This window comes from Geotrypetes seraphini, chromosome 4, assembly GCF_902459505.1.
Source record: "Geotrypetes seraphini chromosome 4, aGeoSer1.1, whole genome shotgun sequence".
NCBI classification, from domain to species: domain Eukaryota; kingdom Metazoa; phylum Chordata; class Amphibia; order Gymnophiona; family Dermophiidae; genus Geotrypetes; species Geotrypetes seraphini.
Window position 1 is genome coordinate 119570052 of NC_047087.1, and position 249053 is coordinate 119819104.

General features: G+C 43.0%; 3 protein-coding genes across 8 annotated transcripts; 1 reads left to right on the forward strand and 2 right to left on the reverse strand.

The window, feature by feature from the left end:
- Positions 1-1207: 1207 nt before the first annotated feature.
- Positions 1208-51231, reverse strand: POGLUT1 (protein O-glucosyltransferase 1). 3 transcript variants are annotated; one of them, XR_004539184.1, is made up of 12 exons: positions 50821-51231; positions 43696-43786; positions 43393-43536; positions 34521-34656; positions 29844-29965; positions 29078-29137; positions 28132-28231; positions 22460-22518; positions 15328-15495; positions 3784-3840; positions 2344-2588; positions 1208-2166 (listed from the first exon to the last, which is right to left on the reverse strand). XR_004539184.1 is itself a non-coding variant. In XM_033941567.1 (11 exons), the coding sequence occupies exons 1-11, from the start codon at positions 50894-50896 to the stop codon at positions 2435-2437; spliced, it is 1167 nt and encodes a 388-aa protein (XP_033797458.1). In that variant the 5' UTR covers positions 50897-51231; the 3' UTR covers positions 2265-2434. The 3 variants fall into 3 exon arrangements, 1 of the variants encoding a protein (XP_033797458.1); XR_004539185.1 differs by lacking the exon at positions 1208-2166 and adding an exon at positions 12106-12238 and having other exon boundaries at positions 2520-2588; XM_033941567.1 differs by lacking the exon at positions 1208-2166 and having other exon boundaries at positions 2265-2588.
- On the forward strand, positions 15472-113052 carry TIMMDC1 (translocase of inner mitochondrial membrane domain containing 1). Of its 4 annotated transcripts, none has more exons than XM_033941569.1 (8): positions 15472-15491; positions 58418-58634; positions 66047-66212; positions 74857-74945; positions 77036-77103; positions 78928-79006; positions 91442-91552; positions 111874-113052. In XM_033941569.1, the coding sequence occupies exons 2-8, from the start codon at positions 58438-58440 to the stop codon at positions 112022-112024; spliced, it is 861 nt and encodes a 286-aa protein (XP_033797460.1). In that variant the 5' UTR covers positions 15472-15491; positions 58418-58437; the 3' UTR covers positions 112025-113052. The 4 variants fall into 4 exon arrangements, with proteins under 4 accessions (XP_033797460.1, XP_033797462.1, XP_033797459.1 ...); XM_033941571.1 differs by lacking the exon at positions 15472-15491 and adding an exon at positions 50765-50784; XM_033941568.1 differs by lacking the exon at positions 15472-15491 and adding an exon at positions 51316-51453 and having other exon boundaries at positions 111874-113050.
- Positions 113053-206346: 93294 nt separating this feature from the next.
- On the reverse strand, positions 206347-206689 carry LOC117360145 (intraflagellar transport protein 22 homolog). The gene has a single exon (XM_033943874.1). It carries the CDS (start codon positions 206661-206663, stop codon positions 206361-206363), a length of 303 nt encoding a protein of 100 aa, XP_033799765.1. The 5' UTR covers positions 206664-206689; the 3' UTR covers positions 206347-206360.
- Positions 206690-249053: the final 42364 nt, after the last annotated feature.

A 249053-nucleotide genomic window follows, 5' to 3' on the forward strand; every position in this document is an offset into this window, starting at 1 on the left:
AAGCCCTGTGCAACATCATGATAAATTCCGGCGAAAATGAGCCGAGCCCACATTCTGCCGGTCCAGCCTTCCCTGTCCTGTGGGACAAAAACGCGGCTTCCCCCAGCGCTCCCAACACATCGGGAGCCGCCGCACTCGCTTCAGGCGCCCGCGTGGTCGGCAACATGGCCGACGCGACCGCACGGGAAGAGGAGCTCTAGCGCGCCTCCTCAGCGCTGAAAAAACTCCCCTTCTCCCAGCTGCGATAAGGAATCCTCGGCCTGCGCGTCTGCACATCCCGCAGAGCACAGACCCGACGGTGTCCTGCGCTTCCCACAGCGCGAACACCGCTTTACCGACTCAGCAGCCATGTGGATTTTTTTTTTTTTTGCAATGGAGAATCCCGCCAAAAACCACCGACGCAGAACACCCGATCTAACCCCTTGAAACGGCCCAAATCGCACGTGTCTAACCAAACTCAAAATCCAACTCACCAAACAGAAGCACACATACAACTGAAGAAAGGTTATAGCTGGCAGTTACAGGCTGAACGCTGACCCGGAGGCACAGCACAGAACAGAAAGGCTCTGACTTTTTTTTTTTTTAAACTGGAAAGAAGAAAGAACACAGAGCCAAATGAAACCCCTCAATCCAATGGAGGGGAGGGTGGAGAAGGGACCTGGGGGGCCCAGGTGTAGCTCCCAAAGCTGGCACCGCTCAGCCAGACACCCCTTTCTTAACTGAAAAGAACTAGTCTCAACAGAAGAATATAAAAGACCCAGAAATTATTCCTGCACAGCCAGAATCCAGGAGCTAGAGTGATAGCTCCAAACCCCTGCTGGGAGATAGAGCAAACTGAATGGACAGGAGGAATACCAGTCTATAAGACCATCTGTTAATCAGTTTCTCTATCTTCACCTGCTGGTCGATGTGAGCTATCCCACTTGTCTCTGGATTCATCTGCTGCTATGCTAAGGAAAGGAATAGATAAAAGCCTTGCCACTGGTTTTTGTAAGGTGCTTAGTGACTAACCCAGCCTCAATACTAGGCAACACTAAATCACAGACCTCATGGAACTGTTCTTCTATTGGATCCTGCCATGGAGTCAACCATCATTTTCCTTGGCTAGTGCTGCTTAGTTAGAATGCCTGCTTTTGGTAAATGAACCAAATCTTTCTCTTTAGAAATACACAAGGAAGCCTCTAAACTATACATAAAAGCCAAAAAGTCCCATTTATATATAATTTTTATTATGTGCATACAATTAAGAGGCCAAAATCAAAAAAAGGAAAGCAAACAGACCCCACAGCTGTAAACCAGTCAAGAAGAGTAGGGCCAGATAAATGGTCTTCATAAAAAAAGGGGTAGAGTCCTGAAGAGGTCCAAACAATTGTATTAAGTAACAGGTTAGAAAAGCTCTCAAATGTCCACCACAAAGTTACATCTAAATACGCACTGTTTGGATTGTAGTAACAGTGACTGATTTTACAGCCACAAAAGTCTGTGTCTGTTTGTGCTTCTGAGATTGTGTGCTCTCACTTAATAGCTATATGATTGTGCTTTTAACATAAGATTACGACTCCTGATGCAGGCTTTTAAGTGCCAAAACAGTCACATGTTGAGTTGTAGCTTTGTGGTGGACATTGAGAGCTTTTCTAACCTGTTACTTAATAAAATTGTTGTTAGACCTCTTCAGGCCACTTTCTCGTTTTTGTGGGACACCATTTATCTGGCCCTACTCTTCTTGACTACAATTAAGAGGCACTATAATATTTGGTCAAAATGTTTCAGCACTAGGGAACAAATTACTTATGAGGAACATAAAAATTTGGAGGTAATACTAGAAGGCAGTTTTACAAACAAAATAAAAATTAAAATAAAACCCAAACAAACCTAAAAAAAAGCCTCCCACTTGAACAAACACCTTTGAGACTGATTTACATACAAAATCATCAACTCCTCTCAAGTCTTGCTCTTATATTAAACATGATTTTTTATCTAACAAGTTACATAATTCCTACTGTGTGTCTGAACTAGACTGTAAGCACCATGGAGCAGTAATGTTTCTTTTGTATGTTTGTATGGCACTGTATACATTTAATAGCATTATAGAAGTGTTTAAATTGTAGTAGTAGTAGTAGTAATTTTAAATGTGGTCCTTTAAACCAGTGGTTCCAACCCTGTCCTGGAGGACCCCAGGCCAATCGGGTTTTCAGGCTAGCCCTAATGAATATGCATGAGAGAGATTTGCATATAATGGAAGTGGCAGGCATGCAAATCTGCTCCATGCATATTCATTAGGGCTAGCCTGAAAACCCGATTGGCCTGGTGGTCCTCCAGGACAGGGTTGGGAACAACTGCTTTAAACCACAAAATAAATATTCTATGACATCACCATATTCAAAGTTAAGGGCCCAGCAACATGTCTTCAACAGGGAAAGAAAATAGCTGGAGCCTAAAGCTCTGTTCGGCTGTGTCTGGGGAGGATTTCACTATAGCTTTTCCTTTTCACTTTATACTTCAGAAGCTTGGCATATTCTGTAAGTAGAATCTCCCAATAGCAGGAGATATCCTCCATTCGCAAATGATCTGTGATGAACCGGCGACCCCTGTAGGAAAAGGTATGGAATAATTAAATAAAAGGGAAAAGAAATGGGGACTTGTATACCACCTTTTTGTCTCTTTGGCATTTCAAAGCTGACATTCAAAGTGGTGGGCACTGGAGGATAAAGTGACTTGCCGAGGGTCACAAGGAGCAGCACCGGGATTTGATCTCACAACCTCTGGTTGCAGAGGCAGCAGCTCAACCAATAAGCCACAACCCTCCAAAGTAAGTTGTGAATTGATTTAGTACATAAGAGGAAAGATTTGATGCTTGCTGGCCTCTTTGGGCCAGAAAACATTCAAAACCTCTCTATTAACTTCCTTCTGAAAGACAGCAAGTTCCTACATAAAGGAGAAGTTGATGAACTAAATATATGCTTCGATTACCTATTCATAAAGAAAATGTTATACAGAAAAATATGAAGAGCATACATGTACTGTTACAGTGAGCCATTATTTGTATCAACTGATCCAACAAAGGACCTTAAATAATTCAGTTCAAGATCCCCTCCTTTAGAAAACTATAAGCAGCCTCCACATGGAATATCATTTTACTACTAAGGTCTAAAACCCTACAGGTGTTCAGATAAGGTTGTATTATAGACAAATTAATCATTTTTACTGAGATTTAGGTTTTTGATTCTCATGTACCTCCCACTAGCATAGTATAGTTAAATGACATTTTGTTGGTCTGATGCTTACCCCTGCTCTAGACCCTCTCCCCCTTAGCTAAAAGTGTCTTCCCCCAATACACCCTCTCAAAATCATTCCAACTCCCACCACCCTCTTTTCCCAGTCAATGTCCATCATCCTATCCCAGATTCCTCTAAGCTGGGTCATGCCTTGGCTTATTAATGGACCCTAACCTTTCCCAGAGTTTTGCCAAAGGCATTGCCTCTGGTGCAGCTTTTCTGTTTTCTTCCAGCATCACATGGCTCTTGGTGAGATTTATTTGCATGGTATCCAAACTTCTTCACTATCCACAATCTCATAAAAATAACGCTCAAATTCACCAAGATCTACACTGTCCTCAAGGAGAACAGAGCAGTTGTTCTGGTTCTAGCAAGATGCCTTTGGTCAGGACTAATATGTCTTGTAATGAGGAGCAGTGGCCTTGCTCCCTTCGCATATTTGTGCCGAAGGGTAAACTGTGATATCCTGTGAGATTATGCAGTCATGAACATTAGGCATAGGACTTACCTCTCTGCAATCTCATGTGCTGTTTCATCATTCTCTTTCACAAACTGCAGCAGTTCCCTGAATGGAGAAAATTGAATAAACTGTAAAGACTAAGCAACTTTCTCTGAAGATCCCTCAACCCAAAAAGTATCCATCATTACACAGTGATGACATTTAGTGGTCACAGGGGGCTGCAGCCTGTGACTGAGTGTCACTATTATGATTTAACTAGAACAAGAAAAATGGGGAAACAAGCCACATAGTTTATTTTGGTACTGTTGCATTAGTCAAAGTTAGTTCTGATTGTGTTAGAAGTTCACAGGAATAGAAAGAAGCTAAGCTAAAACTGGAAAAATATCCACCAGAAATAACTGGGAAATCTAGTTGGTATAAACCAGCGGTCTCAAACATGTGGCCCGCGGGCCGCATGTGGCTCTCCAAGTTTTATTTGCGGCCCGCAGTCTGGACTGGATCATTCTCTTCCTTTTGGAGCAGTAGCGTGTCTGGCCGGTTCGTTCCGTTCAAAGCCGCGTGTTGGCGGCTCCTCGCGCTATCCATTCCTGCATCGGAAGCCTCTCTGACATCACAACATCAGAGAGGCTTCAGACGCAGGCGCGGATCTCGTAAGGAGCCTCCACCCGCGGCTTTGAACGGAACAAGCTGGTCAGACACGCTGCTGCTCCAGTGGCATACCAAGGGGGGAGCGGTCCGCACAGCTGGCCACCCTCCACTGTTTTCCCTATAGTGCGGCTCGTCTAGAGCAGTGGTGCCCAATGTGCTTCCCTTACCTTCTCACCGCTGCCATCGGGGAACAGGCCGGCACCGTGCTCTTTGATCTCCCTGTTTCTCTCGCCGCCCGACGTCAATTCTGACTTCGAGAGGACGTTCTGGCTAGCCAATCGCTGCCTGGCTGCCCGGAACGTCCTTTCCGACGTTAGAATTGATGTCGGGCGGCGAGAGTTGGTTGGCCCCGTGGAGAATAGAAGCGTGGAGATCTCGGCCTGTTCCCGATGGCGGTAGCAGCAGCAGCCTATTCCCCGGCGGCGGTGGCATGGGGGAGGGCAGGAAGGAAGAAAGAAAGAAGGGGGGACAGGGAGCCAGAAACAAAGCAAAAAATGGGGCACGGAATCAGAGAAAGAAAGAAAAAGTTGGGGGAGGGAATGAGGTCTGGAGGAGAGGAATCATACAGGAGGCTGAAAGAAGGGAAGAAATATTGGATACACAGTCAGAAGAATAAAGTGCAACCAGAGACTGATGAAATTACCAAACAAAGGTAGGAAATGATTTTATTTTCAATTTAGTGATTGAAATGTGCCAGTTTTGAGAAAGAAAAGATATTAAACTTTAAGTGTGAGTGCTGCAGAAAAAATAGAGTACTTGGAGGGCCGCAGAAAAATAGTTAATGTCTTATTAAAGAAATGACAATTTTGCATAAGGTAAAACTCTTTATAGTTTATATATCTTTCCTTTTAACTGTTAAATTATAAAGAGTTTAACCTCATGCAAAATTGTAATTTCTTTAATAAGACATTAACTATTTTTTTCTGCGGCCCTCCAAGTACCTACAAATCCAAAATGTGGCCCCTCAAAGAGTTTGAGTTTGAGACCACTGGTATAAACCAAACAAACCCAAACATCATGCCACAAGCACTGCATGGAGGCATATTTCTCCTAATTCACCTGTCTCCCCTCCTCCACCTGCCACCTCCAAAAGTGCAGAAACCAGAAGTAGTAAAGCTTTCTGTACATTTTCAATTTTCTAATGACAGCTGAGAGAAAGTGGTTTTACAAACTTTCTCCCCCATGCTGTTAGATGAATGTGACAACAGAGGCTTCCACTGATCCTTCCACTCATACACTGGCTCCTGTCCTAAGGGTGCACATGGACAAATGGATAGTCAGATAAACACAACCACAAACTCAGGCAATCTCACTTTGCAAAATACACCTAGGAAAAGCCATTTTATTAATACCGTTATCTTATTTTACATTCTTACACTGCTTTTTTTGAACAAAGTTCAACCCAAAGCAGATTACCAAGACACAAAAGAGATGAAAGAGAGAGGAATCAATCGGAAGGGTAGAGAAAAACTGCACCCGATTGGGAGGAGAGAGGAGTAAAGAAGAAAGCCATCCAATTGGAGGGGAGGGAGAAGGAAAGGAAGGGAGAGGAGAGAGTGATGGCAGAGCATGGAGGGAGAGATGGAAGGGAAGGAGAAAAGAAAGATGCCAGGGAATGGGTGGAGGGAAGGGAAGGAAACAAATGTCAGACCATGGGGTGGGGGTGGACTGGAGCGAAGGGAAAGAGAGAGAAAGTGTTGGACGCATGGGGTGAAGGGGGCTAGAGAGAAGGAAAGAAGGTGCTGGCCACATAGGATGGAAGGGGTGCTGGAGGGAAGAGAGAGACACCGGACTGGGGACTAGAGCTAGAGGGGAAGGTGAGAGTGCTGGACCTTTGGGGGGGGGGGGTGCTGAACCTGCAAGAGGAAAGAGAAGGGAAGGTTCAGAGATTGAAGATGGATGGTGAGCACAGAGAAAGAAGAAAATGTCAAATGGCCAGGAGACCCTGGTGAGCAGGTTAACAGAAGACAAACTGAAATCAGAGCCTGAGAATTATAAAATGACCAGACAACAAAAGGTAGAAAAAATTTTTTTTTTTCTCTCTTTTGTGATTATGCCAGATTTGAAATTTGTATCCTGCCAGAGCTGGTGTTTGATGGAGAGCACGAGCTAAGACCTAACAGTGTTTGCTTTTATTTACACATGACAGTACAGGTGTGGGGTTGGAGAGGGCAAAGGGGGGTGGGGTTGGTGAAAAGGCTGCAAAATAAACCCACCAGCTAATTTTAAAGCTATATCGTAGAAAGCAAATTGAATCGTATCGAATCATAAAGTCAATTCAATTGACAAAATCGAAATCAAAAATGTTTTCTTGAATTAGACAGCTCTACCCAGCACCTCAATCATTAGTTTTATAACACTGATAGTCTGGGACTACATGAATATGGATAGTTGTACGTTATTCTTCCAGCTGTTACATTTACTTAGAAAGAAACATAGAAACATGATGGCAGATAAAGGCCAAACAGCCCACCCAGTCTGCCCATTCGTAGCAACCCAAACAAAGATGTGGAAATCCAATGTTCTTGACGCTTCTTTTATTCAGTTAATCCTTTAAAATACAATATCCACATTTGTCATGGGGGACCCAACATGGGCTGTGTTTCGGCAAAACACGCCTTCCTCAGGTATCCTATAGTATTGATTTTGAGAAAATATGATATGAGTATTTTTATGCTCAAAAAAGTATGCAAATTGTGCCCACTGAGGTATGTTGAAATGTGTAAATCAAGGTATGTTGAAAAACTTAAAAAAAATGTGCAGATTAGAATATTGCACTGCGATAGTGCTGGTGAAAAAGTAGAGGAGTGGAAAAAAAAATTATTTTCATGTGTGCATGCAAAGTGCAGATTTGTCAGTGTCCGCTTGAAATTAAATACTATATGTGAAATAGCACAGTGTGAATGCCACTATGCGTGCAATTGGTGAAAGGACAAGGTGACTTACATGAATAGTAAGACTGAGAGAAAGGTGATGTGTACCTACCGAATACGCAAAATTGAATACGCAACCTTTGCAAATATGGGATAACAAATGTCTTGACAAACCTTAAAAAAGCATAGGAAGACAAAAAACTATAAGGGACCAAGGAATACATAACTACAAAGTAAAAATAAAAATGAAATGAAAAAACGAATGAGAATGAGAATTCTAGGCCAGTGTTCTTCAACCTTTTTACACCCGTGGACCGGCAGAAATAATAGAATTATTTTGTGGACCGGCAAACTACTAGGACTAAAATTTAAAAACCCCGTTTACGCCCCATCTCCGCGAGCTCAGTCCCTGCAAACCATCTGATCCCATCTGCACAAGCCGCAATTATGATTTTATATTGAACGTATTTTATTAAAGTATAAAAAGAAACAATATTCTGAACAATTGTGATTTTATAAATACAAATATACAGGGCACATACCAACAAAACCCCTGTCTCCCCTCCCCTTCACATATATCCCCTCTACAATCAAGAAAACTGAACAAGCCAAGTTATTATAGAATGCTACATAGAAATATCATGCTAACAGAATACTGCTGTCCCCAGTTATGTCTCTAGCAGGATATATATTTCAAATCTGATATATTCTAATGACAAAATAGAAATAAAATTATTTTTTTCTACTTTTTGTTGTCTCTGGTTTCTGCTTTCATCTTCTTTTCACTCTTTTCCTTCCAGCATCTGCCCGTTCCATCCAATGTCTGCCCTCTCCCCCTTCCATATGTATCTGACTTCTTTCTATGCCCATCTTCCCTGTCCATCCTCCTCTCTCCTTTTTACATCATTCACTCCAGCTTCACTGCCTTCTTCATTTTTCTCTCTCCTACACCAGATCTAGCATCTTTATCCCTCTCTCATTTCTCTGCTGACCCCCTTTCCAGCATCAATGTCTCTCTACTTTCTCATTCCTCTCTCTCCCCTTTCCCTCATCTGATCTCTCCATTCCACCCTGACCCCCTTCCCCTCCTGTAATCTCCCTGCCAGCTGTTTCCTTCCTTTTTTCTTTCTCCCTACCCTCCTTCCTTTTGTTCCTTCTCCCTTCCCTCCTCCCTCTATCCAACATTAACTCTCTTCCCATCCCTTTCCCTCCTCCCCTCCCAGCAGCATCTCTCCTTCTTCTCCCTTTGCTCCTCCCTCTATCCAACATTAACTCTCTTCCCATCCTTTTCCCTCCTCCTCTCCCAGCAGCATCTCTCCTTCTAACTCCCTTCAAGTCCAGTAACAGCTCTCCCTTTATCCAGCACCTTCCCAGCCTCCTACAGTGGCTTCCTCTCCTTCCAGCAGCTCTCAGTACTTGCCTGCAGGAAGTTGCCGGTAAATCACTGCCCTAGCAAATAGGAGAGCTGATGGGAGGGGAGAAAGCCACTGTGAGGGCTCCCCAGGATCTTGTTCGCACACGCTGACCATCTCCCTCCACCTGCACCTGAATCTGCAGCTCTTTCCGTTCTAATCGCAACTTCCCCGCGGCCCTCTTCAGCAACTCGGCAGGGGCGGCGATCAAGACACACTGCCGACGTTGGGATCTTCACTCTCTGAGTCCCGCCTATTTTGTTTCAACTTCCTGTTTCCGAACAGGCGAGACTCAGAGAGGGAAGGCCCCGACGTTGGCAGCCATCTTGATCGCCTGAGGCTGGGAGGAACATTAGTCAACAGGAACCGCAGTCGGCAGGAAATTTAACTGCCAACTTGATCTCACCGGCCCTGCGCGGAACGGCAGAAATTTTCTGCGGACCGGGGGTTGAAGAACTGTGTTCTAGGCTATAAGGTTGTGACAAAAAGTGTCTTAATGAATGGAAAACAGGGACCATGTGTAGATTTCCCATGTTCTTTTTAGTGTTTATCTTATCAATATATCACATGCAAAGTAAAACCAGTGTCTATAAATGATCTATATAATAAGCTTAAACAAGTTAGGAGACCGGCATGACTTTATAAGTAAAAATGAACTTAAAAACAAAATGGAAAGTATTTGGGAGAAAAGACTAAGAGCTGCGAAAACCCGAAAAAACTAAAAACAAACTGTGAGAACTGAAAAAAAAAGGGGGGTAGAAGGAAGGGAAAACAAAAAAAGGGGAGAAAGGAGTAGGAAAGAGGGAAAAAGGGGAGGGGGAGAAGGAGGGGAGGAAGGGAGAAAGGAAGAAAGGGGAAGGGGGAGAAGGAGAGGAGGAAGGGAGATAAAGGGGGGAAATGAAGGGGGAAGGAAAAAAGAGGGGGGTGGGGGAGGAAGAGGGGAAAGGGTGGTGGAAGGGAGAGGGGAAGGAAGGGGGGGACATCAGACAAAACCATTATCTAAAAAGCAAATTCCATTTGGAAAAAAGTTATGCCAAAAAACCAGGGGTGAGCAAGAAAGCTGAAACATAGAAGGCATAAAATTGTAAAGCCATGGAGGCATAAAGTAATGAACTGCGAAGGCATAAAATTATAAAAACTGTATCAATATGAAATGTGACACCAAACATACAAGGAAGTGTTCCAAAATTAAAAACAGAGTTATATCAAAGCATAATATAAATACCAATATATATGAGTGTCTTAAAAACGAAATGCAATTAATTTTAGAATCAACTTTTAAAAATGTATAGAAATACATGGAGGCATGACAGCACATCGCCACGTGGCGCACTCACAAGAGGACTGATGCACACGCAATCTGTTGATTTTAAGGAGCACTTTTTTTGCCATGGTTCATTTCTTTGAATCACAGCCAGCACGATAGAAGTATTACATCACCTTTTCACGGTAAGTCTAATCTCAGTCATCATTTTTATTTTTGTTTGCAGCACAGCGAGTTATTATTTTAATTAATGCATCGTTGAAACCTCTGTTATACCATAGTAATTTTACACATAGGGTTTGCCGGCTCCCTACAGACCAGTGCCGAGTTACAGATAGTTTTCAATCCCCAATTTCTCCCAGCACTCTATGGCGTTATGTAGAGCGGTTCATTTTTGCCAGGCTACACACAGTTTTTTCTTAAGAGAGACTTGTTAACTTTTTTTATATCATTATCATATATTTTGTGCCTAGAGATTGGTCTCACATGGTAGTGGTTTTTTACATGACATTTTATTTTTCAGCCGGTTTTTCTTGAGTTGATTTGAGACCTTGAACTATGCAGTTTAGGTCTCCAAATAAAAGCATACTGTGGTATCTTGACATGACCTCTGTGATATACTGTATATGGTGTTTTTAAAAATATATATGTTTTTTCTCTCTCAGAATAGATTGGCTATACCCGTTTTCTTATTTTTAATTTTATTATTGCAAATTGTGGTTTTAAGTGTACTTTGGTATGTCTGCTCTTGTATCATTGCAGGATGTTTTCTGTGAAGCTGCTGTGTTTTTATTGCTGTTTTTGAGGTTAGTTCATTTATGTACATGTGCTCTATTGCTCACTTTTACTTATTGTTGAGTTTTTGTGCGTACATATATCTTTTTATGAGCCTGTTTTTTTTCCATACTTTTAAGAGCATAAACTTTTAGGCTTTATGAGTCATATGTTATGAGTATTATGATTCTTAAATTTCAATGTGTATTTTATATGTTCATTTGCTTGTATTCCAAGGACCCCTGAAGGCGGCAAATATTGCCGAAACACAGTCCGTGTAGGGTCTGGATATCTGTTTACAGCAAGTGATTTTATTTATTGAAGCTTTATTGACTTTTATTACATTGTGTATTGTATTTTAATTTTGCATAAATAAATATCATTGTTCTAACCTCTGGGAGTCCAGGGATTGGTTCCACATTGTTTTGCTTAAAACATTTGTACTGTAGTGGTACCAAGGTCCATTGCTGTGGGAGTTTGGACCATCCTTTTGGCGTCGTCCACCCCACAGTGTTGGCGCGTAAGCCACTGACCGTTATGGAATAAATACCAACATTAAAATTAGGAGCCGCGAAGCAATAAGAAAGCCCAATATAAGAGTGATATATAAAAGTACAATAAGCTTACCAAACTGAAGCCCGCCAGAGAGGAAGACCTGGAGCACTGCAGAAGCAAACTGAGTGTCTTGGAAAAACACCACGGGAAAGAGGAAGGAAAAAAATAGGGTGGGATTTGATGACATGAAGAGATACAATTGGAAGAGAACAGACCATGTGATGAATCAGTCCGAGGTGGATGACCTATCCAAAGTGTAAAATGAATGTAAACAAAATATATGGGAGAAAATGTGAAACGAAAATCAAAAATGAACAAATAAAAATGAGGATAACCTGCTAAACAGTCAATGTGTAGTAAAACTATGGGGGAGAGAAAGAAAAAAATGAAATGAACTAAGCAAACAAAAAATGAAAATGGTGCTTTAAGATGAATCCTAACAAACACCATGACATGCTGTGAATGGAATAGGAAAAAGATGAAAGATCTTTATGATGTGAAAAGGAACTGTATTTGAACATGGACAGATTTAGGCAAACAACAACAACTGAGTGAGTTAGTACTGTTATCTCACTGTAAAATATGGCTACTAACATAAAATGCAGATAGGTTAATCAATGATCTGTAAAAAATACATATATATGAAAACATTAAAACAGAATATAAATGACTATGATAAGTAAATCAATAAAAGCAATAAAAGCACAAGACTACTTATATAAAATACAGTAAACCTCAGTTTGCGAGTAACGTGTTTTGCAAGACGAGCAAAACACTCTTGCAAACCAAGCGCTGTCTCTATATGCGAGCGGCCCTCCCTCCCCCGCCCCGCCCAAACCCTCACCTCAATCGGGCACTGGTACGCAGCACCAACCCACAGGACGTGACGGTGCCGAAAGAGCCTGCCGGTGATCTTTCCTGGGCCTTGAGCATCTGCGCATGTTCAAGGCCTTCTGGCTCCCACTCTCTATTTTAGCCTAATATAATATAAAATGATGTTATTCCAAATTATAAATTGTGACACTAGATGTACATGAGACAACTGGTGGTTTGAAAGGTCGTTATGATACTCAACATGATATGAGAAGTTGACGTGGGGTTGGATAGAGGGGTGGGGTGGGTGAAAAGGGTGCAAAGTAAACCCACCAGCTAATTTTAAAGCTATACCACAGAAAGCAAATCGAATCGTATCGAATCAAAAAGTCAATTGGAAAATTCGAAATAAAATTTTTTTCTTCCTGAATCAGACAGCTCTACCCAGCACCTCAATCATTAGTTTTATAACACTGATAGTCTGGGGCTACATTAATATGGATAGATGTGTGTTATTCTTCCAGCTGCTATATTTACTTACAAAGAAACCTAGACACATAGAAACACAATGGCAGATAAGGGCCAAATTGCCCATCCAGTCTGCCCATTCGCAACAACCACTATCTCCTCCTCCCCCTAAGAGATCCCACACATGCCCGTTCCACACTTTCTTGAATTCAGACAGACTGTCTTCACCATCTCTACCAGGAGATTATTCCACACAAATCATAAATGGAGACAGCCCAGCCTACCTAAACAACTGCCTATTCCAAAATACCTCAACCAGACATAGAACCCACAAACCGTTCACGCATCCCCCAATCAGAGACAGCAAACGAAAAAAAAAAAACCTGTACGATGGCCTTCTAGCCACACAAGCAGCAAAACTAGACTACCAACTCTCCAATTTACTGATAACGACCCCAAATTACAAATCGTTCAGAAAATAAATAAAAACCATGCTATTCAAGAAATCCTTGAAGGCAAACTAACACAAGACTCGTCCCAACTCTCTGAAACAACCCGCTCAACTCTTCAATTCCTCTGGAAATGGCCAGATAACTCCTTTTGTAATCCGCCTTGAAGAGCAAGGTAATGGCGGAATAGAAATCACTAATGCAATGTAATTTCTGTAAAAAAAAATATTTGCTTAGATTAATCCTGAGCCTCTTAACTTCATCCTATGCCCTCTCTTTCCAGAGCTTCCTTTCAAATGAAGAGTTCTTCATTAAATCTTAGCTAACAAATTTCAGACCATTCTTCAAGCTTCATTAGGTCTTTCCTCATGTTATCCTCACCATCAGGAGTGTCTACTCTATTGCAGATTTTGGTATCATCTGCAACGAGGCAAATCTTACCCGACAGCCCCTTCAGCAATATTGCTTACAAAAATGTTAAAAGGAACAGGCCCAATAACCGAACCTTAAGGCATACCACTGCAACATCCCTTTCCTCAGAGCAATTTCCATTGACCTTTACCCTCTGTCATCTTCCACTCAATCAGTTCCTGACCCAGTCTATCACTTTGGGGAACTCAGTTTATTTATTAGATGCCTGTGTGGAATACTGTCAAAGGCTTTGCTAAAATCTACTGTAAACAAACCACATTTAGCACACTCCCTCTATCAAATTCTCTGGTCACCCAAAGAAATTGATCAGATTTATCTAATTGACTATAACGGTCAAATTGTTTTCATATATGAAGAATTTTGAGAGATTTGAAAGGTAAAGGGGGAAGACTGTCAATTTTGATTATTATAATCATTTTTATAGTTAAATATTTGCCTATCTACTTTGGAGATTCTGGTACTGAAGCAAACATGGGGGGGGGGAAGGGAAATAGTATTTGCTTCCAGATGCCACAGCTGCAGAAGCAGTTACAGGCTGGTTAGATTGAAAGAGGACTACAGGTCCATCAAATTCAACCTTCTGGCCGACTCCATAACAACTTTCTCTACATGACAACCCAAGTGAAAGTGAAAACATGTTGCACCTGCAGCCAGTTCCATTGCTTTGAGCAAAATTTTCTTACCAATCAGTTTTTCCCCCAGTTTCTGTATGGGATCAAGGATTTATTGAGAAATTAACTACTTGCATGAATGCAATTGAAGAATGGATGACAGAAAATAATTTAATACTGAATATAGCAAAGACGGAGGTGCTGATATTAGGAAGAAAGGAACTGGCAAGTTGGCCTACTGAAGTACTTGTAGGGACTATAAAATTCCTGTAAAAAAGGAAATATGTTTGTTGGGAGTTTCTCAATTGCCAGTTCACAATGCAGAGTTAAGTAACACAAGTTGTGAAATTAGCATTCTTTCAATTGCATGTGTTGAGGAAATTAGAACCTTTAATATCTATGAGTGATTTTTTGAGTGTCATACAGAGTTTAATTCTCTGTAAAATTGATTATTGTAATGCTTTGTATTTAGGAATTACAAAATATATATTACAAGCATTACAAAATACAAAATGCAGTAGCAAGAGTTTTGGTAGGAGTGAATAAGCATTTTTCAATGACTCCAATTTTGAAACTGCTCCATTGGCTGCTGATAGGATGGAGGATCCAATATAAAGCAATACTAGTGGTTCATCGAGTTTTGTACAGTCAAGTACCATCATATTTACAACAAGCAATGACTATTTATATACCTAATAGAAAACTGAGATCATAAACTGCTCTCGGAGTTTGAGGATTGATACTGTATGATATGTGGCAACAGGTCAGTCAGTTTTTTCAATAGCAGCAGTGAAATGTGGAATAAGCTACCAGGAATTTTGAGATTATATAAAGGTAGTGACCAGTTTCATAAATTGTTTAATACACATCTTTTTGTGCAAGTTTTTTATGATTAAGAAATGCATGTTATTTAAATGTTGTTACAGGCTGCTGATAATTGAATATGTTGTTTTGTATTGTCTATTTTTATGATGTAAATGAATTTTGTGTGCGTTATTTGTAACTCGCCTGGGTATCGGGCAGGAGATAAATTTTAAAATAAATAATACTTAGACCGTACTGCAAGATACAATACATTGTAATTAAGTACATAAAATAGATTTATTTCTCTAGAACACAGCCAGATCATCAGATTCATCTAACCAGCAGCAGATTGTACTGGTCCAATAAGATCTGAACCTCTAGTACTACTCACTACACCTTTCTCCAATGTGAGTGGAAGATGCACTCCTTTTTCCTTTACTTCTTGTATATGCTTTTCCCTCCAGCTGACCCAAATATTTCCCCACCTACCTGACGTCTGAGAGGTCCTGTTTTACAGGGATGAAGTGCACCCAGGGCTTCAGCTGTGGATAGAAGAATTCCAGCCACTCTGCACCCACGTGGAAGACCAGCGAACCGCACAGAAAGAGGTGTTTCAGCCGGAAGCTGGCGGCCACACCACGAAAGTTAAAAAGGTACCTGTGAGGACAGAGTGTGATGAGAACAAAGAAGGAACTGATGGCAGAGCATGTTCCTGCCCAAGCTTGCGGTTCCTAATCCCAGGATGTGGGGTTTCATTCATTATTTACATAATATCAAAAAGGTTTCCCAGGCTCAGTGGCAATGCTGTCACGTAGAGACTCCCTGGTTCAATAACTAATTGAGTTGGGGATACTGCAGAGACAGTGTTTACAACTCCAAATTCCATTACACCCCTTCCGGATGTCATACACTAGGGCAGGGGTGCCCACACTTTTTGGGCTTGCGAGCTACTTTTAAAATGACCAAGTCAAAATGATCTACCAACAATAAAATTTTAAAAAAACACAACACACACTGTACTCATAGAATTGTTAATTATCATTCCTATTCCGGGGTTTTTTCAAAGAGGTCAAAGCAGATGACTCTATGCACTGTCACCTCAGTAACAACCATACAAAAATAGACAAATACCCACCCCCTCCCTTTTTACTAAACCACGATAGCAGTTTTTAGCGCAGGGAGCTGCGCTAAATGCCCAGCGCTGCTCTCAACGCTCATAGGCTCCCTGCGCTAAAAACCTCTATTGCAGTTTAGTAAAAGGGGACCAATATTGTAAAATATAGACAGCAGATATAAATTCAGACACATTTTGATCACTAAATTTAAAATAAAATCATTATTCCTACCTTGTCTGGTGATTTCATGAGTCTCTGGTTGCACTTTCTTCTTCTGACTGTGCATCCAATCTTTCTTCCCTTCTTTTAGCCTGTATGCTTCCTCTCCTCCTGACCTCATTCCCCCCCCCCCCAACGTTTTCTTTTTCTCTCCCTGCCCTCTCTTTCTTTCTCTCTTCATGCCCCCTTTCTTTTTTTCTGTTTCTCTTCTTTCCTTCTGTCTCCCTGCCTGCCCTCTTTCTCCCTCCCTGCCCTCCCCCAAGCCACTGCCGCTGCCATTGGATAACAGGCCCCCAAAGCCGCACCGCTGCCGGCCAAGCTCTCCTTGCTTCGGGCCCACCAGCATTCCTCTCCCCGACGTCAATTTTGCTGTCGGAGAGGAAGTTCCGCTGGCCAGAACTTCCTCCCCGACGGCAGAATTGACGTCGGGGAGAGGAAGGCTATCAGCCCAAGATCGACCTATTGGGAGAAATGCTGCCGGGTCCTGCCTTTGAGGAAACAGAAAGTAGGCAGGACCTGGCAGCAAGAAGAGCAAATCGCAAGCTTCACTGACCTGTCTCCTGCTTTAGCCTGCGAATGGGGCTCTAACATGTGCGTGCCGGCTTCCCTTCTCTCCCCCCCCCCCCCCGGACATAACTTCCGGTTTCAGAGGGAAGAGAAGGGAAGCCGGTACAAGCTAACGTTAGTTCCCGGAGCATAAATTCTCCAAGCCGGTTTTGTTTTTTTTTAAATGTTGAGCAGTGGAGGCAGCAGCAGAATTCAGGAGCAGGCCAGTCAGGAGGGGATAAAAGAGAAGGGAACCCACTCTGCGATCGACTGGGGTCGCCTGAGCGAGCGACCTGTCGATCGCGATCGACGTGTGGGGCACCCCTGCACTAGGGTGTTCAATCCCAACCCACAGTCTGGGTGTTGCAGAAATCTACATCTTTTCTGAACACATGCTGCACTCCCCCTAGTGTTAGAATCAATTTCAATTTCTGCAAGCAGTCAGAGCAGAAGTCTTTTGCTGTTGCTCTGCTTCTGTTTCATATTTTTTCCACTTAAAGTTCGTTTCTCGGTGGCTTCAGTGCCTTAGGACCCCTTCCCAGTGATCCTCTGTCTGAGAAAAGGACACAGTCTTACAGTGCTAGATTGCAGCTTCACAGAGAAACTCTGGTGGATCTGTGAAGCCAGCCTCCTGTGTACCACCTTCTTACAGTACCCGGGGTCCCTTCCCACGGAGTTTGCTAGCTAGTGATCTTGTTGCAGGTTTCTAGTGCAGGCTAGGTGTGTATGGACAGAAAGCCATCCAGGTCTTAAGGCGCAGGCTGCCTTTCCCGCCCCAGCCCGTGTGGGAGAGAATCCATGGGGGCGAAGGGTGTAGTCCAGGAGTGTCCAACCTGTGGCCCCGTGAAGTATTTTGTGTGGCCCCGGTCAAGGGCGATGCAGTGTTTTCCTCTGCTTCCCCCGGGTGTTTACCATCTTGCCGGCTCCCTCCTCTGTCTTGCTGCAGCATTTGCACGTTTGTGCAGCCCCAGAAACATTTTTTTTGGCCAATGTGGCCCAGGGAAGCCAAAAGGTTGGACACCCCTAGTGTAGTCTGTCTCTGGCCGGCTGGCAGTCTGAAGATCTTCAGTTCCAGTGAATTTGGAGCTGTTTCTGAGTCAGAAAGTCCTTTTTCTCTACTCAGCTGCTTTAAAAACGCTGACAAAGGCACTACAGAGACTTACCTCCATTATTTCCTATGGGAACTTCAGGGGTGGCTTTAAACTCGGTTTCTCACAGTTTCTGAGGGTAGGGTTCATGTTCCCCATCTCCCAAATTTCTATTTTTTTATTTTCAAAATTTATTTTTGCTGTTTTTGGCACAAATTCATGACAGTAGCCATCTTGGATTTTAAAATTGATCTTTTTTCTCTAAATTTTAAGTTCTGCCTCAAAAACTCCTTGATTTGACTCAAGATCTATTGGGATGGACTCCCCAGCCCCTAATCTATTGGATGTGGACATTGGTACACCGGATCAGCGATTTTGAAAAGCGTGCCATGGTGTGCCGGGGGAGGGGGTGGGAGCTTCAGACTTCACCTCCTCTGGAGAGCCGGCCTTGGTCCGTGCCTTCCGAAGAAAATCTCACCCAGGAGCCATTCTGGAGTCTGGTGTAGTTCGCCTGTGTTCCCAGTAATAGGGACTCTCTTGATGCGTCGCATGTACCTCAACAGTGCCCAGCTATGGTTGCGGAGTGGGCCTTATCGGATTTTATTTGGCTCCTCTGAACATTATATCCACAGACCCTGCTCGTTTGACGCAACCAGTGGGCGCGTCGGGGTTTTTTCCAGTCTATGGGGTCTGTGGCAAAGCTTCCTTTCAGGAGCTCTCTTGTCCAGCTGTGCCAGATTTCGATTGCAATAGTTGCCATGCAGATTTTGTGTTTCTTCTATCTCATGCCACTGTATTTAATTTGGATCTGGCTGATGCCTTTGCTGAGACTGGTCTTCTCGGCCTTCTGAGCATCTGGATTTGGAGGTGCTGATTCTTCTTTGCATTTTCAACAGGCTTCTGTCTACCTCTTTATGGCTGATGTTCTGAAAGAGCTCCATTTGGATTTTCCATTTTCCAAGCTTCAGTCCTGATCCATTCTCCTGTGCCTTTTCCATTCCATCCACAGCTCCTAGGTCTGGTTTCAGAACAATGTGTTCCCCAGACAGCTTTTTCTGATCTGCTAAAGCTATGTCTATGCTTTATCATCCAAATCCTGCTTTTTGGCAAGTCTGAACAGCCCGAGGTAGATTCTGCTGTGGCACAGGTTTTCCAGCGTGCAGCCCTCTCTAGTGATGGGGGGAGGGGGAAATTTCAGGTCTCTCAAGATCGCATGAGGCTGTTATGATACAGAAGGCATGGTAGGGATGGTAATGTCTCTGCTGCAGGCGTGGGCAAGTTCAGGAAGAGATGTGTGGCGTCCTCCCAGTCTCTGGATTTTCTAGGGCTTCTCTTTGTCTCCAGAGGGAGTTGTGTGTTTCTTCTAAGGGCAAGTAGACAGAACCTTTGTTAATAGATTAGAATTCTCTTAGATTGTCCAGCTTTCTCGGCCAGGGTTTATTTGCAGGTTCTGGCCAGCCTCCTTGGAGGCAATCCCCTGGGCCTGAGCAACCATGGCCCTTGATGGGAGTCCCTCCTCTCTTGATCTCTCCTGAGTTTTTCCCCCTTTAGAGGCTACTCTCCTGGACGGAGCCAGATAGCAGCAATTTGAGCTAGTGGCTTCAGGGTGGCTCTCTGCTAGGGCTTGCTTTTTTGGATTTCCAAGTGGCTAACTCTTAGCACGAATGCCAGCCTGATGGATTGTGGGCTTATTATGGGGCCTGCTCCATTCAGGGCAGTGGACTCCTGTTCGACAACTTTAGGTGACCTTTCATCTGGAACTTCAGAAATTCGGTTGGCACTCCAGTCCCTTCAGAAAGGCTGGTGGTGCAAGTTTTCTTTTGCGCCACGATGGTGGCATATGTACTTCATGAAGGAGCTCTAGTGCTCTCTTTTGGGCCCGAAAGATCAGCGACCCACTGGGAAGAAGAGTTTCTTCTGTCTTTTTTGGTGTCCCATGGGGCTGGTGTAGACAATGTTCCAGCAGTCTTCCTCGGCTGACAGTTCCTGGTCTCGGAAGCATGTTCCTCTCACTGGAGCCATTCCATCTACTCTTATAAGAGCTGGGATTAGCCCCGGTGAGTCTTGTTGACTTTGGCAGAGATCTCGAAGGCGAAGTGCCTTTTCGGTCGACAAACAACGCAGAAGCTAGGGCCAATTGCCTTGGTTTGGCCCTGTCTCATGGGTTCCTGTATGATAGTCCCTCCAGGGCCTCTGGTTGGTCGAGTCATCCACTGGGCAATGACACATCCCTGCTTGGTGTCTTTAGTGGCTCCAGATTGGCCTCGCAGCCTGTGGTATGTGGTTCTTGTATGTCTTTAGCAGGATGTGAAGCTCCTGCTCCCTTTTCAGCTATTATCTTTCTCCGTCAGGAATAGATGTCCATGGAGAACCCTCGGCATTTGATTTTACGGCATGGCTCGAGCGCTCAGCCTTGATGAAGTTATTTGGAGGTAGTTATCTTGACTCTTTTACGCTTGAAGTCCCTCTACTTTGGCTTCTTCTTCCAAAGTCTGTTAGGTTTTTCTCACAGGCAAGTGCTAGGAATTAGGTAGAGCCAGAGCAGGCTCCCAGTTAAGTCCCAGTCCTGGTTTTCATTCAGGAGGGTTTAGTCTGAAGTCTGGCACTGGCCTTCCTGAAAATTCAGGTTGCAGGCCTTGTGTGTTTTCAACTGTGCAGAGGAGCTAGTTCGCTTACTGCTGTTTCAAATCTGACCAGGTGTATGAGGGGGGACGCTTCGTCTGTGTCCTCCCTTGCGTCTTCCTTTCCCTTCGTGGACTCTTGACATTGTTTTACAGGGCCTTGATGAGGCTCCCTTTGAACCACTATAGGATGTATTTCTTCTGGACCCGACGTTCATGACAGTTTTTCTGGTCACTTGTCTCAGCATGGTATATTTTGGAGTTTCTGCTCTTTCATGCAGAGAATCTTTTGTTCGTATTACAGTGTTTTCCCCTGTACTGTACTGTTCTTTCCTTCTTATTGACAATGGTCTTGGCTTTCTGAGTCGATCAGGAGGTTAGATTGCTTGCATGTCATACGACAGGTTTTGAGCACGAAGATCAGATCTTCCGTAAATTAGATGTCCGGAGGATGAATTGAGTTCTGGGTTGTCTGATCACATTTTTGTTCTCACTGCTGCGCCTCACCATGCTAGGACGGTGTCCAAGTCCTCGATCGCTCGGTAGATTTGAAGGGCCATTTCCACGACTTACATCGCCCGCGACACACAGCCGCCGATTTTGCTTACAGCACTCTTGACGAGAAGTGTGGCTGTGTCATAGGTGGAATCTCACATGATTCATCCTGATGAAATTTGCAGGGCAGTTACTTGGTCCTCTCTTCATATTTTTACCGAATGGATGTGGCAGTGTGTTCTGATGCTGTTTTTCGGGACCTTGGTTTTGTGGGCAGGCTCTTTTGTCCCTCCCTAGCTACTATGGCTTTGGTACGTCACCTAGTGTATGGAATCTAGAAGGGATGTTAACAGACTGGAAGATTAGGTTTCTACCTATGATAATCTATTAGTCCCTGGAGGATTCCATATGACCTGCCCTCTCTGTGTACATTCAGTTGATAATCTACTCTTTTCTGCCTCTTCTTACAGGCTTGAAGATTTTCCAGCCATCTGGCAGATCCTGTGGGGAGTTTTCTGTGAGTATGCTCGTTACCGAAGGCCTTTCTTGGGGTGCTCATTGCACACAGCAGGTTAGTTCTACATTGTTCATCAATGTTTTTCTGAGTTGCTTTTGTGCCTGCTCATTATTTTGCAGAGCAAACCAGTTCATGAATTGCTTGTGTTGATGGGGATTCTCCCCTCTACCTCTTGTCCTGGATTTACAGGTATGTGCTAGGCTTTGGAACTGAACTGATTCTAACACTAGGGGGAGTGCAGCATATGTTCAGAAAAAATGTAGCTTTCTACAACACCCAAACTGCGGGTTGGGATTGAACACCTAGTGTATGGAATCCTCCAGGGACTAACAGAAAGATTATCATCTTAGGTAGAAACCTAACCTTCTAGTGAAGCTCATGGCGGGGAAGGGGGAGGTCTCTATGGATGAGAGTGTGTGTGTTGGGGGTGGGGGATAAACCTGATGTTCAAATTTAGAGCCTATGACAAAGTTCTGGAAGAGACCCTGACGCATGACTCCTTGCATCTGGACTTTTATGGCAATGATCAGACTAGGAACAGTAGAAAGGTGGGTTTATTCAAATAAGTGGTTGCAAATGAAGGCTTATGGTATCAGAATCACATCACTGGTTCTAAATGGGCTAGAAGAAAAAGGAATAAGGAGAAGCTACAAAAAGAGGTTTCACATAAAAGTATGAGCATGGCGATGCTAGTGAAAAATCTTGTTTGAATGTTATGTAGAATATTAGTTAATGTAAAGTAAGTCATATTTTACTAAATATATTGCTAACCCCTAATTTCACCAACTATTCTCTACCCCATTCCTAAGACATATCTCCTCCTGCTTACTCTTCATCACAATCCTCACAAATGGCTATTGGCTTGACAGTTTTCCTTCTACGTGTCTTCCTTTTTACTAATCTTCTTTGAAATAAGCTCTTTGGGGAAGGGACATATGACCTGAATACCTCTTGATTTTATTTGTTCTCTTATGAATATTTGTGTGCATTTCAACTATATAATTCAGAACTTGGCCATACTTATATCTGCAATGGTCCACAAGTGGAATTTCATTCGCTGGAGGTTTCCCTAATGTGTCCTGGAGAAGGAAGAAAGAAAACAAAAATCGATTTTCTACCTATAAATATGTTGTTATCCCGAGTCCCAGTTGTTAAAATGCATATACAAGGAACAAAAGGACTCCATAGTTTTATAAAGGTTCACTGAGGCATGGCATAAAGCAGCTTGGGAAAAGCCCAACAGGAAGAAGATACAGATTGAAGGAGTACCTTAGTGATACCTGCAAAAAGCAGAAGACCAAGGAAGCCTGGATTAAAAATTTTAATTTTCCCGTTGACATTTAAACTAACTAAACTAAACCTTGGGTTTATATACCGCACCATCTCCACGAATGCGGAGCTCGGCACGGTTTACAGGAAGAAGGATGAAAGAGGAACTACAGTGGAGAGATTAGAGAGTTAGGTGTAAAGGGGAAGGTGAGAGGCCTAAGAGGGGGAAGTGTTACAGTTTTGAGAATAGCCAGGTTTTTAGGTGTTTGCGGAAGAGTTGGAGGGAGCTTGAGGTTCGGAGTGGGGAGGTGAGGTTATTCCAGATCTCAGTGATTCTAAAGGGGAGGGATGACCCAAGTTTGCCTGCATGGGAAATACCTTTTATGGAAGGGAAGGATAGTTTAAAAATTTGGGAGGTTCTGGAGGAAGTAGGGGTTGGGGAATTCCAGGATAGAGGGATAACGGCAGGAAGGATGCCATATAGGATCTTGTAGGCCAGACACGCACATTTGAAGTGGATCCTGGGGATTACTGGGAGCCAATGGAGCTTAGACAGGAGTGGTGAGACTCGATCAAATTTGCTTTTCGCGAAAACAAGCTTAGCATTTGTGGCCTAAAGCAAAATCACTTAAACATCCAGTGCCTCAGAAACAAACCTTTTTGGACAAGGTAGTATTTAATGTATACCTGTACAGAAATGTGACTAACCAAATATAAAACTCAAAATCTATAACACCCAGTGAGTGGCATATATGAGAACTCCCAACTCCCCAAGGGCTCCCCAGAAGTAGCTACCAAGTCTGCAGATAAATTTTTTTGGCATAAAAAAAGATACAGTTTCTGCTCTAATCCCTTGTATATTTCATTAATATTTTGTTAAGAGTCGAGCCCTCTTGTTGGGATGAATCGGTATATAAAATCAAAGATTAGATTAGATTGTCAAGGATTTAGAGCATCCTGAGATAGAAAACTTATTACAAATCTCAAAGATAAGTACTTAGTTTACAGATTATTTCCTTCATTGGCAAGGATACACTACTAGATTTCAATACACACAATCCTTGGGCGACACCTTGACTTGTCAATAAAGCTGAAATTACTGTTTAAAGAGACAAGAATTCAGAATTTCTACCTGCCCATCACTTGGAGAGATAGTTCTTTCATTTTACTATTGGTTCTTCAAACAAGACTCCTCCTCTTCTCTTGTTCATCCCAGTTGAAGATTAATAGAATGCCCTTCTAAATGTTAATCTTTCTTCCCTAAAAAGAGATTAGGTTCTTACCTTGATATCTTTTCTAGTAGATAGGGATGGTATGCTGAACTAAGGATCTTCCATCCTTTCCCGTGAGTCTGTGCTTTTAGCACCTCCTCCTTTTCTCTGCTGCCCCCAGTCGGTTAGTTTCAAAGCTGGCAGCAGCTCTACAGCAGAGAACAGAAGAATAGGTAAACCCCGCAACAGGAACTTGATCTGCTCATACAAAAGAACACAATGCTCACAGACGGTTCATAGACAACCCCGCGAAAGACAAAAGCATGCGCCGACAACTGAGTGCAAGACGGAGGCGCGCGCCGAAGAAAATTACAGTTTTTAGGGGCTCCGACGGGGGGGTTTGTTGGGGAGCCCCCCCCAGTTTACTTAAGAGATCGCGCCGGCGTTGTGGGAGGTTTGGGGGGTTGTAACCCTCCACATTTTACTGTAAACTTAACTTTTTCCCTAAAAACAGGGAAAAAGTGAAGTTTTCATTAAAATGTGGGGGGTTACAACCCCCCACACCCCTCACAACGCGGCGCGATGTCTATTAAGTAAAGTGGGGGGGGGTCCGCCCCCCCCCGTCGGAGCCGTAAAAACAGTAATTTTGTGGGGTGCGCGCCTCTGCGCTGCGCTCAATTGTCTGGGCGCGCCTTTGTCCCAGTGCACTTTTGACCTGACACCCTCACAGACATACCAAAGATGGGCAGGGAGTTCAGTATACCATCCCTATGTACTGGAAAAATATTATCAAAGTAAGAACTTAGTCTCTTTTTCCAGTGCAATAGGGATGGTATGCTGAACCAAAAGACGTAGCTAAGCAGTCCCTGAAACTCCGGGTAGGAGAGAGAAGTCTGCCCATAAAACAGAGGCTCTAAACGAGGAGTCCTCCTGAACCGCCACGTCCACCCTATAAAACTTGGTGAAAGTATAAAGAGATGACGAAGTTGCCGCTCAACAAATCTCATCCAGCGAAATTGTTCTAGATTCAGCCCTAGTTGAATGAGCTTGAAGAGTGAAAGCCAGCTGCTTTCCACAGACAATATAGGAGGATGAAATAGCTGACCTAATTTATCTTGAAATGGTAGCTCTGAAAGCCAGCCTCCCTTTCGCTGTATTTGTCAAGACGAAGAGATTGAGAGATGAAAATAATTTGTAACTTCCAGACAATCACCAAGAGAGCCCTCCAGACATCCAGCACCTTCAAGACTTTGTCCTTCTTTCTAGAACCAGGGGGCTGGAAATCCGGAAGCCAAACCTCCTGGTAGATATGGAATGCTGAAATCACCTTTGGCAAGAAATAAGGGACGGTCCGCAAGGAGACCACCGTATCTGTTATACAGAGGTAAGGATCCCTGCAGTTCAAGGCCTGCAATTCCAAGACATGTCTGGCAGAAGTAATGGCTACCAGAAATATTGTCTTGATTGTCAGATCCATGAGTGTGGTCTTGAACGTAAGCCACGAGAGCCCTTCCAGTACCATGTTAAAGATCCAGGAAGGACAGGGCTGGCAAACCGGAGGCTAACCCTCAGGACACCCTTAAAGAATCTGACAATATCCAGGTGCAGCAAAAGAGAACCTAACATCCTTGGTTCTGAAACAGGAAACGCCAACCATTTGAACTTTCACAGAAGAAACTGCCAACCCCATGTCCAAGCCTTCTTGAAGGACAGCACTGATGATGCAGAGGCCTTGACGGGGTCTAGCTTCTCCTTGCAACATCAACGTTATAAGAAATCCCATGCCTTGGCATATATGGCATGAATGTGGCAGGCTTCTTGACTCTCAGAAGCGTACACACCTCCAAATCCAAATAGCCCTTCTTGTTCAAAGTCGCTCAAGAGCCAAGCCAAAATACCACAGCACTCCAGATCATGCAGCATGATCAGACCCTGAAAGAGAAGTCCCTCGAGTGGTTGAAACCTCAGAGGGGGACTGTCCTGAAGATGCACTAGATCCATGTACCACAGACACCTGGGCCAGTCTGGAGCTACTAGGATGACTTGGCCTGGGTGCCTGGTTACTCGTCTTAGGATTCAGCCTATCATATGCCAAGGAGGAAATATGTACAGTAACTAGTCTGCTGACAAGCCTGTACCAGGGTGTCAATCCCTGTGCTTGTATCTGCAGCTGAATAAGCAGATTGCTTTCTTGTTCTTTGCCGTTGCCATAAAGGTTGAACACTGGTTTGTCCCAGTGGTTGACAATGGTCTGAAATGCCTGAGGGGAGAGGGAAGTCCACCATATGTTTAGTACTCTGGTGACATAGGCTGCCGAAATGGCCAGAAGATGAGCTTCCACCCAACGGAAGAGGGCCTTAGCCTCCTTCTGGAGCCCGACACTCCTGCTGCCTCCTTGCCTGTTCACATAAACCACTGCTGAAATGTTGTCCGAAAACACTCCAACTGCCTTGTTCGTCAGCCAGGACTGAAACTGCTTGAAGTTCCAGCCTGTTGGTCTAGCAACAGGCTGGAACTTCAAGCAGTTTCAGTCCTGGCTGACGAACAAGGCAGTTGGAGTGTTTTCGGACAACATTTCAGCAGTGGTTTATGTGAACAGGCAAGGAGGCAGCAGGAGTGTCGGGCTCCAGAAGGAGGCTAAGGCCCTCTTCCGTTGGGTGGAAGCTCATCTTCTGGCCATTTCGGCAGCCTATGTCACCAGAGTACTAAACATATGGTGGACTTCCCTCTCCCCTCCCAGTGCACTTTTGACCTGACACCCTCACAGACATACCAAAGATGGGCAGGGAGTTCAGTATACCATCCCTATGTACTGGAAAAATATTATCAAAGTAAGAACTTAGTCTCTTTTTCCTGAGATAAGAGACCACTGCCCCTGAACTGGACGGTTCTCACAGCCCAAGAGGCTGGCATCTGTTGTTAGCATGGTCCAAGAGTCAATCTGAAGAGGCATTCCTGAGGTCAAAGATGTTGGGCATAGCCACCAGGCCATGCTGCAGCAGGTTGCTGTTGTCCAGGATAACAGAACATGCAGAGAGTCCCTTTGCAGGGACCAGGAAGACAGAAGGGAGTGTTGTAGGGGATGCATATGTGCTCTTGCTGAAGGCACCACTTCTATTGTGGCAGCCATTGAACCCAGAACTTGAAGATAGTCCCAGGCCAACGGACTCTGTTGTGTTACATGAGCCGAGATTTGGCCCAAAGCCTCCATTTGCATGCATCTGGAAGAAACGCTCAACCTTTCTCAGTGTCAAATCTGATACCCAGGTATTCCAGCAACTGAATTGGCTCTTTTTCAAGTTGACATTCCAGCTCTGACTCTGAAGGGCCACCATGACAGCCTGGACCACTTTCTATGCTTCCTCCTTCAAGGAGGTTCCGATGAGTCAGTCGTTCAAGTAAGGGTGGACAAGCCAACCCATCTTGTGGAGGTGGGCCGATACCACTACCATTACCTTGGTGATGAATGATAGTGCTGTGGCAAGCCTGAAGGGCAGAGCCATGAACTGAAAATGCTGTTCCAGAACCATGAACACAGGAAGCTACCTCTTCTGAATCTTCAGCTGCTAGTCAGGCCACTGCCGGACTAAGCCTCAACCCCGAGACCATAATTAAAATGCCACAAGGAGAGGGGAGCAAATGCAGCCGACACCATGTGCGCTCCAAAGAAATGCAATTGGTATCCGTACAGCCTGCAGTAGCATTCCTGATCAAGTCAAGGAATGAACAAACAGTAGGGGAAAACTCCTAGCGCCACAGTTCAAGCAGGCTAGCTTAGCAGGTCCCCACAGGATCCACCTGTCAGCTGCAAACCAAAGTCTGCTCCTCTTACGCAGGCTAGGCAGTCACTGGAGCTGTACTGGAACATGAAGTCCCACAAAAAACATAAAAAATAATTTAAAAAATCACAGGAAACAAAAAAGAGAACTGAGCAGATCAAAGTTGCTCCTGCAGGCTCGCTTGCGGAAGAATAACTGACTGAGGGCAGAAGAAAGCAGGGAGTAGGAGGAGGTGCTGAAAGCAGTATCTCCTGCAATGGACGCGCAGTGTGGATGGAAGACCCTTGGTTCAGCATACCATCCCCTATTGCACTGGAAATGGACTTTACCCCTAGAAGATGGGGGTGACAGTCACAGGTTCCACATCTCTGTATTATCTGTTCTTGTGTCCTCAGATTAGGTTGTTTTTCAGTAGTAGTCTTCACTCACTCACTTTTTCTGATTTCCAGGCTTGATTTTTCGTGTACTCGGCATCGACAAATTCTGGGTTCTCACGAGAAAGGAGAATGAGGGGGTCTCGCTCTGGACTGGTTCTGGATTAAGAAATCATAGAACGCAAGAATGGAAGTTACAGAACAGTATATTCCTTCCCTAGAGAAAAGAACTATATTGTCAATTATAAAGCACCAAGGGAGTGCTCAGTCAGTTAGATTGCTTGAAAGGGGATGTGATTTGATATGCTGCCTTTCTGTGGTTACAATTAAAGTGGTTTACATATTGTATACAGGAACTTATTTTGTACCTGGGACAATGGAGGATTAAGTGATTTGTTCAGAGTCACAAAGAGCAGCAATAGGAATTGATTTTCCGACACATCCTTCCCCTGCCTCATCTCACTACCATCCTCAGCACTATTATCTGTAGTGAAAATAACAGGTAGACCATTCTACTGCAAGTTGTGGAGAAGTTTTCTTTAGAACAACTTCTCTTAACAGAAAGACACTGATCCAATTACAGACATGAAATATGTAGATGCTTTATGAGTTATTCCACGCTCCTACTGGTTCACAGGTACTGTATTGCTAGAGGTGCTCTCCTTCAGATAAAAGATTAAATTAAATACCTGCTTGTGTTATGTACAACACATTTTTGGCATGTTCTACCTGATCCATTCTCTCTGTTGTGTTATAATGTGCTTGTGCACTCAAAATTGCTACCTATATCCACTCAAAGGTAACAGCCTTTTCAGTAACTATCGGCTTCTTTTACAAAGCTGTGCTAGCGGCTGCACTGCGCTAACGGTCCCAAAGCCCACAGAGATTTAAAGGGCTTCGGGGCTGTTGCCGTGCGGCTTTGTAAAAGAGGCCGTATGTGTGGAAGGTAAATCTTTTGGGTAGGAAAAACATTTATGAAGTAGAATTTCTTATATCCAACCTCACCTGGATCCCCGAAAGTATCCTTTGGAGACCTTGTGCTCCCATGACCATTGTTCTGCGGACCTAGAGATGTATAGGAATAAGCTCATTATAATGTATTGGAAGGCAAAAAGAAGGTACAGGATGGACACAAGGGAGATATTGCCTGTTAAAAAAAACACCAATAAAGAGCTCAGAAATTAATATGGCATTTCATTTTTACGCCATTTTTTTGACAGAGGTGGTTTGACACTTCTGTTAACTTCTTTTTAGGTAGCTGAGTGCTAACTAGCAATAACTTATGTACGTGAAAATTGATATTTAAGAAAATTGCTTGTGGCAGATAGAAGCTGTAAAGGACCTAGCTGTATTTAATCAGAGTTATAGACAGCCTTTGGTTCCCAGCATATCTCACATTTATGTTCCCCAATAATGTTATTAGGATAAATGTCTCTGTCTCTCTGTCTGGGAGGGGAGAGACACAGAAGCCGGATCAACATGTGCGGTACTGGAAGTCATGACAAGTTGTATCTGAACCCTGTAAAAAAACACTTTTAGCCACAATGCTCCAACTTTCTTAAATATTTACTGTTGGGCAACACTCAATTTTAGAACAACAATTCGCAAGGGGCTGTTGCTTACCAAAAGGGATACTCTTGAATGATCCACATCAGAACACTTTGTAAATGAAAGTTTAAAAGTGTAATGCTAAGCCAATGTACAGAAAGTAAGAGCAATTGGTTCCTTTCATATCTGGAATAGAAGAAATCATGATCCACATGATGCTTACTTCTTAAGCTCAACTCGCATGAGATCCCAGCGCCCAAGACCAGTTGGGTAAATTGGCCAAACAGCTGGTCCGCCTTCCCAAAAGGTCCATGCAGGATACATGATGTCTTGGTAGTCTGATGTCTAAAAATATTGAAGGCCACAATAATTTACATTAATACAAGTACTGCCTTTATGGTAAAATTCTCTAACCTTAAGGGAAGATTAGACACATAGCTCAATAATTTTATTTCTGGAAGGACATACGAGTCCTGACAATAGGTCATATCCCCTTACCCACGAGTTGATTTCAGAAGGATGAAATTTACAATATTCAACTCCATCTTTTTCTCCAGTACTGTAGAGCCCCCTTCAGTTTGTACCAAAGCAATCAAACAGAGAAATAAGAAGGGGGGGACGGGGAGATCCCCTGCTAAAACATTTATTTTCTGCTCTGTAGGAAACAATTAACAATGTTAAATGTCGTAAACAACATAGGTGGAATGAACAGCAACCGTCCATCAAAATGCAAACAGCACTGAACTTATGGAGCTCAGAGTCTCATTTCGTTTTCCCCCCAGTTAGAGGTTGTAAACTGAAAAAACACCATGAACACCTTCTGTCCTATTAATCTCTTTCTCCTCAACAATGCATTTCCGGTCCTATTAACTCTCCTCTTCCCCCCTCTTAAATTCAATCAATTTGTACCTCGCTTAATCTATTGTAAACCGCATAGAACTTAATGGTATTGCGGTATATAAACTGTTATTATTATTATTTACCACTTTCTTCTCTCTCCTCTTTTTTTTTTTTTTTTTTTTAATTGCATATGGATATAGATTTTCTAAAACATCCTTCCCCTGCCTCATCTCACTGACTGGAGAAAATCTCCAGCTCTGGACATAACATGTTTTTCCAATCAATAGGCAGGTGAACTCCAGACTGACAGGGTGGGATGTCAGGACTCATATGTCCTTCCAAAAAGAAGATTATCGAGATAAGTACCTAATCTTCCCTTCTGGTGCGAAGGACATACGAGTCCTAACCATAGGTGAAGTACCAAAGCAGTCTCCTGAATCTAGGGCGAGAAAGATGAGCCTGCCCTTAATACCGAGGACCCAAAAGTGGTATCCTCTCTCGCAGCCAAATCCACCCTATAAAACTTTGTAAATGTATGGAGAGTGGACCATGTAGCTGCTCTACAAATCTCTTCAGGAGGAATTGCTTTGGTCTCCACCAACAAAGGTATCACACTTCTAGTAGAGTGTGCTATCAAGGCAAAATATGGCTGTTTTCTACAGCCAATGTATGCCAACGATGTAGCCATTCAAATCCACCTGGAGATGTTCTCATTAAGATGTAGGCCTGCGTAGTCTTGCCGCACTGGTTAAGACAGACAGATGAGCTGAAAACCAAAAGTTACTGTCAGGTTATCAAAGAAGAAAACATCTCTGTATATCAAGCAAGTTCAACACTTTGTCCCTCCTCTTTAAGTCCATAGTTTGGAAGATGGATAACCTGACTTCTTGATTGACATAGAAAGATGACATCACCTTTGGCAAAAATGATGGGAGCATACAGAGAGAAATGGAAGATTTAGGTTTTTACCTTCAATAATCTTCTTTCTGTTAGTCCCTGTAAGATTCCATATGTTAGATGTTCAATCCCAACCCACAATCTGGGAGTTGCAGAAATCCAAAATTTTTCTGAGCCCATTGCTCCTCCCCCTCAGACTGAGAGCTAAAGCCATATCCACAGTTGAGTCCCAAAGCCAAGTAACATACCTGAACAAATCTATGACAAGGGGGGTACAGGGGAAGATCCCCAGCAACATAAGCAATTCTTAAACTGGTCTGTTCTGCAAAACATGAACAAGGGATAAAGAGGCACAAAGGCAACTCAGAAAAACATTGAGGAACAATGTAGAACTAACCTGCTGTGTGCAATGAGCACCCCAAGAAAGGCCTTCGGTAATGTGTATACTCACAGAAAAACTCTCCACAAGATCTGGCTGGAAAATCTTCACATCTGTAAGGAGAGTAACCGAAGAAGAAAGGAGCAGGCTACTCCAAACAACTGAATGTATACAGAGAGGGCGGATCATATGGAATCCTCCAGAACCAACAGAAAGATGATTATCGAAGGTATAAACCTAATCTTCCATTCTGTTACGTCCTTTCCGGATTCCTTACTAAAGGTAATGTACCAAAGCAACGATAGCTAAGGAGGGACAGAAGAGTCTGCCCTCAAAACAGAGGTCCCAAAAACGGCATCGGAATTCGCCGCCACATCCACTCGATTATCCACTGGTTAAAAGTATGAAGAGAGGACCAAGCAGCTGCCCTGCAAATTTCATCAGGATGAATCGTGTGAGATTCCACCCACGAGGCAGCCACACTTCTCGTTGAATGTGCTTTAAGCGAGATCAGCGGAAATGTCCATTCAAATCCATCGAGCGATCGTGGACTTGGAAATCAGCCTACCACAGCACAATGGCCGCCGTCACAAATTTGTGCCAAAAATGGCAAAAATAAACAAAAAACGAAAATAAAAAATAATGATTTGGGTTCTGGAGAGGTGCAGATCTGAACCCTAACCTCAGAAACTGTGAAAAACGACTTTAAAATCGTTTTTATAAGTCACCCCCGAAGTTTACATGGGAGATAATGGAGGTTTACTCAGAGTATGCAGTGCCAGACTGTTTACAGCTACTGACATGGATCTTGTCCATGCTGTCAGGGGTGGGAAAGGCAGACACTGCACCAGTAGAGAATGTACTAAGAACTCAAATGAGATCATAAAGGGTGCCCGGCACCTAATCCATATCAACCATCACCAGCGGAGGACAGGCATTCACTTCCACAGAGGATGCATTGTGCAGGCCGGAATAACAGGCACGCGCCATAAAGGAAGCAGCCACCACCACTCAGCTACCCGAAGATGCCGCTAGAAAAGAATGTTTTGTAGCATAATATCCACCCTGCAATTCTGAGAGTCCTTAACTCTCACTCCCCCATCACTAGGGAGGGCTGTGCGCTGGATAACCAGCTCCACAGTGGAATCTATCTCAGGCTGTTCAAGCCTGCCGAAAATCAGGATCCAGGTGATAAAGCGTAGATCTAGCTTTAGAAGATTGGAAAGAGCTTTCTGGGATACCACATGAATAGAACAGAACAGACCAATGAACAGAAGAATGGTCCAGGACTGAAGCCTGAGAAATAAAAAGTGGAGAACCCAAATGGAGCTCTTTCAAAACATCATCCATAAAGATGCAGACAGAAACCTGCTTAAAAATCTACAAAGAAAGATCAGGACCCAAATCCAGATGCTCTAGGCAGCTGAGACCAGTCTCAGAAAAGGCATCAGCCGGATGCAAAATAAGACATTAGCAGGAGACAGAAGAATCATAATATCTGCATGGCAACTATTGCAACTAAGGTCTGGCATAGCCAGATGAGAGGGCTGCCAAACAGGAAGCTTCGCTACAGGCACAACAGACCAAAAAAGCCTGAGGAATATGCTTTTCAGAGGAGCTGAATAAAATCCGGTGACAAGACCACTCCGCAACCATGGCAGGGCTCTGTTGAGGTACATGCGCCACGCCAAAAGAGTCCCTAGACTTGGGCTGCAGGCATTTTGTGCCAGAATCCAGGACGGCCTCTGGATGAGATTTTCTTCAGGAGGCACAGACCCAGGCTAGCTCCCCAGCCCAAAATTAACCAGAGGGGGCGAAGTCCAAAGTTCTCGTCCCCCTTTCCCAGCGCGCCACGGCACATGGTACACAATCACTGATCTGGCGCTAATCCGGCGCAATCAATGTCCACATTCAACAGCTTAGGGGCTGGGGAGTCAATCCCATTCAATTTTGTGTCAAATTGAGGGGTTTTTGAGGCAGAAATAAGTTAGAAAAAAGATCTATTTTAAAATCCACAATGGCCGCCGTCACAAATTTGTGCCAAAAATGGCAAAAATAAACAAAAACCGAAAATAAAAAATAATGATTTGGGTTCTGGAGAAGTGCGGATCTGAACCCTAACCTCAGAAACTGTGAAAAACGATTTTAAAATCGTTTTTATAAGTCACCCCCGAAGTTTACATGGGAGATAATGGAGGTTTACTCAGAGTATGCAGTGCCAGACTGTTTACAGCTACTGACACGGATCTTGTCCATGCTGTCAGGGGTGGGAAAGGCAGCTTGTGTCTTGAAGCCTGGGTGGATTTCACTCCAGACGCATACATGACAAGGTCACTGGCAAGCAGACTCTCAGGGGAAGGGACTCCGAGTCTAGAAATGGTGGCACACAGCAGGCTGGCTCCACAGATCCATCAGAGCTTCTCTGTGAAGCAGCAGTCTGGCACCACAGGACTACGTCCTTTCTTCTGATAAGGAACCACTGGGAAGGGGTCTGAAGGCACTGAAGCCACCGAGAAAATGTACTTAAGTGAAAAAATAAGAAAAAGCAGAGCAACTGCGAAAGACTCTGCACAGATTGCTTGCAAATTGGTATGTTTACTAGCTCAGGCTAAGAGGGTAGAGAATGTGCTCAGAAAAGTTGTAGATTTCTGCAACTCCCAGATTGTGGGTTGGGATTGAACACCTAGCATATGGAATCCAAAAGGGAAGCAACAAAATTCTTATGTACTTATTAAAATGGAGTCCATCTCTGAGAGACAGAATGAGTAAAAGGCTGGTATCTACCTTGCTGAACGAGAAAATGGGCAGGACTGGCTTCATCCAGCTGGGTACCTGTGGGTAATCTCGCACATTAATCACCATCTCCATGTCTGGGAGGCGGTCAATTATCTCAAGAATAAAGTGCTCCACTCCACTGCATCTGCAAAGAAACAGTGCACAATAACTGCACTTGCACAACAGACAAACTCCTCAGGAGAAATACACCCAAAACAATTGCACAGGTTTTATTGTGGAGTCAATGTGGATGAATTTATTTCACCAAGTGAACAACAAATCAGGGCTGTATTGAATATTTGGCCCCCTAGTGCCCCAAATGCATTATTCATATTGAGACACTAGGGGGCCAAATATTTGGTACAGCCCTACAACAAACATTTTTCTTACATGAACTGCATAGCTGGAATCATCTTGTGACACATAGGGGCAACTGAATGCCACCTTGATTTCTCAGTTTTGTTAGAGGGTAATTCTAGGACACCCACTACAGGTGCTGGTTATGGTGCCTCTTTTAAGCTTATTCTATAAAGCGAAGTAGGTGCCTACAAGGCCATGTAATATCAAGGTGCGACCCTACAGCTTGTGAAAATGCTCACATGCATGCGACACTATTCTACAATTTACATCTGTATCTGTGGGTTCTACCCAAACACACACCCACTGGCAAAGTATACATCATTAAATCATTACATGTGCTTTTCTACTAGTTAAGATTCTATAAGAGGCCATTTACATGCCCAAGTGGTCACTTATGTCTGTAAATGACTAGAATATGTGCCTTCCTGCTGCCTAAAAACTAGGCAGCAACTTATAAAGTTATAAAATCATAAAATGTAATTCTAACATATGTTTTTAAAAATAAATTATAATTATTCATTCACATGAAACATTCACAGACAACTCAAAACTCCAACAAAGGGTGCAGAGCAGAAGCAGAATATTTCACTTTACAATTCAACACATAGTAGTACATAAAAAGGCAATTCCACAAGGAACAGAATGACAAATTTTCTAACATTCTGCAGTGTTGAATCAGAACAATGATAAATCTGTACAGACACAGTTTTTGTTCAAGCCATATTTGTAGTGCTTTCGTGTTTTAGACTTATAAATTTAAGAAACTACCAGAAATCTCTCTGGTTGCAGAAATACAAATATAAACATCAACTTTGAAAGTGAATTTAGAACATTGCAGAACCCCACCCAACCATTTGCAACTGCACTACAAACATCCATTCTGGATGAGCATTTCATATCAAGTGAGCCAACCTCCACCCTTCCAAATAATAATATTCATATTAGTTTGCATTTTGCAAATATTCTATCATAGTACAGTAAAACCTTGGATTGCAAGTAACTTGGTTTGCAAGTGTTTTGCAAGACAAGCAAAACATTTGATTAAATTTTAACTTGATATACAAACAAAGTTTTGCAATACAAGTACACATAATATACACACATCACAACTGAGCCAATGGTTCTTCTCTCACTGACACTGCAAGAGTGTAGCGACTGTTCTAAACAAGCAAAGTCTTGCAATACAAGTACACATAACAACTGAACCGATGGTTCTTCTCTCTCTGACACTGCAAGTATAGTGACTGTTCTTTTTTTTTTTTAATAATTTTTATTGGAAAAGCAGCCAGCACCATTGGCTACAGCACTACAGTATGAGTGAACAAATAACAACAAAACAAGCAGAAACAAGTAAAGTCTTGCAATACGAGTACATACAGTATACATGCGTCACATCACCACAACTAAACCGATGGTTCTTCTCTCTCTGATGTTGCAGGAGTATAGCGACTGTTCTAAATGGAGTGAGGTCTTGCAATAAAGGTAGGTATAGTATTTTTTATTAAAGTTTTTGGGTTGTGGAACAAATCGTCCGAGTTTCCATTATTTCTTATGGGGAAATTCGATTTGATGTACGAGTGTTTTGGATTACAAGCATGCTTCTGGAATGAATTATGCTCGCAAACCAAGGTTTTACTGTACTAGAAAGGCAAACAGGTGCATAGTTTTGGATAATTGTCCAAAGCAACTGAAAAGTTATCTACAGCTACTATAAATCGTGCCCAAGCTAAGCTTGTAGAAAAGGTCATATTTAATCAACTCTCAAAACTGTTTGACAATTCTAATACCTTACATCTCAAATAATCTGGTTCTGTGATTAAGAAATGCTTTTTTAATCTGCGTATGCTGAGGAAGGTCAGACATCTTTCATCACCGTCACTTTTCTATTTTAGTTCAATTATATTATCACAGCTTGATTATTGTAATGTCATCTACCTCAGTATTACAAAAATCTGCCTTTATAGATTACAACTGGTCCAGAATATTGCAGCAAAACTGATTTTTGGGAAACGCAAGTTCGATCACATGACACCATTGCTCCAGAGTCTTCATTGGCTTCCTGTTTATTTTAGAGTTCAGTTTAAAAGTGCTTGTGTTATTTTTAAAATTCTTTATGGTATCTTCACCCCTCTAGTTCCTTTATTTTGGAATCTTTACAGATTCTCTTTTGCAAGGGGCAACCAACAATATAAATTCTCTCTCCCTTCCAGAAAAGGGAGTAGAGTTAAGATTTTTGGCCAATCTTTGATTTTTAAGTTTTCTCAACTTTGGAACGATCTTCTGTTCCTTATAAGAAGGTCTGGTTCTCTTCTATTTTTTTCATAAGCTTTTGAAAACTACTTTATTTTAATTAATTTCAAAATTTTTCTTTATGGTTTATATTTTTTTAATTTAACTATTGTAAACCGGGTCGAGCTTTCTTAAAATGAAGTCTCGGTATATAAAGCCAAGTTTTAGATTAGATTTAGAAAAGGTTTCTGTACAGAAATGGCTATCTCAGCCAACTTAACGAGTTATACTCATATCTTGATGCTAGTCATTTAGCATTAGCTGTTTCATTAGATCTTAGTTCACCCTTTGACTTGGTAGATCATCACCTTATTGATCTACCTTTAATTCAAAGATAACAAGATATTGGTATCACAGGTAGAGATATTCAGCATCATACCAACTGACTTGTGGGGTTCCTTGAGGAGCTCTCTTATTCCAACATTAATATTTTCATCAGTCCCTCAGCCTTCACAATACAAGAATAGAATCAGTTTTTACATTTATGCTGATATTTTGCTCATATTACCCACGTTAAAAACATGACCAAATAACAGACACTTCAGAGAATTACATTCCACATGCATCATCCAATAACACAACACACCCCATACATCCACTGACAGGATTTCAGTAATGGAGAACCTTCTTCCCACCCCCAGAGAGATCTTTCACATCAAGTTCTATCAATTCCTTTCAATCCTATCCTAAGGTTAAAAAAAAAAAAGAAAAGAAAAAGGGACACCTGGTCCTGCCCACACCCAAACCTTGTGTCTCCTTCCCCAAGCTTGGGGCCACGTCTGGGGGCCTCTGTGCATGTGCGGATATAGATATCCACACATGCGCAGAAGTACCCCAGACACGGCCTCGAGCTTAGGGCTTTTCAAAACCCAAACTGCTGGGTTTTGGAAATCCCTCCGGGCATCAGGACAGTCCTCTAAAACGAGGACATGCCCAGGTTTTCCTGGACATCTGGTAACCCTATTCTGTCCCTAACATAGGTAGTCTTGTTGCCCTGTTTCAGTTCAGGTTTTTCCACACCCATTTAGGTCTGGATGGAATGGTGCTCACTTTCTATTGGATCATGTATGCAAATCTTCAACAAAATAGCTAAATCTCATTCTGTAAGCAGCAATGTTATTCTTTTCCAAGCCAACCCGGATATTTTATGAGAAAATTCCAGCTTTTATAGTGCATTCTATATCTTTTTCTCTTCAGAAAGTTTCCATTTTGTCTTTGTGACCTGAATCTACACCATGAATCTCTTTTGCATTGTTCATTTTTCAGTGATCTTATGCAGTGATGATATTTTTTCTGGAGATCTTTTAAGTGGTAGACCTCTCCTATTTTTTGTGCAGAATGTCTTCTCCATTCCTTATTGGCATCCTTCTAAAGAAGACTTCTACTTCTCTGCCTTAAGGTTGCTATGCCCTGCCCTCTTTTAGAGGTATCAATTTTTCTTATTCCTCCTTAGACAGAAGTACGTGTTTCTATCATCCTTTGGTACAGAATTTAACTCTAGAGATTGATAAGAGCTAAGGATGAAAGTTGTGTCAGTCATATAATGAAAATGAATTGTGTAGTTTCTCTGAAGCAGAAAGCAATAGCCATGAAGAATACAAACTATGAATGCTTGGTTGGGGAAACTGATCTTAATGTACTAATTAGGGCCTTGTGTGGGTAGATTAGCCAGAGAAGGAAATGTGCATGACAAAAATATAGTGTAACTATGAATGTGCGTAAGAAGATCTGAGAAAAGTGTGTTGTTTAGCATTTATGTAATCATGCCAAGGAATGTATTTGCATCTAGAAAACTGCTAATGAAAACAGCTCAGCTGAATTAGGGGTTAGCAGTCAGTTTATGCAAAGCTGCTACATGACAGTCTGTACTATAGCTTTAGCTATTATTTCACACTGATCTGTGTTTATTTCCTCGAACACACCTTGGGCTCTGAAACCTAAGAGCTGAGGTAAGGGAAGGAGTCCCTCCAGGTCTTAACAGCAATCAGCTGGAGCAGACTTATGGTAATTTTTTGCTTGTCAAGATGACATGATTCTTCTCTTCCGATTGTGAATGTTTGCTGGCCTTACAGCAGAGGACATGCCAAAAATGGTTTCTCATCTCACCCATATTCAGGGCTGCTTTGCTGTATTTGACAGGTTGTGAAGTCTAAGAAAGGAAAAATTATAATTTTACCTGCTACTTTTCTTCCCTTTAGTCCCACCAGACTAGTGCTGAGGCCCGCTTTAACATGTCTTTTTCTTTCCTCCAGTGGTGTTTTCTTAGGTTATGCTAGGTTTAATATTCAGCCAATGGATTAGACTTCCAAAATGGTTTCAAATATCTTGATTTGCTACTTTATGAAAGAGGACTCAGCTGAAATAGATTCTACAGTACATTCAGCTAATTATCTGTCCCCTGCATAGTGCCTTTATAGGGTAAATCACATGGGGCTACTTTGATTCTATCTCCATCTACTGGTCAACAGATACAACCCATAGAGTATGAACTTATCTGGTGGGCTAAAAAGAAAGAAAATTAGATGGTAAATTATAATTTTTCCTTTTAAAGGCCACGGTACTACTTTTCTGTAGATAAGTTTCCCCAGCCAAGCATTCATAGCTCATAATCTTCAAGGCTTCCTAGGAAACATGGCATGACTGTCCATGTAATGACATTACACTGGATAGAGAAATGAAATGACAGCTAATGCTCCAATGGAATCAACTCTCTTCAATCTGTCTCACAGGTTAAAACACTGGAGGGCATTTTTGAATAATTCTCAATGGTGGAAGGCACCATCCAACCCTATCACGAAAGAAAAATATTCACCCACCTCAAGTTCAACTAATTCTGAATGACTGAACAGTTCTGAGAGCATTATCCTATGTGACTTACAAGCACATTCACTCTTAAGTATCTCTCCTCTATTATATCTCCCTATACTCCTCCCCAGAAATTTTGTTCATTGGGTAAGTGTCTCTTATCTCTACCCTTCTCCTCTACTGCCAACTCATACTATACAAATGATAAGTAGTAGTAGCAGCAGTAGACAAAGATTGAGGGAGTTAGTTCCATTGGAACTTTAACTACCACTGTGCCTCCTCCTATGTAACAGATAAGGAACTTGGTCAGTCTCAAAATGGTAGTTCTGCAATCAATCAGCTCAGAGGAATTTATTATGCAGTTTAAACCTTCATAGAATGAATTACCAATTGCATTATTCAAGTCTAGGCAGAAAACCAAGTAGCAATGATTTATATCAACAAACAGGGTGGAATGGGCTCTTGTTATCTATGTTGAAAAGTGCAAAGAATATGAGAAATAGTACTAAAGGTTGGAGTTTTTCCTCACAGCAGTATACTTACTAGAAGACCAGTATTGACTATCAGACAGTCTGAAATATTGCCTGGATCCCCATAAATAGTCTTTGGACTTTCATGTGGTGTGCACTCTTTTCCAAAAGCATGGATAACTGATTTGCAACCAAGAATGAGAAAAGGCATTAGTCATTCTATCAACTTGCTTTCAGTTGCTTATTCATTTGTGATCTCGTGGAGTCAAGATCTTCTTTTACACTCTTCCCACCCCACAATTACCGGTATTCTTATTGTAAGATCGCTTTAGAAGTTTTGGCAGAATGCAGCAGCTCTAATCCTGGTAGCTCCTAATCATCTCAAATTTGGTTCCATGGCTGCAACAGATGGCACGGAATGAACCCGACTTCCTGCTTCTGAATCTGACAAGCTTAACTCATAGAAAAGGGACTTCTTTATCCCAGACTGTCATTAATAACCCTATTATCGAGGATGTTGAAATGCTCCTACTTGCAAATCTTCCTATATAAGCTGAGATGCAGAATATCTGTTGCTATTAAGAAAGAATTCATCACCAGAAAGTCATCCTTTGTTGCTCACACCTGTCTTGTCTCAGCTGAGCCGCTCTAGAGACTGAAGTAAGGGCAGCGGCAAGGGGTGCAGGGAAGTCTTCAGTACAACATATGTGCGTTGAGGCACTTCTGAATACTTAAGCTACTGGCAGCATGAGATAAAGCCTACACAGCATAGTTGGGTTAACCCGAGTGCTTTACAATCTCTAACTAATGCCTTCTGTTCTACCAAGAATTCAAAAAGAGTGCTGGATGTCTCCTTTTAAGAGTCCTTATGAGCTCTTTAACATACCCGTTTACAAAAATTGGAAGATGATCTGTTGGCTCGCATCTCTTTGGAAGTTTGAGCAACAGAAGGTACTTGCTCTTCTTTTGCATTTATGAAATCCTTCAGCTTCTAATTTTGAAATTTCCTAGCTCTGGGAGACATATAGGTGCACGTTAGGCAATTAGGTTTGTTATGTGAAAACCCATATCCTGACTTTACATGTATCTACTGACATCTTTACCATACACTGGGCATCTCTTTAAATTCCATCTTATCAGATATAGTAAAAAGTAGTTGAGCTAGACTGAACTCGGGGGGGGGGGGGGGGGGTAGGTCTCACGTTATTTTTTCTTTTAACTACAAAAAGGAAGAGATGCCCAGATGCACAAAGCTCCATCAACCTGGTAAAAAAATACCGGGTTGAAACCGATTTACTTTTACTGGGCTATGCTCACACAAATAGCATGCAAATCATATGCATGCTATTTGTACAGAGAAGCCCAGTAGGGGAGGAACTATGTCTGGCACCTACTCAGAAGAGCACATTGCTAGGCACAGCTTCCCCTCTGCCCATCTAATGGTGGCTCCAGAGCTGTGATCAGCAGAAGGGAGTGGTGGCTGCCGGCTCAGCTGATTTGCAGCTTTCCCTACTGGCTCCAGAGCCAGCAGGGAAAGCCCTGATCAGCTGATTGCAGCTCCAGAGCTGGCAGGGAAAGCCGCAAATCAGCTGAGCTGGCAGCTGCTGTTCTCCCTTCTGCCAGCTCTCAGTTGATCATGGATACAGAGGGGCAAAGGAGAACGGTGACTGTTGTCTTTTTTTGGAGGAGGGCACAGCTGTCGTGTGAGTGCACAATACACGCACAACAGCTACCAGCAGCTCCAGAACAGCTGGAAAAATGTCCCCATATAAGGGGGGAGGGACATTCTCTTTAGTGTATCACAAGAACTCCTTGTAATGCATTTGAGGATCGGTACAGCCATGGAGAACCCTTTTGAGCATCAGAAGCTGAACGTCCCTGCAAGTAAGACTGCTTTAATGAGTCTTACCAGCACAGAAAGCTTTTGAGGTACAAATGTTGCTTTAACTTGCTTCTATTGTACAGTAATCCCTTCAAAACCTAATATACCTACATTAAGATAACACCTGCAGGCATAAGGGCTATTATTGTGGTGTACAGTAAATTTTGAGTGGGTTTTAGAGGGCTCACAATACGATAGAAGCAAGTTATATTGACATCTGTACCTGGTACTTTTAATATGACATTCTCTGCAGTAATCCTTCTGCTGTGCTAAGGAATGCTCAGCTATCTGTGTACAGTTTGCTAAGAATGTTAGCTGCTTGAATGTCCAAAATACTTGCCTTTGTGCATTTTTCATGTGGACATCTTTATATTTGAGAATGGCCAAAAAAGATAGACATACTAAGGCCCAAAACATCTACATAGGTCATTCTCAAAAAAAAAAAAAAAGTAGATAAATATCTTGCTGTTTTCAGAACGGACATTTTCTCTACGTCTTTCTCAAAACATCCAAACTCAGGCTTACCCCCTGTTTTACTAAGGTGCGATAACCGATTAGTGCATGCGCTAAATCGAATTAGTACGCGCTAAATGCTAACGTGCCCATAGACTAATATGCACATGTTAGCGTTTAGTGCATGCTAAATCGATTAACATGCGCTAATCAGTTAGCGCACCTTAGTAAAACAGGGCCTTAGACATACAATCAAAAAAGGCCCTCTGCACGTCTCATTTATTATTTTTATTGCATTCATATTTGTTTATATTGCTCATATATATTTATGTTGAAATTTTAGACTCTTGTTGCAGGCTATCTTTAGCTGAAACACGTGTCTAGTCTAAGCGTCCAACCGAGTTGAATATCTGAAGAATTTTCAGTAAACTCTGTCGACACCTCTTGTTTTTGTTTGCTTTCCTCAGTCTCCTCTGTGTGCTGTATCTTGGATCTCTGCGGTTGACTTTTCCTTTTTTTTTCTTCATTATATTCTCAGTAAAATACAGCATATTACATCTCATTCTTAGATTTGTAAGACCACATTGCATTCATAACATAGTATTTTACACTTGTGACTCACCTTGCCGGAAACATACAATCCTGCTCACGATATAATCTGCCATTAATGATCTGGTAGTGTGTTCCAAGTTTACGAGAGACCATACTGGAAATCAGTTCCTTGGTTATACCCCCCAAAAAAGGGGTCAGATCATGTTCTAAAATACTAGGAAACATAAATAACAGGTTGTCATAACACATTTATCGTTACATTTCAATACTACTGTTTTTTGTCCCTTAATAAAACCACAGACTTGTTACCTACACTAATCTGTGGAAATGATCCAGCAGACCCAGCATAAGAACTAAATCATGAGCTGCTTACCTGCGGTGGCAGCTGCAGTTCTGAGTTTCACATGGTTTGTAGTTCTCCAGAGATTGTTCAATTTGGTCTATAAATTGCTTCCAGTGTCTCTCTAACAGAGAAAAGGTAGATTAACAGGACAAAGAGGACATTAAATAACTTTTGTTAGAGTCAGCTGGAAATCGACATATCCGAAGAGCCTTGTGTTTTCTTGAAAGATCATGAGCTGAACTTTGAACAATTTCTGGTAAGTCTAACAAAAGTTATATAGTTGCTCCCACCCCTCAGAATAACTGAATAAAACAATCTACACCTATAAGTTTATGGAACTTTGACAAACACCAACTAAACAAATTTTGTGGTACATGTTTTAGAAAATCAAGGCTTAGCACTTTGATCAGTTTTAGAAAGTAAGGAATTTATTATTTATAAGTATTCTTGGTCATTTGTCTTTTTATGGCTTTATGAATTAGGCTGTTTTATGATTTGTACTTGGATCATGCTTTAACTCTAATCCACTTTGAGATTTTTCTTTAAATTGAAATATGAGTAATAAAAAAAATGTATGTACAAGGGACGTCCAATAATTTATTTACCTCAGTAGGAAAGAAAAGAGTTAAAAAAAAAGGCCGCCCAGACTCCCAACAGAGTCCTCAAAAAGAGGACATCTAGTAACCGTAGTTATAGATGTCAAGACTTTGAAGAGGATATAACTTTGCCTCCCTGTTCAATTGATACTTACAAAAAGGCAGAACAAGTCAAAAGGTTCTGAGAGTGGTAACTCCAAGACAAGAGCCCCTGTGAATAACAACTTCAAAATGAGATAATATAATAAATATTTAGTGTAATTGGGTACCCTCAGTGTGGAGGGTCAGTGAAGGGAGAATTTCTCCAGTGCTTCACACAGCAAGGCGGAGGCAACCATACCCCCGCCTGCACACCATCATCGGGTACCTCATGTGTGCCTTAAATCAAAATGTGAATCAAACCACAGTGAACTAACTAATAAAACACAGGTGAAATCGACCATTGAGACCACTCTGAGAACCCCCCAGCCACAGGGGCTCTTGTCTTTGAGTTACTACTCTCAGAACCTTTTGACTTGTTCTGCCTTTTTGTAAGTATCTTTTGTAAGTTTCAGTGGCAGGTTATCTGGAGTAGTATAGTGATTTATTAGTCCCTGTTCAATTGGACAAGGTACTGGTGCATCAGTGTCTTATAATTTTCCATGCAAACAATCTTGGGATCCTGTGGAAAAGAAACCCACCTATGGCTGTTGTATGGCTATACGGCATGGCCCCTATGGCAGTCTGGTTTGCTCATTTGGGAACCAGTAGTAGCAAAGCCACCATGGACCAATGCAACACCCATTTCATATACATTTTCTAGCCTTGCGATATGTGTATATAATGGGCCGTGCACACAAAATATCCCACTTAAGCAAATTTTGTAGAGTAATATTTCCTCTTTCAGATTGTACTAATTTGAAAACGATTCAGGCAGGCTTTTATTATTATTTTTTTATATATAACTAGCTGATGCCCCGGCGTTGCACGGGTATTTAATTATAGCAATAACACTGTAAATGGATTCAAATAAAAATACTTTATAGTGGTGAATGAAATTATTTTATTACAGCTTTATAAAAAGTACAATATTCAAATTATAATGTGAAATATTTGACAAAATGAATACAATACAACTAACACAAAACTTGATTATAAACAACATTTTTAGTTTCAACTCCAGGAGCAAGAACATATAAATTCTTGGGTGAACCCACCCTTGAGCAAGCAACATAGAGTTGACGATGGGAAAAACAGGGGGATCTTAAATCCACTCCACAGTATATAATAGTCTGTCCCTGTGATTTGTTGATTGTGATAGAGAATGCAAGTCTCACTGGAATTTGCAAGCTCTTAAACTGAAAAGGAAGATGTGTTGCAAGTTTCGTTCAAATCGGGCAAGCCGTTTTTGCGTTGGCAGCTTTTTACAATTTTTCCATTGACATGAATGGGTGAAATCAGATTTTCTGTTTGTAGCTCCGCCCACGTGTGCAGGTGGGCCACGAGACCCCCAGAACATATCACCCCAGGTAGTGAGGGATCTGCATACCAAGTTTAGTTCAAATCGGGCAAGCAGTTTTTGCGTTGGCAGATTTTTACATTTTTGCCATTGACATGAATGGATGAAATCTGATTTTCTGTTTGTAGCTCCGCCCACGTGTGCAGGAGGGCCGCGAGACCCCCAGAACATATCACCCCAGGTAGTGAGGGATCTGCATACCAAGGTTTGTTCAAATTGGGCAAGCCGTTTTTTCGTTGGCAGCTTTTTAAATTTTTGCCATTGACATGAATGGGTGAAATCTGATTTTCAGGTTGTAGCTCCGCCCACGTGTGCAGAGGGGCCGCGAGACCCCCAGAACATGTCACCCCAGGTAGTGAGGGATCTGCATACCAAGTTTTGTTCAAATCGGGCAAGACGTTTTTGCGTTGGCAGCTTTTTACATTTTTGCCATTGACATGAATGGATGAAATATGATTTTCAGTTTGTAGCTCCGCCCACGTGTGCAGGTGGGCAGCGAGACCCCCAGAACATATCACCCCATGTAGTGAGGGATCTGCATACCAAGTTTCGTGCAAATGGGGCAAGCCGTTTTTGCGTTGGCAGCTTTTTACATTTTTTCCATTGACATGAATGGGTGAAATCTGATTTTCTGTTTGTAGCTCCGCCCACGTGTGCAGGTGGGCCGGGAGACCCCCAGAACATATCACCCCAGGTAGTGAGGGATCAGCATACCAAGTTTCGTTCAAATCGGGCAAGCCGTTTTTGCGTTGGCAGCTTTTTCCATTTTTTCCATTGACATGAATGGGTGAAATCTGATTTTCTGTTTGTAGCTCCGCCCACGTGTGCAGGTGGGCCGGGAGACCCCCAGAACATATCACCCCAGGTAGTGAGGGATCAGCATACCAAGTTTCGTTCAAATCGGGCAAGCCGTTTTTGCGTTGGCAGCTTTTTCCATTTTTTCCATTGACATGAATGGGTGAAATCTGATTTTCTGTTTGTAGCTCCGCCCACGTGTGCAGGTGGGCCACGAGACCCCCAGAACATATCACCCCAGGTAGTGAGGGATCTGCATACCAAGTTTAGTTCAAATCGGGCAAGCAGTTTTTGCGTTGGCAGATTTTTACATTTTTGCCATTGACATGAATGGATGAAATCTGATTTTCAGGTTGTAGCTCCGCCCACGTGTGCAGGAGGGCCGCGAGACCCCCAGAACATATCACCCCAGGTAGTGAGGGATCTGCATACCAAGTTTTGTTCAAATTGGGCAAGCCGTTTTTTCGTTGGCAGCTTTTTAAATTTTTGCCATTGACATGAATGGGTGAAATCTGATTTTCAGGTTGTAGCTCCGCCCACGTGTGCAGAGGGGCCGCGAGACCCCCAGAACATGTCACCCCAGGTAGTGAGGGATCTGCATACCAAGTTTTGTTCAAATCGGGCAAGACGTTTTTGCGTTGGCAGCTTTTTACATTTTTGCCATTGACATGAATGGATGAAATATGATTTTCAGTTTGTAGCTCCGCCCACGTGTGCAGGTGGGCAGCGAGACCCCCAGAACATATCACCCCATGTAGTGAGGGATCTGCATACCAAGTTTCGTGCAAATGGGGCAAGCCGTTTTTGCGTTGGCAGCTTTTTACATTTTTTCCATTGACATGAATGGGTGAAATCTGATTTTCTGTTTGTAGCTCCGCCCACGTGTGCAGGTGGGCCGGGAGACCCCCAGAACATATCACCCCAGGTAGTGAGGGATCAGCATACCAAGTTTCGTTCAAATCGGGCAAGCCGTTTTTGCGTTGGCAGCTTTTTCCATTTTTTCCATTGACATGAATGGGTGAAATCTGATTTTCAGTTTGTAGCTCCGCCCACGTGTGCAGGTGGGCCGCGAGACCCCCAGAACATATCATCCCAGGTAGTGAGGGATCTGCATACCAAGTTTCGTTCAAATCGGTCAAGCCGTTTTTGCGTGATCGCGGCACATACACACATACATACCTCCGATTTTATATATATAGATTGACTAATTTCAGCCCTTGTGTCAATGGTGCAGAATTTGAAAGAATGTTTTGATGCAGCTATTCATACTGAATTGCTGCAAATTTGACAGTGTAGTGTCCAGTGCAAGCATAATCTATGACAGAAATCTGAAGTCTGTATCTACTTTTGCTCTGGAGCTATAGCAGCTGATAAGCTGGTCAAAATCTGTCATGACAAACTGCAACAAGTTTTAAGGCACACTTTGAGCAAAAGTTTTAAGCGAGCTTTTGCATCCATGTTGCTCAAACTAGCGTCGCTGAAACTAGCATAAAAAGTTGTGCTGGATTGTCAAAAATTAGTATTTTTCATCATTTATTGTCAGCTTTGGAAGCAGCTAAAAGTGACATTTTATTCACTGCTGTGCATGATGCTACCAGTACCCAGTAAAATAAGGGGGTCTAGCTCCGTGATTATTGCAACTAAGGATCTAATATTTTGTGAAAAAAATTTTAAATGCTATGCTAGTTTTGCATACAAATTTTAAACAAAATCTAAGACATAATGGCAGGAAGCTTTTTTTATTTTATTTTAGACCACTTGGTATGGAATGACCCCAACAATATTTCTGCTGTCAGAGATGCCAATCCCTGGCAGCAAAATTACAACAGTGCCACTGCTCCCCACTGCTTCCTTTCTGCTCTAAGCAGACAGACTTATCACATATGTTTTGAGCAAGCATGGAGCAAAAAGAAAACAGAGGGAAGCTACAGCACTGTATTTTCCTGGTGGAGCTCAACATTCCTGTCAAGGTAAAGAGGAGGGCTAGAGCTCTGAAAGGGGCGTAAGCCCAAGTTGGGGGAGCACAGGCCTCCAAAGCTAGGGCAACCAGAAGTCCGGGAAATCCCAGACACGTCCTCTTTTTCGAGGACTGCCCGGGTGCCCAGGTGGTTTTTCAAAAATGGAGGGATCTGTCCGGATTTAGCTAGCTCTCTCGACGCCCCCACCTACCTTTTCCCTGGGCTCGGCCACTGTAATTAATCTTCAGGCAGTTGGCAGCAGCAACAAGGTAAGCCTGCTGCACCGGCCTGCTCCAGAAGCCTGCTGCAGTGACTTCTTGTTCCCACATCACCGGGATTTGCCAAGTTGGCTTCCAGGGCAGGCCAGCAGCAGCAGGCTTACCTCGTTGCTGCTGCTAGCTGTCCGAAGATTAATTACAGTGACCGGACCTGGGGAAGAGGTAGGTGGGGGAGTCAGGAGCTAGAGAGCAGCATCGAAGGAGGGAGTGAGGGGGCTGGAGAAACAGCATGAAGAAAGGGGTTGATAGGGCTGGAGAAACGGCATGAAAAAAGGGAGTGAAAGGGCTGGAAAAGCATTATGAAAAGGAGAGTGCTAGAGAAAAAAGCATGGAGTAGGGAAGCACTAGATGGGAAAGGAGAGACAAAAACAACAGGAGAGGAGGTTAGAAGGAGAGGGGCACCTGAAGAGGATTGGGTGGGAGGGGGGAAGAGAAGGAAAGAAAGAAGCACTCACAGGAGATAGTGGTTGGAAAGAGAGAGAAGCACCAGAGGAAGAGGTGTGTTGGAAAAATGGAAAAAGAGAGAGAGAAGCACTAAAAGGGTATAGAGCAGGCATTCCCACATGGTCAATCGCGATCAACCAGTAGATCGCAAAGGCAACACAATCTTTGCAATCTTGTTCTTCCTGCCTCCCCGAGCCAGGCCAGGCACATACAAGCGCCGGACCCACAAGACTTCACCTCCAATGTCAATTCTGACGTCCGAGAGGAAGTACTGGGCCAGCCAATCACTGCCTGGCTGGCCTGGAACTTCCTCTCCGACGTCTGAATTGACGTCTGAGGTGAAGGCTTGTGGGCCCAGCGCTTGTACACGTCAGGCCTGGCTTGGGGAAGCAGGGAGAAATCGGCGTGGTGGCTTGGGGGGGTGGCAGAGAGAGAGAGAAAGAATCAGAGAATTGGAGAAATCAGTGCGATTGCTTGTGGGGGTGGGTGCAGGGGAAGAAAGAAAGAAAGAGAGAAATAAAGAGGGGGGCAGGGGGAGAGAGAAAGAAATATTGGATTTACAGAAGAAGGAAGTGCAACTAGAGACTCATGAAATCACCAGACAAAAAAGGTATGAAAAATGATTTCATTTTCAATTTAGTGATCAAAATGTGTTCATTTTGAGAATTTATATCTGCTGTCTATATTTTGCACTATGGCCCCTTTTACTAAACCGCGATAGTGGTTTTTAGTGCAGGGAGCCTATGAGCGTGGGGGGCTGCGAGGGGCATTCAGCGCAACTCCCTGCACTAAAAACCATTATCGCGGTTTAGTAAATGGGGAGGGGGTACATTTGTCTATTTTTGTACAGTTGTTACTGAGGTGACATTGCATATTTTAAAGTCATCTGCCTTGACCTCCGAAAAAAACACCCAAATACAAATGATAATTAACATTTTCTCTGCGTACAGTGTGCTTTTTAAATTTTTATTGTTGGTAGATCATTTTGATTTGGTCATTTTAAAAGTAGCTCACAAGCCAAAAAAGTGTGGGCACTCATGGTATAGAGCAGGAGTAGGGAACTCCAGTCCTCCAGAGCCATGTTCCAGTCGGGTTTTCAGGATTTCTCCAATGAATATGCATGAGATCTATTTGCATGCACTGCTTTAATGCATATTCATTGGGGAAATCCTGAAAACCCAACTGGACTACGGCTCTGGAGGACTGGAGTTCCCTACCCCTTGTAGAGAGGATGGGAAGGAGAACTAAGGAAATAGATGGGAGTGTGAGCAGGGATGTGGGTCCAATTTTTTTGTTGTTGTTGTATTACTATTACTACTATATGGTAACCCTACCCAAGGCTCCACATTGGCTAGCCACATGACGCTTCAAAAGCTCTATCGAATACGAATGCATACATTCGTGCATACAGTCAACCAGAGTCCAGAGCTCCCAAGTTACTCAGTTCCAAGATTTCCAACTGGCAGCTCCCATTTATAGGGTAGAATCAGAGATTGCAACCATCATACTTATCTGCTTTGTCGTGGAACAGAGTAACCATCTCTTCAAGGGTAAGTGATTGACTTGAAGCCCTTCCTGGGAGTTACCTGAAGTGCAGGACCCAAGTCCCACCTGGGATAGAACAGGTAATACCAAAAGAACGCACAAGATCCCTCGCACCATCCTCTTACTAGTCACCAGCTCCAGTCGGCATTTATCGCTCAACAAGCAATCATCCCAGCAACCTTGCGCCGAAAAAAAGGAAGTAATAGACTCTGGCCCCGCCTCCAACTCTAAGATAGTCCTAGTAATGAATTAAGCTCCTCCTCCTGCACGCGCTCGCCATTTCGCCCGCCGCTGGACGACTTCTCGCGGAAAGTTTCTGGACAGGCTCAACTAAGATTTCTGGGAATTGTAGTTCAGATACCCAGCTAGAGACCTGAATTTTATATATGCCATTGAAATTCTAGGTTACCTATTCTCAAAGGCTATATCTGCCATAACCTTAACCCTAAATAGCACATCATTTTTCTTTAACAAGCATATGTTGCTACTTTTTGCAGTTTAAAAAAAGGATGGATAAAAACCATGCAAAACTACTAAAATGGTGACGAGACTTGGAACAAAAACCTCGCTTCAAATCTCGTCATGCAGGCTGAGATGTCCTCAGAAATAAAAAGAGAGTGCGGAGCAGGGTTGTCAGTTCTCCGGTCCGGTAGAAGGAGAGGCATGGTGGAGAGGTGAGGATAGATCCCTCCTCGCGTGTTGTGTTTGTAGTTGTATCCAGCATTACTTCCTTGTATATAGATACACGGTTGTTTCTTGTAATAGGGATGTTCAATGACCTAGCTGAGAGAAGGCTACTTATGGGCGGTCCTGGATTTCTGACAGCCCCTCATACTGTTGCATTCTGGTACATGTGGGATAAGTAAGGGCTACAAATATATTGGGGATGCAAAAATCAAATTGGCAAAAAGTCCTTACCCAGAAAAAGAGTTACTTGGCCGCTCTGATTGTGTATAGAAACAGCAGAATAAAGAGGTAATCCTGGAGAGTAATTCAAATAGCAGCTCAAAATTATTAAAATATTTTTGACATATTTCGTTTTTGCTAAGATTTTTTTAGCTGTTCTTAAAAGCAAATTTTGAAATAAGAAAGTATCTTATTTCTTCTCCTTTCCTTCTTAAAAAAAAAAAAAAGTGTGACTGACAAACATATGCTGGGTTTTACTAAACGGCTTTAGAGGTTTTTAGCGCAAGTTGGTGTGGTAAATGGCTAAATGCTCCGACGCTCATAGGAATTTTGTCCCCCTTTTACTTAATTGCAGTAGAGATTTCTACTGTGCCCAAAGCACAAATTATCTGACACTCATAGGAATTCTATGAGCATCAGAGCAGTGTTGGAGCATTTAGAACTCTGTGCTGCGGTAAAAACCTCTACTGCGGCTTAGGAAAAAAAAAAGAAAGGAGGGGGGGGGGGGTGTTATAAGCATTGGAGCATTTACCTCACTGGCCCACGCTAAAAACCTCTAGCACTGTTTAGTAAAAGGAGTCCAGAGGTAGGAAGAGCCCAACTGCCTTCCCAAATATTTGCCCACCTTAAGTTGCAGCCACACAATTAATTCAGGTAGGTAGGCAGCAGTAGCCCAAACGCCTAGGAAGGATCTAGCTTGTCTTCTCATTTACATCTCCTCCCCTTCCCTTTTACACCTCCCCTTCCCTTTTACAAAACCGCACAAGAGATTTTTAGCGCTGGCTGACGTGCTGAATTTTCTGCACTGCTCCAACGGTCATAGAGACATTTACTTGTAATCCTTTTTATAAAATTTTTACATACTAAACAATATGGGGGTTCATAATTTAAAAAAAAAAAAAAGTCTTAAAAACCCGTCTAAATCGGCACTTGAACGATTAAAAAGACAGGTCGCCCAAGTACTGATAATCAAACAGGGTTTTAGATGTATCTAAAATCAGCTTAGGCTTTTTCCCTGTCTCTGTGCGCCCAGAGTGAAAAGGGGCTTTTTTGGAGGAGTAAGGGTAAGGTGGGATGTGGGCCGCAGCAACCATAATCGAAAAGTTTGACAGGTTGCCTGGATGGAACTTATATGTTTTGATTTAGACCAAGTCAAAACTGGTATAAGTTCCGGATCGAGCTGCTGAGCTGATCGCAGCTGCCGCCCAGGCAATCCATCCCCCTGCCCTGTAAAAATCGCGGCAGGAAGAATGCCCAGTCCTCCGGCCCGAAGCTGCTGCGACCCCCCCCCCCACACACACACCCCCCCTGAATGATCACTGGCAGGAAAGATGTCCAATTCCTCCTGCTGACACCCTGCAAACCCCCCCCCCCCCCCCCCCGAGGTAGGCCCAATCCCTGCGACCAACAACCTGCGAACCCTCGCCAGTGTTCCCCGGCAGGAGAGATGCCAAATACCTCCTGCAGACGCCCCCACCCTACCCCCCCTAAAAGTTTGCTGCCCCTCCCCCCCAAGTTCGCAACCACCCTCACCCCCCCACCAGGGGTCCCAACTGATATTTCAGTGGCAGGCACAAATACAGTCTAATAATAGTGAAGGTAGTGTTCTGAGATCTTTTCCTTTACTTAGACACTTGAACTATTTAGTTAACCTTGTGAGGATCTTTATAATTGCGGTGGTTAACAGTATTTAGACTTTTTGGATATCTAATTAAACAAGAAGGAATGAACCAGGTATATCAGTGTCTCTCAAACTTTTTCGAACCGGGGCACACTAAAGTGGTCACGGCTCGAGGTACATAGATGTGCGTTGATGTCGCTGTGATGACATCACGCGCATGCGTGACATCATCACGCTGACATCCACACATGCGCAGAGGCCCTCCAGACAGGCCCTGAAATGCCAGTAGGGCGTGCCAACAGGGAAGTCTAACAAATATCAACTGAGTACCCCCAAACACAGACCTCTCAAACTCCACCCTAGACCCACCTAAGCTCTTCCCCAGATCCCACCCCCTTTACTAATTGTAATGTAATTTTTTTCCATTCATTTTTCATATACACACAATATACACAGCAGATATAAATTCTCAAAACTGACACATTTCAATCACTATATATAAAATCATTTTCCCTACCTTTGTTGTCTGGTGACTTTATTTTTCTGTGGTTTTAACTATGTTTCCATGGCCGCCTTATCCATTGACTGTTTTTCTGTCCGTCTTCACTTTCTGCCTTGCATCCATCTTTGGCAATATTTCCATTTTTCTGCTTTCTTCTCAAAATCTACTTTTCCATGTCTTCCCTTCTATCTCTCGCTCCTTCCCTCCCTATTTCCATGGTCCGACATCTCTCTTTCCTTTCCCCCCTTCCCTGTCTGGCATTTCTCTCCTCTCCTTCCCATAATCAGGCATCTATCTTTACTACTACTATTATTATTTCTATAGCGCTACCAGACTCCCCTCCTTCCCTTCCATTCCCTGGTCTGATATCTCTCCCTTCCTTTAGTAATCTCTCTTCTCCCCCCCCTCCCCCGTGTAACATTTCTCTTTCCCTTCCTCCTTTCTTCTCCCTGCAGTCCAACATTTCTCCCTCCTTTTCACAAGACCAACATTTTTTTCTCTCTTCCTCCTGCTTGCTTCTCTTCTGGTATTCCTTCCCTCCCCCAACCAACATCTCTCTCTGTCTCTCCATGAGTCCAACTTTTCACTCTCTGCCCTCTCCCCCTTCCCCAGAATGTAACATTTCTCCTTCCAGCCTTTCTATCCTCCCTATCCATCTCACCCTCTCCATGAGTCCAACACTTTCTCCCTCCTGCACGCTTTCTCTTTCTGTCCTTGCCTCTTCCCTCCAATGACATCCCTCCTTCCCACCCCTCAACCCAACATGCTCTCTCCCCATGAACCATCTCACCCTCCCCTCCAGTTTGTAGCACCTTTTCTTTCCCTCCCTTTCTGTCAGGTCCAGCAGCATCTCTTCCCCCTTCCTTTTACCTCTCCCCTGTCCAGCAGTACCCCTTCTCCCTTCCCCCTCCTCATCCAGCATTACCCCTTCTCCCTTCTCTCCTCCCCCCAGGTCAAGCAGTACCCGTACTCCCTTCCCTCCTTCCCCCCGTCCAGCAGTACCCGTACTCCCTTCTCTCATACCCCCTGTCCAGTAGTACCCCTGCTCCCTTCCATCCTCCCCCCTATCCAGCAGTACCCCTGCTCCCTTCCTTCCTCCCCTGTCCAGCAGTATCCCTACTCACTTCCCTCCTCCCCCCTGTCCAGCAGTACCCCTACTCCCTTCCCTCCTTCCCCCCTGTCCAGCAGTACCCGTACTCCCTTCCCTCCTTCCCCCCTGTCCAGCAGTACCCGTACTCCCTTCCCTCCTCCCCCATCCAGCAGGACTACTTCTCCCTTACCTCCTCTCCCCCCATTAAGCAGGACCACTTCTCCCTTACCTCCTCTCCCCCATCCAGCAGAACCACTTCTCCCTTCCCTCCTCTCCCCCTGTCCAGCAGGACCACTTCTCCCTTCCCTCCATCCCTGTCCAGCATACCTCTCCTCTCTCTGACCTAGCGGCAGCTCACTATGTGGTTTTAACTACGCCACACAGCTGCCACTAGCAGTGGTTTAGCCACGGTTTCATCAGGCAGCCTCAGAGCCTTTACTAGGCCGGCCCGCTTCGATGATGCGATGTGGGCCGCGCTAGCAAAGGCCCTGAGGCTGCTTGATGAAACCGCGGCTAAACTACTGCTAGCAGCAGCTGTGTGGCGAAGTTAAAACCACACAGAGCTGCTGCTGCTGGTCCAGGGGTGCAGAGAGAAGATGAAGGCAGGAGTCCCGGAAGACAAGCATCCGAAAGTCAGTCCCGGTAGGGCAAGTCAGCTGACACAGGCACTGGAGCCTCTCTTCCTGCCCAGTGTGCCATGGCACACTTAAAATCTCAGAAGGTATACTAGTGTGCCACGGCACACAGTTTGTGATACATTGAAGTATATGAATGATCTGAGAGCACAATACAACTTTTGTCCTATTAAAAATGATGTAATCTTTATCACACTGATATCATTTTGAATAAGGCAGATGTAGGCCCATAATCTGACCATTTTTCTTCCCTCTTCAAATTTCACTCTGATTGATGCATTGTAGACCATGTGATTAGAACCCTGACCTAATTTAACCCCTACCCCCTTTTGTACAAAACCGCACTGCGTTTTTTAGCACTAGCCACAGCAGTAATAGCTCCATCGCTCATAGAATTCCTATGAGCATCGGAGCTGTTACCACCGCGACCGTTTTGTAAAATAGGAGGTTAAAAAAGTAGTTGATTTTAAAAAGAAAATATACAATACTGATGTCTTGACAGTTCATTTACAGTAATATGTTTAATAGGAAACCTTTGTTACAACTAAATACCTCCATAACAGAACTCCTTTGGATCCGCATAGAAAATGGCAACCGCACCTCTCCCTCACTACACTGAGACACAACTACCATAACTGCGAAGGACCAATCATGCAGCCTAGGAATACTCCTTGACTTCATCCTATCGCTTTCCAACCATATCTCTCAGGTGGTATCTTCCTCATTTTACTATATTCAACAGCTCCAAAAAATAAGGAACTACTTTTCTGAGTCTAACTTCACGCAACTACTCTATGCGTTGGTCCTCTTCCACATGGACTACCGCAACGCACCATCCAACGGTGTCGCAGCAAAGAACATACAACATCTCCAGTGTATATAAAACACAGCAATCAGACTTTTAGAAAATCTCCATGCTCGTGACCCTGTCTCACAGGCTGTCATCAGCCCACTGGCTGCCCACAGCTAAATGTGTCTTCAAAGGCCTAATGCTAGCATTCAAATCCTTGCGCGACATGGTGCCAGGCTACATGATGACCAAGTTTTCTCCATCCGTGCCAAAGAGGTCCCTCCGCTCCCAGGATGAAATATACCTCAAAATGCTCCCTGGTCATGACCTTCAACTTCAAACCGCCAAACGACATTCCTACTGCCACTTCATACCAAGCCACTGGCATCAACTCCCCCCCCCCCCCCCCCCCCCCCCCCCCACAGATCAGATCCCTTGAAGACCTCCTCAACTTTAGTAAAGCAATAAAAACATACCTCTTCACCTAACTCCCATGTCTATGGCCAATGGATTATAAAGAAATGTATATTGGTACTAGATCCTCAGTATGTGTTGCGTTAGGGCAGGGGTAGGCAATTCCAGTCCTTGAAAGCCGGAGCCAGGTCAGGTTTTCAGGATAGCCACAATGAATATGTATGAGATGAATTTGAATGCACTGCCTCCTTGAGATGCAAATCTATCTCATGCATATTTAATGTGGATATCCTGAAAACCTGACCTGGCTCCGGCTCTCGAGGACCGGAATTGCGTACCCCTGCGTTAAGATATCAACTTGTATTGATAAATCTTGCACTGTAACTATGGCAAATTTAGCCTGTATAAATATGTATATTAGTCCTCTAGTATGTGTGAAGTTAGGATAAGACATGTATTTAAGATACCCTGTACTGTAACTATAGCACAGGGGTAGGGAACTCCGGTCCTAGAGAGCCGTATTCCAGTTGGGTTTTCAGGATTTCCTCCATGAATATGCATGAGATCTATTTGCATGCACTGCTTTCAATGCATAGTCATGGGGGAAATCCTGAAAACCCGACTGGAATACGGCTCTTGAGGACCGGAGTTCCCTACCCCTGCTATAGCAAATGGTAACCTGTATATTAATATTTTGATATTAGATCCCTAGTATGTGTATGGTTAGAATAAAAACTTGTATCAAAATAACTTGTACTGTAACTATAGCAAATAGTAACCTGTTAACTGTAACCCGATCTGAGCTCTTTGGGTGAATAATAATAATAATAACTTTATTTTTTCTATACCGCCATAATCTTGCGACTTCTAGGCGGTTTACAGTGAAGAGAGCTGTACAATCAGCGAATTGCAGGGTAAGAATAGGTAGGATGTCACTGAGTAGTCAGTGATTACAGGGTACAAATAGGTTACAGTATAATCTTAACATGTTACATCGAAAGAGTTGGATGGTCAGCGAATTACAGAATACAAATGGTGAGGAAGACACTGAACAGTCGAGTTAAAACCAGAATACCGTTAGTGAAGAAGCGTAATAGCATGAAGAGAAAAGCTTTTAAAAAAGGGGGGGGGAGGGGCGTTGTCTGGCTAGGAAATAAATCTTTCCGAAAGGCGTTGTAGGTCTGCCTGGCTTTGTCAGTGAAGTTGCCTAGCCAGGGATAGAATGGGATAGAAAACAAATTAAATAAATAAAAAATATGTTTGCTTTTATAGTGATGGTCTTTTACTAAGGCTCGCTAAATGCTAACGCGTCCATGGAATATAATGGGCGCGTTAACGTGCGCTAAATCGGCTAGCGCGCCTTAGTAAAAGACCCCCAATGTTTTAAAAATAGACAATGAAGATAAAACCTTCAGTGTCGCATGTTATGGAAATTAAAAAAAAAAAATCAGATGAGATCCGTTATTTTGTGAAAACTGACCTTTTGATTTTCTGAGAATGTGGTATAATAAAGCTTGATTGATGCTGGTGGACATCTGCCTCTTGATGAATTTATCTTTAAAGTCTCTTTGCTGTAGCGTCTCGCACAAAAAAGAATCTGTGTTGTAGTGCGTGAGATCATCCATTACGTTGTGCTGCATCTATTCAGATTTCCATTGTTTCCCTTTGTTTTATTTCTAGCTGAGAAGTGAGGCCCAGAAATGGACAGTCCAGATAAGAATGTCGGGGCGAGAACAGTTTGGAGTATTTTGCTACCTGCCGTGCCTCGGGTCTTCGCAGAAGCTAGTGAGATCTCTTCGCCAGCAAGGCCAGGTCAGGCCACCCTCCCACGATACATCAGCAAACCGGAAGCCCCAGATTCGGGATGGAACCGAATTAGAGAACTCTTTGACAGAGAGTGTGTATGAGTTTGAAATCTTTGTTTTCTTGATCCCAAAAGATGTGTAAAAAATGAAACCAGGTCCTGTAGGAAAATATTTCTCCCAAGAGATTCTGCTCCTGTCTTGTCTTACGATAGGATTTGGGGTTTTCGAAGTTCACCTGAGGTTATTGCTTATTTTTTGAATGCACATAAGATGCAAGGGAACCTCAGCAAGCACTATACATGGCAGTGTTGACACACACTTCAAGAGTAATTTTATAACAAAGCACCTTCATTGTCTTCATTGTCTCACAGAATTAGATAAGGGACATAATTTTGTTTTCATTAGTAAATGATATATGCTTTGATTTACAAAATGAAAATTTAAGTTCAAAAGGTATATGATTAGAAGTTTAGGGGTCCTTTTATGAAGTTGTAGCCTTAGCGTGCTCTTATGCAGGCCATTCTTGTGGTCTACGACCATTTTTACAGTAGCCATAAAATAGCAGATTTTCTATTTTTTTTTTTGTATTGGTGGCATGTACTAATGTTGCCATTAGAACATGTGGGGTTTTTTTGTTGCTTAAATTATTAATCTTTATTGGAGAAAAGATTGAACATACCATCAAATTAAATGACAAACACTTTGATACAGAACCCCTCTTCAACCCCCCGTTCCCCAAACCTACTCCCTCTTTTATGAATGTCTAGCGTGGGTTTTAGCGCCGGCAGCGGCGGTAACTGCTCTGACGCTCATAGGAATTCTATGAGGGTCGGAGCAGTTACCGCCCGCTCCTGGCGCTAAAACCTGCGCTATGCATTCGTAAAAGAAGGGGCTAATTTCCCACCTCGTCCCTAAACCAAGACTTGGGGCTCCTTTTACGAAGCTGCGTTAGTGGTTTAATGCGCATAATAGCGCACGCTAATTTGCCGGCCGCTCTAGCCGCTACTGCCTCCTCTTGAGCAGGCGGTAGTTTTTCGACTAGCGTGGGGGTTAGCGCATGCTAAAAAGGTGTGCGCGATAAAGCCGCTAACGCGGCTTCGTAAAAGGAGCCCTTGGTGTACTCTTATCCAAGCCTGAAAATGTAAACGCATACAAACATATAAAAAAATACAAAAAAGTTATTACAATAGTTAAGAATTCAAGACCCAGCTCCTTACCCTGTGTGTCATAACAGTCCATAAAGGCTCCCAAATTTGCTGAAACACCAGTGACCCAGAAGATTAAAGCATGGCCATTTTTAAAATATACCGTGTGAGTACTCGCCGCCACTCATTTTTTTCAACACAGTATTCCTGTGCTAACCAGTTAGCGCAGCTACATTTCACCTTGCTAACTGTTGAGGGCGGGAACTCCTGCTGTCTACCCCTTGATGCTGCTCCCCTCCAAAAAACATGTCTAGTACATAATTAGCATGTGCAGACTTGGCAGTTACCACGGGATGCCTTAGCACATCCTATGGTACACCATTTTAAGCTGCTTTAGGTGCAAGTTAATGCCTAACATAGCTTTGTAAAAGGGCCCTTTAGTGGTTTTCAGCCAAACAAGCTTGATCAAAAGGTCTGCTTATTAGTTTTTACTACACTGATATAATGTCCCTTGTTTTTTTTTTTTAAGATTTACTGGTGATATGAACATTTTGGGAGCCCTTTTCCATAAAAAATATTATTTTGGATATACCTTGGTACTTCTCTCTTTGGATGTACACATGAGATATTTTATAAAGGCAGGGTTTATATGTGCCTGAATTATAAGGTACTGAAGCTCTTGTACAAAGTTGCACCTGCTTTCAGGCGTTGTAATTAGTGTGTGCTCATATGTGCAAGTAGGCATGTATTTTATATAAAGTACAGCAGAAGGCCGATTATCTGGATTAACCTCGGCAGAAAGCAGTCTGGATAATCAAAAATCTGGAAGACTGGATGTTTTATTTTTTTCTTTTGTTTTTAACAATTGTTAAAAAAATACCATCAGCGCCCCCCCCCCCCCAACAAGAAAAGACAGCATTCCCCCTCCCTGAACAGACCCCACTAACCCCCTCCTGGACCTAGAGGAAAGACTTCTTTCCCCGGTAGTCTAGCGGCGCTTACACTGGGGCAGGGATGATTTCCACTTGCTCCTGCCCATGGTCTTTCAGCGACAAAAATAGACATGGACAGTCTCATGAAGGTTCTATCTGACAAAAAACCTTTAAGCCAGCTACTTTCTAGACACGCCAATACTATCTTAAAATACAATTAAATTGTCTTATGGTCCTCTAAATTGAATGCACTGGAAAGATCTAACTTTGCTCACAATTCACCTAATTTGTTTAGGTAGAATAATTAGGCTTACTATATGAACAGAACGAAAACCAGATTGAGTTTTATGTAATATCCCAAAAAGGCTACTCCTTCACTCCACCACTTCATAGGTAAACAGTTTTACATTACATTAGAGATTTCTATTCCGCCATTGCCTTGCGGTTCAAGGCGGATTAAACAACAGAATTACAAAGAATGTATTACAAGAAAAAGATATCTGGTAATTTCAAGAGGAGATAAAGAGTGGATGAGGTTGCTTTGGGGAATCAGGAAGATATTTCAAATGCTCCTACCTGGCTTTTAAGATCATTCACGGCATCCTTCTTCCCCTAATTCCACTATCCTTTAACTCTTGAGTCCTGACTCCACCAGACCCGCCCAAAGATATAAACTATCCTTCCCCTCTCTACGCGGTATTCTCTATGCAGGTAAACTGGGAAAATCTCTTCTCTTCAAAATCACAGGTCTCTGGAACGACCTTACTATCCCGTTGTGGAACCTGGGCTCTCTCCAACTATTCTGCAAGCAACTGAAAACTTGGCTCTTCTCTAACATGTAATTCTATTTCCCCCTTACTCTTCCATTGTTTATATAAGCTCATGTAAACCTTTTCCTTTCTCTTCTTATATTTTAAGTTCTTGTAAACCGGGCCGAGCTCCACTTCCATGGAGAGGATGTAGTATATAAACTTAAGGTTTAATTTAGTTTAGTTTAGTATTGGGAAGTGGGAATGAGTGAGCGGTATTAAATTATTTGCAGGAATTTCCTGAAAAGTAGAATCTTTATTTCTTTTCTGAATGTTTTGTAGTCTGGGGTCATAATCAGTAATGAGCTGAATGCGGGCTAACAAATCTGATACCTTCATCAGCAGTAGGCTAAGAACCAGGGAAGCCTGGTTCAAATCCCAATATGGCTCTTTGTGATCTGGAGTAAGTCGCTTTAACCCCTCAGGGCAGTGGTGTAGCGAGGTTAAACGGCGCCCAGGGCGGTGGCACCCCTCCTCTGCCCTATTCTCCGCCCTCCCCCCTACCCCCTACCGTACATGCGCACGCCCCTTCCCTGTACCTTTTTAACTTCGATACCAGCAGCCACCAACTTACTGCCCGCATCAGCTTTGGCACTCTCTCTGACATCGCTTTCAAGGCGCAGGTCCCAAAAGTGACATCGGAGAGAGCGCCGGATCCGACACGTTCAGGAAGTTGGTAGCTGCTCACGCCGAAATTAAAAAGGTACGGGGGAAGGGAAACGGTGCTTGCGGGGAAGGGGAGAGGGGGAGGGTTGCCATTGCTCCGAGGAAGATGGCGCCCAGGGCGGAGCCCCTCCCTTTACAAACTTAAGAGCCCTTTTACTAAGCTGTGATTTAAAAACCAGGGTTAGCAAGCATGTTCTTACGTGAGATTTTCCGCATGCTAAGCTCATTTTTACTATGTAAAAATAATAATAAGGGCTTTTTTCCATTTTTATTATTGCTAGATCCACTCTAATTTTTCCATTGGTGTGTAAGATTGGTAAAAGTATTAATGCAGAAGCACTAACTGCTTCCTTTGTAGGAGTGGGAAATACTCCAGTGTTAACCCTGCACTAACCAGTTAGTTTAGGGGCACGCACTCTCTGCCCATGACACCCCCCCCTCCAAAACAAATACAAAAATTTAGCGAGCGATTACCATGAACAACCACCAAAATTACCTTAGGACGCTTTAGCATGACCTGTGATAAATGTTTTTCAAGTGTTAGGGTTTAGCGTACCTTAGTAAAAGAACCCCTTAGATTATAAGTCCTCTAGGGACAGGAAAATACCTACTGTAACTAAAGGTGAGTTACATTCAAATACAACTGGAAAAATCATGATCTAAATCCAAATATATTCCTCTTCCATTCCCATATGTAAAAGTACTCACAATATTCTCATGTCTAAATTCTTCAAATAGAAGCAAGCATAGGAGAGAAATGTATGCATCAGATTTATTTCCAGATATTTCCCTTAGTCCTATTGGATGCAGTTTTTTCATCCTGTTGTATAGTCACTCACTGGAGTTATGTCCCTTAGCAGACACAGGTTTTCTAGAAAATTCTGAATTGGAAAATTTCCCCATATAATTTTTTTTTCTCATTTGTGTTAACATTTGTTCTCAGGAAATGTCTTTAAACAAATTTTCCCGATGCCTGATCAGCTGAAAGATCGATTTAGGGCAGGGGTACATAAAAGGCTCCACAACCCGGTCAGATTTTCAACATATCCTTAATGAATCTGCATGAGAGAGGTTTGCATGCAGATTCATTAGGGATATTCAGAATAATGCCCACATTGTGGATCCCCAGGACAGGTTTGAGTACCCCTGATTTAAGGTATGTTAGCAGAAACAAAAATCTGCCACATTAATTTGCTATGCTCTACATCAAAGTTTTTAAGGCATCCATGTAGTTAAACTGAAATATTTGATGGAGGTGGAGGATGAAATGTTTATATCTGGACACTTAGGCTAACAGTGTTTTTATAAAGATCCAAAACAATTGTAAATTCTCACTACAGATACATTTTGCTATTCTCATTGGACCAACAGATGATGGTGATGGAAAAAAAAGCCCTCTCCAACATCATGAACTCTTCATGGGACCTGTTTTCTGCATATTCATATAAAATGCTTATCTTCTGTTTAAACTCGGGGAAACTACCATCCAGTGTTTGTTTTTTCAAAGCTCAGGAAATAATAATTCATAATCATCCAGTATATAACTGTGTTTTGCCCAGCTGCTGGGTGGATGAAGCATAAACTTTTATTTTAGACACAAAAATGTATAAGCCAGCACATTTAACCAGTTATTTTTATGATCTTAGAAAAATAACTGATTCTTGTCCTAATGCTATTTTCTTGCCAGTTTGGCATATGAGGTGGAGACAAGAAACACTGGGGGAGAGTGGTGTAGTGGTTAAAGCACCCTGAGTTTGTGGGTTCAAACCCATGCTGCTCCTTGTAACCCTGGGCAAGTCACTTAATATCCCCATTGCCCCAAGTATATTAAATAGATTGTGAGCCTTCAAGGACATAAGAATTGCCGCTGCTGGGTCAGACCAGTGGTCCATCGTGCCCAGCAATCCGCTCACGCGGCGGCCCTCTGGTCAAAGACCAGCGCCCTAACTGAGACTAGCCCTACCAGCGCACGTTCTTGTTCAGCAGGAACTTGTCTAACTTTGTCTTGAATCCCTGGAGGGTGTTTTCTCCTATAACAGACTCCGGAAGAACGGTCCAGTTTTCTACCACTCTCTGGGTAAAGAAGAACTTCCTTACATTTGTACGGAATCTATCCCCTTTCAACTTTAGAGAGTGCCCTCTTGTTCTCCCTACCTTGGATAGGGTGAACAACCTGTCCTTATCTACTAAGTCTATCCCCTTCAGTACCTTAAATGCTTGAGTACCTGAATAAATTCATGTAAACCATTCTGAGCTCTTCTGAGAGAACGGTATAGAAAATTAAATAAATTAATTAAGGGGGTAACCCATCCTTATCCCTTCACTGGAGCGCTATTCAATAGCAGCTATGTGCCAAATTCTAAACATGCTTGATAGCAGTTGCAACTTCCAACATCAGTCTTTTAGGGCATACTGATAGACATTTAGGCCCAGATTCACTAAGGCCATGGATCCAATCCATGGCCAGGGGGCTGATTCACGAATTGTCCTCGTGCAGATGAGGGTGATCGGAATCACGCCCACAACTGACCGCCCAGATCGCTCTACAGCAGGGGTCTCAAAGTCCCTCCTTGAGGGCCGCAATCCTGTTGGGTTTTCAGGATTTTCCCAATGAATATGCATGAGATCTATGTGCATGCACTGCTTTCAATGCATATTAATTGGAGAAATCCTGAAAACCCAACTGGATTGCGACTCTCAAGGAGGGACTTTGAGATTCCTGCTCTACAGCGATCCTGACGCATGTGCAGACCATTTGTAGATGGTCTGCGCACGCGCTGGTTCTCTATGCCTGGCAGAGCAGGAAACTTTACTTTTTTTTTCTTCACAAGCCTGTGGATTTAACCCGCTTTAAACCCGCAGGTTAAAACCACAGGCTTGCACTTCAGGAAAGGGCAGGAGATCGGGGCAGAGAGCAGGGCGGCAGAAGGCAGGGCAGTCGGAAAGGACCTGAGCGACTGGTCCTCAGCAGTCGCTTATTTTTGGATTGGTCAGCCTAGTCAGTGTCCCTCATTTTTTTTTTTTTTTTTTTGTGAATCGCTGCCTGCCTACATTTGAATGCTGTTCCCCCCTCATTTGCATGCGCGGATCGGAGGACGATCGGGATAGAGGTTAGTGAATCGGGTCGGAGGGAAATCGGGTTGCAAAGGGGTCGCTAAGTGGTCAGAACTTGATCGGTGGGCTTAGTGAATCTAGCCCTTAGTCCCCTTCTGAAATGGGGAATATATATCTATGATCTTGCTATGCCCTTGTCCCATCCAAGATGTGCCCAGACCATACCCTTAAGCTTTTTGCATACATGGGTTTAATACATACATATCCTAAAGAAAACTTGGAAGTTTATGCAAGATAAATGTTTAAGCACTGCCTCATGCACATAGCCAATGTGAATAGGACTTGTAAAATGAGGGCCTTTTCCTGAGATCTCGGTGCTCTAATTGGGCAGAGTTTTACAAATTGAGACTAACATTTTAAATGAAATTTGCCAAATGGCAAACAACCAATGAAATTTCAATAATTGTGGAATAATATGATCCAGTCTAGACCCTGTCCTCATACACAGTTGCACAAGCAGCAGCGCTCTGGGTCATCTGTAGGACCTGTAGCGATGATTGGAGTAAACCACAAATAAAGCATTGCAGTAATTCAAATATGGCACAACTAAACGCTGTATTACAATACAAAAACTCTCTGCTGATAAATAGTTCTTCAGTCTAGATACAATCCTGATTTTAATAAAAGATTGTTCTCAAATCTAGGCTTTGAAAGAAAGGGTGAATCTAGCAGCACTCTTAAGCTTTTGACTTCTGTAGTTGGCATAGTTGAATCTTCAAACTGAAAGCTTCTAGGCAATAAGTTTTCCCACCAGATTTACATGTAAGTAAGCCATATTTGCAGAAGTTTTCAATAGAATAAAGCTGTAAAACTACGTTTTTGTCCTTATCCTTATCAGTGAGATGCAGGGGTATCCGGAGGAGGTAACAAATATTGTGAAGGGAGCCATGACTGGAGCAATCTTGGGATGGGTGTACGGAGGAATGCCAGCTGCCCGTCAGGCCAGGAGCCAGTACATAAAGCAGAGCCAGGCTGAGGTGTACCGGCATCGGGTGGATGCTGTGGTATGTACTGAGCAGGCCCTAACATGTTCTTTTTTTTTTTTCTTTTCCTTCTTGAAAACATCTTATTTTTTCTCACTTTACCTTCATGAGCACAGTCACATAGAACATCCATTTCTTGGAACCCAAGCACAGTACCGGGTAGAGCTTTGTATTCTTGCCAGAAATAGCAAGAAGGAAAAATGTAAAAAATTTAAATTGAATCAAGTTGGGCAGACTAGATGGACCATTTGGGTCTTTATCTGCCATCATCTACTATGTTACTGTGTTCTCTCCCAAAAGCTCTTAAGTTTTGCTTTGACTGTCCATGGTTTTTAGAGGAAGATGTCACCCTTTCCCTTAAATGCTACCCTGTGACCAGCCACTAGGTGTCACCTAAATACAGCATATAAAACAGATCAGTAGACCTATTTCCAACCATAGAGATGCATTGCAGAGTACTGGTTTACAGGCACTGAGGAATGATTGATAAATTATGTCATAAAATAAAAGGGTTTAACTGAGCAGACTGTAGCAATATTCAGCAGCACTTATTCACTGGCTGTGACTGCTTTGGCACTGTCTAGGTTGTGGTGGAGTTGGGGAGGAGTTACTTATGTAGGCTGCAGGCACTGACCTAGATGCCTATGTATAAGCCCTGTGTAGTATATCAAATGTGATGAATAAATAAGATGCAGAAAGGCTCATGGTAGAGCCATGCACGGATGTCTGAGCACTTTGGCTTTCCACTGTGATACGCAAAAGTTAATTGCATGCAAATTTTATACACAGCAAACCTATGGCAAACGGAGGGGGGGGGGGGGAAGTTTGCGGACACATGCACACAAGTTTTCATAGTAAGTGCAGTTTCTTGTGCACGTCCAGACAAAAAAAAATGGAAATGCTAGCATGCATCAGTACTTGTTCTTCTGCACCTAAATATGAGCCTCACAAAAACTGTTTACACATAAAATTTTTGCAAGGCTCACATTTAGGCGCAGAAGGACAAGCACCAATGTGTGCTTTCACTTTTTATTTTATTCTAACACATTCATATTTTTTACGTTCCATCTGCCTTTAAACCTTCCTCCCACTTGCAAAACAAGACAAAATTGGCAGCTACATTTGAAAGATTGACAAGAAATCCTATATACACCACCCTGGCCCCTAATGGAAAAATTCTCGCATTGTACCTGCATCAAAAGTGAGCACAGAATACCTAAATTAGTTCCATCGGCATGCATTTCAATATAACTCGCGACTGTGTCGTCTATGCAAGTTAACACCCATGTACAAATTCTTTCTGCATTGCTTAGCATGTACAATTCACATTCGATTCATGGCAACTCTGTGGCAAAGCCCACAGTTACTTTCTGCATTGGCTCCTCAGTGCTGGTGCCTAAATAGCTTAAAAGCTATCTTCCATAGAGGCATTCCAGATCAGACTATTAGGTAATGTTCGCCTACCAGCTGATGTAGACTGAGAACACTTGACTTTGAACTGCCATTATGTTTCTAGGAAAAGGTGGACGTGTAGCCTTTGCAGTCTCTACTAGTCTGATAGGCTAGGGTGGAGGGGTTTGGAATTCTAGGGTACCTTGGTTTGAAGTTTACTTTTGTGCCGTTAGGATCCAATTGAAAAAAAAAAAATAGATCCACTTTGTGGCTGGCTCTTTAGCAATGATTCAGAACGCTTGGAGTGTTGGTCCATGGGGACCACTTAGACCCAAGGGGTGTTACATCTGGGTGGCCTGGTCCCTTCCTGTGTTCCCCCATCCTGCCGGGAAGACCATTATTCTTCGACTCCGGAAGTTGAATTTTTAGATACCTCCTTTGAACAGCCAATAGGAAAATATTTTTAAAAAGGGAAACTTGGCTCTATCAATGGTCCTATACTTCTCTCCTTCATTGCGGCAGGTGAGTGGGGGTTGGGGTTTCCTTCTCAGGTCCACCGTATATATTGGTCATCTGTGTGATGAGCAGCAACCGTTCCTGTTGGTGTTGGGCCTGTAGCAAAAAGGGCATCGAAACTCTGGGAGCGCAGTATAGGTTCTGCAGGGATCCTAGGCCGATGGCGATGTTAGTGGCTGAGGCAAATTCTCGGAATGTCACAGGCCAGGCATTGTGGGAGCTGGTGCCATGGCAGCTCTGGTTTGGGCGGATTTGGCTCAGTTCCTAGTCCCAGTGCCTCTCTTGAGGGAGAATTCCTCCTAAATTCTTCTGGATGATGTTCAAGGCCTGGAAAGCAGGGAATCCTGCTGTTCAGGCTATGGCACTCTCTCACCCAGATCCACTACCCCAAACATCCCAGGGTGGATTGGGCTGGGATCTGGAAGAGCTGGAGGCAGGGATATCAGAGGGAGACTTCAGAAATGTTGAGGCTGAAAAGTTTTCCTCCCAACAAGATCAATTGGTTGATGAACTCCAGCCCAGGGAAGATCCTTCAGTAGTGCATATTTTTCACAGGAGCTTTTAGAGTAATTGTGCAAGCCTCCACAGTGCTTCTTTTTTTTTTTTTTTTTTTAATTCTTTATTCATTTTCAGATTTACAATAAGTGTAACAATATATCCAAACAAATTAACAATAAATATAACACTTAATAATCATTAATGGTACAAATAATATGCTCTTATCTCCCACCCTTCCCACCCTTTCTTATCATATAATCAATACCTTAAACAATATGTAACAATACATTTACCCTCCCCTCCCCCCTCACAATTAAACTTGTAAATTTAAGGGGAAAAAAAAAATAAAATGTCATCTAATCGGTAAAATACAGTGCTTCATTTTGAGGAGGGTCCAGATAAATATGTTGATCCTCTGGTAGCAGGTATTAAAAGGTCAACCAAATCTTTTCCTATGAATTAGGACCTCAGATTTTAAATGGAATGTCTCAGATGCTCCCTGCAAGGTGGCATGTTCCATGGTTACGTTATACCCTATTCTGGTGGAAGAAAGAGAGACCTTTAAGTCCCCTACCGTGGATGCACTGGTCACAGCAGTGACAAAGAAGACTATGACACTGGTGAATGGGGGTGCGGCTTTGAAGGATCCTCAGGTCTATAAATGGAGACCCTCCTGAAGCAAAGCTTTGACCTGTCCGCCTTGGCCTTATATGCTTCTGTGTGTGGTCGTTTGGTAGCTGGAACTTGCTTTCATTAGACAGAAAAGATCTTGGATGGTTCTCCAACAGATCATATGTCGGTGGATAGAGAGGTAGCAAAGTTGGAGGTTCCTTTATAGCCGATGCCCTGTATGATTTGTTGAGCATCTCGGCAAAGAATATTGCTCTCGTGGTGGCTGCATGCAGAGCATTGTGGCTTCAAGACTGGTTAACAGAGTCTAAGCTTTGCTCCTTGCCCTTTAAGTGTTACATGCTGTTTGGTGATGAGTTGTACAAGTTAGTTAAGTGTCTCGGGGAAACTAAGGTTCCACATTTTCCATAGGATAAGCCCAAAGATCTTGTTTAGGAGACTGGCTACAGCCCAGTTCAGTAAGCATATTTCTACCATCCAGGAAAGCCTGGTGGAGGACAACATGGATTTTTTTTTTTCAGAGGTCACAAGAAATACTTGGAGGTCATGAGTGCTGAGAGTTCAGTATCACTTCCACAGGTCAGGCCCGAAGGGCACAATGATGGTGTGGGGGGTCCAGCCTCTTGTGTCCCTTGGAGGCTCAGTTGCAGGATTTATACTAGAAGTAGATCAAAGTGACATGGATCAGTGGGTTCTGGATGGGTTGTGCAGCAGATATGCCCCAGAATTTCAGTGACCTCTGCCGGATCTTTATCTGCAGTCTCCCTCTCATGCCTGTTTGAAAGTGTGAGCTGTTAGGGACACTGCAGAGGTTGATCCAGTTGTGGGCTGTGGTTCCCATACCGCTAGAAGAAAAAGGTTCCGAATGTTACTCCATTTATTTTGTTATTCCCAAGAAAGAGGGCGCCTTCAGGCCCATCTAAGATTTCAAAAAGCGAACAGATCGCTAAAAGTTCCAAGTTATCGCATGGAGACCTTGCAGTCATTAATCATGGCTGTTCAACAGGGGGAATTCTTCATATCATTGGACCTCACATTCCTATATGGGCAGATTACCAAAGGTTCCTTTGTTTTGCTGTCTTGAGGCAATACTTTTAATTTTGTGTTCTGCTTTTTGGCTTGGCAATGGCTTCTCAGACCTTTGCCAAGGTCATGGTAGTGGTGGCAGTGGCCATGCGCAAGAAGGTATATTGGTACATCCTTATCTTGATGACTGGTTGATTCAGGACAAGTCATATCAGGAGAGCAAATGAGTCATGGCATGAATGGTGCAAGTCCTGGAATTGTTAAGTTGGATAGTGAATCTTGCCAAGAGCCACTTGGTGCCATCCCAGACACTGGAATACCTTGGAGCATGTTTTGACACCTAGTTAAGGATAGTGTTCCTTTCTCAGTCACAGATCCTAAAATTGCAGGATCAGATCTACAATTTGAGCCAGGGATTACCTGCAGGTTCTGGGATTGAAGGCGGCCACACTGGAAGTAGTACAGTGGGCTAGGCCAGGTCCCTATGCATCCTCTGCAGAGGTCTCATCTGTCGAGATGGTCCTCTCAGATCCAAGACATGGATCTCCGTCTCCTGCTATGGGGAGGAGGCAAGGAAGAGTTTACAGTGGTAGCTCTGCAGTGTCAACTTGCAATGGGGCAGAAGCCTAGAGGCTCCAGAGTGGACTCTAGTGACAACAGATGCCAGTCTCCGGAGCTGGGGGGCTCACTGCATCTGCCAGGTGGCACAAGAAAACTATTTGATGATATAGGTACAGTTGATAATTTGGTTGGAGACCAAAGCAATATTTCTCACCCTTCAGGCCTTTCAGGGTTCTCTGTAGGGCAGAGTGGAAAGAGTACTGTATGACAATGCCACAGTGGTGACCTACATCAGTCATCAGGGTGGCACTAAGACCAGTCAGGAAGCTCTGGAGATGGCCGCTCTCTTGACATGGGCACAGGTTCTTTCTGGATTTGTAGGTGACACATGTCGCATGTGTCAACATTGAGCAGGCTGACTTCTGAGCAAAAACATTCTGGATCCAGAGGAATGGAGTCTTGGTCAGGAAGCCTTTTAGCTGATGGTTCGTACCTGGGGAAGACTGGTAATGGACTTGATGATGACAGTGACCAATGCCCAGGTACCATAGTTCTTCAGTTGCCGCCAGATTGGCCTTAGTATGACTGGCGGAGGGCCCTCTGTTAAGTGTTCTTGATCTGCCACTTTTGTTGGTTCAGAGTCCAGCAGTAATGCTGGACCCTTCTGCATTCTTGCTTATGGCTTGACTCTTGAAGGAGCGCATTTGAGTCGCAAGGACTTTTCCCCTACTATGCTGTTGCTTTGAGCCACAAGGGCTTTGCCACTTGCTATGATGTTGAAGTCGTGCTGGTGGTCTGTGTCATCAGCATATGTCCAGGTTTCAAGTATTTTTTAATCCGTTTTTTCCCCAAGAATTTAGTTTTCTTGCTGTATGGTTTGGAGAAGAGATTGGTCTAGGCATTCCTGAAGGTTCAGATTGTGGTGCTTGCATGTTTTCAGGGACCTGTGAATGGGAAGTCCTTGACTTCATTTCCAGATGTGGTGCATTGTCTGAGGGCAGTTAAACTCACTTGTCCTCTGTGTCTTCTGATTCTTTCTCATTTGGGATTGGAATTTGGTGCTCTCAGTTCTCGCTTCCACTCCTTTTGAGCCTTTGTCAGAATGCACTTTGAAATATGTCACTCTGAAAATGGTTCTGTTGGTGGTGGTCTCATTAGCTATGAGTATCTCTGAGTTTCAAGCTTTGTCCTGTTGTGAACCCTTCTTGTAGTTTTTTGCCAACAAAATTGTTTTCGTGTACACTCCCTTCCTTTCTTCCCAAAGTGGTCTCAGCCTTTCATGTAAATCAAGCTATTTCCTTACCAGGTTTAGAATGGTGGCGTTTGTCATGTTTGGATGTGAAGAGAGTGTTGGCGTAACTGCAGAGGATAGAAGAGTTTCAGCATTCAGATTGTCTGTTAGTCCTTTTTGGTGGTCACAAGAAAGGTGCAGCAGCATCTAAGGTGACCATTGCCTATTGGTTAAAGGAGGCCATTGGGTCAGCTTATATTCTGAAGGGGTGACTGGTGCTGGAAGTTCTTAAAGTGCATTCTATGAGGGGGACTGCTGCTTTTTGGGCAGAAACTATCTTTATTTTGCAGTCATATATTTGTTAGGTGGTGTTTTGATCCTATTTACATTCTTTCATGAAGCACTCTTGCATTGATGTTCAGGCTCAGTAAGATGTGGCTTTTGGTGTTGGGGTGTTAACTTCCAGTCTCCAGGGGGCCCTTCCTTAACTTTCACTGCTTTGGTGCTTCCCAACAGTCTGGACCTATTTGGAGTGCTGCTGTAGAAGTTAAAATTAGGTCTTGCCTGCTAATTTTCTTTCCCTTAGGCTCTCCAGACTGGTCTAGAACCCTCCCGATGATGCAATGAGATGGATGTTGTGGAAGTTTTTTTCATGCCTGAGGGACAAGTTGTACAGGATTTCTCTTGATACAGCTGGTTTTTTTTTTTTTCTTATAAATGGTTTTCTGTTGTTTGTGTACATCTGTGGTTGTTCAAAAGAAAAAAAAAATATATGGCAAATCATGTTGAGGTTTCATGCATTTGCCTGATGAGTCAAGGACACAACCATTTGGCGGAGGCATCTGGTTATCTGCTTTGCTGTTCGACATACTGGTTGGCAAGGGATTGCACATGATGATTATTCAGTTCAAAGTCAGGTGTTCTCAGTCACCATCTGCCAGTAAGTGAGCATACCCTAACAGCCTGGACAGGTCTAGAGTGCCTAAAGAAAAGAAAACTAGAAGGTAAACCCTAATTTGTTCTCCTTTGCTTTGGTGTTCGTACTGAATATTGAACAGCACCCACATAACTTCTGAGTTTGCTGCCTGAACCCTGGATATTCAATACCAGTGCCTGGACATGGCCCAGCATTGAATATCCAGGCTTAATTCTTCCTGCAGCTGTCAGTGGCTTAAAAATTGCTATCCACCGCAGGCTGAAAACAGACCTGAAATGTTATAACTGCACCAAATAATGACTCCACATTTCAGGTTTGCCTTTCTACAGTGAATAGAAACAAGTACAGATAATACCAAAAACATATTACATTTAAATACCTTCTGGTCAGCTTTCTGACTTGGACTGTTTCAGAGTGATGTATAAGTAGCTTTGTAATGCCATCAAATATTATTAAATCTGATTGCTTGGGACCAGCAATGAGTGTGGTATTAGAGTATGTCCATTTCTCTGATTTGGGGACATTATCCAGAATCAGTCCATCAAAGTGGTTCCCAAACCTGTCCTGTGGGCTTCCACTGCATGTAAATCTCTCCCATGAATATTCATTGTGGATATCCTGAAAACCTGACTGACTAGGGAGCCACAGGACAGGTTTGGGAACCACTGATCTAGTATAAACAGTAGACCTTCTTGATGTTAGTCAAAGCTTCACATTTTTCTAAACTTAAAAAAAAAATTCGATGACAGTTTCTTAAGATAAGTATACCTTTCAGTTAAATGCATTTTTCTGCATCCTATAAGGTGCTTTTATTCTCTCAAGCAGTAGCACTGAGGATTGAAGCCCATTTAGAATTTTTATTATTTGCATTTGTAAATACTTATTAATCTATTCGGGACTTTATAGTGCCAGACATCCAAAGTGCTGCTGGCTCTGTGACATTTGCAAGATTGTGAATTGTTAGGCAGTGAGGGCTCCTTTTATCAAGCTGCTGTAGGCGGTTAACGCGCGGAATACCGCGCTTTCAACAGCCTGCCGCGCTAGTCGCTAACGCCTCCATTGATGAGGCGTTAGTTTTTTTGGTGTGCCGCGGGTTTAGCGCGTGATGAAATGTCCGACGCGCTAACCCCCGTAGCACACCTTTTTTTTTTTTTTAATTCTTTATTCATTTTATAATTCACAAGTGTACAGTAAATATCAAACAATTAGAATACAATATCACTTGAAAATCTACCATATCATACAACAAAAAGATATAACCCCCCACCCCCTCCCACTTCCATATACAACAAAAAATATACCACATGAATATAATATCTTATCATTCATATATATTATTAATAGAAATCCAGCTCCCCCCCTGATCCACATGTAAGAATTAAAATTGGGAAAAGTGTAAATTATTCATTATAATAATTTAAAAATGGCCCCCACACATCCATAAATTTATTATAGTAACCTTTTTGAATTGACAACGCTCTTTCCATTTTAAACACATGACATACTGAATACCACCAGAAACAATAATTCAACCTTGTACAATCTTTCCAGTTATATGTTATTTTTTGAATGGCAACTCCTGTCAATATCATCAAAAGCTTATTGTTATTAGCAGATATTTGAGGCACCTTGATAAAAGGAGCCCTTAATCTTCTGCAGCTTTTGGGCTATATCCCTATTTGTCCACAGAGTTTATGATGTGATGATCTTGCCACTAATGTCATAATGCTTAGGATTGCCACAGCTGGTTTGTGGGTTCTGGTTTTGTGTGTGTGTGTGTATAACCTGATGTGAACGTAGTGTCACAGGGGTCACGAAGACTTGACTCCTTGTTTTAGAACCTTTTTAATCTGGCCTTTCTTTTTCCTTCTTAGCGTGCAGCACATAATGCTGCAATCAGGGGTTTCATCCGCTACGGCTGGCGCTGGAGCTGGAGGGTAGCCGTTTTTGTGACAATATTTAAGTAAGTGACTAAATAACCCCAGGAGCCCCTAGCTCTTATGAAACTGAGCTACAATTCTAAAGCTTTAAAGAGGGTAAAGGCAGAACTGGCTCACTCAGTCCCTTATGACAAGACCTTATGAGGTTGCTGTGAGCCTGGAAGCATATAGAGCAGGGGTAGGGAACTCCGGTCCTCGAGAGCCGTATTCCAGTCGGGTTTTCAGGATTTCCCCAATGAATATGCATGAGATCTATTTGCATGCACTGCTTTCAATGCATATTCATTGGGGAAAACCCGACTGGAATACGGCTCTCGAAGACCGGAGTTCCCTACCCCTGATATAGAGGTTACCTACCGCCCATGGAATGGGCTCTGCTTGACTTAAATGTGTGATATTTGTAGATCCAGTGATTGTTATGTAATTTGTGACTTACTAGAATTTCTGTTCATGAAGGTTCAAGGGTATTAGTCAGGCGGAGCTTAAGGATTTTAGAATTTTTCAAAAAGATATATTTATGAGTGCCTCTGCCCAAGGCATACACATATGGTAGGCTTAACAGTAAATTTTCTAATTTAACTGAGTATTTACCACTTCCCAGGGGTAGATCTCAGTATTGCACAGTGCACATGTGTCACAGCTGTCTTTTAAATTCTTTCTAATCTAAATGAGGGCCTGTTTTACAAAGCCGCGCTAGCGGCTACTGCAAGGTAACAGCCCCGAAGCCCATAGAGATTTAAAGGGCTTTGGGACTGTTGCCGTGCAGCTTTGTAAAACAGGCTGTGAATGTTGGAAATAGAATTTTTTGGAACCCTTTTGGAGGAAATTCTATAAATTGTGCTGGAAAAGTTTGACGTTAAAGCACCATTCGATAAGGAGTGCATGCCCTTTATAGAAGAGCGCTTAGTATTGGTTCCCATGCCAGACTTACGCCTGCTGAAACCTGGTATAAATCCTGATGCCCAAGCTGAGAGCAGAAACCCAATACCCTATAACACAGTGTGCAATTTTTTGGATTGGCCACGCCCCCTTTTGGAATGCGTACTATAGGATTTGCACACTTGCTAGCCGATACTGAAAGGTTTGCAGTAGGATCAAATTCTTTCACAAATTTTGCACTGCAAAATTACTGCAGTATGCTCAGAGTAATGAGCATGCAAACTGATGTTATGTTAAAATCATGGCATTAATTTGCTAATCACTATTCTGCGCTAATGTTCCTGTCCATGCCTGACTGCTGATTGGCTCAGGCACTAACAGGAACACTGACATTAAAGAAAAATAAAAAGGCATGTAACCAGCCCTGGTTGGAATTCTCTCCCACCCCCAATAAGGCTGGCAGGTCAAATTCCCCTCTTCCCCCCCCCGTCCTTCCCGACCCTACTCACTATTGGCCATGGTAGTACAGTGGACCCTGACCCCAAAGCTAGACAAAGCCCTAGTGGGCCAGTGGGATCCCGGGTTGGGCCAAGCTGGGCCAGACCTCCCGACTGGAGTCTTCCCTGGTGGCCTATCCTGGCCCACTCCCCCCACAGCCCAACATATCTTTGCTGGTAGGGAGGAGGGAATAGGCCTCCTTCATCCTGGGTGACGTCATCAAAATGGCATCTCCCAACTCCGCCCTGTGCATTGAACATTGGGCAGCAAACCAACTATTATTATGGGTTATACCAGATTTGGTAATAAAGTGATTTAGACCAGGGAGCTATTAACTTCTGATCTATCTCTTTAAGTGCTTTGTAGGTATCTTTTAGAATAGAATTAGAAAGTAATGATGCTGGTAAGCACATGTTTTTGTAAGGATATTCATGGTGTCTATGTGCAGATCTGTGCCCAAATCTGGGCAACCTATACAAAATCTGGGAGGAAATGTGCCCTTTGAGATCTGTTGATAGTGGCATGGATTGGTTAGATATATTATTTCACTTTGTTTAATTTTATTATTCTTTGCAATCCAATGAAATATTTGGGAATCACTCCATTCAAATTGATTATATTGGTGGTTATTTTTCTGTGCTGATGAAGGGCGCAGTGTTCCTTCTGAGGAGGTATGTCTTGAAACTTTTAATCATGGGTCATGGATTTCATCCTGTTTTCCTTTCCCCTTGTCTAGCACAGTGAGCACTGGCCTGGCTGTGTACCGAGATGACTACGCTCTCAGCAACTTTGCTGCAGCAGGAGGTGAGATGTTGATTTTGCAGTTCATAGAATGGCAAAATCAGTTCTGGTGATAGCAGAAGGTAGCAGTTCTGTCTTGTAGAGTTGTGTTCTTTGCCATGAATGGTACAGTATACTTGCACTATACCCAGAGGTATTTATATTAGAGTAAGTGAGTCTTTTTTTTTGGGGGGGGGGAATATATTAACGATTATTGAAGGAGACTTGCTACCTTTCCCCTTCATTTGAGAAAATGGTCATAGTACAGCTGTGTAATTGAACTGAAAATGTTACCCATTTAAGCCCTATGTGCTACCATGCAGTAGATTGGAGATTTGATTCTCCAGGGACAAGCAGAATATCAACATCCTCACATATAGGTGATGTCATTTGATAGAGCCCCATGCGGGAACTGTTCTGCAGCACTGAAGAAAAGTTTTTGAGACTGCTGAACTGTGCATGTGCGCCTCTTTCCACCTGCTGCTGTGGTGGAGGATCTCATTAGTCTTTCATGTTCTTTGGAACTGATCAGATGTGTTTTTTCATTGTGCTCTCTTTAGATGAATTTTATTTCACAAAAGTGAACATTTTGAGTATAAAAGTCCTATGGCTGTCATGGAGTACACTCTTTGCAGTAATATTCCCTAGTTAGGATTTTTCCTTTATTTTATTAGAAGTTTTTATTGAAATCCAAACATATTAATATATACAGACAGCTTCAGGTTGAACATGGTTTATAGAAATGGAATCGCAAACTGCCAATTACAAATCGAGCAAGGTTGATTTTAAATAATGAATGCCCCCCCCAAAAAAAACCACACTGTAGTGAAAACATCTCTGGTTAGAAAATGACACTTCTAACTCAATCTTTTGAAATCATTTACAAACAAATAAGGTCCTTTTACTAAGGCATGCTAGCCGTTTAAGCGTGCGCTAAATATTAGCGCACGTTAAACGCTAACGCGTCCTTAGACTGTAATGGACACGTTAGCATTTAGCACACCCTAAAACGGCCAGCACACCTTATTAAAAGAACCCCAATAATAGAAGCCCAGAGACAGAAGTTTTGAATTTATCCTCTTTTACCCTTTCAGGCTAAAAATGTAATTATTGCACACAATTTTACTTACTTACTTTTTTCTCTTTACCATTTATAAAAACTTTTGTAAAATGACCTAGTGGGTTAGATGTCCCGTATAAATAATGAGACATTTGCATCTAAGAAACATCTAGAAACCTAAAGTGTATACAAGTAGATCAAGATAAAATAGAACTTTTCGTATTTGAGTTTGGGTAGAAAACAAAAAAACAATGACATCTAGAGAAGACGTCTAGTCATTTATAGAAAAACAACTTTATCTTTGTAGTTTTTATGTAAAAACACCAACTGAACACCTCCCCACCTTCCCCTGTTAAGTAATAACAGCCAGGAAACGTGAACAATAAATAGAACCTTAATGCGATATTTTTAACAGCCATTATGAGCAGTGCGTTGGCTCTTTCTCTGTCACTTCCTGGACCCGCGCCTAAGAAGTGACATCAGAGGGGGTTGCTGCTCGCACCCGGAACGTTAAAGAGGTATGGGGGAAGGGGTGTGTGCGCGACAGGAGGGTGCGTGGAAGGAGCGGATAGGGGGAGCAGAGAAGAGGGCGGGGGAGGGGGTGCCACCGCCACGGGAGTGTCTCGCCCTTGCTGCATCACTGTTCGGGTATACTTTATGCATGTTTTCAGCTTAACCAAACTACTGATGCTCAGCAGCTATTTGTGCAGTGTGTAACCTGACTTACTCGGTTTATTGTCCTATTTACTTTATATATGTATTTATTTTTATTTTGTTGTACTTTAAAGCTGTCACAGGAGGACTGTTTAGACTGAATCTGGGGTTGCGGGGCTTGACTGTTGGGAGCATTATCGGAGCGATGCTGGGGTAAGTTGAGGATCCCACCTTCAATCCCTTGAGAGAGCAGGTTGTCAAGGTACTAATGTTGCACTCTCATGTTCCCAGATCAGACAAAGGAGGAGGAGAATAGCCAGAGGAGGATCTCCTGGTGCTGTGGTCTGCTTGCATTCCACTGCTTCTAAAGCAGCCTTGTCTTAATTGTACTAAAAAAAAGAAAACAAACAGGAGTCACACTGTTGCTTGAAATAGATGGTTTTGAGTCTGGTTCTCTGTCTTAAACATCTCAAAGAGGGTAGCACTCAAGTTGCAACGCAGATCACCAGGGTCATGACTAGAGTATACAGTGTTCCCCCATGAATTCGTGGTTCGCGAATCACAGACTCACTCATTCACGGTCTGCTCTAACCGCCTCTTCCTGTAGTAAAGTCGGACTACACGAATCAGGAGCTGCGTCTCAAAGCAGCTCCTGATTGGTGTAGCCCGACTTTACTACAGGAAGAGACGGTCAGAGCAGACTGCGAGTGATTTTCTTCACCCGCCGGCGCTCCAGCTGCCCTCTCCTGCCTCTCCAGCTGCCCTCTCCCGCCTCCCCTGCCTTTTGACAGGCGAAAAACCGCATGTGCGGTTTGTTGAAATTCATGGGGTTCCTGGAATCTTGGGGAGCACTGTATACACAGAGCATCCCGGAAACCTGCTGCTATTTAGAGAGCCATTGGTAGAACTGTAGTGTATGTATCGGGTAGTTAATTGCAAGGCATATTTATCTATATAGGCCTTTGCTAACATAGGACTGAATTCTATATATGGTGCCTAAAAAAAAGGGCACCCAAAAAATACGCAGAGCAGTATTCTATAAACTGCATTTAAAACTAGGTATGGTTTATAGAGTAGCACTTACGCCCAGGACCTGCACCTGACTTTAAGCATTTCCATTTGAATCCTCGTGCCCAAAGTTAGACACGGATGCTCCTTATTCTATAATTATGCATGCAACTTTGAAGAATGCCTCCAATCCACCCATCATCCCTCCATGCCCTGTTTTTGGTGCCAGATGTAGATATTAGGTGCAGATCCTGCGCCTAAATTTGTACACATCCATTTAAAGTAAAACCAATTAAGGCTAATAATTACTTGTTAAGCAGCCAATTATTAGTGCTAATTGGCGCATTATTCAACTGAGTTGCACGGGCAACTGAAAAGCACCATATATAGAATTCCAGGGATAATGTGGTTTATACAAGGGGGTGCTGAAAATTTCTCAGGCCATCCAAGAAGAAAATGATGTGGATATGATTCAGTCAATGATCTGAAACAATGTCAAAACATGGCCCAACATTGAATATCTATTCTAAGACATAGAAACACTGACCACTGCTGGCTGAATAGCAGTTGGTTTGAATACAATAAAATAATTCCCAGTTCTTTAACATCCCTGCAGACTAGTGCTGCCCGATTTCCGATTTGAATCGATTCACCAATTCACTTTGGGTGAATCGATTTGAATCGATGTGTAATTTAAAAAAATCGGCCTTTCTGATTCGGGGCCCAACCTCCCCCTGCCCAGCTGTCATTGCGCTCACAAATCCTGCCATTCAAAACCATTTTTTTTTTTTAAAACCCTCTCACCGGTTTGTGGATTCCCCGGCCTTATTCGTCACAGCCTGAAGTTGTGTTTGACTCCGGTAAAGAAAGTACAAAAGAAAAAAAAAACCAGGCGATTTTTCAAACCCTCCCCATAACACTAGCCTGTATTAGCAGCTGCACCGCTCTCTCCTTCCATAGCTTTAGCGAATCAATTCCCTTTTGCAGCCTCAGAGCCTCTGCTAGGCCGTCCCGCCTCTGATGATGCAACTTCCTTCTTCCTCGGAGACGGGACGGCCTAGCAGAGGCTCTGAGGCTGCAGAAGGGAATTGATTCGCTAAAGCTACGGAAGGAGAGAGCGGTGCAGCTGCTAATACAGGCTAGTGTTACGGGGAGGGTTTGAAAATTCGCCTGTTTTTTTTTTTATTTTGTACTTTCTTTACCGGAGTCAAACACAACTTCAGGCTGTGCCGAGTCAGGCCAGGGAATCCACAAGCCGGTGAGAGCCTGTTAATCGGGAGGGGGCATGGTGCCGATGGACCTGGGAGATGAGGGAGGGGGGCTGATAGGAGGCAAGGAGAGGAGGGAGTGATGCTGCTAGACCTGGGAGGTGAGTGGGTAAGGTACTGCTTCTAGTCAGAGGGGAAGGAAAGGGAAGGGAGAGGAGCCCTGCTAGTCGGAGAGGAGAGGTGCTTCTTGCCCTGGGGGTGAAAAGGAGAGGTGCTGCAGCTAGTTGGTGGGGGAGACGGAAGTAGAGGGGAGGGAGAGGTACTGTTGGAGTTGAGTGGAGGAGGGAGATGAGAGGGAGAGGTGCTGCTGGATCGGGAACAGAGGAGAGTGCTGCTGGACTTAAAATGGAAGAGGGAAAGCTGCAGCAGGACTGAGGGGAGAGCAGCGGAGGAGGAGAGTGAGAGGGGAAGGGGGAAGAGAAATGCTGTTGGTGCACCCAATTGGGGAGAGAGGGAAGGAGGGATAAGGAAGCCCAGGAAGGGAGAGGAGAGGAAAGAGATGCCAAGACCATGGGAGGGGAGGGAAATGAAAGGCAATACTAGACCTTGGAGGGAGAGATGTCAGGGCATGGGAGGTGGGGGAGACAGATGCCAGACCAGGGAAAAGGAATGGAAATGGAAGGGGAGGACACAGATGGAAGATAGATGGTTAGCACGGAGAAAGAAGCGAGTTATCAGAAGACAACCAGACAGCAAAAGGTAGAAAAAAATCATTTTATTTTCTGTTTTGTGATTACAATATGTCAGATTTGAAAAGTGTATCCTGCCAGAGCTGGTGCTAGACTGCAAATGTGACCTAGGATTTAACAGAGAGAGGAAAAGTCCTTTTTGTTTCTTTATTTTGTTTACACCACAGCGCCAGTGTGGGTAGGAGAGGGCAAAGGGGGTGTAGAAGCTATAAAATAAACCCAATTAGGCAGGAAAATTGAATCGAAAAACCAATTCAGTAGGCTGAATCGAATCGAATTTTTTTTTTCCTGAATCGGGCAGCACTACTGCAGACCAGCACAGATGGATGGGTTTGCAGTTGCACTCTTCTTCCAGCAGGTGGAGACTGAGAACAAACTGTAGCAGTAGTACAAGTAGGCTGTGCAGTCCTTCTTAGAATCAGTTCCTTCCCATATTTCCTCACCTCCCCAATTTTTATTTAGAGGTACCTCAGCTGTATTCCTTGCCTGTGAGCACTGACTACAGCTTGGAGAGTCAATGGGGTCTGATCCTTTGAAACATAAAGTTAAAAAAAAACAACCTGAGGCAGAGCCATTGAGTTTTATTAGTGCTGGTCTGAAGGGAAGCCTTTCATTCATTAATTTTTCTCCCTTCTAGCTAACTGGCGTCTGAATTGAGCCTGCATTATGATTCACAATGAGCACTTCTCAGCCTAAGAAGTGCTTAGCGTGCTCCCACCGAGGTCTCAGTGCAGCTGGTGTTTGTTTGTTTTTGCTCACAGCCATGCGCAGGGGAACCCTTGTCGGTGTTGGCTTTGCGTGCTGGCAGGAGGTATTCCCCGGTGGCTGCAAAGGGAAAGTCGGCCTATACAGTGGGGAGGCCTGGAATTCCCCAATTGCCAAAGGCTCTGGGGCTTCCCTAGCCGTTACGGCTGCCACCAGTGGAGAGACCCAGGGTTTCTTACCGCCGCAGGTACTGGGGATTCCCTTCCCATCATGTTGGGTTTGCGCGGCTGGTTCTTTTCATGCCTCTACAGTATTTTCAACTTTGAGGGAGCCTTATTCGGCGGGCTTTTCTTCTTTGGTGAGAAACTCTGTAATTTGGCTGAGTCTTCTGCTGAGCTCCCACCTAGATTGGAAAGGCAGGAATAGGTTGGGCAGACCTCTTCCTCTGTAACTGAGCATGATTTTCTCCCACTGGTGGGGTTTTCCCAAGATTTTGTGCTGGCTATGTACAAGGTATACTGCCTGCAAGCAGCTGGTGGTCCTTTGAACGCACCAGTGGTCCTTCTGCCCCCCCGCCTCCCCCCGTCTAAGTGGCAGCGTCTCTCATTGGAGGACATGGTGTTTCTGAATGATGATGTGTCACCAGATGAGGACCTGGGGATCTGTAGGACCCTCAGGGAGGGGGGCAGATGACATGGGTGGCTGGGTGTCCGAGCCACCCGCAGAGAAGGACACTTCAGTTCTACACATTTTTCACTGGGAGGAGCTGCAGGAGCTCATCCTTCAAGTGTCATCTATTTTGCATTTTGAAGAATCTAAAGTAGCCTCTCGGGTCTCTTCCTTTCCCATGCATCAGGATATCCAGGATATCATGCATGCATAGTGGAAGTCCCCCCTTTTCGACTGGCACGGCCTATGTCCCAGCTTTATCCTATTCCTGATTATGACAGGGACTCCTTTTGTCTGCCGGTTATAGATGCAGTGGTTTTGGCCATTGCCAAGTGGTATACAATTCTGGTGGAGGGGGCTTGGCCCTTAGGGACCCCCAGGACCAGAAGATGGAATCTCTTCTTAAGCAGAGCTTTGATGTAGCTGCCTTGGTGGGCCAGGCAAAGACTTGTGGTCTGGTGATCAGAGCATGCTTCAGGTAGGCCATGCATGTGTTGGATAGGGAGTGCAGTGACTGGTCTCTGGTGGATCAGGAGGTCACTAAGATTGAGCTTGGCTCTTCTTATCTTTTAGATGCCATATTCAATTTGTTACGGGCTTCGACTAAGTCTATGGCTTTAGGGGTGGCTACTAGACGTACCTTGTGGCTCTGTCATTTGTCAGCAGACTCAGCCTCCAATTCCAAGCTCGGCAAATTTCCCTTTAAGAACTCTTTTTTTTCTTTGGAGAGGACTTGGACAAGCTGGTGCAGAGTTTAGGTGAATCCAAGATGCCTTGATTACCAGAGGACAGGCCTTGGCAGTCTGGTAGAGGAGGATTGGGCTCAGGTTGTTTATGTGAGTTTCGTAGATATCAGCCTGGTAGGGTTTCTGTTGTGGGTTCTTCCTCCAGGGGTCGATTTTCCCATTGTATGCAGTACTTTCAGGGTGCACGCCAGGGGACAGGACTCCTTTCTCTCCTCCTCTCGTACCGCACAATGACGGTGTTCAGGTCCTTCCCCTGGTTCACGTTAGGAGCCTGGTTATAGGTGTTTTACTGGGGATGGACTGTGGTCAAGTCAGATCAGTGGATCCTGGAAGTGATTCATGATGGGTATGCTCTTGAGTTCAACCAGCGCTGGCCAGATCTTTTTCTCTCTTCCTGTCAGTTCATTTGAAAGAGGCAGGCATTTCATCAGACTTTTCTGAGGCTAGTGGAACTCAAGGCACTCTCAAGAGATTCGTACCGGGAGGTACTCCAATTACTTTGTGGTGCCCAAGAAAGAGGGGTCCTTTCGTACTATCTTGGATCTAAAGTGTGTGAACCGGGCACTCCGGGCCCCTTTTCAAATTGAGACTCTAAAGTCTGTGATCTTAGTGGTTCAGCCCAGGGATTTTCTGATTTCTCTCGACCCGACAGAGGCGTACCTTCATTTCCCAATTCTGGGCTCTCATCGGCAGTTTCTTTGCTTTGCAGTTTTGGAAAAGCATGATCAGTTCTGTGTGCTTCCATTTGATTTGGCCATGGCTCCATGTACCTTCACCAAGATTATGGTAATGGTGGCAGTGGCTTTGCACAAGGAGGTCAAAAAATAGTGCCTCAGTTGTCACTTCAATATAATCAAGAGATGTAGTGATTGTCTCAGTTATTTTACATACAGGCTCGCTATATATATTTATTTTCCAAATGTATGGACCTTCAGACCACCATAAGGGTACACATCCCTGGCCGTAATACTCTTTGTCGGTCCACCTTTTATTGACACATTTATTAATTTTTTTCTCTTTTATTTTTTGTTCATTATCAATATTATTTTAAGTAGTTTAAAACCAATATAACATGACTTAGCTCTAGCTTATAGTGATACTGTCCATTCTTCACCTCTCCCTGTCTACTTTGTACAAGGAGGGCATTTTGGCTCATCCTTAACTGGACGATTGGTTGATTCGAGCAAAATTCTTCCAAGAGAGTTCCTGAGTCACGGTCTGTGTCATGGAATTACTGCAGTTGTTGGGCTGGGTAGTCAACTTTTCCAAAAGTCGGTTTGCTCCATCTCAATGCTTTGAGTATCTTGGAGTTGTTTTCGACACCAGTATGGGGAGGGTGTTCCTTCCCGAGGCCCAGGTGCAGAAGTTGCAGTCGCAGATTTGCTCCCATGTGGTTTCTCTTTGTCGCCAGCTTCAAAGCTTGGGGTTGGTGGTTCAATGGGCATGTGCTCACATGTGCTGCCTTCAGTCTGTGTTTCTTCAGAGGTGGTCCCTGCAGGTTCTTGATTTGGACACTTTGGTTCCCCTTTGCAGGCCACTTCATCGCAGTCTAGATCAGCACTAGTGGATGGTTATTCTCATAGATGCCAGTCTCCTTGACTGGGGACCCCAGTGTCTCAGTCGTTCAACTCAGGGCAGCTGGTCACCAGAGGAGACCTTATAGTCAGTCAACATTCTGGAGACGAGAGCTATTTGGTTGGTGCTTGTGGCCTTCCAGTCCTTCCGACAAATAGACAGATTGAAAAGTGATAAATTACCGGGCCCGGACGGAATCCACCCAAGGGTACTAAAAGAACTGAGGACGGAAATAGCGGACACACTCCGACAAATCTGTAATCTATCCTTAAGCACTGGGAAGGTACCGGAGGACTGGAAGCTAGCGAATGTCACACCTATCTTCAAAAAGGGATCGAGGGGGTGACCCGGGGAACTACAGACCGGTGAGCTTGACTTCGATTCTGGGCAAGATGATGGAAGCATTAATAAAGGATAGCATCTGTGAACACATAGAAAGAAATGGACAGCTGAAACCGAGCCAACATGGCTTCTGCAAGGGAAGATCGTGCCAAACAAACCTATTGCACTTCTTTGAAGGGATAAACAGCCAGATGGACAAAGGGGAATCCATAGATATCATTTATCTCGACTTCCAAAAAGCCTTTGATAAGGTCCCCCATGAGCGGCTACTTAAGAAATTGTCAAACCACGGGGTGAGAGGGGATGTACACAGATGGATCAGGCACTGGTTGGCTGGCAGAAAACAAAGGGTTAGAGTGAAGGTCAGTACTCCGACTGGTAGAGGGTCACAAGCGGTGTTCTGCAGGGGTCAGTGCTGGGACCACTGCTGTTCAATATATTTATCAACGACTTGGAAACGGGGACGAGGTGTGAAGTTATAAAATTTGCTGATGACACCAAACTCTGCAGCAGAGTTAGAAACACAAAGGAGTGCGAAGACCTGCAAAGGGACCTAAGCAAACTGGAAGAGTGGGCAAACAAATGGCAAATGTGCTTTAACATAGAAAAATGTAAGGTCATGCATATAGGGAAAAGGAACCCAAGGTACAGCTACAAAATGGGGGGAACATTGCTGGGGGAGAGTAATCTTGAAAAAGACTTGGGTGTGCTGGTGGATACAACCATGAAATCATCAGCGCAATATGTAGCGGCCTCGAAGAAAGCTAACAGAATGCTGGGCATCATTAAGAAGGGAATTACAACCAGGACGAAGGAAGTCATCATGCCACTGTATCGTGCAATGGTGCGCCCGCATCTAGAGTACTGCGTCCAATATTGGTCGCCGTACCTCAAGAATGACATGGCGATACTTGAGAGGATCCAGAGAAAAGCTACGAAAATGATAAATGACATGGAGGACTGTTCATACGCTAACAGGCTGGACAAGTTGGGACTCTTCTCTCTGGAAAAGAGGAGACTTAGGGGAGACATGATAGAAACTTTCAAGATCATGAGGGGCATGGAGAAGGTAGACAAGGATAGATTCTTCAAAATACGGGGAACCATAGGCACAAGAGGTCACTCGGAGAAACTGGAAGGGGACAAGTTTAGAACCAATGCCAGAAGGTTCTTCTTCACACAGAGGGTTGTGGACAAATGGAACGCGCTCCCGGAGGAAGTGGTCGGGCAGAGTACGCTACGGGGATTCAAAGAGGGATTGGATGGATTCCTGAAGGATATGGGGATTGAGGGATACAGATAAGGGTAGATAAGAGTATGGAAAGAGTAAAGATAAAAACATTGGGGCTATAGGGCTAAATCAAGTAAACATGACAGGTCATGGACCTGATGGGCCGCCGCGGGTGCAGACTGCTGGGCGCGATGGACCTCTGGTCTGACCCAGCGGAGGCAAATTCTTATGTTCTTATGTTCCTGGAGGCAAAGTTGTTCGGGTTCTCTCCGACAATGCCTACGTCAATCAACGGGGGAACCAAGAGTTGTCTGGTAGCGCAGGAGACAGCACTTCTCATGGAATGGGCGGAGGCTTATCTTCTGGACATCTCGGTTTCCCACATAGCAGGAATGGGCAATGTCCAGGTGGATTTCCTCAGTCGTCATATGCTGGATCCCAGCAAGTGGTGCTTGATGATGGAAGTTTCAAGTTTAAGTTTCAAGTTTATTAATTGGCTTGTTGAATCGCTTAATCGGATTTCTAAGCGATGTACAATAAAATATACATGTAAGGAAACAAAAACATTACATACATTTAATTAATTATAACGTAAACAAAAGGTAAGAGGGGGTGAAATACATTTTTTTATAGTAAAGAAAGAACATACAGGGAAAATACATAAGGAAATTAAAAAAAACAAAAGAAAGCAAAATAATTCACTAGAATAACACTTTATAATAAAATTTAATTAATTTGCAAATGCATCTTTGAACAAAAAGGTTTTTAATTCGCTTTTAAATTTCCCAAACACCTTCTCCTCCCGTAAAAACATGGGAAGCGCATTCCAGATCTGGGGAGCTGTACATGAGAAGATAAATTGTCTTCTTGTGCTAATAACTTTTAACGAAGGAATTGATAAAAGGTTCCGTTCACTAGATCTTAAAGGGTGCGGGTCCTTCGAACTGATAGTTTGGTCATGTGGTTGGCCGATGATAGAACTTATGGCCGATGATAGAACTTATGGCAACTCCAGGGTGCGGGTCCTTCAGTTGGCGCAGAAATTATCAGGCAATGGGGCTGGATGCTCAGGTGCAGGATAAGCCAACGGACAGCCTGCTGTATGTCTTTCCTCTGTGGCCACTAGTGGGTAGAGTTCTTCTTCGCATTGTTTATCACACAGGCCACATGATTCTGGTGGCTCTGTATTGGCCCAGGCATCTGTGGTAAGGGGGAGTTGATCCATCTTCTAGTGACAGACTCCCTTCCTCTGCCCCTCTTGAGCGACCTTCTGACTCAGGGTCCCATCCATATGTTTGATCTGGGCCCTTTTTGTTTTATGGTTTGGCTCTTGAAAGGGAATGTCTAAGCAAGAAAGGATATTCAGATAAAGTAGTCTCTACTCTTTTGGGATCTCAGAGGTCCTTGACTTCTTGGGTTTATGTGTGCATCTGGCACCTCTTCAAGAACTGGTGTTCCTCTCTGGTGGTGTTTCATCTGCATGCGTCTTTCCTGCACATCTTGGAAGTTTTGCCTCCTTGCCATTGTCATCTTTTCCTTATGTGTTCTGTTTCATGAGATCTGCAAAGTTGATCCGCCCTTCGGTTCCAGCCTGGGATATCAATCTGGTCCTTTCGGTGCTGATTCGTCCTCCTTTTGAGCTTCTGAGTTCCTGCATGCCGAAAGACCTTACTTTGAAGTCGGTATTTCTGGTAGCCATTACTTCTGCAAGATGTGTGTCAGATTTGCAAGCCTTTTCTTGTAGAGCTCCCTTCTTGGAATATTCGAGAGAGCATGTGGTGCTGCGGCCTGTTCCTTCCTTTCTTCCTAAAGTTGTTTCCCCCTTTCATGTAAATCAGACAGTTGCCCTTCTGGTTTTTGGTAGTCAGAAGGGTACTTTGGAGCAAAGGCAGTTACATAAATTGGAGGTCCACAGGGTCCTTCGCACTTACATGAAAAGGACTCAGGAGTTCCAATTGTCAGATCGCATTTTTGTTCTCCTAGCAGGTAGACATAAGGGGGAAGGTGTCTCTAAGGCTTTGATTATGTGATGGATCAAGGAGGCTTTTGCTTCAGCATACCTTCTTCAGCAGAAGCCAGTTCCAGACTTTCTCAAGGCTCATGCCACATGGGGTCAAGCGGCGTCCTGAGTGGAGAGTTCTCTTGTGCCCCCAGTGGATATCTGTAAGGCTGCAGTTTGGTCTTCTCTGCATTCTTTTGTGTGTCACTATCAGGTGAACGCTCAGGCATATCAGGACACTGTTTTTGGTGAACGAGCTCTTGTGGTGGCCCTTCGAGGATCCCACCCATGATGGATACTGCTTTGGTGTGTCCCATCCGTCTGTGCCAGTCTGGAAGGATGCTAAAGAAGAAGAAACTAGGGCTTACTTTAGGGCCAGATTCACCAACCTGCCCAATCGAGCCCGATCCGGGCAGGTCCGACAAATTCAGAAAGGAAAAATATGTAGATGGGAGCGTTCGGAGGAATGCCCCATCTGCCAGCACGGATCGCTTTTCTGTGATCCCCATGCATGCGCAGACCATCTTTAAATGGTCTGCGCATGCCCGTCGGTGCTGCAATCTTTTTTTTTTTTAATACTTTTAGCCCGGGTTAAAACCGTGGGCTTGCAGTGTGGGGATGGGCAAGAGCAGGCAGGAAAGATAGGGAAGAGCAGGGTGGCAATCGAGGCAGAGCAGGGCGGCAGGCAGGAGACAGATCGGGGCAGATTGAGGCAGAGCAGGACAGCAGGCAGGAGACAGAGCGGGGCAACATGCAGGAGACAGATCGGGGCAGAGCAGGGTGGCGATTGAGGCAGAGCAGGGCGGCAAGTAGGAGACAGATCGGGGCAGAGCAGGGTGGCGATTGAGGCAGAGCAGGGCGGCAGGCAGGAGACAGATCAGGGCAGAGCAGGGCGGCAATCGAGATAGAGCAGGGTGGCAAGCAGGAGACAGATTGGGGCAGAGCAGGGTGGCATTCGGGGAGATCAGGCAGGAGATAGATTGAGGCAGAGCAGGGTTTCTATGGAGCTGGAGAGTCTGAAAGATGTTTTCGACCGGTCTCCAGCAGTTGCTTCTTGGGTTGATCGGCCAGCCCAGTCGGTTTTAAAATTTTGGTTGGTGAATCTCGTCCCTGTCTACTTTGCATGCGTTTCTCCTCATTTGCATGCACGGATTCGAAGCGGATTGCAGGAGAGGTAAGTGAATCAGGCCGGAGAGAAATTTGCTCGTTAAGGGGTCACAAACCAATCGGTACACGATCGGTTTGCTTTGTGAATCTAGCCCCTAGTCCCTCTAGACTGGCACAGAACCCACCTAATGTTTTTCCTTGATGATCCAAAGAGTTGTTTTTTTTTCTCAGGAATGCTAAATGGCAATTTTGTTCTTTTTTGCTTTCCTTTTTTTCTGGGGAGTTTTGGTTACCTGTTCCAATCCTTCTCCATCTGTTGTGTTTTACAAAGGGAAAAAACCCCCAATGCATTAGTTTGAAGTTCCTGCTTGGCTGTTTGTCAGACTGGTTCTAAGAGGGACTGCACAGCCTATTTGTACTACTGCTACAGTTCAGTTTGTTCTCATTCTTCACCTGCTGGCAGAGGAGTGCAACTGCAAACCCATCTGTCTGTGCCAGTCTGTAGGGCCTGAAAGAAAGAAAATTAGCAAGTAAGCCCTAATTTCTTCTTTTGCCAGCTTCAGGTTTTTCTAAAATGTTTAGATTTTGTTATCTCCCTCCCTGCAGTGTATTATTTTTATTACATTTTGGGGCATTTCTAAAACGTTCTTTGCTGTATATATTGGACTGAGATCCAGGCCTTTCTGCTTTGAGAAAATAAAGAAACGATTAGAAGGATAAAATCTCCAGGTGTAAGAAATCAAAAAGATTGCATTTTAACTTATCTCCAGAATGACTTCCTGCTTCCAAAGAAAGCACATTAACTATGCCTGTGATCTGGAAGCAAAGAAAGTCTGCAAGAAATGGGCCAGAATAAATCTCTGTGATATTCTATGAACTCTGACAATAAACTGCTGTTCTATACTGCTAATACTACTTCTAGTGCATACTGCGATCACCAGAGACATGGTGCTCTGCCAGGACACTTCAGTCATGATCCACAGCAACCCTGGCTCTTTTAACACAGTGTTTCTCAACTCGGTCCTGGAGTACCCCTTTGCCAGTCAGGTTTTCAGGATATCCACAATGAATATGCATAAACTTGATTTGCATACACTACCTCCATTATATGCAAATTTCTTTCATGCCTATTCATTGTGGATATCCTGAAAACTTGACTGGCAACGGGGTACTCCAGGTCCAAGTTGAGAAATACTGTTTTAACACAGGCATGGTTAAAAATGTAGTGATCAAAACAGCTGCTGTGAGCTACTGCACCTCCTAGGAAATTTTATTGAACTTGGTTGTGTGTATTTTCTTGTATTCTTAGTTTGCCTATGGGGGCTCTGCTGATGGCCTTTCAGAAGCTGGCAGGAGAAACCTTAAGTGAAAAAAAGAGAAAGGCACGTAGAGAGCTATATGAGCTCAAATTGGAAGAATGGTAAGAAACAGCAAGTCTTTCTTTGTCAGCTTTGTGCACATGGGATTAATTTTATACAGCATTTTCCACATTTAGAAAAAAACATGATCTTCACATGAAAAAGTTACTTCTATATAGCCCTACATAATTTACATATAAAATGTATATATTTTGGCCAGAATTCTCTATATGGTACCAAAAAAACAGTCATAAACAGTGCTCAGAGTTGGGCATTATTTATAGAATAGCATTTGGTGCTGGGATCTGTGCTCAATTTTAGGTGCAATGATTCACACCATGTAAAACCTGATGTAAATTCTCAGGCCTAAAATTACTTGCGAATCTCCCTAATTCTCTAAATCTGCATGTAGAGTCCAGGAATGCCCCAAATCTGCCCATGCCCCTTCCGAGGCCACACTCCCTTTCTGGAAACTCATGTGAATTTTATACAATAATAATAATAATAATAACTTTATAATAATAATAACTTTATTTTTCTATACTGCCATAGTCAGGCGACTTCTAGGCGGTTAACATTGTAAGAAGGCTGGACATTCAGCGAATTACAAGAGGTCTTAATGCAATACAATAATTCTGCATACAATACAATACAATGAGTCTGAATACAGTACAATACAATACAATGAGTCTAAATACAATACAATACAATAAGTCTAAGTACAATACCATACAATGAGTCTAAATACTTTACAATAATCTAAATGGGAAACTTACGTTCTAATTGGAGTTCTATGGGTAATGAATACCTGAATACTTTAGTACTAACATATTAATTGGAGTTCTATGGGTAGAGAATACCTAATACATGAAAGGAGCTTCTTGAGAGAAAGAAAAGGTGATTACAGGGGGGAAGTTCTAGTGAGGGAGGGGACTGTTTTAGTCAATGAATTTGGCGAAAAGGGCGGTTTTGATCAATTTTCGGAATGCACTGTAAGTCAGATTGGGTTCGTTTATGTAGTTTTTCAGCCAAACTTGCTGTCTGTTCGCTTGGAACTTAAAGGTTCTATCCAGGAATGATTTGTATCTGCAGCCTGTAATCTTTGGGTATGTAAAGATGTTTTTGTTTCTGGTTGCTCGCGTGGGGTTATGTAGGATGAAGTGAGTTTGCAGGTAAGAAGGTGCTAGTCCCCAGACTTGCTGAAACAGGTGCAAGCAAATTTGAATAATATTTGCGCTTCTATTGGTAGCCAATGCAGCTTTTTATAGTAGGGGTTGATGTGGTCATTTTTTCTTAGTCCGAAAATTAGGCAAACGGCGGTGTTTTGTAGTAATCTCAGTTTTTTTATTGTTTTTTGTGGGATACCCAGGTAGATGATGTTGCAGTAGTCAAGAATGGATAGGATCAGCGCCTGTACCAGCAACCTGAATGATGTTGGGTCAAAGTATTTTTTTATGGTCCTTAGTTTCCATAGCGTGTAAAAACATTTTTTCACTATTGAGTTTGTGTGGTCAGTCATAGTTAGGTGTGTGTCTAGAGTGATACCGAGTATTTTTATGTTTTTGGATATTGGGTATTCGTGATTGTTTATTTTTATCGAAGTTCTCGTAATTTTGTCGTTAGGACTAGCCAGAAAGACTTTTGTTTTCTCTGCGTTTAGTTTCAGTTTGAAATTGGTGGTCCATTTATCGATTTCGGTCATTATGTTTGAGAGGTTGTCTACAATTTCTTTTGTGATGTCATTTAAGGGGATTAGAATGGATATGTCGTCTGCATAAATGTAGTGTATTAAGTTTAGTTTTTGTAGGAGGTGACCTAAGGAGGCGATATAGATATTGAAATGGGTGGGCGATAGGGGGGAGCCTTGGGGCACGCCTGACGGGTTTTTCCATGGTTTGGAGTAGTTTCCATTGCTGATTACTTGGTAGGATCTGTTTGTTAGGAATTCTTGGAACCATTTCTTTGCCTTACCAGAAATTCCCATTACTTCAAGGCACAGTAGCATGATTTCATGGTCTACCAGGTCGAACGCACTGCTGAGGTCTAATTGTAGAATCGGTGCACTTTTGCCTTTGCTAAAGAGATCATAGAGGTGGTTCAGTAAGGAGGCTAAGACAGTTTCTGTGTTGTATCCTTTCCTGAATCCTGATTGGTGTTCACTAAGGATGTTAAATTTGTCCAGGTAGTTTACTAGTTGAAGGTTGACCAATCCTTCCTGTATCTTTGTGAAAAGGGGAATGCTTGCTATGGGTCTGAAATTGGATGTCAGTGCTGAGGAGGTTTTCTGATCTTTAGGGATTGGAGTGATTAGTATGTGTCCCATTTTTTTGTTTAATGTTCCGCTTGTAAGGGCGGTTGTTAGCCATACGAATAGTTCCTTTTTAAATTCTGGAGGGGCAACTGTCATGATTTTGGGGGGACATGCATCAAGTAGACAGTTAGATTTGGTGTACTTGTTGAATAAATTTAGGAACTGATGCCAGTTTGGGTATTATCCCAGGACAAGCAGGCAGCATATTCTTGACTTATGGGGAGCCCCGGTACGGACAATTTTAGAGTGATTGCACTCTAAGAACTTGGAAAGTTCTAGCAGGCCGCACCGCGCATGTGCGAGTGCCTTCCCGCCCGATGGAGGCGCGCGGTCCCCAGTTTCTTAGTTTCCGCGGAGCTAAGAAGACACGTCTTTTTCAACGGCCGTTGAAAAATACTTTTTCTCGCCTTCCCGCTCGCGAAAATCTTTTGAGGAAGTAAATCTTCCTTCTTTTCTTTTTATTTCATTCTTTTTTCTCAAAAAAAAAAAAATCCCTTTCTTTTTTTCTTTCGGGTTCGCCCCGGCGGGGCCTGCTGCCATCATCGAAGCCTCGGCCTTCGATTTGGCAGAAGCCGTTTTTACTTTCATGCCCCCTCAGCCAGGGTTCAAGAAGTGCCAGCGGTGTGCACGGCCCATTTCTCTGACCGACCCACACAACTGGTGTTTACAGTGTCTGGGTCCGGATCATAGGGCTTCCACCTGCACCCGTTGTGCCACATTGAAAAAACGCACGTTGAAAAATCGTCAAATTCAACAAAGGTTACTTTTCGGTGCCGAGATGGCTGACTCTGCGGGATCGACACCGGCATCGGCTCCGTCTCAATCGGCACCCACCTCTTTGACACCGCGCGATACCGCGCCGGCGTCACAACAGTCAGGTAAGCCGGCTAAGAAGCCTTCCCCGCTGGAGCGCCCTCCGGTCTCTGTGGCAGCGAGTCCAGTCCTGCCGACCACGAGGCGCCCGCGGAAACGCTCCGCCCCTATAGAGGTGAGTCCCTCGTCCTCGGGTTCCTCATCCTCTGGGCGTCGAGCGGCACCACAGGTACCGCAGAAAAAGAAAACGGTACCGGTGCCCTCCCTGGACGAGCGAATTGCAGCCGTCCTTCAGGTGCAACTTAAAGAGTAGTTGCAACAGCTCCTTCCTGCTCTATTGGCACTGAACCTTCCAGTCCCGGTCCGGTCTGAGCCACCGGTACCGACAGTGGGGCAGCCTCTATTGTCCGCTTCCACTCTGTTGGTACCGGTCCATTCTGCTTCCTTGGTCTCCATGCCGGTTCTGGCCCCGGAGCCGAGAGCGCTACATCAGGCTGTTCAAACTTCGGCACCGATACAGCCTTTAACTTCTCCCGGTACCGCTTCTTTGAGGTCGGGTAAGTCGGTACGTAAATCCTGACACCTTGAGCCCTCGACACCAGAGTCTCGGGATCGCAGTTTTTAAATTCGGGATCCTGATCTGTGGGGTGACTCCGAAGAGCCTCTTCTCTCAGAAGGTGAATGTTCATCTGGTGAAGAGGATCCTTCTGTTCAAGATCCATCCTCTAAACCAGATACTGCCTCTTTCACTTCTTTCTTAAAAGAGATGTGTGAGTCTCTTTCTATTTCCTTGGAGGCTGAGTCCAAGAAATCCAAAGCTTTCCTTGATGCACTGGACTTTGACCAGCCTCCAAGGGAATTTCTTAAATTACCCCTCCATGATATTTTGAGGGAAACCTTTTACAAAAACCTTGAGACTCCTGTGACTATCCCAGGAGCTCCTCGTAAATTGGACTCCTTATACAAAGTCATCCCCATACCTGGCTTTGATAAACCGCAGCTTTTCCCATGAGTCTCTTTTGGTGGAATCTACTCTAAAGAAGTCTGCGGGAGCTAGTGTGTACGCCTCAGTCCCTCCTGGCAGAGAAGGGAAGGCCATGGACAAATTTGGTAAGAGATTATATCAAAACGCTATGTTGGCTAACCGGTCAGGGAATTATGCTTTTCATTTTTCCTTTTATCTAAAGCATCTCATTCAGAATCTGGCTTCTTTTGAGAAGTACCTCCCTGACCGCAAGAGATCTGCTTTCCGCCAATGTTCTTCCTCTCTTCTCCAGCTTCGAAAGTTCATGGTTCGTTCCATCTATGACACCTTCGAACTCACCTCCAGAGCCACGGCCATGTCTGTTGCCATGCGTCGTCTAGCCTGGCTCAGGGTATCGGAGCTTGATGTCAACCATCAAGACTGCCTCACTAATGCTCCATGCCTAGGGGATGAACTTTTTGATGATTCTATGGACTCCACCACCCAGAAGTTGTCCGCACATGAGACTCGCTGGGACACTCTTCTTAAGACCAAAAAGAAGACTCCACCTGTCCGGCCTTTCAGGCAGCAATCAGCTTACCAATGCCGTTATGTGGCTAGACCCTTACCACCAGCTCCTCAACAGCCTCGGCGTCAGCGCCAGCAACAACGACAACCCCCTAGGACGCAACAGCAGCAACAGGTCAAACCTCCTCCACAGCAGAAGTCCACGCAACCCTTTTGACTTCGTTCTCCAGGGCATAGCCAGTGTTTTACCATCCGCCCATCTTCCTCAACCCATAGGAGGACGTCTTTCTTTGTACCTCATCCATTGGGAAACCATCACCTCGGACCAGTGGGTCCTCAACATCATCCGTCACGGCTACTCTCTCAACTTTCAGACTCTTCCTTCCCAAAGTCTGCCAAAAGAGTCTGCTTTGCACACTCCTCAGTCCTCCCTTCTTCTACAAGAAGTTCAATCCCTCCTTCTTTTGAACGCCATAGAGGAAGTTCCTCTAGATCAGAGGGGGCAGGGATTTTACTCCCGTTACTTTCTGGTCCCCAAAAAAACAGGAGATCTCAGACCCATTTTAGATCTTCGCAATCTCAACAAATGCTTGGTCAAAGAAAAATTCAGAATGCTTTCTCTGGCCATTCTTTACCCTCTTCTCAATCAAGGCGACTGGCTTTGCTCCCTCGATCTCAAAGAGGCATACACTCACATACCGGTCAATCTGGCCTCCAGACAGTACCTCCGTTTCATGATCAATCACTGTCATTACCAGTACAAGGTGTTACCCTTCGGTCTTGCCTCCTCTCCCAGAGTGTTCACCAAATGTCTGATTGTGGTGGCTGCTTTCCTACGCTCTCACCATCTGCAAGTCTTCCCTTACCTGGACAACTGGTTAATCAAAGCCACTTCATCTCAAGCAGTGCTCCTTGCCACCAACCAGACCATCCTTTTCCTTCAACTTCTGGGGTTCGAAATCAATCTACCCAAATCACATCTCATCCCTACTCAGAGACTGCAATTCATTGGAGCGGTCCTCGACACAGTCCTCATGAGAGCGTTCCTGCCGTCCGACCGTCTTCAGACTCTTCAATGTCTATGTCAGCAGGTGCTTCCACAACGCTCCATCTCTGCCAAGCAAATGATGATACTCTTGGGTCACATGGCCTTGACCGTTCATGTCACCCCTTTCGCACGTCTTCACCTGCGCACTCCTCAATGGACCCTAGCCACCCAGTGGTCCCAAGCGATGGATCCTTGCTCACGACACATATTTGTGACATCATCTCTTTGTCAGTCTCTATAATGGTGGTTGATATCTTCCAATCTCTCCAGAGGTCTTCTGTTCCATCTACCTCCTCATCAACTCATCATCACCACAGACGCCTCCCCTTATGCGTGGGGAGCTCACCTGAACGAGTTTCAAACTCAAGGCCTTTGGACGGCTCAGGAAAAGAAGCATCACATCAATTTCCTGGAACTCCGGGCGATGTTTTATGCCCTCAAGGCTTTTCAACATCTTCTCTTCCCTCAGGTTCTACTACTTTGCACAGACAATCAAGTTGCAATGTACTACATCAACAAACAGGGTGAGACAGGCTCTCGCTTCTTGTGTCAGGAGGCCAAAAGATTTGGTCTTTAGTGACAGATCACCAATTATTCCTGAAAACTATCTACATTCAGGGAGAGCAGAATTCCTTGGCGGACAATCTCAGCAGAATTCTCCAACCCCACGAATGGACTCTCGATCCTTTGACTCTCCAGTCCATTTCCGTTCAATGGGGCACTCCTCAGATAAACCTCTTTGCAGCTCCTCACAATCATCAGCTGCCCCTCTTCTGCTCCAGACTCTACTCTCCTCACTGTCTGGCAGCGGATGCGTTTCTCCTGGATTGGTCCAATCTGTTCCTGTATGCTTTCCCTCCTCTGCCTCTCATGCTCCGGACCTTGTTCAAGCTGAAGAGGGAACAAGCCACCATGATTCTCATCGCTCCACGGTGGCCCAGGCAACATTGGTTCTCCCTTCTACTTCAACTCAGTTCCAGGGAGCCCATTCTTCTTCCAATATTTCCTTCTCTGCTTACACAGCATCAGGAGACCCTTCTGCATCCCAACCTTCAGTCTCTGCACCTGACAGCTTGGTATCTCTCGGCCTGACCACATCTGATTCTCTTCTGTCTCAGCCCGTTCGTTCTATTCTGGATGCTTCCAGGAAACCGACCACTCTTCAATGTTACCATCAGAAGTGGACACGGTTTTCCTCTTGGTGTCTTCTTCATCATCATATAATCCCTTTTCCCTTGCGGTAGAGACCTTGTTAGATTATCTTCTTTCTTTGTCTGACTCTGGTCTCAAATCTACTTCCATCAGAGTCCACCTCAGTGCTATTGCTGCTTTTCATGAGCCAGTTCATGGGAAACTTCTCTCAGCTCATCCTTTGGTTTCCAGATTCATGCGGGGTCTATTCAATGTGAAACCACCTCTTAAGGCCCCTCCTGTAGTCTGGGATCTCAATGTGGTTCTTTCCGCCTTAATGAAGCCTCCTTGAACCTTTGGCTACAGCTCCCTTCAAGTTTCTCACTTGGAAAGTGGTCTTCCTTATTGCTCTTACCTCTGCCAGGAGGGTCAGTGAGCTGCATGCACTAGTTGCTGATCCACCTTTTACAATCTTCCATCATGATAAGGTGGTTCTGCGTACCCATCCAAAGTTTCTCCCTAAGGTTGTCTCTGAATTTCATCTCAATCAATCGATTGTCCTGCCTGTATTCTTCCCGAAACCTCATTCTCATCCTGGAGAACAGGCTTTACATACTTTGGACTGTAAATGGGCTTTAGCTTACTATCTAGAGCGTACTAAGCCCCACAGATCAACTCCGCAACTCTTTCTGTCCTTTGATCCGAATAAATTGGGACACCCCGTTTCTAAACGTACATTGTCAAATTGGCTTGCAGCGTGCATTTCATTCTGTTATGCTCAGTCCGGACTGACACTGGAAGGTTCTGTCACGGCCCATAGAGTTCGAGCTATGGCAGCATCTGTAGCTTTCCTCCGTTCCACTCCTATTGAGGAAATCTGCAAGGCTGCTACTTGGTCCTCAGTTCATACTTTTACATCTCATTATTGTCTGGATGCTTTCTCCAGACGGGATGGACACTTCGGCCAATCTGTTTTACAAAATTTGTTTTCCTAATGGCCAACCTTCCCTCCATCCCTCTTTTTGTTAGCTTGGAAGTCACCCATCAGTCAAGAATATGCTGCCTGCTTGTCCTGGGATAAAGCACAGTTACTTACCGTAACAGGTATTATCCAGGGACAGTAGGCAGATATTCTTGCGTCCCACACACCTCCCCGGGTTGGCTTCTTAGCTAGCTTATCCTAACTGGGGACCGCGCGCCTCCGTCGGGCGGGAAGGCACTCACGCGTGCGCGGTGCGGCCTGCTAGAACTTTCCAAGTTCTTAGAGTGCAATCACTCTAAAATTGTCCATACTGGGGCTCCGTCAGTGCCGTCACCCATCAGTCAAGAATATCTGCCTGCTGTCCCTGGATAACACCTGTTATAATAATAATAATAATAATAATAACTTTATTCTTATATCCCGCCTGTAATCTTGCGACTTCTAGGCGGTTTACAATAAACTAAACTGTAAATACAATCAAGAGAAGTTTTACATACAGCGAATTAGAGAGTATAGCGGTTTACAATAAAGAAACTGTAAATACAATCAAGAGAAGTTTTTCATACAGCGAATTAGAGAGTATAGCGGTTTACAATAAAGAAACTGTAAATACAATCAAGAGAAGTTTTACATACAGCGAATTAGAGGGTATAGCGGTTTACAATAAAGAAACTGTAAATACAATCAAGAGAAGTTTTTCATACAGCGAATTAGAGAGTATAGCAGTGTATCTCTCGTACAACTACTTAAAGTGTATAGCATTGTACATCTGATGACATTAGTAGTGTTAACGTCAGTTGTGTGTTGCAAGGCCAGGAAGCGCCAAGTTGTTTAGACAGAAGTAGAAATATTCCGTAAGTTCGTATAGTGTTCATGTTTAGTGATTTGGGGGGTTTGGGGTTAACAGTTGAAAATTCAGGTGTGTGGTGATGTTACGAGGGGGGTTGATGTTCCGGTTCGTTACCTAGGTATTTCAAGAATAGGTAAGTTTTTAGGTGTTTTCTGAATTCTTCATAGTTGTTTGTGTGCGCAATTAGTTTTTCTAGGTCTTTACCCCATATGGCAGCTTGATATGATAGCAGTTGTTGATGGTGTCTCTTATATTTGCACCCTCTAGCCGGTGGGGAGATAAATTTCATGTGTGTTTTTCTTTCATGTCTGTTGGTTGGGAATGAGAAGAGATCTGTTATGTATTTTGGGGCTAGACCATTTAGTACCTTGAAGCAGAGACATCCTAGCTTGAACTTCGTGCGCGCCTCCATCGGTAGCCAGTGTAGGAGTCGGTAGGAAGGGGTTATGTGATCGGACTTCTTCAGCCCGAAGATCATCCTGACTGCTGCATTTTGTATCAGTTGTAGTTGTTATGGTAAGTAACTGTGCTTTCGAGGTGGTCCCATATCATGTCAACTCTGGTGTCTTGGTCGTGGGGTTCGAGGTATTGAAGAGCATTTGTTGTGGTTGTGGGTAGAGTTGCTCTTAGCTCAGTGATTTTGTTTTGAAAGAAGTTGGCTAGGGTTTGTGCCGATGGAGTGGGCTCGTTGTCCTTTTTCAGCATTTGTGTTGTATCAGTTATTGTTTTTACTAGTTTGAACAATTCTTTGCTGTTTATTTTTGAAGTACCAATTTTTTTTGCATAGTGCTTAGTGCGTTTTTCTTTGATCAGATTTTTGTGTATTTTCATTTTTTGTTTCCAGCTTGTCTTGTCTGACTCATTGTTTGTTTTTTGCCAGATTCTCTCCAATTTTCTTAGTTCTTGTTTGGTGGTTAGTAGTTCACAGTCAAACCATTCATTTGGTGGTCTATTTTTCTTTTTGTATGTTTTATATGGTGCTATTTGGTCTAGGAGTTCTTTGCTGTAAGTTTCCCATCTTGTAGGGAAATCCTGAATTTCATTGGTTATGGGATGTAACTCGTAGCGGGTCCAGAATTCGGTTGGGTTGATAGTGCCGCGGCTGGTTATTGTGTTCGTGTTTATGTTTTTGTGTTTTTGTTGTGTATTCTGTTTTAGCCAGTGTAGGTTGAACTTGCCAATGTAGTGGTCTGACCAGATGCATTTTTCCCAGGGTCCTGGGTAGTATTGTATTTTGGGGGCTGTTGTTTCTTTGTGGGAGAAGGTGATTAAGTCTAGTTTGTGTCCTTTTTCATGGGTTATTTCTGCGTCTGGATTTGGAAAGTCCAGTGACATTAGGAAGTTGGCGATTTCAGTTATTTCTGGTGTTGTCTTTTGTTCAAGGTGAGTGTTTATGTCACCCAGAAGCAGGTTGTATGATCCTTTTAGGGTAAATAAGGTAAGGAATTCGGCAAATTCCTCTTTTGCATTTGACCATTTTTTGGGTGGGATATAGAATAAAGTTGTGACCAGTGACTCTTCTAGCTGTGCACTAGTGATTCTGCAAGTTAGTATTTCAAGGTTTTCTGAAGACTTGGAGTCGGTCTTGATGTAGTCGAAGTGTTCCTTTAGAATGATCACTAGTCCTCCTCCTTTTTTCCAGGTTCTTGATAGTGGGATAATTTTGTATCCCTGAGGTAGGATCTCTTTCATGATAGTGTCTGTGTCAGAGATCATCCATGTTTCTGTCAGAAACAGGAGATCAGGTTTTGTTTGTAGTATCCAATCATTTATTATGTGGGCTTTGTTTCTCATGGAGCGGGTATTTAGGTAGTATCCCTTAATGTTTTCGTAACTGTTTGCTGTAGGGATTTCAGAATATGTTAGCCTTTTTATGTTTCTGTTGCCGATCTTGTTCCTGTGTGGTTTGCGGTGTTTGCGGGTGGTGTTTAATACCGTGATTTGCTGAAGGTCTTGTTTTGGCTGGTCTTGTAGGAGTTGGAGGGGGTTGGAGGGTTTAGTTAGTTCGACTGGTCTGAGCCAGGAGATGGGGTAGGTGTGCATAGGTTGGGGGGGGGTTGTCTTCATTGCCCCAGCATTTAGAGCATAGGAGGTATAGTATCCCTAATAGTAGTTGCTGTTTATTGCAGGTTGTCATGTTGTGAGATGAGATGTGCGGATCGGGTTGAGGGGAGAGGGGACTATTGCCTGACTGGGTGTGGCAGATAGGGACAGTCAGCGATTAATAGAAAAGGTAGAGGTAGAGTGAAACTGGTTGTGTAGTCAGTGTAAGTTAAGTGTAAGGGACTGAGTTAAGTTGCGAGAGCAGGTTAAGCTTGGGGAGAACTTACAGTGTGAAAGTAGAGAAAGATTATATCTGGGGTAGGAGGATTATCATATGGTATATAGTGGTAACAGGTTAAGTATAAGGAGAAAGACAGCTGTGACTGGTTATGTAAGTAGTGCCAGGTCATGCAGTAACAGACAGTAATTGGTCATGCAATAATTGGTCATTAACTGGACAAGTCATGATGATAACAGGTTGTTCATGCGGTCGCAGGCTTTTCATGCAATAGTGGTTACATGCAGTGGTAGGTTACATGCAATATACAGTTACATATTATATCTATTATACATGCGGTAGCAGGCTGTATATGCTGGCTATACATACTGGACATGCAGTATACGATTGTATATGTATTCTAAACATGCAGATTCTATCTGTAAGGAGTACTTATCGTTTGTTCTGGAGTTGGGCTTTTCGCGCTGGTGCTTCGCGAAGGTGCGTGCAAAGGTGCACACGCCTTTGCCGTGTGCCTTAGCCGGCGCGCCGAACGGCTGCGCGCCATTCTCTCAGGCCAGATATATTGGTATCGCCGAGGGGAGGCGGAGCAGGCTCACACGCCCGGGTTGGAGGGGGGCGGTTTTGCTGGAGGCTCCGTGGAGGAGCCGGCCCCGAGTCGAAATTTGCTGCCGATTGCAGCTGTGAGTGTCTGTTGCGGGTCAGAGAAGAACCGGCCCAAAGAAAAACTGAAAGCTCTGCAGGCTCAGATCTGGGCTCACCGTTCTCTCAGGCCAGATATATTGGTATCGCCGAGGGGGGACGGAGCAGGCTCACACGCCCGGGTTGGAGGGGGGCGGTTTTGCTGGAGGCTCCGTGAAGGAGCCGGCCCCGAGTCGAAATTTGCTGCCGATTGCAGCTGTGAGTGTCTGTCGAGGGTCAGAGAAGAACCGGCCCAAAGAAAAACTGAAAGCTCTGCCGACTGCAGGCTCAGATCTGGGCTCACCGTTCTCTCAGGCCAGATATATTGGTATCACCGAGGGGGGGGGGGGGGGCGGAGCAGGCTGATGCCTAAAAATGTGCATGTAAATTTTAATTAATGCTAATGAGAGCAGATGACTATTAGTGCTCAGTTGTCCTATTACCATAATTGGCTTGTTGTTCAATTAAATTGCATACACGCCCAAATTTCCATATGCAATTTTTAGTGCCGTTTATAGAATTAGGCCGTTTATGAGTAGGCATTCCTAAGGCCTTTGTTGGGGCAGAGCTGGTGTAAATTGTATGAGAATATTTGTGCTACTGTAGCGGGTATAATCAAGAAGGATATTACAGCCAGAACGAAAGAAGTTATCATGCCGTTGTATCGGGCGATGGTGCGTCCGCATCTGGAGTACTGCGTCCAATATTGGTCGCCGTACCTTAAGAAGGATATGGCGATACTCGAGAAGGTTCAGAGGAGAGCGACGCGTTTCATAAAAGGTATGGAAAACTTTTCATATGCTGAAAGACTGGAGAAACTGGGGCTCTTTTCCCTGGAGAAGCGGAGACTTAGAGGGGATATGATAGAGACTTACAAGATCATGAAGGGCATAGAGAAAGTGGAGAGGGACAGATTCTTCAAACTTTCGAAAACTACAAGAATGAGAGGGCATTCGGAAAAGTTGAAAGGGGACAGATTCAAAACCAATGCTAGGAAGTTTTTCTTCACCCAACGGGTGGTGGACACCTGGAATGCGTTTCCAGAGGGCGTGATAGGACAGAGTACAGTATTAGGGTTCAAGAAGGGATTGGACAATTTTCTGAAGGAAAAGGGTATAGAGGGGTATAGATAGAGGAATACTACACAGGTCCTGGACCTGTTGGGCCGCCGCGCGAGTGTACTGCTGGGCACGATGGACCTCTGGTCTGACCCAGCAGAGGCACTTCTTATGTTCTTATGTTCTGGGAGCCTGTTTTAAGTCACTTATATTGCCTTTATAAAATAGGCGCCTTTTTTGACATTCTACATATGTGCCTGTTTATAAGATCAGGCCCATAGTTTATAGTTTATTAAAAATGTATTATACTGCTCATGCTATATCACAGAACCAAGTGGTGTACAATCTAATAAAAAGGTATTAAAAATAACAATATAGACCAGTGCTTTCCAACCCTGTCCTGGAGGACCACTAGCCAGTTGGTTTTATTTAATAGTCCTAATGAATATGCATGAGAAAGATTTGCATATAATGGAGGTGACAGGTATGCAAATCTGCTCCATGCATTCTCATTAGGGTTATCTTCAAAACCTGACTGGCTGGTGGTCCTCCAGGACAAGGTTAGGAGCCACTGGTATAAACCAGTGTTTCTCAACTCGGTCCTGGAGTACCCCCTTGCCACAGTGAATATGCATGAAAGATTTGCATATAATGGAGGCAGTGTATGCAAATTTCTTTCATGCATATTCATTCTGGATATCCTGAAAACCTGACTGGCAATGGGGTACTCCAGGACCGAGTTGAGAAACGCTGGTATAGACCATGCATACTCAATGAGTCAAGTTAAAGAGAAGGTTGAAGGTCACCTGAAATAAATGAGAAATGTTTGTGGTGTCTCAGAAGTGTGTGAGGGGATCAAAACAGGTACAGGAGAATGCATGAATGGTGAGTGAGGAAGCTGGAGATGGGGAGCAGGTGGTGTGAGAGGATTATAGCAATTTGGAGTGCGAGTGAATAATCCCGTACTTTGATCTCAGATCCCTTTATTTGATGCATGTTTCCCCTTTCTGCCTTCTTATTTCAGATCTTCCTTTTCCCTTTCCTCCTTATCCTTACTCCTTTTATTCTCTTTATCTCTCCTTCCTCTGATCCCTTATTCCTCATCTCCTCCTTTCCTTCTACCTCTTCTTCCTGAGATTCCCTTTTCATTTATCTCCTCTGAGATCCCAATACCAATCAGTAAGATCCCTTTCCCAAATAAAGGGGCTAGGTAAATTAGATTGATTCACAAGAAAGGTCAAAAGGTCAAAGTATTGTACCGATTAGATGACATTTTATTTTATTTTTTTTCCCTTAAATTTACAAGTTTGATTGTGAGGGGGGAGGGGAGGGTAAATTTATTGTTACATATTGTATAAGGTATTGATGATATGATAAGAAAGGGTGGGAGATAAGAGCATATTATTTGTACCATTGATGATTATTAAGTGTTATATTTATTGTTAATTTGTTTGGATATATTGTTACACTTATTGTAAATTTGAAAATGAATAAAGAATTTAAAAAAAAAAGGTCAAAAAGAAAGATTTTGGGCCTTATTTACTAATAAGTGTTAAACAGTTAGTTGGTTTAATGCACACTAAATTATGTAAGCCCTATTATTTTCCATGGGCCTATTTGCTAATTACAGGTGTAATTTTATACAGGGAATGGGGAAGCAAAGGGATTTTATAATCTCTAATCTGTCACTTAATCCTCTGTTGCCCCAGGTACTGTAGTTAGATTGTGAGCCAGCTGGGACAGATAAGGAGAAATACTTTGAGTACCTGAATGTAAACTGCTTCGAATAGAAGTGGTATATAAGAAATGTAAATAAAAATAAATAACTTAAGTTATTTCGGGCAGGACATATTGATACAGCAATTTGTGGGAAATGTAAGGTAGGGCACAATAATTTTTTTCATGCTCTGTGGGGGTGGGGGTTGATTGGGAAATTTTGGGGACACGTGGCTCATTTTTTGACTCAGTTATTTTCCCACCCTGTGAGAGTACAGCCTCAGTTATTTCTTTTGGACAGGACACAATCTTTGTTCCAGTTTAGTAGTGGCAAAAGGGTCTTTATTCGTAAGGCAGACGTTGTATAATGCAGCATTGGGGTTCCCCCACTCCCCCTTCTTATTGGGAGTGGAGGAATAAGTTTCATGAGTTGTTTCTTTATGAGATTTGGGGAGCCAATGCCACCTTTAGGTGGTGGAAAAGATTTCAGAAGATTTGGGGAACATATTTGGACTTTTTGTCTCCCCAGAGCCCGTAGTATAGCTTTGGCTCTTAGTTAGGAGCCTTACACTCCGCTGCATCTCTGGGGAGGGGGGGAGGGTTAAAATGTATTATTCGGTGATGTCTGGGACTAAAGAATCAATTCCTGGACTTTAGAGTGTGGTTTTATGGGGGGAGGGGGATTGGGGATGTAACTCTGTTGGGGTGTTTCGTGTTGGGGAGGGGGATGGATTATTTTTTGGAGGGGCCTTTAGTTAAAGACAACATTTTGATGACTTTTGTGTATGATATGCTGTTGGTTGGATATGTGTATTTACTATTGGCATTGTGAATTCATTGCTTGGTTGTCATCAATAAAAAATTGTTTGAACTGAAAATAAATAACTTATCATTTGTATTCCCAATAAGGCCCGAAGTGGATTACATAACAAAGAATTTCACAAAAACTGTAAAAAACAACACCCCCCCAAAAAAAAAAAAAAAACAAGAAAAGAAAGGTGATTACAGTAGATATTTTTTTAAACAAGCATGTTTTCAAGGATCTCCAATAATGAGGGGTAAGAATCATGGCTCATGCCTTTTTCAGCTGTAGCTCAAAGCAAGTTACATTGATGTATAATAGGTATTTCCCTGTCCCTGTGGGCTAACCATCTAAATTGGTACCTCAGGCAATAGAGGGTTAAGTGATTTGCCCAAGATCACAAAGTAGAGCAGTGGGATTTGAGCTCAGCTTTCTTGGATCTCAGCCCACAGCTCTAACCATCAAGCTACTCTTCCACTTCACGTCAAGCACAGGTGCATAACATGCAGCTTATAAAATTAGAAGTGCTATTAAGGGCTCCTTTTACTAAGGTGCGCTAGCGTTTTTAGCGCATGCAGGATATTACCTTGCGCTACACGGCTAGAACTAACGCCAGCTCAGTGCTGCCATTAAGGTCTAGGGCGTGCAGCAATTCAGTTTGCGTTAATGCTCTTAGCACAGCTTAGTAAAAGGAGCCCTAAGTGTACACAGTGACAAGGATAGGCGTACTTCCACAGGACTTGGGTGTACATATATTTGAGGAAGGAGTTTAGGAAGTGTTGCAGTTTACACATACATTTTATAAAATGTGCTCGTTTGCATGTACTTTATGTTCAAACATTTACACCCGTTCCTGTGAAATAAACTTCCACAACTTTATTTTAGCCATGATTTCTGCAATTTTTGTGGGGTGTGTTGTTTTTTTTAAAGATGTCTATGACCCTTATTTGAGAAGCATCTATATATGTAAATGGCACATTTTACATGTATAGATTGCATGCACATGCAGATAGAGAGTGTATAAAGTCACTGTTACTTGTATATGATCTGCTTGATGCAGAGATTGAAAGGGGACTTGGCAGTGGAGTGGTAGGAGCATTTTTTAGCTGTGCCAAAATACTAGACATGTCTTCCTATTGTGAAATGGGAAAGCTAAGTCTAGATTTTTTTTTTAATTCTTTATTAAAATTTTCAAACTACAACAGTGCAATACAACTAATGCAACGCATAATAATACAATAAAAGCATATTCATCTTTCCCATGTTCATAATCATCCATTTTCCCCCAATACCCAAACAATAATCATTCAATATAACACAAATATATATTATCATAAATATCCAACCTTATTCTGAATAATGATATCTTCTCACCCATCCCAAGTATAAATATTCAAAAATCAATTTATAACATAAGAACATAAGCAATGCCTCTGCTGGGTCAGACCTGAGGTCCATCATGCCCAGCAGTCCGCTCACGCGGCGGCCCAACAGGTCCAGGACCTGTGCAGTAATCCTCTATTTATACCTCTCTATCCCCTTTTCCAGCAGGAAATTGTCCAATCCTTTCTTAAACCCCTGTACTGTACTCTGCCCTATTACTCCCTCTGGAAGCGCATTCCAGGTGTCCACCACTCGTTGGGTAAAGAAGAACTTCCTAGCATTCGTTTTAAATCTGTCCCCTTTCAACTTTTCCAAGTGTCCTCTTGTTCTTTTATTTTTCGAAAGTTTGAAGAATCTGTCCTTCTCTACTCTCTCTATGCCCTTCATGATCTTATAAGTCTCTATCATATCCCCTCTAAGTCTCCTCTTCTCCAGGGAAAAGAGACCCAGTTTTTCCAATCTCTCAGCGTATGAGAGGTTTTCCATCCCTTTTATCAAGCGTGTCGCTCTCCTCTGAACCCTCTCGAGTAACGCCATATCCTTCCTAAGGTACGGAGACCAATATTGGACGCAGTATTCCAGATGCGGGCGCACCATCGCCCGATACAATGGCAGGATAACTTCTTTTGTCCTTGTTGTAATACCCTTCTTGATTATGCCTAGCATTCTATTTGCTTTCTTAGCGGCTGTTGCGCACTGTGCCGTCGGCTTTATTGTCATGTCCACCATTACCCCCAAGTCCCTTTCTTGGTTGCTCTCATTCAATAATATCCCTCCCATCGTATAGTTGTACCTCGGGTTTCTGTTTCCAACATTTCCAACATAAAGAATCCCCCTCCCACCCTGCCCTGGATATCTACCAAAGTAAAGAACAAACTGACACACATTCAACAAACAATTACAATGAGGTAATTTTAAAAAGATATTTTAAAAAAATAACACATTGGCTTTTACACCCAAGTCATGCACTAGAGCCAGCTTGAAGAGGTAAGTGAAAAAGCCAACAGCACTCCTTCCTCTTCTCAGGCCCTGATCCTCTCCACCCCTGATAGTACACCACTCCCAGATGCTCCCTTCTGAACGTTATTAGGAGTTTCCCTGTTGATCTAGTTGCAGAGCAGGAGCAATTCCTAGTCACTACTGCTTTATTGAGTATCAGTGTTCAAAATGGCACCTCAGACCCCCTAGGAATAGTCTCATGGTACAACCACTAGGGGTCCAGATGCAAAATAAAGAGCAGAGTCTTTTATCAAATGCCAGAAAAATTGAGCATGTCCAGAGTTGGACATCTCAATTATACATTAGTAAACAAGGCCCAACCAATTTTGCAGAATGAAGATACTTGTGAATTACTAATTTTAATAAAGCAAAACTTATGAAGAAATTAGAATGCACCTAAAGCTGGGGGAGGGTCTGAAATCTTTGGTACAGACCGTCGCCTTTTCTGAAGTACTGAAAAGGGAAAGGAAAGATTTCATATTATAGAGAAGTTTAATATGTGTCAAAACCTGGTGTTAACAAGAAGGTTTAGATACATAGGTAGATGGGGCAATACATGGGAAAACAAAAGACATATTGTAGGTATGATCTACATCTTTCTATGGCAGGAGGAAGTATCCTTCGTGAGAAATTCTGACAGTTACTTGGCAATGTTATTAGGCATTTAAACTAAAGTGTGGGAGTGAAAAAGGGAAGCTTGTGAAATCAAAAAGTCATCCCCAGATAATGTTAAAATGCAACAAAGAGAAAGGGAGAGTACCAAACACTGTACAGAAAATACCAGCAAAATGTTGCTGGAAAGCATTGAGCACAAACCTGATTCATAGTTTAGGTAATAAAGTTCAGGATCTCCAAGCCCTGATGTTATAGGCTGACTTGCTATCACAGAGACATAGTTCAATGATTCGCATGAGTGGGATAGAACCATATCAGGTTATAACCTTTTCTGAAAGAATAGGAATGGCTGAAAGGAGTGGAGGAGTGTCACTGTGTGTGAAAAACAATATTAAATCACCTGAAAGGCAGGAGACCTGGGGAATGAAGGAAGTGTTGTGGATTAGTTTGAAGAGAGCAGATGGAACCACTATACACACAGGTGTCATCTAAAGCAGTGTTTCTCAACCCACGGTATATGTACCCTTGGGAGTACGTGGGCTGCTTGTTGGGGGTACGCAGCCGGGCCAGGGATCCCTTCCTGCCCACACCCCGATGCTGAAGCTGCTGCCAGGGTTCCCTCCCTCCCTGCCTGCCTATCTGCCTGCCCGCCCGCCCAGCCGCCATGCCACCCCCCACCCCCAAAGCTGACCCTGTTACTTTGTTGGAGCTGGACTGACTCCCTCCTCCTCCAACAGCACTCCGTGAAGGGACGCAGGAAGTGACTCATATTCTGCTTAGCTGACCTGGAACCTTCTCTCCGATGTCAGAATTTACATCAGAGGGAAGGCTTGTGGGCCAGCCACATGCAGCGTGTGAATTGCATGCACTGTCCCGCACAGAGTTGCTGCTGGGGGAGGATGAAGCGATGGATAAATTGAAGATATGCAAACCTCGCCCACAGGTGGGGCTTGAGGCGCCTGGGCCAACCAGAATCAACCTAGTTGTCTTAGGCCCCTCCTGTGGGCGGGGCCTTAGGCACATTGACCCAACCGGCCCATATGCCTAAGGCCCCGCTGACTGTTTGAAAATTCAAGTGGACTAAACAATATTCAAGTAGACTAACAGCACGGTCACAGTACTTTGTGCAAGATTTAAGAAACATTGCCTCAGACTTGAACCTTAGTGGCAGAGTCTATTCCGAGAAAATAGGGCAGAGGCATTGTGAGGGTAGGAGGTGCTCCCCCCATCCTCTTCTCCATCCCCATGCTCCTTCTCTGTGACCAGGAAGTGACTTCAGAGAGAGAGCCGAGGCTGGTTCGAGCAGCAGGTTGGAGATGCTGCTTGTGCCAGTGACGAGCTAAAGAATTATGGTGGGGGCGGAGAGGTGCTGACACACCCACCAAGATGACGCCAGGGGCAGTCCAACCCCCCCTCCCAAACACACACACGTCCCCTTGTTATGTGTTTTTCCTCAATCCTTGTTTTCTGATTCCCTTCCCAGTGTGTTATTCTCTGTATAATCTGAAGATTCAGGGAAAATCAGTCTTGGATGGTCAACAACACATTAGAATGGGAAATAGAACAACAGACCTGGAGTAAAGTCTCAGTCATGACTTGGTACTAGGTTTCTACATGCCAAAAAGCACAATGAGCCTTCAAGATTGGATAGCATCTATTTAAGGACCCAACATGGGCCATGTTTTGGCACATGCTTACATCAGGGGTTGTGAGTATAATGGTCAGGATCTTAGTCCGTATTCCTTCATTGATCAGCAGTTGGTACAGACACAGTTACAGGAATCCTATGGTTTGATAACTGCATTCGGTCAATGATATCAAACTGACATTTAGTCATCAAGATGTAGTACTCAGCAACTAAAATAACTGAGTACTATCTTAATAAATAAAATACATTATATTAGTGGCTTTTATTCCGCCATTACCTTGTGAGTCTAGGCGGATTACATAAGACGTAATCTGAAGGTTTGATACCATTGACTAACCATTATACTCAAATTCCTGATGCAGGCATTTGCTGAAACATGGCCTGTGTCAGGTCCTTCAATAAACATAAGACACTACTCAGTCTTTGGAGGCTCATCATGCTTTTTTTTTTTTTTTTTTGCATATATCTACATTCCCTGTACTATGGATTCCCTCTCTTTTGCTTATTTGGTACTAGGTTGATCATGATGTAAGAAGACAGCTATTCCCTCTAATCCTTGTTTGTTCTCATCAGGAATGCTCGATTGGGGCTGATGGACAATGTTGTGGAAGAAATAAACAAGGATGTGCAGCAGGACATGACAACAATGGATAATGAGAAAATCGAAGAACTCTTAAGTCTTCCTAGAAATCCCGGGGTATCAGAAGACCAGGAAGGGGCATAAATAGATCCTAAAGCCAAAAGCTTTGATAGGTTTTGTTGCAGTGGCCGAGGTATTTGACCATGGATGTGACTTTTTAGGGCGCAGACTTTGGTTAGAGATGCTTGGAGTTTGGGAGATTAATCAACCAGTTGATGTTCTCCTTCCCTCATCTTCCAAAAGTAATTCTTGTAAAGTGATCTTGGCAGTGTCTTTTGCCTCTTTCATCCTGCATCTGAAATGTCAAGTCTCGCATCACTAGCGTGTTCTTGCATTTCATCATTCACAGTGGACGATTGTAACACAGAATCTGTGAAAAATCTAATGGAAAAACAGTGACAAATAAATATCCTTTCAGTTGTTTAAAGGTTGTCAAGTATTTTTAATGAGGAGCTTGCCTAACCCCAGAGCTTTATGGCATATACAACTCTTACTTGTAAAACATTACTTTGGATTGTTAGTACATTACACTGCAGTAGTGATCTCAACCCTTCTGAATCGCTTCTGTGTGATTTTTACTTTGGTAAATATTTGTATTTTCTCCAGATTTACAAGAAAATCGACAATGAACAAGCAAGAGTGACTATTTAACTCAAAATATATAAAATAGCTATATACAAGATAAATACCGCTTCAAGATGCGGCGGCCGCCGTTTAAGAGCAAGTAGTTTAGAGTGGATACTTCCCAGAAGATGTTGTTCAAACTTATAAATCTGACAAATAATGTTCCACCAGAACCAAGTGGACAACAAGAGATGATTTTTTCCAATTTACACATATCATCTCAATTACCACTATTATTAACAGATCTAATAAACTCTTCTGTTCATTTGTAAGAGTCTTATGCAGTCATAAAAAATGAAGATATCATCAATAGTTGGTTATTCAGTCTGAAAGATTCCTTGAATGTACTTCTAAATCTTGATGGTAATCAAGATAGGCTAGATCAGTGTTTTTCAACCTTTTTACACCTATGGACCGGCAGAAATAAAATAATTATTCTGTGGACCGGCATTGGTCCGTGGACTAGCAGTTGAAGAACACTGGGCTAAGTTGTGGGCCAGACCCCTCCCATCTCTACCCAATCTCCACCCCAGACACCGCCTCCATAATAGTACTAATTGCACCTTGCACGTCCCACGCCTCATCTGGAAGCCTTCCAGGATGCCCATAGGAGCCACTGCCCCTGGCTTTGTGCACTGAATCAGTTAGGAACAGGGAGCTGGCTCGAAGATAACGCTGCATCGATCGCACCATGGACTGGTGGTTGAAGAACACTGTTTTGGGCCTGATGCACGTGCTGGCCCTGTGGACCGGTAGGAAATTTCTGTGGACCGGCACTGGTCCATGGACCGGTGGTTGAAGAACACTGGGCTAGATGATCTGCAGATATCACACACAGGTGCAAGAGCAGATTACAATGTTTGAATACAAGAATCATTTCTATTGAAAGTGTAATCTACTCTTCCTGCAACTCTTCCAAATTGTGATTCAAAAGAGCTGAATCTGGATACATTCAAAAACCATATGAGTAAGGGTTCCCAAATGCAGGCTGCAGTGCCTAGTATGTTTGTGATTCTTAAGTGATTTATTGAAAACATAAAACAATGTGGCGCATCAACATTTTATCCAGAATATCCCCTCTTTAAGGAGGAATGATCACCACACTAATGCTAGTATATTGATAGTGGCCAACTTTAAGAGATGTGGCATTAATTCCATGTATAGGAGCCAGGATAGGAGCTGTGGGTGCTGAACCACCCCCATACTGAGCAAGCTCCTTCATTATTTCTGGGGAAGAAATTATTTGTATTGTTATTTTGAAATGTTGGTACTTTGGATCAAGTTTCAAGTTTTATTGGACTTTGATGAATCGCTTATTTCATTTTACTAAGCAAGATACAAAAATTAATAAAGTATAAACATATGTTTTTACACACAATTTAAAATAATGGGGTCAACAATTAGACGTTCAACCCAACTAATACAAAAGGGAAGAGTTTAGTATTTTTAAAGTTCAGAGGAGAGAGATATATGGAAAGAACATTATAGGATGGGGAATCTAAAAAGAGAAAGAAGAGGAAAAATAAATGCAATTAGAAAAAAGAATTTTGTTTAAGAACCAAACGTATTTTTAGGGTTAAAAGCATCTTTAAAAAGGAAACTTTTTAAATTACTTTTAAAACAGGTCAAATTGATTTCCTCTCTTAGATGTTGTGGCATAGCATTCCAGAGCTGCGGCACCATCACTGAGAATATATTGTGTCGTCGTGTTCCAATAATTTTCAAGGAGGGGACTGTTAGGAGCTTTTGATTTATCGACTGAAGTGAGCATGAAGTACTGTAGGGAATGAGTAATTTATCAATGAATTGTGGTTCATTTGTAGAGAGGGTTTTAAACGATAAAAGTAGAATTTTGAAAGTGATTCAATGCATTAGGAAATAGTAACTCAATGGAAAAGTAGCCAGTGAAAATTAATTAAGGAAAATCATGTTGCTCTGAACCATGTTGCTATCTGCAGGATTTGCTTATGTGTTTGTGGTTCAGCTGAACTTTTCAGTCTCTTGAAAACTTGCTTAAATACCTGATTTCTGGGAGGAGATCTTCAGTTTCAAAGATGTCATTATTAGATTACCGTGGTACAGCAAATTGGGGCTGGACTTGGGTAGAATGGATGGTCCGAAAGACCCTTTTTACTCTTGTAGTAAAAATTAACAGAGTAAAAATTAACAACATTGATAAAAGATACCAAAGAGGCAAACAGAATAACTACCGTATTTTCGCGGATATAACGCGCGCGTTATACGTGATTTTACGTACCGCGCATACCCCTCGCACGTTATATGCCTGAGCGCGGTATACAAAAGTTTTTAAACATAGTTCCCACCCCGCCCGACGCCCGATTCACCCCCCCAGCAGGACCGCTCGCACCCCCACCCCGAACGACCGCTCGCACGCGCTCCCACCCGCACCCGCATCCACGATCGGAGCAAGAGGGAGCCCAAGCCCTCTTGCCCGGCCGACTCCCCGACGTCCGATACATCCCCCCCCCCCGGCAGGACCACTCGCACCCTCACCCCGAAGGACCGCCGACTCCCCAACAATATCGGGCCAGGAGGGAGCCCAAACCCTCCTGGCCACGGCGACCCCCTAACCCCACCCCGCACTACATTACGGGCAGGAGGGATCCCAGGCCCTCCTGCCCTCGACGCAAACCCCCCTCCCTCCAACGACCGCCCCCCCCCAAGAACCTCCGCCCGTCCCCCAGCCGACCCGCGACCCCCCTGGCCGACCCCCACGACACCCCCACCCACCTTCCCCGTACCTTTGTGTAGTTGGGCCAGAAGGGAGCCCAAACCCTCCTGGCCACGGCGACCCCCTAACCCCACCCCGCACTACATTACGGGCAGGAGGGATCCCAGGCCCTCCTGCCCTCGACGCAAACCCCCCCCCCCCCCCAGCCGACCCGCGACCCCCCTGGCCGACCCCCACGACCCCCCCACCCCCCTTCCCCGTACCTTTGGAAGTTGGCCGGACAGACGGGAGCCAAACCCGCCTGTCCGGCAGGCAGCCAACGAAGGAATGAGGCCGGATTGGCCCATCCGTCCTAAAGCTCCGCCTACTGGTGGGGCCTAAGGCGCGTGGGCCAATCAGAATAGGCCCTGGAGCCTTAGGTCCCACCTGGGGGCGCGGCCTGAGACACATGGTCGACATGTGCCTCAGGCCGCGCCCCCAGGTGGGACCTAAGGCTCCAGGGCCTATTCTGATTGGCCCACGCGCCTTAGGCCCCACCAGTAGGCGGAGCTTTAGGACGGATGGGCCAATCCGGCCTCATTCCTTCGTTGGCTGCCTGCCGGACAGGCGGGTTTGGCTCCCGTCTGTCCGGCCAACTTCCAAAGGTACGGGGAAGGGGGGTGGGGGGGTCGTGGGGGTCGGCCAGGGGGGTCGCGGGTCGGCTGGGGGGGAGGGGGGTTTGCGTCGAGGGCAGGAGGGCCTGGGATCCCTCCTGCCCGTAATGTAGTGCGGGGTGGGGTTAGGGGGTCGCCGTGGCCAGGAGGGTTTGGGCTCCCTTCTGGCCCAACTACACAAAGGTACGGGGAAGGCGGGTGGGGGTGTCGTGGGGGTCGGCCAGGGGGGTCGCGGGTCGGCTGGGGGACGGGCGGAGGTTCTTGGGGGGGGGGCGGTCGTTGGAGGGAGGGGGGTTTGCGTCGAGGGCAGGAGGGCCTGGGATCCCTCCTGCCCGTAATGTAGTGCGGGGTGGGGTTAGGGGGTCGCCGTGGCCAGGAGGGTTTGGGCTCCCTCCTGGCCCGATATTGTTGGGGAGTCGGCGGTCCTTCGGGGTGAGGGTGCGAGTGGTCCTGCCGGGGGGGGGGGATGTATCGGACGTCGGGGGGGGCATCAGGCTTTCAGGATGGGGACAGACCTTCAAGGGGGGACAGGACTTCAAGGGAGGACAGTGCACGGAAGTCAGGGGGGGTGAACGGAGAGTCGGGACAGCGCACGGAAAGTCAGGGCGGGCGAAAGGAGAGTCGGGCAGCATGCGCGTTATATGCCTGAGCGCGGTATAGAAAAGTTTTTGTACATATCATCGTGATTTCTGCGCGCTATACCCCTGTGCGCGTTTTACAATGGTGCGCGTTATATCCGCGAAAATACGGTAATTTAAAAGTAAAAAAAGGAAACCGGTTATTTATTCTTTTTGGCTCTTTGGTATCTTTTATCAATATTGTTAACTTTTACTCTGTTAATTTTTACTTAATTAATTTTTACTCAGTTATCTTGTATGATTAAATGTTTTTATTATGTTTAGTGACCCCTGATGCAGGCCTTTCGTCGCCGAAACACAGTGCTGTGTCGAGTCAACTTTTTGTGTATGTCCTTTATTGAAATAAACAAGACTTTTTTACATCAGTGACCCTCAGTGGAGTGTTCATTGTCTGTTCCCACTGGATTTTGTGTGATTTTGAACCCGTGGGTTTTTTGTCCTGTTACCAGTGGTTTCCAAACCTGTCCTGGGGGACCCCCAGCCAGTCAGGTTTTCAAGATATCCCTAATGAATATGCATGAGAGAGATTTGCATACCTGTCACTTCCATTATATGCAAATCTCTCTCATGCATATTCATTAGGGATATCTTGAAAACCTGACTGGCTGGGGGTCCCCCAGGACAGGTTTGGGAACCACTGTGTTAGACTTTTATTGTTTGTACAATTCTGGAGGCCATACCTTCAAAAAGATATAAACAGGATGGAGTTGATCCAGGGAAAATGGTCAGTGGTCTTTGTCATAAGGCATATGGGGACAACCTTAGGGCTCCTTTTACTAAGGTATGCTAGAGTTTTTAGTGCACGCAGGAAATTACCACGCGCTACGCTTCTAGAACTAACGCCAGCTCAATGCTGACGTTAAGGTCTAGCATGTGCTATTCCGTGCTTTAAAGCCCTAGCACACCTTAGTAAAAGGAGCCCTTAAAGATCTCAATATGTATACTTTGGAGGAGCTGATGTTCGCAGGGCTGCCTTAACCATTAAAGCAGTAGCTTATGGGGGGGGTGGGGGTGGCAAAGGGCAGCATTCAGGATCAAGTTAAGACACAGCTGAATCTCAGGGGTGCAGGATGAGGTTTTAGAGATTACCAAGGCAGTTTCCTTTAGGAGGACAAATGAGCAGGGGATTCAGTTTTGATTTCACCCTCCTTGCAGTGATATCTAAGGAGATCTATGCCATTTCCCCCCCTCCTACTCAGACTTTTAAAGGCATTTTCAATATGGCACAAAACCCCTAACAAATTAGCATGGCTCAACTCAACCTCTCACGTTTATACTGTCAGAAAGTTTTAATGTAATCTATTCCCCTTAGATCTATGCCATTTCCCCCCTCCTACTCAGACTTTTAAAGGCATTTTCAAAATGATTTTCTTATTTGGCAAAACTAACCACTAAATCCTCTTATACCAACCAAGAAGAAAAAAAAATCTCAATTTCTCTTGAGTATTAGTTTCAGAACGAAACTGAGTGGGTGGTGATGTAAATGATGAGCTACATTGGACAATAATTAGTGATGAAAGCCTGAGAAATCCCAGCAGCAGGATTATAACACTATAGAAAACTTCCAGCACAGTATTCAAGTCATCATAGTACTGCTTGTCTTGCAGGATTTCTGGTTTCTAATGTGCCTCCTGACTGCTAGCCTTTAAAATAAAGTTGCATCTATGGTACTTTTGCTTTTAGAGGAGAAAATAAAAAGCAAAAGTACCATAGATGCAACTTTATTTTAAAGGCTAGCAGTCAGGAGGCACATTAGAAACAGAAATCCTGCAAGACAAGCAGTTCTATGGTGACTTGAATACTGTGCTGGAAGTTTTCTATAGTGTCATATTTTTTTGGAATATCCACAATGAATATGCATGAGATAAATTTGCATACAATAGAGGTAGCGCATGCAAATCTATCTCACGCATATTCATTGTGGATATCTTGAAAACCAGACTGGACTAAAGCAATGTTTCCATACTTTTATCCAATGCAGCCTTTATAATCCTTTAAATTCCATACCAACCCAGATAATGACCAGAACAAAAATAACAGACCATGCCCTTGCTCAAAGCAAGAAAGCAGTGGCAGTAGAATCAGTCAGCATGGGAACAGGTGAGTCAGTGTATGCTCATACTTGTGGTCCCCTTCATAGTTTCCATTTTGACAGAAAGCCTGTGGAGGAAGAGGAGGGGATACTGAGTGCTGCCGCTGCTTAGAATGGAAGTCCATATGCGGTGGGGAGTGCAATTCTGTTTCTCTTGACCACATCATCTAGTTTTGGGACCCCATTTAGGGTCATGACCCATGGGTTTAGAAATGCTGGTCTGGAGTCTATAGGATCTGATGTTTTTTGGAAATAGTACAACATAGCTTTAGAAATAAATTGGGGCATTTCTCTGTTGGGGTGGGGGGAGGGCAATGGACAGAGGTGGTTGCAAATTCTGTGTTTGGTGAAATGCAATCAGCTCAACCTGTAACATTTAGGTATATTTTAAGCTGCTAATGATCCAAATGCCAAGTGACATTTTCAGCACACTAAGGGCCCCTTTTACTAAAGTGCGCTAGCGTTTTTAGCGCATGCAGGAAATTACCGCGCACTACACCGTATGCTACGCTTCTAGAACTAATGCCAGCTCAATGATGGCGTTAAGGTCTAACACGCGCTATTCCGTGCTTTAAAGCCCTAGTGCACCTTAGTAAAAGGAGCCCTAAGTGCTGATGCTGCATCTGGAACAGCTTTTCTGTTTTCTTCCAGTTCAGGATAGTTTTGGTCTTGCAAGACCCTGGAAACAGCTCCATAATGTGGGCACTACCTAGCTCAAACTCACTGAGCTGTGTGGTGGTAAAAGAAAATGAAACTGCTTTTCAGTAGGAAGCAAACTTTGATAAAAGGTGGAGGGCATTAATGAACTGAGGGAATTGGCTTGGGGAATAGGGAGGTGGGGACAAGATGGTGGAGATTAACTGACGAGAGAGGCAAGTGGGATTGAGATTTGCTGGGATGGGACTAAAGAAGAGGGGGAAAGACTGGGTATAGATTGTGAGAGAAACATAAAAAATGACAACAAATAAAGACTATGGGGTAATAATCAAAACAGAAAAACGTCTAAAAAAGCGCATAAGTCGGGGTTTGGACGAATTACCCAGCATAACGTACAAGTAACCATAATCAAAAGTCGGCCAGCTGCACGTCCCATGCCGCAAAATGTCAAACGTAAGTTGTCCAACTTGGGGGCGTTCCGATTGCGGGTTTAGGCCCCAAACGTACAAATACGATAACCAAAGCCACATCAGTTTGCTCAGTATGTTCAAAGTAGCGTTTTGACTTAGACTTGCTTTCACAACGTCTAAGCTATTCCAGCGTGTGTCGTGCAGTCTACAGGTAAGGGAAGAGTGTGTAATATCGTGTGTGTATACCCCCTCACTCTTACCATCTCTATCTCAACCTCCCCACTTATGTTCTCACTGCTGTGTGTCACCCCACGTTTCATCCACCTCTGCAAACAATCCTCTTTCATCCTACCTCCTATCACGCCAGGCACCGTCTAATACAGACCCACTTCATGTGACATGGATGGTGTACCCTAGCCACCTGACACTATATCAGTCCAGTGCCATTTAACTGGACTGCAAAACCAAGTCAGCTTCAGTGTACAGAGACTGAAGCTGGAAAACAGCACTGCCAATAGTCAGCTTCAGTGTACATAAACTGAAGCTGGAAAACAGCACTGATAATAGCTTCAGTGTACATAAACTGAAGCTGGAAAACAGCACTGACAATAGTCAGCTTCAGTGTACATAAACTGAAGCTGGAAAACAGCACTGACAATAGCTTCAGTGTACAGAGACTGAAGCTGGAAAACAGCACAGACAATAGCTTCAGTGTACAGAGACTGAAACTGGAAAACAAGCACAGACATAAGAACATAAGAAACGCCTTCACCGGATCAGACCAAGGTCCATCTAGTCCGGCGATCCGCACACGCGGAGGCCCATTTAGGTGCTCCTTTTTGGAGACCCGGAATTCCCGTATCCCTCAATATGATCTGCAAGAAGGTGTGCATCCAACTTGCGTTTGAAACCCAGCACAGTATTTTCTGCCACCACCTCTTCCGGGAGAGCATTCCAAGCGCCCACCACCCTTTATGTAAAACAGAACTTCCTGACATTTATCCTGAACCTGCTGCCATTCAGTTTTAGGCTATGACCTCTTGTCCGCATCACATCTGAAAATGTCAGTAATGCTGCTTCCTGGTCAATTTGATCAAATCCCTTTAATATTTTAAAAGTCTCTATTAGATCCCCACGCAGTCTTCTCTTTTCGAGGGTGAACAGTCCCAGTTTTCCGAGGCGTTCCATGTAGCTTAAATTCTCCATGCCTTTGACTAGTTTCGTGGCTCGCCTCTGTACCCTCTCCAACAGAATTTTATCCTTCTTAAGGTATGGAGACCAGTGTTGGACACAGTATTCTAAGTGTGGTCTGACCATTGTTCTGTAAAGTGGCATTATAACATCTTCCGACCTACTCGTGATCCCCTTCTTAATCATGCCTAACATCCTATTTGCTTTCTTCGCCGCTGCCACACATTGAGCCGATGGCTTTAGGGTTCTGTCTATCAGCACCCCCATATCCCTTTCTTGTTTGCATTTGGCTAATGTCACCCCTGACATCTTGTATTCATGTTCTTTATTTTTCTTTCCCAGATGCATCACCTTGCATTTGTCCACGTTAAAACTCATCTGCCACTTTATCGCCGATGTTTCCAGCTGATTTAGATCTTTCTGAAGATCCTCACAGTCCCTTTACAAGATGTTTCCTCTTCCAGGTCATTTATAGAAATATTGAACAAAATGGGACCAAGAACCGAGCCCTGGGGCACGCCGCTGGTCACCTTTTCCCATTCCGAGAATTTCCCATTTATGGTTACCCTCTGCGTTCTGTTCTCTAACCAATTTCCAATCCATCCGTGCACTTCTCCTCCTATTCCATGACTTAATAGTTTACTCATAAGCCTTGCGTGCGGAACCTTGTCAAACGCTTTTTGGAAGTCCAAGTAAATTATGTCCACTGGATCTCCACTATCTATTTGCTTGTTAACCTTTTCAAAAAATTGAAGTAAATTTGTCAAACATGACCTCCCTTTCCTGAAGCCGTGTTGACTAGCTCTCATTAGGTTGTGCTTTTCCAAGTGTTGTACAATGCAGACAATAGGTTCCTCTCCAAAAACACCTTTATTATCTCACATAATGTGCAAAACACCACTCCTACATACACACATCCTCCCCAAACCCGCCCCCACCCCATACACAAACAACTGCAGCCCCCATCTACTTCCCCTTCCCTCACCCATGTGGTCTCCCACGGCCCCTGATAGCCCTCCCAGCTCCCCCTCTAGGTAGAGATGTAGCCTCTGGAACAACTGGCGCCACATCAGTGTCTGAGCTGCCACTCTCACTGCTTGAGGTAGTGTTGTGGTCAAACGCTGGCCATCTTAAGGGAGCCGAGGAAGGCAAGCGTGGAACAGACCCCAACACCTGGGGGTGCTTGGTTTTTTGTGTGGCTTTGCGGCCGGTTGGCACTGAGCTAGTGCTGGAGGGTGGTGCAGGCATCTCATCAATGTGGTGGCTTGTGGAGGGAGTATGGTGTGCAGCTCGCAGCTCACTGCAGAGGCATTCCAGCTTGCCAACGATGGCAGTGTTGTTATGCACAAGCTGGCGCAGAAAGTCATTCGTCTCCCGTTGGGCCTCCACAGCCTCTCCAGGGTCAGATTCTGGCCCAGTAGCTTCTGGGCCAGTCGAACCAGGTGTCGACGCTGGCGACTGGGTGCCCTCCAGCGGGCAGCCTGGCTTCCCTCACTGCCGTCTTCAGTCTTGCCAACCACAGTGGCAAACTGCTCAGGTGGTGGGAGAATTGGAAGGTCCTCAGCTCCACTCACAGGCTCCTGTGTGAGGGTGTGCTGGGATCCCTGAAGCTCCTGCTGGCTGACTGTAGTAGCTGGCTCATCCTGCAGAGTTGCTGTGTCCATGCCACTACCGCAGGGCTTCTCCTCATCAGAGCTGGCATCTACATAGGGGAAAAGCACATATAGATGTCACCGCATAGCACAGGTTCACTACCTGTGTGTAGGTGAGAAGAGTTGCCATTAGCATGTATCCCAAAGGTGTAGTACCACATAGCCAGCAACCATAGGGCGGTGTGTTGGTGACAGTATGAAGGGGATGAACGCAGTGTATGTGCAGATACCTTACGTGACCACACCTGCTGATCATAGCAAATGCTCCAATTTGTGAGTATAAGGGTGGTGGACAGTGTTCCCTCTAAGGTGAGCGCATGAGCGATTGCTCACTATTTTCAGTGGCGTCGCTCATGCGCTTTCTCCTGTCGCTCACTTGAGGGCGAGGTGAGAGGAAGCGGCGACGACCTGTATTTTAAAAATTGAAATATGCAGCGGCGGCTCCTCTCAAGATCCCCGACTGCATCGGACTTCCGACGCAGGTGGGGATTCGTGAGAGGAGCCGCTGCCATGTCTTCAGTGTCATACCCGGGGGGGGGGGGGGGGGCGGTCCGCCCTGGCTGTGCACCCGCCCTAAGGCTGCAGTCGGAGAGGAAGTTCGGGCCACCCAATCGCTGTCTGGCTGGGCGGAACTTCCTCTCTGACGGCAGAATTGACGTCGAGGGAAGCAAAGAGAGCTTGGGGCAGCCGCGGCAGTGGCTTTGGGGCCTGTTTTCCCCAATGGTTGCAGCGGTGGCTTTGGGGCCTGTTTCCCCCGATGGTTGCAGCGGTGGCTTTGGGGCCTGTTTCCCCTGATGGTTGCGGTGGTGGCTTTGGGGCCTGTTTCCCCCGATGGTGGCAGCAGTAGCTTTGTGGAGGGTAGGGAGAAAGAAAGGGGGCAGGCAGGGAGACAGAAGGGAAACAGAAAAAAGAAAGGGGGCATCAAGAGAGAGAAAAAAAGAAAGGGCAGGGAGAAAGGAAGAAAAAGTTGGGGGAGGGAATGAGGTCTGGAGGAAAGGAAGCATACAGGCTGAAAGAAGGGAAGAAAGATTGGATGCACAATCAGAAGATGAAAGTGCAACCAGAGACTCATGAAATCACCAGACAAGGTAGGAAAAATGATTTTATTTTAAATTTAGTGATCAAAATGTGTCTGAATTTATATATGCTGTCTATATTTTGCACTCTGGCCCCCTTTTACTAAACCGCAATAGTGTTTTTTAGCGCAGGGAGCCTATGAGCATCGAGAGCAGCGCTGGACATTTAGCGCAGTTCCCTGCGCTAAAAACTGCTATTGCGGTTTAATAAAAAGGGAGGGGGGTATATTTGTCTATTTTTGTTTGGTTGTTACTGAGATGACAATGCATAGAGTCATCTGCCTTGACCTCTTTGAAAAAAACCCAGAATAGGAATGATAATTAACATTTTTTCAGCGTATGGTGTGCTTTGTGTTTTTTAATTTTATTGTTGGTAGATCATTTTGACTTGGTCGGTAGATCATTTTGACTTGGTCATTTTAAAGTAGCTCGCAAGCCCAAAATGTTTGGGCACTCCTGAGCTAGAGCGTTGAAGCTGTGTATTTCTATTTTATCCCCCCTTTTACAAAACTGTGGAGCGTTTTTTAGCGCCAGCCGTGGTGGTAGCAGCGCTGATGCTCAGAATTCTATGAGCATCAGAGCTGTTACCACCGTGGCTAAAATCCACACTACAGTTTTGTAAAAGGGGGAGGGGTTAGTTTGTGATGACATATTCCATACTAGGCGAAGGTGTTTTCTGTGTTCTGTGTGTTCAAAAGACATGGTTTTCTGTTAGGATTGACGTTGTAGGATTGATCTGTGCTGGTCTGGCTTGTTTAGTTGTACAATGGGTGTATTGATGTACTGCTCACTGCAATATGTAAGATGCTGCCTTTTCCTAGGTACTCATGTGTGACGTGTGGCTTGTTACTAAAAATCATGTTTTTCGTACAGATTGGGGGGGTGCCAAAAAATGATGGGCCCTGGGTGTTACATATGCTAGGTACGCCACTGTATGTAAAGATACCAGAAAGCTAGTGAAGCAAAAACTTTAAGTAAATTGTTATTCTTCTAAGTTTTGAGTATTTAACCCTCCCACAATCTCACGGGCACTCGCTTCAAGTTTCAAGTTTATTGAGATTTTGATTTAAACGCAATATCAAATATTTTCAATGCGATTGTTCTTTTAATTTTGTAAATTGTAATTTGAATTATTTTTGTAAGTTTCTTCTATTTAAATTGTAATATGTACATCGCCTAGAATCTGTAATAGGCGATTCATCAAAAACTAAATAAACTTGAAACTTGAAACTTGTATAACAAAAATAAATTTGGGGAAATAAATAAAACCATTTGAACAATAAACATACAAATATCCATAGATGATTAAAAATACATAAGGAGTACAAGGATAAACTACATTTGTTTAAAAATGCGTCCTCCGCGCCTGCTCATAAATTTGTGGAGTATGTAACTTGCCGCTCATGCATATTTTTTTTTGCACACACCTCATCAATCCTTAGAGGGAACATTGGTGGTGGACTCTAATTCCATGCTGTGCCATCAGCAGTACCAAACAGGTGTTATGTGAAGGTTTGAACAGCAGGTGTACTCACTGGCCCATTAGAGGGGTAGAGGAAGGCAGATGAAAGAGAGGGCTCTCAGAATATGGGACATAGCTGTGAGACTGGGGATGAGGACAGGTACTTACCAGAAGGCTCTGCAGGTGGGGCAGTTGAGGTGTCCTGGGTGCCCACACTATAGGTGGAGGATACAGATACAAAGCTCAGCACCAGCTGCTCCATGGGGCTGAGGTCTGACATGTCTCCATCTGGAGGCCGGTTCCCCACCTTTGCTTGCACCTCCCTTTTAATGGCTCGCCATTTCTTCTTGCAGTCCTCCACAGCCCGCTTATGATGGTGGACTGCATTGAGGCGGTGAGCAATTTCGGTCCAGAGCTTGCTCTTGGAGTATGCCCCAAGTCTTTCTCCCTGGGGTGAGAAGAGGCCTCCTGCACCAGCAGTTGGGTCTCAGCCTGGGTGAAGTTGGGCTTTCTCGCCATAGGTTTCAGTACTTTGGGATCCATGATGTCAAAGTACCCACACTTTTGATAATATGAAGTTAGACGTATTTATACACAATTAAGCACGTCCAACAAGCCGTACGTTAGACGACCTGACGTAATACGTTCATCTAGTCGGTTATGGACAAACCCGAAAGACGTCTAGCCCACGTTCCTTGGTACATTTAAATTTTGAGGGCCGGGATACGTCTACATCACCACGAACTTCCGTCTCCTGTCTGTTCGGAGACACCTTCCTATCTACTGTTGCAATCCGCACTCGTTTGCTGGATGTTACACATTACATGGCCTGCCTTTACAAACCTGTGGCTGTACTCAGGTAAGCAAGTATTCCTGCTTCATCTATGATGTTTGGAATGCTCATAGACATGTCTGGGGCTCACGTTGCTGGTCACCCTCTGGAAAGGCTGTGTGAAACAGCGTATAGAGGAAGAGCGGGGGGGGGGGAGAGAGGCACTCTTTATTGGGGAACACACCTCTTCCCTCTCCCCATCCTCCATCCCTGCCTGGGGGGGGCTTCCTTATCCCACAATGCCATCTCCTTCCTCCAATGATTGCTTCACCTCACCCCCCTCCCCTCCCTTGGGATACCTGCCTTACACACCCCTGATCCTGGCCACAGGTGTATGTGTGGCCGTGTTGGTGGCTCTACTGTTACAGCTTTTAGGTGTCATTGGGAGGGGGGGATACCTTCTCAGTTGTCATTGCTCTGCTTCCTAGTGCCTCACCATGTGTTGCTCTTATGGCATCTACCTGATTGCATATGATTCCCAGCATTGCACAGCAGTCACCAGCTGTCCTGTATATGACTCCTCAGTCCTAGGATGTCCCATCAGTCTAGGGTTAGCAGAGGCCTCTAGAATGAAGGGGAGCTATTCGCGCTGTCAGGTGGTACATGCATTGCAAATCATGGAACCCACAAGTCTATGTCTCTCCCCTCATTCTAGACCTCTTACTAACACAGCCTTTGTCTCAGGTCCTGCATGTGACATGGTCTCATCCACATCTCACTTACAAGATGGGCATCTTCCCACTTTCAGTAGGCTTCCTGACCTTTTGTTAGGTGCAGGTCAGTGACATGACATCAGGGATCACACATGACACCCAGTTTAGAGGTAGATATCTGTTATTTATTTTGTTCAGCTTTTGTTTTGTCATGATTCATATATAAATGCATACACCATTGCTGAGGTAGACATGAATGCTAGACCACCTGGTCACAAAAGACTGTCATAGAACATTCACCATACATATATGAACGCTTTATGAGAAAACACAATATCATACTTATGGTAACAACATGGCACACGCCAGGCTGATTGGCCCAACATGCCTGAAACAGCTCCGACCTGTGCAAAGTAAGCGAGCAGTTCTCAGCCTCACATACGGTTTCGTTTGTAAGGGACAGCAAATATCTGTGAGGGCTATCCTGCTGTAACAGCCTCTGTCTCCAGAGGTTGTGGCCTCTAATCTCACTGCTGCTCCCTGTACCCCTGGCCTGATTACATCATCATCATCCATTGGCCCATAGGTTAGGCAAGCTATCTGTCACCTCAAATATGTTGCCTACCATTCCCATGTTGTCAGTGTCAATCGTTAGGGCCTCCTCACCACATGCCATCTGATGGCAGGGTCTTTCCATTTCACTGCATACCTGTGTACCACTGATATGGGGATGGTACCCTATATTGAATATACCACTGTCCTACCATATGCATGTCTTCCTACCCTAGGCATGGGACTAGAACACACCTTCAGTGCAACTATTGCACACCTTAACCATCACTGTACAGTTTGCATCTGTACATCACATCTCAACACTTGCAATCATTGGCAGAGAATACGGTGACAGCATTGTAGCCCATACCCAGTAACATCAAGCAGTGGCGTACCTAGGGTATGTGGCACCCGGGGCCCATCATTTTTTGACACACCCCCATGTAAAAAAAATATTTTTTGTAATGACCATGAAACAGAATAAATGGTCAGAATAGAAACAGGCAGTGAAAATTTTCTTATATTCCAAACATAACATAACATAAATTATGTCTGAATTGTCATGACATCAGAAGTACATATGGAGTAGTTGCAGGTGATGCTTGGGACAGTTCTGATTGTGTTAGTTCGGTTTTATGTGTTTTTTGAATAGAAGGGTTTTTATTTATTTTTGAAGGTTTTGCAGTCTGTGGTCGATGTCAATTGGTTGTAGAGTTGGGGGTCGAGTGTTTTATAAAGTTGTCGAACAGTTTTTTCTTTTGACGTTTTTGGTTGGAGGGTGTGTGAATGGTGCGTGAGTTCTCCTATGTCTGTTTGAAGTGGATTGAATTATTTAGCTGAAGAAATTAGTTACCCCCTCATCCCACACACATTAATTCTCTTCCATTTTTGTTCCCATTATAAAAAACACTGATAAGTTCCCAGAAAAAAAATACATTAAAATAAGAAGTGAAAACAAAGGCCCCTACAGATGAGAACATAACATAAGAATAGCCTAACTGGGTCAGACCAATGGTCCATCATGCCCAGTAGCCCATTCTCATGGTAGCCAATCCAGGACACTAATACCTGGTCAAAACCCAAAGAGTAGCAACATTCCATGCTACCGATCCAGGGCAAGCAGACACTTCCCCCATGTCTTAATAACAGATTATGGACTTTTCCTCCAGGAATTTGTCCAAATCTTTCTTAAAACCAGCTACACTATCTGCTTTTACCATAACTTCTGGCCACTTCATTTTTAAGTTTAGATCTTTCCTTTCAAACAGAGACCTTGCTAGATGTTAAATACAGCACAAGGTAACTTCACATGGACTTAGCTGTGCAGGAAATGTGAATCTCCTCATACACCCACCATATAGTGCAAAAATGTGCAAAGGTCTGTTTTTTTCTTTCTATCACTACATAGCCTAATGCCACACAAGCAGCGCTGTTACAAACATATTCTGTAGGTCAATGCTAAGGATAACAAAGTTTCCTTCCTTGGACCAGAAGGAGATACTGATAAACCACTGGAAGAGATCCCAAAACAACACCCAAAGACCCACTCAGTGTGTGAACCAGTGGAGTGGACTAACTGGGGGGTGGAAATGGGCCCGGAGTTTGCTCAGCAGAATTTCCCAGACCACCTCTTCCTCTCAACACATTGACACGCTGCCACCACCACCACTAGGAACACCTCACTGGGTAGGACAGCTATGCTATAAACTTTATAAAACACATTATTATATTTTCTTATAAAAGCACATATTTTAACTGAACTCTCTGACATCCTCAGCCTTTCCATTCACAAAAATAGAAGGAAGAAAAGTTCCCATTTCCTGCTGTCTCATGTCCCCGGCCTATACAATATTTTTTTTCTGCAGACCCTTCAAAAGTCTGACCAAATCCTTGTTTCACTTGCATTATAAAGTACTGAGGATGCCATCTCTCCCCAATCCCAGGTCCTAAAGTCTAAGACAGTAGCGCAAACTAATGCTGCCAGATTCAGGAAAAAAAATTTCGATTCGATTCAGCCTATTGAATTGGTTTTTCAATTCGATTTTCCTGCCCAGTTGGGTGATTTTTTTCAAAACTCCTGGTGGGTTTTATAGCTTTTTCACCCCCTTTGGCTTCTCCTAACCACACTGGCGCTGTGGTGTAAATAAAATAAAGAAACAAAAAGGACTTTTCCTCTCTCTGTTAAATCCTAGCTCACGTTTGCAGTCCAACACAAGCTCTGGCAGGATACACATTTCAAATCTGACATATTATAATCACAAAACAGAAAATAAAATTAATTTTTCTACCTTTTGTTGTCTGGTTATATTTCAAATCTTGTTGGTCCAAGGCTCTGGTTTTCTTCTGATAACTTGCTTGCCAGGGTCTCCTTCTTTCTTCTTTCTGCGTGCTAACCATCCATCTGCCAACTCTGTCCTCCCTTTCCATTTCCCTTCCCTCCTCAGGAAGTCTGGTATCTTTCCTTTTTTTCATCTCCCTCCACAGATCCACCTTTTCTTAACTACCCTTTCATCCGGCATCTCTCCCTCCTTCCCCACCACCCCAGAGTCCACCATCTCTCCCTTTCTTTTCCCAATTACCCTCCTATCCAGTATCTCCTCCACACCATCCCTTGTGTCCAATTTCTCTCCCTTTCTGTTCCTTCCCTCCCTAAATCCCATGGTCCATCATCTCTCTCCCTCTCCTCTATTTTCAGACCCATTATTTCTTCCTCCCCCCCCAAAGTTTGGCTTATGCACGTCTCTTTGAACACCCCCTTCCCTCCGTGTACTTCTATACCAGGGTCCCCCCCAAAGGCCTGCCCCTCCTCTGATGTCAGAGGAGGGGCGGGACTGCGGCGCAGGAAGCAGCGCCCAAGCAGCTCAGGGATCGCTGACGTCGCGAACCTGCTGCGGGCTGCTTCACAGGTGGTGCAGGAAGGTCAGTGGGGCGAGCGGTCCTTCAGGGGTGGGGGGGGACTGAACGGCAAGGCCGGGAGCACCCCCTCAGGGCTGGCACCCGGGGCGGACCGCCCCTCCCGCCCCCCTTGGTACGCCACTTACATCAAGTAGGTTAACATCTAAGTATGTCCAAATGAGATACAGTAGGTAAAGTCTCCTGAATATGCGAAGGAGAGGCCGTGTGATGTCCCTTCAGTCATTGGATATCTGCCACTGTGAGCTGTTAGGGACACTGTTGGTAACATGATTGGGGCCTCAATGGTCCATTGCCAGCGTGGCCCTCAGGTTTGCTCCTTTGGCTCCTCAACAGGCTCCTTAAATATGCCAACCAGCTGGTGCAGAAGGCTCACAATCTCTGACAATGTCTGCATTCTTTCCCTCCACCCCTCCTGCAGTTCGGTGCGCATTGCAGAGACCATGTTCAGCAGCAGTCCATATGCCTCAGGAGGGGGAGGAGGTATTGGGGCCGCTGGCTGGCATTCATGGGGTGGGGCCGGGGCTGCTGCCTCCACAACCACCTCTTTGTCCACTTCAAGCGGGGGCATATCCTCATAGAGGTCAGGGACCTCCCATGCCCCCTGCTCCTCCACCACGTGCTGCTGCTGCTCCACCTCTGCCACCACCAGTGCCTGGTCCTCCCCATTGGACACCTCCATCACATTTTCCGATGGCAGACTTTCCTCAGAGGCAGAGTAGCCTTCCTCCTCCTGCTCTGCCTCTGCCTCCGCCACTGCCTCCCTGGCTGCCTCTTCGCACATATCCACCACCACCTCCTGGGCTATGCCCTCAGCAGCATGCTGTGCACGACCTGTGTGCAGTAAGAATATGAAGTCAGGGTTACCATATCGTGCATTGATTGCATACTACATACACAATTACCTATCAACACCCCCCCACCCCAAGCCAGTGACACTAAGTGGGAGACAGGTCAGGCCAGTGTGAGAACACATATGTAAACTACTTTCTGTGTACAGTTACACCGGTATACATCTAAACAAAAGGTGGCCAGGCTTATGCAGGTGACACTGAGTGGCCTTGATGTATATGTTGACACAGTGGACTGACCGGTATCTCATCACCCACATTTTGGGTGGCAATAGGTTGCATACCAGAACAGCTGCCAAGGAAGAGCACATTGACAAGAAGGTGAGCTTTGAAAGGTAGCAGACATGAGATGACATAAGATAGAGGGTGACAGGGCAACTATGAAGCATACATGATGCTTAGAATCTGATCGTGTCTCTCTGAAGCCCTTCTCTGCAATGAACTGCATTGTCAGGGAGGCATACCTGACCAAGGGATATATGCCTCCCCAACAGCAGGCCTGACATTGGTCTGGAGGTATGAGGGTGACCTCCAGAGTAACATGTGCCCGGAAGCCTCTGAGGCCTATATCCCTTGTTCAGGTATGCCTCCTTGACAATGCAGATGATTGCGGTGAGGGGCTTCAGAGAATGAGCACTCAGTATGCTATCAGCGCCGATATCAACTGCAGAGATATTCATTGATCTGACCATTAACTCCCATTCCTCCATTATAGCTTTTTAGCATCTGATAGTCACCTCTACGTTTCAGAATTTCTGGTATTTATTACAAGGCAGCTGTCATAGCTGTGCTACTGACTTTAGTGTTTTTTTTTGGGGGGGGCTGCTACTTACGTCCAGCTCGGAGGCGGTGTCTGGTGCGCCGGATGAGGGCTGGGTTCTCACGGTGGACTCTGCGCCACCTGCGCCTCAGGGACACACCATAACACCTGGAAGAAAGATATGGTGGAGAATACGGTCAGGTGACAATCCTTTTCAAACATATGCAGCGTTATGAGGGCACTGAGCACATCACATCTGTCATGTATATTCTGATGAGGTAGGGACCTATCTAGGTATTAAACATCTGGCTGCTAAGATATTGTTATCCTTCATTATCTATCTATGTTTCCTTTATATATATATATATAGGGAGTTTCTCAGACATGGGTGCTTTGCAAGTGAGTGGGGGTTAGGAATTAAAAGCAACCTTCAAAAAGTGGACTTTTAGGCTGGATTTGAATAATGCCAGGGACAGAGCTTGATGTATTGACTTGGGCAGTCTGTTGGAGGAATAAGGTGCAGCATGTCTGGAGTTGGCAGCAGAGGAGAAGGGTATAGATTAGAGAGACTTGCCCAATGAATGGAGTTCCCGGGGAGGAGTATAGGGAAAGATAACAAAGGAGAGATATACGTAGATGAGCTGCAAAGTGAGTACACTGATAAGTCAGTAGAAGGAGTGTGAACTGTATGCAGAAATGAATAGGGAGCCAATGAGGTGATTTGAGAGGCATGATGTGGGCCTGGTGCCTGTGGTGGAACATAAGTAATGCAGCAGAATTTTGAATGGATTGAAGGGAGGAGAGATGATTGCATGGAAGACCTGTGAGAAGCATGTTAAAGTAGTCTAGGCAAGGTCATTAAAATGCTTGAAAGTTATCTCAGCTACTGCAACATCGTCTACCTTGGTATCCCACAAAAAAACAGTACAAAAACTAAGACTGGTGCAAAACACTGCAGTTTGCTTGATCTTCGGACTGAGAAAAAAAGACCACATTAGCCCCCTACTACAAAAAACTGCACTGGCTACCAATGGAGGTGCAAATACTTTTCAAATTTGCATGTCTCTGTTTCAAACAAGTCTAGGGTCTAGTACCTTCCTACCTGCAAACATACTTCACTCTACACAACCCCACATGAACAACTAGAAACAAAAACATCTTTGCATACCCAAAGATCACAGGCTGCAAATACAAATCCTTCCTAGACAGAACCTTCATGTTCCAAGCAAACAGACAGCAATCTTGGCTGGGAAACTACATAAATAAAGCCAGACAGACCTACAACGCATTCCGAAAATCAATTAAAACCGCTCTATTTGACAAATTCATGGCCTAAGCAATTGATCTTCTCCCACTTTATTACTGCCCCACTGCGATCCCTGATGTGTTTCTCAGGTAACCCTAATCTCTCATGTATTCTCTCCCCATGTATCTCCAATCTCTCCCCTTGTACTTCCAATCTATTATGTATTCTCTCCTATCTATTATGTATTCTCTACCCATGTATCTCCAATCTATTATGTAATTTATCTCTTCAAGCACTCTGCAATTCGCTGATTGTCCAGCCTTCTTTCAATGTGAACCGCCTAGAAGTCTTTTGACTATGGCGGTATAGAAAAATAAAGTTATTATTATTATTATTGTTGATATTATTATTATTGCTATGTGCAGCTGGTGACACTCCTTGTGTGTGTGACCAGCAAGCTAGTTACTTCTTCCATTAAAGGCCTGATTGAAGAACCAAACTTTCACCTGCTTCCTGAAGTAGAGATAGTCTTTTGTTAAGCAAAGCCTTTCAGGAAGTGCTTTCAAGAGTATGAGGGCTACTCCGGAGAAAAATCAGTGATGGGTATCACATCATGTGCTGTCCTTCAGAGAGGTGTGGTTAGGGATACTCCTTGGGGGGATCTTAACGACCTTGAGGTGTGTAGAGAGAGATCCTGTTCTTCAAGTACTCTGGGCCATTTCCTTTGGAGGTCTTGAAGATCAGACATAGAGTTTTAAATTTAGCTCTGTATTGTTCTAGTAGCCAATGAAATTTTTGCAAAAATGGTGTGATGTGGTCACATCAGTTACAGCCTTCTATTAATCTTACTACAACAAGGGCTAAAAGCCAAATATCTGCTTGGAATAACAAACTTCTCTTTATAATGACAGGGGACGTCATACAACTTATTTTGAGGAACTGAAAAATCTGTGATCGGTTAAATTATACTTTTTGGTGGGAATCTTTATGTCACACTTTTAAAATGGAACATATGATGGCCATACAACAGGGACATTACAAAATGTTTATGGATATTTGGGAGCCATTGACAAAATTCTGTAAGGAGTGATTGTTGATCTTGACCTTTGATAATACATGTCCAGTGTGGGTGGGTAAGATATTTTTTTAAATTTGAGTGCAATTTTTTGGATACATAGACGGGGGTGATATATGTGTATGTCATATAATATAATTTTGATTGAATTTAAGTGCTGTTATAGTGTAAAATGACTGTATATATATGTTGCACTAATTTTTGGCTTTAAAATAAATAAAGATAAATAAAAAAAATCTTACTGCAGCATTCTGAATTAATTGGAGCTGGTGCAGACCCTTTATAGTCAGGCCAGTGTAGACTGCATTACAATAATCCAATCTTGATGTTATCATGCCATGCACAACTGAGATAATATTTGTCTTTCCACAAAATGTTCCCATGCTGCCCTGACACTCATAGAATTCCTATGACTGTTGGAGCAGTGTCAGAGCATTTAGTGCTCCAACCCAAGGGAGAAACCTCTACCGCGGTAGAAACATAGAAAATGACGGCAGAAAAGGGCCTCGGCCCATCAAGTCTGCTCACTCTAATGACCCACCCCCCCAACTTCACCCCCCAAGAGATCCCACATGTCTATCCCATTTTTTCTTAAAATCTGGCACGCTGCTGGCCTCAATCACCTGCAGTGGAAGTTCATTCCAATGATCAACCACCCTTTCGGTGAAGAAATACTTCCTGATTTCCCGCCCCTGATTTACAGCGGATGCCCTCTTCTGGCCGTGGGACCTTTAAGAAATAAGATATCATCTTCCACCTCGATAGGGCCCGTGATATATTTAAATGTTTCAATCATATCTCCTCTCTCACTGCGTTCCTCGAGTGAGTATAGCTGCAATTTACTCAGCCTTTCCTCATATGGGAGATCCTTGAGTCCCGAGACCATCCTGGGCCTTAGTTAGAAATACATGCTTCCTTTTATTTGTTTACAAATAGCATAGCATCTGGGTCTTCAGAGGAGCTGCTAGTTCCAAAGGGTGACAGGTCAAAAGCATGCGAGGACAAAGGCGTGCCGACAACTGAGCGCGGACAACTGAGCGCAGAGCTTAATCGCGCCGAAGAAAACCTGTATTTTAAAGGGCTCTGACGGGGAGGTGGTGGTGGGGGAACCCCTCCCTCTACTTAATAGGGATCGCGCTGCCATGTTGGGGGTGTGTGGGGGGTGTAACCCCCCCACACACATTATACTGAAAACTTAACTTTTTCCCTAAAAAACAGGGAAAAAGTTAAGTTTCCAGTATAATGAGTGGGGTTACAACTCCCTAAACCTCCCACAACACCAGCGCGATCTCTATTAAGTAAAGTGGGGGGGGGGGGGGTTCCCCACCAACACCAACCATTGGAGCCCTTTAAAATACAGTTTTTCTTCGGTACGATGAAGTCCTGCACTCAGTTGTCCACGCTCAGTTGTCGGCACGCCTCTGTCCTCGCGCGCTTTAGACTATGAACCGTTCCAGACAGGTGACGGGATAACAACTTAGCGGAACCAGCCAATGTAATCCCACTCCACAAAAATTGCTGCAGGACAGAGGCTGAGAATTACAGACCGGTGAGTCTCACATCCATAGTGAGTAAACTCATGGAAACACTAATTAAGCATAAATTAGATACGATCCTGGACGAGAAGAATCTACGGGATCCCCGCCAACATGGATTTACCAAGGGCAGGTCCTGCCAATCCAATCTAATTAGTTTCTTTGACTGGATAACAAGGAAACTGGATGTGGGTGAGTCCCTAGACGTCGTTTACTTGGACTTTAGTAAAGCTTTTGATAGCGTCCCGCACCACAGACTATTGAACAAGATAAAATCAATGGGACTGGGAGAGACATTAACTACATGGGTCAGTGATTGGTTAAACGGTAGACTTCGGAGAGTGGTGGTGAATGGTGCCCCTTCAAAAACGTCAGAGATAATCAGTGGAGTGCCACAGGGCTCGGTCTTGGGCCCGATTGTCTTCAACATATTTGTGGGAGATCTGACTCAGGGGCTTCAGGGTAAAATCACATTATTCGCCGATGACGCCAAACTATGCAACATAGTAAGTGAGAACACTTTACCAGGCAGTATGACGCAGGACCTACTTCTATTGGAACACTGGTCCTCGACTTGGCAGCTAAACTTCAATGCTAGAAAATGTAAGTTCATGCACCTCGGCAGCAGGAATCCATGCAAAACTTACACACTTAATGGTGAAACCTTAGTTAGGACCAAGGCGGAATGTGATTTGGGGGTGATCATTAGCGAAGACATGAAGACTGCCAATCAAGTGGAGAAGACTTCATCAAAGGCAATACCAGTATGTGCTATAGTCACAGTAACTCTTTATATTATATAATTGTTAATTAAATATTGTGAATATCTCAGAACCAACACCCGTGACTGGTGAATTCACCAAACTGGGGTTCATTGGGGGACCATCATTGAAATTCACTGTCCCCTCACCATCCTATTAGTGTTATAAAAAGTTTCAAAACGTTGTTACTTATCTGTGAGTCGGATGGTTAGATCTTGTTATTGTTCCCCAGCGGTGAAGAAATTAACTTGTGTTAATAACGTGTTAAAAACCACTGTAGTAACTCCTCCAAAAATTGTCCGTGTCCCCCCGACTCGAGTTTCGATGGATATCGTCTTCAGGGAAGGACTCTTGTATCGGCTCCCTGTGGTGGCTTGGGGCTGAAATCTGTTGCTAAAATAATTGTTAATTAACAATTATATAATATAAAGAGTTACTGTGACTATAGCACATACTGGTTTAACCTAATATCACAGTATAGCAATCATATCTCTCCATATAAAAGTGTTTCATCAAAGGCAAGACAAATGATGGGTTGTATCCGAAGAAGCTTTATCAACCGGAAGCCTGAAGTTATAATGCCATTGTACAGATCCATGGTGAGGCCTCATCTGGAATATTGTGTATAATTCTGGAGGCCTCATTACCAAAAAGATGTGCTGAGAGTTGAGTCGGTTCAAAGAATGGTCACCAGGATGGTCTCGGGACTCAAAGACCTTCCGTATGAGGAAAGGCTGAATAAATTGCAGCTATACTCACTCGAAGAACATAGAGAGAGAGGAGACATGATAGAGACGTTTAAATATATCACCGGCCGTATTGAGGTGGAGGATGATATCTTCTTTTTTAAAGGTCCCTCGGCCACAAGAGGACATCCGCTGAAAATCAGGGGTGGGAAATTTCATGGCAACACCAGGAAGTTCTTCTTCACCGAAAGGGTGGTTGATCGTTGGAATGAACTTCCACTTCAGGTGATTCAGGCCAGCAGCGTGCCGGATTTTAAAAGGAAATGGGATACACATGTGGGATCTCTAGGGGGGTAAAAATGTAGATGGGATACACATGTGGTATCTCTAGGGGGGTAAATTCAAGGGGGTGGGGTTGTTAGAATGGGCAGACTTGATGGGCTATGGCCCTTTTCTGCCGTCATCTTCTATGTTTCTATGTTTAACCCAACACAAGAAAGCAGCAATACTTTATTTTTGTATGCACATATATAAACACTTTTAGTATTTTACTGAACACTCTCTGGTTTTAAAAGAGTCACCTAGTCAAATACTTACATGTGGTTCTGGATATCCTGGAATAAAGTTGTTTGAGGTTTAAATATTATCACTAACTATAATGGTATTATCAATGTAAATCTGATCAAGCGTGAATGATAAAATTAGCTTTGCTATTCATTTATATTTAAATTTAATTTACCTTGTTTAAACAACATAAGAGCATGAGAACATGAGAAGTTGCCTCCACTGGGTCAGACCAGAAGTCCATCGCGCCCAGCGGTCTGCTCCCGCGGCGGCCCATCAGGTCCATGACCTGTGAAGTGGTTTCTGACTATTCCTATAACCTACCTCTACTTCTATCTGTACCCCTCAATCCCCTTATCTTTTAGGAACATCTGATAACAACAATTGTTGGACATACTTATTTAGCTTTTTCACTCTCAATTGTTATTGGGAGGTTTTAAATTGCAAAAAATAAATACAAATATTTCAATGTTTAATCTCTGTGTGAATTGAAGGGGAAACATATTAAAACATCTGACCGTGATTACAACATTGTAATAATTAAATTGTAATGTAATTGCATCACATCACCACTAGGGGGTTTTACATTGGCCCATATGCTCTGGAAGTCTTCTGAAAGCAATTTAATTGTACTCAGAATAAATGAGAATACAGAACAGCATCAGGTTTTCAGAAAAAGTACATAGTCTTTATTACGACGTCAGCCCTGTGCTTTATAAAAGCAGGGTTAAAACCTAAGTGAGGCCTACAGCAGATACAGTAGGCAACAGTCTCCGAAGGTGGAGGTGGTATTAATTGCTTCCCCTGTTCAGTAAGTGCAGCAGTGCAACATAGTGTTTGACAGCCATGCACAATTGCAAATAAGGTTTGTAAGGTGTTATTCTTCTCAATTTGAGACATTTTAGCATCCTACATGGTAGGCAATGAAACAGCACATGGGCCTACCCATGATAAGCTCATAAAACATGGTTCTTTCTGGTTTCAGCAAACATCAGAGCTTGTTGATTTTCATGCATTGAATTGTGGATTGTGTGAGCTGGTTGCCTGATGATCCTAGCACTTTCAGCATTAGTAGACTCCAGGTATAAGTTCCTGCTCAAAAGGAGCTTACAATCTAAGTGAGAGATCAAGAATGTGAGTGGGGAACAAAAGATTTGAACCCTAGACTAGACCGCTTGTTTTGTCAATAGTTCATTTGTTAAGTGGTCTGACAAACATAGGCATCGGGAGCGTGAATTGGTCAAAATTAATTTGGAGGTATATGCTTGTTAAAGAGGAAGCACTATCTGCACACATTTCACCTCTTGTGTGCCACCATTATATTACTGGGGGCAATATAACACTACCGTGAGAAGAAGCCAGAATACAGTGGTCAAATTTTTAAATCACAGCATAGATCAGATTTCTCAAATTCACTTACAGAAACAAACTGATTCCAGTACAGAATCAACATCACATCTGCCTACTAGTAAAAGATAAAATTAATTTGGGTCAAGAATACATCAAAGAAAACAGTTTTAAAAAATTTTTTCTCATATTTATATTCTCGACAATTACTATGTTTTGAATTTTCACAGCAGCATTCTGAAATACTCAAAACCACTGGTGCAAATACTGTATGCTGTGTACATAATACATCTGAAATTAGTATCAGTTTCATTAATGTGTGCAGATAACACTGGAAAAATTGATATCCTGTCACAAACACCGCAGCAGAAATGTTTATATCCTCGTGGGTCACAGGGGCTTTGTTATTGTACCGGAAAGCGCAGATTCTGGGATCCACTCAGGTAGGTTACTTCCTCCACCTTCTGTTGCCCTAAACATACAGAAAAAAAGAAAAAGACCAAGTTGGAAGCAGTATCCTGTGATACAAGAATGTGGTGACAGGAACTCAGGACCATCATATCTTCAGCTCCTCTGAAAATGGAAGAAAATTCATTTGTATATGAATATTGTAAAATTGTCACTATTCTCTTCTTTAAAGATTTTATTGGGGGGGGGGGGAGGAGGGGAGTATTTTTAACGGTTTTCTTCCAGCTCAGTGCTGGGTTCCTGGTGCCATGAACTTCCATTTGTTATTACCCAAATGTTTTTCCCATATTTTGATGGACCTTTCCTCTCTGGTCATTCCTAAGGTTGGGAACCATACACCAGAGACTCTATATTTCAGCCACAAATCTCCACTTCCAGGCTTCTTTCTTGAAGGTTTAAATATAGACATAGGGCTCACTATGTTCCATGCAAGAAGATTATGTAAAAGAGTCACAAAGATTTGTTTTTAAAATCAGCTTTTTATTTGTTTAATAGACATTTTTGTATAAACATGCTCACTGTAGTTTTTAATTGTGAGCTGCACAGGGCACTGGGGGCCTTAGCTGTTGCATTTGCTTCTGGTATTCCAGTGTATCACAAACTGTGTGCCGTGGCACAATAATATGCCACCCGAGATTTCAGGTATGCCGTGAGATGCCGGGGAAGGGGAGAGACGCCAGCACCGGCTGACTGCCTACAGGGCATGTCTCTCACGGTGAGAGGGATATCCTGTAGGCAGGGCGACACGATAACATCACGCATGCACGTGACATCGCGTCAACATCCACGCACTTCCGTCCGGATGCCATCAAGCCGTGGCCACCAGTTTAGTGTGCAGTGGCTTCACAAAGTTTGTGAGAATCCCGTGGCATTCCATGTAGGAAAGCAACACGTCCCCTAATTTCTCGCCATTGATGCTTATGTGATTTCATTGCATATTTAGGGACAAGGGGATTTAGAACGGTGACCTTTAAAGATAGGTTATTAGAGTTCATGTATGACGAAGGGAAACTCCTGCTTGAATGTACAAAGGGAAAACCCCAGCCTCCTCCTAAACTTATGCCAAAGTTACCATCATCAGGGTGCCTCCTCCATCCAAGGGAGCATGTGGGAGGAAAAGGAGAACTGACCCTAGCATGTGGTTTCTCCTTTCACTATTTAAACATTTCGCATTGTCCTTTCCTAGTGGAGGGGTTATGTCATCCTGCAACCTGTTGTATCATGACTTTTATAGCAGCAAGACAAGAGCTCTCAAGGGGGCTCTAATTTGACTTTCATATCCTCAAAATTGGCTGCCAAGTTGTCAATGCAAAATGCATCATCAGCATACAAATAAGAAAGGTCAGGACCTCGGCAGGTCTAAACGTTGCAGTGCTATTAAAGATGTTGAGAACAATTTGTTTATAATCTTGTAGGTTCCACACTCAGCGCCCCAGGGTATATTCAAATACATTGACATTTTCAGATAGCCTTTGCTCCCAGTCTGTACATTTGAATGACATTATTCTTGAGTTCTTTTGATAATTCTGTTTTCAACATGCTTAGATCTTTTGCTTCAGATTCACTTGATACAACAAAAGCAGTTTGATTATTCGTCCAGGAATATTAGAGTCAGCTACATTAGGGGTGAATGGAGCACAAATTTTTATTCTGTTTTCTGTGTTATTTGTAGGTGTTTTCTTTTCATTTTATCTTTTTACATTTTTGTTTTGGGAAAGAGGAAGGTGTAATATTAAAAAATAGTGTGTACTCTTTACAGTGACTGCACACTCTCCACAAAGCATGCACACTGAAGTGACGCTTGAGATGGTGCAATCGCATACTGTTGGACTCAATTTAAATTAGCATGGGCCCTATTAAGGCAAATATGTAAATAGAGCAAATGTATGTTTGTTATGACAAAGGGTGTGAAAACTTATCGCCATCAAGACTTTTTGGTTTCTTATTCATAATTAAGTTAACATTTCTATGATTTTTTTCACACTGAAAGTGTAGAGCATATTGTGTGGATCAATGCATAGATGATGGAAAGGGGGGGAAGGAACAGGCCCTGGTCCCATCAAAATTTTCCTGTCAGCTGCTGCTTCACTTAACTTGCAGAGTGATGGGAGCTCGGGGTTAGCCCACCCACCAAGGGTGGCACAATTTAGCAGGAGGCATCAATAGTCTCCAGCATTTCTCTCTTCCTCACCTCCTACCATGGTCTCCATTATCCCTTTCCTTCCTTCCCTACCTCTACTTTGAAGTGTTCATTGTCTTATCTCCCATTTCCTGGGATAGTGCTGCAATAGTCAACATTTATAGAATATATATCACTGCTGGTGTGAGGTTGAGCATCCTTGCATGTTCAAGGCTTCACAGCTTCTGTCTCTTCTGAACCAGGAAATTTAGAATGGGTAGAAGCCAACAGGCCTTAAGCATATGTGGATGCTCAAGGCCCTGCATTGGCCACTATGTGTATTCTACAGAAATTAACTCTTTCATTGCTGTCCAGGGGGATGGGATGTAAGACACTGAACAACTCTTGGGGCTGGGGAAAGTGACGGGAAGAAGAGAGATGCTAGACATTATGGGGTGGAAGTGGGGTGTGGGGAAAAAGATGCTGGAGACCAGTGGGGACAGGGGGACAGGGAAGGAGAGATATGCTGAGACCACAAGAGGGAGGGGGAAGTGAGAGGTAGGGATAAAGAAAGATGCTGGATGCCATAGGAAAATGATATGGGGAATGATGCTGGACTACAGAATGGTAGAGAAGAGGAGATGCTGTATATGGGGGAGGAGGGACTTGAGTTACCCCTTCATGGGACCATACATCTGAAGGTTTGCCTAGCCTTAGAATATAAAATACCCATAGGTTGGCCCTGTGAGAGCTTGTCTTTCCACTGTTGTTGCTCTGCTAATCCTTGGCTGGCTCTGGCTGTTGGCATCACATGTTTGTTAAAAATCAGAGAGCAACTGCTTCCTGCTTCTTCCAAGAAACTGGAAGTAATTGATCTCTGGTGGCTAGAGCCAGCTAGGAAAAGCAGAACAGGAGCAGCAACAAAACAAGTTCCTGTTACTCTTCAGGAGCTTTAAAGATACTGGTGCTATGAATAGGATAGGAGGGGTCTGGGGGCAGAAGAGGGGTCTGGTGGAAGATGGAAGCTGAAATTTGGAGATGAGTCTGATATAGCAGCCAAGGCTTTGAGAAGGAAACTGGAGATGGTAAAGAGAAGCTTTCTATGGCAGATGGTATGGGGGATGGATTCTGTTTCTGAGGGCAGGTAGCAGAAAGGGGCTAATGCTGATAGGAGAAGGGCTTAATGTTGGGGTGAGGAGAAGGGGGCTCAGAGATAAAACAGGGAGGGGATAAAGGTCAGCTAAGGGATCTAATGCCGGGCTTGGGTAAAGAGAGCTGAGGGATGACAAGGGCACAGATGGAAAGTGTAGGCTGGAAATGGGAAAAGGGAGCATGGGGCTTATGCAGGACCTATGATGAGAGAAGGAAGAAGACAGATACTGGAGGGTGAAGGGTAGAAGAAGCAAGAATATATGTAGGGAAAGATGATGATGGAGGAGCAGAGAGGTGGGGTTAAGGATGGAGCTAAGGCTGGGGTTAGAAGCAAACCTTGGGCCCCTCCCCCAAACAAAAAGGTATTCCACTGTCCCTGGATCAGTGAAACAAACTCCTACTGTTGATAGCAGAATGAGGAAATGCATAAGCATGTGAAGGTTTTTACAAGGCACTATACAGGCAATCCCCAGTTTAAGAATGCCAGACTTACATCAAACTATTACTTACAAACCAAGGTCCTGCCTCCACGTCCTGTGCCAACTTGCCCCTTCTTCCTCCCTTCCTTTCAAAACATAACCCTCCTCCTCCCTTCGGTGTCCCAACTCATCCCTTGTTGTCTTTCCGTCCATTCAGAGTTGCAAATTCATGCCTCTTGCAGTTGTTTACCTCTTCTGGCCGGCTCTCTCCTCCCAGTCTCATTTAACAAAGCCATGGCTGCTGGTTCCTGTGGCTTGCGGCTGACCCAGAAGCCTTCCCTCTGACATGAAGGAAGATTTCCCGGTCACCCGAAAGCCACGTGCAAGAACCAGCAGTCATGGCTTTGTGAAGTGCGACTGGAAGAAGAGAGCCAGCCAGAGCAGGTAAACACTCATGAGAGGCATGAATTTGCAACACTGAACAAAGGGAAAGACGATGAGGGGCACTTTGGGACACTGAAGGGAGGAGGAGGGTCATAGGTAAGGAAAACAAGGATAGCTTTGATAAACTACAGAAGATCAGATCCTATGAGAGGAAGATCAGATCCTATGTAAGGAAGAGAAGATGGTCAAGTAGTCAAGAAAACTAAGATACAAATGGAAGAAAAAATAGCCAACATGGTAAAATGGGGAGGCAAGACATTTTTAGATATGTTAGTGATAGGAGGAAGTTCAAAAGTGGCATTGTGAGACTCAAAGGTGAAGGGGAGAAATATGTAGAAGCAGATAAAGATATGGCTGAATTGCTTGACAAATATTTCTATTTTGTGTTCACAGCTGAAGTGCAGGTAGCGGGACCACAGAAGACAGAAGAAAATAGGGCTGGAGGTGTGGTAGATCCTGAATGATTTTTAGAGAACTGTGTTCATGAGGAGCTAGCTAAATTAAAGATGGACAAAGCAATGGGGTCAGATGGTGTACATCCATGAGTACTGAAGGAACTTAGGGAAGTTCTGGCAGCTTTGCTGGCTGACCTTTTCAATGCTTCTCTAGAGTTGGGAGTGGTACCAGTGGACTGGAGAAGGGCGGATGTGATCCTTCTCTACAAAAGTGGAAGAAAGGAAGAAGTAGGGAACTGTAGGCTGTAAGTCTGACTTCTGTGGTAAGTAGATTACTGAAATTCTTTTAAAACAGAGAATAGTGACGTTTCTGGAATCCAGTGGATTACAGGGCCCGAGGCAACATGATTCATTAGAGGTAGGTCTTGTCAAACAAATCTGATCAATTTCTTTGACTTGGTGACCAAAGAACTGAATATATATATAGAGAGAGAGCACTAGATGTGGTGTATTTAGATTTTAGCAAAGCCTTTGACAGTGTTTCATACAGGCGTCTAATAAATAAACTGAGTGCCCTCAGGATGGGCCCCAAAGTGACAGATTGGTTCAGGAATTAGTTGAGTGGAAGGCGACATAGGATAGTATTCAATGGAGATTGCTCTGAGGAAAGGGATGTTACCAGTGATATACCTCAGGGTTCAGTTCTTGGGTCTGTTCTTGTTAACATTTTTGTAAGCTATATTGCTAAAGGGCTGTCTGGTAAGATTTGTGTCTGTGGATGATACAAAAACCTGCAATAGAGTAGACACCCCTGATAGTGTGAATAAAATGAGGAAGAACCTAGTGAATCTTGAGGAATGGTTCAACATTTGGCAGCTAATATTTAATGCTAAGAAATGCCAGGTCATGCATTTGGGTTGCAAAAACCTGAGAGAACAGTACAGTTTAGGGGGTGAAGACCTTTTATGCAAGAAAGAGGATCAGAACTTGGGGTGTGATCTTAGTATGTGTTGATCTTAAGGTAGCTAAACAGGTTGAAAAGGTGATGGCTAAAGCTAGAAGAATGCATGAGTGTACAGGGAGAGGAGTAGCCAGTAGGAAAAAGGAGGTATTGATGCCCCTGTATAAGACTCTAGTGAGACCTCATTTAGAATATTGTGTACAATTCTGCAGACTGCACCTTCAGAGTCAGTCCAGTGGAAGGCTACTAAAATGGTTGGTGGTCTACATCATAAGGCATATGGAAACAGACTTAAAGATCTCAATATGTGTATACTTTGGAGTAAAGGTGGGAGAGGGGAGATTATAATAGAGACTTTTAAATACTTACGTGGTATAAATGCGCATGAAAGGAAATTGAAAGGAAACTAGAATAGGATGAAGGTGAAAGGGGATAGATTCAGAAGTAACCTCAGAACATACTTTTTTCAAGGAAAGGGAGGTGAATGCTTGGAACAGCCTCCCAGTGAAGGCAATGGAGACAAAATGTGTGTCTGAATTCAAGAAAGCTTGGGACAAGTATATTGCATCTCTAAGGGAAAGGAAGGGGATTGTAGATGTCATGGTTAGGCAGACTAGATAGTTCATATGGTCTTTATCTGCCTTCGTTTCTCTGTTTCTCTTCCCTGTAGATGTGATAGGCAAGGTCTTTATCTGCCTTCGTTTCTCTGTTTCTCTTCTCTGTAGATGTGATAGGCAAGTGCCTATGAGAGGTAATCACAGGTCACAAGTCTCCCATGTGCCACAGTAAAGCAGCATGTTTTGTGACATAAGCAGGAGGGGAGGCAAGGGCAAAGAAAAGTTACAGAAATTTCCATCAATGAACAGAATGGACTATGTGATAAATTTAAAAGCAGGAAAGACCTACCTTTGTATATCCATTTCATGCTCTGCTTCTAATGTTTGTGCTTCTGACTTATTCATTGTAATGGCAACTTCTGCATGTTCCATCATTGGCACTGCTTTACTTGTCTGAGTGAAGTGGATCTGATGTTCTGGATCTTCAAATGCTAAAAGAGGGAAACAAGACATCCAGTTGGCTCTAAAACAGAATGGATGAACACAAAATACTAGCCATGATTTCAGAAGCTAGTTTCACTATCTGGAGTACAGAAGCTCAGATTTCACTTACCATAGCATCCTGAGTATTTCTTCAACATCACCAAGCTCATCAGAAGAACACAGGCAAGGATCACTCCTGTGGCGATCAGAACCTCCTGTTGACCTCCATTTGTGGTGTTCTGGAGAGGTGTCCCTTGAGTACTTAATTCGTCCAGTTCTGAGATAACTAAAAAGTATTAGATGTAAGAATGATTGGAGGGAACATTAATGGTTGTTTTGTTCTAGCAATCTTCAATCTTTTACTGAGAGAGTAGTGGATACCTAGAATATCCTAAAACAGCAGAGGTAGCAATAAGTAAACCTATGACATCTAAAACTTGGACCAAACATATATTTGAGTGAATAAGCATGCTTATTTTGGTGGTAGCATAATTAAGCCATAATTGCCCTTAAAGCAGGCATGGTTATATGCTAAAACACCTTTTTGAACATGTTGTAGGTATTGGGTTTGACTAGATTGTTAAAGAAATCTTATGCTTTCAAGACAGAAGAACCGTGGCAAACATGGCTTGTAGAAGGAACTTTAACCTGTAGATTGGAAGAGTTGTGGGACCCATAGATCCAATATTGACACAGATAAGTCAATTGTATTTTGGTTTTATAACAATTATTAAAGTTGAATATTTCTTTGGATATTGTCACCACTGACTATTCTATTAGAAATTTTTTGAATGCACTTTCAACTCCAAGGATTGTTTATTATCATTGGATACAGATTTTGAATGTCTGATTCAGTGGCATAGTGAGAGAGGTTAGTGCCTGGAGTGGTGGCGCCCTGCACCCCCTCTCCCCTCTCTTCCCACTGCTTGAGCACCCCCCACGTACCTCATAAAATGTTCAGCGGCATAAGCAGTATCTTCCATTTGCTGCTCATGCCAGCCTTGGCTCCCTTCTGACATTACGTCCTAGTCCTCGACCAGGAAGTGATGACAGAAAGGAGCCAAGGCCAGCATGAGCAGCAAGTGGAAGATGCTACTCCATGCAGTGAAACGTTTTAACAGATTCCCTAGGCTTTACTAGTCACTCTATGGTACAGCTACAACTTGAATACTGTGTGTAGTTCTGGTCGCTGTATTTCAAAAAAGATAGAGCAAAATTAGAAAAGGTACAGAGAAGAGCAACAAAAATTATAAATAGTTTGGGACGACTTCCCTATGAGGAAAGGTTAAAGCAGCTAGGGCTCTTCAGCTTGGAGAAGAGGCGGCTCAGGGGTGATATGATAGAGGTCTATAAAATACTGAGTGGAGTGGAAAGGGGAGATGTGGATCACTTGTTCACTCTTTCAAAAAATACTAGCATTAGAGGTCATGCAATGAACTACTAAGTAGTAGATTTAAAACAAACCAGAGAAAATATTTCTTCACACAATGTGTAATTAAACTCTGCAATTTGTTGCCGGAGAATGTGGTGAAACCAGTTAGCTTAGCGGGGTTTACAAAAAGCTTAGATAATTTCCTATAAGAGAAGTCCATAGGCCATTTCTAAGATAGCTTGGGGAAATCCACTGCTTATTCCTAGGATAAGCAGCATAAAATCTGTTTTACTTGTTGGGATCTAGCTAGGTACTTGGAACCTGGGTTGGCTACTGTTGGAAACAGGATACTGGGCTTGATGGACCTTTGGTCTGTCCCAGTATGGCAATTCTTATGTTCTTATGCCGGGGAGTGTTTGAGGTACGGGAGGGGGGGCGAGGGGGGACAGAGAGGAGGAGAGGCATTGACAACTCCCGTGAAAACGGCACCCAGGGTGGTCCATCCTCACTGCCCTCCTTTTCTACGTCACTGGTTCGATTGAACAGTTGAGAATTTATCATAAAATAAGATTGAGATTATGAATACAGTGATTTTACATAGTCCTTCAATCTGTTTATCCACATATAGGGCATAAAATTAATGCACGCTAAACCACGTGGTACGCTTCTAGAATAATGCCAGCTCAATGCTGGCATTAAGGTCTAGCATACGCAGCAATTTAGGCCCTAACACACCTTAGTAAAAGGAGCCCATAGTTTTCTGATACTCTCTTTTATATCAAATTTTTTTTTTTAAAAGAGAGAGTATGAAGGGGTGCTGAAAAGTTCTCAGCCCAACTAACCAACTTCCTAAATTCTGAGCGTTATTTTGCCACTGTAGCTGAAAAGAGTGACTATGTTTTGACATTGTTTCAGATCATTGATTGAACCATATCAACTTCATTCTCTTCTCGGCTGGGTTGAGAACTTTTTAGCACCCCCTTGTAGAAGGGTGGAATGAAGGGTTAAATGAAATGCATGAAAAATTATATATTAAAAAATTATTTTTAATATTATGAACACTAATGGTATTGGATCGCATGGACCACTGGATCACAATGTTGATGATCCCACCGTGAAAGATAAGAATCATTCCGGAACTTGGAGGCGAGGAGGATGGCAGTTGAGTGCAGAGCTCCTCTCCCTGGACAATCTGCCTGCTTTTAAATATCAGCAGCAGTGGGAGATCAATTGCTTTTACACCTAAGCAGCAACGGGACCAACCCACCAAAAACCCACAGTCCCGGTCCTGCAAAAATATGAGCTCCACCCTCCCTGCAGTTCGCTAGGAAAATCAACTGCTTTTACACCTAAGCAGCAGCAGGACCGATCCAGCCAGGCATGTGAGCTCCTCCCTCTGCAGTCCATTGGAGAGATCAATCTACCTGCTTTTAAATATCAGCAACAGTGGGAAATCAACTGCTTTTACACCTCTGCAGCAGCGGAACTATCCGCAACTACCAAGAGCACACAGACCCGATCCAGCCAAGAGTGTGAGCTCCACCTCCCCCTGCAGTCCACTAGGAAGATCAACTGTTTTTTACACCTAAGCAGCAACAGGATCAGCCACCACTACCGAGAGCCCTTTACCCTGATCCAGCCAAACAAGTAAGCTCTTCCCCCAGCATTCCATTGGAAAAATCAATATGCTTGCTTTTAAATATTATCAGAAGTAGGAGATCAACTGCTTTTACACCTAAGCAGCCTATAATAGGAGCCCTTGCCCCGATCCAACCAGGCATGTGAGCTCCTCCCCCTATATCCCGTTTAAGAGATCAATCTACCTGCTTTAAATATCAGCAGCAGTAGAAAAACAACTGCTTTTACATACAAGCAGCAGCGAGACCTACCGCAACCACCAAGAGCCCACAGACCCGATCCTGCCAGGAGTGTGAACTCCTCCCCCTGCAGTCCATTGGAGAGATCAATCTGCCTGCTTTTAAATAGCAGCAGTGGAGATCAACTGCTTTTACACCTAAGCAGCAACGAGACCAGCCACAACCACCGAGAGCACACAGACCCGATCCTACCAAGAGTGTGAACTCTTCCCCCCATGCAATCCGCTAAGAAGATCGACTGTCGGATCCAGGCGGCTTTCCCGCAGAGGAGAGAATCGTGCATTCACCGTGGGCCTCATCTGGGGCAGCCTCCTTGGAGCGGCTGGGGCACGGGCAGTGTGTCTGGGAGGGAATGCATGGATGGGAGAACATCGCAGGGGAGGAGACATAGGCATCCTGGGACTGTCTGCCAAGTCTCTTCCCTGAAGAAGCCCTTTCTGGAAACGTCAATCGCTCCTCCTAAACTTACTTGCTCCACTTCATCACTGACGCTGAAACCGTGGATTGAAGACAAAGTTTTATTTTATTTTTCTTTCCAGCTTATGATTTATCTTTAATCTTATCTATTGTCTTGCCTTTTGTCTTTGTTTTGTTCTATTTCTATCATTTAAATTTCTCCAGAATTCTACTGTTCAACGGCTCCCCCTTCTGCTTCTATTCCTTTCTCTCCTCTCTTCTACCTTCCAAAGTATTTAGATCAATGCTGTCTTGTTAAAATGTTTATTTTATTTTTATTTTTCCTCTAACTCTACTTTTCACTTCTCTATTACCCTCCAGGTACTTTAGTTAGATTGTGAGCCTTCGGGACAGTAAGGGAATTTTTCAAGTACCTTTCTTATTTCTAATCTTAATGTATATTTTCTGTAAACCGCTTAGAACCTAACGGAAATAAATTACATTACATAAGTACAATTTTCAGTTTTGGAATGTTTAAGATCTGGCAATAGAATCAGGCCAATTCAGTGGCATAGTAAGGGAGGGCGGTCCACCCTGGGCACCGTTTTGATGGGGGCACCGGTACCCGTCCTCCTCTCTGCTTCCTGCTCCTTCCCTACCCGCCCACTACCACACACGGGGGCCCCTTCCCTTCCCTGGTAACTCTTTAACATTTGTGGCACAAGCAGCAAGCCCAACCTGCTGCTCTCGCCAGCGTCAGCTCTTCATCTGATGTCACTTCCTGGACTTGTGCCTAGGAAGTGACATCGCAGGAAGAGCCAACAGAGGTGCGAGCAGCACATTGGGGTTGCTGCTCACGCCAGGAACGTTAAAGAGGTACAGAGGAAGGGAAAGGGGCACCCGCACCCAGCAGGAGGGGGCGGGGAAGGAGAAGATGGGGGTGGGGGGGCATAGAAGAGGGTGGGGGAGGGGCGACACCGCCCCTGGTGACTCTCACCTTTGTTACATTTACATTTCAAAAAACAAATACTACTGCTTATTGAAACGTCAAACAATAATGTATACTGTAAACTCTATTCAGAACATTGGGTCACAAACATTTCATTAGGCAGTGAGGAGGATTTTTATGCCAGTGAGATTCCCTTTACCCTCTCCAAAAAAAAACCCAACTATCATTGAATTTATACAAAAACGATAGGTGGGGTTCTGAGGCTCTTTCCTCATCCATATGTTATTCTGAAGTAGCCACAATGAAATGTTTGTGACCCAATGTTCTGAATAGAATTTACAGTACAGTGTTCCCCCGCGAATTTGCAGTTTGTGGTTCGCGGACTCACTCATTCACGGTCTGCTCTGACTTCCTCTTCCTGTAGTAAAGTCGGGCTGCATCAATCAGGAGCTGCGTATCAAAGCAGCTCCTGATTGGTGTAGCCCGACTTTACTATAGGAAGAGGCGATTGGAGACCGCGAATGATTTTCTTCACCCGCTGGTGCTCCAGCTGCCCTCTCCTGCCTCTCCAGATGCCCTCTCCTGCCTCACCCTCTGCCTTTTGACAGGCGAAAAAACATATTCGCAGTTTTTAAAATTTGCGGGGGTTCCTGGAATGCAACCCCCACGAATTTCAGGGGAGTACTGTATACATGATTGTTGTTTGAAGTTTCAATAAACAGTAGTGTTTGTTTTTTGTGATATTTCCAGTTTTTCTGCTATCTTGAATGTTAGATATGCCTGAACAAAAATAACCCCACAAAATCACGATAAGCTAGTAAACAATGTCCCCCCCAAAAAAAACCCAGGGTAGAATGCCACACTCAGTTTGTCTCTGTAGTGCTCAGGTTTTGTGCCTCACTGGCGGGTTTCAGTTTGGTTTGTTAAGACATTTACTGTAGGTTATCCATTTGTAAAACTTGTGCATTCAATCCCTCGGATCCCTGAGGAAGGCGTGTTTTACCGAAACACGGCCCGTGTTGGGTCCTCCATGACAAATGTGGACATTGTATTTTAAAAGGATTAACTGAATAACAGAAGTGTCAAGAACATTGGATTTCCACAGTTTCGTTTGTTTGGGCATTGTTTACATTTGCCAGTACACTTCTCCTTCTGTATTTGCGGTGGATAGGGGTGGCGCAGACCCGCGAAAAATTGCGAATAACTTAAATGCAGCAGTGCATCCCCCAAACTTTGTCCCTTATGGTCTGCTTCAAAGCGCAAGCTCCTCTGTCGCCCCGCTCCTTTCAAAAGACATCTGCAGCTGTCGGAGCAATAACAAGGGGTGGCGAGCTGGAAGCGGTGATAGCGGCAGCTGACAGGTTCTTATAGTTCCACATTCTCCCTTCCAGTTGTTGTTGAGTACAGGAGCTAGGAGGGAGAGGAGGGTAAACTGTGGTTTGTTGTCTGCAGACGTCGGAGCGATAGCAAGGGGTGGTGAGCCAGATGCGACAGCGGTGGCGGCTGACAGGGTTCTTTTGGTTCCACATTCTCCCTTACGGTTGTTGTTGAGTGCAGGAGCTAGGAGGGAGAGGAGGGTAAACTGTGGTTCGTTGTCCTTAGCAACAAGGTAATGTTGCAGCTGAAGAAAGTGCTGGGATGATGTCATTCTGGGGGAGGAGCCAGCATGGTAAAAATCGCAAATAATTGAAATCGCAAGTACTAAATCCACGAATGCAGAGGGAGAGCTGTACTGATTATTAGCATTTTTGTGTGGCATTGTACCCTGGTTTTTGGGGGGACATTGTTTACTAGCTTATCATGATTTTGTGGGGTTATTTTTGTTCAGGGTTTTCACACATACTGGAAGCGAAACCATATCAGCCTTAGTGTGCACCAAAATGTGGTTTTTACATTCTTAAGCTTAAAAGAAAAGAATAAGAGGCATGATGCCAATGTAAAAGGGACATTTCTTCAAAAGGATATAGGTCTTACTAAAAAATGAAAGTGAAACAGGGATGTGGCATTTGTTGGTGTTCATTTGGTTGGTTAGCATGCCTTAAAATTTGATGTGACCTAATCAGATTTAATACAAAAGATACCTTTTTAATGGCCAAAGATAAAAGTCCAATCCAAGACATTTTTAACGAACATATTATTGAACAAACTGCTTCAATGGTAATCTTTGCCCAAAAGCTATAATGTCAAGAACAGGGTTACCATATGGCTCCAGAAAAAGGAGGATGGATTGTGGCATCCAATAAGTAGGACACACTGAGATTTCTGGAAATAAAATCTAAATGTCTCAATCTGACTTCTTTTTTCTAGAGCAAACAGTAATACTAGGAATTCCACAATCAAAAATTGAAAACAAAAATGGAATTCAAAACTTACATAACTTGTGCTTCAAGTCATCTGACATGTCTCAGAACCACTGACTATATCATGTTATTCAATTTTGACTAGTTTCACAAAGAACAGAGAGGAGAAAAGACCTCAGACCATTTACTTGTATTCCACGCCAGCCGAATGGCTGTTCAGTTAGTACGAACGGTGTTGTAATCACTGGTCTTCCTCCACCCTATTATTCTAAATAAATGTGCAAAATATAAATATGTGCTTCCAATGTCTCATCAGAAACACTTATCTTAAAGCTGCTGAGGTGTTCGTTCTAAACACTGATTCTGACAGGCCCGTTTCGCCACTTCTTCTTCAGAGAATCAGACCAACAATGCAAACCGGACAAACCGGTCTGCCAGCTTATTTTCAATCAACATCTTAGTGTAGGGGTAGGGAACTCCGGTCCTCGAGAGCCATATTCCAGTTGGGTTTTCAGGATTTCCCCAATGAATATGCATTGAAAGCAGTGCATGCAAATAGATCTCATGCATATTCATTGGGGAAATCCTGAAAACCCGACTGGAATACAGCTCTCGAGGACCGGAGTTCCCTACCCATGCCTTAGTGCTTTCAAGAAAGAGGTCAGTACTTAGGGCTCCTTTTACTAAGCTGCGATAGCAGTTTTAGCCCATGCTAAATTGCTGGGCGTGCTAGACACTAACGGCAGCATTGAGCTGGCATTAGTTCTAGCCGTGTAGCACAGGTTTAGCGCACGCTATAAAACGCTATCGCAGCTTAGTAAAAGGAGCTCTTAGTCTCAAAAATGCTCCATTCACTTCAACAGCTCTTGCCAATGTGCCTGAATAGGAGACGCCATTATTAGGGGGCGGGGGGGGGGGGGGGAGGTTGGTAACTGAATCAGTGAGGCTGATTAAAAAAAAAAAACACCACAAATTGATTTGAATCGATTCACCCAATTTGAATCAGTGAATCGATTTGAATCGGAAATCGGGCAGCACTACTTACCAGCACCCATTTTGTAGGTGATAAACGCTCCTGCATTATCCATGCACCTATCAATTACTGTGTGGTAATGTAGATGCGCTAACTGGTTAGCACAGGAACATCCACTCTCTGCCCCTGATTTGTGGTTAGAATGTGCAGATTTCAAAGTTACCACAGGATGCCAGAGCGTGTCCTATGGTACTCTTTTTTTTTTTTTTTTTGTTTTGTATTAGACACAAGTTAGCGCCTAACACAGCTTAGTAAAAGGGCCCCTTAGGGCCTAATTTTATACTTGGTGCCTAACTAAAATTCACACACAATTTTTTTTTTAATTGGTGTGGTAATTAAATTGGTGTGTGCTTAAACTCTGGAATTTGTTGCTGGAGAATGTGGTGAAATCAGTTAGCTTATTAGGGTTTTAAAAAGGCAGGCAGGCAGGCACCTGCCTAACCCCTAGTAAGCTCAAATCTGAATTGACCAGTGACCAATGAGTCTGTGAGGACCAAGGCCCTGGGACAGCTGATCTGACCAGTGCCCAGCAGGTCTGCAGGGACCAAGACACCAAGGCCTAGATTCTCAAAACTTTAACATGGTCACCAAACTGGTTTCCAACTGTTTAGCCTGCACACATTTTAGTGGTGGATTATCAAAACAGCTTATCTCTGTCTTTAGCGAGCTTTCTAGCAGTCTCTGACACTGCCATACAAATAGGCTATTCAATATTTAAAATGAGCATTCCTGTGGATTCTTTAAAATTACCGAACCATTTTCTAAGACCGGCGTTGGCTTTTGGCAACAAAAATCAGCGACTGGTCCAGAGGTGCCGATACAGTGATAGCACTGTGTAAAACCCCGGCAGCGGGAAAGAGGCCTATTCTCTCCCACTGCCACACAACACCCCGCTGCCTCTGACCCCTCTTCCACATACCTTGAATTAGATGGTTGGCCTCTTCATAATGGACCTTCTCCTCCCCAAAGCATCCGAAGAGGGGCCTGAAGCTCTGATTGGCCCAGGTTGCTGGATTTTGTTAAATAACATTAACCCCCTACCCCTTTTACAAAACCGTAGTGTAATTTTTAGCACCGGTTACAGTGGTAACAGCTCCAACGCTCATAGAATTCCTATGAGAGTCAGAGCTGTTACTGGCGGAGCTGGCGATAAAAAATGCATTATGGTTTTGTAAAAGTGGGAGGGGTAAATTAACTGCACAAATGACATTGATTTGATGTAAGACTCACTTTAAGCAGTTTCTGAAGATTCAGCATGCAAAACTGCATAATATGAACACTAGTAGTTTGTTAAGCTTGAAAAATAAAAATCTACCCCTAAATTTGACATGTCCTAGTGTGTGTGACGTAAGCATTTTGGCATATGAGCTGGAGAAGTTGCCTAAATGTGATTGTCACACACCAAATGCATGTGACTTGGCAGTATGAGAACTATGATGTTATCATCAGTTTGCCCCGTTTATAATTTTAAACTTACTCTGGTAGTCATTGGATGTTTGAAAGCCTGTGTATTCCACGGAACAGCTGAGATGAAGAGTTTCTGTCACTCTGAGGCTCACTATACTGCTAACATTGTACAGGCCAGTCCATGGGTCCTTTAGGTATACTGTGCTGTTTAAGACTGATCCTGGTAGAGTGGGAATCTCCTTTGAGCTGTTCCAGAAGATATGAGGCTCTGGGTAGCCGCCATGAGAAGAGCAGGTCAAATTCACCAGTAGGATGTCGCCGCTTCTGATTCTGGATGCAGTTATTATGACTGGCTTGCTGAAGTCAGCTATGGCAAAAACAAAGGCATCTTTTATTTAGACCCTCAGTCAATAGAAGTATGTAGGTATGCTAAATATGCCCTTCACAGGCCAGGATTTGAAAAATGGGTGCACACAGACAGCAAGGTGGGAGAGTGGGGAGTGGGAGAGCCCCCTGCTCACCAAAATTTCTCAAAAAGGGGGAATGAGAGAGAAGTGCATCTCTCTCGAGAAATCATCAGTACTTGGGTGGACATGCTTCCCATACTCATGCCTAGATCTTCCCCTCTCTCCTCACCTTTGGGCCTGCCAGTGCCAATCTGTACAGTCTTACGCCACTGCTGATTCAGAGACAGCAGCAGCAGCCAAAACAAACTTAGAGGAAGCACTGAGTGTCCTTTGGATTGGATTGGATTGGATTTATTTGATTATTACAACCTCTTATTGTGTAAACCGAGTCAAGCCTCTGTTGACTGGAGGATGATCCGTTATATAAACTGAAAGATTGGATTGGATTGGACTCGATATACTGCCACTTGGGTATGTATTAGGCAGAGTACAAAACATAACACACAGTTTGGAACCCTGTGGAAGCCCTCCTCCTCCACATGGAATTCCTGTTACTGTGGAAACCTATGCATGGACTTGGCTTCTACAGGGTAAGAAACTATGATCTGGCTCTGAGGTCCTCCTCATTGGCCTTTAGATATTTTTTTAAATACTTTTCTAATAATTTAAATAAATATGATTTCCATTCAGTATATCCATGTAAGAATATTTATTCAAATTAGAAAAGTATTTAAAAAAATATCTAAAGGCCAATGAGGAGGCTGGCTGCTTGTATGCTCAAGTTTTACATGAAATATGACACTTGAGTGCAGCCGCTGAGGCCACTAATGAAATTGAACTGAATTGAATGAATGAATGAAGTCAAATAGAAGTCGAATATGAGATAAGACTTTTTGAAATACAATAAGAAATTTCTATGAAACAATGAAATGAGATTAAGAATAAAGAAGGATAACAGATTGTGGCATCAATTGAAGTTTGGGTTATTAATATTGTTCTCACTCACAAATAAGAATATTCAAGCCATTTTAGTTAGTGATTTCAGAAGCATGTAAAGAAAAGACACTGAGCAGTTTACTCACCTACTAATGACAGCTGCACACTTGACATGTGCATACGGTCATAGAAATTCTTAGAGTTCAGCTGGAACACGATGCAATCATACAGTCCTTCATCTATGACTTTGGTATAGAGAAACACCAAGCTGATACTGTCACTAGCCAGGGAGGTGCGATTTTTGTATTCAGGCTTCTGAAATTCTGGGTCTTCTTTACCATTTTTGAAAACAAACACTACTTCTTTGACTTTTTGCCAATATACCATGGGAGTCTTCAGTGAATTCAGGTTATAGTGGCAAGGCAACTTGGCTTGTTCTCCCACTTTAATCTGTACCTTGTAAACTTGGCCATTGTCTGAGGGGAATAAAAAGGAAGACAGATTCTTGTGAGCCAACAGGCTGTAAGTATTTATTTATTTAACCCATTTCAGTTTGATATTTCCTTGTAGAAATCTGGAAAAGGGTCTGGCTTCCAGGATATAACATAAGACAAGGGGTCATGAAATACATAGAGAGCAATTCTTTATAAGTTGAGCCTGCATCTAGCCCAGTTTCTCTCAAACTGTGTGCCATGGCACAGTGATGTGCCCTGAAGAGATTCTGGGTGTGCCACAAGAGATTCCAGAATTTTATTTTAAAAAATTCCCTTCATAAGTATACACTAGAATAGATGACATGTATGTCATGTATTTAAGAGTCTGTCAATGTTATGAGCCTCTGTATGCTTAAGGATACAAAAACCTTGACAAGCATCATTCTTTGATGTGACTGGTCCTTGAAAAATAATGGCAAGCAATTTTATTTTTTATACAGTAACTAACTTGAACAACTAAGCAATCAAGGCTCTGTTACCGTTTGGATCTTCTTATCTTTGCAAACTTTGATTTTCAGCTCTGGCAGAAATTAAATTGAGAAAAAGAGAATGACTAGAGATGGTGGATGATGAAATGCATGGTTGCTTGTCGACTATTGAGCCGCGTTTTGAGCTAATTTGCATTCAAAAACAAGCACATCCATCACATTGATTAGCAATTCCACTTTATCTACTTTAGTTACACTATTGTTACAAGAACCCTAAAAAATAACTCAAATTTAAATTTTTTTGTTGGTTTTGCAATTTTATAATTTCAAGTATAATGTGCCGTGAAAAACATTTCCTCTGTTTAGTGTGCCAAAGCTAAAAAAGTTTGAGAGTCACTGATCTAGATGTACAGTATCTGACATGGAAAAATGCAAAATAGTTGTTTTTTAGATACCGAGATTCTTCCTTTATGACTTATAAAATACGGATGTTCCCGGATGTCTCTAGAGCCACCCAGAAGAGAAGAAAACAGGTCCTACTGTTAGGAGTGACCTTCACATTAGATATCTGTAAATGTGTAATAGTTTATAAAGAAAATAGATAGATATGTTTTTTATGAGCCGCAGCAGCTATGTAAATGTATTTCTGTTAAAGATCAAGTAACTTCTACTTCCTGATAAGGGTACCCAAGTAGAACAGTTCAATGGGTCTTCAAGCCTCATCTTTATTTCTTAAGTTTTATGGAATAATGTAGCTCAGTTTACTCTACATCTCCTCCAAAAATTGTGGACTAATTATACTCTGATTTAATTATGTTTCCTGGAAACTTTGAATTGAGAACATTAGTTCTTATTATTCAGATATTTTCTGTTCATTGTATTTTTTCTTATTTTTGACGAATGTTATTGTCAAAAATTTAAAAAAGCATAAATAAAGAATTATTATTAAAAAAAAAAAGAAAAATGCAAAATAGGTGCCACTTTTGCATGCGCTTGCTCAAAGTGCTTTTTTGTAAGCTTGCGCATAAGTGGCCTTGCATACAATTGAAAAGGGGGATGTGTGAGGAGCATGGGAGAGTCACTCATGAATGCATGCATCTTATAGAATACAGCCACCAAATCTTGATGTTAAGCCCAAATAAGTCCAGAACTTTCACTTAAAATTCACTATTCAGTCTCGTGCTGGATGATGTTTATTTTAATAAACCGGCCTCAGACTCACCATTCCACGACCTAGCAAAAACTTCAAGCGGGAAGAATTACATGGCTCTTCATCGGCCTCAACGTTTTTTCTATTTACTCAAATATACTTTCAATAAATTAATTTATGATTCATTCAATAAATATCATTCACTGAAACTTTAAATAGACTTTAAATTTAACTTTGTCATAGTTAGTTTTTCATTTATCTTATGCGTGACCCGGGAGGGAATAACTTGACATGTTTCGCAAGTGCGCTTTGTCAAGGGTCCCCCATGGCTGCTAATGCCATCCGACTCCTAGAACTCTTAAGAGATACGTGAAAAACTAGCTATGACAAAGTTAAATTTAAAGTTTATTTAAAGTTTCAGTGAATGATATTTATTGAATGAATCGTAAATTAATTTATTGAAAGTATATTTGAGTAAATAGAAAAAATGCTGGGGCCGATGATGAAGAGCCATGTAATTCTTCCCGCTTGAAGTTTTTTTCTTTTAGAATACAGGCAATCCCTGAGTTACACATGCCCGACTTAAGTATGACTCATACTTTAAGAATGCGGTTGCAGCTTCATTTGATTTCACTGAGCAGTATTTCCAGTGACATAGACTCCTACACTTCTGCTGTAGCAGATTCAGGAACGATGGATGGTCACATTAAGAAAAGTGTGTGGTTGTGTATGCTCTACATTAGAGGGAACACTGGTAGGGACAGTTGGCCCTTTTATCAGCTAGAAGCAGAGGTAAGCAGCAAGAATTTTTAAATCTACAAGTTCTGAATTACATACAAATTCAAATTAAGAACAGCTTTAAAAACGTAACTCGTTCTAAACCTGGAGACTGCCTGTACATCAGAACTGTGTACTGATTGGCAGCTCTAGGCATACCCTCCTTCACCTGTCATTGACCAGGCATAGCCTCTTTTGGTGCACTGATGCGGGCTTGTTCTAGCCTTTGGGTTTTTTGTTTTTTCAGGCATTGGTCTGCTGTTAAGTAGCCAGTATACTATATATGATGCTTTTTAATTATAATTTTCTTTTTTTAATTTGAAAATTTTAATATTACGTCTTCCAAACAAAGCAACAGGTAAACAAAGATAACAATTCCATTCAGGGAAAGGAAATAACATGATCGAAAAGTTAAAACAAATATAAAGGCCACATTAAGAAGAGATATAAGCTGTCCATCAAATATATAATCATAAAGAAAACTCAGAATCAAAGACATGACAATCATCATCCATTTTTCAAAAAAGTGATCACAAGAAGGGGAACTAGAAATCAGCATTTACGTATCTTTCCCCTTGTGGTAATGTGAGTGTGGACCAAGGAACCTTCACAAACACAGCAAGGTGTGGTTTTAAAAGTAAATCCAAAAGGTCTTTAATAATATGACTCAGTGGAAAACTGGAGAGAAAAAGGGAAAAAAGGAGGCACAGCTGTACCAGAGGAACACAGTGAAGGGGATCCACTGCTGTGTCCAAAAGTGCTCCCACAGGCACAGGGGTCATGACCCCAAAGATTTAAATATGTCCCACTGCACCCATGGGAGCCAACTGTTCAGAATTATTGGAGTTATACTAGATAACAAACTGACTTTTCACACACAAATAGGATCCATCATTAAAAAATGTTTCTATAAATTAAGAATGATTAGGTCCATCTCATATCTATTAGAACTATCCTTTCTTAATATCCTCCTTCACTCACTATTCATCTCCCAACTAGATTAGTGTAACTCTTTGTACAATGGAGTTCCCCAAAAAGAACTTCGCAGACTACAAATCATTCAAAACATTGCTGTTAAATTAATTCACAAAGGAAAAAAATTTGATCGCGTTACCCCGTTTCTCATAAAATCACTTTGGCTTCTGATAACACACCGAATTATATATAAAATCTTACTGCTAACATTTAAAACAAAATCTCTTCATACACCAAATTTTTTGGACAGATTGATTATTCCTTATTGTTCTTCTAGAACATTAAGATCCAGCAATCAAAATCGTTTACATATTCCTTCTGTAAGATATCTCTTTTATGATACTACCCGCAAACAGATCTTCTCCGTTAATGCACCCGAACATTGGAACTCATTACCGGCCCATATAAGAGAAGAGGAAAATATCGATAAATTTAAATCGAACTTAAAAATCTTCGTGTTTACGGACGCTTGTAATTTACAATTTCCCATCCGACCATAAAATCTCAGACCTCTCCCAATTAAATAATAACTAAAGAAAAGCATAGTTTCCCTTCCCCTTTGTGCTACCCATTCTCCTTCTTTCCTATAAATGATTGTAATTCCACCCCTCTTCCCTAGTGTCTCGATGTGTCATGTATCTACCGTAAGTACTAATGTTATGTCACCAATTTTATATTTTTAATGTAATGTACTCTGCTTTGACAATTTTAAAGCGATAGGCATCTCAGATAAAGTATACTCTTGGTTTGAAGGATTCCTAAAACTCAGAACCTACAGTGTAAAATCTAACAAAGAAAAGTCAGAATCCTGGTCAAACCCTTGCGGCGTACCACAAGGATCTCCACTATCCCCTACCCTCTTCAATCTCTACACTGCTTCTCTAGGAACGCATCTGGACAAGCTAGGCATAACCACCTATAGTTATGCCGATGACATCACCATCCTCATCCCATACGATCATTCTAAACCTACCATGACAGACAAACTTCACCAAACACTTGAAACAGTCACAACCTGGATGAAAAACCACAAACTCAAACTCAACCAAGACAAAACCAAATTCATCCTTCTCGAAAATGACAAGGTCCAAACCACAATCAACCTAGATATAAACGCAATCAAATACCCCATCCAAACCACCATAAAACTACTTGGCATGACCATAGACAGACGCGGCACTATGCAACCGCAAATAAATAAAACAATCCAGAAATCATTCGCAATCATGAGAAATCTGAGACAAGTCCGAAAATTCTTTGAAAGAACACAATTCCAACTTATAGTGCAATCCCTAATACTAGGTATATTGGACTACTGCAACATCCTCTTCCTTCCTTGCCCTGCAACGACGATTAGACAACTCCAAACAATCCAAAATACAGCTTTGAGACTCATCTATTCATTAAGAAAACATGATCACATCACTGAAGCCTTCATCAACTCACATTGGCTTCCAATCCAAGAAAGAATCCAATTCAAATTCTACTGCATATTATTTAAAACCCTACACGGAGACAGCCCATCATACTTGAACAATCGCCTCATCCAAGCACCCACTACCAGACACAGAAAAACGCACTCCCCATTCATACCCCCCCCAATCAAGGAAGTCAAAAGAACAAAACTACACGACGGCCTCCTAGCCACTCGAGCCGCAAGACTGGACAACCAAATCTCCAACCTTCTGATGACCACCCCAGACTATAGGACGTTCAGAAAAGAAATAAAAACCATACTTTTCAAGAAATTCCTGAAGCAGCAATAACATCACGACCTCTTAGTAACTCTAAAACTGACATTAGATCTACCCATTACCGCACTAATAATAACAAAAGAACCTCTACTGTGACCACCTTTTAATTCTTTTACAAACCACCTCACCCACAACAACACGTTAAATGTTTATAAGATCTACAACTTACCTCTCTAGCTAATCATTGTAACTCTGCTTTTTTAAATTAACCTTTTGTAATCCGCCTTGAACCGCAAGGTAATGGCGGAATAGAAATCCCTAATGTAATGTAATGTAATGTAATGTAATATATCAAATTTTAATAAACTTGGGGGTGCTAAACCAAATGAAAATGGCATCTCCCTGGATATTGTCCAGGGGTTTGTTCGATATTGGGGGTGCTCAAGCACCCACAGAGCTGGCTCCTATGACTACACCTATCCCACCCTGCATTAGCCCTGCCTAAACCCCACCCCACTTTAACCTCCCCAAACACCCGAGTCACTGATCACTTGTGCAGCCTACAACTGTGCACAGTTTCTCTCCTCCCTCTACGAAGGTCTCTATCTTTGAAGTGCCAATCCGCATCTGCAAGGGTTCTGCAGCAGTCAAGAGCTGTTATCGTACTGAACAGAAGGTTATGTTTGATGGACTCCCTGGCCTGAGAACTCGGGGACACAAGAATAAAGGAAGCCAAGGGATGTGCTGTGTATATAAAACTGCTTAGTGCATTCTTAACAGGCTTCTATATTGCTGAAGGCCTGGCCTTCTGCCCACAACAATAGTACAGGTGTGCCAGCCATATACATCATTCAGCTAGTATGTATCACTAAACAGATGCAGAAAGGACGGGCACAGAGAGGCTAAGCAGGCAAAAAGGAAGACAGAAAAAAAATCAAGTGGGCACAGAAATAAAGAAGAAACAAGCACACAGATTGAAAGGGAAGAAAGAGGGGACAGAGAGCAGCTGAGAAGGTAATAAAGGATCAGTAGAGGAAAAAGGGGGTCACGTGATGCACTCAAGCTAAGCAGACGTGCTTGCTCACCTCTCTCGCCCCCGCGGCTTGTTTATCGGCATTTATATCGCTTTTTCCTTTGTTTTGACCTTTTTGTGGTATCTTCAGCTGGTGCAGATCGTGGGCTGCTGGTGCAGATCGTGGGCTACTGGCTCATATCTTTTTTGGCTGGTCTCCGAGGTATGCCGGCTCAATCTTCCAGGCTAGCGAAACCTCCACGCGGCCCTGGTACTCCTGCAAAGATGGTGACGCTAGCTCCTCCCGCTAAAGTGCTCCCGGATCCGACGGTCACGCTGCAGACGGAGGCGATAGAAGAACTGAAAAAATATCTGACCGCTATCCTGGATGATAAATTGACCCGCCTGCAGTCCTCGGTGGATAGCCTCAAGGACACCCTGGAGCTTTTGGCGGTTGTTGGGACTGGGGGTACCATTCTGTTGCTCTGTACCGTGTTGTTTGTGGGCAATATTGTACCAGGTGTTTTGCTTAGTGCCCTTTTTACCCTTGCCTTTGTAGGGAGGAAGTTCCTGTTTTCTGTCCTGGGTATTTTTTCTCTCTCTCCCTTTACAGGTTCTCTGGGATTTGCTCACCTCTGTGGCTGATGTATGTATGGTTCTCACCTCTTTGTTCTGTTTTCTTTATGCATCTGGGGGGGGTGAGCGGGGGTTTGAGTGCATGGGGGTTTGTCTGACTTGGGGGTGGTGGCTGTTCGGGGGACGTCTTTTTGGGCGGGGGAGGTGGGTGTCTATGTGTGGTATGGCTGTGGATGACTGTGGAGGGGTGTTTGGGCGGGTGGGGGTAGGAGGGGTGGGGGGATTGCTTGATCGATGGGTGCCTGGAGGAGCTGTTGGGCAGGTTCATACTCTAGTGGTATTGCCTTCTGGAGCTGGGCCTAGCTGGGGGGCTCAGGTTCTGATCTGTTTGGTTGGGATTGTCCTATGGGAGCGCTGGTGGCTTTTTTCCCTTAGCAGCTATGGTTAATCTCCAGGTGGCCACTTTTAACGTAGATGGTATCCATTCACCTGTGAAACGTAAGAAAATTCTCACATGGCTTAAACAGCATTGTATTGATATTGCCTATCTTCAGGAAACCCATCTTACTGCCTCCGAACATGAGACGCTGCGCAGGGACTGGGTGGGCGAGGTGGGCTACTCTGCTTATAATAGTAGGCAAAGGGGGGTCGCTATATTGATCCATAAACAGCTGCCCTTTCATATCCATAAGACTATAAGTCGCAAGATTGTTGGCGGTATATAAGAATAAAGTTATTATTATTATTATTATTATTATTTGGGATAAGGAGGGCTGGTATATCCTTCTTTTGGGGGAATTATGGGGGTACCACTTTCTCTTTTGCAATTTATACGCCCCCAATGTTTATAGCCATAATTTATTTTCAGGACTATTGGGAATATTAACGCAATACCCTACCTATCAGCTGATTGTTGGAGGGGATTTTAATATTGTGGCTGATCCTCCTTTGGACTGTTCTCCTGCCAAGCCGTGGATTCGCAACCAAGATCATTGGGGGGTGAACTTTCTCTGTAGTCAGTTGGACCTCGTTGACACGTGGAGAACTCTTCATCTGTTCGACCGTGAATTTACATTTTTCTCCCACCCTCATAACATATATTTGCGCTTGGATTATCTCTTAGTATCTTCCTCCTTTATTCCTCAAGTTGACTCTTACTATTGAAGATATGCCATTATCAGATCATTCAGTGGTGATAATGGCATTGGGGGTTACAGAGCAGTGGAAGGAGCGCTCTTGGCGTTTTCCGGTGGCCCTGTATGGTGACAAGGATTTTCATACCTTTCTCAGAGCTCAGTGGCTCGAGTATGATTCTCACAATAGAACCTCGAATGTGAACCCGGAAATCTTTTGGGAGGCTTTTAAGGCAGTCCTGCGGGGACACATTATACAATATGTCAGGACCCAACGCAAACGGCAGGGGGTGGAGCTTTTGACTCTCTCGCAGACTCTGGCCGCTCTATGCCGGCGTCACCAATCCAGCTTGGCTGCGGCTGAGCTTCAATAAATTAAGTCTCTTCATCTCCGAATTAATGCAATCCTTGATCAGAGAGCCCGCCATAACATTTATTTTCAGAAATTTTGCCTTTATCAATGGGGGAACCGGGCGGGTAAACTCCTTGCGACTCTGGTGTGGCCCTACAGGAAGAAGCAGATTATCCGTCTGGTGCGGAATAAGCAGGGATTGAGCTTTACTCGGGAGTCCCAAATTCGGGACCAATTTGTGGCCTTTTATAAATCCCTTTATGCCCGACGAGATTTTACGGAGGCCGAGCGGGATTGTTTTTTTTAAGGATCTCTCCCTACCGAGCCTTTCTGAGAGCCAAGAGGAGCAGTTGAATGCACTTATCTCAGCAGATGAGATCCGCTTGGGCATCAAGAAAATGCATCTTGCTAAATCTCCGGGACCGGATGGTTATGGTCCAGAGTATTACAAACTTTTGTCTGACATTTTGGTTCAGCCTTTGCAGGCTTACTTTCATCATCTATCCATTAGCACCACTTGTCCCCGACACAATTTAGCCCACATTACCTTGCTTCCGAAGCCGGGGAAAGATCCCATGCAGGTCGGCTCTTATAGACCCATATCTTTATTGAACCAGGATGTCAAGCTATTGGTTTCGATTTTAGCAGCTCGGTTAAATCTTTTTCTAACGCAACTTGTGGGCGAGGATCAGGTGGGGTTTGTTCCTCACAGGTATGCATCTATGAACCTGATCAAGGCATTATCAGCCATGCATGATTGTAGAGAGGATATCAGCACTTCGGCGATAGCTGGACTAGATATGGAGAAGGCGTTCGACAGCATATCTTGGCAGTATTTATTTTGGGTTCTGCCGAAGTATGGATTGACTGGGAATTTTGTGCACTGGATTGAGGGTTTTTATACCAGGCCCATGGCCCGTCTTCTTATAAATGGGGGTCTGTCGTCCTCTTTTGAACTCTGCCGGGGGACACACTTTTGCACTCCTTTTTGGAATGTCCTCAACTCACTCCTTGGAATACGTCCTTTGCGCAGCTTCACCTGGTCTTGCAGAGGGACTTGGAGTGGGATTATAAGACGTTGCTTTTGGGTGATCAATCTTTGCTGGACACTCAAGGACTCACGGAGCCTCAGCGACGTTTTGTATACCTGATTCTCTTGGCGGTCAAGCAAACTATTTTTCTTCACTGGACTCAAGATGGGCCAATCCCTATCGACAGTTGGCTGGGTCAGCTGTCAGATCTGGCTAGCTTTGAGCTTCGCCATTACCGGCATTCTTTAAACCCTGAGAGCTTGGCCTATAAGGCTCTTTGGCATGTGTTTCTACAGCTACCTTTGGTCGCCCGGTATAGGGAGGGGACAAGGGGGGATTGATTGGGGTGTGTGGTTGTGGTGTGTTTGTCGCTCTGGATGGTTGGTGTTGAGTGTTGTGGTGAGCGGCCCCCCCAGTAGGGGGAGCTGATTTGGATGGCTGGTTTTTGTTGTTTGTTCCACTATTAAAAAATTGTTGGGGGCCGACAGGGTACCATGGGACGATGCTTTCTGTGTCTGCATTTTTGGGGTTTTTTTCACTCACTCTGGGGGGGGTCCATGGGTTTTTTTTGTATATTTTTCTATTGATGCTGTGTTGGGCCGAGTCTGCCTCCTCTTCCTCTGTTTCAGATGTCAGCTCTTTCCATGTCTCAGTATGTTGGCAGAGGCTAGTCCTCTGTGGCACTTCTACTGTCACTGTATCATCTCTGTGGCCTTCTCCTAGGGTGCAGTTCTGGTTCTCACATTGCTGTTTGTACTTGCATTTTTGTATATGCACTGTTGGTGTCTTTATTGTCCTTGTTATCTTGTTGTCCCCTTCCTACTAATAAAAATGATTTAAAAAAAAAAAAAGAGGAAAAAGGAGGGTTGGAGAAAGCAAAGAAGTATAAAGAGAAAGAGAATCTCAGGCATAACTACTATCTGCAAAGTTATTTTCTAGCCCTAACCAGTAATTCATACATCTGGCCTCAAAAAGGCAAGTTGTTGGAGCTTGGGTCGGATTAATAGCCAGTGTCATTGCATACTTCCAGATTTTGTATCATATGTAGTATGGACCTACCATACTTACATTTTCCATCTAGTACATGCCCACTGACTGCCCAGAACACAGTCCTTTATAGATGCATACTTTTTACGTTATAGCTTATGTATATATACGTTATAGCTTATGTATATATATGTATATATGTATGTATATATGTATGTATGTATATATATGTATATATGTATACATATATATATATATATATATTTATATATATAAAAGAGTGCTGAGGCCCTGATGGTGTCTAGGGAATCGTATCAATTGGTGCCTAAATCAAGTTAGTCGCCACGGTTTTCCTGGCCTAAAATACCGGCGCCTAACGCTTTTCACATACAAACTCTGTTCCCCCTAACCACGCCCACTTTGCCAGTAGGCGCCTTAGTCTGGGCGCCGGTAGGTGCTGTGCCAATTTCCATGTAGAACTTCAATTCATCGTTTTAAAATTGGTTTTAATTAACTTTTAATGGCATTTTCAATTATCACACCATTTAAATCAATTATAAAAATTTTAGGTTCTGTACAAAAATCAGCTAGGCACCACCAATCTTGGTGCTTCTTATAGAATCAGGCCTTGAATACATAAACCTTTGCTACATTTTACATGTGTATTTCACGCTTAATCTTTATTTTAAAAAAAGTCCCCATTTGATGCTTTAGATAGAAAAACCCTTCTCCACCAACTAGAGGAAATATCAAGTAAACATCATCCTTGTAATGTGGTTGCCATGGTATTCCCCTTAAATGCATAGGTTAAGAAATAAAACCAATATTAACAAGAAAAAGTCATCTAATCTAATCTAATCTAATCCTTAGGTTTGTATACCGCATCATCTCCACGTTCGTAGAGCTCGACGCGGTTTACAGTAGGAGAAATAGGAAGGAACTACAACACAGGGTTAGAGGTAGAAGTGTGAAGAAAATTTAGAGGACTTGGGATGCCAAGATATAAGAGTTTTTTTGATTCCTAAGTTGGAGGGAGACTTACATTTTTTGAGAAAAGCCAGGTTTTCAGATGTTTATGGAAAACTTGGAGAGAGCTCAAGTTCCGAAGAGGGGAGGTAAGGTTGTGCATCTATTGTTCATTCTTTTCTGATCTCCTGAAAGTTGCTCAATACATGTATTATTAATGCAATATATATTTTTTAATCTGTTAACTTTCATTTCCATGCATTCCACTGACACTATGGACTGATCCATAATTTTCTACAAGAAACTGGGAATTACCAGTCCCTATTAGCAAAAGTGACGACTCCTCCCTCCTCTCTGCCAAAAGAAATAAGCCAAAAAAAGGTCTGGCTCACTTTAGTCAGATGGCATGGAGCTAGCTGGTAAGCTTAGGCAAGTTGGAAGGTTTCATTTGGTTGGGGAGAGGCAAAGCAGGAGCTGAGAGAGATTCAGAGTGAACAAAACCAGAACAGTTAAAAGGCCCAGATTTGCTTTGCCACAGTACCTGAAAAGATGAGAGAGAAAAAAAGCAGAAAGAACCAAAACCAGGGAGCCTTCATGGACAAGTTCTTGAGAGGTATGAACGCCATTCCTTCATTACACATCTGCTCAGCACCAAATCTGTGAGAAAAGACAAGAAATTAACATCAAAATATCAGAGACATCTGATTATCTGAATTATAAATGAGTTTAAATGTTTACACAGCTTAGGTTTTGTGGGTTGTTTATTGTTCAGTCAGGAAAATTAAAAATTTAAAATATAAAGAGGGAAGGTGGCTATAATATGAAGACAGAACATGGGTGACTCAAAGGAACTACAAAAAAAAACTTTATGGAGAGGGTGATGAATGCCTTAAATGACTTAACAGTGGAAGGTTGAAACCAAAACTCTGATGGAGTTTAATTACACTTAGGACAGAGAAAGATGCTATTAAGAACAGTAGAGAGAGGCTGTTTTCTTTACCTGTATCCTCTTCAGGAGAAGAAACAATGATAAATGAATCGTTATTCTCTAGCAGCAATTTTTGAAGAGAGACACGAGAATCACTGGAGCTCATTTGGACTGAAAAGACATTGAGCATTTGTCGAATATATTTTACATGAGAGAAGTCTCACTTCCTCATAACTTCCTCTTAAAATAAAATAACAAAATTAATCACTTCTGTACGCATTTCTTTTACCTTCACACAAGCACTCTACCAAACTGACAGAAGCATTAAATTTGGGGTGGGCAACCTGCGGCCTGTGGACCGAATGCTGCTCACCATTGAATTTTATGCAGTCCCCAAGACCATGGGAAGTATACACAGAAAATGCCATTAACCAGAGTTTTGGTGATTTTAATTACTGTATTTCACAATATTTTCAGGATAGCCACTGTAGTAGTTCACTGTCATCATTTTTTTGTTAAATGTTTACTTATTTATTTATCATAGAAGGTCTATGGTGCTCTGTGGTTTATGGTTATTTATTCTTGATTAACCGCCTTTTCCAACAAATGGATCAAGAAGGTGTACATGAAATATAGTTTAAAAGAAAGGAACTCCATAAAAATTGATAGGAAAGAACAAGCATTTGCAACAAATATTCATCCAAGAGAGAACATCACAAGACTGTTTCTTCCATCTAAACTCCTTCAAGGTCAAAAACAGAGAGGGTGAACTAAGTACATAAGAATATACTGGGTCAGACCAACGGTCCATCAAGCCCAGTAGCCCATCCTCATGGTGGCAATCCAGGTCACTAGTATCTGGCCAAAACCCAAAGCAACATTCCATACTACCGATTCAGGGCAAGCAGTGGCTTCCCCCATGTCTTTCTCAATAACAGACTATGGATTTTTCCTCCAGAAAATTGTCCAAACCTTTCTTAAAACCAGGTACATTATCTGCTCTTACCACAACTTCTGGCAATGCGTTCCAGAGCTTAACTATTTTCTGAGTGAAAAATATTTCCTCCTATTGGTTTTAAGAGTATTTCCCTGTAATTTTATCGAATATCCCCTTAGCTGCAGTCATCTTACAATTGGGACTTCAAAATATCATCCATGCTGTATAGTGCAAACCCGGAGCGCTGTAGCATCTTGCACCCGAAGGTGAAATCGCCATTTCGCTAAGCTGCATCAGGGGTTGAATCTTACTGCTTTACGTCCACAATCAGAAGACCAGTTCACATGCAGGATAATCAAAAGCACTCCAAATATCTGAAATTCATGGCACCAGGAAGGAGCCTAAGGCCTGATTAGCCCGGACATCCCATAGGAGGGGCCTTAGGTGTCCGGGCCAATCAGAGCCTTAGGCCCCTTCCTGATGCATCTGGGGAAGGGCCTGAGGCTCTGATTGGCCCAGGTTGTTTAAGGCCCTTCCTATGGGAGGAGCCTTAGACAACCTGGGCCAATCAGAGCCTCAGGCCCCTCCCCGGTGCATCCCAGGATGCACCGGGGAGGTGAAGGCCCATTCTGAAAAGGTGGACCAGCTGGCCTCAGGGAGTAGGTATCCCTCCGGTCATCGAACATATTCAAGGTAAGGGGGAGGGGGTCAGCGGCTAGGGGTGGGTGTTGTGTGGCAGCGAGAAAATTAGCATCTCTCCCGCTACTGGGGGGATCGCTTGGTGGCGGGAGAGAGTGGGTATCTTTCCCGCTGCTGGGGGGGGTTGCCGCTGCAGGGGGGATGTTGTTTGTGTTAGGAGAGGGTGGGCATCCAACTGAGTGAAAGAGTGGGAAAGCCAACCAAACCCCCTCCCCCCAGCAGCAGAAGAGATGCCGATTCTTTCCCGCCACAAACACAACCCCCCCCTCCTACAGTGGCGACCCTCCCCCCAGCAGTGGGAGAGATACCCACTCTCTCCCGCAACACTCCCCCCCCCCCCCCCCAGTATCTCTCCCACTGCTTGGTGGTGGGTTCGGTTGGCTTTCTAGCAGTCTCCCACTGCCATTCTGGAGTTTTTAAACAGTGCTGTCACTGTACTGGCACCCCTGGACCAGTCGCTGATTTTTGTTGTTAAAATCCCACACCGCTCATTTCAATGTTGACGAGCCTATTTGCATCTCGGTGTCAGAAACTGCTAGAAACCTCGCTAAAGACAGAGATAAGCTATTTTGATAATCTGCCACTAAAATGCCTGCAGGCTAAACAGTCAGAAAACAGTTTAACACCGGTGTTAAAGTTTTGAGAATCTGGGCCTCAATGTTTGCATCATACGTTCATGGATTTCCTTTGGGGTTTTCTTCTGCAGGAATAGGAACTTCATGACAGCTCAGAGTTCCACACTTGAAAATTCCACACTTATTGTTGACATGATTCAATCAATGATCTGAAACAATGTTACAGGTACAGTAGCAAAATAATTGTCAGAATTTAGGAAGCTGATAAGGCAGAGGGGGAACTTCTTTTACTATTCTAGCAAAGCTAAATTCAGATAGCAGATCATTTACATCTGAACTGTAACATCTTTAACAAAAGGAACTTTATTATAACATCTTTTAAAAGTATTTTTGTGCCAGAGAAATTGAGTGTGGTGTAAATAATTTTTGGAGTTGCTTCATTAATTGAAAGCAATAGTTAAGTTGTGTATGGTTCAAGATAAAACTTGGTGTGGCTACTTTATTTCCAAGGAGTTACCAGTCTGATGCTCAGTTTGCCCAGATTACTAACTGCATAGTTGATCCTGTTGTCAGTCCTCAACCAATACATTTTTTGTGTCCTGTTTATTCCACCATCCTGGGCAGAGAATAGGCAGCTGCCTAGCCCACTTCATATCAAGCAGCAGTCCACACATTGCCTGTGCCCAGTGTGGAGCCTTCCTTCCCTCTGTTTCTTCCTACCCGCTGGGATGCAACTTCCCTCTGCCATAAACAGGGTTCAGTGCTCGGGCCTGTGCTCTTCAATATATTTATAAACGACCTAGAAATTGTCACGACAAGTGAGGTGATTAAATTTGCGGACAATACAAAGTTATTCAGAGTAGTGAGGACACAGAAGGATTGCAAAGACCTACCACGAGATATAAACACACTTAAAGAATGGGGCGCGAAATGACAAATGAGGTTCAATGTGGATAAGTGCAAGGTGATGCATATCAGTAACAAAAATCTTATACACGGTGCTGTACTCGGAGAGAGCCCCCAGGAAAGAGACTTGGGAGTAATTGTAGACAAGTCAATGAAATCGTCCGCGCAATGTGTGGTGGCGGCTGTTCGTTGATGCTTATTTATGATACGGTATGATAATTATTCCTCTGAAACTGTCTTGCTTTCCTTTAACTACAATTGATGAGTACTTGTTGAACGTATAGTAACATAGTAGATGACAGCAGATAAAGACCCGAATGGTCCATCCAGTCTGCCCAACCTGATTCAATTTAATTTTTTTTTTTTTTTTCTTCTTAGCTATTTCTGGGCAAGAATCCAAAGCTTTACCCGGTACTATGCTTGGGTTCCAACTGCCGAAATCTCTGTTAAGACTTACTCCAGCCCATCTACACCCTCCCAGCCATTGAAGCCCTCCCCTGCCCATCCTCCACCAAACAGCCATACACAGACACAGACCGTGCAAGTCTGCCCAGTAACTGGCCTTAGTTCAATATTTAATATTATTTTCTGATTCTAAATCTTCTGTGTTCATCCCACGCTTCTTTGAACTCAGTCACAGTTTTACTCTCCACCACCTCTCTCGGGAGCGCATTCCAGGCATCCACCACCCTCTCTGTAAAATAGAATTTCCTAACATTGCCCCTGAATCTACCACCCCTCAACCTCAAATTATGTCCTCTGGTTTTACCATTTTCCTTTCTCTGGAAAAGATTTTGTTCTACGTTAATACCCTTTAAGTATTTGAACGTCTGAATCATATCTCCCCTGTCTCTCCTTTCCTCTAGGGTATACATATTCAGGGCTTCCAGTCTCTCCTCATACGTCTTCTGGCGCAAGCCTCCTATCATTTTCGTCGCCCTCCTCTGGACCGCCTCAAGTCTTCTTACGTCTTTCGCCAGATACGGTCTCCAAAACTGAACACAATACTCCAAGTGGGGCCTCACCAATGACCTATACAGGGGCATCAACACCTTCTTCCTTCTACTGACTACGCCTCTCTTTATACAGCCCAGAATCCTTCTGGCAGCAGCCACTGCCTTGTCACACTGTTTTTTTCGCCTTTAGATCTTCGGACACTATCACCCCAAGGTCCCTCTCCCCGTCCGTGCATATCAGCTTCTCTCCTCCCAGCATATACGGTTCCTTCCTATTATTAATCCCCAAATGCATTACTCTGCATTTCTTTGCATTGAATTTTAGTTGCCAGGCATTAGACCATTCCTCTAACTTTTGCAGATCCTTTTTCATATTCTCCACTCCCTCTTCGGTGTCTACTCTGTTACAAATCTTGGTATCATCTGCAAAAAGGCACACTTTTCCTTCTAACCCTTCAGCAATGTCACTTACATGCATATTGAACAGGATTGGCCCCAGCACCGAACCCTGAGGGACTCCACTAGTCACCTTTCCTTCCTTCGAGCGACTTCCATTAATCACCACCCTCTGGCGTCTGTCCGACAGCCAGTTTCTGACCCAGTTCACCACTTTTGGTCCTAACTTCAGCCCTTCAAGTTTGTTCAACAGCCTCCTATGAGGAACTGTATCAAAGGCTTTGCTGAAATCCAAGTAAATTACATCTAGCATATGTCCTCGATCCAGCTCTCTGGTTACCCAATCAAAAAATTCAATCAGGTTCGTTTGGCACGATTTACCTTTTGTAAAGCCATGTTGCCTCGGATCCTGTAACCCATTAGATTCAAGGAAATACACTATTCTTTCTTTCAGCAACACTTCCATTATTTTTCCAACAACTGAAGTGAGGCTCACCGGCCTGTAGTTTCCTGCTTCATCCCTGTGACCACTTTTATGAATAGGGACCACATCCGCTCTCCTCCAATCCCCAGGAATCACTCCCGTCTCCAGAGATTTGTTGAACAAATCTTTAATAGGACTCGCCAGAACCTCTCTGAGCTCCCTTAGTATCCTGGGATGGATCCCGTCTAGTCCCATCGCTTTGTCCACCTTCAGTTTTTCAAGTTGCTCATAAACACCCTCCTCCGTGAACGGCACAGAATCTACTCCATTTTCTCGTGTAACTTTGCCAGACAATCTCAGTCCTTCTCCAGGATTTTCTTCTGTGAACACAGAACAGAAGTATTTGTTTAGCACATTTGCTTTCTCCTCATCACTCTCCACATATTTGTTCCCAGCATCTTTTAGCCTAGCAATTCCATTTTTTATCTTCCTCCTTTCACTAATATATCTGAAAAAATTTTTATCTTCCTTTTTTACATTTTTAGCCATTTGTTCTTATGTATGATGATTTTGGATTGCTATGTTTTAATGTATGTGTATTTTTATGCTTTTATGTATATTTTGGAAATTGCAGAGATTTTTGGCGACATAAAATTTTTTAAAATAAATAACAGCAATTATGCAATCTACATTTTTCCTATTACAATGTTCCCCTGTGAATTCGCGATTCATGGTTCATGGACTCACTAATTCACGGTATTCTCCGACTGCCTTTTCCTGTACTAAAGCCGGGCTACACCAATTAGGAGTTGCGTGTCAAAGCTGCTCCTGATTGGTGTAGCCTTACTTTAGTAACAGGAAGAGGCGGTCGGAGCATACTGCCAGTGATTTTCTTCATTCGCCGGTGCTCCAGCTGCCCTCTCCTGCCTTTTGACAGACAAAAAAAAACGTATTTGCAGTTTTTCAAAATTCACGGGGGTTCCTGGAACATAACCCCTGAGAATATCAGGGGAGTACTGTACATCGAGCTTCCTGGATGCCATCTAAGATCAATGCTCATAAATCCAATATGTGTTGGTCTTGTAACATTGATCTTGGAACTTTAGATCATACTATTGTATTATTGTCCACAAATCAAAGTATTCAGGGAAGAAGTTTGGCGCACAATTGGATATGTACTTTCTATATAAGAAAGCATATCATACTCTACTGTTATCTTTGGAGCGCTGGGATTAAAATCAAGGGGGCAAGTCCAGGACAAATATTGTGGAACAAGTCTAGGACAAATATCAGGGGGACAAGTCCAGGACAAATATCAGGAAGTTCTGCTTCACGCAACGAGGGTGGACACCTGGAATGCTCTCCCAGAGGAGATTATTGCGGAATCCACCGTTCTAGGATTTAAAAGCAAACTAGATGCACATCTCCTTACGAGAGGCATAGAGGGATATGGGTGACTAAAATTACCAATATTTATACTACAAACATTCTCATATACATAAGAAAGGTGTAAACCACCAATATTTAAACTCTACTCAGGGGGAGACCTCAGTAACGGAGCCCACGTACAGTCGTTTTTCACAGACCGAGGATTCAACGTGGCTCTATGCTCCTTAGCTCCAATCATTGGTCTCCTTCCCACCTATATTTTATCCTGTATTCTAAATGTCTTATATCTAAAAAATATATCTTTATTTGTTATTTTATTTTTACTATTTAGTATTTTCTATTTCTGACTAATGCACATCTCACTACTTTTTTTAAAAATTCTAATTACTCTAATATAAAGGTAAGTCAGGTGTCTACACTCTTTCATTAAAGATCAAGCTGACATCACTTATACTTTTCAACTTTCAACTGGTTGTTAAACATTTAGTACTTCTCAATCGTATGTTTTAAAAGTACTTAGCTTTCAGTTTTTAGCTTTCATTTTTAGACAGCGCTCGTATCTCATGCAATACCAACGTGGCCAGCGTTTCGTAGACTTGAATGTTTGTCTACTGCTTCAGGGCTATTTTCCACGTATACCAAGCTGCTGTAAAAAACCAAAAGGATTTTTATATATAAGAATTGCTCTTTAAGATCTAATTCAGTCCTTACAAACTGACAAGACTACCAGTTCTTACTTACTTGTTCAACACACACTATCAGTCATCTCAATCAATTCCAAAATGGCCACAGCCTCTATTTAACTCGGTAACGTCATGACATCAGAGCAAACGTCATTGACGTCATGACGTACCCGATACCCAAGGGAACCCGTTAATGTTACCTAAATTGTAACTAATTGTATTCAGAAAAAATGTTGCCACTCTATATGTTTATTTAATCCATTAGGATGTAAAGTGTTCAGACGATTAATCCATCTTTGCTCATGTTGGGCAAGAATTCTACAAAAGTCCCCCCCTCGTATATTTGGTTGTAATACTTCAATAATCAATGCTTTTAAAGTTACAAATTCGTGATGTTTAGCTATACAGTGCCTTGCCAACGGAGCACCTAAATTATGATTTTTAATGGTGCTCTTGTGTTCAGTAAGTCGGACACAAAATTTTCGAGATGTCTGACCGACATATATCAGGTCACATGGACATTTCAGGACATAAACAACACCTTGGGTTTTACAGTTTGAATTGTGTTTAAGGATGTATTCCTTTTTGTCTCCTGGATTAGTAAATCGATTAGTACATTCCATCATCGTACACAGCGAACATTCCCCACATTCACGATGGCCTAAATAATTTTCAACCTCCATAGATTGTAGTTGGGGAAGTTGAGACGGGCAAAGCATTTCTTTTAAATTCCTGGTGCGACGGTAGGCAATTCTTAAAGAGTAGTCTTTAAATGTCCCAGCTATTTTCAGCATCGCCCAGTGCTTCCTGAGAGAACGTGCAATTTGGTAACTGTTTTTTGAGTATGTTAAAACACATGTCATCTGTTTATCATCTGTTGAACTTGTAGTCATCGACTTAGGTTGTAATAAGAGTTCTCGGTGGTTGTAATACGCTCTTTTATAAGCCTTAGCTATAATGTTAGAGGGATAACCTCGTTGTAGGAGCTTTTCCTTTAAATGAGTGGCCTGATGTTTAAATTCATAATCAGACGTACATATCCGCCTAATTCTCAAAAATTGAGAGAACGGGAGGCTCGCTTTTAAAGATCTAGGATGTGCACTGGAGAAATGTAACATAGCATTACTATCTGTAGGCTTCGTGTATACTTTAGTACTAAATACACCATCAACAACTTTAATCTGTACATCCAGAAATGATATCTCAATTTCACTACATATAGAGGTAAATTTTACTTTAGGATGACATATATTGATATATTCCAAAAACAGATTCAACTCAGCATGACCTCCATTCCAGATCATGAAAATGTCATCGATATACCGGACCCATAACTTTATTTTGTCTTGAAAACGTGAGGGATATATCCATTTCTGCTCAAATGAGTCCATAAAGAGGTTAGCTACAGATGGAGCCATTGTAATGCCCATTGCAATCCCCGAACTTTGTTGAAACAGTTGATCTTCGAATATAAAAAAACTAGTTTGAAGAACAATTCTGGCTAGTTGATAAATGAATTCAGTAGGGACCTTGGGGTTTGTTCTCATATCCAACAGGTTCCTAATGATTTCTAGTGCCTCTTCTTGAGGGATAATAGTATATAATGAGCAGACATCAATGGTAACCAATATAGATTGTTTATCTGGACTCGTTTGATTAATAATTCTCAAAAATTGAGTGGTGTCCTGGACATAGGAGGCAGTTTTTTTCACAGCATCTTGTAAGAATTTGTCAATGTAGATAGAGGATGCTTCCAACAGAGCTCCTCTATTGGAAACAATCGGCCTACCCGGGGGGGAACTTAAGGATTTATGGATTTTCGGGAGAAGGTAGAAAATAGGAATTTTTGGATGCCTGACATTGAGAAAACCAAATTCTTTCTTTGTTAAAAAGCCTTTATCAAGTGCCTTCTTCGTCAATGTATTAATCTTGTGTTGTATATGTTCAGTCGGATCCACAGATAAGGTTCTGTAGTCATCACTCAAAAGTTGCCTATAAGCTTCTTTAAGATAATCCACCCTATTCATGAGCACTATTTTGCCCCCTTTATCAGCTCGTCTGATGATAAGTTCTTTATCTGCCATTAAAGTTTTAATAAAAACAAACCGACTCTATAATGGTAACTCAACCCACGAGGAGGACCCGTTGTGCTAAAATACAGCTCAGAGGTATAAAACTCTAAAGAGGAGGAGGTAACCCCCTCTTAGGAAAAAGAGTTTATTTTTCCAATCATTGCTTCATAACAAACGAGTCCAACTCAAAGGTTTGAATGCTTGTAAGGTATATATGTCTCGCTAATGATGCAATATGCATTCAAAACATTTTTCAAAGGATAATCAGAATTTCTGCATTCAGGTAAGCACTAAACAATTTTTGCGTTCATGTAATAAATGCTCAAAAAAGGTACTTGTCAGGGTCCCGACGTGGCCCCGTTTCGGTGTCTACTTCAGGAGACCCCGTCTGGCTGATTTGCTTGCTTTACAAATTGACAACCATGTAACATTTGAAAAAAGATCTGAAATGCAAAAAACAGAATCAAAAGATGCAATAGAGATGGGCTGATACCTTCTGATAGCCCCAAAACCATGCATAATTAAATAAAGCTTGCGACTAGCCAACAGGACAGGAGCACAAAAATGTACGTACCGTTCAGCAGATGAAAAAATTCTTTGTGCTACATAGTGTACCCGCCCCCACTGCGGTATTTAAACCTGAGAAAGGCGGGAAAAATAAACGTGGCAAACGTGATGACATCACTATTACACTGGAAACAGAGTACAATGCAAAAAACTTCAGAAAATGATGACGGAAATCAGACGTGATCAGAGGAAAGCCACCCACTCGATTTCATTATTGAGGCCATAAGGGTGAAGAGTGTTAAGATCGTAGATCCATTTCTGTTCCTTTCTCCACAGCATACGAGCTGTATCACCTCCCCTGGTAGTACTGTAGCAATCCAGAACTGTAAATCGCAAATCTGTAATGGCGTGGTTGTTATTCTGCCAATGCTGCACCAGGGGAGCTTCTTGCACTGCGGTGCGTATGCGGCTCATATGTTCCCCAATACGATACTTTAAACTGCGGGTGGTATTCCCCACATACACAAGTTGACATGGACATGAGATGGCATAGATAACATGGTTAGTGTTGCAGTCAGTCGCACGCTGAGTATACTGACTGCACCATGTTATCTATGCCATCTCATGTCCATGTCAACTTGTGTATGTGGGGAATACCACCCGCAGTTTAAAGTATCGTATTGGGGAACATATGAGCCGCATACGCACCGCAGTGCAAGAAGCTCCCCTGGTGCAGCATTGGCAGAATAACAACCACGCCATTACAGATTTGCGATTTACAGTTCTGGATTGCTACAGTACTACCAGGGGAGGTGATACAGCTCGTATGCTGTGGAGAAAGGAACAGAAATGGATCTACGATCTTAACACTCTTCACCCTTATGGCCTCAATAATGAAATCGAGTGGGTGGCTTTCCTCTGATCACGTCTGATTTCCGTCATCATTTTCTGAAGTTTTTTGCATTGTACTCTGTTTCCAGTGTAATAGTGATGTCATCACGTTTGCCACGTTTATTTTTCCCGCCTTTCTCAGGTTTAAATACCGCAGTGGGGGCGGGTACACTATGTAGCACAAAGAATTTTTTCATCTGCTGAACGGTACGTACATTTTTGTGCTCCTGTCCTGTTGGCTAGTCGCAAGCTTTATTTAATTATGCATGGTTTTGGGGCTATCAGAAGGTATCAGCCCATCTCTATTGCATCTTTTGATTCTGTTTTTTGCATTTCAGATCTTTTTTCAAATGTTACATGGTTGTCAATTTGTAAAGCAAGCAAATCAGCCAGACGGGGTCTCCTGAAGTAGACACCGAAACGGGGCCACGTCGGGACCCTGACAAGTACCTTTTTTGAGCATTTATTACATGAACGCAAAAATTGTTTAGTGCTTACCTGAATGCAGAAATTCTGATTATCCTTTGAAAAATGTTTTGAATGCATATTGCATCATTAGCGAGACATATATACCTTACAAGCATTCAAACCTTTGAGTTGGACTCGTTTGTTATGAAGCAATGATTGGAAAAATAAACTCTTTTTCCTAAGAGGGGGTTACCTCCTCCTCTTTAGAGTTTTATACCTCTGAGCTGTATTTTAGCACAACGGGTCCTCCTCGTGGGTTGAGTTACCATTATAGAGTCGGTTTGTTTTTGTTTACACAGTATTTTTTCTGACTCCTAGTTTTGTTACATTGTCCCTGTTGATAGTGGAAACATAATTAAAGTTTTAATGGCAGAATTTTCATTCCGACTAATATTATGAGCACGTTTAAACTGACCTCTTGTATTAATTTGAGCAATATCTGCTTTCATGAGTTTGTGGAATGTTTCAAGTACTGGGTCAACAGGACCTGGTGGGACCCACATAGACTTAGGGGTCACTAACGATTCCACTTTATCATGGGCACTATCTTCGTTTTGTGAAAAAAAGGCTTTAATTTTTAATGTGCGATAGAATTTTTCAATGTCTATATTATTTTGGAATCTATCCACTGGAGTTAAAGGGACAAAAGATAGTCCTTTTGATAATATTCCATGTTCATCTGGAGTGAGAATATGTTCAGAGAGATTTATAACCAAAGTTTCCATTATACCCATGTTTTCAGGAACTATGGGAACCTTTGACCTCGTTGAGCTCGTGTTTGAGACCGTAGGTTTGGGTATTGGCCTTGATTCAAATGTTGACCTTGATTCTGGTATTGGCCCTGGTTTATATATCCTCTCTGACCTCGGTTGTTGCCCCTTCGACGTCGTCCTCTGCGAGGGTAATTTGGCTTTGAACTTAAAAAATCCTCATCGGAACTAGATCCAAAACTTGATGATTCAGAGGACTGGTTAAAGGAAACTTTTTTCGTTTTTGCAGGATCATCGGGATCTTGCAATTTTAACCAAGGATAAACTCTGTTTTGTGTGTAATCATTCTCATCCCTTTTGAATTTCTTATATTTGTCCTTTTGAATCTCCATTCTAAATTCATCTACCTTCTTCTTTAAGTCGTCTTGTCGTTGTTTAAAATCATTATCTGTTTCCCCTTGTTTTAGGGTCTTTAATTTATCCTCAATTTCTGTTTTTATACTAATCATGGCTTGCTTAGTACGTTCAATTATTAAGACCATAAGGTCAAGAGAGCATTTATTTAATATTGCAATCCATTTTTGTCCAAACTCTAGATCGTCATTGAACATACGTGGTTCTTTAAAAACACGTAGTCCCCTCGGAATTAATTCTTTCTTACAGTATTCGGTCAGAGTTGCGCCATGTAATTCAGCACGGATGTATTTTTTTGATGAAATCATTAATTCATCCCAGAGGGCGCCATTGCTCATATTCGGATTTTCCCAATTCAAAACAGTGGGGAAATCTAAGACCGAATTGATGAAATCGGTACTAAAGCTCAGGGTGTTCTGCCATGCCTGCTGTGCCATTTTGAAATACAAATCGGGGTAATACCCAAGTTTGTAAACTACACTATAGTAAAGTCCCCTAATGAGAAGAAAATCACCAATATTTATACTACAAACATTCTCATATACATAAGAAAGGTGTAAACCACCAATATTTAAACTCTACTCAGGGGGAGACCTCAGTAACGGAGCCCACGTACAGTCGTTTTTCACAGACCGAGGATTCAACGTGGCTCTATGCTCCTTAGCTCCAATCATTGGTCTCCTTCCCACCTATATTTTATCCTGTATTCTAAATGTCTTATATCTAAAAAATATATCTTTATTTGTTATTTTATTTTTACTATTTAGTATTTTCTATTTCTGACTAATGCACATCTCACTACTTTTTTTAAAAATTCTAATTACTCTAATATAAAGGTAAGTCAGGTGTCTACACTCTTTCATTAAAGATCAAGCTGACATCACTTATACTTTTCAACTTTCAACTGGTTGTTAAACATTTAGTACTTCTCAATCGTATGTTTTAAAAGTACTTAGCTTTCAGTTTTTAGCTTTCATTTTTAGACAGCGCTCGTATCTCATGCAATACCAACGTGGCCAGCGTTTCGTAGACTTGAATGTTTGTCTACTGCTTCAGGGCTATTTTCTACGTATACCAAGCTGCTGTAAAAAACCAAAAGGATTTTTATATAGACTTACTGAACACAAGAGCACCATTAAAAATCATAATTTAGGTGCTCCGTTGGCAAGGCACTGTATAGCTAAACATCACGAATTTGTAACTTTAAAAGCATTGATTATTGAAGTATTACAACCAAATATACGAGGGGGGGACTTTTGTAGAATTCTTGCCCAACATGAGCAAAGATGGATTAATCGTCTGAACACTTTACATCCTAATGGATTAAATAAACATATAGAGTGGCAACATTTTTTCTGAATACAATTAGTTACAATTTAGGTAACATTAACGGGTTCCCTTGGGTATCGGGTACGTCATGACGTCAATGACGTTTGCTCTGATGTCATGACGTTACCGAGTTAAATAGAGGCTGTGGCCATTTTGGAATTGATTGAGATGACTGATAGTGTGTGTTGAACAAGTAAGTAAGAACTGGTAGTCTTGTCAGTTTGTAAGGACTGAATTAGATCTTAAAGAGCAATTCTTATATATAAAAATCCTTTTGGTTTTTTACAGCAGCTTGGTATACGTGGAAAATAGCCCTGAAGCAGTAGACAAACATTCAAGTCTACGAAACGCTGGCCACGTTGGTATTGCATGAGATACGAGCGCTGTCTAAAAATGAAAGCTAAAAACTGAAAGCTAAGTACTTTTAAAACATACGATTGAGAAGTACTAAATGTTTAACAACCAGTTGAAAGTTGAAAAGTATAAGTGATGTCAGCTTGATCTTTAATGAAAGAGTGTAGACACCTGACTTACCTTTATATTAGAGTAATTAGAATTTTTAAAAAAAGTAGTGAGATGTGCATTAGTCAGAAATAGAAAATACTAAATAGTAAAAATAAAATAACAAATAAAGATATATTTTTTAGATATAAGACATTTAGAATACAGGATAAAATATAGGTGGGAAGGAGACCAATGATTGGAGCTAAGGAGCATAGAGCCACGTTGAATCCTCGGTCTGTGAAAAACGACTGTACGTGGGCTCCGTTACTGAGGTCTCCCCCTGAGTAGAGTTTAAATATTGGTGGTTTACACCTTTCTTATGTATATGAGAATGTTTGTAGTATAAATATTGGTGATTTTCTTCTCATTAGGGGACTTTACTATAGTGACTAAAATTACGCCAGGTGTACACCTGGCTGGGCCTCCGCGTGTTCGGATCGCTGGACTTGATGGACCGAAGGTCTGATCCGGAGATGGCAGTTCTTATGTTCCTTATAAGATTAGATCTATTTAAATCAAAACTTCTGAAATGCTTATTTTTAATAGCTATAAAGACTATACTGTCTTGCTGGAAAGATTATACGCATTTAGATTACAACAATCAGTGGAGCATTGTGTCTAAATTTGTAAAGGTAGTTGAAGAAAGAAATAAAGGCTGCAACATCCTTTTGGGCTTATTTGAATGTATATTGTAAATTTGCCTTTCATGGGTTAAGTAATGTTGACTTGACTCCATTCTTTCATATTCTTGGTCATATTATACTACTGTCTCCAACATCAAGTTCTTTGTAGTATTAGTTTATGATAGCAGGGATATGTTTATCCCTGATGTAGCCTATCTTATCATCATTATTATTAGTACTGTTTTCTTATTGATGTTGATGTTTTTCTTTTATATATATATATGAACAAAATCTCTTAATAAAGAAATTGAACTTAACCCCCTCCCCAGAATGCATCAGGTTGGAAAATCTAAAATAAGGAATGGATCTAGTCTTCCGCCAGAAACTGTTGCTTTGCAGCTCTGAGAAAACCAAAGAGGAAATGCATGTGAAATGCAGCTGTAGGTTTCATCCTGCAAGATTTTAATCAATCAATCAATCAAAAAAAAATAAAAAAAAATCAATCAACAATTCGTCAGGGTTTAATGGACTTCCTGTTGGTATTAAACTTATTGGAAGAAAGAAGGCTGAGTTATAAGAATTAAAGTCTCACAGTTTGTGATTCATGTCTTTAGTCATCCACTTCCCCAGCCTGTTTTGGTTTTGTGGCTTTTGATGAAGTAATGTGTTTGGTTCTAAGCATTCCCGCCCCCGCTAAACACAAAATGGGAAACCCCCTTTAGTACAATGGTTCTCAGTTGCTGCTGCAGTGTGAAATTTACAGGCCACCAGCAGAAAGAAAAGGGAGGTGGACTGCAATGGTCACCAAGCAGAACAAAGTCTTACCCTCCTAATTCTATAAATGCACGCACACTTTGTAGAATATAACTTAAATATTTGATTGGACCTAAACTGGCATGTAAGTGCTACTACTAATACCACTATTAACCATTTCTATAGCATTACTAGACATAGGCAGCAATGTACACATTATATTCAGCTACTTTCTCTGTCCCTAGTGGGCTCACAGTCTAAGAAGAATATCCCAGAAGAATATCGGCCTCCTGCTCTATATCAGAGACAAGCACAGTACCGGGTAGAGCTTTGGATTCTTGCCAGAAATAGCGAAGAAGAAAAAATTTAGAAAAAATTTAAATTGAATCAGGTTAGGCAGACTGGATGGACCATTAGGGTCTTTATCTTCCGTCATCTACTGTGTTAATATGTTATTTTCTGACGGGTGCCAATAATTGTCAATAACACTGGCCAACACTCATTTTGGTGCCTCAGATGTTAGACCTATTTCTGTGTATATTTGACCTGCTGATTCCAAAAATGGCACCACTTTTCTCCTATCAGCTCTAGCTTTTGAGATACAGAACATGTGCCATACACCACTCTTCACTCTGCTCATCTATTTAAAAAATCTGGATATTTTAATGTAGTATTTAAATTAATATCTTTTAAGCATGAAGGAAACATATTAAAATTTATAAGAAAAGTGTACAACATGAAAATCTACTTATGTCATACCAAAAGCACAAGTTTATGATACAAACTTTCCAGTCATTCGACACACAAGAAGCTCCTTTTGTAAGACTTCCAAGAGTGGGATCTGCAGGACAATCCCACATAAGATTCCAACAATAGTCTGCCATCATGTGTGCATCCCATCTTCCTTGGTATCTGGCTTCCATGATTTTTATGTCTTGTCACCAAGGTTCTCTGGAAAACGATCTAAGGGTTAGATTCATCAAGCAAACCGATCGGTTTGCGACCCTGACCCGATTCACTAACCTTCTGGCCGATCCTGTCTGCACCCAATCCGATCTGCGCATGCCAATGAGGGAAATGGCATGCAAATCTAGGAAGGCAGCGATTCACCAACATTTTTCAGGCACACCGACTGGGCTGGCCTATCCAAAACCAAGCGACTGATGAGGACCAGTCGCTCACTCCTTTCCTGCTCTCTCCGGCCCTGAAATACCAGCCCTGCAGCCCTGAAAGAACTCTACTCTCTGCCGCCCTGCCTGCCTCTTGTGTTCAAGCAGCAAGCCTGCTTCTCCGTCTGTTAAACCATTGAGTCTATGGGGAAAAGTGCCGCTCCGACTCTCCTGCTCTCTGCCGCCTTTCCCCGCAGTGCAGCCCCGCTTTAAAACCATGGGCTCGCACTCTGAGGAAGAGCAGCAGAGAGCAGGAGAGTCAGGGTGGATTTCGTGTTCTGTTCCATAGTCCGTCAGTTCCCCCCCCCTTGGCTTTTTTAAAAGAGGCTGCAGCAAGTCCCGTCAGGAGACGAGATTGGGCCTGATTCAGCCCTCGACCATGTCTTCCTTTGCCTGCCATTACTTCCCCATCCCTTTGTTTTGACCTCGTTGGTGCAGGAGAGTGGCGCATGCGCGGATCGCATGTAGAGCCATCAATGATGGTCTGCGCATGCATCGCGATCGGTCTTCAATGATCCTTGGGATCGCTTGTGGGCGTGCTTCCGATTAGGTTATTTGTATGGGGAGCCTTTAGTGAATGGGTCGCCCAGCAAGACTCGGAACCAGATCGGACAGGTAAGCCTGTTGAAATGAAAGAGCATATCCTCTACTAATTGTCTGCTTTCTTGTTGCCTAGAAAGTTTTTCACAAGAACAAATGAAGACCAGGCATATGATTCGATTTCATTCATTGATGCTATAAAATGTGGGTCATTTATAAGTTGTCTGATCTGCAGACCGTCAAAATTTCCTGCCTTTAGTTTTTCCATGGTAAATCTAGGTAACATATACGTTATGTATTCAATGCACGAACCTTCTTTATTCAAAGCCTTAACAAATTGTTTCATTAGGCCAGCTTTATATGTAGTGGACGCCATCTCATCAGACGTTGCCACAGGCAGCCAGCTCTCCACGGGACCAGAGAGCACCCGAAGAGGCAGCCCTTTCGTCTCGGGAGGCCAGTATGTTGGATGGCTTGCCATTTGAGACATCTCAGAGTGACTTGCTCACTCTGTTAGGACCTGTGACTGGGATAACTGAGGCTGAGGGGATACAAGACTCCATGGAGGTAAACCAAGCCTTAGAACAGTCTCCCACAGCACAAGCATATCCTTTTTCAGCAATTAAACCCCCAGAAGTCACCCTTGAAGCTTTATGGGAATTGGTGGTGAATTTGGGAAACTCCTTAAATCCCCATATTAAAAATTTGGATAAAGAGATTAAAGAACAGAAAGGAGAAATAAAATTGATAAAACAAGATATATCTCAGTTAAAAACAGATGGACAGAATACAGATAAAGAGCTAACATCATTAAAAAGCAATCAAGACTTATTGGTTAAAGATAATATAATTATGAGGAGGAAATTGGAAGCTCTAGAAAATAATAGTCGAGCTAATAATTTGAGGATTATAAATTTTCCTAAGATGTTATCAATTTCTCCCTGAGAAATGGTGAAGCAGTACTTTATGGAGATTTTACAAATTCCTGAAAGCTCTTTACCTCCTCTTACAAGGGTATATTATCTTCCTGTTAAATCCCAAGTCAAAGAAAAAGAAAAGGTTGGAGAATCTCAGCAAGGACCATTGGACATTTCATCTATATTGGAACAATCGGATAGAGAAATGGCTGGTTCAGCCACTCTTTTAATGTCTGTGGCTTTGGCTCCAGACAAGGATTGGATATTAAAACTTTTCTTTAAAAATAGATCCAAGGACTTCCTGGGACACCATATTCAGATATTTCCTGATGTCTCAACAGAGACTCAAAAGAGAAGAAGAGAATTCTTAATTCTGAAACCTGGAGTGACTCAAATAGGGAGTATTTTCTTTTTGAGCTATCCATGCAAATGTGTAGTTAGATACTGTTCTTTGAAGTATATTTTTACAGATCCATCTCATTTGATAAGTTTTCTCTCTATGAAACGTCTTGAGAAAGGAATAGCTGCGCCTAATAAAGTTTAGTTTCCTGTCCTGCAGTAGACATACGGCTTTCTTCGATTAATATTTTGATTAATTTAAATTCTACTCTTTAAATCTTGGATCCAAGTTATTGAGGACTAGTGTGTGATCAAGTGAGTCTATTTTATGCATTTTTCATTTTTATGACTTGTGTTTTTAAAATTTTGAAAATCAATCTAAGTTAATTTGGTTCTTGATTGCACTTTTCTGTACAAGATGTTTATGCATGGTAATTCTCTAAAATTGTATAAATAAATAATAATAATAATAATGAAATATGTAGTGGTAGCAGTATGATTCTATCTCGTGCTACCAAAGATTCATTGATGACATTTTGTCCTCCAACCACCATATATTCCCTCAGAGGCCAATCCTTTATTGCCCAATGTTCATGTCTGGCTCTACTATCCCAAAGGCATAGCTACTCTTCCATAACCATATGTAAGAAACTAGAGCTGATGTGATCTATCCAATGCAATTTTCCGAATCAGCGCCGCAAATAACCCCCTAAACAGGTCAAAAATGCAAGGCCCAAAAAAAAGATTTTTTTTAATTGGCCTGTGTAATTGTCACTAAACTAGAATTAATTGGCACTAATTAGTAGTTGTGCAAGTTAATGAGGTATGCCCTTATTTTAAATTTGCACCAAAATCCTATAGCACACAGCAGTAGGGGTGTAAACGTGGGTAAGGTATGGATGGTCAGAGTGTGCTATTTTAGCATGTACTTTACAGAATACTGGGTGTTATGCACACAATTGCCACACTTAGTTGTAAGCAGTTACGCCTGCTATATAAGTGGTCATATATACATTTAGGTACATCTTTGCTGACAAGTGAGTATTCTATAACAGCTTTAGCATTCAATATAGCCGTTGTAAAATACTGGCTTCGTGCTCCTTTTTTTGTCATTAGAATTGTGGCACCTTATATAGAATTGCCCCCTTAGCCTTTCTGACTGCCCGCCACCCCCTGTATGAACTCTTCTGGGCAGTAGGAGGCATCAGCAAGCAACACATAGTAACATATTAAATGACAGAAGATAAAGACCTGCTCCCTGCTCGCCTTGCCGTATTGTATTTTTTAGTTGAAAGACGCGGCGGCAGCTCCTCTCATGATCCCCACCTGCGTTGAAAGTCCGACGCAGGTGGGGATCGTGAGAGGAGCCACCGCCGCGTCTTTCAATTAAAAAATACAATACAGCACAGCGAGCAGGGAGCAGGCCAGACTGAAAAACAGGACAAAAACAGAACCCTAAGCGCGCATGCGCACTCCTACCTGCGGGTCCCTACAGCTCACGGAAAACAGGCACACGCAGTAGGAGTGCGCATGCACGGCTTAGGGTTTTATTATATTAGATTGTAAATATTTCAATTCCATTTTGATCCCAAGCAGATTACAAGAAAACAAACATAAATTGCACATCTCTTTAACGACAACAGTTACAAATCCCATACACTCTTCCACCAAACAGATCTATTTCAACCCTTAACTCTACCAAAAAGCTTACACGAACAAATAAGTGTTTAGATCTCTCCTAAATGATTTAACATCCCTACATAACCTCAGATAGCCAGACAAGCAATTCCTTAACTTTGGACCTGCCACTGATATTGCTGCCACTTGCATTCTCTTATAGTGTGTTTCTCCAACAGACTCAATTGATGGTTTCATTGCTGACTGTGATCTCAATAGACGTGCCGGCAAGTACTTCTTCAGAACTTGTATCAAATATCAGGGTGCCTTCCCACAGATTACCTGATGTCAAAACTTTATACTGAACTTAATTGGCAACCAATTACATACACCACAAATCAAGGTGATCCAGCAAAACTTATATTTATTATAAACTGCTACTCAAAAACCTATTAGAAAACTGCCAGAAAATAAAACTTTTTAAATATTTTTTATTAGTTGGGGGTATCATACACGATCACTTGGCTACATCAGTTTCTCAGTTAAGTAATGGATCTGACCACGTATCTCACTATAAAGTTTTGCAGGATCACTTTTTGATTTAGGATTTATGCTTTTACTTTTCAATGACTTTTGGTCACTGTTCATGATGTGCTTTATAAGCATACTACATGATCAACTGTCCTTGTTGTGTCTTCAGAGCGAAGCCGACAGAGGTCAGAGGTTGTCCCAAGGCGAGAAAGATGATAATCAGATGGCAGTGTTGTGCTAATTATGCACTCTTCAAAAGTAATTAATTACAGTTGCTGGTTATTTCTCAGCTTAGAGAGCGGCTGACCGTTGGGCTCTGTGGCTGTTTTTAACCGGCTTGTCAGTGATGTGGTCCGGAGCTGATGTTTTAGTGCCGAGGATTGCTGGACTGTTTTGGGACTTTGAGTTTTTTGTTTTATTTTATTTTAATTTTATTCTTTTTTCTTATTTCTTATAATTTATTATTATAATTAATATTTTAATATTATAATTTATATTAATATCTTTACTATTTAATAACTGTTACTCAGGTACTTTAGCTAGATTGTGAGCCTTCGGGACAGATAGGGAAGTTCTAAGTACCTAATTTTATTTTATTGTATACCATTCTGGGCTCCTGGGGAGGATAGGTTATAAAAATGAACAAATAAATCAATAAATTAATAGAGGAATTAGTACAATAATTAGATTATTCATTTTGGAAAGTAATCAATTACTGATTACAGGTATCTGATTAGAGTAATTAATTGCTTTTCCTTTACTGATACCAAGAATACTTATGGTAGAAACCTTATGGTACATGAAGAGGTAAAATACCCATTTTACACACAATCCCAAAGTGAATATCTCATAACGTCATCTCTTGATGCTTATTTCAAGGAGATTTGACCAACTCACGTCAACTACATCTTCTGTCATGTCATGTCATGTTGTGCTAGTTACTCTTCCAAAGTACTTAATTACAGTTACTGGGATAGTGAAAAAGTAGTTAACTATTGATTACTGCAAGAAAAGTAATGAACTACAGTACCTAATTACTAGTAAATCAATTTTGCACAACACTGTTGGATGGGGATATAATCTAGAGGAAACAATGATGGATTTTGCTAGGAGGATAAGAAGGAGAGAGGGGAGGAGACTTTTGGATCAAACTATTGTTTGAGGAAGGTGGCATGTAAGTGCAACGTAACCTAAAAGGGCTGGAAAGGGAAGATAATTATGCCAGGGGTGAATGGTAGGAGAAGGTAATTGTGTGCCAAAATGAACTGAGAACCCCATGCCAGATGGGTCACCCACAATATTATAAAATTTGAGAACCACCACTGTGGAACCTTCGGGGTCATGTCATGTCGTTTGGTCGAAATAAGCAGAAATAAAGATCTGCAAACAGCTTGCTGGTGACACTCTTTTCTTGGAATGCTGTTTCATGTTTGGGAGCTGCACTTTTGGTGCTGGCTCAGTGGAAGGGAATGAAGCTCTCAAAAGCTGCTCCCAAATGCATTAAACGTGATTACTAAAACGAAGGCGACTGGCCAGCAGCCTTTTTGCTAAGTTTGATTTCTGTGGGCCAACATGTCTAGGCAGGGGTGGGCCAATCATTTTATGTTTGTTTATTTGAGGCTTATGTACCACCCTTCGCCTAACTATCAAAGTGGTGTACTACTAAGCCAGTGAGCACACACAAGGAGCACGCATGCTCTTCGGTGTGCTCTTTTGTGTATCTGCAATGCTATTTTGAGGATGCTACTCTCATTTACATCCCTAAGATTCATTTACACGCAGAGGGACACGATTTTCTCCGTTACAGCACCACAAACATGGAATTCACTTCTGATATATATCAGGGAAGAAAAGTTGCTTAATAAGTTTAAAGGGATTTCCGGTTTGAGACTGAACAAGATGGTGGTGTGAGCTTCGGGCTCCTTCTCCCATACACAGAACTTCGATATCTGACTGTCTTCTGCACTGCTTAACGTTTGAGTGTGAACATTTCTTATCTACTAATGACTTTCTCCTATTAAGGATGGCTTCTAAAAAGAACAAAAGTGATTCTACACCAGCAAATAAGAGACTGAAGTCTGCTCCCCCTTCCCCAGAGAAATCCCCGGAGAAAACGAGCAATACGGCTGACATTGAGGTAGATGATAACCCGATACTGGCGGAACTCTGGAGCCTAAAATTGCTCATGAAAACACATCTGGATATCTCCAAGGATATGAGAGTGGAATTGGAGACCATCCACTCTCAACTAGCTGCTTATCAACAGCATTTTGAGCAGGTCTCACAACGTCTTACAGTACTAGAAAAAGAAATCCCGATGATCGGCACTAACTCGACTGCCATTTGGAAACTCACCTCGGATTTGGAGGATATGGCTAACCGTAGTCGTAGGTGTAATTTACGCATCCTGGACATGCCTGAATCCGCTGAAGGTTCCGATATGCTAGCCTTTCTTTCAAACTGGCTTCCGAAATTCTTGGGCCTGGAATTTCTCCTGCCCTTGAACTAGAGAGAGCGCATAGATCGCTGTTCAAACCTTTGCAAGGCTCTTCTCACCCTAGACCTATAGTGGTCAAAGTCCTGCGGTTTCAACACACTCTACAGATCTTGACCGCGGCTAAAGGAAAAGCCTCAATGATTCATCAAGGCCGCAAAATTGTCATCACCCCCGATTTGGCTCCCGCTACTGCTGCTAGAAGAAAGGCATTCCTTGCTCTTCGTCAAGACCTTAAAGATCTCGGGGCCCAATACGGTCTTTTCTACCCCGCGAGATTCCGGGTCACATACCACAATCAAACCGACACCTACCTGGATCCTGATCTGCTTCGCAAATGGATTCAACAGACGAAGATGGGATGAAGTGGTGGCGCCCTTCTGCCACGTGCGTCTGTACGCCATTATTAGCCTCCTTGTACGTCCTGGTGCTCAGTTAATTTAATTCCCCTTGTTGTTGCCTGACTTTTCTACAGTCTGCACTTTTACTATTTAGTGCCGATGGTTATGTTTCCTTTAGCTTAATGTGTGAGTTACTTATAAGCGCTCTGTTTTCCTTTTACAGATCGGATGCTCTATTATGTAGTATACAGTACTAAAAGTGTTTTCTCAATCTTATTATTATTACTTATCCGTCCGTTCTCCTCTACAGCCTTTATTTTCTGTTCCACATATATTTTCCCTCTCTTATGCAACTTTTTATGCTCTTCTTTTTGTCTCTCTCCTCAACCATGCTGTTTATAATGTGAGATTCATTGCTGGCGATCCTAAATACTATATTTCTCTTTTCTATTCTACTATTTAGATTTTGAATTCCTCTACCCTCTTTAGTCCACCTATATTCCTTTTCCTATACTTGCCCTGCATTGTCATTCTTACTTTTCTGGTGTTCTGGCTCTGTTTTACAAGTATCTATACTGACCTCCCAGTATTCTCCGATGCTTGTTCTATTCATCTGACGGAGTATTTTCTGCTTACCCTGTTTACCTTCTTTTCTATAATGATCAGGGGCACTAACCATGCAGTAAGTTTTGATGTATGTGAAGGTTCCTCTGATCGATTCTGTATTTTACCTCCTCTCCTGCAAATTTAATGCTGTGCCTCTGTCCTTTTTAAATTCTCATATATATCTTCTTTATTTGCATTATCTTCCAGTACAGTCTAAATTATGTATTGTACACCTTTTAAAGTTTTGTTACACCTCCGTATCCCTTTTTTCTTCCTATGCCTTACTGCTTCTTACATTCTTTCTCCTGTTATTGTTATGCATTACCATACTATTTATTTTATACTTTTTTAATAGATTTTTTTTTTTGTTCAATAAATTTTTATTCAGTATTTTAAAAAATACAAGGAGCAATTCAAATACATAAGAGTAGTATAACATTTTGCATTAATATACAGTTACTTATAAAAGACCATATTATTAAGAAAAGCTCAAAGTATTGGATTTGTTTGTGGAGATGTATGACAAAAGAAAATGAAATGGGATAAAGTAAAAATTGAAAGAGAGAGGAAGAGAAGAAAAAAAAAAAAATATTAAAGAGAGAAGAAGAAGACAGGAGTGTCTACAAAGTAGAGTGTACATATGAATCTAAGAATGACCAGGGTGATTTTTTGTTTTTCAGATTTATGGATTTACGGAGTGAAATTTTATTTTCATTTGCATATGATTCAAATCTGTGGTACATACATAGAGAGTTCCACCAAAACGTATAATCTAATAACGAAGATGATTTCCAATTTTTCAGAATATGCATGAGAGCAGTCACAAACATGGTATCAATGAGTTTAGGAGGACAGTTTGATTGCACGAAACAGGGGTGTTGAGATCGAAGGATTATAATGTCCATAGAAATCTCTTCTGAGCAGTTGGTGATAGATTGTATGGTGTTCCAGATTTTGGACCAAAAAGAACGGACCAAAGTACAATGGAAGAACATATGATCAAGAGTTCCTTCCTCTTTCAAACAGTTCCAGCAGATAGAATCTTGTTTTAATTTGGCTTTCCACATACGAGATGGAGTCCATATTGCATTCCACATAATAAAGAACATTGATTGTGAAACTCTAGAAGATAAAAGTGGGCGGGTTGTTGAAGACCAAAAGAGTTCCCAGTCAATGTCAGAAAGTGGAATGGTTATTATATTATCCCAGTGTTTCATAGCATGATATGAGAAAGTGAAGGATTGGTCTCTTAGAATTTTATAAAAAAAAGATATAGCTTTTCCTTTTGATAGAGACCATAAAGACCAATGGTAAATAGTATTTTTAGAAGATTTGAAGTCATACTGTATATGTACAGAAGACAGCATTTCACTGAGTATGTTCCATTGTGAATAAGCAGAGGATGTTAGTAGGTATGTGGAGCAAAGTATATCAAAAGGGATTGGTTTATTAAGAGTATATAATTGATGAACAAACCATATACCTGCCCGTTGCCACCGTTTCCATGAAAGGGATTTGCCTTGGTTTTGGATATTGGGATTATTCCAAAGGGACATGAGTGGGCTAACACTAATTGAGATATCAGCTAAATGATGGAGAGCATGCTGCGTTGAATTCAAAAGAGAATATTTTCTCAAATGTCTGGGTATTGATATCGTTAATAGGCAGGAGATGTGTAAAGGTTTGCATAGAAAACATTCCATTTCAAACCAATTAGGATAGTCTTGAGAGAAGGAGTCATTAACCCAATATGCTCCATATTTAGCTAATGAAGCAATATAGTAGTGGTAGAAATCTGGAAAGTTAAGACCACCGTTAATTTTAGAGGCCTTCAGCTTGGCTAGAGCAATTCGAGGTTTTTTCTTGTTCCATATAAATTCAGATAGTTTCTTATTTAGCCAATGGAAAAGTGATTTTTGACATAAAAGAGGAAGCATTGAGAGGATGTAATTAATTTGAGGTGTTAGGGTCATTTTGATGGATGCTATTCTACCCCACCAAGACAAATAAAGTGGAGACCACCTAGATGTAGTGTTAAGAACTAAATTTTTGATTTTGGATATATTAAGATCTTGAGCAAAGACTGGATCTTTGTGTATTAAAATCCCCAAATATTTCACAGTTTCATTTGACCATGTGAATGGAAAATTAGCCAAGTCTGATTGAAGAATATTATTGTTTAAAGGAAAGATTTCTGATTTCTCCCAATTTACAGAATATCCTGAGAAGCTAGAATATTGTTTGATGATATGTATAAGATGAGGGAGAGAAGATTGAGGGTTCCTTAGAAAAAATAATACATCATCAGCATATGCTGCTAATTTGAAGTCTCGATCAGAGGAGGGAATACCATTAATTAGCGGGCTTTGTCGAATAGCAGAGAGAAGAGGCTCCAACACTAAATTGAACAATAGTGGTGAGAGAGGACAGCCCTGTCTAGTGCCTCTGTGAAGGGGAAATTTATTGGATAAAGAGTTATTAATTAGAATACGAGCAGTAGGACTATGATATAGTGTTTCTATCCATTTCGTGAAAAATGATCCAAAGTTATACCATTTCAGGACATTGAAAAGAAAAGGCCACTCCACTCGATCAAAGGCTTTTTCAGCATCTATAGCTAGGCCTATTATTGGGTCTGTCAATGTTTTAGCATGAGCATTGATGTGGTGAAAGAGACGTAGGTTATCTCCTATATATCTTTGTTTAATAAATCCTGTTTGGTCTTTGTGTATAAGATGTGGAATCACTTTGGTGAGTCTTAATGCAAGTAATTTTGCCATTATTTTATAATCTAAATTAAGGAGAGAGATGGGACGGAAGTTTTTGACCAAGGTGGCGTCTCTGTTAGGTTTAGGAATTACAACAATGGTGGCTTCAGTGAAATTAAATTGTTTATCTGGAGAGGAATGGAGGAAATCATAGTATGTAAGGAGATGAGGAGCTAAAATGTTTCGAAATTGTTTATAAAATTTGTTAGTAAAACCATCTGGTCCTGGGGCTTTTCTAGTCGGTAGGGAAGATATAGCAGTTTCTATTTCTGTTATGGTTATCGGAGAATCTAGTTCCAATTTAACAGGATCCGATATGGTCGGGTGAGATAAGGAGGAAAGAAAAGAGTCTATATCTGATTCAGGAGCCGCAACTTCAGATTTATATAATGAAGTATAAAAATTTTCAAATTGAGAAGAAATTGAAGTTTGGGTAAAAGTGAGGGGGGAGAAGGCCGCTGAAAGCACTGGGGAAGACAAAGGGGTGGAGAAGGACGCTGAAAGGACATGGGGAAGACGGGAGGGGGGGAGAAGAACGCTGAAAGCACATGGGGAAGACAGAGGGGGGAGAAGGACCCTGAAAGGACATGGGGAAGACAAAGGGGTGGAGAAGGATGCTGAAAGTCATGGGAAGATGGGGGGAGAAGGACGCTGAAAGGGCATGGGGAAGACAGGGGGGGAGAAGGACGCTGAAAGCAAATGTGGAAGACAGAGGGGGGAGAAGGATGCTGAAAGGACATGGGGAAGACAGAGGGGGAGAAGGACGCTGAAAAGACATGGGGAAGACAGGGGGGAGAAGGACACTGAAAGCAAATGTGGAAGACAGAGGGGGGAGAAGGATGCTGACAGGACATGGGGAAGATGGGGGGAGAAGGACGCTGAAAGGAAATGGGGAAGAGAGAGTGGGGAGAAGACACTGGCAGGGAAGAAGACTGAGATGCCAGACTATGGGGGGAGCGGAGGGAAGAAGATGGGTGCCAGACCAATTTGGGAGGGGGGAGAAAGGGAGAGGCACAGTAACAGAGCAAATGGAAGACGCAGAAAGAAGAGAGACAGTGGATGGAAGGAATTAAATGAGAACATGAGGAAAGCCGAAACCAGGCAACAAAGGTAGGAAAAAAATTCTTTTTTTTTTTTTGCTTCAGGATAAAGTAGTATATTAGTTATAAACATTAGAGGCTCTGGTAGAAACCCATTTACAAAGTATGTATTTTTCCCAATTAATATTTCCAAATTAATAAAGTCTTTTTGCTTATTTTTAAATGGGTTTCTACCAGAGCCTTTAATTCAGTAGCATAATTAAATGAAATAACTATTTCTGTAGTTTATAGGGACGGGCGGGGACGGAGGGGATTCATCGCGGGGACGGGTGGGGACGGAGGAATTCCTCGCGGGGACGGGTGGGAGTCCTCACGGGGACAGGTGGGATTTCTGTCCACGCGCAATTTAAACATGCACCTTTCTTCCTCCATCCCATGCACCTTTCTTCCTCCATCCCATAACACACACAGCCTGGTGGTGATGATTATCAGATTGATTCATGAATATATAATGATGTTATGAGTGTGCACCTCTTCCTTCTCATCCTCCTTAGCATGTCACATACAGCATGTTACATTACACAAAGTCTGTGTAATGTAACATGCTGTATGTGACATGCTGAGGAGGATGGGAAGGAAGAGGTGCACACTCATAACATCATTATGTATTCATCCATAGCTGCATGTTAATGATGTGCTCATATGCACTTATTTATCATCATAACATATACATCATTATTAACATGCAGCTGTGGATGTGTAAGGACAGGCTGAGGAGGATGGATGGGAAGGAAGGAAGGTGCACATATCAACATATCGTACATTTTTAACATGCATGATGCAGCTATAGGCAAGCTGAGGAGGATGGAATCATACAGATGTGTATGTTCAGATATGCGCTCAGATGTGTAGTTTTTTCTGATATATTTGCCTCACTCTACATCAACCAACTGTAATTCATATGTATAAACAACCAAATCTGTAACTCCTCTAGTACGTTCCACTCCATGTATGTTAACTTGCAACGAAACAAGGCAAGCAGTCTACCGAATAATCCAACATGAAACAAAAGAAGATTGGCAGAAAATAAGGAGATTCAAATCAGGTTAATTCAAGGTGCTCCCAAGAACCATGCCCGATGCATTTCTTGGGAGCTAGTCAATGCTAACAAAAAAAACCATGTATTTCATACAAACAGAACACAAAAACACCTTCGTCTAGTATGGAATATGTAATCACAAACTAACCTCTCCCCCTTTTACAAAACTGCAGTATGGTTAATAGATGTAGTATGCGTCGGGATCTGTGAAGGGTTGATCAGGTTTAGTTAGATCATTTGACAAATTTCAAAATAGGAAGGTTTTAAGTTCTTTCCTGAATGTTTTGTAGTTGGGCATCTTAGTCAGCAGATTGGAGAGGTGACGGTCTAGTTTCGCTGTTCTGGAGGCTAATAATCCGTCGTATATTTTTTTGCTTTGTATACCTTTGATTGGGAGGTGGGTAAAGTGGGCATGAGTTCTCCTTGGTCTGGATGTGTTTTTCCTGTTTAGGCGGTTGCTCAGATAGCTTGGTCCCTTTCCATTCAGGGCTTTGAATAGGGATCAGTAGAATTTGTATTGTATGTGTCCTTGCCACGGCCAGCGCTAAAAAATGCTCTACAGTTTTGTAAAAGGGGGGATAAAATAGAAATATGTAGACAAAGGTTAAATAAAACCACCAAGAAGCTGGACTCTGCATACAATGCAACACCACAGAAACAGTGATGCATGTCTCCTAAAGCAAAAAAATAAATAAATAGAAATTTTTTTTCTACCTTTGTCTTCTCTGGTTTCTGCTCTCCTCATCTTCTTGTCACTCTCTTCCTTTCATCTTCTGTCCTTCTGTGCCTCTTCCCTTCCATCTCTTCCATCCCTTCCATCTTGTCTGCCTCTCCCTTCCATCTCTTCTTTCCCCCCCCCATTGGTGTGGCATCCATCATATTCTCTTCCCTCCTCCAATGGTCTGGCATCTCTCTCCTCTCCTTCCCTCTCCCACACCCCCATGGTTGGGCATTTCAGTCTCTACTCTCCCTTCTTCCCACTTCCATCAGCATCTGCCCCCTTTCTCTCCCTCCAACCCATTTCCATTCAGCATCCTTCCCCTTATATCTCTCCCCTTCCCCTGCACACCAATTCCATCAGCCCCTTTCTCTCCTTCCACCACCCTTCCATACCATCCTGCCCCCTTTCTCTTCCTCCACAACCCTTCCATACCACCCTGCCCCCTTTCTCTCCTTCCACCACCCTTCCATGCTCCTTTCTCTCTCCCCCTCCAAACATTGCAGCTGCCAACTCTGCCCGCTGATGGCAATAGGTTACCCCCCCCACGGCAAAGCACCTCCCCTGCAGCAATGGCAATGCCCCCCTGCAGCAATGGCAGCAGGCCACCCCCTGTAGCAATGGCAACGGGCGCCCCCTGCAGCAATGGCAACGGGCTCCCCACCGCAGCAATGGCAATGCCCCCCCCATCTGCCCACAGCAACGCGGACGAATCTGTTACAGGAAAGTCCCGCGATGACTGCTTCTGCCGGTCCATCCCCCTCCGATGTCACTTCTTCCAGAGCATGAAAGTGACGTTGGAGGCGGATGGACCGGCAGAAGCAGTCATCGCGGGACCTTCCAGTAAAAGATCCGGCCACCTTTCTGTTGCTGCGGGCGGTGGGGGGGGCAGTCCGTTGCCATTACCATGGAGGGGGCTATCTGCGGGCGGGGGGGGGGGCGTTGCTGCTGCAAAAAATAGCACGGTGAATCGTCCTCCTTCAGCGGGCCCCCCTCACAGTGTTGGGCCCTAGGCACGTGCCTACTGGGCCTATTGATTAATACGGCCCTGACCCCCACCCATGCAGGTACACACACAGCATTCAGATAAAACTTCTTGCCTGCTTTTTCCAGCTCCTTCTTTCTATCTTCAGTTTCCAACATACACAAATCTTCCCTCGCTCTTATTTCCTTCTCTTCCCCCCACATCACATCACCTATCCAGAGACACAAAGGAAAACTAGGCTTTTCTCTCTCATTCACAAGAGCACAAAAGCAGCTACATAATAGAATATATTTCTGTATCTTTCTTCTAAGCATTGCATATCTGTAACATTAAGCCTATTTCTGCACAATATAGACTTTATGCAACCACTGTTGGCTATCATTGTCATTAATTTCACTTCCCACTGAATCTCTCTTAGAGTACTGGACCCATGGGCCACATCCATAAGAACATAAGAATAGCCTTACTGGGTCAGACCAATGGTCCATCAAGCCCAGTACCCCATCCTCACAGAAGCCAATCCAGATCACTAGTACTTGGCCAAAACCCAAGGAGTAGCAATATTCCATGCCACCGATCCAGGGCAAGCAGTGGCTTCCCCCTTGTCTTTCTCAATAACAGACTGTGGACTTTTCCTCCAGAAAATTGTCCAAACCTTTCTTAAAACCAGCTACACTATCTTCTCTTATTACAATCTCTGGCAATGCGTTCCTTACACTATCCTTTTTCTATTTAGGGATCCTGTGAGTCTATCCCATGCATTTTTGAACAGTCGCTGTTTCCTCCTCTACCACCTCTACAGGGAAGGCATTCTAGGCATTCACTACCCTCTCCATGAAAATGTATTTCCTGACTTTACTTCTAAGTCTGCCACCCTGCAACCTTATATTATGTCCTCTAGTTTTACTGCTTTTTCTCTGGAAAAGATTTGTTTGTAAATTAATATCATTCAAGCATTTAAACGTCTGTATTATATCACCTCTATCCCTTATTTCCCCTAGGGCAGGGGTCTCAAAGTCCCTCCTTGAGGGCCGCAATCTAGTCAGGTTTTCAGGATATCCCCAATGAATATGCATGAGATCTATGTGCATGCACTGCTTTCAATGCATATTCATTGGGGAAATCCTGAAAACCTGACTGGATTGCGGCTCTCAAGGAGGGACTTTGAGATCCCTGCCCTAGGATATACATATTCAGGTATTCGAGCTTCTTCTCATATGTCTCTCGGTGCAATCTTGTTATTTTTGTCATCTTTCTCTGGACCATTTCAAGTCTTCTCACATCCTTAGCAAGATATGGCCTCTAGAACTAATCACAGTATTCCAAATATTCACATCTTTGAGGGCTTATTCTGGTGTCAGGTTTTATTTTTTATTTTTGTACGTGTCTCTCTTTCGTATGTATTATTGCAATTCAATTCATTTCTTTTAATATTATTTGCTGTAAACCACTTTAATAGGTTTCTTCCAAAGCAGTATACAGTAGACTCTTTGTTAACTGGATCTCAATTAAGCACAACTCTCAAGCAACCAGAAAAAACATCTAAGAAATAATACTTTAAATAAAAATGTAATACTTTAAATAAAAATGAAATAAAATCTGGAGGAAATTTAAGTGTTAACTTGGCCATGACTGAGTACGTCCACGCTTTGCCTACCACATGTCTGTTAGTTTGTCCAGAACAATTTTGGTATGGGGTATAGTATTAGTTAGGCCTATTTTGAATAGTAACTCTCAAGCAACCAGAAACTACATATATCCAACATCTATCAATCCCAATGGGTGCCGATTAACTGAGAGTCTACTGTATTAAGTTTTCAATAAACTCAATCTTAGAGGCCATTTGCTGCTTGTGTGGGGTTGGATGTAAGGTCTTTGCAGTGTTGGATTTGATTTGATTTGTTTTTTTCTTTTTCAATTCTTTTTTGTTGGTCTATCTCTTTCCCATTTATTATTGGAGTTCTTTTTAGTTCTTTTAATATTATTTGTTGTAAACTGTTTTAATATGTTTCCTCCAAAGCAATATATTAAGTCTTCAATACATTTTAACTTCCAAGGCTAAGCCTGGTCCCTAGTGTGTGGTGTTCCATGGAAGATGGTGAGAAAGAGATGAACTCTCACGCATGCAGAATCTCTCTCCTTATTCCCTCTACTCTCAGAAGCAGTCAACCACTTTCTTATTCCCTTTCCTTACTTAGATTTCGTTCCCTTTCCCTTACCCTTCTCCTTTTTTCTCCCCTGACACCAATACTCTTTTTACTGTTTCCCAGCCTGCTGCCAATACTGCATTATTTCTGTAATATCCACAGTGGCCACTAGTTGTCAGCAGCATGCCATCGCAATAATAAGATGGACAAGCATACAAATATCACAACTGGATTTTATATTACTAAACTACTATTTATCATTTATATAACTAAACCACTATTCATTATTTCTATAGCACTGAAAGGCATACACAGCGCTGTACATTTAACATGTAATAGACTGTCCCTGCTCAGAAGAGCTTACAATCTAATTTAAAAATCATTAAGTCCATAGCCTGAACAGAGTCAATGAATTGATTTTTAAAAAAAAAACATAAATTCATCTGAACAGTTTACATCAGTCCATGCAGTCATGTTTAACATCTCCAGCATGTAATGTTCACTGTAACTGAACACATTTGTTTCTAATGCAAATATGAATTCTGTTATGGGACTCATATACACCACAGGGAGCTGAGTCCTCCAAGATGAAAAGTTACCAATACAGGACCTCTTTCATAGGGTTTTTATGTCTTTACCTTTGTCAGGAATAATGTAGTTCAAGATACATGGATGGACATAAAATAAAAGTCTAAGTCAGATTTGGACGTAGGGCGCTAGTCACCAAAAGTCAGCAGCGGCAAAATGTCTATTCTTGAAAAGTACGTCTAAAAATTTTTTCTTGCAAAAATCGGCTATATAGACGTCCAGGCGTTTGATCGTGCAGACCGCCACTATGTCTATCTTTACACCACATTCTCAACCAAAAATTTGTTCAAGTCCCACATGCCCAGAACAAGACCTTTTGGACTTGGAAGGGGCCAGCATTGTAATGGACTGGTCACCCAGACATGACATCAGAGAAGTGGGGCACCTTACAAGGCACTGCTGTGAATTTCACAAAAAGGGTGCCATGTAAACATCTTACCAGAACTCCCTTATAGGTTATGGTGAGACCCCCAGAACACCCTCAAAACCCACTATACCCATCTGTCTACATCCCCAACAACCCTTATGGCTGCAGGTGGCACCTATATGGCAGTAGGTTTTGGAGGGGCTCACATTTTCCACCATGAATGTAGTGGTTAGAATGGCTTATGAGCCTGGGTCTTCATCTCTATGGTTCACTAGCTCACCTTCAGACTATTTAAGCCACCTCTGTGCAGCTCTACTAGGCTTTCCTATACCAGGTGCTGATGTTCTGGAGACAAGTATGTACTTTTTTATTCAGATCTTTGAGGGGTGTGTGAGGGGTTCAGTGAACACGGGGAAATTGTGTGTGTGTCTTTACTTTGTCTCTGCTGTGGTTATCTGGTCACTTTTGATACCTTTTGGGCAGTTATATCTGTCTTTACATTGTTTAACTCACAATGTATAAGTTTCACCTAGGTCAGGGGTAGGCAATTCCAGTCCTCGAGAGCCGGAGCCAGGTCAGGTTTTCAGGATATCCACAATAAATATGCATGAGTTAGATTTGCATCTCAAAAAGGTAGTGAATGCAGATCCATCTCATACATATTCATTGTGGATATCCTGAAAATCTGACCTGGCTCCGGCTCTCGAGGACTGGAATTGCCTACCCCTGGCCTAGGTAGTCTTGTCAAACATTTGATTATCCCTGCAGGACAACTAAGTCTAGGTTGGCCCACATCCCACCCTAACCACTCCAACAAAACGCCCCTTTTAGCTCTGTGTGCACAGCGGGATTCAGAGGCCTAAAATGCTCCTGGATACGTCCAAAAAGCAGTTAGGTTTATATACCGGGTCATCTCCTATACCAGGGGCTCAACTCGGTTTATATAATGAATTTTAAGTGAGGTAAAGACTCAGAACAAATGAGAAAAAATACTAAGTTAGTTGAACATGACATAGTTCTAAGTCTTCTGACCTCAATTTGGAATAATTAATCAATGACTTGAAAAAGCCAGAATTACATGTCTGTGTTAACTTTTAGTGCCTCTGGTCTCTTACTATAATTGTCATGGTGCATTTTGCAGCATATCACCAATACACAAACTTTGACTAGAAGTGGGATAAGACCAAGACCGGGTCAGCCTGGCATGCAAACCAAAATGGAGCCACTGTGCAAACCTTTATCAATCCAGAGCCCCTTCAAATGGAGGAAATACATCTTGGCAGATCAGAGGAAACAGTAGCCCCCAATTGCTTCAGTAGTCGCTCTCCTGACACCCTGTTAAACCTTTCCATCCAGAGGCAGCAGCCAGTCTCACTCAGGGAAGTTATTATGTGGAATTGGAAAAAATTCTATCTGAGAAATATACTTGTAACATAAACAATTATTAAACTGAGCACAGGCTAGTGTACATTTATTTCCACAATTACAGTACTTTTTTGCCTCTCCCTGGAAGTAATTAAAAGGAGGAGAACACTTATCTGTAAGAAACTATACGACAGCCTACTAGCGACACAGGCAGCGAAAATTGACACCACCATCACCAAACTGATGATCAAAACAACAGACATCAAAGTGTTTCGAAAAGAAATCAAAACATTTCTATTCAAAAAACACGTCCCTACCAACTAATCTCCTCCCCTTTCGCACATGCTCTCCCTCTCGTGAATAACACATTAGTCAACTCCCAGAACCTTACCTTCCAAAAATTTTTCTTCTGTAACCCTTATATACTGATATTCTCCATTGTATCCTGTTATCACTTGATTCTCTGCTATGTAATTCTTTCGGAATAATCCAGATATCTTATAATTTATAATCCTCTACCACACCATGTAAAGTACATGAATCACTGTTATGTAATTCTCTCGGTAATCACTGTTTCGTAATTCTCTCGGTAATGTCCAGATCTCTTCTAATTTGTAATCTGCCTAGAACCGCAAGGCACAGGCAGAATAGAAATCACTAATGTAATGTAATGTAATTGTTCCCACACTGAGGAGAATCAGATAGCAAGGGGTGAGCAGAATAACCAGAACATGCATTGCAGTTGAAGAGGGACTGGAAAAAAGAAATGATAAAAATGAAAATAACTTTCATTAGTGAGAGTCCTTGGTTTAGGCAGGGACTTTCTTGTGGGTGTGGTTACCAGTTACAGTAAACTGATCTCGGACATTAATTTCCATAAACTGCAAAGGTAAAACCCTTGTTTCTGGGAGAGTACCTAGGAATACCTCTCTGGGGAATTCAACAAGACTCAAAGAACTATCTCATGGTATTCATGGAAAAACTCAACAGCCTGGGCCAGGGCTTCCAAAACCCGTACTGGTGATCCCGCAGCCAGTCGGGTTTCCAGGATGTCCACAATGAATACACTTGAGATAAACTAGTAAAGACTGGAGACCCCACATATGTAAACTTTTCTCATTCATATTCATTGTAGATATCCTGAAAATCTAAGTGACTGTGGAGTCCTTAAGGCAGAATTGAGACGTACATTTCTGATTTAAGACAATAGCAGAACTTCCTAAACCTATCCTGTCATCGTGCACAGACGAAGATCTTCCACCATTGGCCACAGTACCAGTAAACGATAGCAGATAAATACCACAGTAGCCCATCTAATTTGCCCAGTAACCTCCCTCCACCCTTTTACAAAGTCATGTTAGGCTTTTTATCACCGTCTGCAGTGGTATTAGCTTTGACACTCAAAGGAATTCCAGTAGCGTTGGAGCTAATACCGCCACAGCCAGTGATAAAAAAAAAATCTAACACGGCTTCATAAAAAGGGTGGGGGTGGGTAAAAGTATTTAGGTCTGTTCAAAAAGTCATTTTACTGCTGATTTCAGCTTAAGTGCTCAATGCTTGGTTTCTCTCCCTTTGCCTGTATAAATCTGATGCTTTTTTTTTTTTAAATTCCATCACTTTTGTCTTCACTGCCTCTTTCAGGAGGGCACGCAGCAGTCTCTTCTTCAGAAAATATTTCTTTTCTTTTTTAAAAATATTCTTTATTCATTTTTAATCTTACATCAAGTGTACAAATAATAAAACATTTGATATTAAATACATCACTTGAATTTCTTTCTAATATAACATCAAATATATAAATTTATTCCCTTCCCACCCCCCCTTTCCTTTAACATTTAATCAAAAATATACAATATAAATATTATTTTTCTTTTGATTAAACCCACAGTAAACTATAAACCACCCTCCTCCCCCATTTGCAAATATACTTCTTGTTGTTACTTCTGAGTTCTCTAGTTTCCTATCCTTTGGAAAAGGTTTGTTAATAGTTCATAAATATTTTTACAATATCTAAATATCTGCATCATATTTCCTGTTCCTTATTCACTATGAATGCACAGTACTTTAGAATTGTGAACCGCAGAGAACAGTCAATTGTTATGTTATATATAAGTCTATGTTATGTTATATATAAGTATATGTTTCTATAAGTATGATAGAGGATAGTTTTGATAGTCGCTATTGAAGTATGATAGAGGATAGTTTCTCGAGGGTGGAAGGGATCATGATTGGGCAGACTAGTTGGGTCGTTGGCCCTTTTCTGCCGTCATATTCTATGTTTCTATGTTTCAAGTCTCTTCTTGTATACTTTCTTTTTTTTTAGGGGCTAGTTTTTCTTTATAATAAAAACAATTAAAGTCATCTGTTATGTAAATATATCAGAAGCCAACGCTTTCACACATTCTTTGATGGTCTTGCTCTTGATATAGGGTGATAATGGACATCTCTTCTGTTTATCTGCTCTCAGACAGCAAAGTGATCACACCTCCCAGGAACTTTAAGAATTCAGTTCTGACATCCTCAGGATCTTCTTCCAGGCTAGAATGCGACAGCTTCAGTTTGGTCATTGATGCCCCTAAAGATGGTCGACTTTTGTCTGCTCCAAAGCCTGGTTTGTGGTGAGCAATAAGAAGACACTGGTTATCCTGTAATTGCTGCTGCTGTACAAAGGATGCATACCACATTTCAATTTCCTTCAAATGACTTGGCAGGTCTGGGTTGAACACTATAACCACCCCATGAGAATCCTTCATCATAGCTGGCCAGCAAGTTTCAAACTTATGATCTCCTCTGCAGTCCCACAGTTCAACTTCACACCCTGAACTTTTGTTGTTATCATTTACATTTGGTACATTTGAACTTTCAGATTCTAGGATCCCCTTGAGTTGGGTTGTATTCTCCACCCACAGTTTCTGTGGCATCTGAAAGAAAGTTAGCCAAAACTGGTTTGCCACTCTCACTGGGGCCCACCAGCAGCACTTTGGCCTTGAACATATTTGCAAGCTTCTTACCATTCTGGTCACTTTCCTCTGAATCTCCTTTAGGCTTTTTATATCCTTATTGAGACATAATCCCCTGAATTCTATATATGGCGACTATAGTTCTGCATGCAAATTTGGTCATGTGGCAACGTTGCACTTGAATCTTAATTATTTAACAAGCCAATCTGCACCAATAATTGGTCACTAACAAGCAATTATCAGCACTTAGAATTTATATGCACAGCTTTCTAAGGGGATTCTATAAAGATGTGCATGTAAATTCTAATGTGCGGATCTCAAAAAGGGCAGTGATCATGGGCAGGTCATGAGTGTTCCTAAAAATTAAATGCATTGTTTTAGAATATGCCCGATCTGTGCAGAATTTAGGTGCGGGCATTTACACCAGGTCCTAGTTGTTATAAATTTTAGTCATGGGTAGGGTTACCAGACATCTGGATTTCCTCGGACATGTCCAGAGATCCAGACGGCTTTTCAAAACCCAGCACTTTGTCTGGGTTTTGAAAAGCCTTCTCAAATAGCATCAGGCAGGGAGGAAGTTTGTGTACGCCATCGCATGCCATCGTATGACATCAACGCATGCATGGAATTCCTCCCTGCTCGACAAGAGCAGGCCATGGGGGTGGGGCTAGTGTGGGACTGGAGGCGGGATTAGGGCATTTCAGGGCAGGGATGGGTAGAACTGGGCGGACCTGGGGGCGGGTCTGGTCATGGGGCTGGCCACTATGCGTATTCTATAAACTGCACCTAACATTAGGCATGGTTTATAGAATACTGTTAAGCATATCTTTTTTTGTGGCGCCACATATTGAATTTACCCCTGAATAGCTTGAAAAATTAATAATCATTTGTGTATGCAGGGCTCCATGGATGCAGTGCAGTGAATGCTGGCAAACCGGATAATATGCAAATCTGAAGCCCCATCAAGGTGTGTATATGGGTGATTGCAAAGTAGAGTGTACTGCTGAGAACTTATATCATGCAGAAATTATAATTCTAAACTGCGGTTCACTGCATATTCAAGTGCTCTGCCCTGCCAGACTCTGCACCCTAGCCAGCTGTGGGCCAGGACAGGAGGGATCCCTCCTACCTCCTGTGCCGGCTGACTCTAACAACTCTTACCTCCCTCCCACCTCCCTGATTAGTAAAAAGCATACCTTTAAAATCCCTGGTGGTCCAGCAGTGATCTGGGACAGAAGCGAATTTCCCCAGCCATATCTAAAACCAGTTCTGGCATGTCATTTGGCTTCATGCTTTTAAACTCCTACATTCATCAGCCATCATCCAATCAATATAGTACTTTCTTATGCACCGTGCTCATTGGACATCTTGCAAATGATCTAAATTGTCTGTTGATAATCAAAATAAATGTTGGTCTTGTATGAGAGCAATCGGCATATAGCTAGCTTGTGAGACTGTTCTTGCTGCTTTTTACAATATTGGATTCATTTACTCAGTTCAATTTACACTCAAATAGGTCTGTCATCATATATTGGACCCCTGAGAAAGGCTATTTACAGCCGAAACACAGACTGTGATGGGTCTACACCATCTACATACAGTTCTTTTGGATTTGTATTATTACACATTTGCTCTACATATGTGTATATTTTGTATCAGCAGCATTTAGCTAAATTGACTGCTTTTAATTTGTTTGAATACATTTTAAATAAATTTTGTCATCCAGAGTATGGTTCCACATTGCTGCTCTTTGTAAATCTTGGGTGAAACATTTAGGATAAAATGGCTCTTTGCTTTAAAAAGGCTACCAACCTCTGAGTTAAGTGCTGATTCTACCCTGGAAGTGCTCCAAAAATAGATGGTTGCAGCCTAGGCACTAACTTGGCATTTTTAGTGGTACTGTCCAGCTAAGTATCACTGAATAGGCCTGGTTGGCCCCAGACAAGCAATTTAAATGGCTATAAACAATCTCTGGCCATTTAAATTGCTTTAAACATCTACCCTAAAATGATAAAGGTCATGGAAAGGCTCTCTTAAGAAGAAAGACTGAACAGATTAGGAGTCTTCAGTTTGGAGAAGAGATGACTGAGGGAGGATATGATATACTGTATATTTACAAAATCGAGAGAGGCAGAAAAAGTATAAGGTGAATAAGGAACAGTTATTCATGCCCTCAAACTGTACCAGGACTAGAGGGCACACCATTACACTACCAGGTTGGTGATTTCATTTCTTTTCACTCCATGAACAATCAAGCTGTGGAATTTGTTGCCTGAGGATGTGGTGAAGGCACTTGGGGTCCTTTTATTAAGATGCGTTAACTGATTTAGCGCACGCTAAAGATTAGTGCGTGCTAAATGCTAATGTCCATAGAATATAATAGATGCTTTAGCATTTAGCGTGCACTAAATCAGTTAGCATACCTTAATAAAAGGACCCCTTAAAATAACTGAGTTTAAAAGAGATTTGGGAAAAAAGCCTAAGGAATGCCTTATATATTTTGATTATTTCTTTAATTTACAAATTTATAACATGCTTACAATTTAAAATTAGGCACTTTGAAGTTTATTATATGCCGTTGTGGATTGATGGTGTACAATTTAAAACATGCATAGTAATTTAAAACTCACAACACATATATTGCATACGAACAGTACAAATATTATTACTCAAATACAGCCATGTTCTCCCAGTAACATCTCATATCACCTCAAATCTTAAGAGAAGGCCTCCACAAACAAATGAGTCGTCAGCTGCTTTTAAAATTGCTGAAAAGACCCAGGAAGAGCATTCCACAATTTTGAGTCCATTATTGAGAAACAACCATGGTGAGTTACTGCATTTTGGATTATCTGTAAAGCTGGTATTTTACCATCTTTTTCTCTTCATTTATTCTCAGTGCCCGTTGAACTGTATAAAATTGGATAGCATTTTCCAAAAGAGCCAGAGCAACCCAATACAGATTTTGATACACCAAACATAATACTTTGTACAGCACATGAAATTTCACTGGCAACCAGTAAGTGTTTTAACACGGGTATCACATGATGATATTTGCCTAACTCTTTAATCACCCTAGCCGTAGCATCATTGGAGAGCTCGCACTTTGGCCTGGGCTAACCCCCAAGTAGAGAGCATAATAAAAATCAAATTTGAATAAAACCAGACTTTGAACCACAACTTAAAAATCATTTGCACATAACATAGGTTTCAGCTTTGTTATCAGCCTCAAATAATAGAAACAAACTCAAATCACTTTCTCAACTTGTTCTCAAAATGACAGGGTCCCATCTAACCACACTCCTAGATTTCTATTTGTAGAGCACATTTTCATGTCACATATTACACCCACTGACAATTCTGGGCCTACTCTGACCTGTCTATTTATCATCAGAATTTCTGATTTAGATGTGTTCAATAACAATTTTAGACTTTTCATCCAATTTTTAGAATTTCTATAAACAAGTCACCTTCGGGGCAACATCTTCCTTCTTCACAACAGGAAAAAAAATTTGGATATTATCTACATACATACGGACACTTACATGAGCCTGTACCAACACCCTACTTAAAGGCTCCAGATGAAGACTGAACAACAACGCAGAAAGTGCTGACCCCTGCAGAACTCCTATGAAGAGCGGGTATTGAGCAGATAATCTTTCATTGATCTTGACTTGAAAAGTCTTATTGGTCAGAAATTATCCAAACCAGTCAAAAACAACCCCTTGAAATCCCAAATGTGACAATTTCTGAAATACACAACAAATGAATCGTGAGGATGAGATGTCAATAATTCAGCCAAGGGTGTAAAGTTCAAAGTTCACTTTATTGATAGTAGCACTGCGAGGACTCAAAGACTCGACACTGACAGTGTTTCGACATCTATGCCTTTGCCAAAAGTCTATTGCGCCTTGACAAGTTAAAAGCAATAATACAAATAATATGAAACACATAATATAAACTAATAAAATCACACCAAGCAAAAAAAAAAAAAGATATATATATAGAGAGTGACAGGCAGGACCCTGTCTCATTCAGAGACTCTGCTGCAAACCCTATTCCTGGCAAACCAGTGCCTATTCCTAGTACCAGAAAGCAAACTGTAAGGTCTGGCAAGCAGGTAGCACATACATCAGAGAGTCAGAGAATAGGACAGAGTGTAGCAGCACCTCAGAATTCCCTTAATGTACCCTATTATTCCTTATTCAGAAGTGCAGCAGTAAAAACTCCTTTAAAACCTGCAGCTTTATAAGCTGACATACACAGGGTTAAGGAAAGGGGTGGAGTCAGCAGGGCTGATGTGTATTAGAGAATGACACGGGGAAAAAATTTGTCCCCATCCCCGCGACCACCATCCCTGTCCCCGCCCCGTCCCTGTGACCACTGTGCCCGCCCCGTCCCCGTGACTACTGTCCACTCCCTCCTTCCTAGTGTGAGGGAACATGCATGATCATGGATAACGCGGTCCAGAAGCCCCCTCCCACCCGATCGCCACGTCATGCCATCTTCCCTCCCTCCACCTCACCTTAGGTGTTGAGTCCGACTTTAATTCTTCTTCTCCCAGCCACACGCTTTCGATAAGCCACGTGCGCGGCTGCTTGAGCTGTTGAATCTTCTCCTCTGACCCAACTTCCTGTTTCCGGTTGCATCAGAGGAGAAGATTCAACAATTCAAGCAGCCAAGCACGTGCGGCTTATTGAAAGCATGAGGTTGGGAGAAGAAGAATTAAAGTCGGACTCAGCACCTAAGGCAAGGTGGAGGGAGGGAGATGGCAGGATATGGGATGCGGCGATCGGGAGGGGATGCTGGACCGCGCGATCCATGCTGGCTTCATTGCGGAGACAAGACCATTCACCAGTCCACGGGGCAGTGAATGGCCTTGTCCCCGTCCCCACAGCGACCACTAATTTTTCTCTCCCTGTTTTGGCGGATTACCCGGGTAACAACCATCGAGGAAGATGTGGGGGAGTTACCAGTACCAAAAATAGTATTCAATTCTGATGAATCAGAGAAACTTAAAGAAATCTCTCTAACACTGAAAGTTGTAATGGGTCAAATTTAACAAATTGAACAGTAGCAAATTGCTTGGACCAGATGGTATACATCTGAGTGCTGATAGAACTGAAAACTGAACTTACAGAGATAGTTAGCAATTTGTAATTTTTCTCTAAAATCCAGCATAGTGCCGGAAGACTGGAGGATGGCCAACATGATGCCAATTTTTAAAAAGGGTTCTAGAGGTGATTTGGGAAATTATAGACCAGTGAGTCTGACATTAGTGCTGGGCCAAATGGTAGAAACTATTATAAAAAAACAAAACGATAAACTATATACATAAGCATGGATAATTGAGAGACAGCCAACATGGATTTAGTGAAGGGAAATCTTGCCTCACCAATCTAATGCCTTTCTTTGAAAGGATAAATGAACATGTGGATAAAGGTGAGCCAGTTGATATTGTATATTTGGATTTTCAAAAGGCTTTTGACAAAGTAGCTCATGAAAGACTTCTGAGGAAATTAGAAAGTCATGGGATATGAGGTAAATATTCTAGTATGGATTAAGAACCAGTTGGAAGACAGTAAGTTTAAATGGTCAACATTCTCAATGGAGTGGTGTTTTTAATCAAAATCAAAAACCCTTCGCCAGCTAGAATTTATATTACTCAAAAAATAAGCTGGAATTTAAATAGTAAAATCAAAAGAGGCAACACAGAAACAATTGTTCAAGGAGGAGAAGCCTCAGACCCCGTTGGGGAGTCCCTCTTTCAAACTTAAGAGGGGTAGATAACGTCACTGGGAAACACCTCCTTACCACCTGTGTTACAGCTGTTGAATTTCATTTCTCAAAGACATTCATCAAATAATACTAGATTGGCATTTCATATGCTAAGTTTATTAAAAACAATGAATGATCCGGCTTTCTCTGTCTCTTTGGATGCAGAGAAGGCCTTTAATCGTGTAGAATGGACTTTCATATATCAAGCAATGGATTGGTTTGGAATAGGATCCGGATTTATTGACATGATTCAAACCTTCTATAGTTCCCCTTCTGCCAGATTATATATTAACAATACTTTCTCAGAGCGTTTTCGTCTGGAAAGGGGAGTTAGACAAGGATGTCCCTTGTTTCCTTTGCTTTTTGATATTGTTCTGGAACCCTTGTTGTTGGCTATACAGCAGGCAAAGGAGGTACAGGGAATTCCTTATGCAGATCAGGAATACAAGATCTCTGCTTATGTAGATGATATCTTGCTTCATTTGAAGAATCCCGAATCCACCATTCTGCATTTACTGGAATTGATTGATAGGTTTGGTAAATTCTCTGGACACAAAATAAATTGGAGCAAATCGGAGGTTCTTCCGTTAAACGTGCATTGTGCAAAAGGATAATCTGATCCATTCCCTTTCCTTTGGTAGGAAGAGGGTATAAAATATTTAGGTATTATAATTCAGAAAACATTAGAAGACACAATGACAGTAAATGAAAAATCTTTATTGCTGAAAGTCAAAGAAATGTGTGAGCATTGGAATCCCTTACATCTTTCTTGGTGGGGGAGAGTCCAAACTGTCAAAATGATGATTTTGCCTGTAGTTTACTACCAAATGGGTATGTTGCCGGTTTATTTTCAAGGGTCCTTCTATAAAAAATTAAATGGTATTCTTACGAAATTTATTTGGCTGGGTAAAACTGCTAGAATAGCTTTAGTATCTTTGCAAAAACCAATTGCAGCGGGTGGGGTAAATTTTCCAAATTTTTATAGATCCCATCAAGCATTTATTCTGCGTCAGGGTATGTATTGGCTCCTTCCTGAAGTCTTGGAGCATCTTCCAGATTGGCTTTATTTAGAATGGCAACTCATGTCCTCATTACATCATGTGTTGAGTATCAAATTACCCAGAATTTATAAGAACAATAGCATTCTTTTTACCACCTGGAAAACCTTAAAATTTATTGATAATTTAATATCCATTCCAGTACAACAATCCATGTGTCAATCCTTATGGTTGAACTCCAAGATTCAAATTGGCGAGTCTCAGATCCTCTGGAAGCATTGGCTGCAGGCAGGCATACATAAGCACATTAGATGATGTACTATCAAATGGAAAAATGCTTGATTTTTTTTCACGACTGCAACAATCATTCGGTATCTCAAAGTCTAAAGCATATAAGTGGTTGCAGTTGAAGCAGGCCATTCAGAAGGGGTTCCCTGAGTGGCGTAATTTAAAAAAATCAGTATAGCATGCCGGGCCTATGCTTCCAGACAGATTTCCTAGGTCATCAGGCCGCCAAGTGGTATAAATTAATATCGGAATATTTGAACAAAAAAACAAAAACTAGTTTGAGAGACATTTGGAGCATTGTGATTAAGCAGCATATTTCTGCTTCTCAATGGCCACGGATTTGGACTTGGAAGATGAGATGTACAGCATCAGCATCTTTGAGACAAACTTTTTTTTTTTTTTTTTGTTACATAGAAGTTTCTGGACCCTGTTCGTTTGCAGAAATTAGATAGTTCTATATCTAATAGACGCTGGCACTGTCATCTAGACATAGGGACACTGGATCATTTGTTGTTCTATTGTCCTTTGATACTCAACTTTTGGAGGTCAATATGGGGACAGATTAATACCATACTGGAGTCATTGATTCCATTGACATATGAGGTAGTCATATGTGGGATGATATTGCATCTTAAACCCCCTACCCCATTGGATAGATATAAATGTCAGCTTTTCCTTATTATGATCGGGATAGCCATGCAAATAGTTACTCGCAATTGGAAAAATTGGGATACCCTTAGTTTTACTTTTTGGTAGGCAAATTTATGCTTATGTTATAAGTATGAGAAGATGAACGCTGACATGCTGGGGCATAATAAGTTATTCAAATTAGTTTGGGGTCCATTGATGACTTTTGTGGCTTCATTATAGTTGTCTTTTATCTTTATTTTCTGTTGTTTTAGCACACACATCCAAGAGGGAGGGGGAGGGGGGATATCGCTTTTGTTTGGTTTTAGTCCCTGATTGAAAACGCTTGACGGGAGAGGGGGTTTTATTCTTTCTGCATTGTTACTGATTGATTATAAGTGCTTATTATGATTATTAATATATGTATGTATATTGTTTTGCAGTTTTTGTTAGCTTTGAAAACTTAATAAAGATTTAAAAATAAGAGAGAATTTAAAGTGCTTTTTAAAAATGCATATTTAAAGTGCCCTTTTAAAGAGCTGCATCCGTTACTGCAGTCAAAAGTGTTTCTTAAGGTGCTGTTCAAATATTCACATGACGCGATACTGTTTCTTATTCCAAATGTAACAAGTATTCTCAAGCTGTTCTTAATTGCTGATATAAAACATAGTAATAATAATAATAACAGTTTATATACCGCAGGACCGTGAAGTTCTATGCGGTTTACAATGATTAAAAGATGTTACAGAACAGCACAACAGTGAAGACTTTATCTGTGGCATGAAGGCTTTTCTGTAGCACTATATAGGCTTCAATTCCCAGCTCCTCCAACGGTCTTAGAGTTCCTATAAGCATCTGAGCAGCACAGAGCATTCAGCATGCCGGCCGGCGCTAAAACCTGTTGCGCGGGTTTTGTAAAAGGGAGGGCATATCTTTTTCTGCCTCACTTTGTAAGACTATAATTGCATCAAACAAATCCTCCAGACAGAGAACTGCTGATTAAATACTTATGGACGCAGCAGAGAAGTATGCAACCTTTATTGTGGGCGCCTGAACTTCCTCTTTTCCTCACAGATTTTTCACTGCCTCTCATAGCATTTGGTGAGATTTCGGGAGGGGGGGGGGAGGGGAGGGGAGCCACACAGCTTCTATGACGAAAGAACTTGCTAAACGTTAATGTTATTTCTGTGTACCCTTCGTGATTTACATTTGTGGAGGTGAGATTCCTGTGACTTGTATGTATTTATACTTAGTAAATCACATCCAAAAAAACCAAAGCTTTGGTCTACAAAATCATGGAACTAATTCTGAAACTATCAGTGTGTTATATTTCAGTTCCTCACACATTCTTATCTTCCTATATCATTCCTCCGCCATGGTCCTGCCCCTCATCTGATGTCAGAGGAGGGGGTGGGACCTCAGTGGAGGAAACCGTATCGAAGCAGCACAAATATCGCTGGCATTGAGATCTTGCTGCACGCTGCTTCTATACGGTAAATGGTGAGGGGAGGCCAGAGGGTGAGCAGTCCTTCGGAGTGGGGGGATGAGCAGTATTTTGGGGTGGGGGGTGGGGCGAGCAGTCCTTCGGGGTGGGGCAGGCAGGCAGGCCTTCAGGGGGGAGACAGGCTTTCAGGGGGGATGCAGGCCTTAAAGGGGAGGACAAGCCTTCATGGGGGGAGACAGGCCTTCAGGGGGCACAGGCAGGCAGGCCTTCAAGGGGGGGACAGGCCTTCAAGTGGGGGGGGGCAGGCCTTCAAGGGGGGACAGGCCTTCAAGGGGGGGGGGACATGCCTTCATGGGAGGGGGGCCCTGGTGTAGAAGTACACGGAGGTAAGGGGGGTTCAAAGAGATGTGCATATGCTGGACTTTGGGGGGGAAGAAATAATGAGTCTGAAAATAGAGGAGAGGGAGAGAGATGATGGACCATGGGATTTAGGGATTGAAGGAACAGAAAGGAGAGAAGTTGGACACAAGGGATGGTGTGGAGGGGGGATAGAGAGACTGGATAGGAGGGTAGTTGGGAAAAGAAAGGGAGAGATGGTGGACCCTGGGGTGGTGGGGAAGGAGGGAGAGATGCTGGATGAAAGGGTAGTTAAGAAAAGGTGGATCTGTGGAAGGAGATGAAAAAAAGGAAAAATGCCAGACCTCCTGGGGAGGGATTGAAAATGTAAGGGGAGGACAGAGATGGCAGATGGATGGTTAGCATGTAGAAAGAAGAAAGAAGGAGACCCTGGCAAGCAAGTTATCAGAAGACAACCAGAGCCTTGGACCAACAAGATTTGAAAAATAACCAGACAACAAAAGGTAGAAAAACTAATTTTATTTTCTGTTTTGTGATTACAATATGTCAGATTTGAAACGTGTATCCTGCCAGAGCTGGTGTTAGACCGCAAATGTGAGCTAGGATTTAACAGAGAGAGGAAAAGTCCTTTTTGTTTCTTTATTTTATTTACAGCACAGTGCCAGTGTGGTTAGGAGAAGCCAAAGGGGGGTGAAAAAACTATAAAATAAATCCACCAGGATGTTTGAAAAAAACACCCAATTGGACAGGAAAATCGAATCGAAAAACCAATTCAATAGGCTGAATCGAATCAAAAATTTTTTTCCTGAATCTGGCAGCACTAGTTTGCGCTAATGAAAGTGAAACGAAGATTTGGTCAGACTTTTGAATGGTCTGCAGAAGAAAAATATTGTATAGGCCGGGGACATGAGACAGCAGGAAATGGGAACTTTTCTTCCTTCTATTTTTGTGAATGGCAAGGCTGAGGATGTCAGAGAGTTCAGTTAAAATATGTGCTTTATAAGAAAATATAATAATGTGTTTTATAAAGTTTATATAACATAGTTGAAGGGATGGTATAGTATAAATCTCCCCCAAGAACCTTCTATACCAATATGATTTGTCAAATGAATTCTCCAGGCCCTCAGAGGTGCCACCAAAAGTTCAATAAACTTTCATAATGTTTGGCTTTATGCCCCCTATCGTTATCGGGTCCCTGGTATATTAGTTAAAGATGTGCAAAGCTTATTTTAATATGTTTTCAATAAGTTAAATAAATTAAATAAGTTATAAAGTGCAGTTTACTTAACTTGGGTAGTTAGTCAAGAGAGACAAAGTTGCCAACATGTTTCACCCTGTTTAGGTTTCCTCAGGGCACAATCCCTACAACAAGGAACTAACTTTAATATTCAATAAAATCGCATGACACCAAAAATTATTGACTACTGCCAGTTTCTTACCTCAGAACTATATGCTCTTCACGACGTGGCCACCTGAAATGTGATCTAAGATGGCCGCGCCGTGTACTGTAGCTCATTAAATATTCTATAACACAGCTGAGACTGACGTCATAGGGCCAACCCGGAAGCGCGGGAATAACCGCGCTCCCGGAGTAGCACCCAGCTGGGGGAGCTTAATATTATTATTCCCACTTCTGTAATCATAAAAGAGTTTCAAACAATTCAAAAAGATGCGGGGGATAAAGTTTATAAGCATTGCTGGCCTTCCCGGTGAGGTGTTCCTAGTGATGGTGGTAGCAGCATGTCAATGTGATGAGAGGAAGAGGTGGTCTGGGAAATTCTGCTCAGCAAACTCCAGGCCCATTTTCTCCCTCCAGTTAGTCCACTCCACTTAACTGGTTCACACACTGAGTGGGTCTTTGGGTTTTGTGCCTGGGTAGTTGTTTTGGGATCTCTTCCAGTGGTTTGTCAGTATCTCCTTGTGGTCCAGGGAAGGAAACTTTGTTAACCTTAGCATTGATCTTCAGAATATGTTTGTAACAGCGCTGCTTGTGTGGCATTAGGCTATGTAGTGATCGAAAGAAAAAACCAGACCTTTGCACATTTTTTGTACTATATGGTGGGTGTATGAGGAGATTCACATTTCCTGCACAGCTAAGTCCGTGTGAAGTTACCTTGTGCTGTATTTGACATCTAGCAAGGTCTCTGTTTGGAAGGAAAGATCTAAGCTTAAAAATGAAGTGGCCAGAAGTTATGGTAAAAGCAGATAGTGTAGCTGGTTTTAAGAAAGGTTTGGACAAATTCCTGGAGGAAAAGACCATAGTCTGTTATTAAGACATGGGGGAAGCGTCTGCTTGCCCTAGATCGGTAGCATGGAATGTTTACACTTTTTGGGTTTTGACCAGGTACTAGTGACCTGGATTGGCTACCATGAGAATGGGCTACTGGGCATGATGGACCATTGGTCTGACCCAGTTAGGCTATTCTTGTGTTATGTTCTCATCTGTAGGGGCCTTTGTTTTCACTTCTTAGTTTAATGTATTTTTTTTCTGGGAGCTTATCAGTGTTGTTTATAATGGGAACAAAAATGGAAGAGAATTAATGTGTGTGGAATGGGGGGTAACTAATTTCTTCAGCTAAATGATTCAATCCACCTCAACCAGACATAAACGAACTCACGCACCATTCACACACCCTCCAACCAAAAACGTCAAAAGAAAAAAACTGTTCGACAACTTCCTAGTCATTCGAGCTGCAACACTCAACCCCCAACTCCACAACCTATTGACCTCGACCACAGACTACAAAACCTTCAAAAAAGAAATAAAAACACTTCTATTCAAAAAACACATAAAATCGAACTAACACAATCAGAATTGTCCCAAGCATTACCTGCAACTACTTTATATGTACTTCTAATGTCATGACAATTCAGACATAATTTGTTATGTTATGTTATGTTTGGAATAATGGTTACATATATGAGGTTTAATAAAAGAAAATTTTCACTCCCTGTTTCTATTCTGACCATTTATTCCGTTTCATGGTTATTACAAAAAATATTTTTTTACATGGGGGGTGTCAAAAAATGATGGGCCCTGGGTGCCACATTCTCTAGGTACGCCACTGCCTGAAAGTGTTTTTAAAGAGAAAAGTTATGATTTTCGATCAGAATTTTTCAAGGGAGGATTCTAGTTTTATGTGTTATGGTAGGGTGCCAGCCCCTTACTTGGGCCTTTTAGAATAAAAATGGCAAAACTCACTGCTTGAAAATTTCCACTTCTTGCAAATCCAAGATGGCTATGTACTGAACTATGACAGGTCCCCTGAATCAGTTCAGCTGCTCCATGACCTTCTCCATCTTAAGCAGCCCCATTGCAGATTGGTGGCCCAGGGCAGGATGAGCCAGGAAGCCAGCATGAAGTTCAGCACTAGCCCCAGGAGCAAGCTGGGAGCCAGATATAGGCTCCTCCTGCTTAGTTTGTCCTCCTGAGCACCTTGCTGTCAGAGGATTCAGTTCCTTTACTGAATCCTTCTGAAGCCTTTTTTTTTTGTCTTGTTTTTATTGGTTAGGATCAGAAGTTCTGCCCAACAACCAATCAAATTAAAACAAAACAAAAAGAAGCCTTCAGGAGGATTCACTAAAAGGAACTGAATCCTCTGATGGCACCATGTGCTCCTGTATCATCAGGTAGCAGGAAGAGGAGCCTGATTGTTGTACTCAGTGCGCTGTATGCTGTATGTATGTATGATTGGTCAGCATGCAGCCTTCAAGGGGATTTGTAAAAGATACAGAATCCCCTGATGGCCACATGTTCAGGAGGAGCCAGGAGCGAGCACTCAAACTGATGCTGCATATTGCTTCAGCCTTAGGGCATTCATTAAATACCCTGAAGGCCCTGACCACATGACACTGGGAGGAGTTGGGGAAAGAGTAGGGCTGATACTAGGCTACAGTGATGGATGGGGGGTATAGAAAATCCTGTTTATTATGTTTTCACAGTAAGAGATATATTTAGGGTTACCAGAAGACTGGGAAAACCTGGACATGTCCTCTTTTTAGAGGTTTGTCTGGGCTCCCGAATGGACTTTCCAAAACCCAGCATTTTTCTGGGTTTTGGAAAGCCCTTACAGGCTTCGTCCTCATCTGGAGGGCCTCTGAGTATGCGTGGATGATGTCACATGCAGCTGCGCATGCTCCAGACCCTCCAGACGTGACCAGAGCTCATTGCAAAGAGAGGAGGCTTACTGGGGGTGGGGCTGGAGGCAGAGCAGGGCGGGGCCAAGTGCCCTGGGTTTTCTTTTTCTTTTTTTTTTTTAATGTTAACCCTAGATATGTTGATTCTAGGGACTGGTGTAATATTTTCAGTGATGCTTTTTTATATGCGGCATGTGAAAGGGGTGTGGCTACTATAGGGGTGTGGCTGCCTTAGGGGCAGAGTCATAGATAGTGACCCTACCTCTAAGGTTGCCCTCTATGAGTACCAGTACTTATTTTTCCTACAAAAAAAGCACTGCCATACAGGGCAGGATTAATTCGTCGAGGGCCCCTAGGCACACAAGTACACTGGGCCCCCTGCCCTGCCCCACCCCACTATGCACCCAGGCGGAAACAGGAAGCTATGGGCAAGCAGCACCGCTTGCAAAATTACAGTTCCCGTTGCCTTTCTTACCCGCATTGCTTGCTTGTCTTACTTTCTGTCGATGGAGGTGGGGCTGCGTTGCTGATTGAGGGGGGCCCGCGTTGCCAATCAGGGGGGGGGGCGTGTTGCCAATCGATGCTGAAGGGGCCCATCGCCGTTTGGAAAAAACAATGTTGATGCCCTCCTTCATCCTGCCCCTCTGACCATTTCGGGCCCTAGGCACGTCCTACTGGGCCTATTGGCTAATCCTGCCCTGCTGCCATAAACACATAAAACTACACTGGTTACCAATAGAAGCACGAATACTATTCAAATTTGCTTGTATCTGTTTTAAACAAGTCTGGGGTCTAGCACCTTCCTACCTGCAAACTCACTTCATTCTGCACAACCCCACACGAACAACCAGAAACAAAAACAACTTTACCTACCCAAAGATCTCAGGCTGCAGATACAAATCCTTCCTGGATAGAACCTTCATGTTCCAAGCGAATAGACAACAAGTCTGGTTGCGAAACTGCATAAATGAACCCAATCTGACTTACAATGCATTCCGAAAAGCAATAAAAACCGCCCTATTCGACAAATTCATTGACTAAAACAGACCACCCTTAAACGAAAACAAACCCCCCCATAATCACTATTCAATCTCTCAGGAAGCTCCATTTTTTCATGTATTCTTTACCATGGAACTTAAATTAATATGTAACTTGTTAATGTAACTTTTCTATTTTAGGCTCCTTATCATTCGCTGACTGTCCAGCCTTCTTCCAATGTGAACCGCCTAGAAGTCGCCTGACTATGGCGGTATAGAAAAATAAAGTTATTATTATTATAATTTGTCATATAGCCCTGAAGGCCACATCCTTACACATCATGGATTGGTTAGAGCTCAATTAAAAAGGTTTGCTGGAAAGCAGGAAAATTTTTTTTTTTTTTTGCTATTGAGGTCATAGACACCACCAATATGTTACCCAACATAGTATCAGCAAATATAGAAATTGGGGCAGGGACAGAGCTTGATTTGACTAACTCTTCCAATCATAAAAGTGTTCCACTGCCCCTAGAGATCCCTATACCCAGCACCTTTTCATTTTCCAGTCTTTTACTTGAGCCCTCTGGTTATGCTGAGGGTTTTGACTAGTACAGCTTCAGTTTTGTGACCTGTCTGACTCTGCTGTAGTTCCAGGCCTGGAGGAGTGTCCCTGTGTGATATGCCCACTAATGCCCCTGCCCCACTGTGCCATAGGCACTGCAGGGAAGACAATGGAAAGGGAGCACATTTTGTGCCCTGTAGGGCTGCACCATTTCTGCATCCAATACCTAGTTCTAGTCCCTATTACATGGTTACTGACCAACTAATACCAGTTCCGCTCCAGCTCACACTGTTTGCGAGTTCCAGATATAGATCTCTGTCTTCATTTCTGACTAATGTTTCCTAGCCTGGGCCTGGTTCAGCATGGGGACTCAAGCCTGCTGTGAGTCTTATTATATTTGATTACGTGCATTACTAAAAATATCCAAAGTGTGTTACAAGCTGCCGCAATAAAAGGAAAGAAAAGAAAAAGTAATAAATCCCCGATCCCGCCAACCCGTCAGCCTTCCTCCAGGGGTTAACACACCCATAGCAAACTAACTGATCTCCCAACAAACTTCCCCAAATGCTCTAACAAATAACCACAACTTCAAGATCTTTAAAAGCAGAAATCTGACATTGGGTGAAGTATAAAATCATTGCTATTACATTAATTCTGGCTTTGATTTACCATATTTCCTGAGCAGTGTAGGGAAGGTGGGGGGCGCTGGCACCTCTCGTGCCTTCCCTCCGTAGCTCTTTAAATCTTCGCCAGCGTGAGCAACTACTCTGGCCTGCTGCTCATGACAGCCTGGATCCCTATAAAATCACTTCCGGGTTGCAGGGTCAGGAAGTGACATCAGAGGGTAAGCCAGCGCATGCCGCAGGCCAGAGAAGCTGTTCACGCTGGTGAAGATATAAAGAGGTACTTCCTAGAGAATGACACGGGGAAAAAAATTTATCACCATTCCCTGCCCTGTCCCGCAAGTTCTGTCCCTGTCCCTGCCCTGACCCTGCGAGCTCAGACCCTGTCCCTGCCCCGTCCCCAAGAGCTCAGTCCCTGTCCCCGCCCTGCAAACTGTCAGATCCCATCCACACAAGCCTCGAATAGTTATGATTTTATACTGAACTAATTTTATTAAAGTGTAAAAAGAGAATATTCTGTATAATTGTCATTTTATAAACACAAATAATACAGAGCAAGGATCAACAAAATTCCTGTCTCCCCTCCCTTTCACAAATATCCCCTCCACTGTTGTGAAAACTGAACAAATCAAATTACTACAGAATGCTACACAGAAAAATCAAGCTAACAGAATACTTTAGTCACACATGGCAGTAGCGTACCAAGAGGGGGGAGCGGACCACCCCAGGTGCATGCTTCAAGGGGGTGCACAGCCGGCTGGGTCGCAGCAGAGGGAAACCTTCGAGGCAGCGGAGACAGCAGGGCTGTGGCCAATCCACAGCGGGGAGCGGACGAGCATGCGAATCAGGAGGAGAGGTGGGCATGAGCAGCAGTCCAGGCCAATTGGTGGGCTTCGGCGGGGCTCGGCGACTCCGGAAGTGAAGATCGGTGGGAAAAACCCTCCTGATCTCGCCTCCAACCACAGAGGGACAGTGCGCACGTGACAGCTGGGCTTTACGCGCTCACACACACAGAGCAAGGGGCAGGATGAAATGTCCCTCGTCTTGGGGTGTGAGCTGCACTGGGATCAAGATGACATCGGACCGATGAGCTTTCTCACGGCCCCCCTTCATGTCTCTCACTTGTTCATATTGGTGCGGGCTGGTGCCTGGGGCTATGAGGTGTCGACTCCGTACTCAGCGCGCGTCCCACCATCACTAGGGTGATGGCTGCAGCAGGCAGCTTTTGTGTAAGGGGATGCTGCAGCCGTTCTTGGCTTAGTTGCTCCCCCCCCCATTGTCTCCCCAACTCCGCCTCCACCTCTTACTTCTGTTCTTTAAACCATCCCTAACCGACTTTGAACGAGCTTGAGGTGTTCCCAACCGTTCCCCTTTGTAGACACACATTTCCTACCATCTCAAAGCCCGGGTTGAAGAAAGCTGTATTAATGGCCGTGTACTGCAGGTGGGGTTTTTTTGGAGGAAGCCCTTTACCTCATATAAAATTCATCAAGTAAACCGAGTTGGGCACCTGGTATTGGAGATGTCCCGGGATTGGATTGGATTGGGATTAGATTGGATTGAATGGACCTAAGGATTGGATTGGATTGGATTGGGACTTTTTACAAATGAAAGTAAAAGGAATTGACCATCCTACTCCACCAGAAAACTTTTCCACTTAAAATTCCCTCTCTCTCAGCAGGGGCACCGTGTCCCTTCCTCCTTCCTCTTTTGTCCTCCGATGCCACAGATCTGCTTTACGCTGGCAGCGAGCTCAAGGAGGGAGAAGAAAGGGCTATCTCCCTGCTTCCCCGCCCGCCGCCTCAACAACAGCTGGAAAGGCATGTCCAGGTGACTGCCCAGAAGCCTTCTCCCTGACATCAGTTCTGTCTAGCCTAGAACTTCCTCTCTGATGTCAGAATTGACATCTGGAAGAAGGCTTCAGGGCTGGCACCTTGACATGCCTTTCTTGTGGTTGTTGCTGCGGGCAGGAAGCATCAGTGGGCGGCGGTGGCGGACCAGGTGGGGGGAGCAGAAGAATCGGCGGTAGGCTTCGGAGGGAGGGAGGCAGGCTTCAGAGGGAGGGAGGCAGAAAGACAGACAGGCAGGTTGGCTGGCTTCAGAGCGGCAGGGAGGGAGGCTGGCTGGCTTTGGGGGAGGGAGTGGGATAAGGGCTGGAAGGCAGTGAGGGAGACATAGGAAGGAGGGAGGGTGGAAGGAAGGAAGGAAGGAGATAAAGAGGCAGAGAAAGGGGGGTAGTTGTAAGCAGAAGAAAGACTAGAAAAGAAAGGCAGATGCAGGACTATGGGTGGCTCAGACAGAAGGGGAGAGATCCTGAGGAAGAACAGAGAGATCAAGATCATAACAGAGGAGGGAGAGAGAAGGTGACCTGGACAAAGGTACAAAGGAGAACTAACACTGGATCTGGGGGAGATAACAGAGGGAAAAGAGAGAAAGACCTGGACCCAAAGGGGGATGTGGCTGGAGAAAGAAAGAGAGAGACCTGGACCCAAAGGGGATGGGGCTGGAGAAAGAAAGAGATAGACCTGGACCCAAAAGGGAAGGGGCTGAATTGTGAAAGAAATGTTGGATGCGAAAGAAAGAAAGAAATATTGGATGCATAGTCAGAAGAAAGTGCAACCAGAGACTCATGAAATCATCAGACAGCAAAGGTAGGAAAAATGATTTTATTTTCAATTTAGTGATCAAAATGTGTATCTGCTGTTTATATTTTGCACTATATTTGTCTATTTTTCTTTGAAAAAAACCCCAAAACTCATAAATGATAATTAACTTTTTCTCTGTGTACAGTGTGCTTTGTGTTTAAAAAAAAAATTTTTTATAGTTACCATTATGAATTAATAAGATATTGTGTGTTCATGAAAAATGAATGGAAGAAGTTGGGGGCGGGACTGAAAATTAATAGATGTCCCGTTTTGATGAAAAAAAATAAATGGTCACGTTAAGGAAGGAATATGTCGTCAGGTAGCTGGAGCACGTGAAGGTACCGGCCTGCAGAGGCCTCAACACCCCACTCCCAATACCCAGCATCCTCCTGCTCTCCAGCATCTTTGCTACCCTACTTCTCTAGTGTCTCGCCTCTTCCTTTTATGGAGCTTTGAGTAATTAGGCCTGTTGTGGCAGAAGGGTTGGGTTACTATGTACCAAAAAGTCCTTTGCCTGCCTCAGCCACCCCAGACTGATTCCTGCTAGTCCCGAATCAAATTGACTAAACTAAGCACTTTAGTGAATTTGGTAAGATTGATGGGCTTCCTGTAGTGTTTGCCAGTGGAGACCGAGCAGCATCTCTTTCCCTGAGTGATCATGGAAGGACTATGGTTTGATCCGCAGTGCCCCTACTTTTCAGGCCTTTTATTCAGTTTCTATTCTCAAGTTTTTCCTAGCAGTCATCTAATTTCACTTAACCTTGGCAGATTGTCTCAGCCCTAGGTTTGCACCTTTGAATGTCTGGACTTGCTTAATGCATTTTAAAGAGCCAAATCTGAGTTCAATTAAAGCTACACTATGGCAAAAGGTTAGTTTCCTTTTGCATCTATGACCACTCCTGGCATAGAGAACTGTGCCCATAAGGGCAGGGCATAAAGAATGTTAACATTCAGCTGTCTGGATACATCACTGTAATGTTCAACCATAGCCGTCCAGGACAAGTGTTTTTGTAGGATGGTGAGATGGGAAGAGAATGGTTGGGCTCTGGAACGCATTGCCAGAGGTTGTGGAAGGAGTGGATAGCATAGCTGGTTTTAAGAAAGGTTTGGACAAGTTCCTAGAGGAAAAGTCCATAGTCTGTTATTGAGAAATACATGGGGGAAGCCACTGCTTGCCCTGGATCGGTAGCATGGAATATTGCTACTCCTTGGGTTTTGGCCAGGTACTAGGGACCAGGATTGGCCACCGTGAGAATGGGCTACTGGGCTTGATGGACCATTGGTCTAACCCAGTAAGGCTATTTTTATGTTCTTATGTTTTTGCTACCGGGGAGGGGCAGGGGAGAAGCGGTCTGCCCTGGGTGCTCCAAGGCCTGGCGTCATGAACTTCTTCGGGCAGCAACAGCATTTACAATTCGCTGCTGTTGCTGGCTTCAGGCCTTCCTCTCGGCTGGATAATGCCTACTTCCTGATTCCATAAAGGCAGGACCCGCCAGAGAAAAAACCCAAAGCTGGCAACAGCTGCGAATTGTGAATGCTGCTGCCTGAAGAAGTTCATGATGCCAGGCCTTGGAGCACCCACTTAGGGGCTTCACTGCTGACCGGGGACAGGGTGACAGAAGGAGGAAAGGGAGCAGAGGGGGAGAGATTTGTTGCACCTAACTGGAGGGAGAAAGAGAGGGAGAGGGAAGATGAGGAAAGGAGGGAGGGAAAAGAAGGAATGAAAGGGAAAGGAAGGAATGAAAGAAGATGCCAGGGCATGGAGGGAAAGGAAGGAATGAAAGGAGATGCCAGGCATGGAGGGATGGGAGGGAGGAAGAGATTCTAGGAGATGGAGGGAATAGAGGGAGGAAGGAAGAGATACCAGAGCATAGGGGAGGGGATAGCGACAGAGAGAGAAAAATGAAGAGGTGGCAGAGCTGAAATGAATCATGTACAAAGGAGAGAAGGGGCACAGGATAGACAGTTTATGGAAGGAGCATAGAAAGAGGGAAGATGCCATATGGAATGGGGAGAGAGCGGGCAGTGGATGTAAGGGGCTGATGCTGCATGGAAGACAGAGAGAGGACAGATGCTGGTTAAAAAGAAGAGAGTGAAGACAAGATGATTAAAGCAGAAACAAGAAAAGGTAGAAATATATTTTTTGTTGCTTTAGAATAAAATAGTATTGTAGTTGTATTGATAAAACTTTTATAAACAGAAAATAAGGTAATCTTTTTGTGAGACTAATTTTAATACATTTTCTACTAACTTTTAGAGACCAAAACCCCCTTTCTCAGGTCAGGATAGTATATAATGTAGCAGCAGTATACTATATTGACCTGATGAAGGAGGCTATGGCCTCTGAAAGTTAATTGAAAAATGGATTAGTCCAATAAAATGGTATATTCTTATTTTCAATTTTTGTTTTATTTCTTTTTAATTTGTAAAGTGGTGATTGTTTTTCAGTTTCTTCAAATGTACATCTACTATATTTATATTTTGCAGAGTATTAGGGGTTTTGTGTCATTGTTTTTGTGGTTTTTCACTGATTTGGCTTCTTGGTAGTTCCGTTTAAACTTTATTTACATATTTCTATTTTTAGTTTGTGATTACTTATTCTATACTGGGTGAGGGTGTGTCTATGTTCTGTGTGTATGAAAGACATGGTTTTCTGTTAGGATTAACTGTGTAGGATTGATCTGTACTAGTCTGGCTTGTTTAGTTTTACAATGGGTGTATTGATGTTGTACTGCTCACTGCAGTATGTAAGATGCTGCCTTTTCCTAGGTACACTCTTGTGTGATGTGTGGATTGTTACTAAAAATCATGTTCTTCATACAGATGGGGGGGGGGGGTGTCAAAAAAATGATGGGCCCCGGGTGTCACATATGCTAGGTACGCCACTGACACATGGCAAGAATAGTGTTAGGGGAGTGTAACTAGGGCAACTGCCCCCTGGTCAGAGAGAAAGAGCCCTACGCTAGCTGGAACCTAAAGAAGCACAGCCCAGCGGTCCCCAGTTATGTCTAATACCAGCTCTAGCAGGATACATATTTCAAATCTGAAATATTCTAATCACAAAATATAAAATAAATTAATTTTTTTCTACCTTTTGTTGTCTGGTAATTTTATTCTTCAAATCACATTGGTCTCAGGCTTTGGTTTTGGGTTCCTTCTGTCTTCATCTGTGGCATGGCTGGCTCCTGAAAGTAAAATAGGCACAAGAAGAGCTGGAGAGGAGATGCTGAGTCTGACACGGGTACAATTTTTTTTACCACAGGAGCAAGACTTTTCACCAGTGGCGTACCTAGGGTATGTGGCACCCGGGGCCCATCATTTTTTGACACCCCCCCCTCATGTAAAAAAATTTTTTTTTTTTTTTTTTTTTTTTGCAATAACCATGAAATGGAATAAATGGTCAGAATAGAAACAGGCAGTGAAAATTTTATTTTATTGAACCTCATATATGTAACCATTATTCCAAACATAACAAAACACAAATTATGTCTAAATTGTCATGACATTAGAAGTACATATGGAGTAGTTGCAGGTGATGCTTGGGACAGTTCTGATTGTGTTAGTTCGGTTTTATGTGTTTTTTGAATAGAAGAGTTTTTATTTCTTTTTGAAGGTTTTGCAGTCTGTGGTTGATATCAATTGGTTGTAGAGTTGGGGGTCGAGTGTTGCAGCTCGAATGGCTAGGAGGTTGTCGAACAGTTTTTTTCTTTTGACGTTTTTGGTTGGAGGTTGTGTGAATGGTGCACAAGTTCTCCTATGTCTGTTTGAAGTGGATTGAATTATTTAGCTGAAGAAATTAGTTACCCCCCCCATTCCACACACATTAATTCTCTTCCATTTTTGTTCCCATTATAAAAAAAACACTGATAAGTTCCCAGGAAAAAAATACATTAAAATAAGAAGTGAAAACAAAGGCCCCTACAGATGAGAACATAACATAAGAATAGCCTAACTGGGTCACACCAATGGTCCATCATGCCCAGTAGCCCATTCTCATGGTAGCCAATAGTGCTGCCCGATTCAGAGAAAAATATTTCATTCGATTCGATTCACCCTGTTGAATCGATTTTTCGATTCGATTCACTGTTAATGACACCGCTTTTTAAGCTTAAACAAAGTACAACAATAAATTTCACAACAACAATAAATTTCACAAAGTACTTAAAAAAAAATCACATTTTTCCATTAAAGCAGTTCTGGAGACATTTGCTTGAAGAGTCTTTTTTCCCAGTCCATAAGCAAGCAATATGAAAAAGATTTCCTTAATTATCTACTCAAACATTTTTGCTATTTACTTTCATTGTACCTAGACTATTATTCAGTAGAAAAAATTTAGTTTGTTCAATCAAGCAGAACATTCACTCATAGAAGTCCAATGTCCACACAGGATTTGATTGAACAAACCAAATTTTTTCTACTGAATAATAGTTTAGGTATACTGAATAGCAAAAATGTTAAAGCCACACAGAAAAGCAGTAAAAGTCAATAGGTTCTCCAAGTGGGAACAACCTGATGTCTCAGCACTTGAGGAAAAGACCACGTAATAATGTTTATAAGATAAATCATATAAATGATTATACTGAAGCAGGGTGTCCTCAGCGTGAGAGGTAAGTGAGAGGAGAGAATTCTCCAGCGCTTTACACAATAAGGCACAGGTTAATCACCCTCTGCCTGCAGTGCACACCATCATAGGACACCTCAGGTGTGCTCAAATTAATCAATGTGATAAATTAAACAGTAATAAACAATTGGTCAATCACAAGAGTGCAAGATCAAACAGGTTGTTCCCACTCAGAGAACCTATTGACTTTACTGCTTTTCTGTGTGAGTAGATAATTAAGCAAATTTCTGATAGCCTACAGAACTGATTCTCACCTTCCATCCCCAGCCCCCAAGACTTACCAAACCCCCCCCTGCCGATGTATTTACTTACTGCCTGAACTGGATATTAAATCGTGGGGAAGAGAGGAGAAATGCGGGGAAAGAGCCAGCCAAAACTAGTATTTGTTGCTGCTGAGTGCACCAATCCAGGGCAAGCAGACGCTTCCCCCATGTCTTAATAACAGACAATGGACTTTTCCTCCAGGAATTTGTCCAAACCTTTCTTAAAACCAGCTACGCTATCTACTTTTACCATAACTTCTGGCCACTTCATTTTTAAGCTTAGATCTTTCCTTCCAAACAGAGACCTTGCTAGATGTCAAATACAGCATAAGGTAACTTCACACGGACTTAACTGTGCAGGAAATGAATCTCCTCATACACCCACCATATAGTGCAAAAATGTGCAAAGGTCTGTTTTTTTCTTTCGATCACTACATAGCCTAATGCCACACAAGCAGCGCTGTTACAAACATATTCTGAAGGTCAATGCTAAGGTTGACAAAGTTTCCTTCCTTGGACCAGAAGGAGATACTGACAAACCACTGGAAGAGATTCTAAAACAACTACCCAGAAATAACACCCAAAGACCCACTCAGTGTGTGATCCAGTTGAGTGGAGTGGACTAACTGGGGGTGGAAATGGGCCCAGAGTTTGCTCAGCAGAATTTCCCAGACAACCTCTTCCTCTCAACACACTGACATGCTACCACCACCACCACCACTAGGAACACCTCACCGAGTATGCCAGCAATGCTTATAAACTTTATAAAACACATTATTATATTTTCTTATAAAGCATATATTTTAACTGAACTCAGCCTTGCCATTCACAAAAATAGAAAAGTTCCCATTTCAAGCTGTCTCATGTACACTTTTCAAATCTAACATATTGTAATCACAAAACAGAAAATAAAATTATTTTTTCTACCTTTTGTTCTCTGGTCAATATTCAAATCTTGTTGGTCCCAGGCTTTTGTTGTCTTGCTTGCCAGGGTCTCCTTTCTCCGTGCTAACCATCCGTCTGCCATCTCTGTCCTCCCCTTCCGTTTCCCTTCCCTCTCCCGGAGATCTGGCATCTTTCCTTTTTTTGTCTCGATCCACAGATTCACCTTTTCTCAACTCCCCACCACCCCAGGATCCACCATCTCTCCCTTTCTGTTCCCAACTATCCTCCTATCCAGTATCTCTATCCCCCCTCCACACCATCCCCTGTTTCCAAGTTCTCTCCCTTTCTGTTCCTTCCCTCCCTAAATCCCATTATGCACCATCTCTCTCCCACTCCTCTGTTTTTAGACCCATTATTTCTAACCCACAAAGTCTGGCATATGCACGTATCTTTGAACCCCCCCTTCCCTCTCTCCCTCTGTGTACTTTTACACCAGGACCCCCCTCCCCCGAAGGTCTGTCCCCCCTCCGAAGGGCTACACCCCACCCCTGAAGGCCTGCACCCCCCCGAAGGACTTTACCTCCCACCCAAAGGTCTGTCCCCCTCTGAAGGCCTAAACCCCACCCCTGAAGGCCTGCACCCTCCCCGAAGGTCTGTACCTCCTGAAGGCCTACACCCCACTGAAGGCCTGCACCCCCCTGAAGGCCTGCACCCCCCTGGAGGCCTGCACCCCCCCCTGAAGGTCTGTACCTCCTGAAGGCCTGCACCCCACTGAAGGCCTGCACCCCCCCACCCGAAGATCTGTCCCCCCCTGAAAGCCTACACCCCCCCGAAGGTCTGTACCTCCTGAAGGCCTGCACCCCCCTGAAGGCCTGCACCCCCCTGGAGGCCTGCACCCCCCCTGAAGGTCTGTACCTCCTGAAGGCCTGCACCCCCCTGGAGGCCTGTACCCCCCCTGAAGGTCTGTACCTCCTGAAGGCCTGCACCCCCCTGAAGGCCTGCACCCCCCCTGAAGGCCTGCACCCCCCCGAAGGTCTGTACCTCCTGAAGGCCTGCACCCCACTGAAGGCCTGCACCCCCCCCTGAAGGCCTGCACCCCCCTGAAGGCCTGCACCCCCCGAAGGTCTGTACCTCCTGAAGGCCTGCACCCCCCTGAAGGCCTACACCCCCCATCTAGTACTGTCTAATGCAATTAGGTACGGGTCAGGAGGCCAGAGGGGAAGCAGGACATTGCAGCAATTCCTAACTGACCCTCCCCCCTCGCCCTCTAAAGCAGGAGCAGGCTAGCAAGAGGAAATTGCCGATCCTGCTTTAGGGGGGGAGGGTCAGTTGATGATTCGGGAGGCCGATTTTGGGCTTTTTAAAAAATTGATTCGGGCAGAAATAAAATAATAATAAAACCACCACCAAGCAGCCCAGCGATACTCACCCTCAGTTCCTGCCTTAATTGCAGTGTCCCACGCGGCTCGGGCTCCCTTTCTTGCTTCCACCCAGCCGGAAACCGGAAGTTGCTGATCAAGCTCCGACGGCGACGGGGGGTGTGACCGTGGGTGAATGGAATTTGAGAGAGGGCTCAGGCAGAATCACTTCGGGGACTCGCGGAAGCCTTGGAGTCGGGCCATAGCAGGGAAGTTCCCGGGCCATGACTCCAAGGCTCAAGCACCCCTAATGAGCTGGTACCCGGGGCGGCCCGCCCCCCTCCCGCCCCCCCCTAGGTACGCCACTGCTTTTCACCACTCCCACGGGGTGGTAAGAGGTTTTGTTCCCGTTCCTGCGGGGCGGTGAAAGGTCTTATCCCCATTCCTGCAGTAAACCAGTTGCAAATGTCTCCATTCCTGTGGATTTACTGCGGTGACCATGGTTTACCTCGGTAAACGGTCCCCATGTCATTCTTTAGTACCTCCTCCCCTCGCTACACCACTGTTCCTGAGGTTATCCTCAGGGCAGGAGTAATTCATAAGCATGTTTAGGAGGCTGCCAAGGCACATTTTTGCCCTGATAAGAAAGCTGCTGACAGAAAGAATGTTTAGGTGAGGAGAAACCAGAGCCATCGCTGCTCATGGAGAACAGGGTATTCTTCCCATCTCCTTACACTGTTGGCCATGTGGAATTGGTGAGCAGCGTTTCTTACCTGCCACTTCATCCTCTGCTGGATTTCATTTGTAGTGAGAACTAAGGGGGCCCCATTTGTAGGAATTGTATCATGCATTTGTATTATGATGGGACCAAATGGGTTTGTTTGCCTAGGACTTACCAAAGGGTTAATAATGCCCTGGTTATCCTACTATGTAAAGTTTTAAGAAGCAGAAGTACTCAGCTTCTGCAGCCAGCATGAATCTCAGAATAACAGAGCACTGTTAGGGAAGTAAAAATGATATAAGAGGAAAATGAGGTCACTACAGTCTTGGTTAAAAAAAAAAAAGTAGCTCTAAAAGTATAGAAAAAGAGACTTTGTAAATTACCACAGACTGCTAGGTAAGAGAAAGACAAGCAACAATACCTAGAAAAGCTAAGGCAAATTCATACAGTAGTCAGGAAAGCAAAGATGCAAATGGAAATAAAAATAGCCAATAGTTATTTCTGGGAGAATTCTGTGCTATTGTGCACTGCAGAATCGGCACAGAATTCTCCCCATCTGTGCAAAATTCTCCATTTTCCATTCAGAAGTTTACAGTGGAAGCGGTAATGGCTCAGACTCCCTAGGGCTGAAACACAATCCTTGTCAAGTTATTTTTCAACACTGAGAACTGTTGTTTTGCATCAATAAAGTTCTTTGCTGTGAACATCTGTAGAGTGTATTGACTCTTCTTCCTCTCTGCTGTTCTGAGCTCATCTTTCTGCTTGTGGAGCATTTGTTCTTCTCCTTTCTGTCCCACAGAAAAATGGAAGATTGAGCCAGTCCAAGTTTTACTTCCATTACTTTTGATAGAAGTAAACCCCAGATTGGCTCAATCTGTCCTCTCTTTTTCTGGAGCCATATGGTAACCCTAAAAACGCAGTCTATTGTGAAGCTGTGCACCTCGTCTTGTAGGGTGGTTGTTGCTAAAGGAGGGTGGTTAGTTACATCATTTACAGCTACCGTGCTTCCCCCAAAATAAGACAGTGTCTTATATTAATTTGGGGTCCAAAAACGCATTAGGGCTTATTTTCGGGGATGTCATTTTTTTTTAATGTACAACAATCATCTCTCCCTTCCTCTCCTCCATCCCAATTCTTCCTCTTTCCTTTCTCCCCCCCATGTGCAGCATATTTCCTCCCCTCTCACCCATCCCCTTGTGCAGCATCTTTGTATTCTTCCCTCCTATCCCCCTGTGCAGCAGAACCCCACCAACCCTCCCACCGAGGCCTCCAAAATCAGCAGCAGCCCTCTGAATGGGCTGCTTCGTGGTCTTCCCTGGCAGGGCCTTCAACAGAGGGAAGGCCCGTTCAGAGTGCTGCCGCCGCTGCTGTTTATGGAGGCCTTGGAGGTAAAGTATGTTAATCTCACGGTGGGAGGGTTGGTGGGGTCCTGCTACACAGGGAGATGGGAGGGAAGGATAGAGATGGGTGATGGGTGAGAGGGGATGGGTGAGAGGGAAGGAAAGATGCTGAACATGGAGGGGGGTGGGTGGGGGAGAAAGCACTACCGCTGCCGCTGCTTTAGGAGGCTTTGGAGCAGAGATATGTCAGATCTCACCGGGGAGGGAGAGGGGTCACTGAATTGATGAGTTCAATCGGGCAGCACTAGTGTCAGGGCTGGAGTTGGGGAGTATCAGGGACATTTGGGGGGCTTCGGGGGTCGATCTTAACTAGGGCTTATTTTGGGGGTAGGACTTATATTAGGAGCATCTTTAAAAATCATGCTAAGGCTTATTTTCAGGATAGGACTTATTTTCGGGGAAATAGGGTAGTGTAAAATACTGTGGTTAGATTATTATATGGATATTCATGACTCGACCATATGACTCCACTTCTTAATGCAGAGCATATTCTTCCTATAGCTCAGTGGTCTCAAACTCAAAACCTTTGCAGGGCCACATTTTGGATTTGTAGGTACTTAGAGGGCCGCAGAAAAAATAGTCAATGTCTTATTAAAGAAATGACAATTTTGCATGAGGTAAAACTCTTCATAGTTTATAAATGTTTCCTTTTGGCCAAGTCTTAATAATAATATTGTCTTTTATAGCTAAAGAGACATATGATCGAGAAACTGTTTTATTTTACTTTTGTGATTATGATAAACATACCGAGGGCCTCAAAATAGTACCTGGCGGGCCGCATGTGGCCCCCGGGCCGCGAGTTTGAGACCACTGCTATAGCTTATAGAATCCCCTATAAATATAATCACTTTTTTAGTTATGTCCTCTGGACTCCCTCCTTTTTTTGCACAGTTTTTTGGTTCGTTACACTACACGGAGATCCCTTCATTCATCAAATCAACATCTTTTAAGTGTTTCTTCTTTTAGGCAGTTATTTTGTGATGTACATAGAAACTCTTTATTTTCAGTTATGGCACCCACTCTCTGGAATTCTCTTCCCATTTATCTTCACGAAGAAAAATCGCTCTCACATTAAAAGCTCAATTGACGGCATTCTATTTTTTCTCAAGCATTTTGCTCACAGTTTTTTTTTAATACTCTAAATTCCTTTTTTTATCTCTTCTTTTTTAAGTAGGTTATATTATGGTTTCCCTTTTTCCCTTTCTCTATCTTCCATACGCAAATTTTACTGTAATCTAACCTTATAGTTTTTTTCCTTTAACTGTTATGAAGATTGTTTTTGTATTGTTTTTACCTCCTCGATTTATATTCATTTTAAACAGCTTAGATTTTAACTCTTGTTTTATATTTACAGTATATTAAATACATTGAACTGGAACTTGGTCGTTTATGGGAGAGGGAGTGGTAATAGTGGCTGGAGAAAGGTTAATTTATTTATATATTTATTCAATCTTTCATAACATTTGTTTTCAAGACTGTCCTGAGCCGTAAATGCGCCCACATGGGACATCCCGCCCACTGAGTCACAGCCAAGCAGGGAAAGCAACGGACAGGAATCAATTATGGATCCCCCTACCTCCCTTACACACTGTGTAGCTGCATTGCCTGCACATAGCTCGCTGTTTGTTATAGTGCCCTTCACATGCCATATCAGAGTGGTTTACAATACAGTATAATCTCATTATAACAGACTTGCTTATAACGGAACCTCGTCTATAGCGGACAAGGTCAACTGGTCCCAGCTTTGCGACTTTATAAACATGCAGAAAATCATCGCATATAGCGGACTCGCATATAACAGACTTTCAGATATAACGGACAACCAATTTGGTTCCCAGAGCCGCTTTTAGCTGTAGTTTTGTTTGGCTAAAATGGACATGCAGGCTTTGCTTACAAGGCGCATGGCATGCCGGTGATATGGTATCAAAATGCAGCCCAGAAGAAAATGACAGATTATTTTTCTTTCCAGTACAGTACGACATAATGCTTTAGAGCAGTGGTTCTCAACCCTGTCCTGGAGGAACACCAGGCCAATTGGGTTTTCAGGCTAGCCCTAATGAATATGCATGAAGCAAATTTGCATGCCTATCACTTCCATCATATGCAAATCTCTCTCAGACATCGGGGAAAACCCAGACGTGCCCTCTAGGACTGTCCGGTTGCTGGGAGTAATTTCCAAAATCCGGTAGTTTGTGTTTTGGGAGTCCCGAGCTCAGGGCCACATCTGGAAAGCGTCTGCGCATGAGTGAACATTGACGCGTTGACATCAAATGCATGCATGCACACATGCCCGTGATGTCATTGCATCAACATCTGCGCATGCACAGACACAGTTTTGAGCTTGAGAAGGTTTATGTGGGGGCGGGGTTGGGTCAGAGCTGGAGGCAGAATGGGGCGGGGCTGAGGCCGGAATGGGGCGGGATCAGGTGCCCTCTTTTTTCATAGAGGAAATCTGGCAATCCTATGTAGGGAGCTTCATTTGCTCCTTCTTCCTTACCTCTGAGCTATCCTTCAACTCCAGTTGTCTTCCTACAAGTGAGACAGTAGGAGCTTCTCTTTTCTGCTCATGTTTCTTTTCATTTTAAATTCAGTCTTTTTTGCTAACCGTTTTCAAGGCTTTTTCAGAGAATCCACTTTGTGGGACAGCTCTGGCAATGGGAGAGCACAGACTCTGAGGCCTAACATACACTGTACAAGTTCCAGTTAACAATGGCAACAGATCAAACAGAAAAAACTTGTATAAAAACCATGTCTATAAACAAACTTTAAACTTCTTATAAGACCCTTCCTTCCTTAAATCAATGAAATGCGAATTCCAAAGCGTTGGCGCTACACAGTAAATGCAGTATTTTGGGATGATTCTAACCAAATTCTCTTATGAGACAGGGTATGTTTGCCATGGTGGGAGGCTGGAGAAAGTTAGATGTAATATGTGTGCCATGGGTGTGGCCTAGAGCAAGGTGGAAGGTGGAAGGTGTGTATGTATGGAGAAAGATAGATGTATGTGTGTGCCATGGGAGAGGGAGACTGCAAAAAGGTGTAGAGTACATGGGTGCCATTGGATGGGAGAAGCTGGAGAAAGGTGGATGGGTGTGTGTTACATGATCGAACTTCTTCAGCCCGAAAATCAGTCTGACCGCTGCATTTTGCACCAGTTGTAATCGTTGCATATTCTTTGGGGAAATTGCTAAATAGGTGATATTACAATAATCAAGTTGACTCAGTACGAGGGATTGTACCAGAATTCTAAATGCTGATATATCAAAATATGCCCTAATGGACTGAAGCTTCCAGAGAGTGAAAAAACCTTTTCTGATTAAGGAGTCTACCTGGTCTTTCATGGTTAGGCTCTGGTCTAGTGTTACACCCAATACCTTCATAGTAGATTGAAAAGGATAACTAAGTTTATTGATGCATAGTGATGTTTTGGTGTCAAGCGGGTGTGGCGAAGCTACAAAAAATTATGTTTTTCCTGAATTAAGTTTCAGTTTGAATTCAGTAATCCATTCCTCCTTTAAATTTAGTACAGTGGTACCTTGGATTATGAGCATAATCCATTCCAGGAGCATGCTCGTAATCCAAAATGCTCATTTATCAAAGCGAGTTTCCCCATAGAAAATAATGGAAACTCGCTTTGATATGTTCCCCCCACCCCCCGATAACCGGCATCGCTCCTCCCCCCCCGCTCGCAAAGGCCCCCTCGTTCCAACCGGCACCCCCCTCCCGCGCGAACCGCCCCCCCCCCCGCCCGAACAACTTAAACTTAAACCCCCCCCCGTCTAGCACAGGCACAGATCGTGTGCCTAGAAGATCTTCCAGCTTCTGGCTTCTACCTGCCTGCCTTGAGCATGCATCTGCGCATGCTCAAGGACTTCTAATTCTCCCTCTCACTGAGGGGGGTGTGTGTGGTAAGTTTAAGTTGTTCGGGCGGGGGGGGCCGGTTCACGCGGTGGGGGATGCCAGTTGGAGCGATGCCGGTTATCGGGGGGGGGGGGGGGGTGCTCGCAAATCGAGTCAACACTCGGTTTGCGAGTCAAAAATTTTCTGAGTGTTTTGCTCATCTTGCAAAACACTCGCAAACCGAGGTTTGACTGTACTTCTGTTGCCTTGGGAGTAACTTCCGAGAGAGAGCGAATGGGATGATGATCGTAAAGTCATCTGCATAACTAAATAATTTTATCCCCAGCTGGGTCAATTGCGCATCTAATGAGGACATGTAGACATTGAAAAGCAATGGAGATACAGAGAGGGTTGTTAGAAAACCTGGCCCGGAGCACTGTAGGTCCTGGCAATGTGATGGGAAAATGACCACTCGGCTTGTCACACAGGTCCATCAATAAACCAATCATAGGCAGCAGAATGCTGCTTTGTTTGGGGGTGGTCCAGGGGCTCTGCCCTAGCACACAAACTCTAAACAGCTCCCAAGTCACCTACCCATCTCCTCCCAGTGCTTTAGTTAAATCTTCAGCAGTGTCCACAAGCAAGTCTGCCCCCCCGGAAGTAGAATGAAGGGTTCTAGGACAGACCTACTGTCTGATGCTGCAGGGTGGCTGCCCAAAGATTTAAGCAACACCACTGGGAGAAGAGTGGGCAGGAAGACCCCCCCCAAAAAAAAAAGCGACCAAGAATTTTTGGGGAGGCCATGGCCCCTGTGGCCTCCCCCATTCAGACATCTATGAAACCAATCTTTGACTGCTTGGAACTTGAAGGCCTTTTGTGCATTTTTGCTTTGCTCCATGTAAGAGAAGTTAAACACTGTGTTTACAAAATAGGGGCATAAGTTAATTATGAACAGAACTGTTAATTAGTGCCAATTACAGGTCTCCCTCCATATTCATGGTTTGGGGGATTCACGTATTCGGTTATTTCTTCAAACAAGCAGCTTCCCTCCCACCTTCAGAGCTTACCTTTGAAGCCCTGGTGGTGGAATGGTGAAGCGGGGCAGGAGCAATCTTCCTATGTGCCTTTCCCATGCAGATCCGTTATCAAAAATGGCTGCCACAAGTGTGGGAACTTGAGGCAGCCATTTTTGATAGCGGATCTGCAGGGGGCAGGACATCACTCCTGTCTCGCTTCACCGCTGGATCACCAGGGTTTTAAAGGTAAGCTGTGGAGATGGGAGGGAGTCAAGGTGGGGGCCCTAGTGTTATTCATGATTTTTTAGTATATGTGAGGGAGCTGTGCCCCTAACCTCAGCGAATATAAAGGGAGATGTGTAGTGCTTGTTAAGGCCTATGATTGGTACTAATTTCTAAGTACCAATTTAGCACCACTTAGCTAATTATATTGCGTGCTTAACTAACCCTATTGTATAACATTTGTGCGCTCAAATTAAGGTGCCATTTATAAAATTTTGGGGATAATTTATTTAACACTATAAGTTATACTCCAAAGCTGACACACTTAGATATGCCCTTTTACATCTGTTATTGACATGGCATAAGTGGGCATGCCTAAATGTAGGCATGATGATACCAACTTAGGCTAGTATTTTATAATGAATTATTGCTGCATCGACACACCTAGATTGTATTTATTTATTTATTCAATTTTCTATACTGTTCTCCCAGGGGAGCTCAGAGCAGTTTACATAAATTTATTCAGGTACTCAAGCATTTTTCCCTGTCCGTCCCGGTGGACTCACAATCTATCTAATATACCTGGGGTATTGGGGGGGGGGGGCAAGTGGCCTGCCAAGGGTCACAAGGAGCAGTGTTTGCCAGAACCCACAACCTCAGGGTGCCGAGGCTGCAGCTCCAATCCCTGCGCCACACTCTCAGACATAGTATGGTAGGAGGTAGCATGGTAAACATTGTCTGATAGGGATGGGAAAACATAGGGGTCCTTTCATTAAAGTGTGCTAACCTATTTTGCTAAATGCTAAAGCGCCCATAGAATATAATGGAGGCCTTAGCATTTACCACACGCTAATCTTTAGTGCGTACTAAATTGGATAGCGCGCCTTAATAAAAGGACCCCATAGTTAAAGCATGGTAAAACATAATATGGTATAGTGAGAAATAGTATGGTGAGCTTAGTATTACAAAGCATGGGTAACATAGAATGACATGACTTGGCATGCATGATGAAACACAGCACAGAAGACATGAAACAGCGAGCACTGTGTGGCAGACATGGCCTGAGCGATTGAAGCATGGTAGACAGTGCGGCAGACATAATATAGTAAATAGGACAAAGATGGCAAATAGTATGACAGTGTGGAAGAACATTTGCATGAGAAAACATGGCATGGTCAGACATAGGACGAAGCAAATGGAGAGGCATAATCGAAAGGACCGTCTAAGTCCGTTTTCGTCCAAGTCTGAGGAATTGTGGCTCGTGGCCAATGGGGGGCAATGTCTATGGGACGGTAATGGAATGGACGTTAAGATATGATAGTGCAGTATTTTGTGGAGTTTTTCTACAAAATGCCTGCTTTTTATATGATTCTGGGTAACTCTAGTTAAATACAAGCATAGTGTTAGTTAAGGCCACGACCAATAGAAGCGTACGAAAAGTTGGTGAATAAAAATCTGAATATGGATGTAGCCAAGGCCAGAAAAACACACTACAGATTAATATTAAGGAAAAGCATAATAATATTCTTTTTATGTACTTTGCTATTAAGCTAGATCATAGAGGAAATCAGGATATACATGAACTCCATCTCTGTTTTTCTGTCTTCTGCTTGGCTTTACTCCATTTTGTAATTCAGCCTATATCCCTAGTCTTTGTTCAGGTTTTTCCCGCTTTTAGTCTCGTGGTTCTAATTGATAACAGATGTGCTGGTTAGGAAGAGCGTATTAGATTACATATTCCAAACTGAGATATAACATGCATTAAATATGAATGACATATAATGTGTGAAGCTATGAATGTTTGGGGCCCCTGAATGTGTGATATGTGGTGATATGAATTATCTATAAAAGAAGGGGTACTTAAAGTGAAATGTTTTATATAAGGAACACTAAGGAAAAATCCTAAGGTAACATCTGGAAATAATTAGAGTCAGAAACTGCTGTACCAGTTTCCAGCATAGGAAGGGGGGCATTGGTAGCCCACACTTAGGACTGTGTAGGTGTAACATGAAACTATCAGTTGTTCAAAGCAGGAGGAGGGAGTACCCCTTCTCCAGGATAAGGCTGAGAACATTTCAGCAGCTTGCCTGATACATAGACAAACTGTCTGAAATAAGTTTTAAGAAGGACAAAAAGAATATTAGATATGTAATAAAATGTTTATGCATATTCAGAAATGAATGTAAACAAAAAAAATATGATTTCTGGAACTTTTATTCCATGTTAAAGAAAAGTTCTTTGTCTCTCTTAGTGGATTGGCTGACAGCCAATGATGGCAAACTGGACTGAAGATATATATTGGGGAGCTTCGAAGTATCGGGTTGAGATCGTTATCAGAAGGCCAGCATTTTGGCAACTATAACGACCTCCCGCTAACGGAACTAGCCTTTTGAGTTCCATGATGGAAAAATAAAAGCAATAAATAATTATTTTGGTAAACCTTGCGTTATGCGTCATTTCCATGTTTTTGTTATTTTGCACACCTTGAGTGAAAGCTAGCAGCTTAATTGGCAACTGCAGCTTTATGAGTGCGCTGGCATCCAATTACCCATGCTCAAGTCGCAAGTCGTCCTAAGTAAAAAACAGCTTAGAACACATTTTCGAAAAATACGTCCATTATTTTTTTTCATTTAGAAAATCGTCTAAGTATACGTCCTGCCAATCTGATCGTCCAAGCCACTAAATCGTCTATCTTTATACCACATTTTCGTCCAACTTTTCGTCCAAGTCAAAAACACCTAGAACAAGCCCTGTTGGACATGGGAGGGGTCTGCAAAGTGATGGACTGAACACCCAGAGATGGCACCTAAATAGTGGGGTACCTTACAGGGCACTGCTGTGAACTTCACAAAAAGAGTGCCATGTCTTCATCTCACTACAGCTCCCTTATAGGTCATGGTGAGCCCCCCAAACAACTTCCAAAATCCCCTAGACTCACTTATCTACCACCCCAATAGCCCTTATGGCTGCAAGAGCCACTTATATGCCAGTAAAAAAGGGTTTTGGGGTGTATAGAGGAGTGCACGTTTCAGTATCAATGCAGTGATTACAGAGGCTTATGGCCATGGGTCCTCCTCTCCATGGACCCCTAACCCACCCCCAAGATGGCTTATGACGCTCTGTGCAGGACGATTAGGCTTTCCTATTCCAGGCTGCCAGGTGATGTTGTTCTGGAGGCACAATTTTCAAGTTGTGATTAATATTTTTATGGGGGGGGGGGGGGGGGTTCGGTGATCACTGGGGTAGAGTGTGGGGGTCTGTATTATGTGTTTGCAGTGCTTATCTGGTCACTTTAGGTGTTTTTTTGTGACTTAGACCATGTCACAACGTCCAAGTTCCGTCGAGCCTGTGCTGTATAACTTTCAGTTATACATGCAATACGACTAAGTCTAAGCCTGCCCACGTCCTGCCCAAATCCTACCCTTGCCACTCCTCCTGACATGCCCTGTTTAGCTATGCTCGTTCAGCGGCACTATGAAGGTCTAGGTCGTTTATAAATACGTCCAAAACCCGGTTTTATTATCGGCACTTAGACATAGGCCACTTTTTGGACGTTTTTCTCTTTCAATTATGAGCCCCATAGCGTTTTAGAGTCGAGACTCCCAGTTATAGAATTGCCATAAACGTTTACGCTCTCTTTGGAGCAGATATAAATTTTTGCACAATTGGTATTTGGAAGTTCTAAGACCAATAAGGTGAGGCAAAACTCGTTGGACATCAACAGTCAGAAAACAAGAGCAGAGGAATACAGTGAGTGCTGACCCTAGCACAAATATGCAGTTTAAAAAGAACATGATGTTTGGTACATTCAGCCATTCAAATGTCTTATATGCAACCCATAACTAACATCTTACCAGTAAAGCTACTTACAAATACTCCCAGGAGGGATATATAACCAATACTCTTCTTTCAGCTGTAGCTCAAGGTAATTTACATTCAAGTATAATAGATATTTCTAGACGACTCCTTCACTCCCAAACTCCCAAGAAACAAATGACCAAGGGCTCCTTTTACTAAGCTGCGATAGCGTTTTTAGCGTATGCTGGATTTACACGCGCGCTAAACCCGTGATACGCAGCTAGAACTAACGCCAGCTCAATGCTGGCGTTAAGGTCTAGCGTGCACGGCAATTCAGCATGCGCTAAAACCGTTATCCCAGCTTAGTAAAAGGAGCCTCAAATGTTTTTACCTCAAACAGAATTCCCAACTGTGCTTTCAGTTGAGAACTCTATTTGAACTACTGATATTTTGTTTCTATAGCCTTTGGGTTTTTTGTTTTTTCAGGCATTGGTCTGCTGTTAAGTAGCCAGTATACTATATATGATGCTTTTTAATTATAATTTTCTTTTTTTAATTTGAAAATTTTAATATTACGTCTTCCAAACAAAGCAACAGGTAAACAAAGATAACAATTCCATTCAGGGAAAGGAAATAACATGATCGAAAAGTTAAAACAAATATAAAGGCCACATTAAGAAGAGATATAAGCTGTCCATCAAATATATAATCATAAAGAAAACTCAGAATCAAAGACATGACAATCATCATCCATTTTTCAAAAAAGTGATCACAAGAAGGGGAACTAGAAATCAGCGTTTACGTATCTTTCCCCTTGTGGTAATGTGAGTGTGGACCAAGGAACCTTCACAAACACAGCAAGGTGTGGTTTTAAAAGTAAATCCAAAAGGTCTTTAATAATATGACTCAGTGGAAAACATTGGGACCTGTTTCTCTCACAGGCTGTAGTTCAGTCTTGCACTTAAGCATCTAGGAATGCAACAGCGGCCAAATAAAACAGATCATGGTTATTACCAGACCACAGAAATGTTCCAGAGTGCACAGAGTTACAAAATAAACAGCTTTCCTTCCTCCAGTTATCCCAACTCTCAGGTCCTTCAAAGGTAGGTTGTATAAGCATACTCTGGAGGTCTGCTTCTTCCTTCTGGAGTTTTAATTGCACTGAGTCGACCAGGCTCTCACTACTAGGCCTGGTCTCTTAAGGTGGCTATGAAGGAATGAAAGGCTGCACCATGGAACTTCAAATCAGCAAAACGGTTCAGAAGGCATTCGCAAACATGCACAACTTAAGACAAGTCCGAAAATACTTCAACAATGAACAATTCAAACTCATAGTACAAACGCTAATCCTAGGAATCCTGGACTACTGTAACATACTTTACCTGTCATGCCCCGCCAACATGCTAAAACAATTACAAACAGTCCAAAATTCAGCCCTAAGACTAATATACTCGCTGAAAAAATACAACCACATTACCTCAGCTTTCCAAGACTCACACTGGCTCCCAGTACCAGCACACATGCAACACAAATTCTACTGCACCCTATTCAAAGCTCTAAATAGAATTGGACCAAGCTATCTGAACAACCGCCAAATCTGGAAAAACACATCCAGACCAAGGAGAACTCAAGCACACTTTACCCACCCCCCCAGTCAAAGGCATGCAAAGCAAAAAAAATATATGACAGTCTACTAGCTACCAGAGCAGCAAAAATAGACTATCATCTCTCAAATCTGCTGACCACGATGCCCAATTACAAAACATTCAGGAAAGAACTGAAAACCATACTGTTCAAGAAATTTGTCAAATGATCTAACAAACCGTATCAACCTTTCCTAGATCCCAACGCATACTATAGCTATCAACCTTGGAATTTCCCTTGGAGTGCCCAGGCTAATTTCTTGTTGTAAACCGCCTAGAACTGAAAGGTATTGGCGGGATAGAAGATATCAATGTAATATAATGTTTATGTAATATAATATAATGTAATATAATGTTTATGAGGAACTATCAGTTTCCTATATACAGTAAAACCTTGGTTTGTGAGCATAATTAGTTCCGAAACCATGCTTGTAAGCCAAAACACTCGTATATCAAAGCAAATTTCCCCTTAAGAAATAATGGAAACTCAGACGATTCATTCCACAACCCCAAAACTTTAATACAAAATACTATGGGCTCCTTTTACGAAGGTGTGCTAAGCATTTTAGCGCACGCACTGGATTAGTGCACGCTAGCCGAAAATCTACCATCTGCTCATAAGCAATTTAGCATGCGCTATTCCGCGCGTTAAGGCCCTAGTGCGGCTTTGTAAAAAGAGCCCTATACGTACTTGTATTGTACTTGAATTTTATCAAATTCAGCAAAATGAATCAAGGATAGTAGAGTAGTCAGTGAGGTGGAGGAATAGCCTCCAGTCCAGAATCACTCACTCACACTCTCTTCCCTCACTGCCTCCACGGCACGCTACCTCATCATACCAGGCCACAATCTGGCATCTTACCCCTTTCTTCCTCAACCTCCTTCAGCTTTCACTTCCCTCCTCTGAGTCTCTCCCTCTTTAATTGGGAGCTTCAGCTGCCTCCACCGCACCCCTGCCCCAGCATCTGTCCTTCCCTCCAGGGCGGTATCTCTCTTTCTACCCCCAACGCCCTACGCTGCCGCAGAATCTACCTTATCGGTGTCAGGTCAAAAGCGCGCTGGGACAAAGGCGCGCCCAGACAATTGAGCGCAGCGTGCGCTACCGCGCCGCTCTAAATTACTGTTTTTAGTGCTCCGATGAGGGTGTGTGGGGGGACACCCCCACTTTACTTAATAGACATCGCACCACGTTGTGGGGGCGTTGTGGGGGGTGTGGGGGGTTGTAACCCCCCACATTTTACTGAAAACTTAACTTTTTCCCTGTTTTTAGGGAAAAAGTTCAGTTTACAGTAAAATGTGGAGGGTTACAACCCCCCAAACCCCCCATAACGCCGGCGCGATGTCTAATAAGTAAACTGGGGGGGGGTTCCCCAAACAAAAACCCCCATCGAAGCCCTTAAAAACTGTAACTTAGAGCGGTGCGGCAGCGCGCGCTGTGCTCAATTGTCAGCGCGCGCTGTGCTCAATTGTCAGCGCGCGCTTTTGTCTTTCGCGCCGTTGTCTATGAACCACCTTATCTGCACTTCAGAAGTTACCAGCAGCAGCGATTCACATAGGCCACTGACCCTGGCATCTCCTTCTACTACTGCACTTGCCTCTGAGGAAACAGGAAGTTATGTCAGAGAGGGTGGTTCACAGTAGCAGAAAGAAGATGCCAGGGTCAGCGGCCTGTGTGAATCACAGTTGCCGGCAACTTCTGAATTGCAAATAAGGTTGATTCTGCGGCTGCAGCAACAGCGGGGAGAGGGAGGTAAGGAGCAATGCCGGCCGGGTGGGAAGGACAGATGCCGGGACAAGGGTGTGGTGGAGGCCCAGATTCTTTAAATGGGACAGTTTTTTTAGGCACCGATAAGTGCCCAAACTCAGTAAAAAACACCTTTGAAATGATGTTTTTAACTGAGTTTCAAGGCACCTATCGGTATTTAAAAAACATCAATGCCAGAATCACACTACCATACGTGCTTAAGGCCACCTAATGCCACTGTGGGCTTGGCTAATGCCAGAAGTGTCATAAGATGGCCTAAAGCACCGCTGGAGGTGCAATTCACATCATAGATAGGTACTGGAAAAGTAGGCCAGGAAAACTCTGGCCTACTTTTCTGTCGCCTACCTTTGCTGGAGGCGTGATTCTGTATCTGTCGCCATCGCATGATTGACACGCAATCAGCGGTTTCTGACAATGGCGCCAGCTACAGAATCCCTGCCTCGATGAATAATTAAGTTCTGGAATTCATTGCCAGAGGATGTTTAGCATATCTGGCGTTAAAAAAGGTTTGGACAAGTTCCTGGAGGAAAAGCCCACAGTCTGCTATTGAGATAGACATGGGGGAAGCCACTGCTGTCTCTGGGATTGGTAGCATGAATGTTGTTACTATTTTGGTTTCTGCCAGGTACTTATGATCTGGATTGGCCACTTTTGGAAGCAAGATACTGGGGTAGATGGACCATTGGTATGACCCAGTATGGCTATTTTTGTGTTCTTAAGACTTACCGGTACATTTATCATAAACATTAATCATTTTAAATAAGCACATTTTTTAAATGTAACATTTTAAAATACAATCAGTACAGCAACATTTGTTTTGCAATTAATATTTATTAAATTATCAAAAGATACAAACCTATAGACAATAACAAAGCTACATTTCAAAAAGAAAAAAAATTTACAAAGGAAATATCTTGCCAGTGTACCTACATAACAAGAAATGTAAGAAAAAACATGCTGACAACGCCAGGGGGGGGGGGAGATTTATAAACTATAAAGAGTTTTATCTCATGCAAAATTGTCATTTCTTTAATAAGACATTAACTATTTTTTCTGTGACCCTCCAAGTACCTACAAATCCAAAATGTGGCCCTGCAAAGGGTTTGAGTTTGAGACCACTGGTATAAACCATACAGTGAGCTAGAGAGCCCACCACTACAAAGGCTCATGCTCCCAATCACTGCACAATAGTGTTTCTTTTTAAAGTGCTCTTTTAAAGTATTTATCTTTCCAATTTAATAATAATAATAACACGAATGGTCTTGGAGTAAAGAGTGAGAGAACAGTAACAGAGACAATGTGAGCTAAATTGTCCACATCAGTCAGGGTCTTCTGAAGCAGCTGGTTGCAAAACGTGTCAGCACCTGAAACCCATTTACAAATCAATTCACAACGTTCACATTCAGTTAAGTCCTTATTTATAGTATTCAAAGTTTTGAACCATTTGTGTCACTCACTGTCCTGATCACTTAACCTCCCTGCTCTCAAAATTAACTTAACAGAACCTTGATGCAGTAACACTAAACTATTTAGTCACCATAACTCTTTAAGAGTAAGCAAAATCAATTTCATAAACTAGAGAGCAATAGACCTATATCGCAAAGACATGGAAGCAGGAAAGGGAATTTCCAGGTTGTGGGACAGATAACAAAGCTGACTTTTTCTGCTACAAGAAAAGCAGTTCATATCATATGCAGGCACTTTCTCCGATGCTGGCGGCAGGCAGTACAGTTAAAGTCCTCTGCTGGCACTGAATCTAGAAATTCAATGCTGTACTATATCTGGTTAAGTTCCAGTTAAATTCCTAGTGGTTAAATATAGGCCTGCTATTTATGCTGCCTATTGCAACTGCTAAATCAAATGCTAAATATCAATACTAACCGGCTATATTGTACGATATAGCTGATTATCTGCTATGTGTTACCCGTGAATACTGAGTAGAGATAACCAGTTATCTCCCACTGTGAATATCTGTGGATAGCTGATAAACACTACTTAAATGGTTATTGGCCGTTGCTGATCAGTTAAATAGCTCTGAATTATCAGGGGGCAGTTTTTAGTGGGCTCACAATCTAAGGCTATGTGGCTTGTCCAGGGACACAAGGAGCTGCAGTGGAAATCAAACATGGTTCCTCAGGTTTTAAGCCCACTGCATATCTAGTCTCTGCCAAGTGGCACATGAGAGGGGCCAGCTGCAATTTTTCCAGGGTATAAAGCT

Coding starts and splice junctions, on each gene's coding strand:
- TIMMDC1 (XM_033941569.1), top strand. CDS start 58,438: ATGGACAGTCCAGATAAGAATGTCGGGGCGAGAACAGTTTGGAGTATT. Junction 58,635..66,046: donor AGAGAACTCTTTGACAGAGA/GTGTGTATGAGT, acceptor TATCCTTATCAG/TGAGATGCAGGGGTATCCGG. Junction 91,553..111,873: donor GAGCTCAAATTGGAAGAATG/GTAAGAAACAGC, acceptor TGTTCTCATCAG/GAATGCTCGATTGGGGCTGA.
- POGLUT1 (XM_033941567.1), bottom strand. CDS start 50,896: ATGGTGCGAGGGATCTTGTGCGTTCTTTTGGTATTACCTGTTCTATCC. Junction 28,232..29,077: donor GGATACTTTCGGGGATCCAG/GTGAGGTTGGAT, acceptor TTCTTAATCCAG/AACCAGTCCAGAGCGAGACC. Junction 2,589..3,783: donor GCACATGAGATTGCAGAGAG/GTAAGTCCTATG, acceptor CTTTTCCTACAG/GGGTCGCCGGTTCATCACAG.
- LOC117360145 (XM_033943874.1), bottom strand. CDS start 206,663: ATGATGAAGGATTCTCATGGGGTGGTTATAGTGTTCAACCCAGACCTG.